General features: G+C 36.9%; 1 protein-coding gene across 3 annotated transcripts; it reads left to right on the top strand.

The window, feature by feature from the left end:
• The first annotated feature begins 91082 nt into the window (after positions 1 to 91082).
• On the top strand, positions 91083 to 278600 carry LOC145686318 (afadin-like). 3 transcript variants are annotated; one of them, XM_081759519.1, is made up of 8 exons: positions 91083 to 91347; positions 132367 to 132463; positions 139144 to 139264; positions 143747 to 143939; positions 160040 to 160149; positions 186347 to 186491; positions 245604 to 245887; positions 278447 to 278600. In XM_081759519.1, exons 3-8 carry the CDS (start codon positions 139154 to 139156, stop codon positions 278582 to 278584), a joined length of 981 nt encoding a protein of 326 aa, XP_081615645.1. In that variant the 5' UTR covers positions 91083 to 91347; positions 132367 to 132463; positions 139144 to 139153; the 3' UTR covers positions 278585 to 278600. The 3 variants fall into 3 exon arrangements, with proteins under 3 accessions (XP_081615645.1, XP_081615644.1, XP_081615646.1); XM_081759518.1 differs by lacking the exon at positions 132367 to 132463 and having other exon boundaries at positions 91084 to 91347; XM_081759520.1 differs by lacking the exons at positions 91083 to 91347; positions 132367 to 132463 and adding an exon at positions 91610 to 91630.
• Positions 278601 to 288358: the final 9758 nt, after the last annotated feature.

Raw genomic sequence — 288358 nt, 5'->3', positions numbered from 1 at the left:
AGTGCCTTTACATCGCCGTGACGGGTATGTGATTGCGCAGTACTCTAAGGAAGCGATGGTTGCATAAGAAATTTTGATTAATTTTGAAGAGTTTTTATTTTGACTAGGGAAATAACGTAGGTATAGGGAATAAGTGAATAGATTTAAAGCATCAGTGCACTGTCATCTCTGAAAAGATTTGTATTTTCAGTTTTTCAAATTATTGTCTTATATGTTAAGTTAAAAACTGCTAACAACTGCTTCTAGCGCTGTTCCTCTTCAGGAATTTACTACGACATGTTCGGGCTTGAATTATTTCATTCGCCTCACTGTCATTATTTGAGAATGGAAACTGATTAAGCTGAACGTGAATATGTTTCTCGTAAGGCAAGGGCCGTAATAAATGTAAATAAGGTTCTCATTATTATATAAAACACATGAGTATTTATTCCGTGTATAGAACAATATAATACAGTAACTAAGCAACACCATAATCACTAACGCCCGCAGGATTTTTTCCAACGGGAGGAGGGAAGTCCGATATAGAGTTTTTCTTTTTATTCCCTATATATATTAACAGTCATAACATTTATCATTGATAGCGTATATCGTCTTTCGCCACTGTAGCCTATTAGTCAGAACATTCATCTCCAGAAATGATGTCGAGAGAATAGAAAGAAATAGATATGAACAGTGGTGTAACTAATTTTACTGCGCCTTGGATCGATCGATCATCGATTTACTCATACTCTTCCAGGCCCCCTGCCCCAGGTATTTTAGCTGCTGCGTTATATATATGGTTCCATGTCAGAAGGGCCAGACAAAAGGGCAAAGACAGAAAGACCCAAGTCAAAAAGGGCCCTGCTTAAAACGGCCTCGAGTCAAAAGATCTCCGCAACGAAAGGGCCCGAGTCAAAAGGCCCTGCGTCAAACGGGCTCAGATCAAAAGGGCCCAAATCAAAACGCCCCTTATAAAAAGGATCCGGGTCGAAAAGTCTCCGCAACAAAAGGGCCCGAGTCAAAGGGCGCCGAATCAAAACGACCCTCATAAAAAGGGCCGTAGTCAAAAGGGACTCCGCTACAAAAGAGGCAGATTCAAACGACCCTGCGTCAAAAAGGACCGAGTCAAAAGTGGCCGAATCAAAACGCCCGTCATAAAAATAGCCATAGTCAAAAGGAACCCACGAGAAAAGGATCCGAGTCAAATGGCCCTGCGTCAAATGAGCCCGGGTCAAAAGGGACTCCGCTACAAAAGGTTCCGAGTGAAAACGGCCCGAATCAAAACGCCCTTCATAAAAAGGAGCAGAGTCAAAAGGGGCCTCGCTACAAAAGGGCCCGAGTCAAACGGCCGCACGTCAAAAGGTCGCAGGTTAAAAAGACCCTAGTCAAAAGGGGCCAAATCAAAACGCACCTTATAAAAAGAGCCCGGGTCAAAAGGGTTCCACGACAAAGTTACCTGAGTTAAAAGGCCCTCCGTCAAACGGACCCGGGTCAAATAAAGCGGGAGTCAAACGGCCTCGCGTCAAAAGGACCAAAGTCGAAAGGTCTCCTCAACAAAAAGGCCCGAGCCAGAAGGCCCGAATCAAAACGCCCCTCATCAAAAGGCCATAATCAAAAGAGTCCCACGACAAATGGACCCGAGTCAAAAGGCCCTGCATTAAACGAGCCTACGTCGAAATGGGCCCCGCTACAAAAGGGCCCGAGTGAAGTCGGCCTCACATCAAAAGGGATCGGTTCAAAAGGTCTCCACAACAAAAGGGCTCGAATCATAACGCACCTCATAAAAAGGTGCCGAGTCCAAAGGAGTCCCCCCTATAAAAGTGCCCGAGTCAAACGGCCGTGCGTCAAAAGGTCGCGGGTTTAAAGGGCTGGAGCCAAAAGGGGCCGAATCAAACTCCCCTCATAAAAAGAACCCGTGTCAAAAGGGTTTCACGACAAAGGGACCCGAGTCAAAAGGACGTGCGTCAAACGGACCCGGGTCAAATAAAGCCGGAGTCAAACGGGCCCGCGTCAAAAGGGCCCGGGTCGAAATGTTTCCTCAACAAAAGGCCCGAGTCAGAAGGCCCGAATGAAAACGCCCCTCATCAAAAGGGCCCGGGTCGAAAGGTCTCCGCAACAAAAGGGCCCGAGAATCGTTTGTTAACACAACGCAAAAATTTGAGATTTAGATAGGGATAATAAACATAACAATTATAATGATGTCTGCAGAATTTTTGTGTTGACTGGTACGGAAAGACAACTAACGTCAGTAACAGAGGCGACTCTTGAGGGAAGTGACATTTTTAAAAATTAACATTTTACGAACGCAATCCACAAGAAGTTAACTGCGCAAATGTATGGTGGAATTTTATTTACGGTGAAAAACATTAAGCGTGTTTGCACACGATACCGACAAAATCGGAGGAAGCCCCGATAATATCGATGACGGTGTCGGCGTACTTTGCACACGTCGCCGACAATATCGGTGGAAGCCCCGACAATATCGTTGCCGGTGATGAGCGAAGTAAGGGACAAACAAAAAATCTTCTCCATATATGAAAACAAATAAAAAAAATAATAATTGGGAAAATTATTTTTTAAAACAAGGACTACAAAAACTGTTCTGAAGAGGTGTGGAGGACGGTACAAAACTTAGGAAAAATAGTCCTATGCCTAAACATGTTTAGATGTAACAGTGCCGTTTTAAATAGATGCTGTAAACATATTATTTTCGTTTCGATGAGAATTGATACTGCTGTACATTGCAAACTATATTAGTTTTAATTTTTGTTGGAACACTGTTACATATTGTATGTATATTATTTTGTTTTCCATGCAATTAACATTAATGTCATAGTAGATTAAATGATAAGATTCAAATTAGTAATTCTGTTTTACATTGCTCCATATATACACTGGCGCAAATCCCGGGGGGATGAAGGGGACATGTCCCCTCCAATCTTGGAACTGGGGAGATTGCCTCCCCCTCCAATAATCCGATTTGAAATGTGTTTTTTGGGAGAGAAATTTGATTGTGTCCGATCGCCAGAAAGGAAAATGAGATTAAATTAATGTCCACTCAGAATAAGCCTCAAATCTGCCCGCCTCCCAATGTTGAAGACAACTCTGCTCCCCTGATCCTCCACCGCATTGTTTCTCGACTACAGAAATAGTTTGAACCTTGCTATATATATAATATGGGAACGATCCTACCCCCCCCCCCCCAATGTTGAAGACAGATTTGCGCTGTTGCATACATACCTGTTTTCTCGTTTCTTTTTGTTCATAAACTCAAAATCCTGGGCAAGTCTTGCATAAACTTTTCGCCATGCTTTTTGCTTTTCAATTCTGTCCTTGAAAGAGTCTGTTATATTATCCCATATGCAAGGTCTACATTCCACAAGTTCAAGAAGGGTTAAAATATCAAATGGAAAAATTCCTGCCATCTCTAAAAATCTAAGCAAAACTAGAAAGATACGAATGCAATAATACACAACCTTTTCATCCAGTCACTGTAGCTAAACTGCAGAATTCTATCAGGGGGTCGATCCCGGTACAAAGGGGAGAGGGAAAACTTGGATACATAGGTTTGGTCTTTGTTTTCAATTGCCATTCCACAAATTATTTTCAAAAAGGGGGATTTGGGATAGTTTTGGAAATGAGGGGAAAAATCTACAACAAGTGAAGCATGAAGTCACATCCCTATTGTTGAGATCACAACCAAGAAAATGCCAAATGAGTAACTTGTCCTTGGAGCTTTGAAAAGAGTGTTTGATTGTGCTGGTTTCGTTTCAAAATAATAATAATAATTCTACTTTGACTTGTCAACAAATATTCTATTCAATCATTGCTTATTGAGTGGAACCGGGAAAAGTGATCTGCACACAATTCTGATGAAAATAAAAGAAAGTAATAATAATCAGGATTTTTTCCATATGCTTATGTTCACGGTGTATCAAACTTTGAAAATTACGCTTAAGTTAATTTCCAGAATGTATTAAAATTTAAAAGCATTAATATATTAAAAAAATATACCATCAAAGAGTGTGTGTGTGAGAGAGAGAGAAAGAACAAAAATAAAAAAAGGAGTGGAAAATAATCAAGAAATTGGTTATCTAAATTTCCTATATTCTATTTGGTAATAGCTATTTAGAGGGAAACCAGTACTCTTTAGGCTTCCCACATTTTATATTTATTTAATAAAGGGAATTAGCTACTCCAAAACAGAGACTGTAAAAAAAATAGTAAGCTGTTCCGAAGTTGTTCATAGGACAAGATAATAATAATAATAATATACAATTGTAATAGAAAAAATGGAAACAACAAAATTCCAAAGACAAGAAACGAAACAAAAATACACAGCGCCTTGTCACTCACTCTCTTCATCTAACCCGCTGGCCGGCCGACATTATCGGTGGCGTGTGCATCCAATCATAAGAAAACATTGCCCGCGACAAAATCGGTCTCGGCGATACCACCGACAGTATCGGGGGCTTGGCCGACAGCATCTGCGTGTCGGAGGATCGGCCGATAATATCGGTGGCGTCTGCAAGCTACGATTTGAATACATTGAAGTCGATTTCACCGCCGACATTATCGGTGGTTCCACCGATATTATCGTTGCCGTGTGCAAACGCACTAACGGTCTCAAAACAAAAGATCAAAGAAAACAGATCAACCACTTTTCTTCATTGTTATGCATATTGTGATTATTATTATTATTATTATTAAATTACTTTTATTATTATTATTACCAATATTTTATTGATAATAATAATATGCAAGGTCAGTGGTAGCCCATGCCTTCAAACCAGTATACGCCACTGTTTGAAACTATGAACTCTACATTAACATCGGTCGTCTTTCGATCATTTTATGTTCGAAGGTGTGCAAGGGTGTCTTACCCCTTCCTTCAAAGCATGAAAAGCATACAATATTTTCCCGAACACAGCCAGGGGCAGAAAGGGAGTGACACATAACACACACAGCTCGCTGTGTAGCTGCAAGAGACCTATGGGTAATTATAGTTGCCCTCTTGTTACAAGGTGTTCAGTCAAGTAGTAGGTATCAAGGTCAGTTCCTGCAGTTGAACACGAAGTTGACTGTTAGGAAACAGAAGCATAAAACTAGTCTCTTTTGTTTACCTTTTACGAAAATTTTTCACCTTCATGCGTACAGGTCACATCTGGCGTAGATTTAAAAGGCATGTTATGTCAAGTATATATTCCCCAAAAGATATGAGTACTCAAAAGGCAAAAATCTGTTGCTAATTTTGATTTCCTTTTTCTATTAGCCAGTGGAAGCGTTGTTTCAACATCCTTCTTGTAGCTTGCTTAGCATTCACTTCGTCTTTTTAGTTCAGCTTTCGGCTATGAATACTAGGGATGGCCGTATTTTTTCGAAAAATACTTTTTTAGAAAAAATTAATTTTTCGAGAAACGAAAAACGAATTTTTAAAAAACAACGAAAAACGTTTTTTTTCGAAAAACGGAAAACGAAAACTACCGAGAAACGGAAAACGGATAATTTTTGTAAAACAAACTGAATTTATTACATTTGATAGTACTTCCAAACTATAGTATACTATGCATACGTATAGGAAGTCTTATAGAACGGCTATGTTCATCTGTCTGCCTATCCATCCGTTCGTCTGTCAGCTGGTATCAGAGCAAGAGCGGTAAGAAATAGCGAGAAGCATAGGTTCGCAACACGGATAGATTCATCTAATGCATTTGACTTTTATTTAATCCAGAAGTGGTAGAGATCTATCGCTTTCTGCTGCATTGTTGATCAACACAGAACACAAACGGTAACATACAGAAAGACGCGGTTTTCCAGAACCAATTCAGTGTCCCAAGAATATATTCAATGTTCGCCCTTATTACACTTGCAGGTTAAGCTATGCATAAGTGTCGGAAGTCTTTAGAATGGCTTTGTCCGTCTGTCTGTCGAGAGGAGTCAGAGCAAAACAGTAACAAATATTGAGAAGTCGTTTCTTGCCCCTAAAATCAGAAGTCGATTTAGAGCCCCTAAAATAGGTTCGAACTCATAAATTAACCCTCCATTTAAAACCGTAAGTGGTTCAAATACCATTTTTGGTTTCAATTTGTATCGCTATAGAACGAAAAGAGTAATAGATAGCGAGAAGCGATTTATTGCAAACAATTTAGCGTCTTAAGACAACATACAACTATCCACAACATTCAATCAAAACCAGAAATTGTTTATATTTACTATTATTTCCGGTTTCAATACTGAATTACGAGATATCGAGGTGTAGATTTTTGCAATCGATTCAACTACCTAGAAATAGCTCTATCTTTTCCATTAATCCTCTATTCTGATTGGAAGTTGTTTAAAATAATCATTTCCGGTTTAACATTGATCGATATAGAACAAAAATAGTAATAGATAGCCACAAGTGTGTGTGTGTGTGTGTGTGTTTTTAAACGAATCGATACAGCGTCTCAAGAGTATATATATATCATCTCAACGCACAATACTATCGAAATTGAAAGTGGCTGAGTTTACTAGTATATTCAATAGGGATTCAATACGGATTTTTATAAAGCAAATGCTTGAAGAAATAGTGATGCGGTTTTTCGCGATCGACTAAGCGTTCTAAGAATAGGCTCTACCTTCTCCCTTGATCTCTATTCACACCAGAAGTGGTTCAAATTAACGATTACAAGTTTCAACATTAATCGCCACAGAACAAAATTGGTAATAGATAGCGACAAGTGGTTCACCTACAATCGATTTGGGTTCTCAAGAGGAAATACAATTACAATCCGCAACACTCCACAAGGGCAGAAATGGTTGAAGTTTATTACTATTTTTTATTTTATAGGTAATACTAATTTCCATTGAGCAAAATCGGTCAGAGATATCGAGATGCATTTTTTTAAAAATTAATCCAGCATCTCAAGAATAGATTCCACCTTCTTCGTTAACACTTTATTTGAACCGAAAGTGTTCAAATTAACCATTTCCGGTGTTAACACTTGTCGCGATAAAACAAAAATTGTAATAGATAGCGACAAGCAATTTTCTGGAATCAATTCAGGGTTTTAAGAGAACATATCGTCATAACCTGCTTCACTCTGTTGTAAACGGAAATGCTTGACATTTACTACTACTTTTGGTTCGAATACTTATGTTCATAGAACAACAACTTTAAAAGATATCGAGAAGTTTTCTAAAATCGATTTAACATCCTAAAAGTACATTTCGTCTCCTCCCTTATTCCTCTATTCAAGGCGGAAGTGGTTCAAATTAGCCATTACTGCTTTCAATCTTTGTCGCCATAGAACAAAAACGATAAGTGGTAGCGAATAATGGTTTTTTTTATACGGATTCAGCAACCGAGGAACAGATTCTATCTTTGATCTTATTAATCTATTCCAACCAAGAGTTCTAGTTGTGCTACTTGTTGTACTGAATTTTGAATATTCAATTCGCATGGAGTGCAAGTCTGCCGTAGTTTTACACTGTGAAACGAAACTCATTTGTTTCTCTACAAAAACAGGAAGAAGGAAAAATGTATCAAAATCAGGGGAATCAAGGGGTCTATCGCCCCCCAGAAGAGAACACTCTTATTTTATATATAAATAAAATCCATCCCAGAGTTGGAGCTCGTAAAAATAGCTCTAAGTAGCAGTATTATAACCCCCGCCAGAAGTCCGTCCTGGATCCGCCCCTGATCACAACTCCCGGTTTCAGTATTGATCACCATACAGCAAGCATGGTAATAGCGAGAAGCATGAATTCAGTACCTTCGCAATCCACTATCTCCAAGTTTTATCCTGTGGTAGAAATTTACTACCACTTCTAATTTCAATAGTGATCACCATAGAGCAAAACTAATAAGAGATAATGAGATATGTTTATATATATGAATCCAGAATTCGAAGATTGTCATATCGATCGCTATCCTTCTATGTGAACCGCAAATAGTGAGAAACTACCATTTCCGATTTCATAGTAAAGAAAAGACGATAGCGGGAAGCAGTTTTTGATATGGATTCTGTGCCACAATGGTAGTTTCCATCCCTAAATTTAATGCAACCGAAATTGATAAATACTTACAATATCTCTGGTTACCATCTTTTTTTCTCATAGAACGAGAGAAGTACTAGGAAGCGACAAACGTTTCTTTTCAATATATAATTTCATAATTCCAAGAAAAGATTTCAAGCCCTGCAACTGGTCTAGTGGCTAGCGCGTATTCCTTTGATGCACAGGGTCCCGAGTGGGAAAACATTGAACGTGTTATGGTGGTTCGGATTCCACTTTAAAATGTAGGCCCACGTCTTGTATAGTCTTGCTCGATACTGAAAAGGGACGCTGAACTTCAACAAACAACCAAATAAAATATTTTCATCTTAGTAGTATTCTTCTACTGAAGTTAGTAGCAGTAAAAACTAATACGAAAACGAAGACCCACCTATTTAAAATTTGAATTCTCGTTTGATGAGATTATTATAGTCAGATACTTAATTCTTTGTCCTGCCGTATATAAAACATCTTTAGAACAAATAAACCATTCAATAGTATTTTGTTAGTATTAAATTGCCTATTTTTGAAAGAATCAAATTGTTTTTGATACTGACTTAATTAGTTATAGAAAATAAGAGAAATGAATGGGGGATCTTAGTGAGAAGTCTTTAGTATCAGTACATATAATCACTTCATGTTTCAAATTTTGTTAAAATCAATTGTTAAAAGTCAATTTATTACAGAGAGTTGCCTGACACTATCACGATCAGTTTATACAGGATCCTTCTATTTGGTAATTTGTTAGTCTTTTTTTTTTTTTACATTATAAAATATACTGTCGGGCTAATTGCTGTATCGCCGGACAAATTTTAGGAAATTTACCGGGTCAATTGGAGAATTTATTTAAGTTTATGAGGAAGAGTGGTTGAAAGTCAGGTAAGGGGAATAGCAAAAGCTCAGATAGTGACTGTATTTGCTGGTTGTTTTTTATGTTTTAAGCGGCACTATATGTGAAGGCGGATGGATTCTTTCGCGGAGAGGTACATTTGTTTTACTATACGAATCCATAGATTGTAAAATGTATAGATAAATTTGAGCAAATCTTTAATTTGCCCATTTCATGTCGAGAACAGAAACCAACAAATCTCTGTGGGGCTTCTAACCCGTTCCTACTACTATCACTACCCCTACTCCCACTACTACTACTACTACTACTGCTACTCCTACTCCTACTTATACTATGAATCCGTGTAGTAAAACTACGCATCTAATAACATAATCTAACGTAACTTAATGTAATCCAACCAAATATAACCGAATGCAGTATATTTTGCTCCAATTTTTCGATTTTCAAATTGGTCCGGCGATTCAGCAGTAATGCCATATTGTCGATAACACATTAATAATCACTATTAGTAAATAATTATTTTTTAATATTCTGTAAAATATAAATTTTACAGTTTACCTTTGTGAATTATTATTTCTAATTTATATCCCTCAAGAACCGAGAACCAAGGGTCTGTGGATCACAATATTTCATGCTGAGCTCGCACGCGTACCAGACTCGTTAAAGTCTATGACCATATTAACTTTGGCCAATATCGGATGAGATTAACGCGTTTTAATGAAATTTATTGATTTAACTAAGTTCAAGTCCAATTTTTCTGGACAGTATTTTAAGAAAAAAAAATACAGCTACAGGCTAGTCAGAGCATCAATGCTAGTGCTCTCAATCGGGTCGGGTTGACCCGACCCGACCCGAGTCGCGTCGGGTCAGCTCGGGTCGGGTTAGTGGTCGGGTCGGGTCAGGTCAACTCGGGTCGGGTTATCGGGTCGGGTCAGTCGGGTCAGCTCGGGTCGGGTTGTCGGGTCGGGTCAATCGGGTCAGCTCGGGTCGGGTTATTCGGGTCGGGTTGTCGGGTCGGGTCAATCGGGTCAACTCGGGTCGGGTTGTTGGGTCGGGTCAATCGGGTCAGCTCGGGTCGGGTTGTCGGGTCGGGTTATTCGGGTCGGGTAGTCGGGTCGGGTCAATCGGGTCAGCTCGGGTCGGGTTGTCGGGTGGGGTCAGTCGGGTTATCGGGTCGGGTTGTCAGGTCGGGTCAGTCGGGTCAGTTCACTTTGGTCAACTGAGTTTAGGTTAAGTTAAAACTCGGCTGGAGTCGAAAGCTGCTGTTTTTCACTAGCTGCCTAATTAAAAATAACAATTTTCAATTGCTTTTATAGAAACCATAAATCTATTTTGAACACTTGCAGCTAGTGTTTTTATGATAAATGCTTATTTTTCTACTTGTGTGTACTTTAATTTTTAAATGTGGAAGATTGATTTTACCAATCGACTGTCATATTAATATCTACGCCAATATGGAGTCTGGATTTAGAACAAAACTAGAAGTTGTTTAAGCAAAGCCAAAAGAGAGATTGGATATGGACGACCAAGCCCAAGCAGGGACGCGGTGGCTCAGTGGTAGACAATTCATCTCTGGTGCATGGTGTCCAGTAGCGTAGCTAGAGTTTTTTTCAGGGGGGGCAATGAAGGGCCCAAGAGTATTTTGAGGGGGACATCTCCAATTTATATATATATCGGGTGTTGCAAAATAAGTGTCACAACTCTTGGGAGGTGACTCCTGCCAATGAGACAAGAAAAAAAGTTCTCTTCAACTTTCTGCTATCGGACATAGTTTCAGATCTACAAGGTGCCGAAAGCGTGGGAAAATGACCTTCGGACGCCAATAGTTCGGAAACTATCCAACATAAAGAGGGCGGGTAAAAATTCACTGAAGAAGTCGTACCTGCTCTATTGAATTTTGCATGTTTCACAATCCTACCGTGCACGCGCAAGGGATTCCCCAAAGGAACGTAGGGAGTCCCGGATAATCTGCCAAATGAAACTTGGTCTAAATGGATATGAATTGATAGGCTTTCTATCAGGTAACAATAATTGTTTGTCTTAAGTCGATATCTGGAACAAATACAAAATGGCGGACACCTTTATGCCCGTTGTGTGTGGTAGCATAATCGCCACGTACCGATGCTGGCCAACAGTGACGTTCTGAGTATTAATTGTAGCGAATTTGTACTCAAATGCTCTAGAAAGACATCTGGAGTGTCGGTAGAGCATAACAGATGAAGCAGGGTGATTCACATGTGTGGAAACACTTAACGAAAAATGCCCAGAAATGCACTCATACTCAGTAAACGTGAGTTCAAAGCGTCGGAAATATAAGGGTTAGCGTTAAGAACATGAAAGCCATTGCCAATTCACCAATAATATTCTTTCAAACCGATGCAGTATGATGTGCACGGTTGCATACCACTAAGGATGCAACAACTGAGTCCAAGTTCAAATTGTGCAATGGACTCACAAAGAAACTGGGTAAACTAAATAAATGTCACTAGTGGGATCGCATGATCGATATTGAAATAGGCCAATGTGTGTGCTGATATCAACATGTAGCTCGTTAAGGAATCAGCTTTCGTTTTCTTCTCGTCTTCATACAACTTAATTGTTAGAGCAACCCACATCATGCTTTTTTTAATTATGCTTTATTGTTAATTTCAATGATTATTTTACATTAATCGTGTATAATGTATATTTATTATACATCAAATATTCTAAATATCTTGATCTATTTATTGATATTTTTTTGCAACTAGTTTCTCTCATATTTAATGAACTTTCTACTTAATTCATTGTAAAGAGATGTGCTTTGCTCGAATAAATTTTTTCTATCATTTGTGTGCGCCTTACAGGTACATATATACAGAAAGGGAAAGTAAAAGATGCCACCATAAAGTACAGAAAATGCTTAAGTTCAAAAAATAAACATAACAATACAGTGATGACGCCAGAGGGGGCAAGGGGGCGAGCGCCGCCCTAGTAGCTACTTCTGCCCTCCTGACTGTCACCTAGACTGCTCCCCCAGACTCGTACAATCATTAAACATGCACGCATATTTCTGTTTTCTAATTTAGCCCCTTTTGAGGTAAATTTTAGTTATACTTCTTTCTTATGATTTTTAATAATTGTGCCTAGCGAACAATAGTAGATTTGGTCGACTTGTTTTCTTCTCATTGGATCAACTTCGATTGGAAACAAAAGAAAGGTAAAACCAGTTACGTAACTTGTTTGTATTTGTCCACGTTTGAAGTTTTCAGTTTCATATTTTGTTTTATTTAAAACTTCTTTTTTCTGAAACATTATTCTCGGCTTCCAATATTCAGAGGATGTGCTTATAACAGCTTAGTTTGCAACTACCAGGGCTTAATTTTTTGAAGGAGATAAAAAGAGTTGTGTTTTCCCTTCCTGCAAATGATAATAATAAAATTATGGAATGAAATTGATTCCCAATAAAATGTATTGTCAGAGTGCTGATCTTTAGTTAGTAATTGGTTTATACTAGTGCTCCTTTACTTATTTTGTTTCAAAGTACTGACGTGACGTCTACCATATTGACTAGGAACTGCTGAAAAATTCGTAGCCCAACCCAGAAGGAGTGCACGTGGATTGGTGAAGTTTTACTTCTTCTTCTCTTGCCCCGAGAGTCAATATACTACCTTGTACAGTGCTCCAGCTTTTGTAGAAAAGTTTAAAAAATCTAGATTTCCTCGCACCACTGTTCGTAGCACTACCGCTATCAGATCTAAAATGGCGTCTTTCAAGTGTTATTTAAGTTTGGGAAATAAGTGCACGTAATAGTTAGGCGGAGCTAAATCTGCGGAATAAGAATGATGATCTAGACATTGAAATCCTAGATTATGCAATGTCAGTTATGTTCGCAGGGGCTTGATGGACAGGTGTATTCTCCTGAAGGAACAGAATTCCTTTCTTTTCATTTTCCGCAGCGTTCAACTTTGAATTTTTCTTTCAGTTTTGTAAGTAATGTAGAGATTCTGGATTAAATATCTCACCATTGAGGAGGTAGTCTACCACTCCATACTTATACCAGAAGAATGTTCCAAACAGTTTCTCAACCTACTTCTGTATCTTGAACTTCTTGGGTCGATGGAAAAATGAGTTCTACTACTCCATTGACTGTTGGGGGGCGCGGTGGCTCAGTGGTAGAGCGTTCACCTCTGGTGCTTGGGGTCCCGGGTTCGATCCCAGCCCCCGCCAAGTGAACTTTGTGGTGGACAAACACCGTGCTCGTGGGTTTTCTCGGGGTTCTCCCACTTTCTACATTCCACCATTTCACTCATCTCTCATAATCACCGTCTCCTTTAGCCTAACCGGCATAACCGTGGGACGTAAAACTTAAAGACTTTTTTCCATTGACTGTTGTTCCGATTCAGGATCATAGTGGTACAACCATATTTCATCTATGGTTACTATTCGTCAGCGAAATTGATCAGCATTACAATCAAATTGGAAGAAGACTTCTCTTAATGCCGTTACCCTTTTATTCTCCTGACATATATTTAGGGAACCCATTATGCCGAGAACTTGCGCATACCCAAACCATTCTGAATTATGCTACCGACGAGTTCCAAAGAAATGCCCAGAATCCCTGACACAAATTTTGCTGAGAAGGTAAAAACAGAAAGCGGGGTGCAGACCTCAGACTATAATAAATATAAATAGCTTAAATTATTTTTGTCACACAAAAACTGGGGTGGCCTAGGCCCTCCGGCCCCGGGCTATATCCACCACTGGCTGAAATGCTGCAATTTTCAAGAATAATGTCACAAATTGCATCCATGATTCCAGGAAGAGTCATTGCTTTTAATCATCCTGGATGTAAAGCATAATTTGTTGAGAAATTGCTACGTTTATACTAAGCCACTTACTTCTTCACCACTATATATAACGGAGGAGAGTCCCGTGGTGTTTCACTGATTTCCTAATTAATTTACTTTGGTGACTTTCCTTGGTGGAACAAAAATGTTATAACAGTAAGGATCTGGATGTTCGTGAAATTATCTGTTTGGGCACACATAATCACTTCAGAGACAATAAGAATTTCATTATTAATATGAAAATTTATATTTGTACATACAGAGATATGTTTTTCTAAACTACGGTTTCATTTTTTTACCTAGTACCTACACTCCTTCTGGATTGGACTACGACATTTTCAGCAGCTCCTCGTAAATTCTCTCTCTGGCTCTCTCTCTCTCTCTCTACATATATATATATATACATAGAGAGAGAGGGAGGGAGAGAAAGAGAGATACGTAGCATATGGACGAATGTGTTACTTGTAGCATACGCGAAAGTAATTCAATTTATGTTTAGGCTTCAAAAGTTTCATTGAAAAATATTTCATGTGCAGACGTTACTTATTTGTTAGTTACAAATTTTATTTGAAATAAGTTTAATTTATAATCATATAGATCTAACATAAAAACAGCAACGAAATACACAATGTAATGTAAAATAATAAAGGCAGATCCTGTATTATACGAAGAATTCAAAATAAAAAGAGAGATAGATACAAAGCCAGAACTACAAGCGGGATGATTTTAAAAAATAGCAGACATGAGTAAACCAGAGAAAAGAGCCCAGAGGAAAAATACGTGAAAAAGTTAGAAGGCATAAAAAAGAAGAAACGAAGAAAAGAAGGAAGCAGTAAATAAAATGCTGGAAGAGGCAACTCCTCCTGACAGTGATAATGGTGGTAACAATCGAAATGTAGTAAGGAATGATATTGTTGGGCCTAATTTTGACCGGGTAGAAACCAGCCGAAAGAAAAGTGGTAAGAAAATTGCAAAACGAAATAAAACTAACAAGGAGAAAGCAGACTTTGGTAAATGAGCTTCGGGGTCATTTTTCGCGAACTGCTAGTGCATATTTAAAGTGTTAATATTACAAAGTGGGAGAGCGCAACAGCCAAAAATAACGGAGAAAAAGCGTCTTGAAGTTTCCGACTGGCCGTATATATCGTACGACGCATGAAGTTATCAAGTGACGGCGTGTCAGATTGAGGAATATCTATGACTCACGTGCAAAGGGCGCCGGGTTTGGTTTCCGCCCGAGTCAACTTTATTTTTTTGCTTCAACCAATAAAGTAGCCATTTGTAGCTACAAGTAAACTATTAATTCTCCATATGTTTATAATGAATAAAACAATAGATATGTTGAAATCAGTTGTAAAATTCTTCAAGGTTCCATGTTAACTATCAACAAAATGTAATCTATTCCGTAAATATATTGGTATCACGAATTATATTATGGTTGCCGCAGTCATTGTGTAAAAAATGTTCTTCACGCTTCGAGTTTACATCTGTTGACAGTGTGCGAATTATAACTGAAATAAGGGGGGCAATCTCCTTTGGTTATAGCTACTAAAGGGGATGGAAGTGCCGTCAAGTGACATGGGGAAGAAACACATTGCTATTAAATATGCGCAGACTAAGCTGCTTTCAATGTAATCCTGACACTAAATGCAGTCATTTTCATGAGGGACAATACAACTCTGTGCCTACTGCACAGAGAAAAATCCGTTCTCCGGACAGCGGTAACAAATATACGGTATCCCCTTGCTTACTATAGAAATCAGTACGGAGCATACGTTATCCGCATGCTACATAGGCATTGCCCTTAGATGTTACATCATGCCGTTGCAGGATGTCTGACATCTAACAGTTTTCCGTATATCACATGCATATACTTCTGTTACCTTCGTCAGCTATATGTTATATACGTCCATTTGTATGTGAGATCCTTACCGCCGACATTGTTTCATACGGAAAGTACGTATAGATGGAACACTTAGGCGAGCTATACACCACGAGATCAATCCTAGGAAATATCTTAGGATTTATTTTCGGAAAAATGTTATGACATATCTTGTAGGAAATCCTACCCTTTTTGTGCCATACACGTGAAGAGTTTTCCTGTCTGACCGAATGACGTTTATCAACATTGTGAAATAGTTCTATTTAATAAAAGTACAAAATTGAAGAATTACTATGCTAACCATACTGCACATCCCACTGATATTAATAACAGGCGTTATATTGTTAAATTGGATACCTCTAAAAAGGAGCATAAATGTCAGAAGGGTGCTGGAATACTTTTGGTGTACCACTTGTTACAAGATTTACAAATAAAATTTAATACTTTGCATGGAAAGATATATTTACAAGGATCAAATTTCTGTAAACAACAGAATTAAATACAAAGTAATACAGCTGTATTTTATGTTTACAATTGTAGGGTTATTAGTGTAAAATTATTATAAATGTTTTAACGACGGATAAAATAGGTGAGAGACAATGTTTAGCAGAAAGGGTCCAGCTAACTTTTCTAAGAAATGTTGCAATTTCGGTAGTTTCTATTTACATTAGTTTAGTTTAGGCTGATTCAGGTTAGTTACCGTTATGTTACGTTAGATTATATTAGTATATGGATCCACCTAATTTTCAAAAAGTGACAGAATTTCGCATACTTCAATTCAGGGGCGGATGCAGGGGGGGCGATCGGGGCGTTTGCCCCCCCAGAAGAGGAAACTTTCTTAGTTTATATATATAAATAAAACCCATCCCAAAGTTTGGAGCCCTTAAAAGTAGCAGTATGACAACCCACCGCCCCCCTCAGAAGTCGGTCCTGAATCCGCCCCTGCTTTTATTAATATTAGGTTAGTTTAAGTTAGTTACCTTCATTAGGTTAGATTTGGTTAGGTCTAAGTACTTGCATCTTTCATTTCTCCTGTAAATTTTGTATGTTTTGCCTACTTTTGGACCCCTTCTGCGAAACATTTACCTAAGTGAATGCATATGAAAGATGGCCTGTGATACTATTTTCCACCGCCGGTTTATTTCTGTATAGTTTACAGAAGCTATAGTTTATGTTTACAAGTGGAGCGCTACCACCACGATACCATGACAATTGCTATTCATACTCGTATCATTGCCGAAACCCACTCGTTTTGACTACATTAACTGACGCGCCAGCTTCCTTCGCTCGCACCCCCTGACTGACGCTCGGGCACCGGTTTCGCCCTGCCCTGACTGTTAGATAGCATTCGTAGTTTCCAGCGGCCACCTAGCACAACTTGGTTTGCGTTTTTTGCACTATAGTTTTAATGCTATATATCCGGACCCCGTATTTGTACGCAAATCGTAAAAGAATTGTAGTTTATCATCAATGGCTTGTGATGGTTCTGTTGAGAGATTTTATTTATGCTATGTGAATAATTTTCATGTCGGTTAACGTAAATCATTTGGGAAAGAGTGATAAATTATATTTTTTCAACAATTATTTCGAGTGGTACACCTAAAGTTAACCTGTACGATCAGACGATACCTCATCAGTTGCGTTTTCACTTGTTTTGTTTTCACATTCTCTCACCTGATGTCGCTTAAATCGAAATCTTACGAATTTTCTTTCCGAAATAGAGCGTGCTCTAAACAAGAGAAATCTCATAGGATCGTTCAGAACACAGGAAATGACATGAGATCTGATGCCATACACGTTGAGATTTTGACTCTAGGACAAATCGTAAGAGATTTCCTAGGATCTATCCTATAGTGTATAGCGCGCCTTACACTCCAAGTATTATAAAACATGCGTTTTCAGTTATACGTCTGCTGTACGTTAAGTCCAAAAACTACAGGGATTACGCATGTAACCTCTTTAAGTAGTCCACCTATAATTTTTTTCTCAGTGTGTTTCAACCACAAAGTGTATTCTTTTATGTAACAGCATTTATGAACTGCTACAACTTGTTTTCAGATCTTCATACTCGTACTCTAGCCTAACGATGTTCAGAAGTTTCATTATAGTTACGTGTTAAAAGTTCCGTATTTTTACTTAACTACTGCACCCAGTACCAAATAAATCTCAACAAACGTTGTGTTATCAAATGTGTAATTCGCCAGTGACAACGAAAACGATGCCAAATTTTTTGGGATATCGACAGAACTTACACAGCAAACTCTTTTGTTATGTTGAAATTATGTACTCCAGAAACACCATCAGACATTACGTGGCCTTAAAATGTGTACTAACATCTCCGATTAAAGTCGAGTTTTTTACAGAATAGACGCAGAACTCATAATTCTGTTTCCCTCAAAAGCAAATAGAGCCACTGTGGATACTCAAGACATTGTTGCGGGATTGGAACAGCTTTTCTTGCAAAATAGAACATTCCGGTTTACGTTTACTGCAATTTTAGCTGTGTGTACAAATCTATATTAAGCATTCAATTCAAAATATTACATTGTCTTACATTTTACTAGTGAATAAAACTTAAATATATCTTCACTGAGTATGTTTTGTAACCTCCGTGGATATTAATGTAACCACCGTGTTTGTCAAAATAATAAATTAACATTTTTTTAAAAATATATATTTTCTTGACCTCATCCACTGTGATGATTGTATTTGTTTAGCCCTTAAGTGTGTAAAAAATAAATTATACATTATTTCTCCGATTTTTAATTTTAAGATTTTTCCAATGACAAAATTCCCCTTAATTTGAGAATCACCCATTTACAATCCTACAACTGTCGTCAAGATCATTTGAGTTTAATCAAATGCGACTTATTGAAATTTCTTGATATCACTAACTTAAAACACAAATTTGATTAGCAATAACTCTGGAACCAAAGTCCCAAACACCATAATATTTAACGTGTGTACTAAATACTTTGCAGTCCATAACCATACTAATTTTGGTTGTGATTGGATGAGTTTCATCAATAGTAGGCACTACACACTATCCTTTCATTAGATCCAAATCCAAGGAGCACGGTAGCTCAGTGTTAGAACGCTTTCCTCTTGTGCATTTGATCCCAGGCCAAGTAAGTTTGTGGCAGACAACATCGTGTCCGTGTATTTTCTCGGGATACTCCCATTTCCCCCCACATTATCATTCCACGAATTCCGAAAACTTTTCGAGAAACTAAAAATCATCGAAAAACGGAAAACGAATTTTTTTTCGAAAAAACGAAAAACGATTCTTTTCGAAAAACGAAAAATGTTTCGAAAAAACGAAAAACAATTTTTCTCGAAAAATGAAAGACGGAAAAATTTCCGAAAAACGAACGAAAAAACGAGAAATGAAATTTCCGAAAATCAAAAAACAGATTTTTTGAAAAAGGCCATCCCTAATGAATACCACCGCGACAAGTCGTGGTTCTTATGATAGTGGCGTATTTTCGTCCGGAGAAATTATGGAAATAATAAATAATGTAGACTCTGATGCTTTTGAAACGGACGATTAATGTAGTTTGTACGAAGATTCTAGCATCAATATGTGTGACACACATACCTCTTTTCATATAACATCACTACTAAACGGGACGTTGAACTCTAAATCAAAACTCAACACATACCTCTTTCTATTTAAAAATATTGTGTGGTATACAATATTCGGAATTCAAGATGGCTGCCATGGTGTGCACTAACTCATTTAACGCAGTTTATACACCAATGCCAAATTGTAACATTTGCTTTTCCTCCGTCTATGTGTCTCTTTGTTACAGCCCTGTCATAATACTTTCCCTATTTGATACATATGTAAAACATAGCACACCCTGTCTCAAACAGATGAAATGTCAAAAATGAATTCACATTCTCATTTGTGGGAATATTCAAGTCTAAGTTGAAGTGTAAAATCATAACCTTTTACATTTAAAACAATATTGTGTGATATGCAATATGGCGGAATTCAAGATGCCTTCCATGGTGACCACACTCCAAATCAATGCAATTGACATTTCGTTATTATTGTTTTGTCCCAATACTTTTTAGTAACCCTTATACAGATCCACATATATCTTCTCACAGCAAAATTAAACTAATGTCTTCCACAGAATATTTTTCATACTAATATGTATTTTTATACTTTGATCCAGGAGTAGAAATGGAATTTTAGAAGTAAGGAGAAAGTCAGCAATAGATAAAGTTTGATTGGGCTATGTCACGAGAATACAAACTCAGAAAGACGGTAGTTAGGGGCGGACTGGCCAGGGCCCTTAGGTCGCATTCGCGGCCTAGGCCCTCTAAGAAAACAATGATGAAAGAATAAAGAAAGAAAAGCTAAAACAAAAGAGAGCTAAATAATTCGGTAGCTCAGTGTTATTATGCTACCAACACATACTCCTCTTCCATCTTTCCATCAATCAGTAAGTTATCTTTTTCAATAGGGTCCTTTTGTTACTAGATTTGTGGCTAGGTCCATATTTCACTATGGTTTTTTATTATCGGAAACTATGATTTAGTTTGTACCTGGGGCCTTGGGCCCTTCTTTCAATATATTGGACAGTTGGGGCCTTCTTTCATTACATTGAAAAGTTGGGGCACTGGGCCCTTTATTCATTATATTGGGCAGTTGGGGCCCTTATTTCATTTCATTGAGTAGTTGTGGTCCTAGGCATGTTTCTCATCATGTTGATCTGTTGGAACCTGGGACCTCTTTTTCATAATGTTGGGTAGTTGCGGCCCTTTCAAGGTTGAAGACTGGTGCCTGGTTTGTAGCTGGGTTCATATTTAACCACAGGCTGATTGATTCTTTATGGATGTTAATACATCTTGTAGGTCTATATTTGATAAGTCAAAAATGAAAAAACAGCGTATTTTTAAAAATTTATTTTCTATCAAGAAGTTTACAAAAGAACAGGAGAAAACAGTGGAAGACTCCAAGAAAGCGGGCATTTTCAACATAATGGTTGATTCTATCCAAGATGTTTCAGGGCTTAATCAGCTGGCTATAGTAATTCTCTACTTTATAAACGGTCAAGTATTTGAGCGACTGTTAGCAGTTGTCGTAAACAGCTTGGGCGTCTCTGGCGGGGGCGAGGGGGACGCGTCCCCCCAATATTTTGAAGTACAAAATATTCAATATTTTGTTCTAATTTAATTTATTTACTAACGACAGAATAACATATAAATAATAATAATTATATTTATTTGTCATATAATATTCAGGCTGTGTAACAGAGTTCTTGATATGCCTCACGGGGTCCGTGAAGGTAAGCAGAAATGTAACAAATGGAATTAAAGATAATAGACAGGTTGGGCTAGATAGTACCATTTAAATAACTTTCTTCGATGTCCTCCCCAAATTGTATATGCCAGAGACGCCAGTGGTAAACAGTGACACTACAAGACAAGTAACTTATAATGAAATCAAAAGAGTACTTTGTGACAAAAATGTTTTGATGTCTGATATTGTAAGTTGCTCTTTTGATGGAGCTGCTAACTTCAGTGGCTGCTGTTAGGGAGTTAAAGCATTACTGGAGAAGGATAATTCTGAAATCATTTACACCAAATGCATGGCTTATGCTCTTAATTTGGTAATGACAAATTCGACTGAGTAGATCCCTGAAGCTCCAAATTTATTTGAAACCAGTGCCGTGTTCTGTCTGAATACTACAAAAGAAAGGATGTTTGTAAGAAAATGATTGATGCAAGCCACGAGAGACATGACAGACTACGAAAAATTCAACAAGTTGGTACGACACGATGATGGAGCAGAAACAAAGCACTGAATGCAGTAGTGGACACTAACGAGTTTCGCTACGAAACATGAAGCCAAGACGAGGACGTCTGTCTATCATCAAGATTTCTTTCGTTTTTATTGTTCCTCAATGACGATGTACAGGACAGGGGTTTTAATGCGAAATCAAAATTTTAAGCTAAACTTTGCTGAATAAATGGACAGAATTTAACACTGTAATGAGGACTTCTATGTTTCAGGACTTATTTACGGAAACGGAGCCTGTTTCAAAATACCTGAAGTCTCACGGATTGGACTATCTTACAACCTGGAGACTTCTAGACAATATGCAGCAGCAGCTTCAGAAGAAAATAGAGGCAAAAGATGTCTGTTTAATGCTTTACGAAAATACAACAATATTTTGTGTGAAAATAAATCAACAGCTTGCGCAATCTGGTGTAGAGGTAGCAATGGAAAAAGACTTTCTGCACAGAATAATCTTAAAGAAGAAGAAAATGCTAGGGGAGCAGATGAACTGGAAAAGAACTTAAATATAAGTGAAAATGATTTATTCAGAATAAAAAACTTCAACGAAAATTCTGAATGCAGCTGTTACATGTGTCAGTGATAGATTTCAGCAGCCAAAAGAACTCCAAATACTGGAACCCAAGCACTTTTCAGAAATCAAGAAGAATAATGTATCTGCAAGAGCTTTCAGAGTTTTTGCGAAAAAAAAAAAACTAAATATAAAACAGGAGAAAATATACAAAGAGCTCCAGCAGTTCTCTATCATGTATTTCACTGTCACAAAACCTTCTGGTTTTTGATTATCCTGAAGAGAATGATGCCCCTGAATCCGTAGAAGATGATGATGGTTATGCATCTGAGCATGCTATGGGAGATGGAACATCTTTGGACGAGATTCACGGTAAGAGTGATAATGATGCTGCAAACACCTTGTATAAAAATTGTTTGTCATGTGCAGGGAAAATTTTGTACCAATTTCTGTCAGTGTAGTTGCTTTAATAATTTATACATTGTATACAAACATGCGTTGTCTCTACCATGCACACAAGTGACATGTGGAAGGTGCTTCTCAAAGTTAAAGTTAGAGTAAACAAATCTCAGAGCTAGTTTGTGTGAAGATATTTTGGACACACTTTTGCTAATGAATATGGAAAGAGACATGTTAAATTTAGTGTCTGTGAACGAAGTTGTTCAAGAACTCCGCAATTCATAAGCTGGACTAAAAAGAATCTTAACTTTTTAAAATTATTAGTTGTTTAGTGGTTTAGCAGTGTTTATCATTTTCAGTAAAACTATCGTGTTCATTCCACAGTCAAAAGTTATTAGTTGTTTAGTGTTACAATTTTTAGTAAGCTGTCCTGTTCATTCCATAGTAAAACTTATTCGCTATTATTTTTTTAGTGTTTCAGCTACTATACAGAGTGTCTCAAAAGTCCCATGACATACGGTAACTCTCTTATTATCAGAGTTATAACAAAATATAGGCGGGAAAACGGTCTCCAAATATTATGTTTTCAATCTAAAGTGCAAGAATTTTTCAAATCGGACAAGCCGTTTGGGCTGTACACTCTATATGCGCCCAATGTTACATGAAAATGCAACGTTACCATTTACCCGGACCTACAACATAAATGAATGAAGTTACTGTCTATTAAAAATATTATATTTGTAGGCGGTTTCTCCTCTTACATTTTGTTGTAACTCTGATAATAACAGAGTTTTCCATGTCAGGGGACTTTTTAGACACCCCGTGTGGTAATAGAATAATAATTATAAAATATTCTCTTGATAGTTTATGTTTCTGGAAATCCTGTGCTTGCTGTGACATCAAATTTCCAATGACCAATGATAAATTATAGCTTGCAACAACTATCAAGTAACAACGAATTTACAACTGCATAACGCGATGGTTCATCGCAGATGTTCATTTTACGCAGTGGCGCAACCAGGATTTTATTTCGGGAGGGGCTAAGAATATCCAGTACAGTAGTCTGCAAACGACGTGCTGCACCATTTGATGTGGACAAAATTGAAATTTTGAATTCTCCTCATTACAAGCAATTTAGTTATTCTTATTATTAACACGCTAAAAAACCTTAAAATGAAAATTCCAATTCACAAACTTCCTATTATTAACGGTTACAAGTTTTAAAATTTGCGCTATAATAATTATTTTGAACATCTTTATTTTTGCATAAAATGACGCACTCTTTACTAACATTTATTACTCTAAGAAATTAATGTAGGGGTTTTCACTGGGTATTTCTCCTTTCGTAGAGTGCTTTGACTTAATTCAATATTCATTTATGCATTGATCTATTTTGAAATTTCACCAAAATTTGTCTGCAGCGCTGCTGTATAAGATAGACCAGATTTCTTTCGGAGAGGGCATGGGCCCCCGAGTTCATAACTGGGTGCGCCACTGATTGTACGTTATTTTAGAAATTGGTGTTATAGTCCGAGGGCCCTCCATGGTAACCGCGGCCTAGGCCCTAATACACCCAGTCCGCCTATGACGGGAGTGCAAGCAAACTTTCATGGAGAACGACTTAAGCGATAGCAAGTGTTCCAAAACAATCAACAAGCAAACAAAACTAATATTACCATTCAAATTTCCTATTTGTTACTAATAACTACAGATATATTTTCTTCATTTGCACAAACACTTCAACTTACTAAGGGTACAAAATCCTCTTGTGTATGCCTGATATCCACTCTTGCTTTGATCTCAAGCTTTTTACCCGTGGAACCGTATTTACCGGGCCCTTTTGACGCGGGGTCTTTCTGACTTGTGCCTTTTTGACGCGGGCCCAGTTGACGCCTGGCCGTTTTGACCCGTGCCCTATTGTAGTGGTGCCCCTTTTGATCAGGACCCGTTTGACGCAGTTTCTTGTTGACTCTGGCCCTTTTGTCACAGAATCCTTTAGACCCGTGCCTTTTCGACGCGGGCTGTTTTGACTCAGGCATTTTGTAGAGGGTCCACTTTTGATTTCTGCCCTTTTGTTGCCGAGACCTTTTGACCCGGGCCCATTTGACGTGGGAAAGTTTTGACTCGGGCTCTTTTGTAGCGGGATTCTTTTGGTCCTGGCCATTTTCATGAGGGGATTTCGTTTCGGCCCATTTTGACTGGGGCCCTTTTGTTGCGGAGATCTTTTGACGCGGGGCCATTTCACTCAGGTCCTTTCGTAGCGGGACCCATTTTGACCCATGCCTGTTTGACGCGGGTCTCTTGGGACTCGGGTCCTTGTGATGAAAGGCGTTTTGACTCGTGCCCATTTTTGCGGAGATCTTCCGAACCGGGCCCTTTTAACGACGGGCCGTTTAACTCGGGCCATTTTGCAGCATTGCCCCTTTTTGATCCGGGGCCTTTTGACTCGGGTTATTTTGTCGTGGGTCCCTTTTGACCCGGGCTCTTTTTATGAGCGTCGTTTCATTCGGCCCTTTTGGATCGGGCCCTTTTGTTGCGGAGGCCTTTTAGCCCGGGCCGTTTGACTCGAGCTGTTTTGTAGCTGGGCTCTTTTTCAGCCGGGCCCGTTTGAGGCAAGTACCTTTTTACTCGGGCCCTTATGCCATGGGCCCCTTTTGACCTGGCCCTTTTGAAGAGGGTCGTTTTGATTCGGGCCCTTTTGACTCCTTCTCTTTTGTTGCGGAAACCTTTTGACTCGAGCAGTTTTTGTTGCGGGGCCATTGTGGTCTGGCTCTTTTGTAGCGTGGTCCCTTTTGACTCGGGCTCTATTGACTTGGGCCCTTTTGTTGCGGAGACGTTTCGACCTGGGTCCGTTCCACATGGGCCATTTTGACTCTGCCCCTTTGTAGCGGGGCCCCTTTCAACCCGGGTCCGTTTGAAGCAGGACCGTTTTGACTCGGGTCCTTTTGTCGCGGGCCATTTTGACTCTGGCGTTTCGGTCTTTGCCCTTTTGTCGGGCTCTTCTGACATGGAACCACATATAAAACGCAGCTGCTGAAATACCTGGGGCAGGGGGCCTGGAAGAGTATGAGTAAATCGAAGATAGATCGTTCCAGGATGCAGTAAAATTAACCACATCACTGTCATATCAATTTATTTTTTCTTTCGACATCATATCTGGAGATGAATGTTCTGACTAATAGGCTACAGCGGCGAAAGACGATATACGCTATCAATGATAAATATTATGACTGTTATTATATATATATGGAATAAAACGAAAAACTCTTTATCGGTCTCCCCCCCGTTGAAAAAAATCCTGCGGGCGTTAGTGATTATGATGTTGCCTAGTTATTATATTATATTATTCTATACACGGAATAAATACTTATTTGTTTTATATAATAATAAGAACCTTATCTACATTTATTACGGCCCTTGCTTTAAGACAACGAAACATATTCATGTTCAGCTTAATCAGTTTCCATTCTCAAATAATTACAGTGAGGCGAATGAAATAATTCAAGCCCGAACATGTCGTAGTAAATTCCTGAAGAGTAACAGCGCTAGTAGCAGTTGTTAGCAGTTTTTAACTTAACATATAAGACAATAATTTGAAAAACTGAAAATACAAATCTTTTCAGAGATGACAGTGCACTGATGCTTTAAATCTATTAACTTACTCCATATACCTACGTTATTTCCCTAGTCAAAATAAAAACTCTTCAAAATTAATCAAAATTTCTTATGCTACCATCCCTTCCTTAGAGTACTGCGCTGTCACATACCCGTCACGGCGATGTAAAGGCACTTTTGGCGACGAGGATACCACTATGATCCTGAATCGGAACAACAGTCAATGGAGTAGTAGAACTCATTTCTCCATCGACCCAAGAAGTTCAAGACACAGAAGTAGGTTGAGAAACTGTTTGGAACATTCTTCTGGTATAAGTATGGAGTGGTGGAGACTACCTCCTCAATGGTGAGATATTTAATCCAGAATCTCTACATTACTTACAAAACTGAAAGAAAAATTCAAAGTTGAACGCTGCGGAAAATGAAAAGAAAGGAATTCTGTTCCTTCAGGAGAATACACCTGTCCATCAAGCCCCTGCGAACATAACTGACATTGCATAATCTAGGATTTCAATGTCTAGATCATCATTCTTATTCCGCAGATTTAGCTCCGTCTAACTATTACGTGTACTTATTTCCCAAACTTAAATAACACTTGAAAGACGCCATTTTAGATCTGATAGCGGTAGTGCTACGAACAGTGGTGCGAGGAAATCTAGATTTTTTAAACTTTTCTACAAAAGATGGAGGACTGTACAAGGTAGTATATTGACTCTCGGGGGAAGAGAAGAAGAAGTAAAACTTCACCAATCCACGTGCACTCCTTCTGGGTTGGGCTACGAATTTTTCAGCAGTTCCTAGTCAATATGGTAGACGTCACGTCAGTACTTTGAAACAAAATAAGTAAAGGAGCACTAGTATAAACCAATTACTAACTAAAGATCAGCACTCTGACAATACATTTTATTGGGAATCAATTTCATTCCATAATTTTATTATTATCATTTGCAGGAAGGGAAAACACAACTCTTTTTATCTCCTTCAAAAAATTAAGCCCTGGTAGTTGCAAACTAAGCTGTTATAAGTACATCCTCTGAATATTGGAAGCCGAGAATAATGTTTCAGAAAAAAGAAGTTTTAAATAAAACAAAATATGAAACTGAAAACTTCAAACGTGGACAAATACAAACAAGTTACGTAACTGGTTTTACCTTTCTTTTGTTTCCAATCGAAGTTGATCCAATGAGAAGAAAACAAGTCGACCAAATCTACTATTGTTCGCTAGGCACAATTATTAAAAATCATAAGAAAGAAGTATAACTAAAATTTACCTCAAAAGGGGCTAAATTAGAAAACAGAAATATGCGTGCATGTTTAATGATTGTACGAGTCTGGGGGGGCAGTCTAGGTGGCAGTCAGGAGGGCAGAAGTAGCTACTAAGGGGGCGCTTGCGCCTCTTGCCCCCCTCTGGCGTCATCACTGTATTGTTATGTTTACTTTTTGAACTTAAGCATTTTCTGTACTTTATGGTGGAATCTTTTACTTTCCCTTTCTGTATATATGTACCTGTAAGGCGCACACAAATGATAGAAAAAATTTATTCGAGCAAAGCACATCTCTTTACAATGAATTAAGTAGAAAGTTCATTAAATATGAGAGAAACTAGTTGCAAAAAAATATCAATAAATAGATCAAGATATTTAGAATATTTGATGTATAATAAATATACATTATACACGATTAATGTAAAATAATCATTGAAATTAACAATAAAGCATAATTTAAGAAAAGCATAATTAAACAAGAAATAAAGCATAATGTGGGTTGCTCTAACAATTAAGTTGTATGAAGACGAGAAGAAAACGAAAGCTGATTCCTTAACGAATTTCGTTGATCTTCTTTGTGTCTACAAAAACGCATTCCTAGAAACCTACAAGCTAGGTATCATCTCTGTGATTATATCAGTTTCTAGTGCTACATGTAAAAGGTCATTCTCTTCTTTGAAAAGATTAAAGACTTGTATACGCAAGTCAATGACTCGTGATAGGTTGAAAAACTTAGTGTTACTTTATATTGAGAAGAAAATTGCTAAATCGTTATATCTTTAACAAGTTGTGGATATGTTTGCTGCTGCCCACACGAATAGAAAGATCCTCTTCAAGTAGAGGCATGAACCTATAAGTTATTTTCTTTACCTGTAAAAGTGTATTTGCTTCCACTGAAGTTAACCAGCTACACATATTTTAAACGCCATGATTAAATAACTATTTACTTATATTAGAAATCAATTACATTAATGAATCCTAGTTGTTTGAGGTACTAAATTCTTATATTTTCACTGTTTTCCAAAGAGTAAAATCATGAACAATAAAGATGGAAACATTCACCTTGAATACACACACACACACACACACACACACACACACAAATATATATATATATATATTGGAGATGTCCCCCTCAAAATCCTCTTGGGCCCTTCATTGCCCCCCCCTGAAAAAACTCTAGCTACGCTACTGGACACCCTGCACCAGAGATGAATTCTCTACCACTGAGCCACCGCGGCCCTGCTTGGGCTTGGTCGTCCATATCCAATCTCTCTTTTGGCGTTGCTTAAACAACTTCTAGTTTCGTTCTAAATCCAGACTCCATATTGGCGTAGATATTAATATGACAGTCGATTGGTAATATCAATCTTCCACATTTAAAAATTAAAGTACACACAAGTAGAAAAATAAGCATTTATCATAAAAACACTAGCTGCAAGTGTTCAAAATAGATTTATGGTTTCTATAAAATCAATTGAAAATTGTTATTTTTAATTAGGCAGCTAGTGAAAAACAGCAGCTTTCGACTCCAGCCGAGTTTTAACTTAACCTAAACTCAGTTGACCAAAGTGAACTGACCCGACTGACCCGACCCGACAACCCGACCCGATAACCCGACCCGAGTGACCCGATTGACCCGACCCGACAACCCGACCGAATAACCCGACCCGACAACCCGACCCGAGCTGACCCGATTGACCCGACCGGAAAACCCGACCCGAGTTGACCCGACCCGACAACCCGACCCGACAACCCGACCCGATTGACCCGACCCGATTAGCCTGACCCGACAACCCGACCCGAGCTGACCCGACTCGTTTGAGAGCACTAATAGTAGTTGCTGTAGAAAAGTTGGTTTCTTGGGCGTAAGCGAAGAGTAAAGGGAAATTATACGAACAATGACAGAGCATTTTGGTGGTCCCTGGGAATTGTCTCGGACGCCTTGAGCTTCGTTCCGTAGTGGTTTGCGTCAACGCGACGAAAATTTTGTATTTTATTATTTTGCGATAATTGGCAAAGCTGTTATAAATAGTTGTTTCATTATTGGTGTTTCGTTGCTAATGCACTTACAGACTGAGGCACCTTCGTTGGCTAATCGCCTATTTCAGCCTTTTTTATTCCTCGGATGGCATCAATTCACTCTCGTGAGTAGGGTTACGACCTATCCAAAACAAAATGTAGGTTTGCTTCATGGAGCAAAAGGAGGTAGAAATGTAGATCGTTTTTCCGCAATTCTAATAAGATAAGTCTTGCTACTGAAGAAAAAATCGTATTTATGTACTTGATAAACGGAATGTATGTTGTAAGATTTTTTCTTATTTTGAAGGTTATAATAATAAGAAAATAAATTTCAATAATAATAATAATAATAATAATAATAATAATAATAATAATAATAATAATAACGTACAGGCGCTATAAAGGTTAGTGGTAGCGCAAGCCATCAAACAAGTATACGCTACTGGTTCCTACTTTCTTCCATCCTAGCTGCATGACCGGTCCACCTAAGCCTCCTAGACTTGATGACCCTAACAGTGTTTGGTAAACCGTATAAATTATGTAGTTCCTTGTTATGAGGTTTCCGCCATTGCCCATTCCCGTTTCTCTTGGGTTCGAATACTTGTCTCAGGATCTTGTTCTCAAATACTTTCAGTCTATGTTCTTCCCTCAGAGTAAGCGACCATGTTTCACAGACATACAGAACAACAGACATGATTATCGCTTTATATATTTTAAGCATCAAATTCCTCGACGGAATTCGCGACGACAAGAGATTTTGATAACTGAATAATAACACGAATTCCTTGCTTTCAGTCTACATTTAATTTCTTAGTGAATATGATTTTCGTATGTTAATATTGATTCTAGATATTTGAAAGTATCCACTTTATCAAAAGCATTATTTAATATGTTTACGCATAATTTACAGTATTACGGTCCGAACGCACTTCCATGTATATAAGCACCCCGGACAAAAAATCAGTCCCCCCCTTTTTACTTACGTTAATACCGTATAGCGCCGACTCTGGCCTCGGAAACCACCTGGATGGGGACGGGAAGGGAGTCCACAAGGGTCTGCAAGTCCGTCACTTCCAGTTGAACCCACTCATGGAGGATAAGATCACGTAATTCCACCAAAAGACGTGGATGCTGATGACGTTTCCCCCTCTGTTCCAACTGGTTCCACAGATGCTCAATTGGGTTGAGGTCCGGCGATTTTGTGGGCCATTCGAGGTGTGGTAGGGTACCTGAGCGATCCTCAAACCAGTCATATATGGATCCAGCTCTGTGAACCCTGCTGTTGTCCTCTTGAAAAATGGGTGTGTCTATAGCAAAATCATCGCGAAGAAAGTGACTAAAGGGCAACACCTGCTCGTTCAGGATGTTCAAATAAACGTGCTTGTTCATGTTCGTGGACACCTCAATGAGTGGGCCCACCCCATAGTACGAAAAACACCCCCAGAACATGACAGACCCACCCCCGGTCTGCACCTGACCTTCCATGCACGGCGGGTAAAATGCTTCATGTGGCCGTCGGTGGACACGACTCCGGGCGTCATTCGAATACAGGCAAAATCGTGATTCGTCAGACCATATGACACGGCGCCAGTCTGCTACTGTCCATGTTTGATGATTATTGGCCCACTGCAGACGAGCAACTTTATGTGCAAATGTGAGAGTGGCCTTTTGCGAGGTACCCGACTCCCTATGTTCATTGTATGCAGTTCCAGTCGCAATATTCTCTCGCTGACAGGTTGGACTGTGCCTGCATTCACGGAGTGCAGTAATTCCACGCGGGTTTGGAAGCGACTTCGATTCACAACCCTGGAAACCCATCTTCGGCCCCGATATGTGAGGACCTTTTCCCGACCACAGTTCTGGCGTCGTGTTTCATGGCCACGTGTGTTACACCACTGTAGACACGTTAAACAGTCCGCCGCGACACACCAACAAACCCGGCAACTTCCATCACTGTGTGGCCATGGGCATGGCCAAACACGATTGCCCCTTTTTGCCACTCCGTCACGTCCGCGCTCTTCCCCATCTTGCCGCACACACACCGCTTCGATCGGTTCTATGTCTCTCCACAGTAATGCCTTCTGATCGCCTCGAGGCAGTGTATGTACCTTTGGTCATGGGATTCGACCAATACGCCATCTGTACCTGTATGCCGACACATCCTTGCTCTCGCCCGGGGGTGACTAATTTTTTTGTCTGGAGTGCTTAGTTTTCTCTTCAGTTACATTTAAACCCATGTCACTGCAAGCCTTTACTAAGACCTCTGCATTTCTTTCTATTGTTCTCCTATCATCCTCTTTTAAATTTACATCATCCGCAAACGCCATAGCCTGGTGAACACCGTTCAACTCTAGGCCCTGGTTACTATCTTTGATTTTCCTTATAGCTTATTCCAAGAAAAAAGTTGAATAATAATGGCGACAACGCATCTCCTTTTTTAAAGCCATTCTCGACATGAAAACTCGTGAACAAAAATTTTCCTACCCGCACTTTCCTTTGGGATTCATTTAAACATTCCATCTAATAATTAATCTAATTAGCTTTTTCGGCATTCCAAATTCTGTAAGAGCGTTGTACAATGTTTCTCTCCTAACCGAGTCGTTAGCTTTCAAAAATCAATAAATAGTTGATATACCGGGGTATTGTATTCCCACTCATCCTATAAACTCCTTCTTTGAAAGGATTTTATAGGATGACAGAAGAGGAATGCCTCGATAATTATTACAGCCAGTTTTGTCGCCTTTCTTGTGCATTGGGACAATGATTGATTGTTTCCACTCTTGTGGCAATTCTTCATTGTTCCAGATAAGGAGAATGAGTTTGTGTATTTTGTTCCACAATTTTTCGCCTCCAGCTAAAATTTCGTCTACAGCTGGAGATTTGTGTTTCTTTAATTTCTTTATAGGAATTTTTACTTATATTCGGTTGTGTTCTGGAATATACGGTTCTGCAGTGTGTATCTTTCTTTCTACACGGACATTAGTTTTTGGCAGCGTGTTAAGCAAATTGTCAAAGAAATTTTTCCATCTGTTTAAGATGCTATCTGCATCAGTGAGAACTGTTCCGTCAGCTTTCTTTAATACATAAGCACGAGATTGATAGCCTTTTATAAATTCGTTGATCCCCTTATAACGAATGTTTTTATTTTTACTACTATCTTCAAGTTCCTTGATTTTAGCTCTCAGAAAATCGAGTTTCTTTGTTCTAAAAGTTTTAGATGTTTCCCGCCTGACGTCTACGAAATTTTGTGTCGTTATTTCATTCGGATTTTGTAGCCAACGTAATTTTGCCTTTTTTCTTCTCTGTTAGTTTAACGCATTCCTGGTCGAACCATGGTTTATTCCTACGTATTTCCGCGTGTCCCAATTTTTCTTTTGCTGAAATTTTAGTGCTATCTCTAATTTCTATCCAAGTATCTTCAACACTAGTGGACTACGAGTCTTCCAAAGCATAGAATCTATTCGAAACTTCAATCTGGTATTCCTCTCTTACCTGGCTCTCTTCTCATTTCTGTAAATTAAATCTCTCCGTTTCCAGACATTGAATATTTCCTTTATTCAACGATAGTCTCTCCTTTATTACCCCAGGTGAAATTTTATTTGAATGGTAACGCATATGGCTGAGTATGATTTGATGCGAAAACAGAAGAAACGTTATACGAAAGAAGTTGTCGAATAATGCAATTGCTGGAACTTACAAACGTGTGAATTTGCTAATCTCTGTCGCCACACAAAAAATTATGCAATGCGTGCTGGTTATTCGGAAAGCATTTCGGGGATATACCTACACACTGTTTCATCCCTCAAGCTCACAATATGACATGAGTGCTAATAGTTAATCAAAATGTAACTGTGGCCATCCGCATTAACTCAGTGCACCAATTCTCTATCCCTGAAGTCTGCCTTCCAAACAGCATTGAGTAGGTCAAGCGTACGCCCGAACCAGTGTCCGGTCGGACATTGAAATTTTGAAGTTAGCCCACAAGACCGCTTCAGGGAGGCCACTGGGATCACAGGGATTACATCATTCGATATGCCCTATGATATTTACGTATTTCAATTTTGTTCCATTCATTTACCTTCCATGGTTTTCATAGTATGGGTTTCTGAACTATATCATGGCAGCCATTTTGAAACTGGTGCTCCATATGAAACATCTTTTGGTACATCGTTACTTAGTTTTCCAAGACCTTTCGAACGAGGTATTACTCAACCCATGTTCCCATTTGACATTTCAAAGTTACCCCTCGTTACCCCCATTTACGGGGGTTGGGGAAGGATACTTTTGGTGAAATTGGTTTTCCCCGTTAGCAATCTATAACGCGTACTTCAAACATTTCTTGTATGTTTTATCATTTTTCAGATATTTCCGTGGATTGATTAAAATGGCCCACCCTGTATATATATACAGGGTAGGTCAAAATAAGTGTTACAAGCCAATTTATCGCGAACTATACATCATATAAGAAAATATTAAGAGACAATGTACAATACAGAGGGGCCTAAGAAATGATTCAAACATTAGGTTTCCCCCGCCCCCCATTTTGGGGGGAGAGGGGTGAACGTGAAATTTTCAAATGGGAACATAGGTCGAGTGATACCTCGTTCGAAAGAGCTTGAAAAATTGAACAATTTTTTTAGGAAACAATTTTTGATATGGGGCACCGTTTTCAAGATGGGCCCCAAAAATGGTCCTGTAGCAGATAAAATTTCCATATAAATAAGTGTTACAAGCCAATATCTAGCGAACCATACATCATATAAGAAAAATATTAAGAGACAATGTACAATACAGAGGGGCCTCAGAAATGAGTCAAACATTAGGTTTTTCCCCGCCCCCATGTTGGGGGGAAGGGGCTGAACGTGAAATTTTCAAATGGAAACATAGGTCGAGTGATACCATGTTCGAAAGAGCTTGAAAAATTGAACAATTTTTGTAGGGAACAATGTTTTGATATGGGGCACCGTTTTCAAGATAGACCCCAAAATTGGTCCTGTAGCAGATAAAATTTCCAGTACTTATAAATTGGAAACGGCTAAGTAGAAAAACATGAAACAAAAAATGAAAAAGGTAAACGCCATAGGCAACGTGGAATGATGTTGTTGTAGTACCCCAGGGCCCCATCATGGGGCCCCGGGACCAATTTTAAAATTTCAAATCTGAATATAGATCGAGTGATACCTTGTTTGATAGATTATGGAAAACCAAACAGCTTATTAAAAAAAATATTTTGATTTCGGGCAAGCCTGTTTCAAAATGGTCGCCGGAAATGGTTCCACATTCAGATAGAAAGTGCAGTGTTCAAACTGTGTGTTACAGGCCAATATCCCGCGAGTGTTAAGAGTCAATGTACAATACAAACAGGCCTAAAAATATGTCGAACACGAGGTTCCATCATCATACTGTAAGTGAATAACAAGTAAAATGTTCGGGGGCAAAATCGACCTATAAGGGTTAACGTAATAATAATAATAAGAAGAAGAAGAAGGAGGAGGAGGATGATACTACTACGAAAAATAATAATAAAACTAGTAATAATAATATTAATATGAATGAAAATAAGACAATGAATAATACTAATACGTATGCAGAAAGAGACGTCGTTTCTCAATCACTACAATCCTATGAGAAAGGGATAGGAAGGTACCTATTAGGCCCTACTTGTAGGCAACATCTCAACATGTGCCCAGTTAGAGTAAGGAAAGCCCGTCAACGTCATTGCCTGGAGAATGGAACCGATGGCCTTCGGAACATAGTAGGAACGTTGTATATTGCATTAACAATCTGTACCATCTTATAAAAAAAAAAAGGATCAAAGGCGAATTATTTGTGCCGTTTTATACAAAGAAAAGAAAGTTGCAAAGAAATATCTTTAGATTATTTTTGATTTTCAACTATTAATGTAATCGCTATGGAAACGTAATAAATGTAAGTGTAAGTGTGCAGACATCTTGTTAAATATGTCAATGCGGAGTATAAATGCTTCTCAAGATTAAGTATTAAAACCAATTTAAGAAAATTGTAAATTGTGTTTGTCACGTAGTTTAAGAACCGGGATACAATCTAGATACTACGTAGAAATAAATGTGGTAAAATTAGTAGTGTCTCAACTCCAGAAAATAGACATTTTAACGTATTATAAATTGGTGCCGGAAACCCGAAAATAGACATTAGAAACGTAGCAATAGCTAGTACTCTACCTCCTTAATAATGGCTGGTATACACAAGTGTCAATAGAGCCAATCACACAGGGGACGGGGAATGTGATTTTCATTGTTCTACTGAGAACATTTGACTGTACCTGTGTGTTGTTTGTTCATGCAGTGTGAATAGTATGGTATTATTTTTTCTTGTTGAGTAGTAGTGTTCAACGTAAAATCATCATTGATGTTACATTGCCTAGCTGTTAGTGAGAGTGTTAGTGACTTAAAGGGAAGTGGCAGTGTGGATATTGTAGGCAGGGGCTGTAGTTGTGTGTTGAGCGGTTCAAAAGCGTAGAAAGAACGGGATATCAACTTTAGTGATAAGTTTTCCGTACAAGGAAATGAACACTATCCCATTAATATTATTAGTTTGGGTAGCGTTTGAATAGTGCAATGGCGGTGTTTGTTCATTGTGTAGATATGTTGCTGGTGTTGGGCGAATGTAGAAGAAATTATCGTAACGCGGCACTAATGTATGCAATGCGCTATCCCCAACGCCAACAAACATCTCACATGGCATTTCTGCGATTGGAGAGACGTTTGCGGCAACATGGTAGTCTTGTTCGGGGACGAGGTAGGGGTCGTTACCGCTCTGCAACCAATGAAGAACGTGCAACAGGAATATTGGCAGCAGCGCATGTAGACCCACATGCAGGGCCGGCGCCACGGGGGGTCGAGCCGTGCCACCGCCCAGGGCGGCAAGTCTAATGGGCGGCAAAATTTGAAGAAAGAATATTATCAAAATATAATGCTTCGTATTAAGTCCACATAGTGTTCACCCGAGAATGTAATTAAACTTACTTCACTCACATTTAGAAAAATACTCATTTAGGAAACTCAGAGCACTTCTCATCACTTTCAATTATCAAACTACTAGCCACATGTATCTCGTTCAATATTTCTCTTGCAGTGACGTAGATAAGATTATCAGCTAGATTGCATAAGTTCTTAACGTTCCTCCAAATGATAATGAGTCAAAAAAAAAAAGATTTAAATGAAGAACTCAGTCAGTCAGGAAATATAATTCAGCTACTGCTCTCTGTTAGTGATACACCTTCGTTTTCACATTTTCTATAGATACAATGAACGACGATCTCACCACAAAAGCGAGCACAAATATCACACATAGTGATGTCGTTATAGACCAAGATCTTTCACAGTTGATGATAACAATTGGCGTCACATTTCTGAAGCTTTTGCTAGTCATGATAGGTCTCCTATTCACCTTGAGTCGCAAAGAAGGTAGATGGAGCTTTCGATACGACTGAAGAGTGGTCTTACAATCGACGCAGAACACGAGAAAATGTTAAATGCCGAAGCACAACATTGGAAGAACGTAATAGAACGACTAGTTGCAATAATAGTTTTTAGGTGAATAATGTCTACCGTTACGTAGAACATCTGATAAACTTTACACGAGTAATAATGGTAATTTTCTGAAACTGGTAGAACTTTTTGCAAAGTTTGACAGCGTCATGGCCGAACACATGAAAAGAACCATGGGAGGACAATTAAATACCACCATTAGTTTGGAAAAGATGTCCAAAATGAAATTATTCAAATTCTTAGTGAATAAATTAAAAGTAAAATACTGTCTTTGTTGAGAGTTGCAAAATAGTGTAGTATACGTCAGGAAGGAACACGTTAGCAGTCTCACTTTAAAGCCATTAGGCACCACAAGGAAGGAGAACCGAATTGATGATCTGACTCCACTTACATATAAAATAGGCGAGGTTTATGATGTCTTACTTCAAATAAGAAACAATAATAGAACAGATAGAATCAGTGTTTCTTCCAGACATGATTTTGGGGGGCACTGCCTCTCGGAGCTCTGAGAGTGCCGCCCGGAAGAGACCAAAATAACACGCCTATAATATAATAATAAATAGAATAGTACCAGCAGTGCCCCGCCGGAACACTAAGTGTGACCCCCCGGAACATTTTTTACTGAAAGAACGACTGGATAGAATGCTTTTTGTATAGCAAACCAGCTGCATGACAACTTTCTTTTGCTCACTCGTTATCTGGTATGACTTTTTACTCCATACAAACATAGTAAGCAAAAGTCTCCATAGCATTGATTCTCATGTCTTGGATGCAGTCTGGTTTCTTTAAAATATATCTGAGTACTTTGAGAGCAGCAGAAATGATACAAAGTTTCAATCTTACTTAGTTGATGCGATGAGTTGCCATCAGTATTAGATATGGAAGATCCACGGATAAGTAATACAGTGCAAGCTCGAAGTCGTAAGAAGAGACAGTTTCAGTACGAGGCAGATGATGAAGCTATTGAAAATCCACAAACAAGATACAAGATCGATTTTTATTACAAAATTCTAGACCTGATTATGTTAGCTTTAAGAGAAAGGTTTGAGCAACTTAAACATTACAGCGAGTATTTCGATTTTCTTTACGATATAAGTAATCTTAAAGATATGCCACCTGAACTTTTGTCTGAAAAGTGTAGTAAACTTGCCAGCGTTTTAACACGAAGAATCGAAAGATACTAACCCCATGTTATCCGCTATAATTAAGCCTAAAGAATAAGCTTTTAAATTAATTGAGAAGCATGACTTTGTTCCCAATGTTAGTGCTGCACTTAGGATTTTGTTAACCTTACAGGTAACAGTGACAAGTGGAGAAGGAAGTTATATAAAACTATCTATAGTCTTCCAGGTCTGAAACACGCTTGAATGGTCTAACTAGGATATCAATAGAGCGTGAATTGGCTGCAACATTGAACTACGCGAATGTGATCAAGGAATTTGCTCACATCAAAGCAAGAAAACTTTCTTTCAATTAAAATATGTTAAATTTGTGTATCTCTATTGTGTTTTAGTACATAAGGCTTAGGCTAATCACTTAATTTTGCCGTAATATTTGATTCACTATATTATCTTTATGCTCCATACTGTATTGGAAACACTTTTTGATATAAAATAGGCATAAAAATTAAAATTCTTTGTCGTGACTAAAGCATATTTTAAAAATTTTATTTTCTGTATGCGCTGCTGTATATCACATATATACCAAGACTGCATATATACAGCGAAATCGAGCATACTGAATATTGTGTCACGTATACAGTGTTTAAATATTATGTAGAAAAAAGCATTCGAGAGAGGTGGTTCAATTTTTGTTTACTTTTCCATTTCATACATGTTTTTAAATAGGGCATCTTACTTTTTCATGACACTTGAACGTCTTGTGTCAAAATAAGGTTTGCGGATTAAAGAGGCGGCATGAGAAAGTACCGCCCAGAGCGGCAAAACTGCTAGCGCCGGCCCTGCCCACATGATACCACGAGACACCTTGCTCAGGCCAGTGGAGTTAGCCAAAGATCTGTAGTGCGTATTTTGTACGAGTACATGTTTCATCCGTATCATATCATCTTACATCAGGAACTATCTGGCAATGATTTTCATGCCAGATTGCAATTTTGTCTATGGTTGGAAGGTATGGAAAACAGACAGCGCAACTTCATATCCACCATCTTGTTTAGCGATGAAGCTACATTTACAAACCCAGGACACGTAAACCGACATAATATGCATTATTGGGCTAGGGAAAATCCACTATGGCAGAGACAAGTTGCTCATCAGCATCGGTGGTCTCTTAACGTATGGTTATCCTTGGTAACCATATCATTGGGCCATATTTTTTTGATGGACGTCTTACTGGTGATACCTATGCCGCATTTATCAGTGATGTACTATACCCGGAGTTGTTAGAGAATATTCCTTTCGCTGAACGTATAAGAATGTGGTACCAACATGATGGTGCTCCAGCACAAAACGCACGCCAGGTCAGAGCCTTATTAGACCACCGTATGGCGAATAAATGGATTGGGCGTCGAGGTCCTATTCACTGGCCTCCACGATCTCCTGACCTAACCCCACTTAATTTTTTCCTCTGGGGTTATGTTAAGGATCGGATAATGTCCAACGTACCAACAACTACTGATGATATGAAGGCGCATATCCAAGATGTGTGTGCATCTATCACTCCAGAGATGCTACATGATGTACGAACATCCCTATGCCGCCGCTTACGGAGGTGTGTGGAGCAGGATGGAGGACATATCGAGCATCATTTGTAACATGGTAAGTGTTGAAATTATTTGCTTTACAGTGATTGAAATTACAATTTTTAACATCGCACATACCAGTAGAATTACTAAACGTTATTCTACTACTTTACAGGATATTAGGTTGTGGTAATGCTGTTGTGACAGGCTTGCCTGAAATCAAAATAACTCTTGTAGTAAGCTGTTTGGTATTTCACGATCTATCAAAGAGCTATCACTCGCCCTATGTTGCGATTTGAAAATTCCATGTACACCCCTCCATACAAAAGCGGGGCGAGGGAACTTTAACACAAATTTCAGGCTTTCTGTATTGTACATTGACTCTTCACACTTTTCTTATTTGATGCGTAGTTCGCTTGATATTTGCGTGTAATACTCAATTTGAACACTGCATTTTCTATCTGAATGTGAAACCATTTTTGGCGGAAATTTTGAAACAGGCTTGCCCAAAATGAAAGCAAATTTTGTACGAAGCTGTTTGGCTTTCCACGATCTATCAAACAAGGTATCACTCAACCTACAGGTATATTCCCATTTGAAATTTTGAAATTGGTCCCGGGGCTCCATGATTAGGGCCCTGGGGACACATCGACAACATCATTCCACATTGCCTATGATGCTTTCGTTTTTAATTTTTTGTTTAATCGTTTCCTACTCATACGTTTCCGATTTATAAGTACTGGAAATTTTATCTGATACAGGACCAATTTTGGGGTCTATCTTGAAAACGGTGCCCCATATCAAAAATTGTTTCCTACAAAAATTGTTCAATTTTTCAAGCTCTTTCGAACGAGGTATCACTCGACCTATGTTTCCATTTGAAAATTTCACGTTCACCCCCCTCCCCCAAAAACGGGGGCGGGGGAAAACCTAATGTTTGACTCATTTCTGAGGCCCCTTCGTATTGTACATTGTCTCTTAATATTTTTCTTATATGATGTATAGTTCGCGATATATTGGCTTGTAACACTTATTTATAAGTACTGGAAATTTTTATCGGATACAGGACCATTTTTGAGGCCCATCTTGAAAACGGCGCCCCATATCAAAAATTGTTTCCTACAAAAATTGTTCAATTTTTCAAGCTCTTTCGAACGAGGTATCACTCGACCTATGTTTCCATTTGAAAATTTCACGTCTACCCCCTACCCCCTAAAATGGGGGCGGGGAAAAACCTAATGTTTGACTCATTTATGAGGCCCCTTTGCACTGTACATTGTCTCTTAATATTTTTCTTATATGATGTATAGTTCGCGAGATATTGCCTTGTAACACTTATTTTGACTAGCCTATATATATATATATATATATATATATATATATATATATATATATATATATATATATATATATATATATATATATATATATAAAAGGTGTTGCAAAGTAAGTGTTAAAACTCTCAACCACCGTGTAGTTGACATCAAAAGCAGAAAAAGGTTATCTTCAACTACGTTCGAATCCCACTAGTTTCGGAGATTCAACGCGTCGCAATCATGTGAAAAAACTATACAACGTAGAGAGTGCAGCTTAAAAATTGACAAGGAAGTTATACCTGCTCTATTTAGAAATGTAGGTTTCAAATCCCGTGTAACATGGGTTCCTGTCACCACGGCATGGCCCGTCCTCAGGCTGCGAATCTAGGAGAAGGCCTCGATATAGAGGTTAGCTGCGAATATACTGAATAAGCAGTCGCGGACAGACAAGGAGTGGTCCTTCAGCTTGGGGGTTTGGGTAAGGGTAATAACCTTATCCTGTAAAAAAAAAAAAAAAAAAAAAAAAAAAAAAAAAAAAAGACTTGTTCAGAAACATTCACAGAAGCCTCGGACAAGGAATCATAACTTGGAACGACCTCAGTAAAAGAAAATGACATGAAATTTGGGACATGGAATATTAGAAGTTTTTACAGGACAGGCGCGTTAAAATCCGTAACGAGTGAGTTACAGAAATACAGGATGGATCTAGTACGACTTCAGGAAGTTAGGTGGAAAGGAAGTGGAACTGTGAATTATGGAAATTTTACGTTCTTTTACGGATAAGGAAATAGAAATCACCAATTAAGAACAGGGGTTTTCGTTCACAAACGAATAATATCAGCAATTAATCAGGTTGAATTTGTTATTGACAGACTTTCTTTTATTACTCTTAAGGGTCGGTGAAGTGATATTATTGTTTTAAATGTATACACGACTCCAAACGTGCGTTACCACCTGCAAGTCTTCTTTTGCTGCAATAGTAGGCAACCCAAAGAGCTCTTTCGTTGGGTTGGTTGAGAATTCGAAAGGCGTTGGATCGAACCTCAATTTTGTTACAAATATATCAGTGTGGCGAACTACAAATAAGAGAATAAAATAAATTGTTAAGAATGACGGTTTTATTGTTGTAAGGGAAATGAATAACACAAAAAGATACAAAATGGTCTTGCTTAACCACTAAGAAAAAGATATCAAAGGAAAGCAGTTTCTTTTCCTTTTCAAAAAAAAACTCGTAAAAAAGAAAATAGGTTACATAATGTAAAGGTTTAATATAAACGCCTAACAGCACAACAACAAACATCCACAGGAAACGGAAAGAGAGACAAACACAGACGAATGGACACCATTAGCGTAGTAGACTTGCGGGCTTCCCATGCAAGACAAAGAGACGAGACCCTACTTATAAACACAAATGTTTTAATAATAATAATAATAATAATAATAATAATAATAATAATAATAATAATAATAATTATTATTATTATTATTATTATTATTATTATTATTATTATTATTATTATTATTATTATTATTATTATTGAAAACTCGTTTCCTTTCCAAATCTCTGATTCTGCCTGAGAGCAAGTCTGCACATAGCGGTCATTTATGTAGTCTTTGACAATGAGCAGTCTCAAACGCCAAATGTGATGGAAATCTCCGAGGGAGAAGAAGAAAAAAACTTATGATAAATTCTAGGTAAAAGTTCGAAGTACTTGTTTTTGACAGATGCTTTTTTCTTTCTTTTTTCGGAAAGAGAGAAGTTTTGGCATCTTAGAAATTACAGTATATAATATTGCAAATTTCCAAGTGGATTTATTTACATTGCTATTTGACGTAATAATGAAATTGTCATTGGAAGATATTATTGTAAAAATTAAGTTTTGTTTCGTCAGCCATTGCAAGTCTTAGGGGACCCCTATGCCTCGCCCCCCAAAATCGATATCGAAAATTTAGGATATGGATATATCGATGTTGACATATTTCCGATACCCAATGTTGATATGTGTCAATAAAGATACACTGGAATCAATAATCAAAATCTATAAGTTTCCTATCTCGGGATAATTCGGGCCACGGGGGTTTCGAGATAATCGGTACCAGAAATTGTAAAGTTTGTCGACTTTCAGATTTCGACAGCTACAAGCGATTTCACTATTCACGTTGTTATTTTTCGTTACAAAAACACTTCTGATTGACTATATTCATGGTGAATTACTGAACTTATACACTCCGCATAAATAAAGCGACAGCTAACACCTTGCAGCTAGGCCATTTAATATATACCTTCTTATCACACAATCGTGTCTGATAGAGGCCCCCTCTCCCTCCTCCCTTCATCTCTCCCATATTAAAATCAGCAACAACATCAGCACAATTCTAATTTCAAAATATACGTGTATTAGTGTCAATAAAGTAAAGGAATAACATTGAGATGAAACCAATAGATATTGTTAGAGGTACGGAAGTAAGACAGAGAGAGAAAAGAAGATAGAAGATGAAAAGAAAAGGAAGCACAGATAAAAATATTAGATTTAAACGTAGAAAATTAAAAGAACCTAACATTATAAAGTTACGTTTCCAGAAATCCAACAGTAATATAGAAATAACGTTTTTTAATTTTTTGTCAGAATTATTCGAATAAATATGTAGAGGATGGTTGAAAAATTCATTAAGTCACTTTCAAAATGAATACCAAACTTGATCAAATTAAGTACTCAATTTCCAGTGAAACTGAAAAGTTCCGAGACACATCTAGGATCATGCCGAAAGTTTAATACACATTCTGTCTTTCCGCGTGGTTCGGTTGCAAATTCGATAGTGTTCATTAAACGTAATGATCAGAAATACATTGTACGTCATACCTTCGATTCCAGACTACTAATGTAAACGGAACAAAAAGTAAAAGAAAACAGACAGAAAGGAAAATTATATGAGTCCTATTTTACTGGTAAATTTCTATCAGAAAGAACCTACATTAAAATTCCGAATTTTATCATAATGAAAAGTTACAACTGTTTAAACGGAAAATTCGATGTTTGCTTATACACGTAGCAAATCTGGCATATTTCGCATTTCATACGTGGATAAAACAAGCTGAAGAATTATAGGATGGAAACAATTTTGTGTCAAATTAATATAAATAAAATCTCTCTTGAAATAACCCAAAAGGGGGGCATTTTCTAGTCATTCTTGGACATTTGACTGTTCCGAACATCAACTCTTGATTTCTCCCATTGCGGATATGACGTATTTGCAATGATTGAATGAACACGCTAGAGCTGAAACGGGTCATCACAGTGACTCGGTAACCCACAGAAGAAAAGAGACTTTACGTATTTCCTTGACACAAAGTGTGTTTTGTGTGTTTGACAAAGAGAGAAGAGAAAGATGCAAGACATGATATGGAAACTTCAAGAAAGATGGATAGGGAGAGAAAAAGAGAGACAAATATATATATGAAAACTACTTATCATTACTCTGTATGATGAAGACTGCACACCCTGTTTATTCGGATTCTCGCCTTATAAATTCTCCACCCAACGTTGGTAGCGAGTGTTTTATGAAAAAAAGATAGTACCTAATGGGGATTCGAACTGAGATTTTCCGTTTGCAAGTCTAGGACGGTACGAACACATCAATGGTTACTCTATTCGAAGCATATTTAACAAAAGGTATAGTGTTCTTTTCTAAGAGCTATAACATCAAAAGCATATACTACAGACCAATTAAGTGTTTCGAATTGTCCTAGTAGCCCAAATAGTTATTATTTGCCTTTTCCCAACCAACATTTGTAAATCGTCTCTATAATGATACAGGTGTTTGCACCCACATTCTTACAGATTGCTGGTTTACCATGAGAAGTCACTTTTCGATTCCTCACGATCACTTTGTGAAAAAAACTTTGTCTTGACCAGGATTCGAACTTACGTTTTGAACGTATACCACTCGTCAGTCTTTGACGTTACCCCTACCCTACCGTGCCACCTGAAACTATAACTCAAATCTTACAAAGTTCAGTTCTGCTCTTTGGAACGAACCGGCTTCTTACTGTAAGATTATTTACACCAAAGTGCACGCCGAATTTAATTTGTTCAACAACCTAGACGAATTAGTGCCCAGTAAAAACGAAATAACATACAATCCAGGAAAAATTACAGAAATAATAAACATATGCAATATATACACAACTTCAAAAGTACACTAATAATAATAATAATAATAATAATAATAATAATAATAATAATAATAATAATAAATGTTCAACTTCACTGTGTAGTTGTCATTTCAACGAATAATAATATCAATATGCGAAGTCAATCTAAGGAATGTTTTTGAAGATTAGGCAGTTGTTCCATTTACTCTTTCGTTTCCAAAAAATCCACGCGCGTGGTGTTTATCCACCATAAAGTCCGTCATGAAATTAAATAGCATCGATTTCATGTATACATAAAAGTCGTGACCAGTATTAGATATGTTATTGTCGAATAACTCAAGCTTGTGTGCAGCGTTACAAAAATATTTACTTATGTCTTGTGCGCGTGGACATAGGTTCTTGTTCGTTGGGGACTATAGAACACAGTGGTTCTTACCATACTTTAGCCAAAAGTGTAAGTCCCGTCGTTAGGAGCTCAGCTATTCGTTTTAGTCTTTCGTAGTAATTATTATCAATAATTTTTAGTACCGGTAATTGCTTTTGTCTCCACGTATTGTTATTCTTTTCTTTATTTTAAAAAAATATCTAAATAAATGCGACCATGATTAGTGTTATTTTGAATGTAATCGCCATTTACAATTGATAAAGAACGAAAACTTAACATTCCGACGTTGCTGCAATAAAGTTAAAAATAGGGGTGGAAATTTTTTGGGATCGAACCCATACTCATGGACATCTAAAGCATTACAAGCATCTGCTGAAATCCGCTTGGCCATGATGATTACGCTTAGTCACACGCGCAATGATTACGCACTGTATTCAAGTTCTGTATTGCCCCTATTGGTAGTATGAGTTCGAACCCTAAAACTTCCACTTTTGTTTTTTTTTTTTAATTTTTACAGCCACGTTGGAACGTTAAACGTTTGTTCTATATCAATTGTAAATGACGTTTACATTCCAAATAACAGTAATCATAATCGCCTTCATTTGCATATAATTTTAAAATAAAGAAAAGAATTCAAACAATACGTAAGGACAAAAATTACCGGTAATAAACATTATTGGTCATCCGTATCTTCTGTTGGGGCATGTATACAGGACTCCAAAAGTACATTACCACCTGCAATTAGTCTTTTGCTTTAATTGTAGGCAACCCAAGCAGCTCGGTCGTTGGATTGGTTGCGAATTCGAAAGGCGTTGGACCAAACCTCAATTTTGTTAGAAATATATCACTGGAAAACTACAAATAAGGCAATCAAATAAACTGTTAAGAATGATATTTTTATTATTGTGAGGAAATGGATTGCAAAAGTTACAAAATGATCTTACTTAAGCAGTTGAAACAAGATGAATGGTAAAGAAAAGATATCGAAGAAAAGCAGTTTCCTTTTTTAAAAAAAACTCGTAAAAAACAAACATCCATAGGAAACGGAAAGAGAGACAAACACAGAAGAAGGGACACCATTAGCGTAGTAGACTTGCGAACGTCCCATGCAAGATAATGAGATGGGACCCTACTGGTAAACCCAATTGTTTTAATAATAATAATAATAATAATAATAATAATAATAATAATAATAATAATTATTATTATTATTATTATTATTATTATTAATATTATTATTATTATTATTATTATTATTATTATTATTATTATTATTATTATTATTGAAAACTCGTTTCCTTTCCAAATCTGATTTTGCCTAAGAGCATGTCAGCTTCACTGTGTAGTTGTCATTTCAAGAGTAATAATATCAATATGCGGAGTCAATCTAACGAACATTCTTTGAAGATTAGGCAGTTGTTCCATTTACTTTTCCGTTTCGAGAAAATCCACGCACGTGGTGTTTATCCACCATAAAACCCTCCATGACATTAGATGCGATCGATCTTATGTACACACAAAAGTTGGGATCAGTACTAGGGATGGCCGGATCCGGATCTGGCCGGATCCGAAGATCCGGATCTGATTGGGTCCGGATCCTTTGGATCCGGATCTCGGATCTGGACCCGGATCTCGGATTTCGGATCTGGATCCGGATCTCGGATTTCGGATCTGGATCCGGATCTCGGATTTCGGATCTGGATCCGGATCTTGGATTTCGGATCTGGATCCGGATCTCGAATCTCGGATCTGGATTCGGATCTTGATTCTTATCCAAACCCACATCCCATCCAAATTATGATAAACATGAATATCTAAAATTCGCCGAAAGTAATTTCACGAAGTCCTGACAGTGAAGAAGAGAACAGAAAATTAAGACGAATATTGACAAGTCTATTTGTTTCCTTCATTCTACTCTAAAGATCAAATGTTTGGCTTACTTAAGAAAAAAATGATCCGGATGAGAGCTCAAATGTCGAATCTAGTTCCACTCGGTTGCAGGACCGAGATGAATATTTAAAATTCCTCAATGCACCTATTTCATTGACAGTTAAGAAAACATAAACAGTTAAGACAAGTATTGACTACTATTTACGTAAATTTATCTTGCTCAGTCTGCTCAAAATATCAAATGTATACCCTACAATTAGATTTAATAATTATTTAGTAAATCACAATATGAGCACCGAGAATAAACTATGAATTTTGGTGCCTCTTATCTAGATTTGAAATTTCGGATTCATACATAGAATCAGGCTGAAATATAAATATTTGAGATCTGGAAACCGAAACGTGTGCTAGTACCAAGATCGTAGCCGTTTGTACAGTGGCGTATTTACGATTTTGTTTCGGGGGAGGCTTTGCTAACTTTCGGGGGGAGGCTTTGCCTGAAAATGTGAAAATTCTGCAAGATATTTCATATATTTTACTACAGTAAGATTTCGGAGGGGGGGGCTTAAGCCCGGAAGCCTCTCCCCTAAATACGCCATTGCGTTTGTACCTAGGTAATGCGAGCGGAAGGCACTTGCACTAATTCCGCATGTAGTTTGAGGAACACGAGAAATTAAAAACAGATAAATATTCTTTTTCAGGAGTAAGTCGCGCTTTAACATGACTTTTCATGAGTGTTGTGTTCAAATATGAAAACTGTAATGACAACTTGTTTGAAATAAAAACTTTTTCATTTTTAACAATAAAATTAGGTACTTTCACATTGGAGAAAAATTAGCAAGGCACATACCACTGATTAGGGTGCTGATTCTTATGGAAGCTTTCACTTGAACCGGAAGATTTCCGCATGTTAGTATCGGATTGCCACAATTCACCTTGCTGAAAGACGTGGTTTATCAGGAGGTCGGACAAGATTCTTTTGAACGTAGCCTGTAGACTGCTTCTAGTCTCAATTATTCCCATATAACAAGACTAGCCATATACATAGTTGGTTCGAAATAAGTTAAAATATCACTAATTGACCTTAAAGGGATAATCGTGATTTAAATATTCGTAAATCAGAAGAGATGTGAAAGTTAAGCGGTAAAATAAATCCGATAATTCCGGAATAAAGAGATTTATATGCAACCTAATGATCGCAATAAAACTCTTTATGTAACATTTTCAAAGCTAAAATTAACAGTTATCTTCTTGAAGAGGGTTTACGGCAACATAGAATATTACAAATCCAATTATTATAAGTAGTACCTCTGACAGCCCTGCATTTCACATCACCATCGCCCTTCATCCTGACAAGTGGGCAATTCACTTACCCACAATGACTTTTCAGGCGTTCCAGTGACATCAATATCTCAGTTTGGGTTTGGGATCATGCTTCGGTGAACCTTGACTATCACCATCAGCAGCTATTAGAGAATCAGAACTTATTTCTGTATTAGATAATGTGGGTAACTATAGCTTTTCGTCTATAGAAGTCGGAGAGTGTATGGTATTATCGCAGGAAATATTTGATACATAAAACTTAGATTGTCAGTATTTAGGAGCAACTTTTAAAATAATCAGTTACTGTAAATGTGCTACAGATTAGCCGAGAAAACCCGACAGCCATAGTCGAGTGGTCTGCGGCATTAGGCTGTGGATCCTTTTACTGTAAATGTCTTGCATTCAAATCCCGCTTCAAATGAACATAAGCCCGATGGTAGGAACCAAAGGACTGTCGTGCCAAGAATTTAATTTGTTTTAATTATCATAAATGCCTTCTTTATTATTAAATTTTATCCAATATTTTCTTTTCAACCAGTTTGCGAAACTCAGAGCTAGCTACTTGTTTTCTTTTTAATTCATATTCATAGTTAGCACAGCTAATCACTAAGGGAAAACAATCATTTCAATAAAATTCGCCTCGCGTCTTTCGTAGCTCTAAGTTATTTTCAGCTTTTTTTTTTTTTTAAAAAAAAAAGCTGAATGGCGTTTTATCACTTTCCCCTCGCTTTCCCTATTTTTTTTCTAGTTTTACCTATGTTTCTTTGCACGGATATTGTGCATATATTCACGTGCTTAATGTGTTCGTTTACAAAAGCGGGCCATTTCCCTGCCACTATAGAAAGTAGAGTGCCCTGTATCAGAGAAATATTAATTGACGTATGTAAGTGAATATATCTGTGATGAAGTCATAATTTCTCAGTTTTTGCATCGCACATAGTTTCCTCATCCTCATTAATCTCTTCACCCCCGCTTCCTGAATTCCAGTTCTGGTATTCTTTCTTGAGCAAGGCCTATGTAATGGGAGACTGGTGTCTCATGTAGGCTTATTAACTATATCATCAGCAATAAAGAAAGTAGGGTTTAATTTGCACTAATTTTAGAACATTACGTTAATTAAATAATAATAATAATACGGAGTGAGCTCAGGCTACTTGTTAGGATTCTTGCTTCGCAATTGGATTATACCGAGTTCGAATTCGGAGACCAGCTCTCCTGACTGAGGATTTTCCAGGGTTGTTCCTCAGTTATACTGGGCAAATGCTAGGTTAGTACCTTGATCTAAGGCTCTGGAGACCTTCCTTCCATTCCTTTCCTAATGTTTTCATCTGTTGATTATTACAGTGTAAAGTGGCCTCTGAGGATGTATCTGGTAGCTTATAGTAAATAAACAATAACGACTTAATATATCTTCACGAAACGTGTGGGTTAATTTAACTATAGCCTTACAGTCACAATAGATAGCTAAAGTTTTAATATTAATTTCCTGACTTTTAAATACTATTTTCATATTGTTTCAGCTTTCAATTTTCTCATGTATGTTCCACCGAGAATTGAACCTGAGATCACATGAACAAATGCGAATATGTTAAATATTTTTGAACACTAATATACAAAACACAAAACGCTTCAATGATACGATGCATGGATATGTTTTGGTTACGTCCTGCAATGTATGATTAAAGAAACCTGGAGGGTGAAGAAGAAATAACAGAAATCTCTTTTATATTTACTCCTTCAACAAACTCCTGACCTCAGAAGGGCAAGCCATAAGTTAGGTAATAAAGTCATACAACGAACACTTTTATTAATACTACACAACCATATCGCTCTCCTGAAATTCTCGTGTGTATGTTTAAAGATCTACTGTTGTTCCACGATAACCAGTCTATATTTTTTGTTGTACCTTCGAAGTGAAAGATTTGTTGATGGTTGGACTCTAGTGAGTCAGAAACTACTATTAATAAAGAGTTTGTTTTGTCCAGTATTCCTGCAATTAGAAGGGTCTTATTTAAAAGATATTTCATTTGTATATGAGAAAATAAGAAAGTTTATATAAGAAAGTAAATATTGCAAGGTTAAAATAACATAAAGAACAAAGGTAGCACAAACGTGTTATGGAAACATTTAAAAGCACAGCATCCTACTATATTAGTGAATCCGAAAAAAGTTTTGACGAATTTTAGATATTCAATTTTATCATCACAATTTCAGATGTAGGTTTGGATACGAATCAATATCTGAGATTCGGATCCAGATCCGAGATCCGAATTTCGGATCTAGATCCGAGATCCGAGTTTCGGATCCAGATCCGAGATCCGGACCCAGATCCGAGATCCGAGTTCCGGATCCAGATCCGAGATCCGAATTTCGGATCCAGATCCGAGATCCGGACCCAGATCCGAGATCCGAATTTCGGATCCGGATCCGAGATCCGGATCTGAGATTCGGATCCGAGATCCGGATCTGAGATTCGGATCCGAGATCCGGATCTGAGTTTCGGATCCGAGATCCGGATCTAGGTCCGGATCCGGCAAGATCCGGATCCGGATCTCACTGGATCCGGGATATCCGGATCCGAAAATTTTTGGCCATCCCTAATCAGTACTACACATGTTATTGTCGAAAAAATCAAGCTTGTGTGTTGCGTTAGAAAAATAATTACTTACGTGTTGTGTGCGTAAATATGGTTTCAAGTCCATTGGGAACTATAGAACACAATGTTTCTTAACATACTTTAACCAATATTGTAAGTTCCTTCGTTAAAAGCTTAGCTGTTCGTGTTAGTCTTTCGTAGTGATTATTATCAATAATGTTTAGTACCGGTAATTTTTGTCCTTACGTATTGTTTGAATTCTTTTCTTTATTTTAAAATTATATGCAAATGAAGGCGATTATGAATACTGTTATTTGGAATGTAAACGTCATTTACAATTGATATAGAACAAACGTTTAACGTTCCAACGTGGCTGTAAAAATTAAAAAAAAAAACAAAAGTAGAAGTTTTAGGGTTCGAACTCATACTACCAATAGGGGCAATACAGAACTTGAATACAGTGCGCAATCAATGCGCGTGTGACTAAGCGTAATCATCATGGCCAAGCGGATTTCAGCAGATGCTTGTAATGCTTTAGATGTCCATGAGTATGGGTTCGATCCCCAAAACTTTCCACCCCTATTTTTAACTTTATTGCAGCAACGTCGGAATGTTAAGTTTTCGTTCTTTATCAATTGTAAATGGCGATTACATTCAAAATAACACTAATCATGGTCGCATTTATTTAGATATTTTTTAAAATAAAGAAAAGAATAACAATACGTGAAGACAAAAGCAATTACCGGTACTAAAAATTATTGTTAATAATTACTACGAAAGACTAAAACGAATAGCTGAGCTCCTAACGACGGGACTTACACTTTTGGCTAAAGTATGGTAAGAACCACTGTGTTCTATAGTCCCCAACGAACAAGAACCTATGTCCACGCGCACAAGACGTAAGTAAATATTTTTGTAACGCTGCACACAAGCTTGAGTTATTCGACAATAACATATCTAATACTGGTCACGACTTTTATGTATACATGAAATCGATGCTATTTAATTTCATGACGGACTTTATGGTGGATAAACACCACGCGCGTGGATTTTTTGGAAACGAAAGAGTAAATGGAACAACTGCCTAATCTTCAAAAACATTCCTTAGATTGACTTCGCATATTGATATTATTATTCGTTGAAATGACAATTACACAGTGAAGTTGAACATTTCTTCTTCTTCTTCTTATTATTATTATTATTATTAGTGTACTTTTGAAGTTGTGTAATTATTGCATATGTTTATTATTTCTGTAATTTTTCCTGGATTGTATGTTATTTCGTTTTTACTGGGCACTAATTTGTCTAGGTTGTTGAATAAATTAAATTCGGCGTGCACTTTGGTGTAAATAATCTTACAGTAAGAAGCCGGTTCGTTCCAAAGAGCAGAACTGAACTTTGTAAGATTTGAGTTATAGTTTCAGGTGGCACGGTAGGGTAGGGGTTACGTCAAAGACTGACGAGTGGTATACGTTCAAAACGTAAGTTCGAATCGTGGTCAAGAGCAATCTGTAAGAATGTGGGTGCAAACACCTGTATTATTATAGAGACGATTTACAAATGTTGGTTGGGAAAAGGCAAATAATAACTATCTGGGCTACTAGGACAATTCGAAACACTTAATTGGTCTGTAGTATGTGCTTTTGATGTTATAGCTCTTAGAAAAGAACACTATATCTTTTGTTAAATATGCTTCGAATAGAGTAACCATTGATGTGTTCGTACCGTCCTAGACTTGCAAACGGAAAATCTCAGTTCGAATCCCCATTAGGTACTATCTCTTTTTCATAAAACACTCGCTACCAACGTTGGGTGGAGAATTTATAAAGCGAGAATCCGAATAAACAGGGTGTGCAGTCTTCATCATACAGAGTAATGATAAGTAGTTTTCATATATATATTTGTCTCTCTTTTTCTCTCCCTATCCATCTTTCTTGAAGTTTCCATATCATGTCTTGCATCTTTCTCTTCTCTCTCTGTCACACACACAAACACACACTTTGTGTCAAGGAAATACGTAAAGTCTCTTTTCTTCTGTGGGTTACCGAGTCACTGTGATGACCCGTTTCAGCTCTAGCGTGTTCATTCAATCATTGCAAATACGTCATATCCGCAATGGGAGAAATCAAGAGTTGATGTTCGGAACAGTCAAATGTCCAAGAATGACTAGAAAATGCCCCCCTTTTGGGTTATTTCAAGAGAGATTTTATTTATATTAATTTGACACAAAATTGTTTCCATCCTATAATTCTTCAGCTTGTTTTATCCACGTATGAAATGCGAAATATGCCAGATTTGCTACGTGTATAAGCAAACATCGAATTTTCCGTTTAAACATTTGTAACTTTTCATTATGATAAAATTCGGAATTTTAATGTAGGTTCTTTCTGATAGAAATTTACCAGTAAAGTAGGACTCATATAATTTTCCTTTCTGTCTGTTTTCTTTTACTTTTTGTTCCGTTTACATTAGTAGTCTGGAATCGAAGGTATGACGTACAATGTATTTCTGATCATTACGTTTAATGAACACTATCGAATTTGCAACCGAACCACGCGGAAAGACAGAATGTGTATTAAACTTTCGGCATGATCCTAGATGTGTCTCGGAACTTTTCAGTTTCACTGGAAATTGAGTACTTAATTTGATCAAGTTTGGTATTCATTTTGAAAGTGACTTAATGAATTTTTCAACCATCCTCTACATATTTATTCGAATAATTCTGACAAAAAATTAAAAAACGTTATTTCTATATTACTGTTGGATTTCTGGAAACGCAACTTTATAATGTTAGGTTCTTTTAATTTTCTACGTTTAAATCTAATATTTTTATCTGTGCTTCCTTTTCTTTTCATCTTCTATCTTCTTTTCTCTCTCTGTCTTACTTCCGTACCTCTAACAATATCTATTGGTTTCATCTCAATGTTATTCCTTTACTTTATTGACACTATTACACGTATATTTTGAAATTAGAATTGTGCTGATGTTGTTGCTGATTTTAATATGGGAGAGATGAAAGGAGGAGGGAGAGGGGGCCTCTATCAGACACGATTGTATGATAAGAAGGTATATATCAAATGGCCTAGCTGCAAGGTGTTAGCTGTCGCTTTATTTATGCGGAGTGTATAAGTTCAGTAATTCACCATGAATATAGTCAATCAGAAGTGTTTCTGTAACGAAAAATAACAACATGAATAGTGAAATTGCTTGTAACTGTCGAAATCTGAAAGTCGACAAACTTTACAATTTCTGGTACCGATTACCTCGAAACCCCCGTGGCCCGAATTATCCCGAGATAGGAAACTTATATATTGAAAATGACAATCTCAGCAAAATGCAGAAATCTTTTAGTGTGAGAGAAAAAAGGAATTAAATCTCTCATTTCTAGTTCTATTAAACTTGTAGTTCTGAGTGTCTATGTCAAAATTACTGATAGAAATAAGGACAATGAATTATGATTATCTTGTAGAACATTCCACTTTATTATCACACGAAGTTCATCTTCCGATTTGCTTAGTTGTGAAAAATTATAGAGTACATTACTATACTATGCAAAGCACGTGTAGTTTCACTGATTTCTAATTACAATTAGAAACTGAATTAAAAGATAAATAGTAATAATTTTCTATTAAGGGGGAAATATACCTTCATTTGTTTTAACATTTTTTTGGCTAAAATGTTTCTTCAGGTTCGCCTCTTCCCCTCAACCTTGGACAGAGAATGCAAAAACATATTTAGATTTTGATTATTGATTCCAGTATATCGATATTGACACATATCAACATTCGGTATCGCAAATATGTCAACATCGATATATCCATATCCTAAATTTTCGATATCGATATTGGGGGGCGAGGCATAGGGGTCCCTAAGACTTGCAATGGCTGACGAAACAAAACTTAATTTTTACAATAATATCTTCCAATGACAATTTCTTTATTATGTCAAATAGCAATGTAAATAAATCCACTTGGAAATTTGCAATATTATATACTGTAATTTCTAAGATGCCAAAACTTCTCTCTCCCCGAAAAAAGAAAGAAAAAAGCACCTGTCAAAAACAAGTACTTCGAACTTTTACCTACAATTTATCATAAGTTTTTTTCTTCTTCTCTCTCGGAGATTTCCATCACATTTGGCCTTTGAGATTGCTCATTGACAAAGACTTCACAAATGACCGCTATGTGCAGACTTGCTCTCAGGCAGAATCAGAGATTTGGAAAGGAAACGAGTTTTCAATAATAATAATAATAATAATAATAATAATAATAATAATAATAATAATAATAATAATAATAATAATAATTATTATTATTATTATTATTATTATTATTTTTGTTATTAAAACATTTGGGTTTATAAGTAGGAAAATGAAATGAAATATTTGAGTTTTACGTCCCACGCTTATGCCGGTTAGGCTAAAGGAGACGGTGATGATGAATAATGAATGAAATGGTGGAATGAAGAAAGTGGGAGGAAACGGGAGAACCCCGAGAAAACCCACGCACACGGTGTTTGTGCACCATAAAGTTCACTTGGCGGGAGCTGGGATCGAACCCGGGACCCCAAGCACCAGAGGGTTTATAAGTAGGGTCCCGTCTCTTTGTCTTGCATGGGAGGCCCGCAAGTCTACTGCGCTAATGGTGTCCATTCGTCTGTGTTTGTCTCTCTTTCCGTTTCCTGTGGATGTTTGTTGTTGTGCTGTTAGGCGTTTATATTAAACCTTTACATTATGTAACCTATTTTCTTTTTTACGAGTTTTTTTTGAAAGAGAAAAGAAACTGCTTTCCTTTGATATCTTTTTCTTAGTGGTTAAGTAAGACCATTTTGTAACTTTTTGTGTTAATCATTTCCCTTACAAATTTTTACAGCCACGTTGGAACGTTAAACGTTTGTTCTATATCAATTGTAAATGACGTTTACATTCCAAATAACAGTAATCATAATCGCCTTCATTTGCGTATAATTTTAAAATAAAGAAAAGAATTCAAACAATACGTAAGGACAAAAATTACCGGTAATAAACATTATTGGTCATCCGTATCTTCTGTTGGGGCATGTATACAGGACTCCAAAAGTACATTACCACCTGCAATTAGTCTTTTCCTTTAATAGTAGGCAACCCAAGCAGCTCGGTCGTTGGATTGGTTGCGAATTCGAAAGGCGTTGGACCAAACCTCAATTTTGTTAGAAATATATCACTGGAAAACTACAAATAAGGCAATCAAATAAACTGTTAAGAATGATATTTTTATTATTGTGAGGAAATGGATGAAACGGGGGTGATGAATAATGATGATGAATGATGATGATATCTTTTTCTTAGTGGTTAAGTAAGACCATTTTGCAACTTTTTGTGTTATTTATTTCCCTTACAACAATAAAACCGTCATTCTTAACAATTTATTTCATTCTTTTATTTGTAGTTCGCCACACTGATATATTTGTAACAAAATTGAGGTTCGATCCAACGCCTTTCGAATTCTCAACCAACCCAACGAAAGAGCTCTTTGGGTTGCCTACTATTGCAGCAAAAGAAGACTTGCAGGTGGTAACGCACGTTTGGAGTCGTGTATACATTTAAAACAATAATATCACTTCACCGACCCTTAAGAGTAATAAAAGAAAGTCTGTCAATAACAAATTCAACCTGATTAATTGCTGATATTATTCGTTTGTGAACGAAAACCCCTGTTCTTAATTGGTGATTTCTATTTCCTTATCCGTAAAAGAACGTAAAATTTCCATAATTCACAGTTCCACTTCCTTCCCACCTAACTTCCTGAACTCGTACTAGGTCCATCCTGTATTTCTGTAACTCACTCGTTACGGATTTTAACGCGCCTGTCCTGTAAAAACTTCTAATATTCCATGTCCCAAATTTCATGTCCATTTTCTTTTACTGACGTCGTGCCAAGTTATGAATCCTTGTCCGAGGCTTCTGTGAATGTTTCTGAACAAGAGTCTTTTTTTTTTTTTTTACAGGATAAGGTTGTTACCCTTACCCAAACCCCCAAGCTGAAGGACCACTCCTTATCTGTCCGCAACTGCTTATTCAGTATATTCGCAGCTAACCTCTATATCAAGAGGCCTTCTCCTAGATTCGCAACCTGAGGACGGGCCATGCCGTGGTGACAGGAACCCATGTTACACGGGATTTGAAACCTACATTTCTAAATAGAACAGGTATAACTTCCTTGTCAATTTTTAAGCTGCACTCTCTACGTTGTATAGTTTTTTTTGAAACACAGGCCTCTGGAATTCACTTTCACATGATTGGGACGCGTTGAATCTCCGAAACTAGTGGGATTCGAACGTAGTTGAAGATAACTTTTTTCTACTTTTGATGTCAACTACACGGTGGTTGAGAGTTTTAACACTGATTTTGCAACACCTTATCTATCTATCTATCTATCTATCTATCTATCTATCTATCTATCTATATATATATATATATATATATATATATATATATATATATATATATATATATATATGGATAGATATTAGGGTGGGTTGAAAAAACTTTTTTTGGAATTTCGATTGGCCGAGTTGCGGAAAAGTTGCATCGTGTTAGTGGTAGTCAACACACAAAATTTGGACCTTTTTGGTCAACCCCTCACTTTGCCTCACGGGACTTGAATATTTTTGTAGCTGCAGCTATGCAACCCGCACGACACTACGAAGAAAATTATGCTGCACAGCTATTTTTGTTGTAATTTTCGATTGGCCAGGTTGCGGAAAAGTTGCCTCGTGTTAGTAGTAGTTTTCACAGAAAATTTGGATTTTTTTGGCCATACCCTTCCTTTGCCTCATGGGACTTGAATATTTTATAGCTGCAGCTATGCAACCCCCACGACACTACGAAGAAAATTGTGATGCACAGCTATAACCGTTGGTTCTTTTTCACAATGAAGCATTCTGAGGCTGAATATAAAACGTAAAATGAAAGTGAGATGCGATATTGTTCCTATGTGTTTAAAAATTATTGTCAAGTAGACGAAAAATTGTATTTTTATGTTTTAATTTATGTTCTTCATATATAGCGGGAAAAATATGATTTCAACCTTACATTGCAGATTTTTTCACGTATATCGTGAACAATTTCTTTTAGACCTGTTTATATTATTTAAAAAAATTAAACAAGTAATCTATCAAATAATTTTGAAACCGGCTGTGCTATAATAGAAAATATATTACCTACAACGGTGCACACGATTATAATAATAATAATACGAAAAGCACTGTTTTATAATAAGTCGGAAATACTGTAATTTTATACACAGTCCAGCAGCCTGTGTGTTTCTGCGCTGGCCTGACCTGACAAAATAGTGTTAAAAGATTTGAGTAATGTTCAGCAATACCTTTTGGACATTTGTCGAGCCGTTTCCGAATGTTTGTATCCGCCAAACCTTTTGAAGGAAAAGCCTGGACCAATTGTCATGTTCCGATGGTTGATGACAGGTTATTGCATTCTCCGATTATATATTTGCACCGAAGATCAAGAAGAAGCATTTCTTTGGCTTGCACAGTATATCAGCAAAGTATTTACACAAGTTTGGTTTGAAATAAAGCCAAATTCTTCTCTCTCTCACCAACGGGACCCGACGTTTGCGGCTACTCTCTCGATCTGCATCATTTCTTCCAGAGGAATTAAGAAGAATCCTATATATTGTGATTAACTGCAGCGCTTACTTTGCCCATCTGGAAAACTTGTTGTTGGCAATGATTACAACCAGAACACCCAAGTTTTAGGATGGAGAAATTTTAAAAAAGTATCGACCAAGACAGATATCAAATTTTTCGTGAATTTGTTCCGAAAGTAAACTTAGACGCAAGTAAATATCATGAGATGATCGATTGTTTCTCAACGGACATCACCAAACCACCATTAACAAGATAATTTTCTTCCAGCCAGATAAAAGAAAATATTAGAACGGTGGCTACAGCTTCTGAGGAAATTAGATGTCTTCCGTGCCATACGCAAGCGGCAGAGAGGATGATAAAACTAATTACAAAAGCGTCAGCATTAGTGTGTGGAGCGGATCGAAAAGAACACATTCTTATGGCAAAATTAGAGTCTCGAAGAAAAAAATGCAAAAATTGAACTCCAAGCAGGACTATCAAATGTAAACGAGTCCAAAACGGGTGCGGTGGGCGGGTGGAACTCCATTTGCAGCCACCTCCTCGTGGTGGGTTCTGGGAAGTTTTGGAGTGTATGTGCAAAGAAAAGCTAAGAGATACAATGGAAAGTATATCAACAATTTTTCATGACATATACTCATAATGTGTTTTCAAAATATCAATACAATTTCTGCGCCTAATTGATTATAATTTTTTTAACCACATAGGCGAATATTGCATCTCACTTTTATCTTTCGTTTTATATTGAGCCTCAGAATGTTTCATTGTGAAAAAGAACCAAAGGTAATAGCTGTAAACCACAATTTTCTTCGTAGTGTCGTGCGGGTTGCATAGTTGCGGCTATAAAATATTCAAGTCCCATGAGGCAAAGGGAGGGGTTGACCAAAAAAGATCCAAATTTTGTGTGTTGACTAGAACACACAATGCATCGATGCACAATGCATGCAAACACGATGCAACTTTTCTGCAACCCGGGCAATCGAAATTCCAAAAAAAAGTTTTTTTCGGCCCACCCTAATAGATAGATATATAAAGACGAAATTAAATAGACTTGGAACATTGAATAAATAAGAGAATTTAACTTAAAAGTCATATTTAAGTAAAAGGTACGTCCAAAATCTATACTACTTACCGAAAATTTTATTTCAGTAAAAATATTAATTAACCATGAATTGTTCTAATGAGCACAAAAGAGACCAAAATAACACACCACCACTTGCGATGCAAACCATACAAAACACTCCACTATTATATTGACATATTAAAGTCGAGTAAACAATTCGCAGAGAGCCGTTGTTTGTCACTGGTGTGTGGTACTAGTGAGCATGCACTTCGCTCACTTAAAGTGCCTTTTTAAATGTTCCCATTCCTCTAAGTATATTAATATACAGGGGTGGACTGGCCATAATCAAGTACCGGTCCGATGGCCGCTGCGCCCTCCTCGGGAGGGGCTAAGACCCGTCTTAGCCTCGGAAAGGCGCACAGTTTCCTCTCTGAACACATTTTTTTTTAAAAAAGCAAAGGTACATAATTATTTTATAAATTCGCTACCTTTGGCCAGCTAGGGCTCCACCCCAGATCCCGGTATTTGCTCGGCCTGCGGCCTCGCTCTTTCTGTTTTCGGCGTGGGAATGCTATTAATGATATTAGATTTACCCCTAAATATATGGATTTGACCCTAATATTAGTCATTTTCGACGATTTTTACATATCACCCTTACCAACCCTATGCTCCACCCCAAATCCCAGTATTTGCTCGGCTTGCGGCCTCGCTCTTTCTGTTTTTGCTTTGGGAATGTCATTACAAAGATCGTAGGGACCCTGAAATTTATAGATTTGACTCTCATATATCGGTCATTTGGATGATTTTTATATATCAACCCTCCCCCCCACAATGCTCCGCCCCCAGTCCCGTCTTTACTCAGCCTACGGCCTTGCCCTTTCTGTTTTAGGCTTTGGTGGTACCATTAAAGAAGCAGTTTGACTTAGAAATGCATTTTTTACAATTTATTTCAATTTGTAGAGTTGAAAATTCTAAAAGGAATGGTGTTTGTTTGATCGCGATACGTTCAGTCGTTAGCGAGTAACAGAGGAAGAAAGATTTAGTGATGACGTCATAGGTGGGCAAGGAGCAAGAGCAGGCTTACATACTACACAGTGCGAAGCATTTCGTTTGTGATAGGTGAGGTGACACGTTCTAAGTGCGGTTTCCTTTTCCAGAACTGATTGCAAAGACTTACAAATATCATCTGCATGTAGAAAATGATATCTGGTGGTAGGCTGTACAAACATTTTTATAATGTTATAAAACATATCCTATAAAGCATAAGTTCAGCGTTTCAAACAAAATCGAAACCAATATGTAAAAAGATGGCGGACGAGACTGCTGCAACACCTAAGTACCTTTTCTTTAATCATTCTTCGGATTCCCAAACATAAGAATGTTCATTTTCACGTTTTGTTGCAATTTTTAACGCTGACCCTATAATTTTGTGCTTCAAGGCATGTACAGGAGAGTAACATATCAGGCAAAAATGAAATAGCATCTGTAAAGTTTGCCAGAATACGAAAAACACTTCACCGGTTAAATTTCTTTTATTCGCATAGCTGTCCGCGGAACAACCCTCATCACCCGTTTCATCATCATTGTCACATGATACAGAGAAATTAAAAAATGAATCAACGTCTTGAGGAACAGTCATCGTCACTGATTCCTTCTACAAGCCGGTCTATTTCACTCCCTAATTCACATTGTATAGCTTATTTCTAAAGCAGTATCTTCAGAATCATGAGTGTCATCGTCTCTATTACCCTCTAATGGCTCGTCTTGACTACAACCGTCAATTGCGTCTTGTACGATATTTGTACGTTGGTAACTGAACATAGATCGGTGCTTGTTCAACGGCTCGGATTTAAAACCATTCAATAATATACTTGGAACAGCATTCTTTCTCAGTTTGCGCGTAAATAATTCTCCTGGCATTAGCCAGAAGTGGACCTAGACGGTAAAAACTCATGGGGGGGGGCAGAACCCAGACTATGATATGTATATCATGTTTACTAAAAACTTTCAAAATATCTAAATAATAGCTTAAATCGATTTTGTCACTCAAAAACTTGGGGGCTTAGGCCCCCGGCCCCAGCCTAGATCCGCCACTGGCATTAACTTTTCTTTCAGTAAACTTGACTTCTCGAAGGCAGGCTCTTCAAGATGTTTGGAATACGAGTGATTTTATTTGGTATATTTTTTCCCATTGATTTTCTTGAGCCATAATTTATATCGATCTGGTGATTTCTCACGACTTAGAAACGTAAGGAAAGATACTTTATGTCCTCAGCTTTAATTACACAAGAATTACAACCGAAAACACATCAGGTGTTAGGCATTTCTACTTCACTTCACAGACACGGCACGCGCTGTACTAACACGTATTTTCTACATCATACTAGTGTTTCTTCCAGAAAAAAAATCCGGGGGGGGGGACATTTAGTATTCGGAGAGGCACATTATTTTTACAGAGTACTATTATATTTATTATATTATAGACGTATTATTTTGGTCTCCTCCGGGGAAATCTCTCAGAGCTCCGGGAGACAGTGCCACCCTGAAAACATGTCTGGAAGAAACACTGTTTCGCACAACAAACGTAATTACTGGTCTCTCTCTCTCTCTACTTTTTTTATACTAATGCTATAGGAAAAACAACTAACAAAAACTTCCCTCAAGAATTCAACACAGAGAAGGACTGCTAACAAATCCAAAACACAATCTATTAAATCCAATGCACTATTAAAGGTTTATCAGCTGCGTACAAGGGAGTGGTTGCTGACTCACATTGAGTTTCTCGCGTATCCCACCCATGACGTCACCATTTACGATTCATCAAAAACAAATGCCTGTAGAAGCTGAACGAGACGGCCTATCAAGATATTAAAAAATACGGGTCTCTTATTTTTTTGTTTCTCTTTCTATTGCACCAAACTTGTTTTTAACTCAAACTGCTCCTTTAATGATCTCAGCGACTTCGAAATATATTGATTTCACTCTATCTCGGTAATTTTGGATCATTTTACATGTCTCTCCCTCCCACTCCCGCCGTTAGAGACGCTAGTGGCGTTACATAAAAACAAGGCTCCATTCAAGACTTACAGATGAACATCTGGAATCATTGTTCTTGATGAACTCAGAAAGAGACATTCTGACCAAAATAGACAACAATCTTATTATTGACAAAATGTATGAAAAAAGTAAGGAGATGCGAAGGTTCCTTCAAGCATAAAGCAGTGACTTTACTTTCATTTTCCAGTTTTGTTTTTGAATTTCTTTTTTCGCTAGGTAGGTATATAATTTTCAATTTACTTTTGATAATTTGTAGTAAATGTTTCATGTATACTTTTTATTAACGGTTTTAAAAATAGATGAAATATAAGTTAATGTTATGATGAACATAGTTTTAAAAGGACAGAAGTATGAAAAATAGCATAAGCCCCAAACTTAACTCAAATATTCAGTTATAATTAGGCTGTTAACAAATGTAGCCGAAGAATTTAAACAACTGGTGTGATTTCTGTAGCCTCAATTAAAGTGTGCAGATTTATATAGGCCTAATATACGAGGCGTGTTTTTTTAAGTAAGGCTGTTTGAACATAAGTACACAACGAAAAGTTATTTCAAAAAAGTAAATGTATTTTCAGAAAGTACATACTTTACTCTATTTTTCGACATAGTTGCCAAGTTTGTTCAAACACTTATCATACCTCTCAATCAATTTCAAAATACCCTCTTCATAAAAACTTGCCGCCTGCTTCAATAACCAAGAGTTCACTGCCGTTTTCACATCGTCATCATCATTGTAACGGTTGCCACTGAGGTGTTGTTTGAGGTGGAGGAACAGATGGTAATCGCTCGGCGCAAGATCAGGACTGTACGGTGGGTGGTCTGAAACTTCCCAGCCAAAACTGTCCAACAAATCTTGGGTCTGACCTGCAGTGTGAGGTCTTGCATTGTCATGGAGAAGAACAATGCCCTTTGTCAACATGCCGCGTCGTTTGTTTTGAATCGCTCTGCGTAGCTTTCACAAGGTTTGGCAGTATGCTTCTGCATTGATAGTGGTTCCTCGTTGCATTAAGTCGACCAACAAAACACCATGCCTATCCCAAAACACCGACGCCATGATTTTGCGCTGGGACAGAGTCTGTTTGGCCTTCACCTTTACAGGCGAGTGTGTGTGTCTACATTCCATGCTCTGTTGCTTCGATTCGGGCGTGATATGCGAAACCCATGTTTCGTCTCCAGTTACGATCTGACTCAAGAAGCTGTCACCTTCTTCGTGATAATGAGTTAAGAACTTCATGGCACACTCAAATCTTTGGTTTTTGTGGTCCTCTTTAGGAGTTTCGGGACCCAACGGGAGCATAGTTTCCTAAACTTTAGGTGTTCAGAAACAATTTTGTAAAGCACTGATCTCGACACGTCAGGAAATTCGTTTGAGAGTCCTGTTATCAGGGACGTAGCTAGGGAGGGGCACGGGGGGCACCGCCCTCCCCAAAAATCTTGGTTTGGCCCCCTCAAATATTTATTTAAAATTATGTTACAAATTGTTTTTATCCGACAATAAATGAAAAAAATTATCCATAGTAAACTGAAATTATTCATACTTCTAAGAAATGGTTATTTTTAAAACCCTGTAGTGTGCCACACGCGCCATCTCAATTGGCGCCAAAATTTTTGCCACACTACACAATTACTCAAACAATTAACGACAATTATTTTTCTAATTGCGTAGACAAGTTTATTTTTTCTTAAATCTTAAAACGAGGAAATGCGAGAGAACAGGGAAATGTTAGTCATTCTCTTCGCGCTCATTCGGTTCCTTCCAGCTGTCTTTATGTTTTTTTGGATGAAATATTCTGTCTGCTTCATTCCCTCCCAGCCAGCTGACTGTCTGCCTCAAGAAGCAGTTAAACCATAACCTTTCTCGTCTGGAGAAGATAATATTTCCTCCTAAAGGAAAGTAATAGATTTCTACTTTTGGTTATCACAACCTTAAATAAATAGGGACGACAGAATTAATCTGAATTTCATTTAGTTAACTTAAAGGTTAAAAAGGTTATTTTGCTAGCCAGTAATATATTCAATAACTCTGACACAGAGTCTCATTTTCTCGAAATACACCCACAAGTGTTCGATTATAAATTTTATTATTCACTCTGTTTTTGGACGTTTTAGTAATATAAATTGTCACAGTCCTAAGTTATTATTTTTACAGCACACTTGCAAAGTTTGAACTTTTAAACCCTTGAAATTTTATTGGAAATATAATGTGTCTGTAGAGTCATGGTGTAATGAAACCTGTCTTAGTAAATTGTACTATCTGTAACCAAACGTGACTCTTTGTACACATGAGGTCAAATGTCAACCTCCTCAGGTCATCAGGGTTTTTGTATCAAGAAATTTTCCCATGTAAAGGAAGCTTTTAGGATACGCCCTCCGACTGCTTGCGCAGCCGCAGATACTCAAATTCGTTTCATAAATAATTAGAAATCCAATCAGGTAAAACCCTGGCGTACCCCTGCATTCACACGTTCCTACCCTAGTGCCGTGTGAACATGATAAGGGCAAAACAAAAAGTGAGTACATCTCTCTTTTTGGGGACTCTAATCGGGGAATAACTACACAGTTTTTCGAAGAGGCGCGGGCGTATGCTCGTTGTCCCCTTCGGGGGAATTCCGATAACTTCAAGACATGGACTTATAGTCCACAGTCTAACTTAAAACTACGCCGGAACGTTGACACTCTTATTCCAGCCCGTTCTTCGGTCGGGAGAAACTTTGTTACATCCCTCACCGACTTGTGCTATTGTGTCGGCAGTGACTGTTAAATTCCATCATACGGCGTAAGGACGGTATTCCTTTCACCACGTTCAATTCATAAAGATTCATCATTGGAGACGAGCAGTGTGTGTTATCACTAATTCAATCTTAAGTGCTCAACTGGACAGTACCTCTGTTCTCACTGTGAGTATACAGTCAACCTACAAACTTAGTTACTACTACTCAGATTCTGCTTACCTAATCTGAGCACTGGCTCTACACGGATCTCCTCAAGATCTCTCATTAACCTTAACTCTTGTGTACCTAAATGCTTCCTAAAACAATATTAGTTAACCTGTGCTAACGCTGAGTTACGTATCTATAGAAGACCTCATGTAGGAAGTCACCTGTAATGTATCAAGTCCACGGACTTATTCGAGCCAGCTAATAAAATTCTTCCTAACTCGAACTTGCGTTGTTTACGTCATTCAAAAACATTCTCAATACTTCCTTTTGGTGAACGTTTCATAATTTTTCTCAATATCTACATTAACGCCTCGTATCGACGTGCCAATGTTGTAGTCTACTGGAGATAGCAGATGACCTTTGGAATGAAATCCTGTTGGACATCGTTCTAACCTGGGAACTGCATTTTCCATTTGACTCACCTCTATTCCATCATTCATCCAGGAGAAGACCAGCTTGTGCGAAGTCCCAATTTTCCGCAGACTTCTAATCCCGTACGAATCTCAGTGACGACGAATAGTGTTTTTAGTGCTTTTAAGTGATTGTGCTACCTGGTGCGTACGAAACGGCTACAGCAACTTCGAGGTAACCCCGGAGTCTTCCCATCTCGACTTGGAGTGCCTGAAGGTAGGACCACGGACCTCAAGTGGGTTACCACTGTTTATTTAATATTTTCATGTACTCCCATCCGAAAAAAAATTGCGCGTATACTGTAACTCACGATTTTCCGCATTTATTCCTTTTTCCTTACGTTTATGGGTAAAATTGAGTTATTAGTATGTGCAGATAATAGAGAGCAATCCATCTAAGGAGATATTTCCAAAAAATATAATAAAATAATAAAAATATAAACAAAAAACAAAATTATGCTCGGTTTTGTGTATACTGGCAACGATGATTTCTAGGGATTTTTTCAGTAGCACAGCACGATTACGGAGGGAATTCAGTAGGGGAGTCGAGGAGATGGATCAAGGAACTGGATACTGGACTAAAATGTTGCATTTATTGGTTAAAACCTAGTGTGTAGATTGCCTGCCATATATAAATTAGCTTCTGTAACTAAGAAGTCGTACGAAAATATAGAATTAAACAGAAAAACTCTTATGTTAAGGTTCGAAGCGATACGCACCATGGTTATGAAGATTATTTCTTAAGAAAAAAGAACAAACACAACGTAGCCTCTGTGGTTAGGTGGATAGAGTGGCGGACTCGTAGATATTTTATTATTTTGACACCACATCGAATCCCATCCTATCCCATCCCATTTTTTTTAACAAAACATTATTGGAAGTGTATAACTTTGATGTTAATAAGAACCGAAACAGTATAATAAGGAAATAACTTATTGATAGTATCCTTTAATCGACGTATTTATTCAGTATTAGAATACGTGTACTATTGGAAACAGTTATTGTTTTCAGTTTATGGTCTTGTATGTTATCTGCCCGTTCTTGAACAGCAGACAACTCACTTCGGATTTGTGTGTCAAGAACAGGAAAAATAACATACACGACCTTGACAGTCTTCCCAAGTTTACCCCTTGTTATATCGACATGAGGTTACATCGAATGATGCTTGTTGTCGTGAAAAAAGGGAAGAAAGGAAAAAGCTGATGTCAAATTATCGTTTGTCTGTGTGTGTGTGTGCTTGTGTTTTTTTTCTTTTTAGAGTATTGACTTTTTCCCTCTCTCTCTTTTTTTCATATCCACAATTGCAAGAAATTATGACCGACCTTTGTGGGTTTATTGGGAATAGGACGATTTATTTTGGATTGCTAACAGACGACATTTTTTTTAACCTTTTACTTTAAACTTTGGCTTTGTGGCTCTTAGCACCCACGAAAGGTCATTATAAACTATATAAGCAGTTCCCGTTTTCACCGGCCGCTGAAAAGATATTGGGGAAGAGAAAAGTGCTTGCCGTAAAGATAATGAAAAAAACAAAACAAATTAAAACAAATAATTTATAAATCTTTATAATACACTGTAAAGTTACGAGCGATTACGGCTAAGAATTTAACGTGAGATTAAAATTACGAGTATTATGTATTATGATTAAACAAATAATATACAATAAGTAAACTACAAGCAAATTATATATTTAACAACCTGAGTGCTTAAAAACAATTACTTTATTTTTAATTTTTATTTTTTAAAATTATTTACTTTGATTAGATGGCCTTTTTGATTTATAGGAATATTTTTTTTAAAAAATTTATTTATAATTTGCGCTAGCGGCAACGAATGAGAGTAGGGGATAATTTATATAACACTTGCGTTTTATTATGCACTACACAAGGAAGGTGGGGATTAAGTCAGCCACAGTTTTTTTCTTTTGGGCTTTTTTTTTTTACAGAAATTTGGTTTTCTGTAAGAGTCAAAAAACTAATTTGAGTGTTATGCTTATATTTACTAAATTCTAACGACGACAAAAACACCATTTCAAAATGCAATCATAAGTCTGTGTAAGGAATGTTTTCGTTGAACGAAGCTAAATTATACAGATCTATGTATGCGGAACACGAATATTTCTAAAAGATAGCATGAATATGAACGATAATCATACCATATTTCTACATTATATAGTAGCGTGAAAAACTGATATTAAAATGATATAACAAACAGGCATAAGCTTTTTATTCTAGCACGGCAACACATTAAACTTAACTCATTAAATTTTGGGAATTACAAATTATCACCTTACGTGTCGTTGTATTCCTATTCGTTTTCACGTTCGAGCGACGAAAGAAGAAATTGTAGTAATAGTGATAAAAATCGAATTCGAGATTTCAATGAATTCAAGTTTCACGCCCCCACATATCGAAAAAGTAATTTGATGTCTGTCCATCTGTTCGTCTGTCGGTTCGTCACGCTTTTTCATGTATTCAAATAGAGGCCATACTGTTCGACGTATCTGGACCGAATTCTAGACATGAAGTTTTTATAACACTTTAAAAAAACTAACTAACTATATGGCCTATGGAACCCGGAGGTTCAATGCCGCGTTCACAAAAGCTCTCAACTGACTTCTATTCTTAGCTAACTGCATCCAGTTTCTACTTTGTATTCCAATCTCTGCGAGATCCATCTTAATATTGTCTTCCCATCTGCGCCTAGGTCTTCCTAATGGTCGTTTTCCGATTGGTCTTCCAGTCAAGACTTTGAAAGCATTTCTAATTTCTTCCATTCTAGCTACATGACTCGCCCACCTAAGCCTCCTAGACTTGACGACCCTAACAATGTTGGGTAGATCTTATAAATTGTGTAGTTCCTCGTTATGAAGTTTCCGCCATTCCCCATTCCCGTTCCTCTTGGGTCCGAATATTTTTCTCAGGATCTTGTTCTCAAATACTTTCAGTTTATGTTCTTCCCTCAGAGTAAGTGACCATGTTTCGCAACCATACAGAATAACAGGCATAATAATCGTTTTGTATATTTTAAGCTTCAAATTCCTCGACAGAATTCGCGACGACAAGAGATTTTGAACCGAATAGTAACACGAATTCCCTGCTTTGAGTCGACATTTAATTTCTTCGTGAATATGATTTTCTTCTCTTAATATTGATCCTAGATATTTGAAAGTATCCACTTTATCAAAAGCATTATTTAATATTTTAACGCATCCATAATTTGCTGTATTCCGGTCCCGACGCACTTCCATGTATTTAGTTTTCTCTGCATTTACTTCTAAACCCATGTCCCTGCAAGAGTTTAATAAGATCTCTGCATTTCTTTCTATTGTTCTCCTATCATCCCTTATTAAATTTACATCATCAGCATATGCCATAACCTGGTCAATACCGTTCAACTGTAGGCCCTGGTTGCTATCTTTGATTTTCCTTATAGCGTATTCCAGAACGAATTTAAATAATAATGGCGACAACGCATCTCCTTGTTTCAGGCCATTTTCGACGTGAAAGCTCGTGGACAAAAATTTTCCTACCCGGACTTTACTTTGGGATTCATTTAAACATATCTTAATTAATCTAATTAGCTTTCTCGGTATTCGAAGTTCTGTAAGAACGTTGTATAATGTTTCTCTCCTAACCGAGTCGTACGCCTTTCTAAAATCAATAAATAATTGATGTACCGGGGTATTGTATTCCCACTTTTTTCCGAGTATTTGGCGAATGGTAAATATTTGGTCGATAGTTGATCGATTTCGTCTAAATCCGCACTGATAATCTCCAATAATTTCATCTGCGTATGGGGTCAGTCTTGCTAACAGAATATTTGAAAGGATTTTATAGGATGTTAATAGAAGAGAAATGCCTCGATAATTATTACAGTCAGTTTTGTCGCCTTTCTAGTAAATTGGAACAATGATTGATTCTTTCCACTCTTGTGGCAATTCTTCCTTGTTCCATATAAGGAGAATGAGTTTGTGTATCTTGTTCCACAATTTTTCGCCTCCAGCTAAAATTAACTCAGCCGGAATTTCATCTACACCCGGAGATTTGTGTTTATAACACTATCGTTTCGAATTCTATATCCTCCGACACCTAAAAATAAGGGTAGTTTACTGAAGGATGAAAATTTAAAATCATTAAATTGTCTCAAAAACGGCTGTAAAGATTTTGTTTGTATTTTTACAAATATAGTATGAAACATTGCTCTCAAAAAATACGTAAGGTGTAATTTACTGTATGGGATGCATTTTTTTGAACAATTTTCTCAATCACATTTTATAAATAAATGTATCATTAATAACCTGACAATATGACACAACTCGTTCGTCCTGTAAACATACAGAAGAGGTAGTTTAGCCTACTCTTCGACGATTTTCCCATTAACGCCTGACCCAAATTTGTTCATATTTCATAAATAAATGTTACATAAATAACCTAACGATATGGTATAATTCCATCATCCTAAAAAGCTAGAAGTGGTATATTACTTTTCGGAGCAAGTTTTACCCTACGATTTTGTCGATAATTACTCTGGCAATTTTGTTCGTATTTCATAAATGGCATAACTCGTTTGTCCTGAAAAGATATACAAGGGATATTTTATTCTTCGGGATGACTTTTTTAACGATTTTCTCAGAAAGTACTCAGACGCTTTTGCTCATAGTTCACATACAATTATCTCCTTAATAATTCTAATGTATGACATAAGTTATTTCTAACAGAAATATGACGAATGGGTACTTTACTTTTGGACTTAAGTTGCTTCTAACAAAGTTTTCTAAAACACATTATTTTATTCGCATTTCCCAAATAAATGTTTCAGTAATAGCTGCAGCCTAACACGAGTCAGTTTAAGAAATTCGAGCGAGAAAATTCAGTGCGTTTCATCCGTACTCATTCTTAAATATATTTTTAAATGTTACACCCAATCACAATTTTCCTAAGAAAATCGAAACTTCTTTTTAAATGTGCCTTGCTGTGGCCAAATGGTTCAAGTGCATTGGTTCTGGATTTGATTCCCGGTGAGAGCTAGTGTATTTTTATCCAACGTTAAGGAATAGGTGCAAAGAGAAAAGTGTTTAAACAAGTCTAACCAACCTAATGAATAATACAAAGAAATAATACAATATTACGAAACTCTAGAAGAAACGTTGTTAATATTAGATATTTGCGTGTAGAAGTCCAACCCATGACTGTCAACTCCAAAGGTAAGAAAGTGAAACACCCAATACCAGGTTAATCAGTGGTCTCTAGTTAAAGCTATCCTACTAGGAAGTGATTGAGATACCAAAAAATATTGTAATCGCTGGGAGACATGTTAGGAGAATACACTGGGTGAGAGAGTTTAATACTGGAACTCATGAATAGTCTCTGCACCTTCGTTGAGTATTGAAGTGCGTAGGTCTATATAGGTTTGCATTGAAATGAGCATTAATACACAACATCTGTTGAACATTACGGGGGGCTTGCGGACAGGTTTGCAGTACATTTTACGGGGTTCGATATTGTAACGATCCTAGCAAACTCCTCAGCCTTTCCTCACTGTACTCTATAAGTTAAATTCGTGCTTAATTAAAACTATGTGTTTAAATTTAACACTGTTAACCGTTAATACCTGTGCACAACGGGCAACAATCCGCCAGTAATTCTTTATTTTTGCCCTTTGTTTTAGCGCCATAAATGTCTTTGTTCATAAATTTCTTTGTCTATGGTTTTGCATATACGTAGCGTGGACATTAAATTTTGACTTCTACGCCATATGCATCTAATTACAAACACACCTATAGAACGAACACAACAAACTTGGAATATATAGTTTATGTATGGAAAATCATACACGAGGCGCTGCACGGGAGAGCAGTGTGCATACATATGGCAGTCAACTTCCTAAGAAATTTATAATAATAATAATAATAATAATAATAATAATAATAATAATAATAATAATAATAATAATAATAATAATAAAAACAGAAAACGAAACAGTTATTTACATAATGTATTTATTTAAGCATGGAAGTGCAATAGACTTAAGTTATTTCTCTCTCTCTCTCTCTTTCTCTTTGAAGGCAACAACCTTTAGGGTGCCAAGACGTAGAAAAGGACTTGTAGCACTCATGACTATAGAGTGGTGTGTGTTTGGCACATCGGGTTCCTTCGTTGTTAGCCCCAGCTTTCTAGACCGGATGCGGTTATTCCCGGTAGAAAATACAAGAAAATATACCTTTCTATTACTATTAAAGTAAATAATTACACTCATTCCCTCAACGTGATACTTGTTTGTTTAACTGTATACAGACAGCTGATCCATGGGAGAATCGTTGATAATAATAAATAAAATAAACTCGACAAATATTCTTGTAATTTGCTGGGCACGCCAGTGTGCCTGTTATCCGGTTGTGGCACACTGGAATATAGGGTATGGCTTTCTAATTTTTCCCCAACTATTTTAACTTCTTCAATTGAAATTAATCTATAATAATAAGAGTGAATTTAGTCTTCTTACCCTTCGATTTAGAAATAAGGTCCGCTAAATTGTATATTTAAAAAATAATAATACTCAGAATTTTATAGAGTAGTTTGTTTTATTCGAAATGATATACTTCCTGCAACTGTTTGGGTTGGAATTATTTGAGAAGGCTAAAGGACACGGTGATGATGATAAATGAATGAAATGGTGGAATGAAGAAAGTGGGAGAAAACGGGAGAACCCCGAGAAAACCCATGCACATGGTGTTTGTCCACCACAAAATTCACTTGGTGCGAGCTGGGGTCGAACCAAGGATCCCATGCACCAAAGGTGAACGCTTTATCACTGAGCCACCGCGGCCCCTCTGAAATTATTTATAAGATAGAGTGACTACTTTATGAAAACTTGATATCGAACACATTTGTTTAAAAATACCAGCTTTTTGTGAAATATTGCTTAATATTCAGGAAAACCTAAGTCAATAAAATACTACTACTACTACTACTACTACTACTACTACTACTACTACTACTACTACTACTACTACTAATAATAATAATAATAATAATAATAATAATAATAATAATAATAATAATAATCTTAAATTAAAAACTCTCTGGACCTAGTGCATTGGCACAATTCCACGAATTAAAAAGAGTTTGTTTATTTCTCATGTAAGTGTAGAAGGACTTAATCCCTGTTGCTTTCAATATACAAAGAAAGTGTCCAACTGTCAAATGATATGCTACATAAAATGCCCTATGCAACATAATGTAATATAGAGTCATCATTTCAGGTTGTCTAAAGAACACTTTCGTTTTAGCAAGAAAGGAAGAAAATAGAAAATACTCAGTTTTAACCTAGTAGAAAGTTTGCAGATTTAAGAGAAAATGTACAGAGTTGTTGGATGTTAAATGTAGTTCGGATTAATGGAGTAAGACACCGTAGTTCATTGTATGAATTATACTGGGAGCGACCAAGCCATTGCCTATGGAAATATCGAAAGAGACACGTTAATGGTGTTAGTTGCCAACTGTTGTAGAAATGAAAAATTTAAGGAAATCTCTAAAACTCTAAAATCACAAATCCAAATTGACTAACTGCTAAGTAAAACTGCTAAATCTGACTAAAGCAAAAAAAAAAAAAAAATGTCTTAATGACCTGTATTACAGTTTCAGACACATCATTCTCATATCAAAACTACGATAGAAGTAAATTATGAATACAGGTGAATTTGCAGTTCTGGAATACCAACAAATGATTTTGCTAGATGTAAATTTTGGGAAAACATTTTTATAAGGTTTTAGATTTATTTATTGGTTTGTTTGTTTATTAGCTTCTCCATGCCGTAAACGTCGCCAACACCTAGTGGCCCACTTGCTGGTAAATGGCGATCGTCAATATAGCGACGCGTCGAAGGATTGCCGCTAGTGTGCCACTAGTGGCAGGGATTCGTCGAGTCGAAGCAGATATCTAGAATCGGGGATATTGAAGTTACCACAACGTAACAGCAAGGACTTCATTTTGATCCCCGCTCCTTTGATTTGTCACGGAGAATCGCAAAGGGACCAACACGAACTATCGCCAGTCATGTGCATGCGGTTATTATTATATATTACTTTTCCCTGACGAATTGTTATTATAAGGACAATACTTGAGCTCCGGGGGTAAAGAGTAACTCCTGCCTTTACATCATGAAGTAAAAAATCTTGAGATGGGTGCGTATAATTGTATGAATTTAGTTGGCAACTGTCGCCGATCACTAGCAAGTGAATATGGGAGAACTATGAAAAAAGTAAATAGACGCTTGCCATTTTGTTACATGACGAGTGCATTTGATCTGATTCCAAACAGTTATCGTCAAATATACACGGTTAATGGAGCACTCTGATTAGAAATATTAAAAATACTTCAACGATTTATCACTCTACAAGCTGTGTCTTCATAATAGCCTCCGTGGCGAATTCGGAAGAACACGCAACTAATAACCCTAAGGTTGGTGGTTCACGCCCAGCTCAGGGCACTTTATTTTTACTTTTTTTAAAAATGTTTGTAGACTCACCTTAATGCAAAGGCGATTTAACGTATTTTAGGGGAACAATTTTGTGGTTCGTTGGCGTTCCGTCGCTTCTCTGCCAGTGGTGGTATAATTTTCAAAGCGGAAGTGGGACCAATTTTTGGCTGCGGGACCACCAATTTTTGGGGACATGTCGCTAGTTGCCTATCGGTAGTCCACCGACGCTTACGGCATGGGGTTGTCCCCTCACAAGTGAGGCAGATTGTAATCGACCAAGAGTGTTTGGGAAAAATGGGAAACATCTTCCGACTTCGACTTCTGAATAATCCGTTTAGGATCAAGTCGAATCAAGGCTAGGGGGGCGCGGTGGCTCAGTGGTAGAGCGTTCACCTCTGGTGCTTGGGGTCCCGGATTCGATCCCAGCCCCCGCCAAGTGAACTTTGTGGTGGACAAACACCGTGCTCGTGGGTTTTCTCGGGGTTCTCCCGTTTCCTCCCACTTTCTTCATTCCACCATTTCACTCATCTCTCATTATCACCGTCTCCTTTAGCCTAATCGGCGTAACCGTGGGACGTAAAACTCAAAGATTTCATTTCATTTCATTTTCGAATCAAGGCTGCGTCACGGGAAGGTAGAACAAGTGAGGCAATCTTTCCAAGCACTACGCTGAAGAGTCTCTGTCTCATTCAAGACTTAGACTCTTCAGGAAAAGTAACAAGTTTATTACCTGTAATTTATTCTTTGAGTCAAAGTATTTTGCAATAAACCATCGTTTTGTAAGATATTTTTACGATTGTATACTATTAATTTCGAAAATTGTACACATAATATAATTTCCCATCATGGATTTGAAAAAATCAAAGTTCGAACAAAGAAAGATCTTCGATCCACATGTCTCTTTCATTATTGACCCTTAATTTATTTTAGTCCTAGGCAAAGCGAATCGACGGGATGGCTCTAAGTGAAAACATTCATTTAGATGGTTAAGTAATCTGGAAATTCCTGCTGTTATTTCACGAAGCACAACAAATCTTGAGAAACAAAAACAATTTTGCTTACCAGGGGAAGGGAGTAAATCATTTGCTTACGTTTGCTTAACTAGAAAAAAGGCAAGGGCGCCGATCCTAGGGGGCCGGGCCCCCCAAAGCTCATGTAGGCCCCCTTTGTATTTATGAATATACAATATTTGGCATAATTTGAATGCAATTTGCCTTAAAATCCTAATATATATCGTCTGCATTTGAATGCCCTCCCAGAAAAAAAATTTACAGAGAAATCGGCGCCCTTGGAAGAAGGTCTAGTGAAAGGAATAAAAATGTGATAACGTAATGCTTGAACAACTCTATCTAATGGAGAAAAGTAAATTAGTATTCAACACTTCTTTCAATTTTAAGCATTTCAAAGATTCTCGTAATTTAGTAGCGTCCCGGATTTCCATTTTTGAAGTACGGGTACTCTATCTATACCTTAAGTTTCAGACCACGCACTTAAGCCGCTTTGCCACAAGAGGCACATAGGAGTTTTTCTTTCGATTTCCTTAGGAATATTGAGAATGGTATGACTTTTAAAACTATGTTTAAAAAAAGAATACATATCGACACAATAAGATGATAATCTAATACCTAGGAAATATATTGAATTGTTTTTAATTTGTTCTCACGCTACCAAAACAGTATTTATTTTTTTTTTATTCCAGCCTTTTAATATAAGCATTTCACATTATTGTCTGTTCTAGGACAAAACAATTCTAGTTCATGTATATGCTAGCTTTGGAAATACAGTAGAATTTCGCTTATCCGACATAAACAGGCAGGCAGAACGCTGGATAATATGGATGTGTTAAGAAAAGACCTGTTAAAAGTAAAACTTGTGATATAATTTTACATATTACACATCTAATAATAATGTTTTATAACAAATAACTGCACTGCACTGAATCAGGGACGTATCCAGCGTGAGGGCCTGAGGGCTGTCCCCCTCCGAAACTCAAGTACTTTTTAATAAACATGCTTTTACCCTTTTGAGATTCTTTTATATCAGTTTACTAATAGTCAGTGTCCAAACTTTGGGCAATGTGCTGTCTTGTTATAATTCTAAGAACATGCCATAATGCCATTATACCATTTGGAATTAAAGAACAGGAATTAAATAGGATTAACATTTTGTTTCCGTTCTGTTTTTAACTTTAATATATTAGAACGATACACTCAATGTCTTCTTGCTATTTTTGTTATGTGATATACGTAGCAGACAGTTTTCTTTAGTTACATTTCTCTCGAAAATTTGTTTCATTTTGTTTGTGCTATAATGCAGTTTCCAAAGTAAACCGGTTTATAAATGAAAAGTAGGAAAAAGTTTAAGAGAAATACAGAACTGTTGCATTATTATTATTATTATTATTATTATTATTATTATTATTATTATTATTATTATTATTATTATTATTATTATTATTATTGATATTGATATTTTTAAAACATTAGAATTACGTGCTTACGAGGATTCGTGTTGGGCCCCCTCCGAATAGAAAACCTGGATACGTGTCTGCACTGAATGATAGATGTATGAGTCAACGTGTAGACGGGCGCGCTAGGCGATATACTCCAAAGCATGAAAAATATATTAAGACCACAACTTGCAGTTCTTCTTGCCGATTGGTGCTTTCTGCAATGATATATCGGATCATACGGTATGTGTAACAAAGGATGGTCGGATAAGCGAGACCATGGTGTATTGGTGTTTCACGCACCTAAACCTGTAAAATGTTTGTATAAACGATTATCTTTCACTCCCTAGCTAAATTTGTGAGTATGATCACACACCTTGCCTCATAAAGTATAGTCTTATAAAGGATTTTTTTTTTTTTTTTAGCTAAAAGCTAAAGGGAAGTCAACTTCAGTAATTTACTTTAGTTTTTTTTTTTTTTTTTTTTTTTTTAATAATGGCAAACTAGTCCATTTCATCACGATAAATCACGTTTGATACTAACAAGGGACATCACCCAGTTGTCCGGCTCCGATTTCAATGAAATTTTTCTAGCTGATAGAGGACATATATGTATTATTTGTAATGACAGAAATTTTTGCCATGGTGCATGTTTTCTATTTTTTATAATTTTTAAGAGTTGTGATGTGGTTATTAGAGATTATTGCAGAAGTCCTTTACTAACCTTTGTAAACGAAGCGTTAATGAAAGAACAACCATGTACATTCATATAAGGCTTAGGGGGAAGTTTTATGGTAAATATGACCTTGACGGCAGCCATCTTGAAATCCGCCATTTTGAATTAAGGTCAAGTTTTTTAAACGGGAATAGGGTAATATGATACATAATTTCGGGCTAGAATTTAATCAGGAAGACAATGGTGAAATTAGTTTTGAGATACATCCATTAGGGGAAAAGTTACAGGCATTAATTGCTCACTTACTACGCGAAATCCCTTACGTCCGCTTCTAACCCGCGTATTAATGATAATAGGTGAACAAAAGCTTCGGTAATACATATTGTGCCTAGAGAGAAGTGATACGGTAAGGGTATCCTTTACGGCAGTCATCTTGACATCCGCCATTTTGAATTAAAGTGAAGTTTGAAAAATGAAAACCATAGCATGTAACACCTCAGTTTAATAGCAAATTTTCCCAAAAAGCCAATGTTATGCTTATTTTTGTTCTATAGCTAACCAGTATGTATTTAGGACTGCTTCTAATGTGCACCAACGTCCAATATATATTCGATCTTTCAAATTGGCAAAACTCCTAATTTTCACCCATTGTGATAATACAACGACATAGGGAATGGCATCTCTAGGTCTATATATTATCAAAATGTTTTCACCGCATGTTTTAAGATTCCAACTGGCACATTGCAATTGCTGTCATGCCTCATGTTTTCTAAATTTATTACATTCTTTTAAGAATTGCTATTTACCAGTTCATGAATCTTTCTGAATTTTGAAGACTTGTCATTTAATTATTTATTTCCTATGCTTGCCCTTCAAAAACTCGTTTACTGACATGAATCATCGCACAACGAAACAACTCCAACTTTGCATTCAGGTAATATCGAATACGTCGCTTGTATAGTAGATGAGACGAAAAATCGAATGAAAATTCACTTGAAAAAGGGAAACGAAATATGATTGTTCTGTAAATCAATAGTCTTTTGTTTTGTTTTATGTTTATTACTTTATTGTATATTTATTTATTTATTTATTTATTTATTTATTTATTTATTTTTTTTTTATAGCAATCTTTTAGCTAATCAGACAAAAAAGTCATTCCTTTTCTAGCGATTGTTGTCGATATTTCATGTTTGTAAGATTTATAATCAGTATTGATCGGGAACTCAATTAAGTCCCACCTCTTTATAAACAAGTTACCTGTTTCCATATTATGTTCATGGTACAATGTTTTGGGAACAGTCATATTATGCCTCTTCGATATTTTCTATCATTGCTGCTGTTCTTTTAAAGTTGCATTTATTAAAAATATTTTATTGTTTGTCGTTTGTGCAACATGTAGACTATTTACTGATAATTTTGTGTTCGTATAACACCAATTTGTTATAATTTTATTTGTATTTCTTTACGTCACATAGGTCCATACGTTCTTCACGTATTCTCATTTAAAATAAATAACTACATTGCAAGTCTTCAAAATTCAGAATGATTGCTGTATGCTTATCCCAACACTATTCACGAACTGACAAATCGCAACTCTTCATAAATGTAACAAATTTAGAAAACATGAGCCATGGCAACAATTGCAAAGTGCCAGTTGGAATCTTAAAACATGAGGTGAAAATTAGGAGTGTTGCCAATTTGAAAGATCGAATAATGCACGTTTGGTGCACATTAGGAGCAGTCCTAAATTCATACTGGTTAACTATAGAACAAAAATAAGCATAACATTGGCTTTTTGGGAAAATTTGCTATTAAATTGAGGTTTTACATGCCATGGTTTTCATTTTTCAAACTTCACTTTAATTCAAAATGGCGGATTTCAAGATGGCTGCCGTCAAGGATACCCTTACCGTATCACTTCTCTCTAGGCACAATATGTATTACCGAAGCTTTTATTCACTTATTATCATTAATACGCGGGTTATAAGCGGACGTAAGGGACTTTCGCGTAGCAAGTGAGCAATTAAATGCCTGTAACTTTTCCCCAAATGGGTGTATCTCAAAACTAATTTCACCATTGTCTTCCTGATTAAATTCTAGCCCGAAATTATGTATCATATTACCCTATTCCCGTTTAAAAAACTTGTCCTTAATTCAAAATGGCGGATTTCAAGATGGCTGCCATCAAGGTCATATTTACCATAAAACTTCCCCCTAAGTCTTATATGTATGTACATGATTGTTCTTTCATTAACGCTTCGTTTGCAAAGGTTAGTAAAGGACTTCTGCAATAATCTCTAATAACCACATCACAACTCTTAAAAATTATAAAAAATAGAAAACATGCACCATGGCAAAAATTTCTGTCATTACAAATAATACATATATGTCCTCTATCAGCTAGAAAAAATTCATTGAAATCGGAGCCGGACAATTGGGTGATGTCCCTTGTAAGATGTCTTTTTCTGTCCGTATATATCCTTTACATTTTGTTGGAGACAAAATTGTTATTTTCCCAAGAAAACAGGGTGAGAGAAGCTATACAACAACATGAACTGAAAACAATAGCTAACTAACTAACTAACTCTATGGCCTATGGAACCCGGAGGTTCAGTGCCGCGTTCACAAAAGCTCTCAACTGACTTCTATCCTTAGCTAATTGCATCCAGGTTCTACTTTGTATTCCTATCTCTGCGAGATCCATCTTAATATTATCCTCCCATCTGCGCCTAGGTCTTCCTAATGGTCGTTTTCCTATGGGTCTACCAGTCAAGACTTTGAAAGCGTTTCTACTTTCTTCCATTCTAGCTACATGACCTGCCCACCTAAGCCTCCTAGACTTGACGACCCTAACAATGTTGGTTAAACCGTATAAACTATGTAGTTCCTCGTTATGAAGTTTCCGCCATTCCCCATTCTCGTTCCCCTTGGGTCCGAATATTCTTCTCAGGATCTTGTTCTCAAATACTTTCAGTCTATGTTCTTCCCTCAGAGTAAGCGACCATGCTTCGCAACCATACAGAACAACAGGCATGATTATCGTTTTATATATTTTAAGCTTCAAATTCCTCGACAGAATTCGCGACGACAAGAGATTTTGAACCGAGTAGTAACACGAATTCCCTGCTTTTAGTCGACATTTAATTTCTTCGTGAATATGGTTTTCGTCTGTTAATATTGATCCTAAATATTTGAAAGTATCCACTTTATCAAAAGCATTATTTAATATTTTAACGCCTCCACAATTTACCGTATTACGGTCCCGACGCACTTCCATGTATTTAGTTTTCTCTGCATTTACTTCTAAACCCATGTCCCTGCAAGCGTTTAATAAGATCTCTGCATTTATTTCCACTGTTCTCCTATCCTCCCCTATTAAATTTACATCATCAGCATATGCCATAACCTGGTGAATGCCGTTCAACTCTAGGCCCTGGTTGCTATCTTTGATTTTCCTTATGGCGTATTCCAGCACAAAGTTAAATAATAATGGCGACAACGCATCTCCTTGTTTCAGGCCATTTTCGACGTGGAAGCTCGTGGACAAAAATTTTCCTACCCGGACTTTACTTTGGGATTCACTTAAACATATCTTAATTAATCTAATTAGCTTTCTCGGTATTCCAAGTTCTGTAAGAACGTTGTATAATGTTTCTCTCCTAACCGAGTCGTAAGCCTTTCTAAAAACAATAAATAGTTGATGTACCGGGGTATTGTATTCCCACTTCTTTTCGAGTATTTGGCGAATGGTAAATATTTGGTCGATAGTTGATCGATTTCGTCTAAATAATCTCTGCACTGATAATCTCCAATAATTTCATCTGCGTATGGGGTCAATCTTGCTAACAGAATATTTGAAAGGATTTTATAGGATGTTAATAGAAGAGAAATGCCTCGATAATTATTACAGTCAGTTTTGTCGCCTTTCTAGTAAATTGGAACAATGATTGACTCTTTCCACTCTTGTGGCAATTCTTCCTTGTTCCAGATAAGGAGAATGAGTTTGTGTATCTTGTTCCACAATTTTTCGCCTCCAGCTAAAATTAACTCAGCCCGAATTTCATCTACACCCGGAGATTTGTGTTTCTTTAATTTCTTTATAGCGGCTTCCACTTCTATTCGATTGGGTTCTGGAATATACGGTTCTGCGGTGTGTATCTCCTTTTCTCCACGCACATTAGTTTTTGGCTGCGTGTTCAGCAAATCGTCAAAGAAATCTTTCCATCTATTTAAGATGCTATCCGTATCAGTGAGAACTGTTCCGTCAGATTTCTTTAATATATAAGCACGAGGTTGATAGCCTTTCTTAAATTCGCTGATCCCCTTATACATGTCCCGAATATTTTTATTTTTACTATTATCTTCAAGTTCCTTAATTTTAGCTTTCAAAAAATCCCGTTTCTTTGTTCTAAAAGTTTTGGAAGTTTCCCGCCTGACATCTGCGAAATTTTGTGTAGTTATTTCATTCGGATTTTGTAGCCACTGTAATTTTGCCTGTTTTCTCTTCTCTGCTGGTTTAATGCATTCTTGGTCGAACCATGGTTTGTTCCTACGTATTTCCGCGTGTCCCAATTTTTCTATTGCTGAACTTTTAATGCTATCTCTAATTTCAATCCAAGTATCCTCAACACTAGTGCACTCCGAGTCTTGTAAGACCGAGAATCTATTCGAAACTTCAATCTGGTATTCCTCTCTTACCTGGCTCTCTTCTAATTTCTTTAAATTAAATCTCTCCGTTTTCGGACATTGAATATTACCTTTATTCAACGATAATCTCTCCCGTATTATCGCTACTACCAGGTAGTGATCAGTGCCACAATCAGCCCCTCTAAACGACCGGACGTCAATTATGCTAGATTGTCTTCTTCTATCTACTAAAACGTGATCAATTTGATTATGTGTTTTTCCGTCTGGTGATGTCCAAGTGTATTTATGAACGTCGCGATGTGGGAATATTGTACTCTTCACGATTAGGTTTTTGGATGTTGCAAAGTTCACGAGTCTAACACCGTTGTCATTACTTTCCTTATGCAAACTTTCGTTCCCTATAATCGGTTTGAAAATATCCTCTCGTCCTACCTTCGCATTAAAATCCCCTAATAGAATCTTCATATGGTATCGCGGGAGTTGGTCAAATATCCGTTCCACTTCTTCGTAAAAACTATCTTTTATATCATCACCCTTATCTTCAGTTGGAGCATGTACATTTAAAACAATAATATCACACCACCGTCCCTTAAGAGTAATAAAAGAAAGTGTCAGTAACAAATTCAACCCGTTATATTCGTTTGTGAACGAAAAACCCTGTTCCTAACTGGTGATTTTTATTTCCTTCCCCGTAAAAGAACGTAAAATTTCCGGAATTCTCAGATCCATTTCCTTCCCACCTAACTTCCTGAACTCCTACTAAGTCCATCCTGTATTTCTCTAACTCACTCGTTACAGATTTTAACGCGCCTGCCCTATAAATACTTCTAATATTCCATGTTCCAAATCTCATGTCCATTTTCTTTTGCTGATGTCGTGCCAAGTTATCAGTCCTTGTCCGAGGCTTTTGTGAATGTTTCTGAACAAGTACCTTTTTTTACAGGATGAGGGCCTTGCCCAAACCCCTAAGCTGGAGGACCACTCCCAGTCGTCTGTCCACGACTGCTTATTCAGTATATTCGCAGCTAACCTCTATATCTAGAGGCCTTCTCCTCGATCCGCAACCTGAGGACGCGCCATGCCGTGGTGACAGGAACCCACGTTACACGGGAAAACAATAGCTATTACCAATAATACTGTAATCCTGGGTATCAATAAGTTTTCCTTAGTATATTGCTTCGGTTCTTATTAACATAAAAACTATGTTTTGTAAAAAAAAAAAAAAAAAAAAAAAGAATGGGATAGGATGGGATTCGATGTGGTGTCAAAGTAATAAAATAACTACGAGTCCGCCACTCTATCCACCTAACCACAGAGGCTACGTTGTGTTTGTTCTTTTTTCCTAAGAAATAATCTTCATAACCATGGTGCGTATCGCTTCGAACCTTAACATAAGAGTTTTCTGTTTAGTTCTATATTTTCGTACGACATCTTAGTTACAGAAGCTAATTTATATTTGGCAGGCAATCTACACACTAGGTTTTAACCAATAAATGCAACATTTTAGTCCAGTATCCAGTTCCTTGATCCATCTCCTCAACTCCCCCGCTGAATTCCCTCCGCAATCGTGCTGTGCTACTGAAAAAATCCCTAGAAATCATCGTTGCCAGTATACACAAAACCGAGCATAATTTTGTTTTTTGTTTATATTTTTATTATTTTATTATATTTTTTGGAAATATCTCCTTAGATGGATTGCTCTCTATTATCTCCACATACTAATAACTCAATTTTACCCATAAACGTAAGGATAAAGGAATAAATACGGAAAATCGTGAGTTACAGTATACGCGCAATTTTTTTGCGCATGGGAGTACCTGTCATTTGCATTTTGTTTTCATCAAGTCGCTTAACTGTAAAGGGGATCACCTCCCAAGTAGTTTCAAAATTACTTTGAAACCTTTTGTTGTTTTAATATCGTTTGTATGAATTGCTAATTACTTTTGATTTCCAAGATCTCTTTCAATTCGAGCAGTAATCTCGTGTTTAATTATAACGATATAATATGCTTTGATACGCTAATTTGTTAAGTATTCTGAACTGGTTGATAGCAGTGGTATTCCAACTCGCTGACGCCTACTCGCTAATATCATAATACTAGTAATCATTCGTTCTCTTGCGTACTGACCACCCCTCGTCCGCATTCTGACGAAAACCGCCTTGCTTTTGTTATTTCTATTGCTACGGGACCCTAAAGCTGTCCTCTTGACGAGTGGTCATTCGATAGCCTAATTGCTTGAGATGGACATCTGCGCCTTTGCGCCCTGACTTGGTTGTTATTGAAATTGTATGTTATTTAACCATCTTCCATCCGAGCTGCATAGCTCCTCTTTGACACGGACTAATTTAAAGTCCCTATATAAACAGCCTTTTTCAAGGCTACCTCTTGCTATTATTATTATTATTGTGCTAATAACAACCTCCTTCACCAAGACATACTTTGGTGACAGATTGGTGGAATGTGCACGCGCGACATAATTGTTGTCGGTCTGTGACATGCGATACCCCGCGTCACACACATAATTTGATGACTGAATCGTTGGGATATGTACCCGCTGACGTAATTTGGTGGCTACATCGAGATTCGAACCCTGGCCCACATAAATAGTGGCCCTGATGTGAATTATCCTTGTTGTGATATAATTATCCTCTGGCGGTATATAAATACTTGTTGTTCTTGGCTATCATTCTTTGTCGGTGTTTTCACACCCTGTCAGTACGCTCATAAATTAGTTAAGCGCTCGTGTATATAAAACCAATATTTTGAATTCTACCAGAGCTTACTTGGGAGCGTGAACAAACTATTCGTTGTTCTGTAAATGCAAATGATAGAAGCGGTGTTTTTTACAATTTTCTAACACTGAAAATCCTACCAGTCGACCACGAAGGTCTAGTGCCCCTTGAGACCGTTCGTGGGCGCGACAACCCATTTATAGGCTATTTCTTAAACATTAAGTGAACGGTAATGTGAGTTTAAGATCAGTAACTTTGGGGCTGGGAGTCGTCATTTTTAACATTGCTAGGTTCTTCCAGCCCATAGTGATTCCAGCCTTATAGTCGCCTTGAGGTACCAAGGGCTAAAAATCTATACGAATGCACTTTTTATAACCGACTAACAAGTAAAGGGTCCAAATGGATGAGTTGAGATGCAGGATGAGACTTAGTGCACCTGATAGAGTATGTGAAAATATTTTTATGTGCAAAATTATAGTGGCTGAGCGCCATACGGAACGGAGGGGGAGGGGGTCAAATTTGGTGGGAGAAGGGTATGTTATGTTATAGAAATATATCAAATAAACTGTTGAATTGTAAAAATAGTGAAAGATAGACAATTCAAACAGTGGTACTTTCACGTATTGAAAAGAGAAAAATGGGCAAAGTAGATCAGAAACCTCCGCCGCTATTTTGCAATCTGTCATTTTGAAATATGTGATATTTTTTGAAATGGAAAGGTACTCATGTGATATATCAATTAGGGCCAACATGTTTTTAAACAGTCAATTATGAACTTTAGTTATCGTTATCTGTACTTATTTGGAAAATTTAGGACCATCTTTATAGTTATTTACGAAAATTTAGGAGAATGATGACAACATTGTGAACGCGTTCGTCAGAAAATTCTGCAAGGAAAATATATCTGTAATTGGTGGTATTCAAGCATGTCATCTTAAAACAAAACTGTTCTTGATGAAGGAGGCAATGGAAGAGTGTGCTACGCAATTCGAAATAGATTTTCCTGAATATGAATTCGTTATTGTAAAAATTACGTAGTATCTCTTATGGAGAAAGAAATTACAAATATCTCGGACTTGCGAGCTGTTCTGCCCAAGGCAATTTTCCCCCAAATTACGAATTTGCTGGAAATAGCCTTGACGCTACCTGTGTTATCAGCTTCTTGTGAGTGTTCTTTCAGCGTGCATAAAACTCTCAAATCCAGTGGCGTATTTACGATTTTGTTTCAGGGACTTTGCTAACTTTAGTCCTGGAAATATTAAAATTCTGCAAGATATGTCATTTACTTTAATATAGTAAATAAAATTTCGTGGGGAAGGCTTAAGCCCAGAGCCCCTAAATACGCCACTGATCAAATAATATATTCGTTATAAGTCTGGTCAGAACAGAACATCAGCATTAGCCGCACTTGAAATAGAACAAGAGATAGCCTCTAAGCTTGAAGATGATAAAATTATTGACATAGGCCTATTCAGAAAGTCGTCGCAGATGCGCTACAGTTTGTGTCCAGCAGGTGATTTGTAAATGCAATGCGGCACAACATTGTCAGGTGGATGCAAGAACAGCATAAAAAGTGGTGGTGTAACATTAGACCATTATTTTACCAATTACTATTGTATATGTACTTTGTTGATTAGATTTTTTATGCTTACGGACGTTCAACTATTGTAGGCCTCTTTAATATTCATATGTTTGAGACGCACGGAAGACGTTAACGATTTTGTGAACAATAAAAATGTACTAATATATAAAGGAAGTCAAGAGCTTTAATAAATGCTAAAGTTTGTTAATGGTTATTAAATTTACATAATAGTCAGTTGAAATATTGAAGTTTATTAGTCTAGTATAAGCTATAGTGTTTCTTTAACTATGTAGAATATTACATTTTAACGCAAAAATATGTCTGGAGAGCCTGTGTGTTCAGTTTAGGGAACCTCATGAAAATCATGTCACTTTTTTAGGGTAGTTACTGTATTACCTGTTACCTATTACTTGTTACTATATTATTTGTAACTATTTTTATCAAACTACAAAGTATATAAAGCTACAAGGCAAAAATGTACAGTATATATAAATGTATCAAAAAGTAATTATATGAAGTATTGCGTTTTTTAATGTTCTAGTTGGATGTCCTTGCATAAGTAAACAACACTACTAATACATAGTTTTTAAATTATTGTTTCATTATCGCATTTCGTGGGAGAGGTTCACTTTTCTTTTCTAACCCCCTAAAGAGTAGTTAAAGTTTAACTTCAAACAATTTACTGGTGAGTTCTCCATACGATGTTTCCGTGTTGATTATCCGCGGTTGCCGCGCCACCCGATTCAGCGAATTATCGTGAGTACACAATATAACACACACACACACACACACACACACATATATATATATATATATATATATATATATATATATATATATATATATATATATATATATGTATATATATATATATATATATATATATATATATATATATATATATATATATATATATATATATATATATATATATATATATATATGGTTTATTTCATTTGCAAATGTGGCCCCCCAAACTCAGAACTCTGGCTACGTCCCTGCCTGTTATTGTGCAGCGCCTGTTCTCACGAACCCTCGCTTCAACTGAAGCCACCAAATCGTCTGCAATCGAAGAAGGGCGACCTTAGTACTCATCATGGACGTTGTCACGGCCATTTTTAATTCTCGTACCCACTTACGCACTTTGCTTGCACTCATAACAGTATCACCGTAAATTTCGCAAATCTGTCGATGAATTTCTGCAGCAGACAGGTTACTTGGTGACAAAAACCATATCACTGAGCAAACCTCACACGCGGCGGGCGACTTGATAGTCTTAAACACTGTGAAAGCACAGAACACAACCGTACAGGTCAGCTACAGAGTTGAAACTGAGCACAGTTGTTCCCGAGGCATGTCGGTACACGACGCACACGCTAGTTGCGGTATGCGCCCGAACTACTAGTGTCTACAACAAAACGGACCTTACTTAAGAAACACGCCTCGTATTTAGTACTCAAAGTCTCTTTGTCTGTTCATGAAAATATTGAATTTGTATAATTCTATCGTGATTACTTGCAATAGCTAGTTAATCTTTTGTTGTTTTTCGTGTACTAATTTTCCGGGGGTAGCCCCCCGGCACTTTCTTTTATTAGGAGGGGGTATTCCATACAAGCGAAAGCCTCAGATGTGACCGCGCCCTTTTTACATAGCCAGTCCACCCCTGTTAATATATGCACCATTTTAAAGCTAAAGAAGCGCTCTACAACTTTTACTTGAAGCTTTTCCACGAATTATCGAATACACAAAAGTTAAAATATAAAAAACGAAAAAAAGTACACATAAAAATGTAAAATTTTACATATTTCTACGAATCTCTCTTAAAGTTTAGACCTAGCGAAAATTGTTAAGAATAACTTTTTTTTTTCTTTTTTTTTTAAGATCGTGGTTCAGGGAAGAAAACTGTAAAAAGAGTTTGAAGATCGGATTAATAATAACGGAGATATGAGCGATAATCGAAAACCTTGCAAATCGTATGTTAAAGGGGAATGGAGGGGAAAGCACAAGAGGAAGAGGTATGATACTTTTGGGAAAATGTATCTCTAGTTATGTCCTAACAACTGGCAAAAATTCAGCTTGTCTCGAATTTTTACCGATAATCATGGATTTCTTCCTTTCATTTCCTGGGCTATATGCAAAGAAAAAAAACACTTAGGAAATATATTTTCTTATCCCTTGCAGTCGTGACACAATGGATTTTCTGTTCATACTTATATAGTTATTACGTTTATATGTACGTTTAATAATCTGGCCAGGGCGATGATGGGTTAGTCACTTTTACTGTTTCATATACAGTGAAACCTGTCTTCAGCGGAATTGAGCGGGACTCGCAAAAATTTCCGTTAAAGACAAGTTTCCGCTTAATGGAGATAGACCTTTCAGTTAAAATATATATATATATGCTTATAACGGTCAATTACAGTACTTTTTCCTTCTACGGATTAATACCCCAAAAAAACTTAAAATAAACACAAAATATGCTGTGCACACTTTCCTTTATTTTTCCCAATAGTCAAGCAGGATTTTTTGCATACATTGCTACTACTTGGCTGCGGTATACTTCAGGACACAGAAAAGCTTTCTCTGAAATTTTGAAAGTCCTCTGAACTCTTTCCTCCTCGTTTTCACGACACGTGATGGAGATATATAACTTCTCCTTTACCTCAATTCCTTTTTTCCAGAACTTTGTTTGGTCAGTTTTCTTCTCATTTTTGTTGGCTGTCGCTAGTTGCTACACAAGCGGAACAGAAGTACGCCTACAAAGAAGACTGACAGCTGACATGCTATATTTTATTAAGTAAATTGTCAAGAGCAACACAAGTAGGTACTATAACTCTTTGTACTCTTAAACAACGAAGATGTAAGAAGAGATCTGATTCCTGTTTGTGAACATCTTAAAATTCTGTCTGGAAAATTGTGTGATCAGATTACCGGTATTTAATAACAAATTTGCAAAACAAATAAATAGAAAGGATAATAAATGACAGGCGCTATAATGTTAACATTTACTGCAATTTGAAAGCGAAAAAGTAAAAATTATCTAAGTAACAAAGTTTATTGCGTTCCGGGGTGACCGCAGCGAAGCGGGGTGAACGCTGCTAGTTAATCATAGTAATAAATGATGAGGCTTGTTTTGAAAAAGATATATTGTAACTGGGGGATTAATTAAAAACTTATATTTTTAATTCCACACATGCTATTAAATGTATTTTATTACTCTTAGAAAGACAGTAAATACTACAAACACATGCACAAAATTTAGAGTACCTTTGCAGCTTCCCGAAACATGTTAAAATGAAATGAAACTCTTAAAGTTTTACGTTCCAGAGTTATGCCGGCTAGGCCAAAGGGGAGTTAATGATTAGAAATGAATGAAATGGTGGAGTGAAGAAAGTGGGAAAAATCCGAGAAAACCATCGCACACGGTGTTTGTCCACCACAAAGTTTACTTGGCTTGAGCGGGGACCGAACCAAGGACCCCACGCACCAGAGTTGAACGCTCTACCACTGAGCCACCGTGGCCCTTCCGAAACATGTTCGTTGTCATTAGGTGCAGTTTTCACTTTCTTGGAACACATCAAAAAACAATACTTAGAATCACTCCACACTCCAGTTATACAAAATAATCCTAAAACCTAGAATTATGTTGAATTCACTAAATTTAATTGTATATACACTCGTACAGCTTTAAACGCATCACTTCACTCGTATATTACACTGCAAAACAATGGAAAAGGTACAAGTTGTTTCTTATTACTCTCTTTTTAATCAATATCCTTTACTATTATAAAGAAGAAAATACATTTTAGAAACTGTCAATTTTTGTGCAATTAAAGAATAACTTTATGAAATATTTTTTTTTTCTTTTGTGAAATGTTCTTTCAATTAGTTTCAAAGCGTCTGACTAATATATCGAGCCGACTAACATTGTAAGAAGAAATGAAAGTACGCTGGAATTGCGCTCCAAAAGATTAATTTTTGGACCATTTTCCGTGGCAATCACAACCCAATTCTTGTAGCTTTCTTAACTCCACGGGAAGAAAACCAATACGTAGGCCTACTCACGCAACAGCATAGAGTTATATTATATGGCATCATTTTTTCTATGAACCAGTAATACATACAATAACTTTACATTTCCAAATGAAATTAGATGTATACATTAATGGGTCACTTCAAAAAAGTGGGGAGGGCAACTGCCCCCCTTTGCTCCCCCTAATCCTGTCCATGGTAACTGTTGTTATTATGCCACCGTTACGACAGATGGAAATTCGGACTTCTTTCATCAGAAGATATTGTTGTACGCATGCGCACAAAGCACGAACAAAATCACGCACGAGACATTGACAGCAAGTGGGGTAGTTTGTTGTGTGTTTAAGTGTGTGTTATTAAGTTAAAAGCTTGCTAATTTTTTGTTATATTTTGTTTTACATATTCATATCTGTTGTTATAGGTGATAAGAAAATTTTGAATACTTATACTGCAGTTGTGAATATTGTGGAGTGGTTTGTTTGGAATAACTATACTTGAAACTGATCCATTCAAGGAATTTGATCTTTTCATCCATACTAGCGTAAGGTAAGTAACTAAATAAAATTAAGCCGTATGAGTTGAATCATGAAGAATGTGTATTTATTATTTGGCTGATACACAAGTAAACGATAATAATGCTTTTTATAGTGTGTAGTTATCTAAATATGAGTTTGTGGCCGTGCAAAAATTTCGGATCCTTTGGAATAACCGCTATAAACTTCCGTAGTATGTCCGGAGTGGATAATGAAGATGGCTGACGGTTGAACGATGGTTAGGCATGTGTGTGACACGAAGCAGTAGTGACGGCTAATTCATTCCAGAAATAACGGTTAAGTAATTTGAGATGTCTTTACGTTAATGTTTATGTGCAGTTTAAAGTTACTACTAGTTTTGTTCAAATTAAAATTTAATATTAAAAAAAAAAAAAATCCTTTTAGATCTGCTGAAGGCAGGGTGGCATTAACCCATTTGTGTACAGGTGAAGTTTAGGGTAGCTCTACAGATTTTGTAGAAATATTACTCGAAGAAATTATAAAATAATTAGTGGTAAACTCGAATCCTATTTGTACTTATGTCTACTCTTCGAATTCGTAATTATTATTCGTAATTAGTACGAATAGCGACTTCAGGGGATTATAATGCTTTGCGGCAGAGCGCTTAATTAGTGTGTGGGTAATAGTTAAGAACAGCTACTTCTCATCTCCCGTGCACGAGGATACATCTTACTGTTACACTACCTAAACACCCTAAGTACAAGGGCAAGAACTCAGTCTATTACCTACTTTTTAACATCCTAGATAGTCATTGAATAATTCCTGAAAGTATGGCGTTTCTCGTCCTTCCCTAAATGGGAAGTACTGCTCCTTAACTATAACCAGTGTGGGTGGTGTTGGTGGATATTCTCCGTGTGTTCCTGTTCCCTCCCACTCCGGCTAAACTGCCGCAGATGGCGGCCCAGGAGGAAAGCCGCATGAATCTGTTTTCAACTGAATTGCTGTTTAACCTGTTCTTTCTTTCATATATTGGATATAGTGTACATGAAGCTGCATCAGTTCCCGAAAGAATTTAGCTTCGGAGCTGCTGCTAAAAATTCCTGAATGATATCCTTCCGTGTGAGTGTTTCAGGGGCGTTTGAGGTTGCAGTCCCCTATTAAAGACGTCCCTAGGACATTAAAAGTTACAAAACGCGTACGAAAATGCCCCTTGTCTGTGTGCTGACCATTCAATGGAAAAATATATATATTAATGAAAAATGAAGGCATTAGTGCTGTATCATGGGATCAATTTGAAATCGAAAGGGGTTGCATTTAGTATCTCCCCGAACTCGTTTCATGGTTCCAGAACCGAGTACCTTGTTTTTGTCTAAATTGTGATAAAGGTAGAAGTACAAGGGCCCTAGGAGCTTCTAACTCCCTTCGCTAGCTGTCTCTTGCTCAGCTATATTTTGTAAAGTAACACACTGTAGATCTTATACGGTATGTGCAGGATTGGGGGAGATACTATATACCATCTATCAAAAGTACGAAAATGTACTGCATTCGGTTATATTTGGTTGAATTACATTAAGTTACATTAGATTACATTACATTAGGCGTGCAGTATTACTATACGGGTCCATAGTACAGGGTAATTCTTTTCAGACACGGATTTCATTTATGTCTAGAATTTTTAACAAGCCCGATTTTCATGCGGTTTGTGGCAAATGATCAAGGAAGGATGGGGGATTCATGGGACTATGTTTACTGGTTTAAATTCATCCGGGTTAATATCGATCACGCCTCAAGAAAAACAAATTTTCGCCATGTACCTTACAATTGGAACTACGTTTGGTGTGATTTTTCTTTCTTTTTTTTTTTTTTTCGTTAAATGGCAGCCTCACCAAGGTCGAAAAGAAGCAGGGGCACGGCAGTGCCAATAAGCGATTCATGAGAACCGGTTCCCGCAGTGACAGTTCTCAAGAACGAAAGATAAAAAACAACGTGCCCTGCGGGACTCTGACCCGCCTTCACTCGCTGACGCTCGCTCGGCAATATTATGTGTATCAGGAATGGCAACGACATTACTGAGAAAATATGTATATGAATAAGGAACAGCAAAGAATTAGTGACAACCTGTGAATAATATTAACAGTGACAGGATATCACTGCTTTGCCCAAAGTAAGGAGTTACCAAAGCAGGAAACTGGGCCGATGTGTTGGGAGTCTTTACTTTGACTCAAACAGTGACTGCAACAGATTCATCTGATCCGGTTACACTTACTGTCCGAGTCAAAGTAATGTACAATGTTAAGAATTATACTATAAGTACAAGGGCCAAAATGTTACTAAACATCATTCCTGAAGCCTTCCGAGAAATCAATTCAGGTGAAGCGGTGACTATCAATTTTTTGGATCCAAATGGGGGGCAGCCCCCGCCCCCCAAACTCCCCCTCAAGTGCCATAAAAACTTGCAAGACAACAGTAAATAATCAAACCACTACTATAAAGCTAACGTAAGAAAGAAAAAGAATTAAAAAAAAAAAAAACACCCATCACTAATTATAAATCAGTGCAGAATGACAAAGAAAAATGAATTACATCTCAGCAAGAGAATAGAACAATCAGCAACAAACCAAATACTCAAATGCGAAACAGATCAATAATAAAAATAATATCAATTAAAGAATGAAAACACTCACCGTTTCGCCATAGGAGAACACTCATGAATAATGAGCTCATAATTGCTGATTGCACACACGAAAAAATAAGATAGCAAGAACACATGCACAACACTCAACTTCACATTGCTGAAAAATGTTCCTTTCCGCACACACGTCGTTTTATTAAAGGGAGCACACTTGCTATTATTACAAACAAGAAAAACCAATAAACGCCCACTTTTACCATACGCCGGAAATATCTTCAGCCTTCGACCACATCCATGACAGGTTTTCTCTACCTCAATTGAATCTGCAAAGCGATATGAGTTAATATCTGAACCTAATACAAACTTATTTAAAGACGACACATTCAAATTCTGTGTATTAAATTCATGAAACGGTTTCTCAATCGCATTTGCTAACTCGATCGTCGTCATGAAACGAAAATATGAAAAACATGAACTAAACAACTGGCAGAATCTTAAAAATCTTAGTGGGTGGTAATCGGAACTGTCCAAACAATCCTATCCTCTTACTAGTGATATTGTAACTTAACTTATGTTCAACGACGTTGCCATAGCTTTGGTCCCCAATACACTGTATAATGGCTTACACATGTGGGTTTTTTCTTTCTATATAGAGAAGGGGGAAATAAACAAACACTGACCAACTTGCCTGCATATATAGATCATTCTTTCTCAATGGAAAAAGAAATATTCTGTTGAAAGCAGGTTGAAAGTGTCAAATAACAAAGCAACATCAAGCACTCGGAGTTTCCAGACTACTTTTTTCTTCGCCAAAACATTTGAGACATTTCATTCCTTGTTCATGTGACGGAGATCATCTTTTTCTCCCCCCTATTTTCGCCGAGAGCTGCCGTCCAGTTTGAATTTTGTTCCTCTCCAAAGGAAGAAGGAAGATTTTTCCACTCAAGGTGTCAAATAGGAGTTTCTACGCTATTTTTTTTTTTTTTTTTCGGCAAAACCTTTCTTAAGTGACAGAGAGGAATACGCACTCCTCTGGTCGAGAATTGTCAGCTAGCTAGAATTTGTTGGTAACCGGATTTCCGAGAAGATATCTGTTTCACTGCCCTATACTAGGCACAGAAGGCTAATAGGTCAATTTTCCATACCTCCCCCCAAGGCTTTTAAGATGTTTCAAAAAGTCTACCACCAATCTCTGAACTAAGGACGTCACACCAAAGGCACGAACATTTCCAACAAGTGACTCACGCAGAAAAAGTTCTAGGAAGTGACTGAACCTATAAGAACCGATTAAAGTCTCTGTTTGAGTCAAAGTAAAGACTTGCCGTGTATTCTTTGAAACAACACGAGTTTGTCATTAAAAGTTTTGGAGAACGGAATTCGTTGTTGCTATGCAAAGGACATTCAGAAACAAATTTGCTTCGCGTTCTGCCCCAGACAGGAACATAATGTGGTCGCTGGTGAATAAATTGGAAGAAACAGGTTCGCTTCTGAGTGAGACAGGGACGCGTCGGACCCCGCAGGCGGCTGTTGAGAAAGATGTCAGTTATCGACTCCTTAGGTCGCCCAAGAAATCTCTCCATCGTTTGTGGCAAGAAATCTTCTATAGCTATCCACATGTGATTTATTGTGCAATTTCGCTTTTAAAAAAATCCAAAACCTCATTCCAATTGTGAGGTACACTGGCGAAAATTTGCTGTTTTTCTTGAGGCGTAATCGATATTACCCCGGATGAATTTAAAGGAGTACACATGGTCCCATAGGTTTCCCATTCTTCCATGATCATTTGCGACAAACCGCATGAAAATAGGATTCAGTTAAAGACTGGACCCAAATGGAATCCGTTAGTTTTAAAAGAATCACCCTGTATTATTACTAGTAGTAGCAGCGGGTTAGAAGCCCCGCATGGGTTGGTTGAGTTCTGTTCTCGACATGAAATGGGCAAATTAAAGACTTGCCCAAATGTATATTTTACAATCTTTCGATCCGTATAGTAAAACAAGTGTACCTCTCCGCGAAATAGTCCATCCGCTTCCATATGCAGTGCCGCTTGCAGCATCATAAACAACCACTTTCTCAACTTTTACTATTTCCCTTACCAGACTTTCACTCATTTTTCCTCACAAACTTAAATAAATTCTCCAATTGACCCAGTAAATTTCCTAAACTTGATCCGGTAATATAATGCCTAACCCAAAATGAATTTCGTTAAACATCACATGTAGTCTTATCATCTTAGAAAATGTTTCTTACAGGAGGAGCTTCTTTCTTATTTAGAAATTGACTTCAGGAAGGCTGAAAATAAATACAGTGTGTGTAAGCGCTACAGTGCATTAAACACGAACCAACTTGTGCTAGGTAGTCACCAGCAAGTACAAGACATAGAATGCTGTCTAACCGAGTCAGGGCAGGAGTACGCCAGGGGGCCAAGCGGCTGCGAGGGAGTGCATTCGTTGAGAACAGGCTTGTCAGCGACGGTGGGTGTACGTAAGTGAATATGATGGATAGGCACTTCATACGCCATAGAACATGTACATCGTGTGTAGCTAAGCTTTGCGATACTTTCATTATCACTTCGCACACTGCCTTGACGTAGCACTTCCTTCCATCATATATTTGTTATTGAGTGTTATGTGGTACAGAGCACACTTTTCATTTCGTATTTATGTCCCCGTAAAATTTGATTTCACCCATAATTTTGCTCCATTTCACTACATTTATCTCAGATGCATCTTCCATCTTACTAGGTTTCCTCTACATCTAGGTATTTCCCTCCATTACAGCAGCATATACATCCTACGTTGGCTAATAACATGGTGAGTTTGAAACACTGTTATGTTGTGCTCTACTGCCTCTTCACCTTATATCGCATCAGTCAGCCTGCACTGATGGATTTCATTACTACTTTTGTTACCGGTCACCTCATAATGACACCTTGTCTGATTATCTTCATTTCTTTGTAAATTTTGCATTTCTGGGCCCTGGGCAGTTAGCCCTTCATTCCACCAATTCTTCCATCTTTCACTAGGTTTAATCATCCATTTTCCTTAGCTTAAAGGGTATAAACATGGGACGTTAAACTGAAACAATTACTTTCATTTCATTCTTACTAGGTATATATTGAGGGATAAAGTATGCTTTTCGGGGGGGGGGGGGGAGACTTTTTTTTTAATTGGTACTTTCTTTTTTTTTTTTGCCAGATATAACGTAAATATCAGATTTTGGTTACGTTAGGTTAGAGATTTCTTGGGAAGTTTAGCTGTATCCTTACTTTCACGGATTTTATATATCGGAAATGACTTCTGTTTTTTTGTACCTAGTTTTGGATCTCCAGTGTTCACCAATTATTACACACATTCCGTTTCTATTCACTTCACTTCACAGATTACTCACAAATTAACTCGCCGTCTTTGGCGTGGAAAACCTGGGTTCGATTCCTGGCGGGAGCTCATGTGGTTCGGATTCCATGTTAATCAGTAGGTCCCGTCTCATATAGCTTTGCTGCTGAAAGGAACGTTAAACTCAAAATCCACCCAACTCAACATAGCTCGTTTCTCCTGTAAACGTTTTTTAAACATAGTTTTGGCCTCCCAAGTCCCTGTGCTACAGAAAGAGACGTACAAAATTCGTAACTGTATATCATGAAGCTGGCCTTTTATTAGCGCGTTCCATTTTTATTAGGTATGTTTGCACGGGAGGTTCCGTTTCATGACTGAGCAGTTATGTTGGTAAATGGCAGGGAACACAGTCAAACAAGTGGCATGAAGAGTTAGTGCGATATTCGGTGTCTTCGGTGGTGACAACTAAGAATATCTAGATATTTTTACAAGTATAAGTAAAAAGCATAGTTTGTTAGTGGTGACGTTGGTGCGTAATGTTGATATTAGCCGGGATGGTTCGAGAACACGGGTCCCCCATATGGGTTAGTAGGTAGATTGGTTCCTTTCTGTACCAACGTTTAAGATTCAATTCACATAATATTGCCGAGCGGGCGTCAGCGAGTAAAGCCGGGTTAGAGCCCCGCAGGGCACGTTGTTTTCTGTTTGTTATAGCTAAATGGGAAGAGGACCTGTGTTCTGGAACCTTCTCTCGAAGACAATATCAGTTTTTATTTAGTTTGTGTTGGGAGCGGATCATTCTAAACTTGTTTATATTAAGACTTGTCTTAGCTTGCCATCAATGTTTATTCTTTCCAGGATTGGCAAAAACCATGTTTTTTATTGAAAAAGCAAAAGAAAACAGTTTTTTTTTTTTTGTTTAAATAATTTGCTCTATGTATTCGTATCATGTATGGAGAGAAATAAGTTTGTTTCGCCTTGGTGTTATTATGCAACAATCGGGTTATGCTGGAAGGGGTCACATAAGCTTAAAGTGGAATCCAAACTACTTCTCGACTTACATCCGAGAGAAATTGTCCTCTTTTTGAACTCGGAACCAGGACTAATTGGCCACAAATGCGATACGTCTGCCGACTTACGGACTTCTGATGAAAACACGTTGTACTGATCTTTACGTACTTGTTAATATAATTGTCAAGAGTCATTTCAGAAGGACAAAAAGATACAGTTGCACAAGTGACACCATTACACAGAATTACATATGCAAAATTTCAAAATACTGCAGAATACAGAAGAACTTATTTAGTCCAAGTTAGTTCACTACGGCTTTTATTAGTCGAAGTTAAAGAAATACAACGACTTAATTTGCATATCAATAAGAGAAGTGAATAAAGATACGAACTATTTTAGTCCACCTACTATTTTAGTGAACTATTTTAGTCCACCTACATACATACAAAAGATACTTCTGATTTGAATAAATGCCTCTCGTGAGGTTTGTATGACCCCCTCCAAGAAGAGTACCGCATTTTGATGTATTTTATCAATAGTAGACATTATTAAAACGAAATAATATTTAGAATTTCTCTTCGATTACAATTGGATAACAGTAATAACAAACTATTAAAAAATCACAAAACAAGCGTGATAACCCACAAATGTGTGTTCATCAAGATTTTACAAATACTTACACTTTTACGAATATTTTTCGTTTTTTTGGTTTAAACCAGTTAGTTTTTTTCATTTTTTTTTTAACCAGCTGCTTTGACCACCTTGGTTTGAACCAGCCAATCCTGCTTATTTCATTTGATCTTCCTATTTTGTGGGAGTGTTTTGTTGTTCAGTGAAGTACACGCTTAGCGTTAGTAACTTTTTACCATTTTGCCTGGGTTAACTCCCGCAGAGGCAGCCGCGAAATGTATGATACACAGAGAAATCAATAGAATCGGATGAATGTAATGAATAATGAAGGTAATCAGTATAAGGTGATATATAAAGGAGTGAAGTAATATGTGAAAGCAATGTGCAGAGTGATCATAGAAGTGTCGAAAAGCTGGGCCACACGCAAAAAAGTGTTTTTATTCTATGTAAAGTGTTTTTCGTGTGCAGGTCAAGTTTTAGCACATCACTCGAAATATTAGTTTGAAAACTACAATTCTTTCACATTTTTTTTCTTATTTTAGCTATGTGACCCTCTTAGCATAGATGAGGTTCAATGGGACCACTAAAAGTAACAGTTGAAATACACAAACCAACTTGAGCTGAGTGGCCAATAAAAAGCATGGATTTATCTAAGCGAGTCAAGTGAGGGCGCGTTCGATTCCAGCTCGCGCCAATTGAGCTTTGTAGTGGACAACCACCGTGTGCGTGGGTTTTCTCGAGGATCTCCCGTTTCCTCCCAATTTCTTCATTTCACCATATTATTCATTTCTCACCACCGCTATATCCTTTAGCCTAGCCGGCATATCCGTGGGACATAAAACTTACAGATTTCATTTTTTTTCAAATCAGGGCGAAGTTGGCAGGCGCGTCAACGGTGGTGAGCATACACAAAAACGACTATTCACGTGAAAGCACATACTGACCTTCCCTAGGTGATCACCACAACAGTTATATACTTTCTCACTCCCTCTCTTGATGGATGCTAGCTTATTTCTTGTCCTGAGATTCAGTCCTGTGCTAGAACGATGTTGGAAAAATTGGTCATGATGTGTTCTCGTTGGGTTACAGCCTCATGTTTGAACATATGTTGAGCTAAGCATGGGGGAAAATCCTTTTGTCAGCTGTATTTTGGCAGACTTTTCTTTACGGTTCTACAAATATGGTTTGACATCCCTTTGCTTTCAGTGTACTTGCCTTTACCAACATTTGGAAATGCCGCATTCTCTTTATTGTGGTTTGGTACTTTAACATAACATTTTATTAAAATTTTTGCTATTCAATTTCGCGCGAACAATGCACTCTTACGGTCGCAAACTTGTATCTCGTTTCGTTTCTGCTTTCCCACAATACTAAATGTTGTTGTTCGCTTCCTAAGCAGCCAAGAATCATTGCATTCCTTTCGCATTTGTTGTCCCACAGTGTTAGCACTGGGGACGAATTACGTTTCAATGCGATTTAGTGACGCCATGTAGTAATGGATGATTCGCTGTAGAAATAAGTAACGTGATCCTGATTACATAGAACTGAGTAAATAATACATATACTTCAGAAGAGACAGCGGCTAAATTATAACTAGAGACCGGGTGTTTAGGCACTAAAAACGTAGAAAATAGGCAGGCAAATAGGCACTAAAATTTAAAAAATAGGCAGTAAAATAGGCACTAAAATGTAACTCGAAATAATGAAGATAAATACTCAATATAATTAAAAAAAATAGATTCAAGTCATAGATAATGTTCAAAGAATATAGAAACATACATCTTTGTTAATATCTTCTTTTATTGTATATATAAAAACGAAGCTTGTTATGCATTCCATATATACTGGGAGAACCTGAAAGATGTCCACATACGTCAAGAGGTGATTCATGGCATCAAAAGAAGACAAAAAGTCCTTTTGCATGTTGTCGAATTCCACGTCGTGTAGGAGTGACAAGGGGGCGAACTTGGAATCCAAAATCAAATCCTGACAATTGGAACGAGACATAAAAGTGTGTACATACTTCGGGAGGTGATTGGTGACATTCAAGAGGACGTTTTGTCTTCTTTTCATGTCACAAATCGCCTCTCGAAGTATGCGCACATCTTTCGGTTTCGTTCCAATTGTCAGGATTCGATTTTCGATTCCAAGTTGGCACTCTGTCACTTGTACATGACACGGAATTAGACAAAATACACGAGGACTATTTGTCTTCTTTTGATATCACTAATCATTTCCCGAAGTATGTGCACATCTTTGAAGTTCACTCTTGTATATATATTGCAACGTACCACGTGCTTGTGTTTACAAACACCTAATATACATATATATTTGTGTATTATTTATGTTATATAAATTACATTTTTCCAATGAAGGCTTAATTTGAAGAAAATGCATAGATTAGGCAACATTAGGCACTAAAGCAATTATTTGGGCAGTAAAGGTCGAAATAGGCAAAATAGGCAAAATAAAATTGACTTAAATCGAAACTATAACCCCCCATATAAACTTTAAAATGTTATTTTTGATCATATCTTTAATATTAAAGAGTAGGCATTTTGCCTAACATCTGGTCTCTAATTATATCCATACCATTTCAGGGCATTGTGGAAAAAAAAATTTCAGGTTGTATTAGCTTTAGATTTCCTAAATGTTTCAAACCTATAAAGTATATCATACGTTTATATTCATAGCAAGAGTTTTAATTCGTATGCGCAACGGAAGATGTCAAAAGATTTCAAGTTCTTGTTTCAGCAGCCAACCAAGAGTGAAATTTTACGCTATTACTGAACTGAAACTTTACACTGTTTTAAAAAAAATACATATGAATATTTAGAATTGTACAAGCTTAAATCTATGGGCAGTATTCGAAATTATAAAGTCAGATTATCGCGACTATTTATTCATGCCAATCGTTAAATAATTACACCATAACAAATATCAGAAAAATAAAATATTGTTGAATGTTTGCCTACATCGTAGTATGTCAAATACATTTTATATAATTCTGTTGTTACATTAGTCTAATATAAAACATTGTCTAGATTTTCAAATGTTCAATATCTTCATTAATACATATTTAAAATCATGATCACTCAAAGAATCAGTGGTCCATCCTCTCTACTTATTTATTTACAAAAGTATTATTATTTGGACGTTCGTTACTTATAACCCCTGTCATTCATCGAATAAAGCAACAAACATAAGCCCGCCTTGCTGCTACTATATTTTCATTTCCATTTTAAAGGTAAGTAAGTAGCGCATTTTACTTCGCTTTAGCTTATGAATCAGTTACATAATACCTCTACTACGATAAGCACTACTGTTAATGAGATATGAAATATTTACAGATGATCAATGAAAAAAAATTCTACATCTACCTCTATACGACAGGGTCCACATAAAAGAAAATAGAACGTCATTATTAAAACTGTTATCATTTTAAGACTGTTATTATTTTAAGTTCACAATTCGGTTTTGAGAGATGTATACACATAACAAATTATATTTTATCCAAGAGTGGCAAGTTAAGTGACATTTAATTAATGTATATTTACTTACGATAAGGCAAATATGCATTCAATACTTAGTCACGTATAGATAATATTATAACGAACTAAAGGCACGTTGAGAGTAAAATTTTTCTAACCTACAACAAAATAAAACATATTATGGGACATGGGTCAGAGGCATGTTTAAAGTAAACTTCTACCTAACCTATGACAAAATAGACATGCATGATTCAGAGGCACGTTTGAAGTGAAATTTTTACCTCACCTACAACAAAATAGACATACATGATTCAAAGGCACGCTTGAAGTAAAATTTTACCTAACCTACAATCACACACAAAGTATATTACGGGACAAGATTCAAATTCGAAAACACGTTCAAAAGTGAAATTTTACCTAACCTACACCTACAACATAGACATACATGATTCCGAGGCACGTTTAAAGTGAAGTTCTACCTAACCTATAATAACAGACAAAGTATATTATGGGAAAAGATTCAAATTCAAAAGCACGTTCAAAAGTGAAATTTTACCTAACCTACACCTACAACATAGACATACATGATTCCGAGGCACGTTTAAAGTAAAATTTTACCCGGTCCGGCTGATCGACGACATAATAGAGACACACACTTTCTCAAGGCGATTTTAAATGGACGTGTTAAAGGCAAGAAATTTAATAATTCAATCACATTTCAAATTTATCACATATACTTATGACCTATATTTGTGAGTGGACAAAATACGGTAAGTTAAGAGGACCCGTAACGCACTCTTACTTAGTTGCACATATTGGCCATGAAGACTTCCATTCCGTAGATTACCATACTGTCTAGAATTGAAAAAGGAAAATTGATATTACCAGTTCACTAGAAGTTTCCACAGACTGGCCCCCTCGATCCTGGATTATGCAGGCTCAATCTTGGGATATGCAGGATAGGCTGTTTCGTCCAACCTGCTTACTGAGAACCGAACACCGTTTCCTCGGGCCACCAGCTCAACGCTCTACGATGTGTAGAATGCCGGTCCCGTATTCCGAAGCAATGGATTTCGGCGACTACACCTCCCGCCTCATTACTTTATAATGACAGTAATGGCGGAGGTGATGTTCGGTGGCCTTTTTCCAAAAAAGGTTATTGATCAATTTCGAGTCTAGACTCCTATCATTTTGTCCAAAACAATTATTTAGGTTAGATCTAAAGAATAATTTCAACAAGGTTATACTGCCGAATATGTGATTTTCGTCACGAAATTTCTAAAGGTTTTGGAGCTGACACGGCCACCGTCTATCCACTATAGTAGATAAGGATTCACTGCGCCTTCCCTCTCTCGGAACCAGGCCTCGATAAACCCGGTTTTCAATACCACATATTCAACCATAATTAATACAATTTTATAACAATTATCTATATATATAAAAGAGAACGTACAAAATCCTTTGTCCGCTCATCACGCTAATACGGCTGAACCAATTTCTTTCATTTTTGGGGGGTTGTTAGGATTTGGACCCTAGATGGTTTTTATCATATCACTTTAATTTTCAATTACCAGTGTCTTGAGATAATTGACCATTCAGGTGTCCATACGTACAAATCCTTTGTTATTAGTTCATCATAGGTAAAAATAAACGTATTTATATGCAACCCGCATGACCGTGTGACTCGGCGGGTTAACATAAATGACAGGCGCTATAATGTTAACATTTACTGCAATTTGAAAGCGAAAAAGTAAAAATTATCTAAGTAACAAAGTTTATTGCGTTCCGGGGTGACCGCAGCGAAGCGGGGCGGGTTAACATAAATGACAGGCGATATAATGTTAACATTTACTGCAATCTACTATGGTTTTTATCATATCACTTGAAAGCGAAAAAGTAAAAATTATCTAAGTAACAAAGTTTATTGCGTTCCGGGGTGACCGCAGCGAAGCGGGGTGAACGCTGCTAGTATTGCAATAAAGAGATCTAGTCATATAAATAGTAATTACGTATATTAAATTTAAATTTTAAATTATTGAGAATAATATCTGATATAAAAGTTAGAACGCATTTACTCTTTTCTGGTTCTTGTTGACCCGTCGTCCATGCGACAAGAAGGTTAAATTTAGTGACTATTCGCCATCTTTAAAATTTAGCATTACGTCTACATCAAATAATGATTCGAATGCCCTCTTGCGGTATCAGCAAAACTACCGCAATATTACTAACAACTGAGTAAAACATGCGACGGAAGACATTTCAATCGTTGGATGAGCGTGCGTTTCTCAATAAGGATCATATAACAATTTAGCTGGTTAGGTTTAATTAGATATTAAGATCGTTTTTAAGAATAACGTATATAATAGGAGTAAAAGCTCTTGATGTAACTGAAACAAATCCATAGTAACTAGGTTTAAAGAAACGTTCAAATTTCGGATTAAGATTTTTGGTGTGTTTCGTGTCTTATATAAATCAGCCAGAATAGATTTATTGCATCTGTGCCATTATTAGTAACAACAGAGAACAACTTAGCATTATTGAAGAATATAACACACAACATAACACGAATAGCAAAACAATATGATTTGTACAGTAGTACCATACGGGGGCCAACTTAACATAAATGTAAACGACCGGGAAAAACGGGTTTTTTTCCCGGCGGCTTTCAAAAAAAATTTTTTATAACTACTTAAAGAATTTTAACAATTTTTTTTCTTTTTTTTGTTATCGTGACTATTTGAAGTCTTTCAATAATTCTTCCCTCTTTTCTTGGGAGCAATTGAATAATTTCACATTTGCTAAATTTTGAGTCGGTACTTCTCTCCCCTCCAAATCTTTAAAGGAAACGAAGTTGTGATGCACTTTTGTCACAACAAAAGGCCCTGTGAATACAGGCATGTTTTTATGTGTGATCTTTTTAAATGCGTCAGATTGAAAGTGAGTTTTTACCATAACCAAGTCCATTTCCTTAATCTCAACCACATTATTTTGCGACTTTCTTTTCCGTTTAGATAATAGACGGGGTTCCACTTGAATATGCCGTTTTGAATTTTCTATTGTTTTCAATTCGGAAGACCATGGAATTTTCTCTCAAAATCTATCTGCAGTCGAAAAAGAAATGAACACCTCAGCAGGCGTACGTTCAATGGTACTATTGTAGGAATAGTTTAGTAGATCTTGTGCCACTTTTAGCACGGTTTTCCACTTAGTGTGATTATGGCTGCATAATAATCTAATAATGCGGTTGAGCTCCCGATGCGAACGTTCAACTATGCCATTCCCTTGCGGGTTGTATGGAGATACCAAAATATGCTGTATCTGATGATCATTGCAGTACGTCTTCCACGTGTTCGAAAGGAACTGTGGGCCCTGGTCGGATATAATAAAGTTCGGATAAGGGAAAAGGTTGAAATATTCCTTTTCTAGCGTCCGAACAATCTCAGCAGTTGTGGCAGTCCTTAACGGTAAGTAGCACAAAAATCTCGAATAGACGTCAACAATTGAAAGAGTGTAGTAGAATCCATAGCTACATGGCAATTTCCCCACGAGATCGATGCATAAGTTGGAATGTGGCTTATCTGCCTCAATATGTAGATCCTCATGAGCAATGATCCTATTAGAGAACTTCGTTCGCGCACACAATTCGCAATTATTGATGTAATTTTGGAACGTACGTTTTTGTCCTTTCCAGAAAAATAATTCTTGAACTAATTTCAAACACTTGCTTACACCAAAATGCCCCGTTTCATGAACTTTCCTAATCGTTCTTTCAATTAATAACTCCGGGATTCCTAGCAACCAACGTTTCGTTTTTAAATTTTGAATATAGACCAAACTATTTACTAGCCGAATTCGGGATTCCATATTTTCTGACATCTTCGCTTTTAACTCATTACAATACTTATCACCCGTTTGCATTTGCACCAATTCATTTACATTGAACCACGTATTCTCATCATAACTAATAAAATTCACATGATACTCTTCGGGTTCGGCAGGGAGTTCCGGAGTATTGCGACTCAATATGTCAGCTATTTTATTGTCCACTCCCTTAATGTGCTCGAACCGAAGATCGAACCTTTGTAACTTTAACAAATTTTTGTGGTTCGGGGATCTAAGTTTTGTAAGGTAAAAGCGTACGTCACCGCGCTGTTATCACAATGGACCGTAACTTTTCTACCCAAAATATCATACGAAAAATGTTTGCATAGAAACAATACTGCTAGCAACTCTAATTGAAAAATCGAGTAAGAAACTTCATACAGTTTTAATTTTCTGCTCGCATATCCGATAACCAGAAGTTCTCCAGTATCATCATACTGAGCCAGATAGCCAGCTAGATTTTCTAACGACGCGTCCGAGAATAAGTGAAACGGTTGGTCGAAATTGGGTTGACTGAGCGCTGGAGGCTCACTCAACAATTCTCTCAATTGTTGGAATCTATTCAACAACTCCTCAGTTAGACAATATTTCTCTTCTTTCTTTAAGAGATCGAAAAATGGCGCTGTTAAAGCGGCAAACTGAAGAATGAATTTCCTTCTCCAAGAGAGAATGCCTAAGAAGGACCAAAGTTTCTTCTTAGTCTTAGGTATTGGAAAATACTTGATCACTTCATTTTGCTTGGGATTCGGTTTTATTTCCTTCCCATTCACAATGTGTCCTAAAAATAAAATTTCGGACTTGACGAATTGACACTTCTTGAAATTTAGTGCAAAATTTCCAAAGGTTAGAATTTCAAAGAGTTGTTGCAAATGAATAAAATGTTCGTCAAAAGTAGAACTAAAACACATCAAATCGTCAAGATACACTACAACGAACTTCCTAGTATCTAATCCAAAATATGAGTTCATCACATTTTGGAAGATACTAGGACTAGATTTTAGACCCATCGGAAGGACACATAATACATATTGCCGACCTAAATAGATAAAACTTGTGTATGAAGAGGAATCAGGATATAAGTTAATACAATAATAGCCCATCGTAGCATCCATGGAGCTGAAGATTTTAGCTCCAGAGATGCGAGTAAGAATTTCATTTATAGGCTCGACCTGTATTTTGGGACTTACATTTTCAGGTTCAGTAATCTGAGGTCGATTACAGGTCTCACACCCCCGGAAGCCTTTCTCGCGCAATGAATTGGATTGCGGTAACTGCTGGGATGTTCTTTAGCTATCCCCAACCTTATCCACTTATTCAACTCTTCCTCAAACTCTTTTTGCATAGCTTGAGGGATTGGATAGATCTTTCCGACCACAGGTTCTTGGTCTGTCAATTCTATTTTATAAGGCTCGCATCGGATGGGTTTAGGATATTCGCAAAATAAGTGTTTGAATTTAAGGAGCAAATTTTCTAATTTTAGTTTTGTATCATCATCTAAATCATCGCGACCTTTGATGTATTCTTTAATTTCTAATTCCGAAATCTCACCATAATCCCTACGTTGTTCGTTAGAAGAAGAAAGAATTTGGTTAAGTTCACATGATTCCGAATTAGTATCTAAATGAACAAGGAGTACCTTTGGATAAGAAATATCCAAAGTCACTTCTACATCGTTATTATTTTTCAAAATTAATTTTCTGTTATGGCTATCCAACGTGACTCGGAACTTAGCAAAGAATGGTGAACCCAATAACAGTCCAGCCTTCATGTCTTTCACGACAAAGACTGGGACATTGAAAAGATTATCTTGTATATTTAAGGTTAATTCAAGTAATCCCTTCACAGGAAAATTATCTTTGCCTGCAAAAGCAGTTAAATGTACACTGGGTACTGGTTTGAGTTTTGCCGAACGAAAAGAATTTTGAAGGTTCTGTCAAATATTATAATTTAGGAGATTCAACTCAGCCCCAGCATCCAGGATACATTTAATTTGCATTTCCCCCACCTTACAATCTATAGAAGGGGAAGGAAATATCTCGAAATGTTGTTTAGACACATTCCCTTCGTCTTTTAAAACAAAATAGGTCAATAATTTCAAAGTAGACTCATTTCCAATCGACACGTTTTCGTTTTCAAAATAATAAGGTTTACTAACATTTTGATTCGGGGAGAGAAATTGGTTGGAGCAGCCGTCGTCTCCCCTCAGTGACGACTGCTCAACATGTTTTCCGAAACGACTACCGGTTGGCCAATAAATTGGGAACCGATATTGCTATTTGTCGGTTCCACAGTCACCGAAGGATACGGTGGGCGTAAAGCGGGAGTGACAGTAGTCACGACAGGTACACTTTGGGGAAAAGAAGAAGTTACCATAGTAACAGATGGACCTGGCATCAAAACCGGTTTCATGTTACTAAAATTATACATTCCAGGTACCGTATAAAGCACTGGTACTGGTACACCCCCATACATAGGAACTGGCTGCATACCATTTACGGGTCTAAAATTACTATTTCTATTCTTTTCCCATCCTTGTTTCTGATTTCGATTTCTTTTCCAATTATTGCGGTATGATCTCCCATTGAAATTTGGAGGCTTATTATTTCCAAATTCAGAATTAGAATTAATTTCTCTTCCCCCACTTTCACTGTGGATTGGCTCGGTTTGTACCGCGTTGTCGGTTCGATTAGAGTTATTCGGTAAAAAGAATGTTTTCCTAACTTGGGGTTTCCTAGGTTGAAATTTTTAACTGCCCTGATTTCCTAAAGAGGGAATTGGGCTACACTCTAATTCAGCTATTCGTAACATCAAATCCTGCACTGTGCTAACATCCTAGTTTCAAAATTTTAGCTTCTTCTTCAGGAAGGCAGTCCAGGATCAGATCCTTCAACTTTTGATCCGAAGGTGAAGTTACGATTGAATTATATTTCTCCACAATGTGACGCACAAATCCTAACAGGGAAGAATGTCTTGACTTATCATATCGTAACGAGTAGAGGTGGCGCTTTTGTGCCCTCTCTAATCGTTCCGATATGTATTGCAGCTTAAAAAGCCGCACGAAGTCAGGGAAAGACTATCTGGGAAGCAACACTACGGTACCAAATTTTAGCAGATTTTTCTAAAACTCGTCCCACTATATATATACGATCTCTATCAGTGAGAACATACATGTTCATCGCTTGTAGAAGATCATCTAAAAAGATTTGAGCTACCCCTTGCGTTAATTGACCGTCAAATTTAGGGAAATGATGAATTTCTTTGAGATACGTGCCAGCCCCCCTTTTGTATGAAGGACTAGTTTCCCAAGGTTTGATCTTTTGATTTAGCTCTAAACTAATTGGATTGTCTTGATCATTAATGACAAGATCTCTATGTCCATACTGACTTTCGCCAATCTCCTTACGAACCGATTCCTTTGTCTTTTTCTTCTTTTTCAGACGATTAGATTTACGAGTTTCTTTGCAACATTTTTCAGAATCCGCCGAGGAAGATGAAGAGTAATTCGTGTTATTCTCGGTATCATTCATTAAAATGTCATCAAATTTAAAAACCGGAGTTCTGGTAAGTGTATTGCCATCCCGAACTGATCTACGACCTTCGGAAGGAATTTCAACTAAATTTGGGTTACCACGGTTCTCAATCAGATTTTTCAAAGTTTCGGCATTTCGTTCACATTGATCACGATTGTGACGATACGCATCGATTACGTCTTTTTCCATTAATTGTATCATATTGACTGTCTCTTCATTAGCTTCCCGAAGTTGTCGATGTTCCTCAACTTGCCTCTCTTTTACATTTTGTAAGTCACTATTTAGTCTTACATTTACTTTACTAATGTCACATTTCAAAGTTTCAATATCTTTAGTCAGAGTTTCAACCTTACAATCTACAATTTCCGCAGTTTCCTTACAAATTTTACTTGTATTTTCTAAGTCTGACTTAACTTTTGTAATTTCAACATTTAAATTATCTACTTCTTTACTACACAACTCCCTGACATTTTCTACAGTTTGACCTAAATTTTGGTTACTTTCTTCCAATTCAGTTCTTAACTGTGACACCTCACGTTTCAATTCACATTTGACAGTGGATAAATCCTCCTGTACCGTGGAAAGAGATTCTTTAATTGCAACAATGTCACTACCTAATTTGTTTATGTCAGTTTTTAAGTCCTTTTTACCGGCATCCATTTTACCATTCATGACAGACATTTCCGTTCTCAAGTCTTTAATGATCCCAATCAAAGTCTTAAGTAATGGTCCCCCACCAATTTCAATTTCGGGTACACTTTTCCTTTTCGGATTTCTCATCACGGGTTGTTCAGTTTCTGTAGTTAACGCATTATCAAACTTACAGTCGAAACAAACCCATTTACTATCTGTGGTACGTAAAATTTCCTGTTCTTCCTCAGGAATATTGAGGCACCGAATATGGAACCATTGGTTACAAGTTTCACAGCATATGGATACACTATCACTGGAATTGTACTTGTTATCACAACATTTAAAATGTTCGGTAGAACCATCTACACTAAGACTTTCGTCACTCATTTTTCATTAATTGGGTCACGCGTCTAATAACTCATCATCGTTATATCCACTCATTACTTTACATTTCATCTCAGTTTGGCACACAAAACAATAATTATAAAATATATCCTAAGGCTGAATAGTCGCTCCTTATAACATCTCCAGCCTTACATATTATAGCGAAGTTAATACTTATCCTTGGCTAAGGGTCGCCACTTATAACAACACCATCTCAGGGTATTGAAAAAAAAATATCAGGTTATATTAGCTTTAAATTTCTTAACGACGGAATATATAATACGTTTATATAAACGAGTTTATCAGAAGATTTCAAATTCTTGTTTAGTGGCCAACCAAGAATGAAAGAAAATTCAACATTGTTAGACTGAAGTTGTACATTTAAAAAAAAACATGAAGAATCGGAATTGTATAAACTTAAATTTATAAACATTATTTGAAATCATAGAATCAAATTTTATGATTATTTTATTCGTGCCAATCAACAAACAATTACATCATAATAGATATTAAAAGAAGAATTGTTTCATTAAACATTTGCCTCCATCGTGGTATGTCAAAGACACTTTATCGACATTTTATGGAATTCTGTGATTACAGCGGTCTAATATAACACATTGTTTAGATTCTCTAACATATTTTCGTTAATACACATAGAATATTCATTACCACTCAAAGAATTGGCTATCCATCCTCTATACTTATGTATTTACAAAAGAAATTTATTTGGGCGTTCATTGCTTATAATATCCCTGTCATTCGTCAAATGAAATGCAAACATAAGCCGTATCATCGCTACTACATTTTCATTTTAATTTAAAAGTAAGTTAGTAGCATCATATATTACTTCATGTTAGCCTATGCATCATTCACATAATACATCTAATATGAAAAGCACTACTGTTAATGGAAAATGATATTTACAAATGTTTAGCGGGAAAAAACATCTACACGACAGGGTCCAAATACTAGAACGCCTTTTCAGAACTATTATCACTTTAACTTATTATTATTTTAGTTCACAACTAGTTAAACTTGAAGAGTGATGGATACGCATAATAAATCCTATTCTATTTAAGAATAGCAAGTTGAGTGACATTTCAACTATATCGGTTTCCGACGAGGCAAATCTATGTTCAGTATGTAGACACGAACATCTAATTTCACACCGTAATAATGGCACGTTTAAAGTAAACATCTACCTAAACTATAAAGACAAAACATAGCACGAAGTGGTATTTTTAGAAATAATAATATTGAAATCCGGAGGTATGTCCAAAGTAAAGTTTTTCAGAATTGGCACAGACCGATTATTCGCACCTATATCATGATGCAATATCAATAGGGGAGGACACATTAGTTTAAAATTTCCATAACCTACAAAACTAAATATATGGTACAAAGCAATGTAAAAAAAAAAAAAAAAACATTGAGATTTAGCGACACATTTAACAAGAAGAATGAGAATTTCCCTAACCTACAGAAATGTATTACAAGGCAACATGAAAAAGATACACGAAAGAAAAATTTCAAGTTACTAACCTATATTACGAGACAATATGAAAGGGCACACGACAAAATATTGAAAGGCACGTTCAAAGTACAATTTTACCGAATCTGCACGGATCGAGCATACAGAGATATATCACGAAATAATATCAAGGGGCACATTAAGATTTAGCAGCGTGTACGAAATGGAACTTTTCCCTAACCTACATAAGCTAGCTACCTATACAAATATGATGTTAAAAGGGCACATTGATATATAGAGGCACTCTCAAAGAAATTTCAACATAACATTTACAAACAACATATATTGCGGAGCAATATTAAAATCAGACGAAATGTACCATGAAGCACTTAAGAATTCTAACCTGAACCATCAAATTATCTTCTAAAATAATGTACTGAAGGCACATTAGAGGTCCGCTCAGAATAACATTTACCGTATCATTTATAGACGAAATATTCAGAGGTGCGTTCAAAGTAAAGTTTTCCCTTACAAAAGCAAAATATATCACAAGACAATACGAAAAGGCACATATTAGATTTAGAAGCACGGACAAAATTAAATTTTCTAACCTAACCAATATAAAAGAAAACATGGTATATTATGGGACACACATTCAAAATTAAATCTCACCTAACCTACAACAAATATTTCACAAGACACCGTTATGGGACATAATTTAGAAACGTGTTTAAAGTAATCCTACCTAAACTAAACATTCAAAATCTCAAGAGTACATTAATATTTAAAGATACGTTCAAAGTAAAGGTTCACCATAATATCTACATACAAAATTTCAAGTTCACGTATCAAACACACAAAATTTAATAATTCAATCACATATGCTTATGGCATACCGTATGAGTGGATAAACGTGATGAGTATGGAGACGCGTAACGCCCTTCGATTTAGCTACCCATATTGATTCTTAAGAATTCCATTTGGTAAACTGTTATACTGTTTATAGTCAGAAAGAGAAAAAAACAAAGGATAAATATTACCCGTTCAACAGTTTCCACAGAAGATTATGTAAGTCCAACCTTCAAATCCACAGGGTAGGTTCCATCTACCTGCTTCCTTAAATATCGAGAATTGATGTCCCCGGAATACCAGCTCGACTTCCTATTGTAGGATGTCGGTCTTGTAAACGGACGCAACCAACTTCGACTGTTATATCTCCCGCTCCATCACTCTATCTGACTAGTAATGGCGGAGATAGTACTCGGTGGCCTTCAGCCGAGAAATTTTAATTATTAATTTTTCAGCCTGACTCCTCGATTCTTTTTTTCCAAATAGTAACTTAAGGTTGTCCGAATTAACACTTTAGACAATGTTTACTTCCAGATTAATAGTTTTGGTTATGACATTTCCAAATTTAGAGGAGCTGACGTAGGCCACCGTCTTTATACACTATATCATGATGATGAACTGCGTCATTTTGCTCGCGTCACCAGACCTTAATAAACGCGTTTTGTAAATAGTATGACTTCGACTATAAGTAACACAGTTTTATCGCAAATACATAGCAATACAAGAATCTAACCTTAGAAATCATGACTATATATATATATATATTTCCAATTTTTAACTTACCGAGAACCACATTTACTAATTTTAGGAACGTACACTTGATTTCGTCTTGTTGTTGTTTATTCGTCGTCATCGTAACGAAAAGATGTAACTGAGTTTCTATCCGCCATATTTACTTTTTAGCATTACGTTTTCATCAAATAGTGATTCGAATGCCCTCTTGCGGGAATAACCAGAAGGATCGCCATGACAGTAGCAGTAATAAAACGTAAACAAAACCTCGAAGCATCATCACACGCAATATATTAGGTAAAATTTTAAGCTAAAATTTAGTATTATTCAGTATTATTTATACTAGTTATTTTAAGAATACTGTACAGACTGTAAAGAAGCCATTGGTGTGACTTGAAATAAGTCGGTAATAACTGGGTTTAAAAAAAAAATGTTCGAATTTTCAGATTAAATTTCTGGGTGCATGTTTACGTGCGTATCTCATATAAACTTGAGTACATTTATTCCTTCTTTTGTGCCATTTATTTTACTAACAACGAATCTAAGTTATCATTACAACAAATCTATACCTAACACTAGGGTACAGTATCACAATACGGGAACCAACTTCAACAAAATATAAACAACCGGTAAACATTGCAATACGGGAACCAACTTATGTAAACAACCGGTAAACGGGCTGTTACAAGAACCAAGGAGCCTGACTAAAAATTCATTATTAACATTTTTCGGCCGAAGGCCACCGAGTATCACCTCCGCCATTACTAGGAATATAAAGTGATGGGGCGGGAGGTGTAGTCGTCGAAGTTAATTTCGTCGGATTACGGGACCAGCGTCCTATAACCATAGGACGTTGAGCTGGTAGCCTGAGGACATCGATTTCGGCGTTTAAATAAACAGGTTGGACGAAACCTAGTCTACCCTGTGGATCAGAAGATTGAGCCTGCATGATCTAGGGTTGAAGGGGCTATTCCGTGGAAATCTCTGCTGAACTGGTAATATCAACTCTTTCTTTTCCCAATTATAAACAGTATAATAATTTACCAAATGGAAGTCTTCATGATTAATATGTGCAGCTAAGTAAGAAGGCGGCTCGCATCCCCATAGCTCATCATATTTATCCACTCATAAAAATATGTCATAAGTATATGTGATTAAATTATTAAATTTGATGTGTTTAATACATGCACCCGAAAATTGTCTTGAGAAAGTGTGTTTCTATTGCGTCACCAATTGGCTTAACCGGGTAAAAGTTTACTTTGAGCGTACCTCTAAATATCAATGTACCCTTTCGTATTGCCTCGTGATATATTTTGTTTGTGTAGGTTAGGGAAAATTGTACTTTGAACGTGCCTCTTAATATTTTTGTCGATGTGAGTAACTAGTATTTTCAACGTGCCTCTGAACCTGAATGTACACCTTGTCTCAAAAAGGTTGAGCGCATTCTTTATTGGTGTTTTGAGGCAAAAATTTTCAAAGTCCAGCTTCGGGTATCTTCGGAAAAAAGTAAACCAGGTTCGAACCTCCAAGCCAGCCTTTGCAATCGGGAAAAAGTTTGCAGATGTGTTTTTCTTCTTTTAAATATAATAAGACTTGTTACCAAGTGTAGAAAAAAAAGCAACATTGATTGAAATACTTAATCATACAATATTTCGAAACCTTGTATTAATGTCAGCACTGCTTGTTTGTCATTTAGCTCTCCATACGTAATTGAACATTTAGATACGTTAAAGAATCTTTCCATATGTAAAAGAATGCTTAAAGTTAAGACATAGAACATAATTGTCGCCTGAGTACTAAAATAAAAGTCAAAGTAGAACAAAAACAGCGTTTGTAGTGGATATGAATGGCATAATTATCTTAAGAACCGTTATAAATGTTTTGCTAGAAGCATATTTACGAAAGTCCTTGTGTTGGCTCACTGGTAAGCCGTCGGATTTTAAATCATAAGGTTGCGAGTTCGATTCCTATCTCGGCCAATGCTTCTTTTTTTAAATTATATTTTCCGCAATGAATGAAAAATTATATAAAATAATTACATTAAAATACATCAGTTGTATATATATAACATAATCATTGCAGAACATAGTAATTATTATGTTTAAAATTTAATATCTGAGATAGGTAGGTGTTCACAGTAGGTCGGTATTATATATGAGAATGTTAAATACAAGTTAGGAAAATCGTTCAATAGCAATAAATAAATTATGTAGTGTACTTATTTGCAGCTATTTGTCATATAGTGGATACTTCTCAATATTCATATTATGTTCAATGAATATCATTTATGCTCAATGAATATCATTTATGTTCTTGAAAAAATTATTCGATGCATAAAGAGAGGGTATAAACAGGGAATCCAAAGTCGCAACGCTCGAAAGAAATTCATGAACCCCAAAGGTCACGTGAGCAGACTGGAATTGTCCTTATGAAGCATGCCACAGCAGAAAGTCTTTACATAGATTTTCAATTCAATTCCCATTGGCGTAACTAGGATATTTTCCTGGGGGGGGGGGCATGGTCCATTTGTTCTGAAAAATTAGAAGAATCTTTTAGAAGACCTTGTTATGATGTTATATATGGTCTTTCTTACCCCGCACTCATTATCAACACCAAGTTATTTAGTTCTAACACAACACTGCCGTGTAACATTTCAGTGAAAATTTATTTTTCAGAAATTTGCTAAAAAATATTCCCTATATTCTGATGCTACTATGTAACTACCTAAAATCTAATTATGGAAACTCATAATGTTCTATTACTGTTTTACTCGAGCAATTCTGAGCGAAAATACATTATTCGTAAACGTTAACTGTCATGCTCTCAGTTTACTGTTACACAGGGGTAAAAGTGGGTCTGAAAAGATAGGGGGACGAATGACGTCACGCCGTCTCCCGTGCCTATTTTTGCCCATTGCATTTTTTAGGAATTGGAGGGGCACCGTATATAGTTTTGGAAGTGGGAGAAGGGTGTCCTCCCGCGTTCCCCTTTACTTTTACCCTTGCTCTTACATCTTATAGAAACACAAATAAATATACAAGCAGTGACATAATTTAAAGTTATAACTTTTTAAAAATCAGTCATGGGCTAATGTTTATTCATTTATGTATTTAAAGTAAAGTGTAAATTTTTTTCATTGTCGTTTACTAATGTTGCAGTTTAATTACATAAATCTTTGCGAACAAAGAAATACAATCAACTTTTATACACAAAACATTTTTAACTAAAAAACAGAAACAATGGTATACAAAACAGTGGTAGAAATATAGTTGGCAAACTTCCCGAACGACTTAAATGTTTTTTTTTTTGTTTTTTTTTAATACAATTAGAGTGAAGCAGATCAACAATACGAGAGGAGAAGACATGTAGACGGACTTGAGGGACCCGTTTTCCTATAAAAGATGTTTCCCATTATCTTTTCAATTAAATATTAAATTACACACCTTAAAATTTTCGGGAGGACGTATGATAAGTGGCCCTGATGGACAAGCAGATGTGATTGTAAAAATTAAAACAACAAACATTTAATGAAACAAAGATTCAACCAGCAGAATTGATTGATAATAATATTGATCACAATATTTTGAGAGAGAGAGAAAATATATCAACACTTGTAATATTCCTGAATTACATTATGAGCTTTTAAGCATATTGTTGCAGTTACATCGTTAGCGTCAACCGTTGGGAAATATCATTACAGCCAGGGGACACCCACGAAGAGGTCCACAGGACCCGAACCCTCAATATATATATATATATATATATATATATATATATAATGATTGTGTTTTGTCTGTACCAGGGAGCACTCATGGAAAGTCCACCCAATTTGGACCGCATGAAATCTTAGTGACTTGACATACATATGTGCACTTCCTTAATAAAACTATACTTGACCTAACAGTGAAATTATTATTGGTTTATTTCCGAAGAACAAAGAAAAATTTAAATATTTATATTGGGTAATCAGTAAGCGCAAGAATTTCTCTAGATTAGGGAAATTTCCCTCAAACTACGAACACTGCTTGTTATTGCTGCGATACCCATGTAACTTTTACAGCATGAAACTAAAATATCAGGTTATCAGGAACATATTTTTTTTTTCTTTAGCATAGCACAAATACACTCCCTTTTCGAAAGCAAAATCTAAAAATTGTTCGTGTGGTGCACAACTTACGCTACTTGGAAATTATTTATGGTTCACTCGGACGCAGAATAACGCCGTGTCTGTGTCTTGCAATATTGTACCCCTCCCAACTTTCGACACTCTGAACAAAAATTTCTGGGTGCGCACCTGATTACAGTTTATACCTTAAGAATGTAACTACAAACTTCAGTTCATAAATAATACTAATACTAATACTAAGAAGGAGGAGGAAAAGCAACAAATGATATTGAATAGTGACTTTTGAATGGGTATTATATGCGTAATTGCTTCAGTTTAGCAGTTCAAGAATTCGGCTTCTTTTTTCTTTCCCTTCTGTTTTTTTAGTGTACCTTAATAATTTGCTCTGAGAATCGTAACTGTTCAAACATTACTATAGTATGCTATAAATAAAATAATAACAATAAGACTGATTTATCACACATATATAAACAAGAAAAAATACTACGTCAATGAGTGAATTACTTGAAAGAAAACACAAATAATTTAGATTAATGAAGCTATCAAATAAAAAAATCGCATACAGCGCAAGTCGAGAGGTCGCTATACTGCCCACTATCACATTGGTCCAGGTATTTTATTACATTCAGGCACAAGACCATAGATCCATATTTAAAAAAAAAAAAAAAAAAAAAAAGTCGATAGGCGGACGAATATAGACACTATTAAACATGTCGAATGCAAGCATCATTAAAGTTGTTATGCGTAAATTGAGGTAAATCAATAACATTATTTTCATCCAGTATAAAAATTCTGGGGAGGGCAAGCTTTGCTTCTAGGGGGAGCCGGCACCCCCTCTGCCGTGTCGTGACAAAACGCTGTAACTTTGGCGGAGCAGTTTTGCGAAAAAGAGCCGTAAAGTTTTCATCCGAAAATGTGATTTTGTATCGTGTAGAACCAGTGTATCTTGACTTTGGAAACACGTGGTTACATGTAATGTTACGTAAATGCATGTTGTGTGATTAAATTTGGTGAAAATTGATTGGTTGACCATTATTGCCTAGTTACACTGGTTCTACATGATACAGATCACATTTTCGGATGAAAACTTTACGGCTCTTTTTCGCAAAACTGCTCCGCCAAAGTTACAGCGTTTTGTCACGACACGGCAGCCCTGGACCCTCTCTAGTTCCGCCTATGTCAATTCCTGATATATGCTCTTGCAATGTGGAAGTGGTGATGCCTTGAGTCGCTCTCTCTCGCTCGCTCACTCACTCTCTACTTATACAGAATATAAAAGTGGCTGTATGCGTGTGTTTCAACATAATTCTAATATATCTAGAGCAATTTTAACTATATTTCTTACAGTCTGGAAAAGAGTACTGTCGGGCTACATATCAAAAATGCTAGAAACGGGTCGAAATTAGTATCGAATCCATAGTTTCGTGGTCGCTTAGATGAATAGTTCTACTTTCAACTCAAGTCCAATTAAGCTCCCATTAGCACCCAGGGTGGTTGCGTAGCGACATAAAAATATCGACATCAACCGATATTAGAATCGAATCATAAGTTTTCAGCGCCGCTAACAGTGCCGCATTTCCCATTAGTTCACATTAGTCCACATTTCACATTAGTCCCATTGCCTAGAGGGCAACATATTTGTAGCGTGCGAAGTTTAAAACTTGAATAATGTCTTAATTTTTTCCTTATGAAAAAGTTAAAAATCAAGAGCAAATATACTATTTCATGAACAATCCTCTTTTACTATTGTAATATGTTTAATAATAGCGTTAGAAATCCAAAAAATAATTCAGAACATGTTTCACATTTGTTATTTTTTGTTACGTAGTTGTAGCTGTAGCATCTAGTGAGTGGTATTTAACTGTAATAAATTCACTAATTAAGCATACTCGAATTAAGTTTTATTTTTAAGTTACGGATGAAGGGGCGGAGAAATATGTAGTTATTGGGAACGACGAGAGCAAAAGTGTGTATGTTTACCGAGCTTATGTGCAGAGATCGGAAGATGCAGAAGATGAGGGGCAAGATTAATGAACTTGAACAGAGGTTGAAAAAGAAAAGAAAGAAATCAAATGATGGAATGATGGACTGTAGCCGTGAATTAGAGATAATCTTTTGTTGTAGTTATGTAGACCTTGAATTCTTTTGCTGTTGTATTTCGGTAATCCCCGGGAGAATATTGGGATGAGACTGTGCTTTTGACAATTTGTTTTTGGCAATACCGGGAGAGTGTTAGGTTATATTAGTTAGCCGGACATGGTGTTGATTATGAATAATCGAACAAAGTGTTGGAAAATAGAAACAACAAATGAAGGATGTTACTATGTAGAAATAAATAACGTGTAATCGTGTTGATGTAGAAATGGAGCCATAAGTGGCTGAAGTCTTTTGTATGTTAAGGAAAGTTAGATCCAGTGTGGCAATTGATATTTTAGGGTTTATGTGCCAAGCGTGGCTGTTGATAATAAGGTTGAAGATCCGAGAGTGGACACTGTTATGTTAGGTTGATGAGCCAAGAGTGGCTTTTCATGTTTTAGTGGCTTATGGCAATGCCAAGTGGGATTATAGTTTTTGGGATTCAGATAGGCTCCTGTTTAATTGAGTGTATTGGTTTAAGTCAATTAAAGGTTGACAGTGAAAAGAAAGTGGTATAATTCATTTGTAAACTCTAGTAGATTTGAGAAGTTAATTAAAGTAATACTTTGCTTCACTGAAGGTAGCAAAAATAAACAATTATAATACATATCCTTAGGGGGGAGTAGAAGTCCGAATTTTTTCGAAAAATTGAGTATCTCACAAGCCGTTGAACTAATAGCTGAAATTCAGCATATAACTCTTTATTAAAAATAAACAGAATATGTCCTGACATTTTTTTTATGAGCGGGGGCTGCATTTTCTATATATTGGAAATTGGTACTGGATTGATTTGTAAAAATAATCGAAAACGATTGATATTAGTTAAGAAACAAATTGAGTAATGAAAACTACAGTTCTTCGAATTTTATACCCACTGTTTTCTATTTATAATTGCAGAAGCTAGTGTTTAATATATGGAGCGTTCAGAACATCAGGAAATCAAGCCATAAAGTTGAGAGAAAATGGCCATAAAATTTGTATTCTAAACTTAATTACATAGGCATTTTCAATTAGTACGGCATGCTTAATTATATAGAAAATTAGTTTTTCTTTCTATTTTACGTTCGTCTACTTTTCGTTGATTTGAGACTTTTAAATTTCATCCTATTTTTTACTGAAATGTGTATGTAAGGCAACTTAATTCGGAAGATGAGAAACACTTTACCCTTGTATATATTAAAGGTCAGGTCCACCAGTATTGTAACAGGGAGGTGCTTGAGCCATTGACGGTAGAAATTCAAACTCCGATAAGTGATAATTTCACAGTCTTGTTTTATTACAAGTGTAACCTCTTTAGTCAATGGAGAGGAGGACGTGGATCATGGGTCAGAGTTGACGACGGTGGGTTTTGGTGGGTCGGAGTTGGTCGCAATGGTTCAGAGTGGTTCATAGTTGGTGGTGGGTCAGAGTGGATCACGATGGATGATGGGTTAGAGTGGGCCAATGGGTCATTTGTGTGTTGGGTGATAGTGGGTCATGGTGGGTCGTGGATTAAATTTTCATTGACCCACACCATCTCTGGTTAAAATTGTACTAAAGAGAAGAGGCACCGAAGATACATGTCGGATATTATGCTCAAATTTTGCACATAGATAGTACCCCACCAGAAAGCAATAAATCTGAAATGGTTCACGGTACCACCTCCTAGAACTCGAGATGTAGGGGTTTGTCTGATTGGCTAAATTAAGACCTCAATGATTTATCCTTCAACAAGCAAGCTTTTTATGATCATTTCCGTGGGAAAGTCAGAAAAACACGTGCCTAGCAATCGTAATATGGATAGTTCGCGTCCACCACGGGGTATTTGTTTAGTAATTTTTTGACTCACCTAAATATAAACAAATCACACATATAGGCAATTTAACATATTTTGGGAGAGTAATTTCGTGGTTCGTTGGCGCTTCATCGCGTTTCTACCAATGGTAGTAAAATTTTCAAAATGGAACTGGGGCCACCGCGGATCGTCGCTGCGGGACCACCAATTTTTGGCGAGAGGTCAATAGTTGACCATCTGTAGTCCACCGATGCTTGCAGCTTAGAGTAATGAACGATGTCTTTGCCTTGTAGACTTCATGACTACCGACTTATTATTATTATTATTTGTAGTAATAGTAGTATAATTGATATTAGAATAATTATATTGTCTATGTATTGTCTCAGTAGGACTACGCACAGGATTTGGCTAGTTTTGGTTCGACTCGACTCTAATCCGAGTCGAGTTGGAGGAAATTTTTCGCGCCAAGTCCTAGAGTAGACCTTAAATATGTCTGTTTCTAGTCGAATCGAGTTTCAAAGAAAAGTCGCTCGTGCCCATCCCTACTAATGAGAGCTTAATCGGAGTTAAGCGAAATCGAAAGTCACACTATTTCTCTAAGCGACGCCGAAAACTATGAATTCGACACTAATATCGATCATTTTCTAGCAATCTTTTATATGTATCCCCCTCCCATTCGCCATAGGTAACCCAACAGCACTCTTTTTCAGACTATAAGAAATGTGGTTAAAATTACTCTAGGCCAGTAATTCTCAATCTAATTCCTATCACGATCCCCTTTTATCACATCCTCTTGCCAGCGACCCTTTTATAATTTGTTTTATAATAAGCTTGTGTGGGATTTTTAACATACCTATTTCTATAATAGTAGAATCCATTTCTTGCTTATAGTGAACAGTACCGTGGCATGGAAAATTAGCGCCCGGGACGAGAATATACGACGTTTTCGTACATATGAGTGAGGTCGACAGACTAACTGCGAATCGCCACCATGGTTGGCACGAAGCTCAATAAAATTTTCAAAAGTAAACCCTGCCTTTCCTTGATTTTGAGCACATTTTATTACGTTTTTCCTTCTATTTTATACATGTGCACATGCACCTTCCTAACATGAGTAACACACTTCCTCCGAAATTTGTGCCCCCTTTTTTCGGCGCCCGGCACTGACAGTGGATTCAGTAACTGTGGTATCTATATTCCCAACGACGAAGGTGCTGGTTCAAGATGGATGTTAAACTCCTTCATTGAAGACGTCATTAACGTATCTGATCCCACAACTTCTTGACCAAATAATAGAATGATCATGCGACAAGTCTTTGCAACTGGTTTTCTGTAACGAAGACTTGGACAAGTTCTGCCTGATGAGGAGAGAAGAATATCGTGATCTGGTATCTGCTGCTGGTATCTGCATACAGCTCTGCGAAGGCTTCATCATGCTGGGTTACGTGGCCGTGTTGCTGCCGTGATGGAAAACTCTCAGACGACCACAAAATTTACCGTCTCGCGTTTGCACAGGCGAATGTGGGTCGCAATTGGGAAAACGTAGTTTTCTCAGATGAATCCATATTCACAACATCAAATGAGGGACGCCGTTTTGTGTATCGTCCGAGAGGCACCCGATATGACCCTGGATATGTGGCTGCTTGCAATCGCAGTGGCCATGTATCTATTTCATGTTGGGAATGGATTTCCAGTCGCGGAGCAGGACAGCTTCACAGAATTGAAGGACATCTGGACAGTACTCAGTACTTAGACATTATGAGTAATATCATGGTGCCATCTGTACGAGTATTACAGCCTGATGGTGTAATTCAGTTCCAGCACGACCAGTCGCCAATACATACTTCCCGTGTGGTTCAGGAATGGTTCGCAGGGCAGCCTGAGATTGATTTAATTGACTGGTCGCCTCGTGGAGCAGACCTCAATCCCATAGAAAATATGTGGGCAGAAGTGAAGCGCACTCTAAGGGACAGTTGGCCTGAAGCAGATCCACCAAGAACTCAGGATGACCTGTGGCATCTTGTTTCCGGAGCATGGCTGGAGGTAGGGGAAGGAGATAGATTTGTCACCCATTTAATAGATTCCATGCCCAGAAGAATGAGGCGTGTAATAAATTCAGAAGGGTCTTGAACACAATATTAATGTCCCCGCCTTAACTCCCGAAAACAGCTCTTTTCAAAAACGCTTCTGAAAATATTTCTAGAAGTAAACCACTCCTTGTATCCGAATTCAGTGCAATTCTACTAACAAAAAAAAAATAAATAAATAAAAAATAAATAAATCGCTGCAGGCTTTGAACTCAAGACCTCTTCATTGCCAAGCCCGTACTCTACCAGTGAGCTAACATGAACACGCAACCCAAAGACGCCTTTCAATTTCTGGTATTCGATGACAATGATGCTCATATGCTTTGCAAATGTTGTATTCAACTTGGGATATTCCGCAACACACACACATATAAACAAAGCGAGAGAGAGAGAGAGAGAGAGAGAGAGAGAGAGAGATGAATATACAAAAGCATATTCAACGTATTCGAATGAGACTCTAAGTAACGACATTCCGTTCTAAAGAGAATTTGTGTTTCTTCCCGTGACGTTAAGGGGATCGGGAAAAATTAGTGTGTCTTGAAGCAAGATCCGACTTTGGATACTCTGTTTATACACTTTCTATATCCGTAGGAATATACTGTATTTCACGAATGTAAATGACATGCTGTAATGAGAATATTGGGAAGCTAGATCTGTGTGACAAATAGCTGCAAATAAATACACTACATAATTTATTTATTGCTATTGAACGATTTTCCTAACTTGTATTTAACATTCTCATATATAATACCGACCTACTGTGAACACCTACCTATCTCAGATATTATATTTTAAACATAATAATTACTATGTTCTGCAATGATTATGTTATATATATACAAGTGGTGTGTTTTAATGTAATTATTTTATATAATTTTTCATGCATTGCGGAAAATACAATTTCATAAAAAAAATCACTAACCCAGACGGGGATTGAACTCGTAACCTTCAGATTTGAAACCCGACAGCTTACCAGTGAGCTAACACAATGACTTTCGGAAGCATGCTTTTAGTGAAATATATATAACGGTTCTAAAGATAATTATGCCATTCATATCCACTACAAACGCTGTTTTTGTTCTACTTTGACTTTTATTTTAGTACTCAGGCGATAATTATGTTCTATGTCTTAACTTTGAGCATTCTTTTACATATGGAAAGATTCGTTTACGTATCTAATTGTTCAATTACGTATGGAGAGCTAAATGACAAACAAGCAGTGCTGACATTAATACAAGGTTTCGAAATATTGTATGATTAAGTATTTCAATCAATGTTGCTTTTTTTTCTACACTTGGTAACAAGTCTTATTATATTTTAAAGAAGAAAAACATATCTGCAAACCTTTTTCCCCGATTGCAAAGGCTGGCTTGGAGGTTCGAACCTGGTTTACTTTTTTCCGAAGATACCCGAAGCTGGACTTTGAAAATTTTTGCCTCAAAACACCAATAAAGAATGCGCTCAACCTTTTTGAGACAAGGTGTACCCTTTCGTATTGCCTCGTAATATATTTTGTTTCTGTAGGTTAGGGATAATTTTCATTTTTAAATGTGTGTCTAAATCTTAATGTGCCTTTTCATACTGCCTTGTGATATATATTTTGTCTTCGTAGGTTAGGGAAATTTTAATTTATTGTGCCTTTTGATATTGATATTGCCTCGTGATATATATATATGTAGAGACCGGATCTTTAGGCACTAAAAACCTAGAAAATAGGCAGGCAAATAGGCACTAAAAATTTAAAAAATAGGCAGTAAAATAGGCACTAAAATGTAGCTCGAAATAATGAAGATAAATACTCAATACCATTAAAAAATAGATTCAAGTCATAAATAATGCTCAAAGAATATAGAAACATACTTCTTTGTCAATATCTTCTTTTATTGCATATATAAAAACGAAGCTTGCTATGCATTCCATATATACTGGGTGAGCCTGGAAGATGTGCACATACTCCTGGAGGTGATTTGTAATATCAAAATAATACAAAATCCTCTTGCATGTTGTGGAATTCCGCGTCGTATACGAGTGACAGGGGGGCCAACTTGAAATCGAAAATCGAATCCTGACAATTGGAGCGAGACATAAAAGTGTGTACATACTTTGGGAGGTGATTCGTGACATTCAAGAGGACTTTTTGTCTTCGTTTCATGTCACGAATCACCTCCTAACGTATGTGCATATCTATCTGTTCCGTTAAAATTGTCAGGATTCGATTTTCGATTCCAAGCTGCTACCCCTGTCAATCGAACAGGACGCGGAATTCCACATGCAACAGGATTTTTTGTCTTCTTTTCATGTCACGAATCACCTCCCAACGTATGTGAACATCTATCTGTTCCAGTCCAATTGTCAATATTCGATTTTCGATTCCAAGTTGGCACCATTATCACTCGCACACGACACGGAATTCGACAAACTACAAGATAACTTTTTGTCTTCTTTTGATATCATTCATCAGCTCGGAAGTATGTGCACATCTTTGAAGTTCACCCTTTGTATACATTGTATACATTTACAAACACCTAATATACGTATATATGTATGTATTATTTATGTTATATAAATTATATATTTTTCCAATGAAGGCTTATTTTGAAGAAAATGCATAGAATAGGCAACATTAGGCACTAAAGCAATTATTTAGGCAGTATAGGTCGAAATAGGCAAAATAGGCAAAATAAAATTGGCTTAAATTGAAACTATAACCCCGTATATAAACTTTAAAACGTTATTTTTGATCATATCTTTAATATTAAAGAATAGGCATTTTGCCTAACATCCGGTCTCTATATATATGTATACAGTGGCGGATCCAGGATATGATCAAGGGAGGGGCTAAACCATAGTTTGCCGTTTTATCCAGTGTAAAACAGGATTGAAGCCCATTTTATCCAGTGTAAACCTGAGCGTCAAGGGGGGGGGCTATAGCCCCTATAGCCCTCCCCCCTTGGATCCGCCACTGTATATATATATATATATATATATATATATATATATATATATATATATTCGGTCTATTGGATTATTAAGGGTGATCGGTGAAAGATTTATAGAAAAAGGGAAAGAGGTGTATGTTGTATTTATTGATCTAGAAAAGGCTTTCGACCGCGTGAATTGGGAATTGTTGTTGGGAGTTCTAACAAAGATAGGGTTGGAATGGAAAGATAGAAGACTCATAAGAAACTTATACATGAACCAACAAGTAAGTGTTAGAATAGGGGAAGAACTGACGGAAGAGAGTGCAATTGGAAGGGGAGTTCGACAAGGATGCTGCCTCTCGCCAACACTATTTAATGTCTATCTAGAAGAGATAGTGAAAAAGAGCCTACATGATGATGATGGCATTTCGGTAGGAGGTAGAATGATTAGATGCATAAGATTTGCAGACGATATGGCCCTTGTTGCAGAATCTGAAAAGAAAATCAATAAAATGTTAGAAAAAATGAGAAGGGGCTTTGAAGAATATGGGATGAAAATAAATGTTAGAAAGACAAAAGCCATGGTGATTGGAACAAAGGGGTCTGTGTCAAATATAAAAGTAGGAGGGGAGAAAATAGAACAAGTGAATAGTTTTCGATACCTGGGTAGTGTTCTTAGTAATGACATGAAATGCGAACGTGAAATAAAAGCAAGGATAGGAATGGCGAAAGAAGCCTTTAAAAGAAAGAAAAGTCTGTTTTGTGGGACCTTGAACAAAGAGTTGAGAAAAAGACTCATAAAATGCTTCGTGTGGAGTGTTGTGCTGTATGGGGCGGAAACGTGGACATTGCGTAAGGGTTACGAAAATCGACTGGAAGCCTTCGAAATGTGGGTGTGGAGAAGAATGGAAAGAGTTAGTTGGGTCGAGCGGAAAACGAATGAGAGTGTGTTAGAAATAGTGGGTGAGAAAAGAACACTTTTAGATATTATTAGGAAGAGGAAGAGAAACTGGTTGGGACATTGCCTAAGAAGAGATTGCATCATGAGGGACGTCCTAGAGGGTATGGTGGCGGGAAAGAGAGGGAGGGGGCGAAGGAGACTACAATTAATGGACGATATTAAAACAGAAAGATCATACGCGAAGACGAAAAGGTTAGCGGAGGACCGTGGAGCATGGAAGCTTCACAGCTGCGGCAAGTGACCTGCCACTAAAGGCAGAATACCTATGATGATGATGATATTCGGTCTGTGCAGATTCGGTAAAACTTTATTTTGGACGTACCTCTGAATTTTAATATTTTTGTTTAAATATTACTTCGTGCTATATTTTGTCTTTGTAGTTTGGGTAAAGGTTTAATTTAAACGTGCCATTAGTACGGTATGAAATTAGCTGTTCGTGACCACGTAGTAAGTGCATATTTGCCTCGTCGGAAATGGATATAGTTGAAATGTCACTCAACTTGCCGTTCTTGTATGAAATGTAATTTGTCATGTGTCACCATCACTCTCTAAAGAAACGAACTGGAATTTTAAAATGATAACAGTCTTAAGAATGATAATAGTTTTGATAATGACGTTTTATTTTCTTTCATATGGACCCTGTCGTAGAAAGGTAGACGTAGAGTTTTTTTTTTTCATGATCCAATTGTAAATATTTCACCTCACATTAACAGTAGTTTTCTTTCATAGTAGATGTATTATGTGCTGATGCATAAGCATAAAATAAAGTAATATATGCTACTTACTTACCTTTAAGTTGGAATGAAAATGTAGTAGCAATAATACAGGCTTATGTCGTTGCTTTATTGGATGAATGGCAGGGGTTATAAGTAAGGAACGTCCAAATAATAATCATAATAATAATATTTTGGGTAATGAATAAGTAGAGAGGATGGACCACTAGTTCTTGAGTGATCGTGAATTAAATATGTATTAATGAAGATATTGAAATTTGAGAATCTAGACAATGTTTTATGCTAGATTAATGTAATAACAGAATTTCATAAAATGTCTTTGACATACTGCGATGTAGGCAAATATTTAATGACGATATTATTATTTTTTCTTTCTCTGATACTTGCTGTGATGTAATTGTTTAATGATTGGCACGAATAAAATAGTCACGAAAATTTGACTTTGTAATTTCAAATACTGTTTATAAACTTAAGCTTATACAATTCTAACCGTTTTTTTAAGCAATGTACAATTTAAGTTTAACAACGCTGAGTTTTCTTTCACTCTAAACAAGAACTTGAAATCTTCCGTTGCGCGTATGAATCAATTCTGTTGGGTTAGATTAGCCCTAGTAGATAATAACTTAATTTTTTTTTTTTTTTTTTGGAATATAAACGTATCATATATTTCATAGTTAGAAAATCGAAAGCTAATACAACCTGATTTTTTAAATTTTTTTTACAATACCCTGAATTGGTATTGTTATGGTGTTGTGCTACACCATGTTATTTGATGTACTTTTGATGTTCCCACAAAACGTTTCGTGATGAGAGGAAGCTGCTGTTCGACAGATGAAATTTTTTCCTTTGAAACAGTGTAGGTATATCTTAACATCTCTGCAATGTTTTCTCATTTGTTCAGTTAATGTCTACATCATATCCTTGAGCAATAAGGCATTGTGCGGTTCTTTCAAGAATGGCCCCACCCCATCGGGAGCACCTTTCCCATGTCCAGTTTCTGAATAGTCCCGTGTAATATTCTTGCATTTTATAATTGATGTTGACGGGTAAGTAGCAAATTTTTCAGCAACTTATGCGGATTTTTTCCTTTCGTAATGTTCTCTTGATGATGGTCGCCACCTTTTTCTCTTTATTCCTTTCTCTTTCGGATAATGACAATATGCATTTTATTTTTCCTTCTTCCTTCCTCTTTCTCCACCTTTCTCGTTCTCCTTGAACTCTTCGTACTTAATAGGACCATTCCTGATTACCAACCGATGTTTCTTTTTGGCTTCTCTCTTTCTTTCTAGCTTTTCCTTTTCACTTAATCGTTTTCTCGGCATTTTAAACTATGAAAAAAAAAAAAAATAATAATAACTTGTAACAAATGTTACTTCTTACAGACCACTACACAAGAAACATTTAGAAACATAAGTGGCCAAGTTCACAGGTTTTACTGTGTATATATAGTGGGTACACAAGGCATTTCCGCACTGAGTGACTATCACCACGATGATTAGCGATCCACAGTTAGTCAGGGTATCAATTTTCATAAATATCTAGCTGTCACGATTCGCGTACGTCCCTTGGCAGCCGTTCTAAAGTCAATCTGCATCCATTAATCAACTCCTTGTGTGGTGATCTCGTACAGAAAAGAAATGTTTATGTATCCGTATTGTAATTTTTGATGTCCTAGGGACATGCATTTATAGGGGGCTCCGTCCCCAAACACTCTCTAAAAAGTATATTTACATAACATTGTAGTAGGGTGTTGTTTATAGGGGTGGTTGGAAACAGAGAATAAAGAATTCATTGTTTCCTTGCCAGTTGGAGGGTACTAATTTTGCGCAGTAATGCAATACAGATGAATACGTGTCCAATGGGGAGAAAAAAATGTTTATTATTAACAGGGTGGATTGATTTAAATTAAATTTCAAAATAAATTATTTTAATGTGAAAATAAGTAAAATTTCGTTTCTGTTATTTCGATTATGGGAGATAATAATCATATTACAATGACACTCAAATGTATGCACATCACATATGAAAACGAGTGTCACACAGAGGATGATCAGGGAAATCCCGATTTGAACGGGTAATGGGGCTATCCTGCTTTCTTCTTTTCGTAACATGGGTTTTTTAAGTCGTTAAGTATTCCAACAGAGAAGTCACCATGGACATTTAAGACGAAAATTCTTTTCTGTGCGCGTCTGTTTGTTCCCAGATAATAGGGGCGTATTTAGAGGGGTCCGGTTCCCTCTTCGAAGCTTTTTCTTTTTATCAGATTTTATAACTTTAGGCGAAATTTATGTATTTTATTTGTATTTCGTAATATAATATGCCCCTGCCAAATGTCAGTAACTTTTGTGAAGAAAAGTTTCATGTTATGTTGATAAACGTTGCTGTACTTTTTCCTTTATTGCTTAGGAAACATTGTTTGGGATTGAAATGGGTTAATGATTGGGGATTGATTCAAAATTCAACCCCAATACTTTAACTTAAATTGCACAATTAACATTTGATACTATTTCCTAATTTTTTTTTTTTTTTTTTTTGTTCAGTTCGCGACTTGTATTATACGAGGAGAAAGATTTGATTTAAATAAATAAAAAAATCAACAAAAATGATTAAAAAAAACTTTTCCACCCTGGTGATTATCAGTTTAAGAATGAACACGGAAGTGAAAAAAGAGTATATTACAGGTACGATATGTTAAAATAACAAATACAGTTATACAACGTTGTAAAAGGGTATATGTGCGTCTAATCCGGAGCTTCCATCTTCGGAAGATTAGTCCTTTGCCTTTTGTTAACGCGTTCATGTTAGAGGAAATTTAATACCTAGGTGTAAAGGGAAGGTTCTTTATCGAAATTCAATACCCAATTCAGAGGGTAATGCTGAGCGAGCGGTAGCGATTGAAGGCGGGTTAGTAGCGATGTTGATAACTTCCTCTTTCAAAATTCAGTGGAGATGTGAGCCAGCGTTCTAGAACCCTACCGCTAGGACATTTATTCCTTTAAACCCTGGCACTTTTTCAACATGACAGTGATATTTTATGAATGGATGGGTTAGGGTAGTGTAGATTACATTATGTTAGGTTTGGTTTCGTTCAGTTATCTTACTATATTGGTTTGACGGGCCAGGGCTTATCGTAACTTAACCCGAGTTATTTTGTTGTGTTTATTCATTAATATGTATTGTGTCCGTTACTCCACACAATGTTTTGATTTCAAGTTAACACGTACTTCAAGATTATTGCTTTTGTCTTGGTTGTGAGTTAGTTGGTGGTTTTAGCAAATTTCTTTGTTTCGTGGTGTTAATTATTGTAAATATTTGGTGTTGCAATGTACGATTTCCAGATGTGTTATATATGTTGTGGTTGTTAAGGGTACTTGATCACGGGTACGATTAGCACGCAGTTTTTCTTTTTTTTTTGTGTGTGTGTGTGTGTTTATCCGGGATGGAAGTTAAAATAGTGTGAGTCATTATTTGATGTATTTGTTGTTTTATTCGTAATATACGTGAGTTGCAGTTGGTTGATTGTGTATTGAAATAACGGTATTTTAATTATATTTTTGGAAGGAGATCGATGAAAACGAAATTTAGAAAGGATTACGTCATGCTTGTGTTACAGTGTTTTGCATTGCATACTTGTAAATAGTTTATTTCTTTATTATTCCTTTCCACATTTACAATTTCTACTTGTTTTTCAGGAATATAATTAAAATATTGTTTTATTATTAAGTAATCGCTTTAAATTTTCTTTATTTTAGCGGGATACCAACTAACGAAATTTATCCAATTAAAATATGTAAGAACGGAAGAGTATTACCTAAGTATGTAACTTTATGCATTCGACATACCTATCAGGTAAGTAATAACGAAGAATTTGAGGAGACACAAATTTGTACAAGTTGTAACTATGCTGGCCACATTGTAAAACACACATTATAGGTTAAATCAGTTTTTTTCATACCGCGGATCGGAACCGTTTCTCGAAATTATTTTTAATGAATCTTAGTAAAGTGCGGTACTTTATATTTTACCGGTTCCCCGTCAACATGTTTCCGTAGTTTTGCGGGTCCACGAATATCGAAAGCTTGCAAACCACTGGTGTAAGTAATATTCTAATACATACCAGAGTTTAGTTTTCCTAGATTACGCCTACTAATTGGGTACAGATTTGCAGGATCTAGATCGTTATAGTTGGTATCCCGATGTGGATTTTTATGAAAATAGTTCGGTGACGTTGTGTGTTGTCATTTTTAAATTGTTAAATATTTACGGAAAACTTTACAATATACGTTCCATCAGTATACGCTTCGATAAGTAGCACCGGTTTACAAGATACAGTAGAATAGGGTCGCGGACATAATCACCAGCAGCAATTAGAGTAGGATAGGGTAAAGTTAAGTTACGTAAAGATAAGTAGCGCAGGATAGGGTGGAGTTAGCTTATACTTACGGAGCTTTGGGTCCCTTTTGTTAAGATTAATCGGGTGTAATTTCTTGTCTGTGCGTAAGGATACCAACTGGAGCAGCCATTGTAAAGTGAACCCAAAATATACTCACGTGTGCCTGTTAATTTAGTGTGTTTTGTCTTGACGGCAGTGTGTTGATTGTGTTAGTACTTTTCTGTGATGATTCGTGGTTAAAAAGGACCTGATTGGTTGGTGATATAATGTTATTATCCGATGTGTGTATGTTGTCTGCTGTTCTTGTATGAGTGACTTGATCATGGAGTACGATTAGCACAAAATTTTCTATTTGCTGTTTGTTGGAGGTGGATATTATAATTTACTTGATTATTGAAGTAGTGAAATTTTTGTATTTTTAAAAAGAGGTCTCTTAAAATAAAGTACGTAAGGTTACTTCATTGCCGTGTTCCCCTTTCACTTGGCTCTCTTCTAATTGCTTTCAATCAGATATCTCTGTTTTCATACATGCAATATTTCTTTTATTCGACGTGTATTTAATAAACGTAATCTATCTCTTACAATCGCTGCTATTAGGTAGTGATCAGTGATACAGTCAGCTCGTCTAAACGACAGAACACTAGTCATACTAGACTGTCTTCTATCTACTAAAATGTGATCAATTAGATTATGTATTTTTTTCGTCTGGTGAGGTCCAAGTATATTTATGAACGTGGCGATGTGGGAATTTCGTACTCCTCACGATAAGGTTTGTGAATGTTGCAAAGTTCACTAGTCTTGATTTTTTTCTGTAGTAATTTTTTGAAGCTGATAAGTCATTTTCAATGCTGGTTCCAAATTTTACTGAAAAATTTATCCCGGATTTTCTTTCATATCTTTTCTGAAATTCCTGGCCATGGAAGTAATGAAACCTGTTTATTTGTCAAGCAAATGCAGGAACGAGAAACCCTTCGTAGTATTATTACAGAGTGGAATGCAAATTTACTGGGATTATCCGAACCAAACGAAGTAAATGTATTGGTTGTTTTCTGTTGGTCTTGTAAGTTGCTGTTCGTTGCTTGACTACTTACTAATACAAACCTCCGTGTATCAATAACAACTATTAGTTTATTAGAAAGATACATTTTTCTTCTGGTAAAACTACTACGTTTTGAACTACTGTAAGACTTCTAGGAAATCAGAGGACAGGAACCAAGTTTTGAGGCCCGAGTTGAATATTCCCATTGTTTTAAGGTAGAAATATTTGACAGTAGCTAGAGTATTGAATGAAATCGTAGGTGATCTGATGTGATATTCAGATGCTGATTTTTTTCCATTTGTGTAATATGTAGGGATCAAACAGAATGAGGGTACAAACAGAATGAGGTCAGGTAGTGCTCCCGTTCTTGTTATCGTCCGTTGTTTGATGAATAATCAGTCAGTCATCAACATTTGAAGAAATGCAAAATTCCTTCGGTTACATTACCAAACAGGAAATTATACATAAATTACTTTAAATATAACATTTAGGCAAATGCATGTGAAAAAGAGAACATGCATGATAAATTTGATGTGAAAGTGACTACATAATTACATCATCAAGATGAAGAAATTAACTGATAAAGATGATAAAAGCGTTATAAAAACTTCCTTTTCTCGTCGTATTGTCAGTGAACGAACACAACACACACCGGGTACTCTTAGTCAGAAGTGGAAAAGGGCTTTTTGGAAATAAGTCGAAATGTTTGAAAATATTTAAGGGTCAGTCCATGTCAATTCATCCAGGTCATGAAACCCATAGTCTCAGAATGGCATGAGGATTTTTTTGTTTACTCTACTTGCCATCCTTATTGATCACACCAAATTTTAATTTGATATCTTATATACTCTTTTAGTTATTTTTTTTTTAGTTTGGTAAAATATACGTTTTTGTTGTTGTCGAGGGTTAAAGAGATTACGACATTGATATACTAAAAAGATCATAACTTTGTTAATTCTCATCATATCACAAAGATTTTTTCACTAAAATGATCACAATAAGATACAGAATAAAATAAAAATACATTCAGTTGCTTGTACTTGAATTGTTGTAGTAAATATTAGCTCAAACCTGGATATTACGATTTTTTTAAAGAAAAAACATAAAATTTTAAAATACAGTAAAAACTTAAAGGCACTACATAAACCAAAGTATTTTATATGTATTTATAAGCCTAAAGGCATGAGCTAATGTGTTCTGAAAGAAAAACTGTGGGTTTTTAACTGCAAATATTTTTAAACCATTTATCTTTAGAGTACGGTCAGGTATTTCAAGAAAATCGTAGACCTTCACGTTGGCAGCCCTGGCGTTGTCCCTAATTGTCACAGGGACATGAACCATATCTCGTTACAAAGCTTATGGAACACAGATTCCAACAAGGTAACCCTCGTTTCCAACCCACAGAAGAAGAAGAAAAATGGCTTTTTTTAAAAAAAATATTTTGTCAGACTGTGGCAACACTGTTCATTGTCATACGCATGAAAAAAATTCTCGCATACACATCAGACATTGGGTGGAATCATAAAAAGTAAAGGGCCTAGGTGCAATAGCTTGCGAGATAAAAATTCGAAACCTCGTATATACTATGGTCAACCTGTATATATTTTACGAAGGAACTGTGGTCTACCCTCAGGTTGGCAACCCTGGCGACTTCCTTAATTGTCACAGAGACGCAAATGATACCTCGTTGCAAAGCTTACGGAACACTGGCTCCAATGAGAACTTTTGTGCCCCCCCTGGTTCCCAACCCACAAAAGAAGAAGAAAATAGCTATTCACTATGAGTTTAATGAATTATACATATTCATCACATACAACAGATTGAATATAATCAGTGAACGAAAAAAGAATTTACCAAATCATGAGTGGTTAAAGTCCTGAAGTGGTTCATTTACTATTTACAGTACACCATAGAGGTCCTGAAGTGGAATTACAGAAAATGTTTAAATAAAACACTAGCAACATTTTATTTCTGGGCTTGCATTTGTTTCAACATCTTGTTGCTCTGAAGATTGATTGAACCTATTTCCTTTTCGGAAAAATAATACATTCTTCCGGATGCTTTTGTGACTGGGAGGGGGGGTTACACATGAAATTATGTTACTCATAGGAATCCAGCAAACATCTTCGTTTGGGAGCCAGTGAAAAGATGGAGCAGGCCCATGGGGATGCATAAATTTAATTTTAACGTCTCCTTCATCTTCATGTTTTGACAAAACTAATCCAAAATACCACGGGTCATCATAAAGGCATGCAATGTAATTGTGCACACCCACAACAGGCATTTTCACCGAATAATTTTCTCCAGAAAAGTTGAATATTGTGCAAAAGTTGTCATCTAAACTTACTCGTTTTGTTCCAGTGGAGTCTTCAGATTTGGGCTCAAAGTGATGAAGACTACGTGTTCCAGGTACTGTCCTGGCTTGAGTGAAACGCCCTTCTAAGTTTTTTCGTGCCTCTATCAAGGTTTCTTTTCTAATCATTGTGAACTTTATATTTTCTATATTTTCCTTGAAAAAAAAAAATCGGAATTATCAATAGCATTACCAGGACTACGTTGGAGACTTGCTTTTGTCACGATGCGCTTGACAGTGACACCTATACCGTCACAAGGAGACTTCCCATGCCTGGTGGCAAAAAAACACCATGCAGCTTTTAATCCAAAGTCTTTTTCATGAACTCATGTGGTTCGGATTCCACGTTAATCAGTAGGTCCACGTCTCATATAGCCTCGCTGCTGAAAGGGACGCTAAACTGAAATCAACTCAACTCAACTCTTTTTCATGAACCTGAGGGCTGTAGGATTCGCACTCCTCAAGATACCGAACGAAATTGCTACCTAAACTGATATAAGATTCCAAATGAAATATATTTTTAATTTATTAAAAACTAAGACAGTTATCGCTTATGAGTAAAAATAATAAAATTATATTTTGGTTATTTGATTTTAAAGTTTACTGTAAAAGCTTATGCGCAGTTGCATTAGTTCTAGAACATTGATAAATTTACTGCAGCTTAAATAATTTAACATCTTCAGCTTGATTAAAATGTCATAATTTCATTACGCCTTACATGTAAATCATTCAATGAGTTTTTCAGAAAGTAAAATGTGCACTAGTTTAACCCTTAGAAGATGCTTGGCTCATCCCTTCTCTTAGCGCCAGTACTTCAAACCTCTGTTGCTCGGCCCCTAATGAACCTAGACTGTGCCTCCTCATGCCGAATCCGTAGGAGAAAGTGATTTTTCTTTTATGACAAAGAACAGTGTTGCCAAAGTCCCACAAAAGTCAAAGATGATTTTCATCTTCTTTTGTGGGTTGGGAACCGGGGGGGCACAAAAGTTACCTCATTGGAACCAGTGTTCCGTAAGCTTTGCAACGAGGTATCATTCGCGTCTCTTTGACAATTAGGGAAGTCGCCAGGGTTGCCAACCTGAGGGTAGACCACAGTTCCTTCGTAAAATATATACAGTTTGACCATAGTATATACGAGGTTTCGAATTTTTATCTCGCAAGCTATTGCACCTATGCCCTTTATTTTTTATATGATTCCACCCAATGTCTGGTGTGTATGCGAGAATTTTTTTTTCCTGTGTATGACAATGAACAGTGTTGCTAGAGTCCGACAAAATATTTATTTGAAAAAATAATTTTTTCTTCTTCTTCTGTGGGTTGGAAACAAGGGCGCACAGAAGTTACCTTGTTGGAATCTGCGATCCATAAGCTTTGTAACGAGATATGGTTCATGTCCCTGTGACAATTAGGGACAACGCCAGGGCTGCCAACGTGAAGGTCTACGATTTTCTTGAAATACCTGGCCGTACTCTAAAGATAAATGGTTTTAAAATATTTGCAGTTAAAAACCCACAGTTTTTCTTTCAGAACACATTAGCTCATGCCTTTAGGCTTATAAATACATATAAAATACTTTGGTTTATGTAGTGCCTTTAAGTTTTTACTGTATTTTAAAATTTTATGTTTTTTCTTTAAAAAAATCGTAATATCCAGGTTCGAGCTAATATTTACTACAACAATTCAAGTACAAGTAACTGAATGTATTTTTACCTTATTCTCTATCTTATTGTGATCAATTTAGTGAAAAAATCATTGTGATATGATGAGAATTAACAAAGTTGTGATCTTTTTAGTATATCAATGTCGTAATCTCTTTAACCCTCGGCAACAACATAAACGTATATTTTACCAAACTAAATAAAAAAAATAACTAAAAAAGTATATAAGATATCAAATTAAAATTTGGTGTGATCAATAAGGATGGCAAGTAGAGTAAACAGAAAAATCTTCATGCCATTCTGAGACTATGGTTTTCATTTGATATTTTAGCTGGATGATTTGAAATGGACTGACCCTTAATAAAAAGCAAGAAATATAACGGATAGAAAGGTAATTCCACTGTTCAATTTTAATATGTACCCCAGAAAGTCTTATTAGTAATTTCTACAGTGTAGTTAGTCTCCCGCACTTGATCAAGTGCAGTAGCTATAGGTTTAAGCAGACCTAATATCTTTTTGTTTTAGTATCAGATTGGAGACGAGTTTTGTATAGTTGAATTAATTATTAGTTGTTTTCTACGCATTATTTCACAACTGCTGGCATACGTTTTCAGATAATCTAAAAACTATTTCACCATACCTCTGTTTGAAAAGTAAGAGAAAAGTTTGCTTCTTGTATGTTCCCCTCTCACAAATCATTGTATTTCAGATAGTTTACAATACTGATTGTGTTCCTATGTACTGAAATATTGTGCAATGCTGTTAATATGTTTCTTTATGTTAGGAGACAGTGCACGAATACGCGTAAATTAGCAAATGAGTTCGACACGTAACAACCACCATATGTAACAAAATCTATCTCACCTACCCTGTTCTATTTGTTGTCGCATCTTAAGAACATTGAGTCAGCACATAAAAGATATCCAAAAAGAATGAAATATGTCTACATGAATTTTTATTATTTTTTTCCAAAAAGAAAGAAGTTTAAACCAAGCTGATCTTAATTTTTTTTTTCAACCCTGCATATGTTCGATAATGGTAAACTTGAAATATTTCTGTCACACTATTTACTAATTTTATTTCCAGTTCTGTCACTATGAATGCTGATGATCTGAAAAAAATGCAGGAACGAGAAGCCCTTCGTAGTATTATTACACAGTGGAACGCCAATCGATTGGATCTTTTCGAATTATCCGAACCAAACGAGGTGAGTGTTCGTTTGCTTACTATTATATTTCTTCTTTCGCTCTTTGTGTCGTAACTTATGGTTTTTTGCTTGACTACTTAATAATAGAAAACTCCATATATCAGTAACAACTTTGTCAGTGTATTAGAAAAAGAGAGTTTTTTTTTTTTTTTTTATTTCAGTGAAACCGCCATCTAAATTTCTACAAGACACGCTTCGAGGAAATTTGACGACAGAAACCAAATTTTGAGCACCGACTGGAATATTCCGTAGGTTTAAGGTGGAAAGATTTGAGAAGCTGAAATGTTGAGTGATGGGTCTAGGAAGATTCGGTGTAAGAAAACACTAAGAAAATGTGGTATACAGAAAATTTGATGTACGGAAAACTCGGTGTGGGGAAAGTTAGGTGTGGGGTAAATTCGGTGTAATACAAATTGCATATTACCGCTTACGATAACTTATAAAACTTTGTATTGTGGAAACAAAAACACCATAAAATGCACCAAATATAATGTTTTTACTTATTTCGAGGAAAGAAAATTTATTTTTTGCATTGGGTCTGGTTTCTCTTATTATGTATTATGTGGGAGATTACTATAATTTGTTTTCATTACACAATGAATCTGACACTTTGTCAGAAATAAATTATCACAACTATAAGTTCAGAGAATAGTTATAAAAACAGAATTTATAGAAACAACTAAAAACACCTTCCATATAGCACACCATAGAACATATATACACACAGGGCAAGAGGAATAGCATGATCTATGGCCGTGAGGCCGGGCAATACGGTTAAAAGACACTGGTGTTACCAGTAGTGTTGCATTGATTTTAAAAGATCTGATTACTTACATTCATCTGTCCTAGTATTTAACATTTATTTGTTTTAACTAAATGTTCAAAAGTACTAGGTGAATTTATGGTTACCTTCTACTTTTTTAATTCATGAGCGTATATTAATTTAAATAAAGTAAAAATTCCATTACATGACACTATTTGTATTTTGAGCTGCGCTGGCTTGGTGGTAGAGATCTCACTGCAGGTGCTTCAGTCCCAGGTCGCGCCAAGTGGTGATGTGTAAATACCGTGTGCATAGATTCTTGAGGTTATCCCATTGAGTCCCATTTTCTTCACTTATTTATTTCATTCATTATCATCCCGTCTTCCTTAGCCAAATGACAAATTGTAGACTCAAATATTGAACAATATTCCCAATTTCGAAAGTGGTTCCAAGCGACTGCAATCTGGAAGTGGCGTATTTTTAGTTCTTACTATTATGAAAGTGACCTTCATGTAACCATTCAATTTGGAAGTTCGCTAACGCCTGCTCCCTTTGCAGAACATCCAGCAGTCTCCATATTAATGGATAGCTGCCACCAATGTGAGCGTCTAAATCAAACCCCGACGTCAAGCATCAACAACATTGTTTCTGAAAGATCTCTGATCGCAGAATCATTACATGTCGATTGGTAGCGATGGTCGCTTCGCTAAATCACACGGACGGACATCGAAAAACTAATGTCTCGTCATGTAAGGGTCATGAAATGTTAAATTCCGTCGAAATCTCGAATTCAAATCATTTCACGACCACTATAGTAACCAGTAGTAGTACGTCCTACACAAAGTTTGAACTTAAAACTAATACGCTCCTTTATCCTCAAAGTTGAGTTTCTAACGGATCCTACGGTCTGCTACAACAAATCTTTCATTACACCGAGTTTTTCTTGCACCCATATTTCCTACACTGAAATTTCCTGCTCCCGTTGAATGAAAGCTTAGCCTATCAATGCTTTTTTCATAGAGTTAGTAATTAATAAGTTTGCCCAAAGTTGCAACATTTGGAAATAGCCTTCACGAAGGTAAAAGCGATAAATGTAGGGTGTCCTGGAAAAAAGGCAATTTTTTGGGAAGTAATACTATGCGTCATTACAAACAAACAAGTCTATTTGCTTCGTTTTAGAGATAGCGATATATTGAAATGAAAATCAAATTATTACATATATATGTATTAAATCCCGTATCTCCGGTAATTGGTGATACTCGCATCATTTAAAAGCAGATAGGTGGGGAAAGAAATACTTCTTAAAAATATAACATCGATTATATTCAAGTACCTCTTCATTTCGAAAGAAAGTTCGGAATTTCGAAATTTCATATTTTTACCGTCGACTTCCATATTGAATCTTGATATCAGTCCTCATATATGTGTCGCAGTAAATCTGCTACTCTCGTCATTACAGCACGAAGAATGGAAGTATTGAGAAATGCAAATTGCAAAAAATGCTCACTGAATGTAGGTTTGCCATATATTGCGCAACTGGATAAATAACATCCCATACGAAAAAAAATAGGCACCTGTACAGTTAATGTCAACAAACAGTTAATGCCTGAAAATGGAACACGACTTTTCACCTGTACAGTGCCTGGACTTATCCAGTTAATGTGACTGTATAGACGCAGAGAACATGCATTTACAGGCGTCAAGCACATACAAGAAACCTGTACATGCAATGTACAGTATATGTTCAGAGAAAGAAACAGTTTATTTACAGGTGAGGAACATGCTGTTTTCAGGATCACAAACACAAACACAAATTCGTATACATGCACATGTCCAGAGAAAGAAACAGTACATGTACATTGCATGTATAAGGCGAAATACATGTGCTTTTCAGGTTTGCAGCACCCATTTAGAACACCCAACACCCATTTAGAGCACCCAACACAATAACTATGAAGTGTTTGATTTCCGGTGGGGTCACTCGGTCGAAAAAGTGAAACACGCTTTTTCAGGCCAGCCACCCTGAATGAGGTTTTCCTCATTCACACCAGGCAAATGCCGGGGTGGTACCTAACTAATAGGTCCCAGGCCGCCTCCTTCCTTAAATATTGTATGTATAATAAAATATTATTACTTGTAATGTTGGCTTATACTGTAGGTTTTATTTTGTGAACGGCCGCCACTTATGAAACACCAGAGTAAATAAAAATAAAAAGGGTTATGCTTAGGTAAGTAAATAATTATGTTCAAATCAGTAAGTGCTTATTACAGTTTTAATTTATGACTTGAAATCGATTTGGGATATTACGGGGTCCGCGACATGTTGGCGAAGGGGTCCTCAAAAGAATTTATTGGGAACCACTGTACTAATGTAAAACATGAAACTGTATATCGGAGAGTTTTACCCTCACGCCAAGCAAAATTTGAAATGACTACTGCGGGCAAGGAGAATCTTTATGTAAGAAAATAAACGGTAGTTAAATTTTATTAATATTAACGAAAAAGGGCTTTCTGCGCACAGGGAGATGTAATAAATATAAAACCAGAAATTTGAATATTGTAGAAATAGTCCTCCTTTTCTCTTTAAATTGCAGTTTCTTGTAAATGCTGTATCGTGTACTTTTAATGAATACATTGTGTACCACAGGTTAGTTCTTGCCTGATTGTCCACCATTTGTATCGATGTTTACCACGCTCATAGTTCCCATCCAATCCGTTGCTTGTGCTTTTGCGGACGATTTCTGGTCGTATATTTCGTTTCAGATGTACGAATTATCCTCTTTTTGGGTTATCCTTGCACTGCCTCTGCTTCCAACCCATTTCGACATAATGAAGTACCAGGTACGACTAATGCGTATTTATTTTTACCAGACTTTAACCTACAGTTCGTTGTTGAGTTACGGCCATTTTTGTCCCGCTTCAATAAATTTTTAGTGGTCTCTTTCTCTGAAACGACGCACTTTTGGTCTCAAATTGCTCCTTTGTCATCTCTATCATTACTGTGAGTTTGTCCCTAGGTCATGGAAACATCCTCTATAGATATCACAGGTGTCAGTGATTTGGTTTTCGATGTTGTGGGCGTCGAAGTTTTGGGTGTTGATATAAAGTAATCTCAGTGAAATGTACAGTTTTTGTTGAACAACGTCGATGTATTGAGACTATCAGAGTTCCTACTGGTCAGGGAAGTCAGGGAAAATGGTACAGGTCAGGAAAACTCAGGGGAAAAGACTGGCAATCAGGGAAAGTCAGGAATTTTATAAAAAAATTTTTTTCTAACACTAATTGTACACCAGTTTCAGCTTAGCCAACCATTAATGGTCACAGTACGGAACGTTGCTCAGATTTTTATGGGTGGTAAATGGAATGTATGTATGAGCAGTTATTATTTGTCTCTATAGAATAAATGTTCTCATATAAATATTCACCGTTATTTATTCCTTATTTATATGTCAACGTCATTCGACATCTGTCATGAAAGCCAGAGAATTTCCTGCCAAAGGTCATTGAAATAGATTTCTCCACATCAGTAGAATTCTGGACTTACACTCTGTCAAATACACTCTGTCTCTCTCTATTTTGAGACGAGACAGTCTTGAGTGTCGTCAGGTGCTCAATACTACCTCCCAGCAAAAGGTATGATGTTATCTGTGCAGAAATTTTAATTTTGGATGTTATTTCTGTATTGCTGCCTAAGTAAATTATTGTGTTTGTATTTTCAGGATTTGGAATTTCATGGTGTTATGAGGTTTTATTTTCAAGATTCTGGTCAAAAAGTAGCAACGAAATGCATACGCGTAGCATCTACTGCAAGTTCACAAGCTGTGATCGAAACACTCATAGAGAAATTCAGACCCGACATGCGGATGTTATCCATTCCAGAATATGCCTTATATGAAATACATGAAAATGGAGGTAAATAATTTTAAGTATATCTGTTAAGTAGAATATATATATTTTTTTAAATTACGTATTACATACAAAAGATTAATTGCATTGTTATTTTAGTTATGTCACTTTTTTTTTTTTTTTGTTAGAAATGGGGCAAATGTGGTACTAACTTGTAAAGATATTGACCTAGATATTCGTCAAAACTGAAAATGGGTATATATATATATATATATATATATATATATATATATATATAATATAATATAAAATATAATATAAAAGACGGAAGAGAGTGCAATTGGAAGGGGAGTTCGACAAGGATGCTGCCTCTCTCCAACACTATTTAACGTCTATCTAGAAGAGATAATGAAAAAGAGTTTACATGATGATGATGGTATTTCGGTAGGAGGTAGAATGATTAGATGCATAAGATTTGCAGATGATATGGCGCTTGTTGCAGAATCTGAAAAGAAAATCAATAAAATGTTAGAAAAAATGAGAAAGGGCTTTGAAGAATATGGGATGAAAATAAATGTTAGAAAGACAAAAGCCATGGTGATTGGAACGAAGGGGTCTGTGTCAAATATAAAAGTAGGAGGGGAGAAAATAGAACAAGTGAATAGTTTTCGATATCTGGGTAGTATTCTTAGTAATAACATGAAGTGCGAACGTGAAATAAAAGCAAGGATAGGAATGGCGAAAGAAGCCTTTAGGAGGAAGAAAAGTCTGTTTTATGGGACCTTGAATAAAGAGTTGAGAAAAAGACTCATAAAATGCTTCGTGTGGAGTGTTGTACTGTATGGGGCGAAAACGTGGACATTACGTAAAGGTGATGAAAATCGACTGAAAGCCTTCGAAATGTGGGTGTGGAGAAGAATGGAAAGAATTAGTTGGGTCGAGCGCAAAACGAAAGAGAGAGTGTTAGAAATGGTGGGTGAGAAAAGAATACTTTTAGATATTATTAGGAAGAGGAACTGGTTGGGACATTGCCTAAGAAGAATTGTATCATGAGGGACGTCCTAGAGGGTATGGTGTCGGGAAACAGAGGGAGGGGGCGTAGGAGACTACAATTAATGGATTATATAAAAACAGAAAGATCATACGCGAAGACGAAGAAGTTAGCGGAGGACCGTGGAGCATGGAAGCTTCTCAGCTGCGGCAAGTGACCTGCCAATAAAGGCAGAATACCTATGATAATGATGATAATATAAAACGTACGTAGAATGAATACATTATCCACAAAGTTGAATTATTTTATTTATAGTATATATTGTTACCAAACTAATGGAAACGCCCACATGTTACAACAGGTAATTTTTGTAGTACGGATTCGTGCGTACGTGGGTCAGACATAAGTGATACAGAATGTAAGGGTACTAGTTTTATAAGAGGCAGTCGTGCATTCAGAAATTTTTGTTGGGGGATACAAGCTTGGGGGGGGGGGAGAATTTCAATATTACAAGTCACTACGTCTTATGTAGTATTGAACCAGTATTATTTCGTACCCGACAAGTAATTGTAAATTCTTCCACATTTATTTTCAGAAAAAAAAGTACAGGTAAAGTGTAAAATCAAATGTTCATGCTAAATCAATCATTTTCTGTTAAAATGATTTAATTAAGAAAGTGTACAAATGCATGTTGAGTTAGGAAGTTTTTTTTTCTTTGGAGGGGGGGTGTGTGTCCGGATCCAGTGAACCTCGCTCGGTGGGTACGTCCCTGGAAAGAAGACAGATCATGGACGCTGGGTTACATGGAGGGAGTAAATGTATCCAAGACTGCCAGTGCGATAGGTATATCGAGAGCAGCAATATCTGGAAAGTGACGACGTACAGATCTTGTGGCAAGAAATCATCTGTGAAGGAAAATAGTGGCGCCTAAATAATATAAATCCAAAATAAAATTATGTAGGCCCATGTATAAAATTGTATTATTGTGGTGGTTAGTTTTTAAAAACCTGCGCCTAGGCCACAAGAAAATTTTCGAGCACTTTTCTGTTTAGATTCTCTTTCGCCATCCTAACCATTTGTCTGCGTCTATTCGCTACAGCTTTCTTGATCCCCAAACCATCTCGGTGACCAGGAAGGCATTTCCGTTGTACAAATACAGTAAAAAAGTAAAACGCATAAAAGACTATATAATACAATTCTTACAGCATTAAGCTAAAAATACCAATTAATAGAACAGGTGTCGTATTACTTGCCGAGAACGGTAACAAGTGAAAGTGGAGACAACTATAAAGTCCAGATGCACGTGTCGTAACATTCCATCCTCCTCGTATCAGAGGTCGAGAGAGTATCCTACCACTATGGAGTTGTATGCTATAGAGGTACGGTGCCTTCTATCTCAATTCAGGCAGAGCATGTACCATCACCATCTCAGATATTGTTGAAACTTTTTTTTATAGCAACTAGACATGTTTTTAAGAGACCCATATTTTTTGTTTCGTCGAAAAAAAAATTCCCGCCAAGTAATGGGTCATCAAAGACGGGGAGTACAATTTATGAATTGTAAAAGACATGGAAAATGGTCAACTTCGGAGCCCCACCATTCAGCTATGGAGACAGATAGAGTTATAATTCTTGTTGTGGTATGCACATAGGGATATAAATAAACTATATTTTATTATAGTTCGGTTTGCGCATGCGTATCTTTTTGTACATAAATTAACAAATGAACGTCAATTTATCTGAAAAGTCGAAGTTTGCGATTTTTTTCCAGGCACTTCCAGTTCGAATTGTAAAATTCTGTTTTCGCGGTTGGTAAGACCTAGCTACCCGCTTTCCGAAATAATTTTTGTATCGCTTCTGTGTGCAACCGTTTTGTCGCAAAAAAATTCGAGAAGTTGTAAAATTTTCAAAAATCGCCATTTTTGGGCGCCATTTTCTCGAAAACACCATCTTTTAAAATTCTGAAATTTTGTCAGATGGTTTAGCTTTACATGAGTAAACAACACATCAAATACCATTCTCGACTAATGCTTCATGAATTAACTACAGCTTTTTAAAGTTAGCGAAGTTTCGTTAACTTTGATGTCACAGTTAGTAACACTGGAAACAATAAAAATGCAATAATTTGATGATGTTTGTGGTTCTTTTCCTGACTGGTATTTTATTATTTTCATCAAAAAAGCTCTCTGGAATAGTAAAATGAGTCTTCCCCTTACTTGTCCGTTTTCTTAAACCGAAGTAATCTGAAATAGAAATTACGATTACGAAACACACAAATTTTAAGTTTACTTAAAATGGCCATCCAATAAATTCTGATGATCTATAAAAAGCCTGAAGTGTTACCTCAGTGATGACTTGGAATGATCCAGACAGTCTCAATTAAGTGCGATGTCATTACAGTGATCGAAAAAGGACAAAAAGTTAAAAAAAAAAAAAAAAAAAAAAAAAAAAAAAAAAAAAAAAAAAAAAAAAAATCGAAACATTTTCTTACGCGTTCCATCAAAGAAATTTACGGACTTTTCTTTTAAACAGAACAATGTCAGCATAAGAATGGGTCACTCGGAATTTTATAGTATTCGACTAAAGTGGATCAGTCCGCAACCTGCGAAGGAAGTGTGTGTGTGTGTGTGTGTGTGTGTGTGTGTGTGTGTATTGTGCAAATTTTAAGTTATCTGCTACTGCGTTACAACAAATCAAAGGTGCAACCTGTGTTGAAGCTGTCATGAGTGACCTATTTCCTTTAGTGTATGATCCGCTGAAAATGACAGCTGTCTTCTTCAATAATGTGGTGAATGTCCTGGAATGAAAGGAATAAGTGTGGAGTCTTTCATCCTGCTGAAAATGAAAGTGTTACGTACACCATATGGGAAACAACGATCTCGTTATTAAAAACTGATCTCGTTAATTAAAAAAAAAAAAAAAAACTGCCACTTTCCGTTTTCGTATCGTACATTGCTGGTTTAACTGTAAGAATTATAATTCATGACTACATCAAGAAAATCCAAAGAGAATTAATTGCTACCGAAAAGCATCGTATAAAATTTCAAGATACATTCTATTTTACTTCATGTGGACTTCGTTGAAAACTGGACTGTTATTCTGCAAAGTGAAATTCAGAGTTATCACCGGAATATGGAACAACTGACAGTTTTGTTGTAATAAGCGACGACAAAACACACGATTCGGCTCATGTACTCATAGGCATAGACAAGATTCTAAAAATACTCGAAGAAAAGCGAAAATATAGGTTATAGAAAAAGGTTCGAATACGTGGAAACACAGTAAGTATCTACAATTTCCCAAACCGTGTCAGTGATTTATGATGGTGCTGCATCCCACTTTAAAAATCGCTTTCAGATGTTCGAGATGCAGACAGGTCCGATAAAGCAGTGGTTTTGCAGTGAAACCGGCCATGCTAGGTCTCTGGGACAGTATTGGGGGGAGGGGGGTTGTAAAGAATGTGGCAACGCGCCATAACCTTAGGCAAAAACAGATACACAGTATTAAAACCTCAGAAGAATTCGTGAGTATAGTGCAAGTACAAACTCCGGGTATTACTCTCGTTTTGTTGCCTGGAACTGAATTCGACAACTTCCGGAAGAAAGAAAGAAAGAAAGAAAGAGAGAGAAAAAAAAGCAAGAATGGGAAAGTATGCGACCGGTAACTGGTATTCAACGAAGTCACCTTTGGCTGTCGGAAAATGGCGAAGTTTTTATGGCAGTAACGGGTCACCATAAACTAACGTCATGCTTCCCCCGAAATCGAGCTTCTGCAATTCAAAGTATAGATTTAAGAAGTCTGCAAAAAGGAACTTTTGTTACATACATATGCGCAAAGGCGCCGATTTCTCTGTAGATGGGGGGGATTCAGATGCATAAGGTATATATATATATAAGACAAATTGCATTCAAATTATGCCAAATATTGTATATTCATAAATACAATATGGGGCCCACATCAGCTTTGGGTGGTCCGGTCACCCCAGGATCGGCGCCCTTGCATATACTTATGATAACCTGTGGTGCGTAGCAGAATTATGAATAGATCATGAATTACGTACAGTTTGTAGCGGCAGTCTTGTTACCAAGTAATCCACTACCTATGAAAGGGTATTTTAGGCTTCCCCTTAATGCGGAATAAATTGGGCAAGTAATCTTTTTCTTGGAAATTATAAATATACTTCAACTCGGAACAATTTATTGTATAATTTCTTCAACATAAAAGTAAATTCAACAATAAGAATATAACTGTGCTAACACAAAACAACATTTCTCAATAGTACCCTTTCCCTTTTTGAATGGTAGTCCGGAATTTTCATACATTCGCATTCCACTAATTTTATATTCCAAATTAAATTTACTGGTTGTACTTTTGAAAGGTTTCATATATCAAATATTTACACAAATTGAATTTAACCCCCAAATATAACAATTTAAATTAAACTAGTGACCAAAGACATACCACTCACCAAAAAGTTGTAACAGTTGGGCCGAAATGGAAAGAAAAAAATAGATTAAAATTTTGTACTTACAATTTCCTGACGAGCTGCATATCAATGGCACTTACATAAATTTGACAATATTATTCCGGCTACTTTCTGTGTAGGAGCACTTATATCCAAACACTATACCGAAATCACATTTAACAATTTATCAATTTAACGGACACAATTTCTAAGCTCCTACCCCTTCTTACCTCATGTTCCAATCTAAAGGAAACGCAATAGGTACGGGTAGATTACAAAAGATAGATGGCGTTTTAATCACTTCGAACAAACGAATATCAAACCCTGACATTGACCTACAGAGCCAATGTTTCCATATACAAGTTTATTTAACTAATCAGCTGATCGAGAGTTTTCAAGTTCTTTTTCTGAACTTACGATAGAAATGTCTCATATTAAATTTCCCCTCTCTCCGGGTGATTTAATTAAACAAACAGTTATTTAACATTTCGAAGTAGGTTCATCTTCCATGCCCGGCATGCAGTAAAGAATAATGGAACGAACTCACCGATGGAAATTCTTCACAAACAAATCGTTAGTTGTTTCGGAGCTCCTTTTAGTTCATTGTCCAATCGACGAAGCACGCACCATAACTGCAGAAAGATAACTGGATTGATGACGGTATTGTTCTTGCTTATCCACCTGATGGTCCTGATTTATTTCCATTCTTCTATGGGAAGGTTCTCTCGGACAAACACAACAAACACAGCCATGGCCAAAAACACCCAATTCCGAACCTGCAGAATTGTACAAACAGAGCACAGTACACAAATATATATAACACATAACATATTAACAGTGAAGTGGATTACAGATGTTACAGAATCTATACATATTATTTTAATTTCCATTATTATTTTCATTATTATTTTCTTTTGCTGGATAAAATTTCTTTATGAAACTGACATGACGTTTAATCTTTACTTTCTTATCAGCTACAAGTTGTAACCATACTGTGTTCTTTGTTGGATAGCTCAAAATTTCGAACGGACCCTGATATTGGCTATCTAATTTAGGTTGATAACGTTTCTCCAAAGAAGATTTAGTTACTTTCTTAACCAATACTTTTTCTCCAATAGGTAAATCTATATCTCTATGTTTTCTAGAATACAATTTCTCTTTCCTTTCCCAGGCCAACTCAATATTATCTACAATAGTTTTACTCATTTCAGCTTTATCTTGAGTACTTTCAAGAATTCCTAGATCTAAAATCCAGTTTACATCTAAAGGATTAAACATCTTTCTTCCTAAGTATAACTCACTTGGAGTTTTACGAGTTACAGAATTTTCACTACTATTTAATGTGTACTGGACTTGATAAATATACTTAGACCACTTAGTTTGATTTTTATAAATATAGGTTTTCAAAATCAATTTTATATTTTTATTTTGTCTTTCTGTTAAATTGCTTGACATGGAATAAGGAGTAGTACAAATGTTTTTAATGCCTAAACTAAATAAATAATGTTTGAAATAATCACTTTGCAGATATCCAGCATTGTCATGAATCACCTTATTTGGAAACCCGTAAGAATAAAATATTTTATCTAATTTCAAACATATAGACTTTGAACTCAAATTCCTAAGAGGTTCGATAATGACAAATCTAGAAAAACCATCGGTTAAGACTAATACATATTTAAACCCATTACTGATAGGCCAAGGCCCCATTACATCTAAAAATAGAGAATTATTAGGATATTTCTCTTTCTGAGTATAGTAGGTACCATAAGGAAGTCTATTCCTATCCCTACATAGCTGACAAGTCGTACATCTCTGAACAAAATCTCTAATTTCTTGGAATAAATTAGGAAAAGTATAACGTATAGCCACTTTTGCTATCGTTCTTTGGACCCCACTATGACCCCCACCTACAGGGTCTTGATGATGAAATTTAATCACACTATACTTAAGAGACTCTGGTACAACAGCTCTTAAACCTCCATATTGTTTACCTTTAGTTTTCTTCAGAAGGATACCATTTTTAAGAACATAAGGTTCCTTTACCTGTCCCCTTTCTAATTCTTGTATTATAGTATTTAAACTAGGGTCCTCTCGTTGATGATCTCCTAATGGCTTATGAAAAAAAGGATTATTCCAGAAATTAACAAAATTCAAGTGTACCTCTTTATCATCCACCTTATCAATTTCCACTATATCTGATGAAGGAGGTGTATAATCGATATAATTATGCATCCTAGTTAGAAAATCTGCCATATTGCGCTCACTCCGCAAGTGAATAATATCAAATTGATATCGACTCACCTTTTCAATAAGAGAGCCGTATTTTCTTTGACGTTTATGATTTTTAAGTATCCACGTCAAGGCTGAATTATCACAATAAATTGTGAATTTCTTATGAAGATACATGTCAAATTTATCAAGCGCATGAACTAAACTAGAAAGTTCAAGATCAAAAATGCTTTTCGACCAATCTGATGGAGGAACACGTTTACTCAAAAAGTAAACAGGTCTAAGTTTTCCATCGCCATCGTACTGGCTTAATATAGCACCATAATTTTTGGTGGAAGCATCGACATGTAAAACGAAGGGCGCATTCATATCTGGCACTTTAAGAACAATATGATTAATAATAGCTTCCTTAATTTTCTCCATTAATTCATCTTCCTCCTTCCCCCAGATAAATGGAACCGTGGGTGATCTCATAGCATATAATGGACTCAAAAGTTCTGAATAATCTTTTACATATCTAAGATAATAATTAAGAAATCCCAACATTCTGTTTAAGGCACGTTTATTTTTCGGCCTGGGTATTTCTTTAATCGCTCTTACTCTCTCATCATCTATTCTCATTTGACCACTAGAGAACTCATATCCTAATATTTTCACTTTTGATTTCATAAACTGAGCTTTGTGTGGACTAATAGTAATCCCCCAATCTTTCAACCTTTTTAACACTTTCTCTAAAATTTCTTTATGTTTTTCAACACTATCCGAGTGAATTATTAAGTCATCACAGTAAATATCTAAATAATCCCCTTCTATATCGCGAAAGATCTTATGCATTAAACTGGACAAAACGAATGGTGAAACTGCCATCCCCATCGGTAGGCGACAATACTGTAATAATCTATTTGGTGTAGCAAATGCTGTTATATTCCTAGGTTTAATCTCCAATTGATGAAATGCTGATCGGACATCAATTAATGTGTACAGATGGTGTTTACCTATATTAGAAATGATAGATTCTAAGTTCGGACTCTGAAATCCAGTCAATAACAATTTAGAATTTATTTGACCATAATTGATCACTAATCTCTTGGATTGATCTCTATTTGTAACGAGGAAACAAGGCGAAATATATGGGCTACTATTTATTTCTTCAATAACACCCTGTTCTATTAATTTGTCTAAAAACAAATCGAGTTCTTTCATTTTATATTTAGGAATCATATATGGTTGAGTAATGCTTGATGAAGGATCTGTTAATTGAATTTCATATAAATAATCACGAACATACCCTAACTTATCGGTTATTACTTCTTTGTAATCATTAAGTAATTGTTTAATATACGGTATCAACTTTTCATCATAAATATTTTCAAAATTTACACTACCTTTTAATGCTTCTTCTCCATCCCCCTCTTTATCTGCCTCCTTATACAATGGATTAAAGATTCTCGTGCCAGGTGGAACATCTTCATAAACAGCAGCATCAGTATTCTCAAGTGCAACTGTCTCCTTGGTCCTCGCCTTAGTACGGTTCACCGCCCTACTCCTGGACTCGCCTACGCCACTGGTTGTCTGCTTGGTCTTATTGCCATAACGTCGAGGCCTCCTTGGAAACTGCCTAGCCTTGCTGGTTTGGGTTGGTGATGTCAGGTTACAGGAAAAAGAACTGCCACCATATTGTAAAGCTGCACCTTCAGACCTAGTCCCCTCGAATCGATCACAAACTCTGGCGCCAATGTGTCTGGGATCTCTCCGAGTAGGCCTGAAATGATATTGGAAAGCGCACAGATCACTGTTCATACCAACTGGGTTATTCTCAAAAGGTTGTAACTTTACTTGCATTTTCAATTTCTCAAAAAGAATTTCTCGAGCGTTTATATTTATATGGGCGTAATTATCCCGTAAAAAGTCTAAACCTAATAATAATTTTAATTTTGGATGGTTAACAACTCCAAAACACGCCGTAAAACGGACACCGTGTATAAAGAAAATAAGTTGCACCAATTCACGCACTAACAACTCATTCCCTTGCATGATGGTCACAGAATAATTTACTTGTTTTATTTTAGGCTTGCATTTTGTACGGATTTCTTCTAAAACACTGTTTTCAATTAAGCATAGAGTCGAGCCAGTATCTATTATACAGGGATATAAAGTATGGCATATACTGATAGGTAATTGTAATAAGCTTCCATGATCTTCCCTTGCACTATGAGAATACGCACTATGAAGTCCAGTTTCATTTTCATTTAAATTTTGATAACTCAGTCTATTCTGTCTATTAAAAGGTGTTGGCATATAATTTGTCCTGGCACTTCTAAGAAGAGTTTTTACCCGTGGTAAACAAACCTTTTCACTTTTAACTACATTTTTATAATCTTGTTTATATTTGTCATTAATTTCATAACTTTCCGCAAAATCTACATATTCATTTACCGTTTTTGGAACACTAAGTATCAACAACAGGTTACGAATTTCGGGAGTAACTAAATTACTTATTAATTTACAAATTTCATCTTCAGGCATGTTGATTTCCAAAACATTTAATGTACTTAGTTTCTCTTGTAAAAAGTTAATTAAATTTTCATTTTCTTGCATTACTCTATATAATGATACCTTCATAAATTCTGTATTAATCAAGGGTGTGACAAATTTTAATAATAAGGAATGACAGATATGACCCCAATCTGTAGTTATTGTTAACAAGCGCTGCAACTCTTCATAAGCTTGCTTCCTACACCTCTGTAAACTCGATACTAATATCGCCTCTACGGGAGCAATTTCCTTTACTATTAACATATCAAGTTTCAAAAGAAAATGACATACTAACATACCATCTGTTCCATCTATTACCGGTATATCATATATTTGCTTTTCTAAAGAATTAAAAATACTTTGCGAAAATTGTTTTTGAAAGTTACAGGTTATGGGAGCTCGCAACACTGCTTGTCTATGTTCATGAACAGGTGCATGTGGGAACGACAAGAAATTCCCCCCTCTCTGATTTTCCTGCCCTTCACACCTACGACCTTCTATCTCATCGTCAAATGAAATAAGGGGAGGGTCATCTACTGCGACTCTATTATTACGTAACATACTACCCCTAGCTTCGTATGCCGCTTGCCAATGACTCATTTTTTCTTTTCTTTTCTAATTGTACCAATAACCGAAAGATGTATATACTTAATGAAATTAATTTCTTTCCTTTTTATCCAGCTTACAAATAGTAATACAAATTTTATTTTCGTTTTTCTTGTTTTTAATCACAACCAGATTCGAAATCCACTTCTTATTGCCCTCACGCATTAAGGTTTAAGTTCCGAGATTGGAACATGAGGTAATTTATATTTATATGTAGCGGCAGTTTTGTTACCAAGTAATCCACTACCTATGAAAGGGTATTTTAGGCTTCCCCTTAATGCGGAATAAATTGGGCAAGTAATCTTTTTCTTGGAAATTATAAATATACTTCAACTCGGAACAATTTATTGTATAATTTCTTCAACATAAAAGTAAATTCAACAATAAGAATATAACTGTGCTAACACAAAACAACATTTCTCAATAGTACCCTTTCCCTTTTTGAATGGTAGTCCGGAATTTTCATACATTCGCATTCCACTAATTTTATATTCCAAATTAAATTTACTGGTTGTACTTTTGAAAGGTTTCATATATCAAATATTTACACAAATTGAATTTAACCCCCAAATATAACAATTTAAATTAAACTAGTGACCAAAGACATACCACTCACCAAAAAGTTGTAACAGTTGGGCCGAAATGGAAAGAAAAAAATAGATTAAAATTTTGTACTTACAATTTCCTGACGAGCTGCATATCAATGGCACTTACATAAATTTGACAATATTATTCCGGCTACTTTCTGTGTAGGAGCACTTATATCCAAACACTATACCGAAATCACATTTAACAATTTATCAATTTAACGGACACAATTTCTAAGCTCCTACCCCTTCTTACCTCATGTTCCAATCTAAAGGAAACGCAATAGGTACGGGTAGATTACAAAAGATAGATGGCGTTTTAATCACTTCGAACAAACGAATATCAAACCCTGACATTGACCTACAGAGCCAATGTTTCCATATACAAGTTTATTTAACTAATCAGCTGATCGAGAGTTTTCAAGTTCTTTTTCTGAACTTACGATAGAAATGTCTCAAGTTGAAGTGCTGTTTATGCTTCCACATGGACTTTCAGCAGGGTACAGGTTTGCAGAAGAGCATACGAGAAGTGAAAATAAGTGTTTTGTGATTATCGACAATGTGCTACGCAGGGGCGGATCCAAGACGGACTTCTGGGAAGGGGGGGTGTAATACTGCTACTTAGAGCTACTTTTAAGAGTTCCAAACTCTGAAATGAGTTTTATTTATATATAAAATACGAAAGTTTATTCTGGGAGGGCGATCGACTCCTTGCATCCACCTCTGGACGAGTTGTGAGTGTACTACTGCTATTAGCGAAGAAGACATCAAGCAAGCAAATGATTGGTCCATGTGGAAAAAAAAATCAGTGAAATTTTGCTTCCGAAGACCATTTTAAGTAAGTGAACTTAAAATTGTTTTTTTTTCGTAATCGTAATTTCCATCTCAGATTACTTCGTTTTTAAAAATACGGAGAAGGGGAGGCTCATTTTACTATTTCAGAGCGCTTTTTTGATGAAAATAATACAAAACCAGTCAGGAAAACCTTTTATTCTTCATTTATTAATGTGAACCACAGACATCATCAAATCATTGCATTTTTATTGTTTCCAGTGTTGCTAACTGTGACATCAAAGTTAACGAAACTTCGCTAACTTCAAAAGGCTGTAGTTAATTCATGAAGCATTGGTCGAGAACGGTATTTGGTGTGTTTATTATTCATGTAAAGCTAAACCATCTGACAAAATTTCAGAATTTTAAAAGATGTTGTTTTCGAGAAAATGGCGCCCAAAAATGGCGATTTTTGAGAGTTTTACAATTTCCCGAATTTTTTTGCGACAAAACGGTTGCAAGGGGGTAACTAGGTCTTACCAACCGTGAAAATATAATTTTAAAATTCGAACCGGAAGTGCTCGAAAAAAATTCGCTAAGTTCGACTTTTCAGATAAATTGACGTTCATTTGTTAATTTATGTACAAAAAGGTACGCATGCGCAAACCGAACTACAATAAAATATAGTTTATTTATATTCCTATGTACATACCACAACAAGAATTATAACTCTATCTGTCTCCATAGCTGAATGGTGGGGCTCCGAAGTTGACCATTTTCCATGTTTTTTACAATTCATAAATTGTACTCCCCGTCTGTGATGGCCCATTACTTGGCGGGAAAATTTTTTTCGACGAAACAAAAAAAATATGGGTCTCTTAAAAACATGTCTAGTTGCTATAAAAAAAGTTGCAACAATATCTGAGATGGTGATGGTACAATTTTATTTATTTATTATTATTATTATTATTATTATTATCTTTATTTTATTTATTTATTTATTTATTTATTTTTTTTTTTTTTTTTGCCTGAGTTGGAATGGAAGGCACCATAGAAAGAAGCAACTTAAGATTGTGTAATCTTACCACAGGGTGCATTACGTCTAAATACTTACTGGGAGCGCACTATATACAAATCACTTTATTAAATTATTTATTTTTTTCTATAGAAACGTAAAACACTTTCATATAATTCTTAATATCGTTTTCAAGTTTAGTCTTCTCTTAGTTGTAGCAATGGTGTGGTGGTGACCAATTGCTAATATGCACAGTAAATAGTAGAAAAATTACAAGGCTTTAATAATATGATACGATTTTTTTTAAGGTATTAAGAACTTTCCGGTGTATAAAGTGATTATTTGTAGCTTTAGTATAATAGCATGGAGATTCACGACAAATCTTCAAAATAAAGAAAAATTATAATATTGGGGCATAGATATTCTCAATCTGCACGGGTTGTAATGCGTGAATTAGTGAGCAGAAATCTATTGACCAGGAAACGTGATCGAAGTTTATTTCTATAGTGAGTGGGGAAAAAGTAACAAGGGTACTAGGAAAGTTTTGCAATACAGTTTTATTTAATTTTTTTTGAAAATAATTTCCACCTTATCCAATACACCTCTCCATTCTCCGAAACCAATCATTAAGCCGATTTATCGACTTTGCTAGGAATTAAAGCATACTCTTTGTCCCAAGCCATCAGAAGATCTCATCACTGGAAAATCGCATCCCTTTCAGTTCCTTCAGTAATACAGATAAGTTACGCACATACAGCAGTCGTAGCTCGTCCAGTGTCGAAAGAGAAATAGAGGTATCGAAGCAGCTTGTTCCCATGTGTTCGTTGTATGACTTTAAAGTGTACCTGCTAGCTACCGTATCAATCTACCGCATATGCCAGGCATTGGTTCCAGAAATTCCGTTCGGGAAGTGTGAACCTTTCGGATGAACCTCGCAGTGGACGACCACATGTATTCGAGGACGAGACCCTGAAAGCAGCCATCAAGGAGATAGCGGTCTATTGTGTGATGAACTTGCAGAAAGGTTTCATGTTTCCGCTGAAACAGACTGCACCTGCATGGGATAATGAAGTCATAAAAGGTAAGCAAGTGGTACCCCATATTGTTGGCAGACAACAAGGAATAATGAGTGACAGCTTGTTTGTCCTTGCTTACTCTGCACAAGAGCATACCCATCTGTGAGCATAGGCCTCACATGACCCTGTTCGTCACACCTTTGCACCTACGAAAGGTTATGCTCTCTGTATGGTGGAATAGTCAGCAAGTGGTGCATTACGAGCTCCTTCCACCTGGTTAGACCATTATTGCTGACCTCCGCTCTCGGTAGTAACGAAGGTGCACCGTGCATTGCGGAATAAGGACCCGGCATTGGTGTATCTTAAGGGTGTGCTGTTCCTGCACGACAATGCCAACATGTGGGAAAGAGGACCGGGAGGCCCTTCAGAAACTTTTCTGGAAGACACTGTACCGTGCACCATATTCACCGATCTTGAGCCAACAGACTACCACCTGTTTCATTTCCTGAATAACCACCTCCGTAGGAGATCCTTCGCAAATGATGGAGATCTGCGGAACACACGTACGGACTTCTTTGCATCCATGACCGCCGAGTTTTGTCACCAGAATATTATGTAATTGCAGGGACGTTGGCAAAGGGTGTTGGATACTGGTGGAGATTACTTTGAAACCTGAAGGTACGTACCGTCCACTGTATTGGTGTTTGTTTATTACCTCTCTAGAACTGTAAAACTTTTTTTTGGTTACCTTGTATATAATTTGTACTTCAGAGTTTCTTTGCTTATGAAAACACTAAATATAGAAGAGTCAGAGGAGTGCAGTCTTCTGGGCATGGTTAGTGAGACCATTGTTTACAATGAAACACGAAATAAACCAATGATCAAAATTTGTCACCTGTCCAGACACTGTTAACAAATGACAGATTACCGGCATGGTTATGCTGAACCGTTAGTAAACGTTTCGTCACTAGTTTCATGGATATTTGGTGGAGATGCAGTTAGGGAGGAGTAAAAGTTGCTTTTCAGGATTGATAGTGGAAACTATTGAAAATATGTCGAGTATAAATATTTTTCTTTAATGCCATTTCACTTTGTATTTGTTATGTAACAGATTCCTTAGTTTAAAATTATAGAATTTTATACTGGTTGTTTCGCTTGTCTTCGGCCGGCCCTGCATTAAAGGCTGATGTACGTAATTAAGAACTCTGTTTGCATTTAACTTTTGTTGCTACCAACTACCTGTCGATTATCCATAAATATTCATGCTCAAAACTAAATATGGTTGTTGCCCTTGTCTTTATAAACAGCAAAACACATTCATGTTCAATATTAACACTATACATATTTTCAAATAATTAAGTTGAAACATTACAGTTTAAGCTGCAGTTAAATCGTCTCAAGTATTACTGTAAAAATACACAAAAATTAATGCTAGAATATTAATATGGTTACAGGCCTTGTCGTATTTTAAAATAATTAAATTGAAACAATCGAGTTTTTAAATTGTAATTAAACCGTTACAGTAGTTTTAAGGTCTGCAAAATTCGCTACGCTAATGACCAGGGACGTACGCAGGAATTTATTTCGGGAGTGGCCTAAAGCGTTTTGGGGGGTCCAAATACAATTTGAGGCTAAATTATATGATAATTTCTAAAATTGCCCCTAAAAGTGGACTACATTTACAAAATCGTCTGGATTTCGAAAGGGGGGGGGGGACCGGACCCACAGGACCCACGCCCTGCGTACGCCTCTGCTAGTGACATGTATTGGCGTTGGGCAGGGAGGTAGCGCAGCTAAGAATTAACGTGACGGACTGATATTTTTAATAAATAGGAGTTTCTTATACAATAAACTTCATTAAAAAGTAATGATATGAAGGAATAGCTTTTTCTGTTTTATTGTAGTCTTAATCATAGAGACTGTTATTTTATTTTATTTTGTTTTTCAGATGAACGTCAGCTTTCACCCGAAGAGAAACCTTTGCTTGTGCAACTTAATTGGCATAAAGATGACAGAGAGGGGCGGTTCCTTCTACGTAGGATAGATGACAAGACTAACGTAAGTTTTATTTTTAAAATATTAAGTGATTGACATATACACAAAAGTAATATGACTAGATTATGATTCTTAAATTACACAGCCAGATACCATATCAAAACTACAAATTAAAAGAAAAATTTCAAGCATAAATGATTTTAAGGGCAAATTGACTGCAGTTGTCACAAGGTTGTTAATAGCCACATACCAAAGATCTACTAGTAAAGCAATCTTAAGTAATAAAGACTAATATCCAAAAAGTGATATAACCAAATAACCCTTTATAGGGAAGAAATAGGAAAGTAATTTTTAACACAATTGACTGTGTATCAACAACATTCAAAAAGAAAATTAAATTTTTCAAAGACTTTTCTCGCTATATGTTAGTTTCTCCTCGATTGGAGATGACTCTAGATACCCATTATGGTAGTAATTTCTTCCTATTGTAATAGAGGAGTAAAGTTGGTGATGGAGCGTACTCTTGCGACGTTGAATCCATATTAGGAAACTGTTTCTCGCTATATATTTTCGTTTTTCACTATGGTGATCAGTGTTGAAACCGGAAGTGGTAATAGATTTTTGTCACTTCCTGTTTTAGTAGAGGAATAGGGTGGAGGTGCAATATAGTCCTAGAAGACTAATCGTCCTCTATCTCAATCAGTTCTGTTGTTGCTCTATGGCAGTCAGCGTTAAAACCGGAGTTGTTCACTTCTCCCTTTCATAAAATCACTTCTCCCTATATTACAGTTTTTACTGTAATACTTCTCTACAGATGGAGGACTTTTCTTACTTATACATAGCAGATGTAAGAAGTCCAATAAAGCACTACTTAACAAGATAATTAAAATATAGACTAATAATAAATAACTAGATTTAAAATACAAACAAGCCGAGGTGAACCGAACTCAGAACTTTGCATCGAAAGCTGTAAAACACGGCCTCTGTTTCCGAATTGAGCCTGTGCCTAACGAAACTTGAACAACAAATATTGTGATCTTCATCCTTCAAAGGATGGACTACTTTTCTCCGAATTTCATTCAGATCCGGCAAGTAGTTACTGGTAAATAAAATAGTACATACAAGTCGAACAGAGGTTTCCCGCCGAGCTCGGCGGTCAAATATAGTCAACTTTATTCCCTTGATTATTGATGTCATGCATTGCAATAAAATATATTTTGCTCTGAGATTTCAGCATTTTACTTTTGAGCGATTTCACTCCTAATCAGTAAGTCATTCTTAAACCTCCAGAGAAACATATACGATGTTTAGCGAAAATAGGTTTTATTGCTATTATTAATAGTAGCATTTAGCGAAAGATACCGTACTCCCTTGCGCCTGACTTAAGTAAACTATAAACAGTAGCATCATTGGAAAGCCTTAAAGCACACTTCAGATTCAATGGAATTTCTGTAGTAAAGAAAATTTACCAATAAGTATGCTTTCTTCCCTTGCCATGTTCTACAAAAATCGGATAAATTTTCAATATATCTTGTGAACTTTTAACAATTTATCTGGTGTAGTAAAAAGTAATCCATTATTTTGGCATGACTTACTATAGATAGAATTGATCCGATTTTAGGTCACATATGCGATGTTTTAGTGCGATAACGTGTTGCCATTTGGAAGGTAATATCGTGATGCCTCTCTCATAGAAGCCCTTGTCCCTAGTGGCAAAAGAAATGAGACAGTCGATTTTCACAAGCTTCTCTTGAAGCGACTTTTTCGCCAGCAAACGTGTTCGCCATGGACAGGAACAGATAGTAATCACTCGGTGCCAAGTCCGGACTATAAGGTGGATGCATAAGAACTAACCAAGCTCCCGGAGCTCCTGGCGAGTCACTATCGATGTGTGTGGCCTGGCGTTCTCTTGGTGGAACACAATGCCTCTCCTATTGGGAAAAGCTGCCCGCTTCTGGGCGATTGCTGCCTTCAGACGGTTCATTTGTTGACAGTACAGTTCCGAGTTAAGGGTTTGGCCGTAGGGGAGCAGCTCATAGTAAATAATTCCCTGCCAATCCCACCAAACACACAGCAAAACCTTCCTGGCCGTCAATCCTGGCTTGGGCACCGTTTGCGCCGGCTTACCGCGCTTTGACCACGACAGTTTTCGCGTGACGTTGTCGTAAGTAATCCACTTTTCATCGCCAGTCACCAACCGCTTCAGAAATGGGTCGATTTTGTTGCGATTCAGCAGCGATTCGCAGATGGAAATTCGGTCCATGAGGTTTTTTTTTTGCGTTAACTCGTGTGGCACCTATACATCAAGCCTCTTTTTGTATCTAGTCTTATGCAAATGGTTCTACACGGTTTTATGTGCAATGTTTAGCTCTTGGGCAATCGACAGAGTGCTTACATGAGGGTCGGACGCGACAATGTCCATGATTTTATCGACATTTTCGACGCTTGGCCTTCAAGTGCGTGGTGCATCTTTGTCGTCAAAATTACCGGAACGGAATCGACGAAACCAAAATTGTGCGTGATTGGCTGTTACAGTATCAGGACCATAAACACTATTCACATTTGCAGCCGCCTGGCTTGCGTTTTCGCCTTTATCGAAGAAAAACTGTAAAATATAGCGTATTTTCTCTTTGTTAGTGCCCATTTTGACCCGCGCTCACACAACACTGAGTCAACTCATCACAACTATCTGAACAGTGTTTGTAGTACGCGATCTCATCGTTTGAACGCCATCTCGTTGAACCCGATCGGACTTATACAACGCGAGATACAGATCACTGAAGCGATCTATGGCAAAATAATGGCTCACTTTTTACTACTCCAGATATATTCTAGTTCTGCTTATGCAGGTATAGGTAGAACCAGTGATGTAATGCTATTTTTTTAGGTGGGTATACGCTCCATCCCTTGTCCCATATATATATATGTTGGATATTTTATAATTCTTATTACAGGGGTTGAAAGTAGATACGAAAATAAGAAAAAAAAAAAAAAAAAAGGTTTATTACACCGAAGTCCAATGTGGCGTCTTTTCCGAGTTACGAGGACGGGAAACCGTAATTACACCATACTGTTTCTTCTAATACTATCAGTTTTTGCGCTGTTAATGATCAGAATTCAAGTTTCTGTACTTCCCGCACTCGTACAGCTTTCAACTTCGGTGTAATAAACTTTTTCGCTTGTTTTTGTGTCTACTGCTGGTTTCTATCTTTGAAGCATTCTTTTTACCAAGTCATTTTAAATAAACTTTTTCTTTTGTAGAAAGTAATTGAGAACATATTTCTGAAATGAAGGAATCAAGCATTACACTTTATGCTTTATTTTGAAATGTTATGCTTTATTATGCTCTTAAAGAGCATACACATAAGTGACTGTCAAATCTAGAAATAAGGTACCAACCATGAGTGAAATATTCTGTTATGTTTTTTTAAGCTTTATGGTTGCTTTACCAATCAGTGTTTCTTCATTTAATACTAACGAAAAATCGGTCCTTATAGTTGTCAGATGGTTGTATGTTAGAAGTTATGGAATAGTCTTGCTTATAGGCAAGTCACACTGGCTATCTGCGTGTATCAGTTGTATAAAAATAGGATATGTGTATGAGATAACAAAAAGAAAAGTCTTGATGGAAATCTACATTTTGGAGAAGTTACCGAACCACTTAACCTATCAACCAGAAGCTAAGAAAAAGATTATCTTCAGTATTAGAGATTAATTTAAGACCTTATTTGGCTCTCTGCTGAAGTAGATGAGGTTTTAGAAGTGGTTGTACGTCTGGTTCGAGGCCAATTTATGGCTGAATTAAGCCCTGGTGCCAAGTTACGGTATTCCCATCTAAAACATTAGTTCAATAATTTATTTCGATTCGAGATTTCCCGTCAGCAGCGATTCAGAAAGAAAAAAAAATCACAAACGACCATCTTAGCAAGCGAAGTACCTCAAGTGGTAGAGTTTTGGCTACGCATTCGGAAGGTCGTGTGTTGGATTCCCACTGCCGACCATCCTGACTAGGGTTTACCTCAGTTCTACAAGGCAAATTCCGGGATAGTACCTACTAAACAGACTGGCCGATACCTTCCCAAATTGTGGGGCCGCGGTGGCTCAGTGGTAGAGCGTTCACTTCTGGTATGTGGGGTCCTTGTTCGATCCCAGCTCGCACCAAGTGGAGAAACCGTGTGCGTGGGTTTTCTCGGGGGTTTCCCGTTACTTTCTTCATGCCACTGTTTTCATTCATTTCTCATCACCATCGTATCCTTTACCGTAGCCGGCAGAATCGTTAGACGTAAGATTTCATTTTTCTTACCATTTCCATTGCTATGTTGTTAGATATCGAGTATAAAATGGCATCTGAGCGGTATGTAGTGATCGTTAAATAAATTAAATAAAACAAATACGCACCCTGGAAAAAAGGAAAAGTAGCTAAAGATAAAAAATGCTTTCCTCCTAAATGTCTTTCGTAAAACAAAAGTTGTAAACTAAAAAATGGGAGCTTTCCCACTTTGTAAATTAAAATTTGAATTTTTGAGTTTGCTTCCTCGCTTTTAATAAAACAAATAAGAAAACCCGCAAGTCTAACTCCTCTAGGTAGATTACAATTTCCGTGATCAGACATTTTCTCAGATATTGAAAGGTGTTTGATGACTGCTTATTAAATTATTAATCTCAGTACACTGTCAGACAAAAGGATTTGGAAAGGACGATGAATGGACTTACAAGCTGATGTACTATTCCAGCATTCACTTAATCTGTCAAAGAAAACTTGGAAAGACCAGTGAGGATGGCTGGCTATCGATCATTTAAAAATAGAATTACTCGAACAGCTGTTTCCAGCGAAATTTAAACCTGGGGCCGTTCACGCAGGGGTCAGTCCATGCTAAGTGATCGAGAAAAACGGAAAATTACCGCTCGGCCATCACCAAAAAATCTAATTTTTTCATGAATGTTTATCCTATATAAGAGTACTTCAAAACAACAATTAATTATTTTATTGAACATCGCATGGCGAGGCAGTGGCTGCCGCCATTTTGCGTTTTCTCGATTTTAAGCGTTTACGTTGTTTTGATTATCTCAGCATGTATTTGTCTTATCAAATTGAAAATTGCTGGACATCTCCAACTTGTGCACACCTAAAATTTTGATCTCTTAACATTTTTGCCTAAGACCACTTGAAGGGTGTGAAATCAGGGCAAACTTTTTTAACATTGAAAACATGTTTGGGAAGAGGAAGCAACTGACGTAGAGGTCTGAATTTGTGTGTGCATGTAGTCTGGGGTCATAAGTTTATACTCAAAAAATTGCAGACATGTAGCTGCTCCCAAAGGCCTGAAAAATAAAATAAAATAAAGTTGTGAAGTTCGGGAATTATACCCATTTGGCACATTTCACTGTCCAGTATCTCCAATGGGATTGGATTAAAAAATCTGAAATTTTGGGAATAGTTACTCCTTTAGTATACCATAACACACAACAAAGCGCGTTTTGTGTTTGAGCAGAAGGGGGTCAAAATATTAAGGAATGATGTCATACTCTAGGACGTGTTTTGTTCACAAATTCAACTGGAGATTCGTTGTTGTGACGCAAAATTAAGTAGGATGAATGGTTAGTCCAGTCTAGGTTTGCAAGCTCGTTTCTTTCCTCTAGTTGTGACTTTGTCTTATCACACTCACAGCAGTACTAGTGAAGAATGCCACTAGCAGCAGAAGGCGACAGAAGTCAAAATGTACACTTGACAAAAAGACCGTAAGTACTCATTGCTATTGCTGCTTGCTATATCAATGATATTTAATCATGCTTATTTTTGTTTTAACGGTCAGGATATGCAGGAGATTGTTCTCCTTTCGTTTGATCTACAGTGTTTACAGCGAATGAGTGTTAATTTCCTCTTAAGGCCGTGTCTAACGTTTTCAGCTGAGATCATCAACCCATATATAATAACATGGCGAACTTCTTTCCAAAGCATCATGAAAACTATTTGTCTTTTGCAGTTCAAAATTTCTCCAGAGGTTAACCTACCGCAATACTACATGTTCACTTTTTTTATTTTTAAACTAGCTCATATACTTTTTACAAGTAAATGAGACAACGCTGGAAACAACATAAATATATACACAAATGCAGGTATTGAAGAATCAGCATGGTTTCATTTCCTGCTCGTGGAGGTGAAGAAATAAACACGCTCTCCTGATCCACTCACACCATTGTTCCTCACTGATCTTCAAAAAGTTGGTAGGGGAGGGAAACTAGTTACGAAATGAAATAAGATCATTCATCTAATAATGTGGAAAATGCATATCTTCGAAGTTATGTTAGTTGACAACCTGATCATATGGTCGGAACTAAAAGAGTTGCGAGAGGCAAGACTGGCTGCTGTCAGAAATGAGACAACCTTATCTACCTTCACATCATTTACTTGTATGTTATAATAAGCCTTGTCAAGCAGGATGCACTTCCTCTATTTTCACGTTTCAACCATTTTCCATTGTAAATATTGATTCTTGCGCGGTGAAAAAGGGAGACACGTCAGAGGAAACGCAAAACTAAAAGCGTTATCATCAATATTTTGCTTTCTAAAATACGGAAGTAACTTTAAAAAATAAAACTTTAAAATAAGTATCTGGGAAGATGAAAGAACAAACCATGGCATTTCATGCGTGTGCGTAACAGTAATATACAACAGAAAGAAAAAAAATACTGTATTACAATATTGTGAGGGGCTAGATCATTTGAAGCCGATATTGATATTCCAAGAATAAGCAAGTAAAATTGTTAAGTGATTGTTGTGATCAGTGCACGGGCCTAAGGATATTCTTTGCAAGGTTTTTCGTTCGAAAGAGAGGAAATACTTTTGATGGACATGTTCGAGTTATATGTGTGTGCGCACGACGTCTCCTAGACAAAAATGGTGAAATCCGTTCAAAAATAGGCTTAGTGGTTATCTTATAAAGAAATGAAAGAACTATGGAACGTTATAATTCCGACATAGTATTCTAACAATGAAATAAACAGGAACGGAAATTCGTTAAAAACAGCAGGGAACTGCTGGTCCAGCCATCGGCGCACTTCAATGCTGTAGTGGGGTGATGCTCCATCCTGCTGAAAAATGCAGGGAAGTCCCCACTCTCACTCAAGATTGACATGAAGATGTCATTTTTCAACATGTCAAGATACTCTTTGGCGTTAAGGTTTCCTTCAATGAAAAAAGGGCCAACAATCCTGTTACTCCATATCTCTCACCACACCATGAGTTTCGCTGCACCTTGCTGTTTGCTCTCAGATATCCAATGTGGGTTGGTATCACTCCGGTACCTCACATTTTGCCTGTTCACCTCACCACTAACATAAAAATTTGCCTCATCTGAAAAAAGGATGGTACTAACTAAATCATAATCACTATGGTACATGTTTAGTGCCCATTCACAAAACTGCCCTGCGATCAGGATCGTCTTCTGACAGTTTCTGCAACATTTGTAGCATGAATGGGTGCCCACTTGTTAGTATGCGAGATACGCATGACACTGCTTCGGCTGATACCAATTTCTGCAGAGAAACGTCGGGTTCCCTTTTTCGAACTCGACCATCGTTTCATTGAACGCACGTGCTAAATGACGCGTGGTACCACTACCAGCCAACAGAATGATGTCAATATGTTCTTCCTTCGTAAGTGGCATTCTTTCGCTTCTTTCACTTTGGTTCAACTACCTGGAAAATAAAAAATAAACATTATTCATCTTGTATGGAGGGGGGCCGCGGTGGCTCAGTGGTAGAGCGTTCACCTCTGGTGCATGGGGTCCCGGGTTCAAACCCTGCTCCCGCCAAGTGAACTTTGTGGTGGACAAACACCGTGTGCGTGGGTTTTCTCGGGGTTCTCCCGTTTCCTCCCACTTTCTTCATTCCACCATTTCATTCATTTCTCATAATCACCGTCTCCTTTAGCCTAACCGGCATAACCGTGGGACGTAAAACTCAAAGATTTCATTTCATTTTTTTCATCTTGTATGGAGACTTACTACCTGGAAAATACGTAAATATAAGCATCAGTCATCTCGTATGGAAACTTACTACCTGGAATATGAAAAATAAACATTAGTCATCTTGTATGGAAACTTTGACTCACCCTGTAATATACAGATGGTGATCAGAAAAATGGAAACACCTGTAGTTGGCAACACGTCAGATGTATGGGTTGGCAGTGGTGTTGTGGCGCCCGCAGCGCCGGACCGCTGGTGGTGGTGTGTTAGGTCGGTCTCCATACTACGTCAGGCGCAGTGGAACAGCAGTCTCAGTGGCTGCAGCAGACGAAGGTAGTGTAAAATGGGAGACCTCTCGGATTTTCAAAGAGGGCAAATTGTTGGTGCGCGGTTATGTAGAGTGAGTGTGACGGCAGTAGCTACTGTGTTAGGTGTTTCGCGTGGGACAGTGTCGAAGGCGATGACGGCTTACACAACACACGGGAAAACGACATCGGGGAAGCGGAATAGCGGGCGGAAGAAAATCATGAGTGACAGATCACGCCGGGTATTAAAGCGCATTGTCACGCAGAACCGTCGTGCCACTGCGGAGCAAATGACGGAGGAACTCAATCAGCACCTCCCCCACCCTGTTTCGACAATCACAGTCCGCCGCGAATTACATGACATGAACTTACGGGGTCGTGTTGCACAGGCCAAACCGCTCATCAGGGACCATAACGCTTTCGCACGTCGCAAATAGTGCCGCGACCATGCAACTTGGACCGTTGAGGACTGGAAACGTGTGATATGGTCGGATAAGTCATCCTTCACTCTATTCCCAACCACAGGGCGTGTTTGTGTGTGGAGAACGCCCAAAGAAGCTTATAATCTGCAGTGTCTCCGCCCAATTGTGAAACATGGCGGCGGCTCGGTGATGCTGTGGGCCGCCATATCATGGTTTTCATTGGGTCCTGTGGTCACACTTAGCGGACGAATCACTGCAACGATTATGTCGCAATTTTAGGAGACCACTTGCATCCTATGGTCCGGATGTTGTTCCCGGACAATGACGCCATTTTCCAGGATGATAATGCACCCATCCACACAGCTGGCGTTGTTTCAGCGTGGTTTGAGGAACATCGGGATGAAGCTCAACACCTCCCCTGGCCCGCCCAATCCCCAGATCTCAACATAATTGAACATCTGTGGTCCGTCTTGGAAACACGTCTCCAGCGACGATTTCCACCTCCATCCTCTCTCACAGAACTGGCCGATGCCCTGCACGAGGAATGGTGTAAAATTCCACTTGCTACCATTCACGACCTCTATGCCTCCATCCCACGTCGCATCAAGGCTGTTCTGAAGGGGAAAGGTGGCCCGACACCATATTAATCTGGTAAGTTGCAATTTCGTTCAGGTGTTTCAATTTTTCTGATCACCATCTGTATATATATACACTCAAAGTACAAATTATAAATGAAATACTGATAATGTTTAGAACGAAACAAAATAATCAACATCATAACAAAAAATAACACAAATAAAGAAATTATATTCAGTATTAATTTAGAGATTAAATGTCATTCAATTTTGGATACAACTTCAGAAGGAACCATTGTCTTAACTAACTGCATCCATTTACTTTTAGTATATTTGGAGGGACGCCATAATTTTAGTTCATCAATATTACGTGAACCCAAAAGTTTACAAGTTTTTACATCCATTAGTTCGAAATCTTTAGGATTAATTTGTTTAATACATAAATATGGTTTTATATGCAGTACTATCTGTATAGAATTCAAACAAAGTATGAATAACAAATGAAATCATTACAGTATTTACAATGAACTAACAAAAATTAATTGAATATGGTTTTCTCGGACGCCACATCATTAGCTTAAGTTATATTCCCAAAAGGTTCGATTAAGTTGCATTGTACACCACAATCTTGTATACAATTCTGTCTATTATGTACTTCAACAGTATTCCGATTTCTATATTGTGAATTCCTGCCACCTATGAATCTATTAGGAATTCCATTTCATGGAAAATTAGATCCATTATTTGTTCGATTCCTAAATGTATTACGATTATTATTTCTATTGTTATTCGTATAATTAGACTCGGTTGTGTTATCGGTAAAATTTAGTTCATTTCTTTTGCCATTGAAAGGTAATATATTATTACTTCGCATATTTGACACACCTTCTTCTTTAACATTTCTATTACGAACAGATGCATAACTAACTTGGTTGCTATTAGGATTAACTTGACTTCGATTACTATTTGGTATCATAAATTGACTTTCAAAATTTTGTACAATCATAAGATGATTAAAAATAACACACTGAGCTGAAATCAACATTTGTTGTAATTTAAAAGGTAATAAAATAGGTAATGGAAGTTATTATTCTTGATTCTGGTTGAAAAGGATTGATTTCAATTCGTTGTATGCCGATATCACTAAGTCAGTGATGCTACGGTCCAATTTAGGATGATAGTGCCTATTCCGTATTAATGCATCCCTATTGGCGAGCATGAAATCATTCTCAAAATTAGACAATAAGGCATTCTTAAAATCTAAATAGTTACGCAAATTGGCTTTGATAGCTTTAAACCATGTGAAACAGGGAGGTAGTAAAACGTGCGGTAAAATTTTTAAAAATTTGGATTCATCTACTCCCATTAGATCACATTCATCTTCGAACTTTTCTATAAAAGTACTTGCAAGTGTATCTGATTTTCCGCTAAATTTGTAAAAGATCTAATTTCGCAAACACGAAAATATTACCTTTGCTAGTATTCTTCCTATGTCGGGAATTTACATGATTGCTTCTCCTACGGTGAGAAGAACGATTTGCTCTTCGATGTCTCTCCAAACTAACTTCATTGTCACTTTTTATCGAGTATTCTGATGAATCACTCTCTTCCGCAATCGCTCTGAGTTGATACTGTATCGGTTCTATGTTGGTCGTAAGAACACGGTTACAAGCTTTTCTTTAATGGAATTCACTTCCTCTTGTAACTCTCTGATTTGACTAGTATGTTCAGTGATAAGTGTCCACTACTTCTACAGAATTTTGAACCTCGATGAACCTATGTAAAATTTGCTCCATCTTACTTTCACTCTGTTCAGATTTCGAATGTATCTGTTGATTCATTTGATCTATTCGTTGCGACATCTGTTTCATTTGCTCAATTCGTTGTGACATCTGCTGATCAAGTTGTCTTATAAGGTCAGCTGTGTTCGGGGATGCGTTCATTTCTATACTACCACTTTTTTCATGTATACTTTCACTTCCGGTAACACTCATTTTAATGTTTCTGAAAATTTTTCTCTTACTCCTTAACAACGTATACTCCGTGTTGCTTGATTTGCTAAAAAAGGCTATGTAATCTTAAAATCAATCTAAATGTCCTGGTCAGTAGACTAGTCTCTAATAAGTAACGTTATTTCGTTCTTGAAGTGTGCCTACTATACTTCAACACAACTAGTCAAAAGCCTTGTAAGGAACAACCACATGAAATGTATTCACTGTACTTATTTTGTATTTTCAGCCCACCGTCCGAATAATTATAATCTAGTCTACTACTTTTTGCTAAAATCCACTTAAACACTCCATCTTGATATTACCTTTTTTTATTATAGTACGTAAAGAATTAAACATTTACACCTTTTAAATATTGTACATGTTGATTCTACAAAATGAATCTTCTGTTATATATTATGTTTTTCGTTTCTATGACAACCAATGACACATATGAGATTATCATGTCGACAAGATATCAATAATAATATCAGAAAAGAAATTAAATTTCTTTTCATATTTTCTTCTTCTTCTAACAAGCTTGTGAATATTTCAATAGCACCTATTGCCCGTAAATACAAGAAATGATATTTAAAATTACATGTAGAATTCGCAATATCGTTATAACTCCAACTAACCAGAACCGCGTATTTAGCTCCTATGAGTAGGGTCGAGCGTGATTTAAAAATCTGCTTGTGAACACTGATGAATTTGTGTACGTTTTACTTTCAAGGGCCCCATTTCCCCTTTTCATTTGTTTTTGTTTACTTACCTGAGATGAGTATCTCTAAGTGAAACAATAAAACTTTAGGTATTTTTGGATATTGATATTTGTAATTGTAATAAGAGCAATAGGACTTACATACACTACTATTTGGCTTTCAAGACACACAGCCTGAGAGTTTTTAGAGTAGCTAACTACTGGAAAAATACATTTCTGAATCATTGTAATATATAAATTATATTTTAAAAAAATTGAATGTACCTATGTGTGGGTAATCATCACAGCCAAATGGCAGTCAAATGAAATGAAGTTCGGTATATAGTTAGGCCTTAATCCAAATTGAGATTTCACCATATTGCTTTCATTATAGGTGCCTTCCATTTCAATTCGGGCAGAGTATGTACCATCACCATCTCAGATTTTGTTGCAAAAAAATTCGAGAAATTGCAAAATTCTCAAAAATCGTCATTTTTGGGCGCCATTTTCTCGAAAACACCATCTTTTAAAATTCTGAAATGTTGTCAGGTGGTTCAACCTTACATGAATAATAAACGCACCAAATACCATTTTCGACCAATGCTTCATGAATTAACTACAACCTTTTGAAGTTAGCGAAGTTTCGTTAACTTTGATGTCACAGTTAGCAACACTGGAAACAATAAAAGTGCAATGATTTGATGATGATTGTGGTTTGCATTCATTAAATGAAGAATAAAAGGTTATCTTGACTGGTTTTTGTTATTTTGATTAAAAAGGCTCTCTGAAATAGTATAATGATCCTCCCCCTACTCCGCTGTTTTCTTAAACCGAAGTAATCTGAGATGGAAATTACGATTACGAAACACACAAATTTTTTAGTTTACTTGAAATGGCCATCCAATAAATTCTGATATGTAAAAAGCGTGAACTATTACGTCAGTGATGATTTGGAATGCTCCAGACAGTCTTAATGAAGTGCAATCTCATTACAGTGATCATAAAAGGACAAAAAGTTAATAGAAACGTTTTCTTACGCGTTCCATACGGACTTTTTAAACTGAACAATCCCAGCATAAAAATGGGTAACACGGAATTTTATAGTATTCGACTAAAGTTGGCAACCTGCGAGGGAAGTGTGTGTGTGTGTGTGTGTGTATTGTGCAAATTTTAAGTTAGCTGCTACTGGGTTGCAACAAATCAAAGGTGCAACCTGTATTGAAGCTGTCATGAGTGACCTATTTCCTTTAGTAGTATGATTCGTAGAAAATGGCAGTTCTTCAGAACAGTTTTCTTCTTCAGGAATGTGGTGCAGGCCCGCAACCAGAGCCCGCTGGCCCCCCTAAACTTTTCGTGTCCCCTCCAGAACTTAACACAAAATGCTATTAATAATACAAAAAACACAAGTTAGCTATTTGTAAGAGAATTTTTAATGATTTGCCCCCCTAACATATTCATGCCCCTCCCCCAAACCTCTGTGGCTGCGGCGTCGGGATGTGGCGCTCCCATCGCCCAGTTCTTCGGAACTGCAATCAGCCACTGGTCCTCCAGGTTGGGGGTTGTGCCGGGCCGATCACCCGGCATTTAAAACCTGCGATCGAGCGTCGGAAACATATAAGCCTCGGATATGGACTGCTCTCTTTAGAAGACAACCTTGCTATGGACTGGGTTTGCTTTTGGATTTGCTTGGATGACGCTGGACCCTAGGCCGTGGGACGGAGGAGTGAAGCGCATGCGCACCCAGCAGGACCGGAAGGAGTGATGCCCTGAAAGGGAATGCTGGGAGTCTGCGGTGCGAGAATCTCCAATGAACCATTGGTTCCTTCCCTTACACGGTGGGACGTGGGTCCTCTCAAAAGTACCCATCAGTCGGCGGTGCAAGTGGCTCTGCCTCCTTGTCATTTTGACTTGGTGTCACAGCTTAGCTTGCTGACAAGGGTCATGCAGGTAGGACCTGCTAGCTTCGTTGGCCGCTTCCAAGCACGACGGGGAAGCTGAGAGGATTTTGGGCTTTCTTTAACTATGGCTTTGCATCAACCACCCACCCAGGATAGAGAGAGGGAGGAAAAGCTTGGTCTTGTACCAAGATATTTAATCATCAAAGACAAATCAAATGACACAGTTGGAGCCTTAAGTAAATTGTACATCGTCAGCTACATCATATTGCCACAGGAACGTTTCCTCCTGGACATATTCGCAAATTACGCAATGGGACGTTACTTGTCCAAACGACCTGCGATAAACAGTCAAAATTACTTTTAGCTAGTACAGAGTTAGGACCTGTTCCTATTCTGGTTGAGCCTCATCGACAATTAAATACTAGCAAAGGAGTTATCACCTGCTTCGATTTGAGAGAGTTACCAGAGGCGGAAAAATGTGCCGAACTTACGGATAGCCATGTGACAGACGTCCATCGAATTACTACGAAGAAAAATGGTACATAACAGCCCACGGATTCCTATAACATTACTCTCGCCCTACCTGACCTTCCGACGCATTTGAACGTTGCTTACCACCGTTTGAAGGTCCACCCGTACATACCACTACCCTTACGGTGCTTTAACTGCCTACATTTTGGCCACTCAGACCCTTCTTGTCATGCCTCTGCCATCTGTGGCAATTGTAGTTCCGCAGCTCATGGTCAGGCCCCTTGTGCGGCCCCATCGAAGTGCGCTAATTGTAAAGGTGGCCACCCAGCTTGGTCACGTGAGTGTCCTACTTTTATGGCTAAGAAGATGATCCGTGAACCAATTTGTGCTTCTCAGCGTCCTACCGCTTCGGCTGCTAGCTCAACCTCGTCTACCCCTAATCAATCCATAGCCCAGTTTTTGAAGCAGTCAAACAGCCAGCCTCCTACCAAACCCCTTACTAAGAAGGAACGGAAAAGAACAGCTCCAGGCTCAAGCTTCCAAGGATACATCTACCTCCTCCACAGCTTCTTCTACCAAGCTACAGAAGAAAACTTCACGCACCCAGTCTTCTAGCCCACCTGGGGTGAAGAGACAGAAGCATACTTCACGCAGTCCACCTAGTGATGACGAGTCTCTTATGGATGATATGGTGGAGGAGGAGCTCTCTAATTTTACCCTTGTGGAAGGCCGTGAAAAAGGCAAGCGCAGTACCTCGCTTCTTGTTCTCGACGCTTGTTGAACATTTCTCTTCTTCAATGGAATTTAAATGGCTATTCCACTCACTACGAGGAATTAAAGCAGTTATTGACACTGTTTCATACTACCATATTATGTCTTCAGGAAACGCATTTTACCTCTACTAGCAACTCAGTTCTCTCTGGTTACACTGTATATCGTCATGATCAGCTTACCGCAGGTTGTGCAGCAGGTGGAGTAGCAATCGGAGTCTCTGATGCCTACCACTCTGCTCTCATACATGTGTACAGTGCTTTCCAACTTATAGCTGTTCGTGTCTTCTTACGACAATCTGTTACTTTTTGTGTCTACCTTACGCGTCATGATGTCTTTACTGCTGTCGATCTTGAACAGATTGCCCGACAGCTTCCATCCCCATTTCTGTTTGTGGGTGACTTTAACTCCTACCATGCACTGTGGGGCTGTCCTCGTAATGAGCCGCGAGGTCAAGAGATTGCCACTTTCCTTGACAACACTAACTCATTGCTCCTCAATGATGGCAGTCCCACACATTTTACAACTGCTACTGGTATCTACTTGCATTTGGACCTCTCCATTTGCAGTACTCAACTTGGTGCCCACCTTACTTGACGCGTGCATGACGATCTCTGTGGTAGTGACCACTTTCCTATTATTGTCAATGGCTTTCTGCTCATCCCTTCTGCTCTGTTCACTGCCTATAATCTACGTCAAGCAGACTAGGATCATTTTTCCGCAACTTTTCATTTCACTTTAGAACCTCGTTTGACTGTTGATGGTCATTGTGAGGCCTGGCAGCTGCATACGACTCTATTCCTATCTATGCTGGTTCCCGGTGTAAACGCACCGTTCCCTGGTGGTCTGAGGAGATTTGTGACGCTATTCTGGTCCGACGTCGGGCACTCCGTACTTTTCATCGTGCTCCTACAGCTGTTAATTTGGCTCAATTTCGTCTTCTTCGTGCTCACGCCCGCTATCTGATGAAGCAAGCTAAGCGTCATAGCTGGCGCACTTATGTTTCTTCTCTTACTGCTGGCAGCTCCATGACAGCGGTCTGGTCGCAGATTCGTCGTCTCCAGGGCCATGTTTCCTCCGTTGCGGTTCAATCCGTTATCAATGGTGTAATGGTCACTGATCAGGACAGAATTGCTGCTGAATTAGGTCGTCATTTTGTGGATGTATCCAGTTCTACTCACTACTCAGCTGAATTCCTCACTTATAAACAACGCACCGAACGTACGCCACTTCAGTTCCGCTCTGTAACCGCTGAAGCTTATAACCTGCCTTTTACTGCTGCTGAACTTGCTGTTGTTTTGGCTTCTACGAAGGATACGGTCTCTGGTCCTGACGGCATCTGTTATGCTATGCTCAGGCTATGTTATGCTATGCTCCCTGATGATGGCAAACATCATCTTCTTGACCTGTACAATCGCATCTGGCTTGAAGACTTCTTCCCTGCTGCCTGGCGTGAAGCATACATTATTCCTATCTTGAAGCCTACTAAACCTGTCACGTCCAGTGGAAGCTACCGCCCGATCGCATTGACTAGCTGTCTGTGTAAACTTTTGGAGAAGATGATCAATACCCGCCTAGTCTGGTTTCTTGAACACCATGGCCTCATTTCCAGTCTTCAATGTGGCTTTCGGCACTTCCGTTCCACTACTGATCATTTGGCGCATCTTGAAAGTGCTATTCAGGATACCTTTCGTCATCAAGAACATCTGATAGCCATCTTCTTTGACCTTGGAAAGGCCTACGACACTGCTTGGTGATATGGCATTTTGCGGCACCTCCATCTCTGGGGCTACACTTGGCTCTTTTCATCAAGAACTTTCTCCAACAACGTTCTTTTAGAGTCAAGCTTGGAGCTACTCTTTCTGCTCAGTTTCCACAAGAGAATGGCGTTCCACAGGGTAGTGTGTTGAGTATCACATTGTTTGCTGTAGCAGTGAACAGTGTGATGTCGCAGCTCTCCCCTTCTGTTCATGGGCTGCTTTATGTGGATGACTTTACTATCTACTGTCGCTCACGTGATCTCCGTACAGTTACTCACCAGTTGCAGTTAGCGCTCTACCGCCTTCACCGATGGTCTACCACTACTGGTTTTAGTTTTTCTCTCACCAAAACACACTGCGTACATTTTTGTCGCCTTCGTCACGGTGCCTATGGTCCTGAGCTGTTCCTTGGCTGTTCTCGATTGTCCTATGTGGATCATGTTCGTTTTCTGGGCTTGGAGTTTGACCGAAGACTTACCTGGGCTGTTCGCGTTCGAAACCTGAAGTACCGCTGTCTTCGCTCCACGAACTTACTACCTTTGGTGTCCCATCTTTCGTGGGGTGCTGACCGTGTAGTGATGTTGCGTCTATATCGTAGCCTCATCCGCTTCCAATTGAATTATGGCTGTGTTGCATATGCTTCTGCTCGACCTTCCATCCTACGTCATCTGGATACTGTCCATCATCTTGGCCTTCGTTTGGCGCTTGGAGCTTTCCGAACCAGCCCTATTCCTAGTCTCTATGTCGAGGCTCATGAACCACCTCTTTCCCACCGTCGGGACTGCCTGCTCCTTCGCTATTACATTCATATCCGTGCCGTACCTGACCATCCTTCGGCCTTTGCCCTTGAGGGTGGTGCTTGCTATGACAGATGTCAAGCACGATCTACTGCTACTCGGCCTTTTGGCATTCGTGCTATAGACCTTGGGGCTTCTCTTGGACTCGATGTCCCTGCCATTGGGCCTCCTGCCCATTCCTCCATGGACAGTTCTTCCATCCGTTGTCAGCTTTCATCTAACGCAATTTAAGAAGTCTGTCACCAGCTGTCAACATTTTTTTTTTTCAGGAGTTCTTCTCTTTTCTGGATGCGTACCGTACCTACGCTGTCTTCTACACGGATGGTTCGAAGCATGAAGATTCTGTTTGCTGTGCCTTCGTCACGGTTGATCATACCGCTGGGTTGAAGCTCCATCCTACTTCCACTGTGTTCACTGCTGAATTGGTTGCTATTCTGGAGACTCTGCATTATATTCATCGACGCCATCTCCGACATGTTCTCCTGTGCTCTGACTCCAGCAGCGCTTTACGTAGCCTTACTGATGAGTCAACTCTGCACCCTATAGTTCAGCAAATTCTACTCTTCTGCCATTCCTTACGGCTTGCAGGTTGCGATGTCCAATTTTGTTGGGTGCCTGGCCATGTTGGCATTCCAGGGAACGAGCGTGCTGACCGTGTTGCCAAAGAAGCTGCCCTTACAGGACCTGAGTATCCGTCACCGCTCCCCAGCTCTTGATATTCGTCCTGTAATCAACCGTCTTCTCCTTCAGCGCTGGCAGACAAACTGGGATGAGTACCTTCAGAATAAATTGCATGCTGTCAAGCCGCGACTTGGTGTTTGGGCCACGAGTTCTCGTCCTTCAAGACTGGAAGAACGACGATTGGCACGCCTACGAATTGGGCACAGCCATCTGACCCATGGCTACCTGTTACGTCGGCAGAACCCGCCTTCCTGCACCCATTGTGGTGCATTCCTGACCATCCGCCACCTTCTTGTGGAATGTGTTCCTCTTGCTTCTGAGCAAGCCCGCCTTGGCTTACCAGCTGATATGTCTAGCTTGCTTGGAGACGATGTCCAGATGATTCAGCAAGTTTTCACCTACTTGCAGCTTTTGCACGTCTTGACTGATTTGTGAGTGCCTTTCTCACATTTCTTTTAATTAATTTATTTCTGCTTTATCTACTGTTTCTGTGTGTTTTCATGGTGGTTTTATGCTTGTCATAGCATTTCTTTGCTTTTATCTTCTTTACTGCACTGTCATATTCATTACTAATTATGGGCTTGCCCCGCGTGTGTGCACCTATTGCCGAGCTGCCCCGGCAGAGAAGATTAACATGCCGTTGTGTACTAACCCGTCCTTGTATTTGTATATCGAGTTTGCAATTTCTTCAATGCTATGACATTTTATTTCACAAATGACCGAACACCTTTTACGTACTCCAGACTTTGCTTTTAATTTATTATATATGCGATACTATCCATTTTTGTTCTTGGGTACTTCATTTTTCCTGTTAGAGACGGGTGCAAAAGACCTCGATGTCGACGCGCCCATATAAACCCTTTCAATCAACTAACCTCTGTGGCTGGTTGCGGACCTGATGTGCTGAATGTCCCGGAGTGGAAGGAATAAGTGTGGAGTCTTTAATTATTGATCCTGGTAAAAATAAAAGTGTTACGTATGCCATATGGGAAAACAATTATCTCGTTAAAAAACTGTGCCACTTTGGTTTCGTATCGTACATTGCTGGTTTAATTGAAAGAAATGTAATTCACGACTACATCAAGAAAATCCAAAGAGAATTAATTCCTACCAAAAGCATCGTATAAAATTTCAAGATACAAATTCTATTTTACTTCATGTGGACTTCGTTGAAAACTGGACTGTTATTCTGCAAAGTGAAATTCAGAGTTATCACCGGAATATGGAACAACTGACAGTTTTGTTGTAATAAGCGACGACAAAACACACGATTCGGCTCATGTACTCATAGGCATAGACAAGATTCTAAAAATACTCGAAGAAAAGCGAAAATATATGTTATAGAAAAAGGTTCGAATACGTGAAAATTAGTGTCTACAATTTCCCAAGCTGTGTCAAGTGATTTCTTCTGCTGTTGCATCCCACTTTAAAAATCGCTTTCAGATGATTGAGATGTCCTGCAAGGGTCTTTGCGACGGTATTTGGAGGGGGGGAGGGTTTGTAAAGAATAAGGCAACACGGCATAACCTTAGGCGAAAATAGATACACAGTATTAAAACCGCAGAAGAATTCGTGAGTATAGTGCAAGTACAAACTCCGGTCATTACTCTCTTTTTGTTGCCTGGCACTGAATTCGTCAAATTCCGGAAGAAGAAAAAAGAAGCAACAATGGGAAAAGTGTGCGATCGGTAACTGGTATTCAACGAAGTCACCTTTGGCTGTCGGAAAATGGCGAAGTTTTTATGGCAGTAACGGGTCACCATGAACTAACTTCATGATTCCCCCAAAATCGAGTTTCTGCAATTCAAAGTGTAGATTTAAGAAGTTTGAAAAAAGGAACTTTTGTTACATACATATACGTATGATAACCAGTGATGCGTAGGAGAAATATTATGAATAAATCATGAATTACGTGAATTTGAAGTGCTGTTTAGCCTTCCACATGGACCTTCAGCAGGGTACAGGTTTCCACAAGAGCATAAGAGAAGGAAAATAAGTGTTTTGTGACTATCGACAATGTGCTACGCAGGAACGGATCCAGGACGGACTTCTGGGGGTGGGGTTGTAACACTGGCACTTAGAGCTACTTTTAAGAGCTCCAAACTCTGGGATGGGTTTTATTTATATATAAAATAAGAAAGTTTCTTCTTCTGGGAAGGGGGTAACGTTGCCCTGGATACAACCCTGGACGAGTTGTGAGTGCACCAACACCTATTGGGCATCTGCACGGTTACATGCTATTAGCGAAGAAGACACCAAGCAAGCAAATGATTGGTCCATGTGAAAAAAAAAAAAAAAAAAAAAAAAAAAAAAAAAAAAAAAAAAAAGTGAAATTTTGTTTCCGAAGACCATTTTAAGTACGTGAAATTCGAATTTGTGAGTTTCGTAATCGTAATATCCATCTCAGATTACTTCTTTTTAAGAAAACAGCGGAGTAGGGGGAGGATCATTTTACTATTTCAGAGAGCCTTTTTGATCAAAATAATAAAAGCCAGTCAAGATAACCTTTTATTCTTCATTTAATGAATGCAAACCACAAACATCATCAAACCATTGCACTTTTATTGTTTCCAGTGTTGCTAACTTTGACATCAAAGTTAACGAAACTTCGCTAACTTCAAAAGGTTGTAGTTAATTCATGAAGCATTGGTCGAGAATGGTATTTGGTGTGTTCATTATTCATGTAAGGTTGAACCACCTGACAACATTTCAGAATTTTAAAAGATGGTGTTTTCGAGAAAACGGCGCCCAAAAATGACGATTTTTGAAAATTTTGCAACTTCTCGAATTTTTTCTGTGACAAAACGGTTGCACACACAAGCGATACAATTTTTTTTCTTCGGAAAGCGGGTAACTAGGTCTTACCAACCGTGGAAACAGAATTTTAAAATTCGAACCGGGAGTGCTCGAAAAAAAATTGCAAAATTGGACTTTTCAGATAAACTGACGTTCATTAATTTATGTAAAAAAAAAAAAAAAAAAAAAAGTACGCATGCGCAAACCAAACTATAATAGAATATAGTCTATTTATATCCCTATGTACATACCACAACAAGAATAGTAAATCTACCTGTCTCCATAGCTGAATGGTGGGGCTCCGAAGTGATCATTTACCATGTATTCTACAATTCATAAAATGTACTCCCCGTCTTTGATGGCCCATTACTTGCCGGGAAAAAATTTTTCGACAAAACAAAAAAATATGGCTCTCTTAAAAACGTCTAGTTGCTATAAAGAAGTTCCAAGATTTTTTTTTTTTTTTTTTTTTTAGCCTGAGTTGAAATGGAAGGCACCTATAATTATTTCCCAAGGAATAGTGGGGATCCGAATTTTTGCGAAATAAATTGAATATCTGATAAGCCGTTCTACTTACGGAGCTGAAATTCAGTATATTAACTCCTTATTGAAAATGAACAAAACGTCTTTTAGCATTTTTGAAGCTTCTCCTTTATGCGGAGGGGCGGCTCTTTCTATATATGGTAGATTGATAGTGGGTTAGTTTGTAAAAATAATCGAAAACGATCTATATTACTCGTAGTTGAGAAACAAGCAATACAGTGCTTCGTATCATATATCCATATATGCTTACCATACGCTTTCTACTATAATATTTGCTGAATCTTGTTTATTATATGGAGAGCTTAGAGTACAGGGATATCAACCCATATAAGTTGTGAGAAAAATAGACGAAATTCGTAGTGTAAGCTTCTGTACGTTGGTCTACTTACCTTGATTTGCTTCTTTAAAAATTTCATCCGTTTTTCCACTGAAAAAATCGATAATTCAACAAGAAATAATTAGACTATGGTAACTAATATTTATCGAATTTTACCCATGGCAAACACTTTACTATTTTATATCGTAAAGGTCAGATCCATCGTTATTGTAACAGCGATACGTGAGCGAATGACCGTAGAAATTCGAACTCCGATTAGTTAGAATTTCACAACCTAGTTTTATTATAACTGTAAACTCTTTTAGTCGGTAGAGAAGAGCCCGTGGATCACGTGTTAGAGTTGATGACGATGTGTTTTGGTGGGTGGCGGGTCAGTGGATCGTGGGTCAATATTTCTTTGACTCACGACTCGGTTAACTGGTTTGGGTTCGGTTTAAGCTGGAAACAGCATGTGTCCGTTTATTTCAGAAAACTAACCGTAATTTGGTTGTTTTGTTTGAAAACAGGTACTATATTGACACTTTTCACAATATTCGTATATATTTTGAAAAGTTCCAAACGATATGTAATAGTTTCGTTTTAGCTTAAGGTATTATGAGTCTGCTGTTTCACTTTTGAATGGAACTACGATTCCCCATGTTCTTTCTTCTATACATTTTTTGTGAAAACACGTTAATGAGCAATAGAAAATATAACTGTTTTTCGGTTCGGATTGGTTTGGTTTAACAGCTTGGAATGTAATCTTTACATTTAAGTCCCACGATTACGCCTGTTAGGTTGAGGAAGACTATGATTAAACCAAGTGAATTATGATGTACGAATTTATGGAATGAGGAAGTGGGAATGTCCCGAGAAAACGCACGAGCACGATGTTCCGTCTCAAGCTTACTTGCCTTGGGAATGAACCAGGTACCCACCCATCAGATAGTTTAGTAGGCGGGGTCTCAGTTTCGATTCCCCGTGGGAGAGCTTGTAAAATATTAAATGTTGTCGATGTATCTGTGTTCGTGTCCCTGTCGGTCAAGATTACTGGAAATAACTGTATAACGGGAATAACCGAATATAATATTGATAAGTTACGGAGATACTTTCGGTGAATCAGAAAAAAGTGTGATCTGAGGCTCCAGGTTAAGGATTCGAATTACTCTTAAGACAACTTTCTCCTCTTGTTCTTGCGTGTTTGTAAGTCTTCTTAATTCAAATCTGAATTCTCTGGACTAGAGTATTTTATCATGACCGTGTGTCCTCAATGTGTCCAATTTGCTACATAGACGAGGGTTTCTTGACTCTTCCTTAACACAGCAGTCTTAGTGTAGTGTAAGCATTCGTTTCTTAACTTAGGGGTCCGTGGATCGATTCCCTGTGAGGAAATTGAGAGAAAAAATATTATTTACAATGTTGATATTTCTGACGTATAACATGAAAAATAGTCAGTTTCTCTCGTTTTTACAAGTTAAAGTTGAAACGACTTCCTTCACAGGGAAAATACTTACAACATGACGTCACAGTCTACAAATTTCGATTCGTACTCTCTGAAAACTTAGCGTGTTTAGCAAACAATTCATGAATACATAAAGTATGAGTCATAAATGTGTCTGAAACGTTATTATTTCATTGTGGAATTGTTTCTAAGTTCTTCTACTCTTAGTATAAATAATAATGATATTTCGTTTCCCATTTCCAACACGTTTCATATATATGTTCAACCAAAATTTGTAAATAGGAACTATTTTTTGTTATATTTGTATGCATATTTTGTTAAAATATCAATATAACCCATACATAATCCAAAGTCTTTTACCCAAAGAAAGAGCGTTACTATGTATCGTGATTAAGACAAATTCTACTTAGTTTCTGTTAAGGGATCGGAAGGTTCGATTGTCGTATTGTCCATGAGCTGTCACCTTTTTCCATTTCTTTTCCTTCCAAAGTACCTCTTATAAGGCAATTCATCCGTATAGAGGGTCCAAAAAAATTCTTTTCATTTTTCTTAACTTCAGTATGCTTATTTGCATTTTAATAGGACGTTAGATTGAGGTCTCAAATATTCAGTAATAATACTAATACTAATAATAATAATATAAAAGGTAAATTCCGTATGAGGACAGATTGTATTAAAATCTGTAAAATCGCCCGTAGCGTTAGGGAAAAGTTACAAACTTGTCAGGATTAAAGAAAAGTGTCAGGATCATCAGGACATATCCTCTGCATACGTCCCTACAACTAGCTAAATGATAAATAACAATATCACGGAACAGTAAGGCATATAATAAACTAATTTTTAGGATATTGAGAGGTGATTATAAAAGGTTTCCTACAAAAATACCTACGCAGACCTTAATTCAATGAGCTCTGGAATTCAAAATAACAAAATAGCCTATAAGATTCAGTCTACAGAACAATGGCTACTTAAAGAATGGACATACACTATTTCGAGAATCGAGACAGGACGAGAAATGTTTACGGTACTTTTCCTTTCGTCTCGATTCTCATCTACAAAGCGAGACGATAATGTGAGTTAGCCTTGTCCCGTCTCGAATGTAAAATGTTAATTTTCATGATATTTTGTTTGTTTTAGAAACGAGATAAGAAATTCTTTTCTCGTGGGGATCATTAAACAAAACCGAAATATTCTTTCCAAATGTCACGTTTCTGCTTGTAATGATATGACCTGAACGATAATTAGCTCCTAGCTTTTAATCTTCTACGAGATAATAATTATTATTATTTTATTATTATTACTATTACTCATGAAGGTTTGATAGTTCAAGTATTGAAACATCCGAGTATTCAAATATCTGAATATAATAAAACGTGTGGTATCGCCGATCAATCACCATCAAAAATCCTAAAGAAAAAAAAAATGCCCGACGTGCATTCGAACCAAGAACCTCCAGATTACTGGTCAAGCGCCTTGACCACTGAACCGTAATCACTACGCAGTATTCGGTTCGTCTTTAGTCTGGTTACGTTAGGTTTCTTTGCCTCCGCTTGCAAAGTTGTATGTTGTATTTCTTCGATTCAAAACGTATTTCGTATTTCTTTTACGATGATGTAAGTGAATAACCTTCGGCAAAGTTTATATTAATAACTTGAGTTGTTCTTAAACCTTTGGTTGACAAGTTTGTTTCTTTTCAACACGAAACTACAGATATGACAGATTTAATTATCATACTCTGCATTTGTTTCAAAGCAGTCGTCATCACCTGGTTAAAGACTTATGTCCGCCAAATACATGCGACATGTAAACATGTTTGTATTTAAACAGTTAAACATACCTAGGTACACTGTTCAACGCATGTTCCAGCGCTTGTACAATGCTTTTTATTTTTCTTTAACGTGTTGAAGGCAAAAGCAGTGCTCATACATGCACTGCACGTTGATGTTATCGAGTTCACTGTACAGTGCATGTCCATTTACCTCAAAATAGATCTCAATACGTGCAGTTGTCAAGAAATGCCTGTTTTCTTTCTCAACAACAGGTACCTCAAGGAATAGGTACGCACCATGCATAAAACAGGACCTGGAAAAATGTAACACATGTACTAGATATGCGTTTCCAGTGGCTATGCAGGATTCCTTAGTGGATTTTTCATTTTCATATTGGGATGTCAAGTTGCTGTAAACGGTACTATGATCTTGACGCCTAGTGAAAGTCATCTCTTTTGAGTGCCTTGTCTTTAATCATTCGTCGGCTTATCCGCCGTGCTTACAAGAGATACGCATTTCCGTTCTCAGCTGCGCTCGGTGCTTCACAATAATGTACCATACAACAATAAATAATTAACTAATCGCTTCGACTCTGTTTTTGTCTTGATATTGTTTCGAGACTATAGATACACATGCACCGTAAATAAGTGTGTGATTTGTGTGATAGTGTAGTGTGCTTTATTCAGTATACAGTGTTCGTTCAACTGAGTGTTGCAGGAGGAGCTGAATTTGGAAGTTAATTTTTGAATTTGATATATATATATACACCATTATAGGAATGCTATCAACTTAGGGGCTGTGAAGTGATGATTTTTGCTTTAACGGACTTTTTCGTTAATTTACCAGGGTCTGATCTCGTGGTGATCGGTTGCACGGAGTCTAGAGAGAGAGAGAGAGGGAGAATATAAGTGGTAAAATCTAATATACAAACTGTTTATTTGTTTTTCGTTTTCATAGGCTAATAAATAATCGTCCATTCTCTTTTTAAGCAAACGTGTCAGTTATTTGATATAACGAGTTATACATTAATGTATTTCAGGTGCCTGCTGTGAGTTTCCAGGAAGGAGGTAGTTTTAAAAGAAAGCTTTCGAAGCGAGAAAAGAAGCAATTGAAAAAACAGGAAAAAGTTCATAAGCTCAAGAATAACGAAAACGATTCGGGTGTAGCAGAAAAATTATATACAGGTTGGTTTTTCATTAAAATTTTATTGTAAATTTAGTAATATAATATTAGTTTAATACAAATTTAATATAATATGTAGATAATGTAATAATCACTATTTAACTGCGCTTTAACTAGAATGTCGAAGACGAGGAAATAATAACGAATAACGTACGAATTCTAACATGGACAGAAATTGAAGTAAAAATACATGGTAGTTGTGAATAAAACAGCAGAAATACTAGACAAGCCTGTTGCCACGTTGTTCAAGATTAAAAAAAGAAAACTAGTCTAAAACTAGTATGTAAGTTCAAGAGATACTTCTTGTCAGTAAATTCCGAATGAGACAACCAATATTAATTTAGTTCCGTTTTATATAAAGCCACCTTGACGAAAACTTCATGTGGAAGGTACTGATAGGAAGGGATATTGCGTTCGACAGTGAAATCTTGAGTTATTTCTGTAGTAAATCACTATTTGTAGGTACAAGAATTTGAAATTGATTGGGAATAGAATAGCAACACGAAGAGTGGCATCACTTGTTCAAGTTGTAAAATTGGCGGAAATCTGAGTCAGTAATATACTTCTCGTCAGAAAAGCGTAGACTGCCTTTCAGAGCGTAAAGCTTTTCGTAATGGTGTATAGCGGGAATGTTAATCACATATTCCAAATTCCGGTTTGTTTCACGACACGTAGTTGATGATAAAGCATTACGAATTTCTGTTCCTCATAAAAGCAAGAAAATTATTGAAATTGTCTTCTCTGTAGAGACCTGCACGGGCCGAATTTTTCGGCCCGAGCCCAATCCAGCCCGAACGTACCTAGGCCCGGCCCAGCCCGGCCCGATAAGTTTTTTAAAATTCTTGGCCCAAGCCCGGCCCGGGCCCGATAAATTTTACAAGTTTTTGGCCCGACCCTTCCCGATAATTTTTTAAAAAAATTAGCTCGAGCCCCAATCTTTCTCAAAATTTAGTACTAAATTTGACCTAACCTCAGAAACATTTTCTAAACTCTGGTTCACAACCTGACGCTTGCCTCCCGAATGGTACCATTGCCTCCTAGAACTTTGCCTGTCATCGAGACAACAAAAACTCCATTCCCTGTAACAAAAATCTAACTTAATTGATTTTTAGCATAAAGTGAAGATGGCAATATTGTTTAGCGACAGGTAAAACTTTCCCACCCCGTGTCATATTTTGAGTTCAGTGAAGGTCAAGGTCAGAGCTCAATTTACGGCGCAGTGCCTGCAATCCTCTATAGTGAAAGTGGAGCCGCTGAGCAACACAAACTGTAAATAGCTATTGCATTCTTTGTAACATTTTTCACGGACACACTTCTTCAACGTTTGGCTTTATTCCAATTATCGTTTAACGAAAGTCAATAATTATTAAAGAATTGCAATTGATCGGCCCCAGCCTAGCCCGACCTGAAGAGAAATCAGTGTCGGCCAGCCCAAGCCCGGCCCGGCCCAAAGAAATAACACAGTCGGCCCGCCCAAGCCCGGCCCGTGCAGGTCTCTACTTCCCTGTAAGCATTTCAATAACCACCATTGTAGCTTCTTATCCTTTCACAAGTAAAGTAAGATTAAGTTTAAAAATAGTATGGCAACAAACCTGGAAAACAGGGAGATATCAGGGAACTTTAGAAATTAATGAATTCTGCTAGGAGTCAGTTATTTTAGCTTTGCTAGTAATGAGATTTTGAAACTACTTAAAATGAAAATTTTAAGACTATTTCAGATGTAGTTGAATGCTTGTTGTTTGTGTAGCAATATCTCCCTTATACTTATTTGTAGTATCCAGTAATGATGTAGGTGCAGATCATTATACACCTGTGGGCATTAAAGTTAGCTTTTCGCTTCTACAGTAAAATATCATATAGGTGAATCATCTACAAAATGGTGGATCAGCGGTGCTGTGATAAATTCATTTTCAACACACGCATAATTCTAACAGTTTCTCTTTTACGTTCCTAGTATTTCGATTTTGTTGTAGTTTCCTGTCCTGCATTAAGTGAAAGTAGCTTATTACAAAAATTAAAAAAAAAAAATTCAACGGTTACTCGTATTTCAGCTTCTGTTTTCATTGTAATATGTTTTAATTTGCTAACATGTTTACTCGAGACGTTTTTACGCGTTTATGAGAACTGCTGATAAAGTTGCACATCAGCGTATGCATTGAGTTAATACTCCGTGGATAGGCGGACTGATTTCTTCGGACCCTTGATCCGTAAATATGTGATAGATTTACGTATGTGCATAGTAATGTATGTTTTCTACTTTGTGCTTATAATGCTACGTTGTAGGTGCGTACTTAATCATTCTTCGTCAAGAATTATATATTTGTATTGATGTATTAATGATATACCTTTCATAAATACTAAAATTTATATATATTTGAACCTCATTTTAAAATTACACTGCTCAGCATTTTGAAAAAAAAGTTTCAGTTGTTTACAAACTAATAGGTGATCCTAAATGATTTTTGGGCACTGATTACAGAAATGACATTCATTTATGCCTATCATGTCAGGTTTTCTTACAATTTGCAATCTTCATTTGGAACACTCATCATTTCAATATACGAATAGTATATAATTTCGGGAGGCACGAATAATACTACAGAACAATTCAATAAAACAGTTTAAACAAATAAACTAGAACGCTTTTGTTTACACTAAACAATGCTACACACACACAATACTATCATAAACCTTATTTCCTACAGTATAATGTTGAATACACTTACTTGCGCTGGTTCTCAAGTTCATTGAGAAGCCACTTATTTCTTTTTAAATGCACACCTTTTTGTTTTCCTACAACTTCTGTCGTAACTGTCATGATCCCTTCTCATCATCCAACAATAGTCTGCCAACATTGTGATATTCCATCTGCTTTGATATCTGCTCTCCATTTCAGAAAAAAACTTTGTGAAATCTTTCCCCTTGCTCTTCGCTGACCTCACCAAGATTGGCAGGAAAAAAGTCGAGATGAGAATGTAGAAAATGTATCTTGAGGTTCATGTTACAACCAAGTGCGCGAAAATGGGTCAACATATCTTCTACAATTGTTACATAGACAGGGTGTTTCTTGTTTCCGAGAAAGTTACCTACAACATTTTTTAAACTTAACCAGGCATTCTTTTCCAATTTGGTCATTGAATTTTCAAACGTGTCATCTACTAACAGCTTTCTAATTTGTGGCCCTGTAAAAATACCTTCCGAAAGTTTTACTGTACTCAGTGAAAGAAAAGTTTTAGCTATATATTGAAAACACTGCCCATTCTGCCCACAGCTTTCACAAATTGCTTCATAAGCCCCAGTTTCAGATGAAGTGGTGGAAGTAGCACTTTATTGCATCCAATTAGTGGAGTGTGTATTACACTCTTTTTACCTGCAGACAAATCACAGCGCTGGAGGCCACTCTCTCAAAGTTCAGTGCAATAAGTTGTCTGTTCCTACTATCCCATTCACATAAAAAGCATGGGTATTTTGTATATCCTAGCTGCATTCCTATTAGAGGACCTATGATTTTCAAGTCCTTGCAAACAGACCAACCTTGTTCTTCGTATTTTAACTTAGAAAGTATTAATTTCAAGGTATTGTACGTTTCTTTCCATGTAACGGAGTATGCTACAGGAATTGATCCAAGTTTGTTTCTATTATGCAGAAGAACTCCTTTTAGGCTGGATTTCGAAACATCTATAAAAGTCTCCAATCGGATGCGTTATAAGAAGCACCCAATGCATCCACAATAGCTGAATGTTGTTGCAGAACACTAATCCGTCTTCTTCAGGGAAATAAGGAAGAAATTCTCTCTCTCGGTGTCTATACCATGAGTAATGTGTCCCACTGGCCAAAAGGTTTTTCGAACGAAGTTTAGACCCAAGAACTTCTGCACTCTCATTGTGTAGATTTAAATCTCGAACAAGATCATTAAGTTCTGATCGTGTAAACGGCTGCGGAATAGTGGTAGGATAGTTGCTATCATCCTCGCGTGGAACATCTGCTTCACTACTGTTCGATGCTGATAAAACATCCATAGAGGCTGGTGGATTGGGAATCGGTAGATTTTCACCATGAGGAACGGGCCGAATTGCTGGAGCTATGTTATCCGGATACAGAATACCCTTCTTGTTCTTTGCATTGTATCCTTTAACATTTATTGCAGAGAAATAACAGTCATCATTATGGTTTCGAGGCTCCCTCCACACCATAGGTATTCCGAACTGCATTTCTTTCTCTTTACCGTTTGCCCAGGATCTCAGTGTCTCTACACATATTCTGCACACACTGTGAGGTGCTCACGATTTATCTTGATCGCCTAATTCGATACCAAAACAAGCCAGGTACACTTCCTTTATAAAACTTGTAATAGGGAGTCTCTGCTTGAGCATAGTGTAACTGCCACACACATAACAGAAAATATCAGGTTCATTCAAACATTTACGCGATGTCTTTTTCTAACAATTGAGTCACTGCACTAATCAGGAAGACACAACACTATCAAAATAAGTACCAGCACATTAAAATATTTTTAAATAGCTAACTTGAGTCACCGCAAGTTATCCAAGAAGACACAGCATTGTTAAAATAATTACATTAAAACATATTTATGAACTAGTTTAAGTCATTACACATTAACTAGAACAACACAACACTGGCAAAATAAGCACAATAGGAACTTCTTTTCAAATTAACTAGCTTCAGTCAATGCCCATCAACCAGAAACACCAAACACTTCTCAAATATGTACTTTTTATTTTTTCAGCCCATCAAAGAACAACACAGCACCCACATAAATACCCAAAGTCAAAGTAGTTTAAAAACAGCATGTCAACACAATACAAAATAAGTGTTTATATTATTTTTATTCACATTCAGTTGCAAAATGAAATATTTGTAACGTAAAAGTACATGTTTACATGGCGCCATCTATTGACAACTTCTGAAACAACACTTTCTTCTCTTAAATTAAGGAAAGTAATATACTGTAGTTTTCTGCAAAAACTGTACATGATAGAAACAAACAGTCTTCATTTTCGTAATGAGCATGTCAAAATTAAGAAACAGCTATTACCTTCGAGACAACCAAACCCATGCTGACCAGTGTTATTGTTCCATTAAAAATAATACATCAATTTGCGAACAATATTTATACTACATGAGTGCAAATGAAGTTCCATTCGTTCTCGCTTCAATCATTCTTTGAGCCAAATTTTTGTGTGCTTTTTCAGTCCTAATACATAATAGTCAATATTCTTGTAGACAAGACGTGTAAAAATATTTTGTAACTGGGATGCTGCTTTTGAAAGGGACCACAAAAAGTGTTCACGTGAGAGGTTCCAAGGTGTGCTACATCACCACTGCTAGCGCTCCCTCTCCAAAATTACGTAACGAAGACTGGATTTCTTTATCTAGCAATTCGCAGTAAAATTAAAGGAAACATAAAAGGGACGATTAGGATTCAAATTAGAATTCGCTATCGTAAAATAATATGTAAGATGGCCGCGTCGATATCAAATGCTTTAGTGAATCAAGAAAACAAGTCAGTATCTTCTGACTTGAGCACCATTCTTTTTGAACGGAACATAAAGGTTTCTGGTAATGTTGCGTGCCCAAATATAAATTGTACGATTTCAAAAGTACGAGTTCACTCACGTTTAGTTATTCGGTTGGTTCTTTCGTCTGTGGTTTAACTGATGTCAGCAAAGACAATACAAGGTCTGTCCTAAAAGTAATGTCAGTGAATTTATTGTGACGCGATGTACGTCGGAACGCGGTTTAACCGGTTGAAACTGGTAGTGGATGAACTCAGCTAAGCAGTGCTCCGTCGCTCAGTGTGCTCCGAGCATCCGGAGAGTGAAAACGGGTTGTTTTTTGATCTAGTGCAAGTGAAAATACAGCGCTCGTTAGAACAAAGATTTGCGATCAAGTTTTGCGTGAAACTTTGCAAGACCGTTACGGAAACTGTTACTGTGATCAAGACTACTTACAAAGAACTTGCCCTGTCAGATCGGCAGGTGTTTCGGTGACACAAGGCCTTTATGGAAGGCCGGGAAGAGGTCGACGACGAGGACTGCGCCGGACAGCCATCCACAATCACCACGACTGACAATGTGATGCGAGTGAGGGAACTGTTGAACTCAGACCGACGATTAAGTGTTCGTTTAATGGCTGACATGTTAAACATTCCGAAAACTCAAGTTCATAAAATCGTTATAACCATGCGGAAGGTGTGCGCAAAAATGGTTCCAAAAGTGCTCACTGACTACCAAAAGTCACGCCGCGTTGAAACGTGCCAAGAAAACCTCGACGTATGCAAACGTGATCGAAAATTTTTGGACAACGTCATTACAGGTGATGAGACTTGGGCATTTGAATATGACCAGAAGACCAAAAGTCACACACCCTCGTCCCCTCGCCTGAAGATAGGAGCAAATCAAACAAGATCATGCGCTGCACAAGATCAAAAAACAACCCCCACGGACAGGCCCATCCTCACTCCGGATGCTCGGAGCACACTGAGCGACGGAGCGCTGCTTAGCTGGGTTCTCCAATACCAGTTTCAACCAGTTAGACCGCGCCCCGACGTACAGTCGCGTCACAATAAATTCACTGACATTATGACATTACTTTCAGGACAGACGTTGTAGATCAAAAGGCTCTTTTAAAGGTGACCAAAATATTCATTGCAAAAGCGGGATTTATATGGATCGGGGGAAAGGGTGTCAACTTCTGATTCCCAGATTGCATTGAGCGCCAGCAGTGTTCAAATTCATGTTTGTATTCATTATTCACATTACTCATGTATATACACAAACAACGCATTAATACCAACCTTAAGAAGTTACAAGCAGTCAGAAGCATTTAAAAGTTCCAAGCACCGTGTAATATGAAATTGAATGGAACTTCTTTGTTTAATGGCCCACGGTTAGGCTAAAGGAAACGAATGATTAATGAAAGTGAATTATTGTAAAATTAACTTGCTTTTTTCCTCGAAAATTGAACCCTGGATCACGTGCACCAAAAGCACATACGCTAGTCACTAAACCAGCCAGAAGAGGTTTATGGCCTAAGAATTCCCAAGAAGTGTTGGTACGAAAAGTAACTCTATACGCAGTCCTTTTAACAAAAGAAAGAAGAACTTTCTGTGATCATTTCTATTTTAAATAACATATTTTAAATAATAGAAACAGTTCGCCCAATTTTCTTTCAAATCGGGATATTAGGCGTCCTGTTTGACAATCAGAATATGAGACAATGGCTAAAATGGGACATGTGGCCACCTTAGGCTGTATAGATTTGAGTACCACTCAAAAAGGCGAAATTGTAAATCGTGCTGCTAATGAAGAAAAGTTATTCCACATTGCTCGAGATCTCATTTGTGATCTTAGGACTGTAGGGAAGTGGCGGGATCATCATACGGAGCAAGGAGACGGAGAATGGACTAGGTCAGAATCGAGGAGTGGAAGACCGCGGGCTCCGTTTATGCATTTATGGAGGGTTTGAAGACCCAAACCATGATGAGCATAGTCTGAAAGAAAAATTGAAAAATTTTCAAACAAAATTTTTTAAAAATCTGACAGACTTTCAAATTTTCAATGAGTGCAAAATTTTCAAACTTAAAAAATTTGAACATGGAAGTCCAAACAAAAATTATAAACCAGTGAACGAAAAGAAAAGTTTTACCAAAACTTTTAAACAACAATGATTTGAGAGTGGTTAGCCAATCAGATTACGCCAAGACAAGTTTCTGCTAAAGTTCAAAATGTGAAATACAAATCAAAAACTTTTAATAATTAGCCAACATGTTTCAAGTCCTAATTTCTTTTTTCCACCGATAACTTTAGACTGAGAGTCGTAACTGCTTTCCGAAGGTTCAACAAATTTTTAAACTAAAATTTTATAAGTGTACCCAAAATATTTTAAACGAAAGTTGTCCAATGATTTGAAATCTGAAATAAATTTTCAAAGTGATCAGTTAGTCTGATTACATCAGACAACATTTCCATGACCTAGACTGAATTGTCATTGATGAATCGTGGCTGCAATCGTGGGGCTCAAAAATTTTCGAACTAAAAGTTTTAAACAAAAGATCTGAAGGTAAGTAGCTAATCGAATTGCATGAAGAATAACTTTGTACTGATGACCTTGACTCGTAAGTATAGTGCTAAGGTTCAAAAATTTTCAACCTAAAAATTTCTAACAAAACTTTTCGGAAACTTAAATAGTCTTTTAAAAGTGATCAGCCGATCACATTGCGCCGAAGCCAGATTTCCATTAAAGTTCAAAGCGTAAAATAGTTGCACCGGTACTATCAGGTTCCAAGTCCTAACATTTTCCAGAAATGACCTTAGACTGTTTTTCGTACCTGCTATTTTAAGTATCAACAAATTTTCAAACGAGAACTTCAAAACAGTGATAATAAAATTAAAACAAATGTTTCCAAGGCAGTAGAATTTTTTAAATTAAAAATTTGAAAGTGATCAACCAATCAGATTACACCAAGGATAGTTTCTCACAAATGACCTTAAATAATGTGCTGCTATTAAAGTTCAACGTGTGAAATTGTTATTGTTACATATTATATTAATCGGCTTTAATAATTGCAAATCACGTTTTAAGTCTAATTTTTTACATCAGTGACTTTAGGCTATGAGTCGTAATTACAATCCTAAGGTGCAGTGTGTGATGTTGTTGACATATATCCATAGGTAACAATAATTATCAATCAAATTTATCAACCAATCAGATTTCACCAAATATAACTTTCCACCAATGACCTGAGACTGTGTGCTGTACTCATCCATATGATCGTGTAAAGTCTCTCAGATATGGTCAAAATCCTCTAGTTGAAATAAAAGGGATCAACATGATCACCCAGATTTACGAAGGTATATCTCCCAAATCGTAGAGAACAATTAGTAATTTTTATTTTCTATAATTTCTAAATTTAAGGGTGGTCAAATGTATTTCTCTTGAAATTTAAGAAATGTGTTTCAAGATACTTATGTCCAATGGGACAGAATGAGACCCTGCTGTTGGGGGTGTTTTCACAGGGCTACTTAGGCATCATTGTAATCAAAGTTCGTTGCAGACAAAACTTTAGTCATTGGTGACGGGTTACGATGCATTCCCATGTTTCAAACAATGAAAATAGTTTATCGATAAATGACACCACTCTACAAGTGTGCTTCAATTTTAGTTAATTTGCAGTTTGAGCTTTAAATATTTGTAAGCTAAGCGAATTTTTCCTTTAGAGAATCCCTTTTGTCTCATTTGTACAAGGACGCAAGTTGTATATTTGCATAGAGCAATGCTTGGCTGCGTTTACATTAAATGCAATATCAGCCTTGCAATTAACCTTTATTGCGAGAAGGAAGGGGGGGGGGGGCATATTCCATTCTCCCATACTTTCATTCAGACATATCTCGGGAGTGCAAGGTGTTTTCAGCTTATTTGTTACCTGAGCTTTCCTGTCTAAATGCAAAGAATCACCTCTCAGCAGGGTTGAGAAAAAACAAAAAGATCGTTTTTTATGTTTAAAACATGATTTTTTTGTTTAAAACGTTTTTAACGTTTAAAACAAAGTACTTTGTTTTAAACAAACAAAAAAAACTATTAAAATGTTTATTTTGTTTAAAACAATAATCTAAATAGGCATATATATTCCATTTTTACACGCTCACAGGTATTTCTTGCCATCTATATTCAACCGTTAGATCAAATTTCGGGATTTTCTAGATTTCTGTTCACTGAATATGTAGTTTCTTTGTATTACGTTCTACTGGTCGTCTGCATTCTTAATCTTTAAGCGCCCATTGACGCAACTGCTGTATCAGGGCTTTAAACCTCAATGGCTCATTCCCTAATTAAGGCTGGAACATAGTTTCGGAACCAATTTATTCCTGAAGGATGCAGCTTTCCGCTGGTGTGCATTTTATCTATGTGGGGGTACGACGTGGCGATGGGAGGAGGGTAAATATCGTGTTCTTTTGTTTATTTTTAAACTTTTTCTTTTTTTTTTGGGAGCCATTTTCCCTCTTAGGGGGATAGATTCATAAAAATTGGTACGTGAAGCAATGAAAAGTAGGCCACTACATGGTAATATCGTGTATTTTGTACTTCTTGCTTATATGGGTGAGCAGGGAGGGGGCGAATTTTTGGAGTTTGAGTTTTTTGACGTAAATTACATTTATCTTTACAACACACATCGATAGCTCAGCCCCTAATTAAGCTAGAAAGATGATTTGGTACCAAAGTATTCTTGAGGAATGAAGCCTTCCGCTAGTATGCATTTTATTAGGGATGGGCACAAGTCGAGCTAAAACTCGATTCGACTCAAAACTCGAAGCAAATTCGAGTCGAGTTTCGAGCCAAGTCACTGTTTTGAAGTCGAGTTTCGAGTCGAGTCGAGTCGAGTTTGATAAACGGCTCGCTCGTTTAGCTCGTTTTGAAATCATGGCCGGATTAGACTGGAAAGCGAAAGTCATAAGAAATGTAAGCAGCAATATGGAACATTTTTAGTGTTGCTCAGAAGATGGGACACTGCTCGCATCACGTCTCGTCTCGATTAACAAGACGACTATGGATTTTTATAACGAGACAGCCTCAAATGTGAGCACCAATGTAAACACCGGTATATACTGTAATCCTTACCACCAAGGCTGAGACCTACACGATCTAACTTTTGAGCCGAAGCAGAAGCCCAACCCAGCTAGTGATGTTAACTGGCTCAGTTCGGTTCAACTGAGAAGTAGCTCGAGCCGGCACGGTTGGGTGGGCTGTTGGCTCGGTTCGATAGTGAATGAGCTGTGAGCCGAGCCGCTGAGAACCCGAGCCGAGCAGGTTTGAATATATTTGGCCAACGCAGTCTAACTTTTAATGATTTTTGTTTCGAGCCTGGATACTTGCTCATCCGGAACTGAAACCCAGAACCTCGTGAACGATGTCCTTGCCTCCTTGACTTTACCTTTTCCGAGGTCAGCAGTCAACTAGTTTTTAGTATTCAAATACAAACCGCATATCATTCATGTTTATACACGCTGGTGTTATAATAATAATAATAATAATAATAATAATAATAATAATAATAATAATAATAATAATAATAATAAAGTTGTAATAGTAAGTATCATTGATAATAATTATATTGTCTATGTAGGATACCTGAAGAAAGTACTTGAAACTACACACAGCTTTGGCTCGATTTGGCTCGACTCGAGTCGAGTTGGAGGAAATTTTTCGAGTCGAGCTCAATGATGTCGGTTTCGAGTCAAGTCGAGTTTCAATGAAAACTCGCTCGTGCCCATTCCTGCATTTTATGTATGTAGGGGGTATTTATGTACGGCCGAGAGAGGGAGGATGAAGTTCGTTTTTTAAATTTTGCATCAATTTTTTCATCAGATTTTGGAGGCCATCCCTTCCCCTTTGTGGTACATCCACTAAAGTTAGTATGTGAAGCTATGAAGTAGTCCCCTACATAATAGTAACCTATATATGTACTTATGTTTATAGAGGAAGAGGGGGCCAAATTTGGCTAATTTACATTTAGTGTCAGAACGGTTCCATATAAGGCAAGATACATTTTACTGAAGTGGTCTAGAAGCGTAATTCTTGTTCGTATACATGATGTGTGCAGCAAAAATGATTGGTATATGGACGTGGTACTGTCTTGGGGGAGAGGAGAGAATGTCTAATTCAATGAATGTTTTTCTGTGCATTTTTTTAATACTACGTACATAAAACGAATTCATTACGCAATGGCTAACATTTCTTATATTATTGTCACAAGTACGTGGCCTACACATTAGCATCATTTTGTCAGCGCAGGTGACTGCAAGAGTTGCCAGGGCCGCGCAAAGTCAATATTTTCATATTTTTAATGATTTTTATGTCTGTTCGTTTCTACAAATACGGCGGGAATTTCACGAATATTGCCTCGTTGGAATCTGTGGTCTATAAGCTTTCCAACTGTGTAGAAATCATGACTCTGTGATAATTAGGAGGATCACCAGAGCCCCGAACGTGAGAGTCTACCATTTTGTTAAAATCCCTGGCGGGTCTAAAGGTTAAGTGTTTTGTTATGCCGTAGACACTAATCATTGTTAGCTATCCATGTTGCAGATAGAGATGTATCTTGAAAACTGTTTAGTTAAAAAATGTCATTTGCTCCTTGTAAGCTAGTCACAGCTCTTTTCTGTGAGTTGTATTTGTCAGAGTATTTCTTCTAGTCTATGATGTGAGAACTGTTCATTATTATGGAAATGATAGTGACCAAAAAATACTCAAGTTTCGAATTTGTGAATTTGGATCTTAGAATAGTGTGTTTAACCTAAGTTATTCTTGGAAATTAAGAAATGTTCAAATACTTCACTTGAATTTCTTTTAGTTTAGTTATACGCACATTGATGTACAGAATTTCGTTCAGTAATTGCTGTTATAGTAAGAATATAAATCTGCTTGTAATTTACTGCATGCACAAATCCTGCATAGGATGGGTTGTTTGTTAGAAAATTAAATTATCATCTTCAATCTGATATTTTAGTTGTTTTAAACATGTCCAACCAATAAAAAAAAAACTTTTAAAACAATTTGTTTAAAACTAATTGAATAAAACAACAGCCCTCGTTTAAAACATGTTATAAACACTTGTTTTAAACATATCAACCCTGCCTCACAGGCGTTGAAAACTCATAAAACCTCACTCTCTCTCTCTCTCTCTCTTTCTTTCTCTCTCTCTCTCTCTCTCTATATATATATATATATATATATATTCTGGTGTAGTAAAAAGTAATCAATTATTTTGGCACGACATTGAAGGCTTGACTTACCATAGAATGATCCGATTTAGGTTACATATGCGATGTTTTGTTCGATAGCGTGTTGCCATTTGGAAGGTAATATCATGATGCCTCTCTTGAAGCGACTTTTTCACCAGCAAACATGTTCGCCATGGACAGGAACAGATGGTAATCACTCGGTGCCAGGTCCGGACTATAAGGTGGATGCATAAGAATTTCCCAACCAAGCTTCCGGAGTCACTATCGATGTGTGTGGCCCGGCGTTCTCCTGGTGGAACACAATGCCTCTCCTATTTGCCAAAGCTGGCTGCTTCTGGGCGATTGCTGCCTTCAGACGGTCCAATTGTTGACAGTACAGTTCCGAGTTAAGGGTTTGGCCGTAGGGGAGCAGCTCATAGTAGATAATTCCCTGCCAATCCTACCACACACACAGCAAAACCTTCCTGGTCGTCAATCCTGGCTTGGGCACCGTTTGCGCCGGCTCACCGCGCTTTGACCACGAGAATTTTCGCGTGACGTTATTGTAAGTAATCCATTTTTCATCGCCAGTCACCAACCGCATCAGAAATGGGTAAATTTTGTTGCGATTCAGCAGCGATTCGCAGATGAAAATTCGGTCCATGAGTTTTTTTTTTTTTTTTTCGTTAACTCGTGTGGCACCCATACATGAAGCTTCTTTTTGTATCCAGTCTTATGCAAATGGTTCCACACTTTTTTATGTGCAATGTTTAGCTCTTGGGCAATCGACAGAGAGCTTACATGAGGGTCGGACGCGACAATGTCCATGATTTTATCGACATTTTCGACGCTTGGCCTTCAAGTGCGTGGTGCATCTTTGTCGTCAAAATTACCGGAACGGAATCGACGAAACCAAAATTGTGCGTGATTGGCTGTTACAGTATCAGGACCATAAACACTATTCACATTTGCAGCCGCCTGGCTTGCGTTTTCGCCTTTATCGAAGAAAAACTGTAAAATATAGCGTATTTTCTCTTTGGTAGTGTCCATTTTGACTCGCGCTCACACAACACTGAGTCAACTCATCACAACTAACTGAACAGTGTTTGTAGTACGCAAGCTCATCGTTTGAACGCAATCTCGTTGAACCCGATCGGACTTATACAACGCGAGATACATATCACTGAAGCCATCTATTGGCAAAATAATGGATTACTTTTTACTACACCAGGCATTATATATATATAAAATATGTGTGCCTGACACTTCAGTATGTTTGAGGCGTCGTTGCTGGAAACTGTAAACTTCACATATGTAAAGAAATCGTTTTGTGTATTATAACGTGAAGACGAAACATATAATGATATCTCTAATATTCAAAGCCCCATGGAAAGAGACTTTACTTTCTTCCCCTTTTAAATAAGAAAATTATAAAAGGAGAGGAAAGGAAAATTCCGTTTCCCTACAGCTAAGTATATTGGTAACATCGTGGGATGAGTTACAATATTCTGAATAGGGCTTTGAAGACAAACATGAAATCATATTCTTAAATGTAACATAATAAAATATGTGGAAAACAACTAACAAATAACTAACGAAAAGAATCGTAGATAATAAAGCAATAAGTGTGAAATTTAACGAATTTTCCAAATTTACAAATATAATAGATTCATTAACCATTGACAAAACGGGAGTGTAAAATTGCCGAGCTCCGCAGTTCGAGAACCAATAGCTTTAATTTTTGTAATGAAATCTTAAATGGCATTAAAGTGAAAACTACATTTTTTTAAAAAAATAAATATTTAACAGGTATTCGGTTGGGTTTTAAAATTTCAAGTCCCCGTTAAATCCTTGTAATGAATATTTAATATTGGAAAAATAAAAGTATTCTAGTCGAGTGTTCAGTAATTCAATAAATGAATTAATCTTCAGTACTGCTTTTCTTTCTTTTCAAAAGATAATAACAATAGGTAGCTATGTCAACTCTTAGGAAGTCTTAAGTTCGCGAACCACAGAACACAATAATGCATTTAATAAATATAACAGGTTGTCTACTAGTCTGGAAAACATGAAAAACCTGGAAATGTCAAGGAATTTTATAATTTCTGGAAAAATCGTAGAATTTTCTGTATATTCTGGATTTTTTTTTTTTTTTTTTTTTGGTAAAGTTAAGTTTATTTTATTGCTTTTACATTTTGTCTGTACGATGACGTTTGAAAACAACTTTTTGCTACAGCAGAATTCATTATACAATGAAGTTGGCAATTCTTGCTTCTGGGGCCGTGGTTTCTTATCTGTATGTTAAAAAATGATCCTCATGTCCAGAGGTGTAGTTAGGCTATTGCAACCGATGACCCCCAATAAAGTCCTAAATAACACTTGTTCTGATCTTGTTGATTTTAATGTAGCGACAAATTAGAGCCTAACTATGTATACTTCTCCAAAATATTATTACGTGCCTGAATTTTTCTAAGTCCCTTAAAATTGTAAGTTTGGCTAACATCGCAGTCGACGTAATGGTAGGGGAAGTGAAAAGAAAAAATAACGAGACTTCCCAACACAGCTCACAGTTTGCTGTTTGAAATACTCACTTGTCTTTCTATAACTTAATGTAATGATACATTTAGAACATCATAGTACTTGATAAATACAGAAAACTTGGTTGTAAGTAAAGCACACACGCTTTTTGACCACAATATTCGTTAAAAAAGGAACGGGAGTTGCTAAGAAATTAGTTCTCTATTCATGAAATAGGAATGGAACTTCATAGTTGTTTCGATTGCCATGCGAGCTAAGTTCTTGCTTTCTGTGCGGATTTAGTACTTTTGAACCTGGTTCTAGTCCCACTCGATGCTCTTACTTTTTTTATTTTGTAATATTTCATTTATTTCTGCCGTACACTTTTATAGTATATGTATTACACGGAGGTAATGGACAACTTCCTAATTTATCCAAAAATAACAAGATGTACAGGTGTAAAACCTTTTCTATATATCCCATTGTGATTCCTTATTAGTGCAAATTACTTCTTGCATCGATCCGTAAGATTTTCGTAAACCTCAAAATAAATCCGGAGTTCTAGTGTCCAGAAGATCACTATCAGCCCTAATACTTCCTTCACCACTACCAGAACGCAGTTCATGTTATTATTATTATTATTATTATTATTATTATTATTATTATTATTATTATTATTATTATTATTAGGCCTATTATTATTATAAGTAGGAAATACAAAAAAGGTTTTAGGGTACTAAATTTGGTGAGACATTTTATTTCCTCCCAGTTTGTTGTTACACCCAGGGTCGTAACTTGGGGGCATCGGACAACTGCCCCTTCCAGAGAAGCTCCCGCCGTTGGATGGAAGCATATGTTAAGACATTTTTTTTTTTTTACTCCATATACGATACGAAGATGAAATTATAAATGAAGCATCAAACAGATTAATTACATTATATAAACAAAACAGCACACAAAAGGTAAATAAAACAAAAATGAGTCTGGGGCCCATTTCAGTAAAAAATGTCTACTATTAGGTGCCCTAGAAATAATATGTATTAGTATGGCTTTGAGATTTGTGAATATTGTCCCCTTAATTAATTTGCCATGTATGAAACGGGCTCAGGGGCGCAACTAACGGAACCCCGCAGACTTTGCTGTGCGGGAGAACCCACCGGCTCTGGGGGTCCATAAAGAGTAAAAGAAAGATGGAAAGAGGGGACCCAAGAATTAGAGAAACAACTTTGCTATGGACCCTAATACGCGTCTTAATGCGTGGACTTGTAACCGTCCTGAGTTCGAGGTCTCTGTTCGGGCGGCCATTTATTTGTAACCACTCCCTGTAATCTGGTAACTGTTCGGGCTTCCATTTATTTGTAACCAATTCGAGTTCAGTGTTCGTGGTTCTACTAATAAGTATTCTCCTGAGGCCTGAACTTACCTGGATAAGACGATGAAGGACCTCTCCAAGAAGAGGTTACAAATTGTTTCCAAATCGCTCGTCGGTCTCAATGATGAGATGAGCATTAGGCGCCGAGAGGTTCGGATGTCTCGTCCCGAAAACCTCACGGACGATCAGACGGTCATCCAGACCATAACGCACACAAACATCATTCACACAAACAACGAAAACACCCTGGATTAAATAACACTATACTTATTTATTAGAATACTAATATATATAAAAAAAAATAACGAAGGGGAATAAACACAACACTTAACACAGAATATGTGTGATGATTTTCATCACTGAAATCACTCTTTGCATTTCTAATGCATTGTAGCCCATATATATATATATATATATATATATATATATATATATATATATATATATATATATAAAATTATAATTAAGATTTCACTGCAAATGCTTCTCTCACACCATTGACGCACTTGGAGGATTAGCACTGGGGAAAAGTTGCCGGGATAATGCCACGTAGAAATCCAGTTGCTGCGCCAAACAATCCTATAGCGTAAAGATGAGTCTTCAGCAAATTAAAAAAGGAAGTAGAATGCTGATGTTGGAGGGCGCGTGTATAACTTTTTAAACGCACAAGGTTTGTGAGCCTGGGACTTCACTAGTTGGGGCTAGCCGTAAGAAAACGTCCTTCACCGGCTAATAGCTTGTGCTCCTTAACACAAAATCATACTTAATTCCCAATGCAACGTGCGTGCTGGCTGCACACAATACCGGAGTCAAACTTCCTGAGCACCAAAGCTCAAGGTACGGGTTGCAATGGTCGACTGAAGAGTGTTGGCAGTTCATTCCAAAAACCACTCAGTTAACTTATTTGTATGCACATACAAACAGAATATAGAAAATAATTTATGTTAATTTTAGTCCACTGGCTACGATGCACGAAACACTGCAATAACTCTGGCGTGAGAAAGTAGATAAAGAACTGCAAAACCAATGTGACTGGCGTCACTTTGGTCACTTGAACATCTGGTTAGCCAGTATTTTTCTAAACTACTGCAATATTTCCAAAGCGATTAGAGAAAGCACTTAATTTAGTTCCAAATAACTGCAGTATATATACTGTGCATAATAATAAGTTAGGGAGAAACACTGAGAAGTTTCGTCGCTGACAAATATTCTCACCAAAAAGCAATGTTTTAAATATATATATGAGAAAACAATGAGAGACTTCTTTGTCCAGTTGGGTGGGAAGGAAGCAATTCCCACCGAAGAAAGAACTTATTTGCGTCGCAAAATAAAGTATAAATCGAAAATAATAATCACTATTTTTACGAAGTATACAAAGCGTCCACAAAAAATACTTCTATAACCTGGTAGCGGTTATAGACTGTATGTTGTTATATTGGTGTATCAGAACCATTTTAGATAGGTTTTCACGACGATCTCACATTTTTTTTACTTAAACATCTTAATAGCTCTCAATAGTATCACCGTTTGCTAGAGTGTTTCTCACAAGAATGCCGTTAGTTTCATGAAACATTGATCATCGTCTTACCCCGAACAATATCTCATGAGTATTTTGCGAGTGGAGATTAGGTGTGTTCGCTACTGCTTTCAAGTCGGTGTTTTTCAGATTCCAAGTAGTAGTGTTGTCAACGGCTAGAGCAGCTGGGCTCCCGGCTCAGTCACCACCGAGCCGAACTGAAAAGTGAGCCGAGCCAACAGCTCATCCAACCGTGCCGGCTCGAACCATGGTTCATTCCAACTGAGCCGGCTCGAGGCAATGGCTTACCTGAGCTGAGCCGAAGCGAGCTGATGGCTCACCCCAACCCAGCAGGCTCGAGCCGATGGATCACCTGAGCCTAGCTGAGCTGAGCTGAGCCGAGCCGGTAGCTAATCTCAACCGACCCGGTTTTAGCCAATGGCTCATTCCAATCATCCCGACTCGAGCTGTTGGCTCAGTTGAACCGAGCCGGAGTTCAAGCTACGCCGGTGACTCAGGGCTCGAGCCGAGCCGGTTGACACCAATATTTCCAACTCGATAAAGTTTTTGCGTAGCTATCGTAAAGAATTAATCGATTAAAGCAATGTTTAGTATTTTCCATCGTTTCAGGTGAGTAGGGCCATGGTTTCCATGCCCCGTCTTTGGTTATGACCCGAGTACTCTAAATCATATCGTTAACTTAACCAGTTTTCTGATCATACAGAAAACCAATTGAGAAAAATGATAAATATCCTTCTATCGCTTGTTGAAATCGAGAAAAGCAAGATCGCCTAGAGTAGACCCGAGAGGCACACGTAGAAGGCAAGTATATAGTATATTCACCATTTGCTAATATTATTTTAGTATAAGCAGTGATCGGAAAGCTACTTTTCAAAAGTAGCTGCTCTACAGCTACATGATAAAAATTGTAGCTCGCTACAACTATTAGCTAGTTTTTCAGAAACGTATTCGCTACTTAAGCTCTTGTCACAAATACAGTTCACTTGGCATCATGAATTATAATGTCATGGCATCTACATGCGTAATTGAACTTAAAAGTTTGGTTAAAATATTACATAAAAGCTTTGTCTGTCAATTTGCATTTCAGAGTAAAGTATGCATTTTGTCGGTTCTTTTTAAAGTATATATGTTTACAAAATTTTCTTGTAATATTGTTGCAAAATAATTGGGGACAGAAATCAGAAAACAACCATATTTTCTCCCTAACATCATATAAAAATTTGCTAAAAATTGTGAGCAAATGGAGTTACAAAATATTTTTGCGTCCTGGAAAAGGTTTATTTGTAGCTTTAATGCAAAATTAGCTACACACTATAATCATATATAGCTCAGCTACTGCTACAAGCTACAGGTTTAGACTTGTAGCTCCGCTACATCTAGAGCTACAAAATTTGTAGATAGTTTCGCTACAAATAGCGCGCTACTTCCGAACTGACTATGAGTTCTATTAGTAACAACTATCACCTCCTATAACTTGTCATGTTCTGTATATAAGGAAAAGTTGATGACATAGTAACGCGATACATTTTAAAAGTAACAACCAACAGATTGAACTCTAGACAAGATATTTCACGTTTCTGTCAAATTATATTTCTGTATCATCATTTTGCTTTTAATGTGCCTGTATTAGGCCTATTCAAAATTACCCTATATATATTCAAAAGTTTGGACTACCTTTAGAAAATTCATTTCCGATAATACATGAATCTTCACGCTTACGCTGTGAAGCATGAGAGAACATCAGCGTGTCGTTGTTGCCCAAATTGATACTCATTAAACACTTTTACTGATATCTCCAACAGAACAGCAGAGTGCATAAACAGTAAAGAAAATGTGAGCCAATTGTCACTTGAATATCTTTTCTTCAATGAAAATCGTGCGGTGCTGTATGGATGCGAAACATGGTGTTGCAAACAAAACCTGTGAAGTTTTATTTTCAATAATAAAAAAACATAGTTGTTTTTAGCGTTTGTTTTTCAAATGTCCAATAAAAGCCATAGCCCTACTCACCTGAATTGATGAAAGCTACTGAACACTGCGTAAAACCATTAATTCTTCAAGATAGCTATACAAGAAATTTACCGAGTAGGAAATTTACACATGACTTTACAAGAACATTGTTTCGTATCAATCCTCTTCACAGCTGAACCAAGGATTTCTTTAAGGAGAGATCAGATACAGGAAGACTCACTAAGCCGGACATACAGTCACTTCTATAAAAGCGACAACCGATCTAACCTCTAGCGACAAACTCGGTCCATTTGAATGCATTGAATGAAACGTGCCGACTCTAATTGTGCAATTGGTTTAAATTGGTCGGCTCGCGGCTTGTTCACCACAGAGCCGAGCTCAGAAAGACTGCTCATATATCACGTCTACCGAGATGCGGCGGACCTCAACCGAGCTGAATCGAGATGATGGTTCATCTGAGCTAAGTCGAACAGAGAGGATAGCTCATCGCAACCTAACCGGATCTGTGGTGCGCATTATTAAGCTTTTATTGGGTATCTCTACTAGAAGGATATCACCCCAAAAATTCAACTAGATATGCGTCAGTTGTTGAGGAACCGTGGAACTAACGTAGCAACTTCTAATGCTAGTGTGAGAATTTGCATTGCAGATTTCTAAAAAGTCAAAGGTATTTTTTAGTTAACTTCGCTGCAGTGCACCTTCAATAATACTGACCCAGAAAATCTTGAAGTTACCCATAACAGTATTGCAAAATCAAAACTTCTGGTGTGCTATAGAAATTATAGGCATTTTGTATCAGAAGTTACAACATCCTCTGATGAAGTCTTGAAGATACAAATGTGGCAGAGCATGAGGAAAATATTGACGAGGCAGGTTCCCAAATCTGAATGCTGAACACAGTTGGCAGCGAGTTCAGTGTTTTATCTAGGTGTACATTTCCTCTCGAAGTAGAAACATCGTCGTGTGCAGGATCTAAGATATACTAAATAGTGTCCCACTATGGCCTCAACTCACTTTGATTTCTCTTCAGACAAGCTTTTCTATAGGAAAATGTGAAAGATATCTTACTTTTGAGCACATCATTTATCATTAAAAAGAGGATACATTCAGTTTTTTTATTTATTTATTTATTTATTTATTTAAATATCACAATTCAATGTATGGCTTACATCCACTACTTTTGAGCCTGAGACAAAATCGATTTGAAAACAGTAGAGAACACACCTCATCTCCTCTCGTAAAATACTAAATGAGAATGTTCGGAGTAAGGTGATGGCCAAGGTATTATGTAACTGAGTGCATTCTTGTGAGATACAATTAATTCTAGCAAGCGGTGATACTATTGAGAGTATTAAGACTTTTAAGTGGAAAAAAAACCTGAGATCGTCGTGAAAACGTATCTAAAATGGTTCTGATACGCCAAGACAACAGTAAAGTCCATACTAGGAAGAAATAAAATGTCTCACCAAATTTAGTACCCTAAAACCTTTTTTTCTATTTACTACTACTACTACTACTACTACTACTACTACTTCTACTACTACTTCTACTTCTTCTTCTACTTCTTCTTCTACTACTTCTACTACTTCTTCTTCTACTTCTTCTTCTTCTACTACTACTTCTACTTCTTCTACTTCTACTTCTTCTTCTTCGCGCCCTTTCAGCAGTGAGGCTTATAAGAAGTAAACCTACAGCTTAATGTAGGTCCAGAACCACATGAGCACCCGCCGGCAATCGTACTCGGGTCTTCCATGCTAAAGAGGCGTATAATAATAATAGTATATTTGATTTTGAGTTGAGCGCCCGTTTCAGCAGCGAAGCTATATGAGAAGTGAACATACAGCTCAACGTAGTCCCCGAATCAGATGAACTCAAGCCGGGAATCGAACCCGGGTCTCCCACGCCAAAGACATGTATAATAATAATCATAATACGAATTGCGTTCTGGTAGTAATGGAGGTATTAGATCTAATACTGATTTCCTGAACACTAGATCTCCGGATTTATTTACAGGTTTTCGAAAATTTTATGGATCGATGCAAGAAGTTATTTGCACTAAGCGAGACTCACATTGGGATATATATATGAAAGGTTCTACGTCTGTACACATATTTTTGGATAAATTAGAAAGTTGTCCATCACCTCCGTGTAATACATATACTATAAAAATGTACGGCAAGAATGACTGAAAAATTGCAAAATAAAAAAAAAAAAAAAAAAAATAAATGCATCGAGTGGAATTCGAACCAGGTAAAAAGTATTGCATCAACACAAAAATAGACTACTTAACACGCATGGCTATCGGAACAACTAGAGAAAGCTCCTTCAGTTGCATTGATAGATAACGAGCTCCTTAACTACCCTTGTTTTGATGACGATCTTTGTTTTTCGTTCAAAAGTATGTTTTTTTTTATTTTTTAAAAAAGAAAAAAAAGTTCGTTGCATTAATGCTAAGGTAGTTTTGTACTAGAAATATCGTTATTAAAAGTAACAAAATAAGAACTGAGAATTTCAAATAGCAAACTGTGAGCTATGTTCATAAGTCTTGTTTCTTTTTTCAATTCTTCCCCTCCCCTCACTCAGAATGCGTTGTTGCCAAACTTAGAATTTTAAGGGCATGCAATTATATTTTGGAGAAGTGTACATAAACCTAATTTATAATATAATGCATACTTACATTAGTTAAATTTAAAACTCCTATTCCATTTCCTCCATTTTCGGTACAGTTTGGCGTTCTTCGTGTCTTTTAAGATGTTTATTATTATTTTGCAGGTAATTTCTGTGAATATTTTTGGTATGCTTGTAATATTTTAATAAGGTCATTTTTTCTAGCGAGTGCTCATATTTTTATAGAAAACGTAAATATGGTAGACAGAGCTCAGCGATTATTATCACAGTTTGAAGAGGTATGTCGATTCAGTTTTAGGTAGTAATCAAGAACCATCTTGTGACAGCTTTAAAATTGTTAAATCATGTCTTGAAGTATTTTTTGCCTGGAGCTAAGTTAGCTTTCTTTCAAACAGTTGCTGCAGACATTTAACCTTTTTTTTTTTTTTTGTGAAATTTCAGTCACTCACCAATGCTTTATGGGTAAGATACGTAAACTTCTGAATTCTCTTATGATTAAATTTGTTAAAAAATCCATTGTGATTGAGGCAGCAAGTTCTGAAGACCTGATGAAAATTTGCCTAGAATTTGGTATAAGGATCTGTGTTCGGCTAAGCATGCCAATTTCGGATTTACAACACATACAGCATTAAAATCAGAGAAGTTATCTCAATTGGATATTCTTCGTTTTCGGAGGGATTGTTTGCATGTTTTAACAGGTTTTTGTAAGAAGATTCTGTGTAAATTGCCATTGAAATACAGGCAGATGCTGCACGCCTCTCTCCCGATTCAGTTTTAAACAAAAAACTTGGGAGGAACAAATAACCATAGCATTGAAAGTGCTTGTAGAGAATCATTATTTGTTTGGCCCTGTTGCTGATGAAGTAAAACAACTCTACAGTGAAATTTGTACTTAAGATTTAGTTATCACAAGAATTAAGAATTTTGACGTGACGAAGGATCGTATAGATCACTTGTTCTTCAATCTTGACAACACTAACACCAGCAACAACTTTTCAGCGTTCGTTAAGAAAATTCTAATGTTATCACACCGAAACACTTCCGTTGAACATAGTTTCTCATTGAATAAGGAGTTTCTTGTGGATAATCTACACGAAGAATCTAGTGTCGCAGAGAGTAGTACATGACGCTGTCACGTTCCACGGAGGTGTTCAGGCAATGCCAATCGCAAAACAGTTCATGCAGCAAGAAATGCAAATGCCAAATGGGAAGTAGACAACAACTAAGGCAGAGAAAGATCGTTCAAATGAAAGAGAGCAACTGTAGAGTTGGAAGAACTGAATAAGAAAAAAGAAATCTTTGAGAAGGCAGGAAAAGAAATCAACAAAGTTGATGAACACAAGAAAAGTCTTGAGAAAATCCAGTAACGTGATCATAATTGAAAATCTCGTGTAGATTTTAGTGTTCTAGATCATAAGAATATTCTGTATTTAGTATTCTACGTAGAAATACTAAATACAGAATACTTTTATAATCTATAATATTAAAATCCACAATGTCAGTATTTGTTTCTCGCAACGGCATTCTTGTTAGTTTCCATATACCTGTATGTATTGTTGTGTATGTATTAGCCCTACTTCATGTCTTGGAAGTAAAAAAATCTAATAGAAGTAAATCACTTGAATAGTCCAGTTTATATAACTGAGTGTACCTCACAAGTACGTGGTATAAAATGCGCATTTTGTGTATTATACGCATTTTGTGTATTATTATGTATGTTTTCTCATCCACACTTTTTTGCAAATAAATAAATAAATAAATAAATATATATATATATATATATATATATATATATATATATATATATATATATATATATATATATATATATATATATATAAAGTATTTAAACAAGAAGCTGAGAGACGTGGCTATAAGGGGAGATGGAACGCCATCAAAAAATACATTGTATTTACCATTATAGTTCTAGCCAGGAATAAATACGCACTTACTTAAACGTTTATATTTTTACAGGAGCTGTCCAACTTACAGAACAGACATGATAAAACTACAAGTGTTTAGAGAATAAAGGTTTTTAACTTCCCTAAAATATAGTCTTGAAAATGCTCACTTTTGGTCTGGAAACCTGTAAAAGTCATGGAATTTTATTTGTCTGAAATAGTAGACACCCTGATATTAAGTATCGGTATGAATAAATAGGCCATTTACTACCTAAAACATGTCCCAACATGTTATTGAAGAAGTTGAAGAGCTGCATTCTTAATATGGATTCTTTTCATTTTTGCTTTTTTTTCTCTGTCTTCTAGGCACTCGAAGTGTAACGTTAAACATTATTTTAAAGAAGTCTCATATATTAAATTATTTATAAGCCAAACAAAATTTTAAGGTTTTCCTTCAAAATATGTTATAACAGTTTAATAATAAAACGCAATTTCAGTATTATTCACAAGTCCATTTGGACCTTATTCCCACTTACCGTTCTGCGAAGCAGTGCAATGTGTGATAAACCTACAACCTGCTGGTAATTAACATGTGACATCATCCCGATCATCACCGTACATGCAAAAGCTTCCACTAGTTACAGACCAGCGGCGACTCAGTGCTTCCATCTCTGAAGGGATTTCAACATTAACAGCGAAATTAAACTTCATATTACATTGTAAGTTACATTATTTATTATGAAAACTTGGTTCGGGGTCAGTTTTCGGTTTGAAGTGTCTTTCTGCTGGAATCTTCATGAACCTTTTCACCAAAACCAAATCATCCAAATTTAAATTAACAGGAATATATTTCTGTGAATAGACTTTGGCACTATGCTTTCAGGCACGTTCGATATTGTTATTTATATTCACTAGTTTTGTTCTTTATCTTGGTCATCTTCCAGATCTAAATCCGTCAACTATTTACATCCAAGAAATGGAATAATTTCCTACCCATATATAATTCACATGGTCTAGTCTCCATAGTTCCGTTAATTCTTACGTTAATAGTAAAAGCTATTTAAGAAAGTAAATGGACTCAATTTTGCTGTGACTTACTATCATAGATACGAATTGGATTTTTGACATATCTCACCATACTTTCGGCTCTGTTCCATTGTGGATTATAAGAAAAGAATTTTACACCTTGTACTCCATAGCTGTATAAGAATTTCATGAAATATTCGATCTGGAAGTAAGAAGCTCTTGTTCTGTAAGACCTTTCTAGGAAAACCTAAGAATTAATTCCTATAACATTACTAGAGACCGGATGTTTAGGCATTAAAAACCTGGAAAATAGGCATTAAAATTTTAAAAATAGGCAGTAAAATAGGCATTAAAACTTAACTCGAACTAATGAAGATAAATACTCAATACAATTTAATAATAGATTCAGGTCAGAGTATGTTCAAAGAACAGAAATGTACCTGTGTGTTAATATCTTCTTTTACTATATATAAAAATCTTTGAGTTTACGTCCCACGGTTGTGCCGACTGGGCTAAAAGAGACGCTGATTGATAAGAAATGAAGTGGTAGAATGAAGAAAGTGGGAGGAAACGGGAGAACCCCGAGAAAACTCACACATACGGTGTTTGTCCACCACGAAGTTCACGTGGCGTATATAAAAACGAAGCTTGACATGTATTCCATGATATATATATTCCCAATATAGTCTTATTTTGAAGAAAATGCATAGAATAGGCAACATTAGGCACTAAAGCAATTATTTACGCAGTAAGGGACGAAATATGCAAAAATAGGCAAAATAAAATTGGCTTAAATTGAAACCATAATCCCCATATAAACTTTAAAACATTGTATTTGATCGTATCTTTAATATTAAAGAAGAGGCACTTCGCTTAACATTCGGTCTCTACTTATTACATATAATTTTTGAAGTTTAACGTTTAAAGGTTGTGGAAAACAAAACAACTATAGGCATCATTAAATTAAAGTATACTCAAATCCTGAACTACTAGGAAGTTTACGAGCAATGCCAATGAACCAAGTATAATTCGCATGAATTATTTTCTTATTTAAATAATTTCCCATTGGTTTTTCGATTCAAACCCTTACACGTTTGTCATAAATAACCCTACTTTATATAGTCTTTGATATCTGAGAACATTGTCGGCCACGTGCACAGAGGTTGTTTCCAACCTGTGGTGAGGAAATTACACACCTTGTGCAGCACCACCAAGCGGGAGCAGAATGAAGTTGCCAGTCTTCTGGGTACCTTGGACCATTGACTACGCAACAGGCGTGGTAAGCGCATATGAGAACAAATACCGCCCAAAATAAGTGTTTATTGGGAAGACTACATAACTGCCCGTTCCGACGTGAATGACAGTTATAGTGCCATTATCAAACTGCAAGGAGCGTGGATTCACTGTGGTCCAAAAATGTTATATCACAGGCGTTGAAAGGGGCAGGTAAGGTAAGGCGTGGGATGATTCGGAAAGTCGGGGCTGTGGTCACAAGGTACAACCCACCCACACAGAGGAGTATCGTCAACCGGCTTCAGACATCACTGAGAACAGTGCACATCATCACTCACCGCGACGATGAGGTTGATAAAGCGACGGAAGAGACGTGTTCATAAGCTCTTGCCAAAACACATCCAGGAAAGTCGCAACAATTGTCGAAAGCTGTATAAGCAGTACCAGGCCGTGAAAAATGGAAGTTTGTTGTAACACTGGATGAGGCATATGTTTATCTGAATGACTGTCACAAGCTACGTGCATTTTTTTATCGATTGGTAGGTGTGAGGGACTATCAAAGATGATTCACTGAATGCAAGGAAAGTTTTGGCACAGGATTCGTGATCATTGCTGGGTACTCGTATCGGGTCAAGCTGACCATATCTTGTGTAGCCAAAAATATGAAGGTTAATTCGAAATATTATCAGGCTAACGTCCTGATACCCATTTATCATCATGACATTCCCCATCTCTACGGAAGGGACAGTAATCGTGTGTAGGTGCATCAAGATAAGGCGTCAAGTCACAAATCTCGCTCAACCCGCCTCTTCTTCCAACAAATGGCAGAAGAAACTTGAATTAGTGCCATTCCATTCACATACTCCAGTGAAGTTCTCTCCTGCGTCATCGATGGACTTTTGCGCCTTCGGCCTCCTGAACGAGCCTTGTTTCACAGGAAACCCCGCACCGTTGAAGGACTATGGAAAGCCTGTCAGGAAGAGTGGTTGCGGCTTGACACTACTCAGCGGCGGTTTCTCTTAATGTTTGCATGTTTGTACAAACCTGCTTCCAATATATTCAATTTTTATTTGTGCTAAATCACTTTTCGTTTTATTGTCAACATCTCTTTTTAAACAAGTGCGTTTGAAACGGGGCTTGCTAGTTGCTTTCTGCTTGAGAGTTGGCCAAACTCCCCAGCTTAACAGCTTCTGGGTCACTGCGGGGGTTGCGCAGTAAGAGGGGGGTTATCACGTCGTGCACTGCCTCATAAGGCTCCATATGCTTGCAGATCTTTTGCAAACAAATCTACCAAACAAAAACAGCTTTTCCAAAACGTAACGCTTTGAAACTGGAACTTCTTCACCGTCCGTCCCCCTGTAGTATTGGTTGACACGGTTCTCTCCTGAACGGAAATAGTCTGTTCCTTTGTGACAATGTTGCGTGCCGTAACCAAGTCGCTACACACACACACACACAGAGAGAGAGAGAGAGAGAGAGAGAGAGAACTTGCGCCTTGCCTAAATGCGAGATTGCCAAGTGGTCATAACTATTGGTTCTGTCAACCAAGTACAGGGTGTCTATCGGTTACGAATGTCACGAAATCAGAAAATGGTCATGAAAGTCACGAAAAAGTCACGAAATTTAGCTGTTGGGTCACGATTTTTTTTTTAAACTGTTCAAATGTAAGTACAGATTGGAAAATTTTGTTCTATAAAACGTCAAAGTTCACCACCAAAAACGTCTATGATCGGCTTTAGACGCTACCAAATCGCAAGCAAAGTACGTTTTAATCGCATGGATGAAAATTCGGCCTAATTCGCACCCAAATTCGCTCCTGAAAATAGGAAACTTTATGATTTGGTAAAGAAAAGGTCACGAAATTTCATTTTGGAATTTTAGTAGACACCCTGAAGTAAGATCAAGACTGCTAAGGAGATACTAAAGGCGACCCTGTGAAGAGTGAAGACAAATTGAGGGTGTCCATATTTAATACACTCGTATCTGAAGGAGTAGAAATTTGGCAGCATTGATACAGTGTTTTCCTTTTCATGTGTGTATGGGTAAATGAGAAAATTGGAGCGCAATTTTTAGAAAAAGAGCGGTAATAGGGGAAGGGATGAGATTTTAAAGCGTGTAGGGGACTTTGTAGCCTTGTATGTTTGTGTGTGTGCATGTGTGCCGGTCTTTGTTGTTCATTGGAATATTGTTGCCGTAATTGTATAATTACGTGTCTGTTCCTGATATACGTGAACTATTCTAGCAATGAATTCTGTAACGTCTCTGTTGAATTAGCCGTTTTCGAAAAGAACTTCAGAAGCAAACCTACTTGTGAAAGACATCGGAAGACCGATTCCGACTCCCAATATAACGCAGGTAATTAGAAGTCAGAACGAACATTTACAAGGAAGTTTAATCTCAACTTGTACGAACAGTATAAGTGGTTATGTGAATGTGAAATTAAAAATGCTTTGTTTTCTTTTCCCTGTTTGTTGTTCGGAGCGGGGAAAGATGCATGAAGTAAAAAAAAGGTGCGGATATCCAGCATCTGCACGACAAAATAAATAAATAAATTAAAAAAAAACATGAAAATTCGTCAGCTTCTATAAAACACGTTCAAATCTCATTGTGTTGGGAAGTGTGAATATTGCTGCTCAACTAGATGCTGGTTATAGGTGGTCCATTGAGAATCCCAATCAAAAAGTGACGCAAAACAGGTACGTGCTCAATATAATCATCAATTGCATTTGGTTTCGTGGCACCTTCGAATTGGCTTCAAGAGGACATGATGTAAAACAGACTCTTCTTCAAATCGAGGCGTATTTCGTAGATTAATTAATTTCGGTGCAGAACTTGACAGCGCTCTCAAGAGTCATTTAGAAAGCACAAGAATTTTCAACAGTACGTCAAAAATCATACAAAATGAGCTTCTTCATTGCATGCTTGAAGCATGCCATAAAGAAATCGCTATTATTTATACCAGTGGCAAAGCCAGGGGGCGATTGCCCCCCACAGAAGAGAAGACTTATTTTATATATAAATAAAACCCATCCCAGCGTTTGGAGCTTTTAAAAGTATATCTAAGTAGCAGTATTACAACCCACCGCCCTCCCTAAAAGTCGTCTTGGATCCGCTCCTGATTTATTGTTATTATTATTATTATTATTATTATTAAACTTATTATTTACAATAATAATAATAATAATGAAAAAGGAGAGGTCATCCATTGTGCACCACCTAAAATTCAAAGCACGAGCCGCCACTGACATTACTACACTACTTACCAGTTTCCTACAGTGGAAATTTCGCTTTAGGGCAATTGTCCAGATGCAAGGCCATCAAATAGAGCACTCTCAATGATGGTGACATTGTTTCTCTTAAAGGAGCAGTTCGAGTTAAAAACAAGTTTTGTGCAATAGAAAGAGTAACAAAAAATAAGAGAGCCGTATTTTTTTATATCTTGATAGGCCGTCTCGTTCAGCTTCTACAGGCATTTGTTTTTGATGAATCGTAATTGCTGACGTCATGGGTGGGATACGCGAGAAACTCAATGTGAGTCAGCAATCACTCCCTTGTACGCAGCTGATAAACCTTTAATAGTGTATTGGATTTAATAGATTGCTTTGGATTTCTAGCAGTCTGGCTCTGTGTTGAATTCTTGAGCGACGTTTTAGTTAGTTGTTTTTCCTACAGCATTAGTATAAAAAAGAGTAGAGAGAGAGCAGTAATTACGTTTGTTGTGCGAAACAGTGTTTCTTCCAGACATGTTTTTAGGGTGGCACTGTCTCCCGAAGCTCTGAGAGATTCCCCGGAGAAGACCAAAATAATACGTCTATAATGTAATAAATATAATAGTACTGTGTAAAAATAATGTGCCTCTCCGAATACGAAGTGTCCCCCCCGGAATTTTTTTTCTGAAAGGAACACTAGTGTGAAGTAGAAAACACGTGTTAGTACAGCGCGTGCTGTGTCTGTGAAATGAAGTAGAAATGCCTAACACCTACTGTTTTTTCGGTTGTAATTCTTGTGCAATTAAAGCTGAGGACATAAAGTACCTTCTTTTACGTTTCCAAGTCGTGAGAACTCGCCAGATCGATATAAATTATGGCTCAAGAAAATCAATGGGAAAAAATGTACCAAATAAAATCACTCGTGTTCCAAACATCTTGAAGAGCCTGCCTTCGAGAAGTCAAGTTTACTGAAAGAAAAGTTAATGCCAGTGGCGGATCTAGGCTGGGGCCGGGGGTCTAGGCCTCCCAGTTTTTGAGTGACAAAATTGATTTAAACTATTATTTAGATATTTTTGAAAGTTTTCAGTAAACATGATATACCTATCATAGTCTGGGTTCTGATTCCCCCCTCCTGACTTTTACCGTTTAGATTCACTTCTGGCTATGCCAGGAGAATTATTTACACGCAAACTGAGAAAGAATGCTGTTCCAAGTATATTATTGAAAGGTTTAAAATCCGAGCCATTGAACAAGCACCGATCTATGTCCAGTTACCAACGTACAAATATCGTACAAGACGCAATTGACGGTTGTAGTCAGTACGAGACATTAGAGGGTAATAGAGACGATGTCACTCATGATTCTGAAGATACTGCTTTAGAAATAAGCTATACAGTGTGACTTAGGGAGTGAAATATACCGGCTTGTAGACGGACTCAGTGACGATGACTGTTCCTCAAGACATTGATTCATCGTTTAATTTCTCTGTATCGTGTGACAATGATGATGAAATGGGTGATCAGAGTTGTTCCGCGGACAGCTATGCGAATAAAAGAAATTTAACCGGTGAAATGTTTTTCGTATTCTGCAAACTTTACAGATGTTATTTGATTTTTGCCTCATATGTTGCGCTCTTGTACATACCTTGAAGCACAAAAGTATAGGGTCAGCGTTAAAAATTGCAACAAAACGTGAAAACGAACATAGTTATATTTGGGAATCGGAAGAATGATTAAAGAAAAGGTACTTAAGTGTTGCAACAATCTCGTCCACCATCTGCTTACATGATATTGGTTTCGAATTTTTTGAAACGCTGAACGTATGCTTTATAGGATACGTTTTATAATATTATAAAAACGATTGTACAGCCCACCATCAGATATCATTCTCTACATGCAGATGATATTTGTAAGTCTTTGCAATCAGTTCTGGAAAAGGAAACCGCACTTAGAACGTGCCACCGCACCTCTCACAAACGAAATGCTTGGCACTGTGTAGTATGTAAGCCTGCTCTCGTTCCTTGACCACCAATGACGTCATCACAAAATCTTTCTTCCTCTGTTACTCGCTAACGAGTGAACGTATCGCGATCAAACAAACACCATTCCTTTTAGAATTTTCAACTCTACAAATGGAAATAAATTGTAAAAAATGCATTTCTAAGTCGAACTGCTCCTTTAAGGTAAATGCAGTTTGAAATCATCACCATAGATTGGAAACAATCTCTGAATTTGGAGCATGCCTTGTGGAGATAGTTTTCCGTACCCCGTATCCCCGCCATTAATTATAAGATTATGTGAATATTCAATAATAACTGCACAAGGGATGAAGGGATGATTACTCTTAGTCCATTATTACTTGGTTTGTTTTAACAATATCTTATTTCTTAATATATACTGAGTACATGTTATTTCTTTCCTAATTTGGAAACAATTTCCAGTAACCTGGAATCCTTCCGTTGGTGATCTGCAAGAAGCACATTAAAAACAGGATTTTAACAATAATTAATTGTCAAAATATTTATAGTTTGACCATTATCTTTTACAATCTCAGACGTTATATTATCAATTGTATGAAATTCTAAGTGGTTACCAACCCTCTACAAAGAGTCAGCAATATAATTGATGTTCGTTCTGACGTGGACTAGTCGAAGTTTAAACTGTGCAATCTTTTCCAAAACAGTTCCGTATCTTCGTTCTATCTTATGATTACTTAATAACCAAGTTAAACTCTTACTGTCTGTATATACTATAGAGGTTGTTTAGCCTACGTTTGGCCGATTTCGTTCCTTCCCCCTCTCGGTCAGAACGGACTCACCCGACCTGGCTCGTGGCGTCCTGCAGTGTTGTGCATTGGCTTCCTAAGAACGGAGTTATTTTTGGGCGCGGACGAAAATAACGCACAAAACAGGACCATAGTTTTGATTATTGTGTTAAATTTGTTTCCAAGTGTGTGGGTTTCCGCTCTGTGACCAAAATGCCGCCCAAACTAAGCTGGTCTTGTGAAGGCTGTGTTGCGGCTCTTTATGGCGCCCACTTTAGTGTGTCTGTCATTAGAAAATAGTGCAAGAAGAATGGTTGCAACATCAGTTTAAGTGGAATAAAAAATGTTATTAAAAAGTGCAAGGGCAACGAAGCTCCACCATTTGGATCACCAACGAAGTTGCCTAGGAAGCGGGAATGCACCAAGGCCACCTCCGAAGGAAACTTCGCAAAATGGCAATGCAAGAAAATCCGCCAACACAAAGGTGTATGGCTAATCGTCTTGACGTGTCTTTGGGGACTGTGAGCCGGACGTTACACCATCAACTCAAGCTGAAAAAAGTCATGAAAGCTCGCGGCCATCTTCTCACGGATGCCCACCAAAAGGAACGAAAGTGTAACGCTCGATGAAGCATGGATTTACCTTTCCGACTGCGGCAAACCTAGAGCCATCATTTACCGAGAGAAAGGCGCCAAGAACTTCAGAAGGTGGGTCCGTGTCTGTAAAGAATCCTTCCCAAAAGGGTTCATGGTCGTTGCTGGCTACTGTTACCGAGGTAAACTGAAGATTCGTAGGGTGGCGAAGAACTGCAAAATAAATTCGCAGTATTTTTAGGAGCAGATCATGCGGCCGATCTACGAGTATGAGATTCCAACAATGTACAGAAATGACGCCAATCTGGTGCGCATTCACATGGACAAGGCCTCATCACATACCTCACCATCGTCCCTCGCATTCTACAGGGAAATGGAGGAGGCAAATGGTATACAGGTGATACCTTTCAATGAGGTACCAGTTATATCTCCAGATGCAAGTCCTATGGACTATTGTGGATTTGGATTGCTGAAGCGGGCTTTGGGAGAACGGCGTGAGACAACTGTGGAAGGACTTTGGAAAGCTGTGCAAAGCGAATGGAACAAGATTCCCCTCCCAGTTCTTCAGAGAAGGCTATTACAGTGGAAATTACGCTGTCGGGCTATTGTTAGGAACCAAGGGAAGCACATCGAGCACTTACGGACTTGGAACCATGGATTCTTCTAAATTTTTGGGTAAGTCGACGTTGGCCAAATGTAGACCGAACAACCTCTGTACAAAGGGACTAGCTAAATAATAATCAAACTTTTCAAGAGATAAAGAAAGAGCTTTTAGTTGCAGTTCGGAAATATATTTGCTCCAATCAGACGGTGGAACAGCCCGACTAAACATGGACCATTGGTGTAAGACTCCCTTCTGAATCGTATTGACTGAGTACCCCAGAAAAAATAGCATACGGAACTATCACAGGATATTACGAAGTTTGAATTCATATCTGGGACTTGTAAAAATGACATGATCACAGAAAGCTACGTATAATTTTTGTAGAGATCCATCATGAATCTTATTCCACTTGAATGACTTTTTGGAAGATCTCAGTTCTTGCAAAGGAATGATTAATTCTGAGTATGCTTCAAATAGAAGGAAAAACCGAATAAATTCTATTTACACCTCTACTATTCTTTTGAATTTCTTGTATGGGTTTAATTCTCTCAGGATCAATCGACATATTACCGTTCTCAAAACGAAACCATATATACTATATACTAGTTTGAAACAAATATGATTTTTTCTTAAAGATAGTTAAACCCCAGTTTCTTAATCGGGTCAAAATCACCTCCAATAGAGCCTTATAACTGTTAATATCTTCGCTAAATAAAATTATATCATCAATATATATATATATATATATATACACACTTACCAATTAACTCTTCGAAGACCTTTGACATCAGGTTTCTCAAAACAAAAGGTGATATCACCAGTCCCATTGGTACGGATGTATATCGATAAATTTTATTCATAGTTACAAATGCAGTAATGTTACGACTCTTACGAGACAATGGAATTTGGAAGAAACAAAATTTACACTGCAATTTTGAACAGAAACTATTGGTACTAACTAGAAAAAGCGAAAAAGAACCATTTTAACTGACTCAGAAGTTCTATACCATTTTGTACTATTTACGAAGGGATAACTTTTGAATGAGTATTTTAATTAACTCAGAATTTTATAACATTTTATAATATTCAAATAAACGAAGAAATAAATTCGGATGGAGTATTTAGTTTTGTACCAAGCGAAGGCGAAGAAGGTCTATTTTAACTAACTGAGCATTTTATACCTTTTTGATTCAAATAATAAAGGGGATAAATTTGAGTAGTCTATTTTATTTTTGTACCAAACCGAAAAAAGCAAGGAAATACCATTTTAACTAGCTCAGCATGTTATAACTTTTTGTGTTACCCATTTGAGTAGTCTACCCAATTTCTTGACCATGTTGTACTTTTTAAACAACCAAAGTAATAAATTTGTGACCTATTCACTTGTAGCAAGTAGAAAAATGAAAGAACTAACATTTTGTACTAACTCAAACAAACGAAAGAATAAATTTGAGTGGCTTAAGCAAAGAAGGTTAATTTATACCTTTTTGTGCTATTAAATTTGAGTGACCTATTGAAGAATGAATAAATTTTGTTTGCAATTAATAAAGCGGAGAAGGTCTACTTTCTGTACCAACCAGAGAAAAACAAAGAAAGACTATATTCTGCTACTCAAACAAACGAAGGAATAAATTTTTGTGGCCTATTCACTTTTATAGCAAGCAGAAAAAGCCTCTTTTAGTTTTATACCAACCACGAAGGTCCATTATAACAAGCTCGGTATTTTTATCTTTGTTGTGCTACATTTTATATTTTTGTGTCATCCAGAGAACAATTTAAATTTACTCTCACGTCACTAAGTAAGGCTCATAAAATATTTGAACGTGAGATTTAACAAACCAGAGTTGCATCATAATTCAATTATAACTTAATTCAGTAGAACATACTTCATAGCAATTGAGGTTATTAAGAGACTAAGACGTACTAAAGAAAAAAGAAACAGCATGCTTGGTCATTTTGAATCACAGCAGAAGAATCAGCTCATGAAGGAGAAGAAAAGTTTTTTAAACATCCATGTTGACCACTGAAGGACCCAGCATCAGTCGTCCAACTGATCAAATCACCTACACCGCCCTGAGGACTAGAGGTACACCTTTCCTCCCCGAGGTCGCACTAGACTAGGGGTCCTTTCTACAACCAAGCCTTGCGAAGCTGCCCTGAGCTGAGGGGGCTATCCTTCCAGACTCACCGAACCGGCGGGTTCCTTGAAGACTGCCTTGACAGAAGGGCACCGTGCAAAACACCTATTTTCCTCTACTTGAACATCAACGAGAAAACAGTACTGTACTCTTTGTAATCAAAGACGTTTTGTACTTATCAAATTTTATAATAAATTTGTGAAGGGGATATAAAATCTCGGTCCATCATTGACTCTACCAAAATCATTTCAATATTTTCAAATGGGTTGTTTATTTCTTCCCGAAATACATTTTTAAAGGGTTTCTTTGGGATGATCTCTGTCGAGTATTAAAAAAAAAAAAACAGTTGTTTCATACTTGTAGAACTCCTTACCAGACTTGAAACTGCTATATATATTTCCTCCTTGAATTGTTAACGTCTCTCGACCTCAATCCATTGTTTCAGAGGGTTTATTAATTGTAGTGCTATACGTTCAAATTTAAATTTTAACTAACTCAGAATTTTTGTCCATTCAAGGAAAATTTTGTACCATTTAAATAAACGATGGAAGGCCATTTCAAAATTTGGCCACTTCGATCACCTGTAGTGACACATTTGAAATTTGAATTTTAACTAGCTTGATGGTACAAAACTCTACAAGAAACAGTGAAAATTCTAAGCTAGTTAGAATTAGAATTTAAAGATGTTACACTACTGGTAAACCAAGTGGCCAAAATTTTGAAATGACCCTACTTTGTTAATTTGAGCATTCAAATTTTTTCTTGGTGGTATAAAAATGTACAAAAATTGACAAAATCCTAAGCTAATTAAAATTCGAATTTGAAAATGTCACACTATAGGTGATCGAAATAGACAAATTTTAAAATGATCTTCCTCGTTTATTTGGATGGTGCAAAATGTTTTGTTTGTGGTACAAGAATTGAACAAAATTCTAAGCTTGTTAAAACGCGAATTTGAGCATGTCACACTAATCAATGTGGCCAAAATTTCAAATGGCCCTCCCTCGTTTATTTCAATTTTACATAATTTTTCTTGGTGGTACAAAAAGGTACTAAAACCCGAAAATTATGAGCTATTTAAAATTCAGATTTTGAACATGTCGCACTACAGGTGATTGAAGTGGCCAAATCTTGAAGTAGGCCTTCCTCGTTTATTTGAATGGTACACAAAATTTTCTTGGGTGGACAAAAATAGACGAAAATTGGACAAAATTGTGAGCTAGTTAAATTTCAAATTTGAAGATCTTTCACTGCAGGTGATCGAAGTGGCCAAATTTTCAAATGGTCCTCTCTCTTTTACTTGAATTTTACAATTTTTTTCTTAGGTGGACAAAAATGGACAAAATTCTGAGGTAGTTAAATTTCAGATTTGAAGATGTCACACTACAGGTCATCAAAGTGGCCCAAACTTCCGAGATGGGTGACGTGGAAATTTTATTGTTAGTGATTTGACATCGTTATATATATATATGTATATATATACACAAAAGGTGTCAATCATGCATCATTGCCGGGAGGATGAATCACTCACCCCTTTCTTATTCTCCTTTTACATGACCTTGGAAGATATTCCTAACCGACAACAATGAACCATTTCAAGGTCTTGAGTCTATTTACATTAGAAACTTGGAATTCCATTTATGACGAAAGTTATTGTACATTAAAAATTATCAATTTGGTCGTTTCTTTAAATATGCATTTATATGCAATAACGACATAAACATGCACTAACGTCCGAAATATGCAAATATATGCACTATAAAACTCTATTATTTTACCCCAAAACAGCTGAAACGGATTTCTGTTTAAAGAGCATATCTATATCACATCAGGAAAAAAACATGCAAATATGCAAAAATCCGAAGTCTAGTGATGACATTTGGAAAGTTTCAGTGTGGGACAGCCATGGGATGCTGAGTTATGAACTTTTAAGTGAAAGTCACTGATAGTAGTTTTGACCTTTTGCCGAAAATTTAGTCACATTGCTGATTATAAATTCTTGTAACTTTAGCCCTGATTATTGTAGAAACTTAATTCCGATGTCATTGTTAAGCTTGTACATAGACCTATCATTTTATATGTAACACTTGATCCTTTCTGTAAAACTGAAAATTTTGCCTTGAATGACACGAAAAATGACGGAGTAACTTTTACAGAATAATTGCTTGTTATTGGAGATGACATGTAGAGAGTTCCATAATGCGATATGCATGGAATGATAATGTGTGTATTCTTAAGTAAAGATCACTTATTGACCGAACGAAACGGAGGTTAGTCGATTTGTGTTGTCTATCCGTCTGTCTCGCGATAACTTTCGAACGCGTGAATCGATTCGAATGAAAGTGTCACAGATCGTTTATTCGATCAAAGGACAAGACAAGTTCGTTGGGGAAGTAAATCAGACGAAGAGCTAAGGGGAAATCTCCTCTTAAAAGTGCAAAATTGTGGAAAACTATTATTACAAGCGAATTTAATGGACTATTTTCTGTTATTAAAACTTTATAAGTGTTCGAACATACCTCGGGGATTCCGGGCTAATAATTGGGAAGGAGGGGGAATCGGACAAGAGCGTGGCCAGAAAATCAAAAGGGGATGATAACAAATCAGACTAACGAATTGCTATGAAAATTGCACAGCTTTATCGCAAGGTGTACTTTTCGAAGAACCTTAATATTAGTAGTAATTAGTCATTTGTTTATAATTACATTGTTCGTTATTCAGGGGACTAAGTGTACTTTAACGTAGAAATAGCCAGTGAAAAAATTCTGTACATACCTGAGGACGAAATACCTGCACAAAAATTGTTTCTCTAGAATAGTAGTTGATTTTTGAGAGTCTGCTTTGTTACGCACATATATGCGTCCAGTGGCTGTTAGCGGATAAACTGTAGCTAGTACACACGAAGTAGGAAGTGTTAAAATGTCTTCCTTGCGGGGATATGTGAAAGATGGATTAGGCCCTGCAGGATGTAAGAACGTCACAGTAACTTCCTGCTCAACTTCGTCTACAGACAGTACATATCCTAACCACCATTTACCGTCATAAGCACATGTAACAAAACCTTTTATTGCTTCTGTGGATAGATGTGCTCTTAATTTTTTCAGACAGTAAATTCGGTATTCACCACTGTTTAAGAATTTCTTCGCATGTAAAGTATTTACAGTAACTGGTAGGAAAGCATGTAGTTTCTGAGTTCCAGCTATTGCAGAGGCACTGTTGTATCTTGAGGTAAGCAGCGATTCTTCTGCAGCGTGTTCTTCTGAAGAGACGTAACAAAAAGTGACGCTCGGCATAGCTGTAGTAGCCCAGTTATAAAGTTGTTTTGGAGTCATTATTTGGTCATCACACGGATTCTGGAGACTAGCTTTGGCTGCAAGTCGTTTTAATGTTCCACGCAATCCATCACAGGCACTTTTACCATGTGCAGTGGCGAAAAAGTGCCACTCAGCTTTAATTCCGAAGTCGTCTTCGTGCGAACACAGGTTAATGAAATTTTTCTTATTTTTGTATTGTGCTGCAGCCCCGTCAAAGAAGTAGAAAATCTTTGACACTATTGAAAACTTAGATTTGAGGAAGTGCGTGAATTTTTTTTTGGAATAAGTGTACTGTTGTGTATGAGGGAGTCAGATATCACAACAAAACTTACGTGAGTTATAGGGTTTGATTTATAGTATGTGACGAATGGATGTATGGTTGCCTGGGAATTGTTCCAATGGTAGCCTTGCACAGAGTCTTGCACAACAAATAAATAATTTTCACTGAAGTCACAAGGAGCAATGAATTCACCCACATGAAGATTGTCTTTGAGGCCTGTGAAGAATTTTGTTTGTTGCTTTGCGATAAATGAGTGGCACAAAAGAATCTGTAATTTCTCACTGAATTTTGGGCAGAAATCTTCTGTTGATTCTTGGATTGTGCATATATTGGATCGGTCTGTAGCTACCCATTGACGGTATGTTATACTGTCTACATTATGTTCCTCTATATGGTTTTGAATACTTATTATTAACCTCTCTATACCAGGACAAGTTTCACAGTCATCAAAGTAGCATGATACATTAGGTGGATTACAGACAATCTGTGCAAGGCAGTCATGATATGATATAATGGGATGTGCTTCATCAGCTGTAAGTGTCGATAGTTTGGCTTGTGCTATCATCAGTTTCACACTCTGATGCGTGCTGCAAACACAGACCGAATGAGTTCCGGCAGACCGCTAAGATACACTGCTTGGGTCTCAGTTCTGCAAATTTTGAGAAACCAATGGAAATATCAGGATACTGATTCTTAAATGCCTGGAATAGTTCTTTCAAGTTGCAAAGAATGAGCCTTTTTTGTTTGTGTATTTTCTGGTCTCCAATCCTTACAGAAACGAAATCTTTTTACCAGGCATTATTCTGCTGACAGAATCTGCTTCATAGAATTCTCTGAGCACTTCCACAACCAATGTAGGTAATGCTTTCCCAGGTATGATGTTAGGTGTTGCCATTATACCCTTCTCTTGAACCAATTTTTTGGCACTACGTACCATGTAATTAGGTGCACCAAGTTCTCGCTGAATTTTATGAACTGACCAACTCCGCGGCAGTACTGTTAGTACTTGAATTTTCTCACTTCATTTCACACAACTTCCGAACTTGTCTTTAAGTTGTTGCAGGATTTCTTGAGTAGAATCCTCTTCGTCACTGCTGGAACTTTCACTACTTTCAACATGGAAATTTTTCCTCTTGAGGGCAGATCCAATTTTCTTCACTTTTTGTCCCGGATATTTCTTTTGAGAGATCTTATTTTTCAATATTGGAGACTCGTCAATAGAGAGTAAGCTTTCATTCGCAGCCTTGAAGTTTTCATCGTCGTGTAATTTTTTCTTGGGTGTACTAATCTCGGAATTATTGTCTGTACATTGATCTGTTTCAGTCACATGTTCGTAATCAGGAAACTTCGCGACATCTTTCCTGCAGTTGTCACATATTTTATGTCTTCTGCATTACTGGTACTTTCTTGATCATCCATTCTGTGACTGACCGTAGACCTCTGTTGCAGTTATGGCCGTTAATGGAAAAAGGATTACAACAGTATTTTTGGTACAACAGTTCAATACCTTTCACACTGGATATAGTTGCCATTTTACTTCATTGATGACCTGGGACAGGGTTCCCACGCTCCTGGAACATCCTGGAAAACCCTGGAAATTGAAATTACCCTGGAATGTCCTGGAATATCCTTGAATTTCTTTGCAGTCCTGGAAAAGTAGAAGTTTTTCAATTTCCTAACTAGTTGCAATTACATGCAATAGAATGCGAACGAAAGCAGTCCTGAGAAATAAAAATTGCGAGATCTATGACATTTCCCTCTCAGTGCCGCATTCTAAGGCGGCTGAGTAAACGGAAACGCACAGTATACACCATCTTCGGTGTAATACATTTCCGCTCTGTGGAGAGATGTGTTCAGTAGAGATTTCTGTGCTTAGTGTATTGATTTAAAAACATTACTGTTTTGCTTCTCGTATCATGTTTTTGACCTTTTTATGTAGTCGAAGTAACAACTAAGCAACGTCACATCTTAATCTGCAGTGTTATTGTATAAAAGCGAGAGTGCATTAAACTGAACATTGTGTATACTATGCGTTTATGGTTCCTCAACCGCTCGAGTAAACTGCTCAAAAGCGTTCTACCGCCTTCAGAGCAATATCCATTACGAAGGAAGGAAGGAAAGAGAAATGTCCAGTTAGTTCACTGGCGATCTTGGTTTGATAGATTGTGCTTTGTTCATGTGGTTTAATAATAGCGATACTTTTCTTGTTATTTTACTTAATGATTAGACAAAAAGAAAAAAAAATGCGTAAAGGTAAATCCACGTCTAGTGAAACTTGGCTGAAGAAAAAAGAATATAAAGAGTGGCTGACTGTGGGTGCGGACAAGCACAGTGCAAAATGTGTGCGTTGATCAAAAGTGTTCGATGTTTGCAACATGGGTGAGGCTGCCATTCGAAGTCATGCAGCGGGAAAAAAACATTTGGATTTGACAAACAGCTGAAACGGCACAGTGCAGAATTTTTTTCAGCTGAAAACTACTGTAGGTAATGAACGGAAAGAAGTTAGTAAAGCCGATTTGCCATCCACCAGTGCATCACCAACCATTCAGGTGACACGCAACGATTGTTTGCGAGCTGAAGTACTTTGGGCAATGAAAGTCGTGACATCGCATTACTCATACAATTCTTGTCAAAACATTTCGAGTCTTTTTACCTCTATGTTCCCCGACAGTGATGTGGCCAAACAGTTTTCATGTGGTGAAACTAAGTGTCCATATTTAAGTGTGTTTGGTTTGGTGCCATATTTCAAAAGTCTTCAAGATTACGTGTCTGCGCAGCCAAGTTACGTTTTGATTTTTGATGAAACTTTGAACTCAACGACAGCTATGAAACAGATGGATATCCACGTTCGCATTTGGGACATTAACAACAGGGTAAGTAGATGTTACTGAAAATTTTAGTGTTAGTTTTAAATACAAAAACCAATTTGTTATTAAATATTCGCATCATTCTAAGTGTAATGATGTGTAGACTATTTTTAAAAGTAACTATACTAGTTTTACTTAACCGAGAGTAAGCATACTTTTGGCTCACCTTTGCGAAATATTCGCCATTTTTGACACTTTAAAAGGTAATACTTAAGATTATCTCCTTAACTTATACAGCTTTGGTTATAGTGGAAATCACCGTTATTTGGTTACGATGCTAAAGAAGTAATACAGACACATTATGCCATATTATTAATTGCGACTTAGTTATTTGTAACCATAATTAAGCAAAGGAACTAATTGCAGAGGCAGTTTAGACTCATGACACTTATACTTAATGTCCCTTAGCTCTAACAGAAACATATGGAGGTATAACTAAGGTCCTACCGAAGTTGGGGAAGATTGGTTTTGATTGAGATTGGAGGGGATTAGTTGCACGGATATCAGAACTTTGTTTTAGTCAAAGTTCCTGATTACTAGTCTCATGCTAAGATTTTAAAATAAAAGAAGCGAAATGAAGTATTCAATATGACGAAAATCACATTTCTCTGTTTTAAGTAAGATTTATATTAAAACTTGATATTGTGAGTTATGTCAGTGATTACGAACTCGATGTTATTTTTTAAAACAAAATACAGAGGTTGTTTCCAATCTGTGTGACGATTTCAAACTACACTAACCTTAAGAGAAACCATGTCGCCACTATCGAGAGTGCTCTATTTGGTGGCCTTGCATCTTGGCAATTGCCCTACAGCAAAGTTTCCACTCTAAGAGGCTGGCTTGTAGTGTTTACGTCGGAGAGGGCAGTTATTTAGCCCTCCCAAAAAGCACTTATTTTCAGCGACATTCGTCCAGATATGCACTTACCACATCTGTCACACACAGTCAATGGTTCAAGGTGCCCACACGACTGGTAATTTCCTTCTCTTCCCGCTTGGTGGTGCTACAAGGGTGTTTCATTTCGTCACTATAGATCGGAAACAACCTCTGTATACGATAGAAATACACTATCTGACCAAAGCACTGCTTTTATTATTTTTACTTAATAAAAACAGTGCTTTGGTCAGATAGTGTAATTTCTGTACAACAAATGCACTTAAACTTTTTTCACTTACAGGTGGTAACCTGGTATTATGGTTCAGCATTCATGGAACATTCTACTGCTGAAGTGATGCTGGAAGATTTCCAGAACTGTGTTCAAAGACTGAACCTAAACAGAGCTCTTCGGGTATCCATGGATGGGCCGAATGTCAATTGGAAGTTTCATCGTTTGTTGCAGGAACAGTTGCTAGACTTCAGGAATGCATTTGTTAAATGTGGGAAGCTGTGGGCTCCACATTGTACATAATTCTGTAAAAGAAGGAATGAACAAAACAGGGTGGCATTTGTTGGAACTTTTCAGTAGTTTGCACAGTTTTTTTCAAGATTCTCCTGTTAGAAGGGAGGATTACATGAAAATGACTGGCTCACACGTGTTCCCACTGAAACACTTTGGGCACCGTTGGGTGGAAAATTTGCCCGTTGCCGAGAGAGTACTACAAATGCAGGAAGAGTTAAAACTATTTATTGATGAAAGCAGTAAAAGGCCAAATACTCAGTTTCTTTTAAAACCATCAAATCCCACTTTCAGGATCCACTGACAACAGCAAAGCTCCATTTTTCCATATCAGTTACAATGGACATCGGCAGTTCTTGACAGTGTACCAGGTGGACAAGCCAATGATTCCTTTCCTCTGTGATTATCTTTATAATTTAGTGCGAAATATAATAAGATGATTTATTTTCAATAATAAAGTTGAAACCATTGGTAATATTCCACAGTTACTGAAATTAGACATAAGAGATTCTGCAAATTACATTCATGCAAAAAAAGACATTGATGTTGGATTTGCAGCTCAGCATGAGCTTGATCAGTTACTGACTAGCAAGGCCATCAGTGAAAAACGTGTGCTAGAATTCAAGATTCAATGCAGGTCTTTTCTTGTCTGCATTGCAAAAAAGATATTGGAAAAGTCACCTATCAAATACCCACTAGCATGTGCCATACAATGTCTGAATCCCAAATTAATGAGTACAGATAAACCGAGATGTCAGAAAATGATGGCGAGCTTATCAAGGACATTGACAGACTTAAATGGAGTTGACGATGGAATGTCTTCTTGCGATGATATGCTGAAGGAGTACAGAGATTTTCTTGATGCTGTTGTCCTTCCAAACAACGGTGTATGTAAGGAATTCGATCATATTTCAGGCAAAGAAAGTGTTGATGCTTTCCTGTATAGAGAAGTTGGTTCGTCAGGAAAATACAATAAGTTGTGGTTGCAGGTAATGAAGCCAGTTCTTCTCTTATCACATGGGCAAGCCACAGTTGAAAGAGGATTTTCTGTTAATAAGGAAATTGAAATCGAAAATCTTCAGCAGAAGTCATTCCAAGCGCAAAGAATAATATGTGACCACGTCAGTTATGTTGGTGTGTGTAACAAAAGTAGATATTTCGAAGGAACTCTTAGCTTCTCCATCAAGTGCTCGTAGTAAGTACCAGTTATTCATTGAAGAATAGAAGAAGGAGAAGGCAAAGAAAGAGTCATCACAAAAAAGTAAAGAAGTTGCTGATGCTGTTCAAGAGCTGAAGAACATAAAGAAACGATTACAAGATGACATAGGTGAACTACAGAAATCTGCTGACAAATGCGCCGAAAAAGCGGAACAGTGCGACAGTATGACTTTCATTGCAAAATCAAACAGTATGAGATCTGCAAAACAAAAGGAAGAGGAAGTGAAAAGTGTGGTGAAGGAGCTAAGTGAAAAGGAGATGATGTTAAAACAGTTAATCTGCCATAGCGATGTGTTGATCTAAAGATTAACAGTAAAGTAATGCAATTCTGCTGAATTGCATATTATAACTTCAGAATAGGTATATTTTGTCAGAAATACCTTGGAATTTTTATGTAATATCCCTGGAAAATTTGCCTGAGTATCCTGGAAAACCCTTGGAAAATCCGGATTTTTTTTTTTTTTTTTGCCAGTTGCGTGGAAACCCTGTAAACTCTGAGGAAAAAAGAAAAACATAGTAACAGTATATTAGTATTAGTAGTAGTAGTATTTATACTGGAAGAACAAATGAAACATAAACTAACATTTTTTTCTTCTGTCGTCAGCAATAGCAAACACTACTCTGTAAAACAGGACGCAAAATTCCCGGTCGCCATTGGCGACTAGAAATTTAGAACTGGCGACTAGCGTTTAGTAGGAATGGTTTCTGCCTAAACTCACAGGACTGCGCAGTGTCTGTCTCTCGAAAATAATGTCACTGAGAGAAAGCACGGAATTTGAAATCTTCATAACGGACATGGAAAGCGAAGTCTTTACAACGTTGTAATTCGCCCCTCCTTTCCCACCCTCGATCGAAATGGTCTGCCTCATAATTTGTACGTGAGAGACACTGGCGGCCATCATTTGTGCGTCTGACTTTGAAATTTTGCGCCCTGGTGTAAAAGCAACTCAGTCATTTTTCTTGTCATTCAAGGTCAAATTTTTAGTTTTACAGAAAGGATCAAGTGTTACATACCAAATGATAATTCTATCCACAAGCTTAACAATGATATTGGAATTAAGTTTCTATAATAATCAGGGCAAAAGTTACAAACATTTATAATCAGCAATGTGACTAAATTTTTGGCAAAAGGTCAAAACTACTATCAGTGACTTCAATTTAAAAGTTCATAACTCAGCATCCCATGGCTGTCCCACTCTGAAACTTTCCAAATGCCATCACCAATAATAAGCCATTATTCTGTAAAAGTTTCACGAAAATCGATGACCACGTCTTTTTTTGCTATTCAAGGTCAAATTTTCAATTGTGGTATATCAAAGGAAAGGTCTGTCTATGAGCTTTAAAATGACACTCGAATGAAGTCTCTATCTTAATTAGGACCAAAGTTGCAAGCCCTTTTAATAATCAATCACTTTTTTTTTTTTTAATTACAAAAAGTCAAACTTTGAGATGCTGTAACTCCAGAACTGTAATAGCCAGGAAGGAAAAAAATTATTTCTGGTCGTTTCTCGTCAAGCCCTACTAACACACCAAATTTCATCAAAATCTGAAGTGGTGACCAAAATTTTTGCCCTGAAGTGTGTTTATCTGACATGGAATGTCCCATATGGCACTTATTGGACAACAATCCAAACAATAGACATTAGTCTTAAAGTGAATTTTAGTTTGGTACATCAGAGTCCACAACAAAAACCTGTGTCAGTGCTTTACTGGCTAACCAAGTGTCATGTGCTGATTGAAATGTTAGGAGTAAATTAGGTTGCATCTGTCGAGGCGTTTGTCATAGCAGCAAAAATACTGGTCCCGACCTAATAATGTTACAACAAATAGTGGGAAGATAATTATAATGCTGATTGTACCTGACTTATATATAAGGTTACAAGGCAAACATCTTGGAAAATACGTGCCACTTCCATCTGAGTCAGAAGGAACTTACGTGTTGTCCTTTTTCGATCTCTTATTTTACTGTCCTGAAAAGGACATACTGGTATCCGGAAGTAAAATATTTTACCAATTTCAGAGGCTTATCTATCCTAATACAAACGTGAATTGTTCTATTGCTCAGGGGAAATAAATAAAGGGACCGCTCGTTCGACTTTTGTTCCACTCAATTTTATTCCGTATTAGTAGAGGCACGAGTTTTTCACAATGCGCGATAAAACGAAATGCGTCAGAATTAAGTGATTTTCAGCTTCTTGACGTTTTATGATTATCTTTGTATTTTCATTGGTTCCCGTTGCGCAATTAAACGCGAAATTGGCCGTTTTGTGCGAAATTTCTAACAATACGCGAGATAACGCGAATTTTTTTAAAAAAAAATATGTATTCATTAATTTAAAAACGCTAGTTTTCCGCTGACGGAACGGTAGAACGTGGAATGAACGGTAAATTTGGGTGACTTGGATACGGCTATAGAGAACTTGTTGCGCGTTAGCTATCACCATTGCAGCTAGATGAGGAGTTCCGAAGTGATGATTGTTTGAAGTTTGTTGTAAATGCAGTTACATATGTGTGGAGGCCCGTATATATATATATATATTGTGCGCCCTGTGCTCTAAGTAATTTTCCGCCCCCTTCCGCAGAAACTTATGTCTCAAACAAGGAAACAAGCAGTGATTTTGCTGATTTTACGAACATACCACGTCTTGTTGAGTAGCAGTTAAGTAATAAAAGTTACAAAAGTTACAACGTAATTTTAAATGGCCTAATTCTCTCAGTGATGATTATGATGTGTTCTGCCCGAAGATAGGTGTTTGAACCGAAGGTCTCTGAGCAAGGTGAATCCATGGTAGTTAGCCATTGCCTTCCATGCGATGATGATGTACTAAGGATAGGACCTATAGCTTAACCTGGGATCCGAACCACTTGTGTCCTCACCAGGAATCGAACCTGGGATCCGTTGATTACAATGCAACGAGCTTAACCACTCATCGATTGTGAAAAAATAGGTATGAAGTGAAAGCGTGTATTGGTATACAAGCTTTTCCCTCATCTATTCCGTCTGTCAATACAAAACTTGGTATAGTTATTTCTTTCTTTTTTTTGAGAGATACATTTGGCTTGTGTGCTTTTACCCAGGCCCAAGCTTGTTTCATGCTGAAGAGAATGAACTACAAACCATGACTTTCCAATGACCAGTATTGATGCAATAACTACTTCACTGTGAGTTCACTTTCTTTATACTAACAGGGTTAATGAGCCCCAGGGACTTACTCCATTGTTCATAACATGTCTTTGTTATGTTTATCGAATGGACAAGGTTTGATTCGGATGTCCGGATGACACGTTCATGTCCGTTCCTTGTGAGATTCGGGATGCAAATTTCACATAAAAATAACATGGGATCATTTTAAAAATAATCGAAAACGACTAATGTTAAAGTTGAATTTGTAGTTTTTAGGGTCGCTGAGATGATTAAATCAAAATTGTCACTTCATCTTTAAGGTCATATTCCACTCCCCAGGGAGAAGGCGAAATTTTAAAAGTAGTCGAAAACGGCAGATAGTGTTGAGTTTATAGTTTTTGAGGTTACAGAGTTTAACAGTATCAGTTTTCATGATGTTCAAGTTCATCCTCACCCCTTGGGATGGGGGTGGTAGATGATGACTTTTTAAAAATAATCAGATAAGCTAGTTAATTAGTAACTACTGTAATTAGAACGAATTAAACACACTATCATATTTTCTCGGACTTGTGCGGGACTTTGTGGATCGCCAGTTTTAAATATTACTTTATAGTGAATCTTAAAAAAATTCCAAAATTTTGCCGCGACCTAAATTCTGCCGCCCTGTGCTCTAGCACAGAATAGCACTTACCTAAATACGGGCCTATATGTGTGGCCTCCAACAAGCAGTGTCAACTGAGAAGTTTTTTTTTCCTTTTTCCAAATATGAACTGGTGGTAAGTGACAAATGTAAAAGTTCGCGGCATAGAAATTGTTACAAAAATTCAAAGCCCAAATTTATAACGAACTCTTGCCCTGTTTTCTTATGCATCCAGAAATACATGTCTCAATCGATTAGTTGCTTTTAGTATTAAATACAACCCCTTCATCTCTCCCTGTCTAAAGCAGTGTGTGTGACGTAGTACACTCTTTCCATTCAGCTCAAAAAGAAACAGGAATCAAGTTTACAACATTATAGCTTCAAACAATCTTTTCCATTCGTTTATTCTGAAATATTTTTAAGAGTCTAAATTTAAAAAAAGTCGCACAATGTTTCCAGAGCTTCATAAAGACCTTTAATTTCATTCTTTCCCTTCTTTAAAGACTGCAAGCTAGTAAGATGCTCCCTAAGAAATCTATAGACATTGCTAATAATGGCATCGGCAGTAGGTTTTGTGCTTCCTAAAGTATGTAATGCACGCACAGAGCTCTAAAATATCTACCGACAGAAATGAGTATTATTCAATGATTCATTTGATTTCTTTTAAGTAATTGTAAGCAAATGTTTCAGGGGGAGGAGTCATTTGGGCAGGACAGGAGGGTGTAATTCCCCCTCCCTTGAGCTTCATAAATATATATTGTTTGATCAAATGTATAGTAATACACTACAAAAAAAAAAAAAAAATTAATAAATAAATAAAATACAATGTCGGCGGAGAATCTTCCCCTCCCCCCGAATAAAATCTAAAAGACACTGCTTTTAGCAGAAACCTATAGAGTTACGATAGCACATTGCTAGAGAGATTACATTTGGTTTCAAAAGTCGAAGGTTTGATCTCAAGCCATATGAGTTCCTGGGCGACATTGAGAGAGGGAGAGATTCAAGTATGGAGACAGAGAGGGATGATTTTTATACACAGATTTAGAATTGGGGGAAAATGATCGGACAGCTTTCGTATTATGACGAAAATTGTGATTTTGTGAAACAGAAGAAGGGAAGGTTTCGAACTGCGAGGATCACATTAGGCAGTTGTCAAATTAAGGTGGAGAACTCTTTGTAGAGCATCAGATGATTACGAAGGCAGAGAAAGATATTGAGGACAGGAATTGAGAATTTAAAAAATCTGAAACTTCCGAGACGGGTTTCGAACCACGAACCTTGTAGTTATCGAAACATGACTATCCATTCTGCTACGGAGAACTCTATGTACTCGATACATACATTTGCTTTAGCTACGTTGAAAGCTAACATAATGGGATATTCCAAACATTGACTCGGTGGATGCGCCGTTCAGATAGGACGTAAACCTCTTGTAACTTAGCTACAATGTATCGTGGCGGATATAAATCATTTGTCAGGTAATGGCGACTGCTTTGAAACAAATGCAGAGTATTACACTTAAATCAGTCATATCTATGGTTTCGTGTGGAGAAGAAACAAACTTGTGAACCAAAGGTTTAAGAACAACTCAAGTTATTAATATAAACTTTGCCGAAGATTATTCACGTATATCATCATAAAAGGAATACGAAAGACGTTCTGAAAAGAATAAATACAACTTTGCAAGCAGAGGCAACGAAACCTAAAGTAACGAGACTAAGGACGAAATATTTACCGCCTAGTGATAGTGGTTCAGTGGTCAAGGCGTTGGATCTGTAATCTGGAGGTTTGTTGTTCAAACCCACGTTGGGCATTTTTTTACTTTAGGATTTTTGATGGCGATTGATCGACGATGACACACGTTTTGTTATATTCAGATATTTCAATACTCGGATGTTTCAATACTTGAACTATCAAATCTTCATGAATAATAATAATAGTAATAATAATAAACTAATAATAATTATTAGTATTATCTCGTAGAAGATTAAATTTAGGAGCTAATTATCGCTCAGTTCATACCATTACAAGCAGAAACGTGACATTTGGCAAGAATGTTTTGGTTTTGTTTAATATTGCCCAAGAGAAAAGGAATTTTTCATCTCGTTTATTAAAAAAAAGAGAGAGAATTAACATTTTACATTCGTGACAAGGCTAACTCAAATTATCGTCTCGCTTTGGAGATGAGAATGGAGAGGAGAGGAAAAGTATCGTAAAAATTTCTCGTCTTGTCTCGTTTGTCGAAATAGTGTATGTCCATTCTTTAAGTAACAATTGCTCTGTAGACTGAATCTTATGGGCTTTTTGTTACTTTGTATTTCAGAGCTCATTGAATTATGGCATGTGTAGGTATTTTTGTAGCAAAGCTTTTATAATTACCTCTGCATATCCTAGAAATTAGTTTATTATATGCCTTACTGCTGAGTGATATTCAATTATTTTTTTACATTTATTTTCCTTAAAACATACAGTTGAATACTTTCTACATGAAACTTTAGTGGAAAGCTTTTGTTTAAAATGTGGGTAGTTGGAAAGGCGTGTCTTGAAGGTACGGAACCCTCCCTCTCGGAAATCCCTACGTATAGGTAAGTTTTTCCAAATTTTAAACATACTTTAATGGTTCACGCTCTTCCATCCAGCTCTTGCCTAGTGGGCATTGTGTTAACAAATACCCTGTGTGTAGGTTTTCTCCTGGTTCCGCTTCCTCCCACTTTCTTTATTCCAAAATTTCTTTCATTCTCATCATCGACGTCTTCTGTAGCTTAGCCGGAATAACCATTACTTAAAAACAGATTTTCTTATGGAGGGTGTCTATCGGTCACGAAAGTCACGAATGTCACGAAAAAGTCACGAAATCAGAAGACGGTCATGAAAGTCACGAAAAAGTCAAGAAATTTAGCTTTTGGGTCACGATTTTTTTTTAAAACTGTACAAATGTAAGTACAGATTGGAAAATTTTGTTCTATAAAACGTCAAAATTCACCACCAAAAATGTCTATGGTCGGGTTTAGACGCTACCAAATCGCAAGCAAAGTACGTTTCTATCGCATGGGTGGAAATTCGGCCTAATTCGCACTCAAATTCGCTCTTGAAAATGTTAGGAATTTTTTTATGATTTGGTAAAGAAAGGTCACGAAAAAGTCACGAAATTCCATTTTGAAATTTTAGTAGACACCCTGTTATGGGTCTTGTGAGTTCTGTATCCCTACTTTCTACATGAAATTTACCTATAAACTTTCCCTTATAACATTTAGCTAGTTGTAGGCACGTATACAGAGGGTATGTCCTGATTGTCCTGACACTTCTCTTCACTCCCGGCTATTTTGTAACTTCTGCCTAACGCTACGGGTGAATTAACAGATTTTAATACAGTGTGTCCTCATACAGAATTTGTCTTCCATATTATTATTATTATTATTATTATTATTATTATTATTATTATTATTATTATTGTGAGAAAAATAGACATAAAAGTTGTAATATAAGCTTCTGTACGTTGGTTTACTGACCTTGAATTAGGACTTAAATAATTTCATCTGTTTTCCCACTTAAAAGTATCGATAATTCAACAAGGAAATAATTAGACCATAAAAATTTAATTGAAATTCTTCGTAATTTTACCCATGACAAACACTTTACCATTTTATATCGTAAAGGTCAGATCCATCGTTATTGTAAGAGCGGTGCTTGAGCGATTGACGGTAGAAATTCAAACTCCGGTTAATTAGAATTTCACAACGTGATTGTATTGCAAGTGTAAACTCTTTAGTCGGTAAAGAGGCCGTGGATCATGTCAGAGTTAATGACGATGTGTTTTGGTGAGTCAGTACGTACTTTCTGTATGAAACAATATAGGCGGTCAGGATCTCGCATACAAATGGACGTATATAACATATAGCTGAGGAATGTAAAGTATATGCATGTGATATACGGAAAATTGTTAGATGTCATACATCCTGCAACGGCATGATGTAACATCTAAGGGCAATGCGAATATAGCATATGGATAGCGTATACCGCTGTCCATATACCGCTGTCTGGAGAACGGATTTTTCTCAGTATATGAAACTTAAAATTGTAGATTCATAGTAGACGTTCATAGTAATGTGAAATACTAATATACAATTTTCTGTAAGTTTTGCAATTTGATTGCTATAAAATTAATAATTTTGTTTCTATTTCTCGCGGCACAGTAGTGGCCCACTCACGGCACACCGGTTGGGAAACGCTGCTCTATAAGGATGAATTGCCTTATAAGAGTTACTTTGGAAAGAAAAGAGGGGGGAAAAGAAGGTGTCAGCTACTAGACAATACGAAAATCGAACCTTCGGATGCCTTAACAGAAACTAAGTAGGATTTGTCTTCATCACGATACATAGTAACACCCTTTCTTTTGTTAAAAGACATTGGATTATGTATGCGTTATATTGATATTTTAACAAAATATAGAAACAAATATAAACAAAGAATAGTTCCTATATATCAATTTTTGTTGACCGAATATATGGAACGTGTTGAAAATGGCGAAAGAAAATATTATTTCTAGTAAGAGTGGAAGAACTTAATAATAATTCCAGAATGACGTTTCAAACATTTATGACTCATACCAGGCCTGAAGGATGACCCGTTTTTATTCATGAATTGTTTGCGAAACACGCGAAGTTTTCAGACAGTAGAAATCGAGATTTTAGACTGTGACGCCATGTTGTTATTGTTTTTGTAATGGAAGTAGTTTCAATTTTAAATTGTAAGAACGAGGGAAATTGACTATTTTTCATGTTGTTATACATCATAAATATCTACATTCTAAATTATAAAATTTTTCCGAATATACTCGAAGAGACTCGAACTGCGACCCTTAACCCTTTTAATTCTTGCCTTTTTCGGCGTTTTTCTTGAGTCTCAGATAAGCAGCGACAGTGTCATCCCTATTTATCCTAGAATCATGGTTCATACCTCGTTTTTCTCAGAATGGAACAGTCTTTCAAACGGTACCACTTACATGTCCCTATAATATGCCAGAAGGGAATTATTTGAGGGAAAATCGAGATTTTTTACCAAAAAAAAAAAAACTTCAAAGTTTGGGACCTCCTGAGGCCCTACCGGGTCTGCGCACAAATCTCCAAAAATTTGGAAAAATACTACGTAGTGTACTAATTACTTGTGACAAATTCGAAATACCTGTCTTCAATAGTAAGGGCAGGAAAAGTTTTTACCCATTTTGAGAGAGCATCAAAAAACGCCCAAAATTTCCCTAACATGCATCCTACATTTTTTTTTTAATTCTGACACGCCCCTAATAATCGTAAAATTATGGTTCATACGTCGTTTTCTTCAGAATGGAGTAGCCTTTCAGATGGTATCACCCGCATGTCCCTCGGACATCCCTAAGGGAAAAATTGAGGAAAATAGGGATTTTTGCTGAAAAAATCCCTTTTTCCCCGGTTTGGAGGCCTCTGGCGCGACCCTGGGTAAAGATAGGGATCCAGAAATCACTTTCAAAATACTACGTAGTATACTAATTGCTTGTGCCAAGTACCAATCTCCTATCTTTAACACTAAGGACGGGAAAAATATTTTCCTCTTCTGCGAATATTCCCAGAGTGTCCCAGAATACCCTATATAAATTTCAAAAATTTCTTGACACGTCCCTAATTGTCGTAGGATCACTACCGTCAAATGGGGTGAATAGAAACACATTTTTGGCTATATGAGAATATAAGTCTGGTAATGTTAAAGATTTCGCGTATCAGATTATTCCAAAAGAAAGGTCTTAATATGCTAATGAATTTCAGTAAACGTCATATTAATTTATCAACTCCACTTTTCTTCACCTTGATTTTTCTTAATGTTTCTATTCACCCCTACCCATGGGGTGAATAGAAACAATTACTTTATTTTCATTTTTGTTTCTTTTATACTATTGGAAAGGTAAAAAAGAAACAGCGTATTTGTTGAAACGAACGATTTATTTGATACCTGCAAGATATTAGTTCAATAAGACCAGTATTACATAAGTTGCACAATGCACAATATAGGTATAAACGACCATATAGTTTTGATGATATTTGAATAAGATATAAACCACTGAAATCATCAGGGAAACTTATCATGAGTTGAGTTGATTTTGAAGTTTACGTCCCGTCCAGCAGCGAGGCTATATGAGACGTGGACCTACTGATTAACGTAGAATCAGAACTACATGAGCTCCCGCCGGGAATCGAACCCGGGTCTCCCACGCCAAAGGCGCGTACGCTAACCGCTTAGCCACGAAGGGGCCCGAAAGTTATCATATACTTAAAGCGTGCTGACGAACTCCTAATAAAACCTAACAGTTTCGTTCTGAAAATTTCATTGTTTATGTGCTCTCTTATAAAACACTCCCACATATGCATCATGTTCCCATTTTTGCACTTGGGTGCTGAATAGTCTCATCGAGTTTTAGCTTCTCATTTTACCACAGCAAAATCACCAGTTTTAGAAAACCATCATCTAGTTCGTGATCGTCTGGAATGTTGTCTTCTGGAGTGTTGTCTTTCTCCTCTTCCGACAATAAGAAGGTAGGTTGAGTTTCGTTGTGATTTGATGAAAATGTATCATTTTCAGAAAACAAACCAAAACTCTTACCAGAAACATCTATTCGTACTCTCTTCTTCCCTTATTTATTTTTTTCATTTTCTCTCATGCTCCTGAGAAGATCCATAAGGGAACGGTTTACAGTCTGAGATGAATTTTGCTGTTCTGTTTCTTCTCGTTCATTGTCTTTTTTTGGCAACATCCTCAGTATTTGGTCTCGACAAAGGGGAAAAATTCCACACTTTTCAAATCCAGCCCTGATATTTTCCTCCTTCAGTTTCACACTTTTTTTTTTTTTTTTTCAGAAGACTTGGAAATTTGTTCTTAGAGATGGTTGATACATTCCTATCAGGTCCTTTTTTCTGCTCCTCAAGAATTTTCCACTCCTTGAGGAATTTCAAGAATTTCCCAAGAAGTGTTTCTATTCACCCCACTAATTAAAAATCATAACAATAACCCAGTAAAGTTAAATTTTGATTAAAAATAATTTACAAAAGGAAAACTTTTACTATGAACGTCAGTAAATGAAACAACAAACTACAAAATAGGCATATGCTCAAATGCAACAAATATGAAAATGTCATACTTACCAAGAAAGTTTAAGGAGCGCTAAAATACCGTGTAAGATTTCAGTAACACATTAATGCTACTGCCGTCTACCTCAGTGTTCCCAACTCAGTAAAACATTTTGTCTCTGCCCTGGACACTTTAGCCGTATAAGACTATGTTTAGAAATTTCAGTTTTCTTGATTAATTTATCGTCCAGATAAATCCAAAACTAATCTGGGAGTTTTGTTTCTATTCACCCCTATGTTTCTATTAACCCCATTTGACGGTATTCATACACCATTCTCTTCAGAATAGAGCAAGCTTTCAGATTGTATTAACCTCATGTCCCTCGGATGTCCCGAAGGAGGGACAAATTGAGTAAGTAGGGATTTTTGCCGAAAAATCCCTCTTTTTCCGTTTTCGGGCCCTCTGGTGCGGCCCTGGGTAAACATAGAGATCTGAAAATCACTTTCAAAAATACTACTTAGTGTACTAATTACTTGTGCCAAACACCAATTTCCTATCTTCAATACTAAGGACGGGGCGGGAAAAATATTTTCCTCTTCTGCGAATATTTCTGAAATTTCCCAAGGATACTATACAAACTTCAAAAATTTCCTGACACGTCCCTAATTATCGTAGGATGATGATACATACGTCGTTCTCTTTAGAATAGAGTAGGCTTATAGATGGTATCACCCGCATGGCCCTAGAACGTTCCTAAGAAGGTTACAAGTGAGGAAAATAGGGATTTTTGCAGAAAAAATTCCTTTTCCCCGTTTTGAGGCCCTCTGGCGCGGCCCAGGGTTAACATAAAGATCTGGAAATCACTCTAAAAAATATTACTTATGGTACTAATTACTTGTGCCAAATACCAATCACCTATCTTCAATACTAAGGGCGGCAAAAATATTTTCCTCTTCTGCGAATATTTCCGAAATTTCCCAAGGATACTATACAAACTTCAAAAATTTCCTGACACGTCCCTAATTATCGTAGGATGATGATTCATACGTCGTTCTCTTCAGAATCGAGTAGGCTTTCAGAAAGTGTCACTCATATGTCCCTATCATGTAGCCGAGCGGAGCAAGAATCGCGAAAGTGGGATTTTTGGTCAAAAATATCCCTTTTTTACACTTTTGTCCCTTTGAACCCCCCTTCTGTGTTGACGAAGAGATCTGAAAAAAATCTCATAAAAACTAATTGGTCCACTGATTGTTTAGGGAAAATGTTAGGATTCTAGGATTAAAGAGAAGCTCACCAAAAAATGTTGAAGTTAGACCTCAGTAAAAAAAGGGAATTTGTAAATTGATGACGTCATACCTCCCTATGTTCTGACGCTCGGAAGCGTATAGACCCTTCCAAGGCTTTCTTGAATGTCTCCTCTCTTGGAAAATAGAAAAAAACCAGAACTAAATAGCATTCTTAGTTCTTTTAATCGAATCTTTAAGACACTACAATATCGGTCGAAAACGACCGAAAAAACTTAAAAGGGTTAACTCACGAAACGAATGTTCAAGCCACTACACTAAGACCCCTCTTTTAAGTAAACACTCGTCTATGTAGCAAATTGCAAACGTTTACGATTCCAATATTTTGTTAATGATGAAACACTGATTTCGGTCATGATAAAATACTATAATCCAGAGAATTAAATTTTAAATTAAAAAAAGAGACCGAAAGTATCTCCGTAACGTATTTCTATTATATTCGGTTATTCTCGTTTTACAGGTATTTCCAGTAACCTTGGAACGACAGGGACACGAACACAGATATAGCGAGGACATTTAATATTTCAAAGGCTCTCCCACCGGGAATCGAAACTGAGACTCCGCCTACTGAACTATCTAATTGGTGGGGTGCCTGGTTCGTTCCCAAGTAAGCTTGAGACAGACAACAACGTCTTCGTGGGTTTTCTCGGAACACTTCCACTTTCTCATTCCACCATTTCGTCTATCATAATTCACTTGCGTCAATCATTGTCTTCATCAACGTAACAGGGATAATCGTTGGACATTAAACGTGAACATTTCATTTTCAAGCTATTAACCCAAACCAATCCGAATCGAAAAACAATTGTATTTTCTATTGCTCATTAACGTTCTTTTCCACAAAAAATATGTAGAAACAAATGGGGAATCGTAATTCCATTCTAAAGTGAAACCGCAGACTCATAATACCTTAACCTAAAACGTAACCATTACATTTCGTTTGGAACTTTCCAGAATATCTGTATATATTTTGGAAAAGTGGCAATATAGTGTCTATTTTCAAACAAAACAGCCCAATTACGGTTCGTTATCTGAAATAAAGGACACATTCTGTTTCAAGTTTAAACCGAACCCAAACCAGTTAACCCAGAGATGGCGTGGGTCAATGAAACCTTGAACCACAACCAACTGACCCAGCACCCACCGTGACCCACGACCGACCACCCACAGTGACCCAGTCTGACCCACAACCCACCGTGACCCACTATGGCACCACCCACTATGACCCACTCCGACCCACCACCCATCATGAACCACATGAACTCGGCAGTTTACTGATCCTCACGGCGTTATTTGAGACGGTAGTTCGCAGTTGAGTTAGCTCCTCAACCACTTAACGAAAATACCGTAAAACTAATAATTGGTACCCCGAATAAAAATCAAACTATATCCCACCAATGCTGGGGAAGGGTTTGCTTGTATTCTATTTTTGTATGTATCTTTTCTCTTGCCTTGGTACTACTTCAATTTGTTCATTAGTACACTTTAACTGATCTGTTAGAAATTGGAGTAAAACTTTTAAGATTAAGGGGTGTCTAGTGTTATCTGCTTGAAACGGATAATATTGCTTAAGAATTTTGAATGCTGTAACGAAGTTTTAATAGTGTGATTTATTTATTTATTTTTTTTTTTTTTGTGTCATTTCAGAATTGCCAGAAACAAGCTTTACTCGTTCCATTTCAAATCCTGAGGCTGTAATGCGACGACGTAGGCAACAAAAACTAGAAAGAAAATTGCAGCAGTTTAGAAGTAAGGATGGGGGACCCGACACGGGAGGTACTTTAAAAATCTATGGTGAATCGCTGTGCAGAGATGTGCCATATAAGACATTACTACTTTCTGTAAGAGATACAGCTTCGTACGTCGTGAAGGAAATGCTGGCAAAATATGGTTTAGACAAAGAGGACCCTAATAATTTTTGTTTAGTACAGGTAAGTTGTAATAACACTAATCATACATTTTCTTGGATTTCAGATATTACGTCAGGTACGTAAAACCTAGGTACAGATCATTAAATTGTTGCTCTTGTCAGCTTGTTCAGTCCGTATAAAATTGGAAAGCATTAATCGTGTTCTTCATCAAGAAGCAACAGAACTTCTGTAAATTACATGGTTTTGTTCGTCATCTTTATAGAAACTTTTGGAAAGCTGAAAGAAAAAGTCTATTCTAAGTTTTAATCACATAACGTGTAAACCAAAGAAGAATACCGAACCCCTTCGTGGAATTTGAAAGTACAAATAGTACAATTGAAGTTGACTTAGTGCGGAGAAAGATATCTAAACAAGAAAGGAATTTTTACGTGTTAAAATAAATCGACTAATTAAATTTGTAAAGGAAAGATACGCTGGTTTGATTGTAAACATACTCTTTAGATAATCAGAACGGAGGTGTTATATCCAATACACCTCCGCTTCGCAATACACCGTTATATCCAATACACCTCCAATACACCTCCGCACTTCAAAATCTTACTGCTTCTTTCATTGTAGTTTTGGTTATCTTGATAATTGTTTTCAATGTCCACATGACATACACACGGAAATACGTAGGAACAAACCATGCTTCGACATTAAACTAGCAGAGAAGAGAAAACGGGCAAAAATACGTTGGCTACAAAGTCCAAATGAAATAAGTACACGAAATTTCTTAAACATTAGGCGGGACACTTCCAAAACTTTTAGAACAAAGAAACGCAGCTTTTTGAAAGCTAAAATGAAGGAACTTTAAAGATAATTGTAAAAGCATAAACATTCGGGACATGTATAAGGGGATCAATACATTTAAGAAAGGTTATCAAACTCGTGCTTATATATTAAAGAAAGACGATGGAACAATTCACGCTGATACAGATGGCATCTTAAATAGATGGAAAGATTTCTTTGACGATCTGCTTAACACGCAGCCAAAATCTAATGTTCGTGGAGAAAAAGAAATGCATACAGCAGAACCGGATATTCCAGAACCTAATCGATTAGAAATCGCTAAAAAGAAACGAAGCGGAACGGAAATAAAAATAGCTATTCTTTATAATTTCTTGGACGCTGAACAATAAAATAACAATGATAATATGCTCCTAACTCAGATTTAATGGTAATTGCATTATTTGCCTTTTGCATATAACGCTATTATAATGAAATTGTAAAGGTAAAAGTCACCAAACTTTGAAATGATTACGTAAAAAGAAATATCCGTCTCTTATAAGTTTTTGGGCGCTGAACACGAAAAACACAATAAACACGTGTTTCGAATTCAGATTTAATACTAATTACACAATTTACATTTTGCAAATAACGCTATGATAATGAAACTACAAAGGTAAAAGTAACAAACATTAACATAATTACGGAAATAAAAATAGGTGCCTCTTATAAATGTTTGGACTCTGAATATGAATACTGTATCAGAAATTTAACGTCCTCCTGACACATTATCGGTGTAATAGCACTCTTAAGATTTTACATATAGCGCTACAGGACAAGAACTATATTAGAAAAAGTTACCTAAAGTATCTGTTTTAAACACGCCGTCTGTTTGCTCGTTTCTTGTGAGGAACATCTGGAGTATCTTGGAATCATTCAGCAGAAATCTGCTAACATTGAGACTGACCACTTTCCATTGTAATGTTGTTCCATCGCAGAAATGTCCTGGTGAAATCGCTCTCCTTGCGCGTCACTGAAAGATCCATTATTCACTGGAAAGACATCAAGGTGGGAATGAGGGAAGTGCATTTTGAGTGACACATATTGCACCCAAGTTTTTCGTAGACAGATAGCAATTCTTCTACTAATTCTTTGTACCAGATTCTTGGGCAACCACCTAGCCGAAAATTACAAACATTGCGGAAACAATGCCACAAATGGAGCTCATCAGCACTGAGAATAGATTCGAACACCTCGTCTTGCAATAGCTTGCATATTTGCGGACCAATAAAGACTTCCTGCTTAATTTTTTTGTGTACTTAGACGCGGAAATTTTTGGCACAAGTATGTCAGTGCACGTTCATTCCTGTTCATGGCCTTCTCAAATGCCTTCATGAGTTCAAGTTTGATGTGCAATGGTGGTAGCACAATGCTTTGTGGGTTCACGAGACGTGCATTTAAAATGTTTTTTCGCCTGGCAACAAAGCTGTTCGTCGCGGTCATTCCTTTTGAGTGTAATGGACATTCTTTGCACGACTATCCCACTCACGTATGTAACAACTGTACTTTATATAGCCACCCTGTAAACCAAGCAGAATTTCGATCATCTTAAAATCACCACAAACTAACCACTTGCGTTCACGACATTGCGTTGCGGACACGTTTCAACATGGAGTAACTTTCTTTACCTAGGGGTGCATAAGCAACAGGGATTGATGCTGATGTATCCTTACTGTTGTACAGAAGCACAGCCTTAAAACTTTTCAGAAGCACAGTCTAGAAATAGTCTCCAATCTTCTTCTTTGTACGGAATCTTCAGTTTCTGCATCAAACCTGGAACATAATTGCAAAATACTGACTCATTGGTGCAGCAGCAATATTTTGCAAGATCTTTTTGACGATCGCGTAGAGTTGATACCGTAACTGTATCCTCCAAAAGGTTCCTCTGTTGTAACCTAGATGCTAAAAGCGGAGCTTTATTCTTTGTCAGTTCCAAATCTCTAATCAGGTCATGAAGCTCCGCTTGTGAAAGTCGGTGTGGTTTTCGGCTCAAATGAAGGATCAGTGTCACTGGTATGTAAAGCAGGTTCACCTTCACTTTCATTCTCTGTATCATTTTCCGTCGGAATCGTAGCCGGGGGATCGAGAACAAGCGATCCTTCTCCATGGGCCACCTGACGAATGACAATATCACTGGGTATTCGATCTTCCTCTTCTTCGTATTTATACCTTTCTTCAAGCAGGGTACCATGGAAAAGTAACAGTCTGTACTATGGTCTGTTGATTCACACCAAATGGCGGGCACAGCAAAGCGCATTTAAACGTTCTTCCCATGCATCCAGGCATTGAGAGTAGATGAACAACTCATACAACAAACGTGGAGAGCCCATGATTTATCCTGGTCTCCAACACGACACCCGAAGTATAGTAAATATGCTCTTCGCACTGCAGCAGTCAATGGCCGCTTTCTGGAACCACAAATCAAGTTCGCACATATGTAGCGTACTGTCCACCTAATTTTTACAAACGCGGAGCATTGCTGCACTTTCTCTGAATCACTGACACTTCGCAGTGAAAAAAATATGTACATTAGGAGCTAGTGGTCTACTATGCCACGCTTAGTTGCATGCATGGGGAGCATGCCCGCGACCGTTCGGTCTATTTGATGGACGGGTACCGCTACAACGTGTCGCACCCCGCCCGTAGTTCCTCAATATACGCTATTGATCCTCGTGCACGTAGTGCACCGTCAGAATTTGTCCCCTAATTCTGACTCGCCGAAGCGATGTAACCCCCATTCTCTGAGGGAGTGTGATACGCCCACTGCGCGGCCAGACCGAAGTCCTGAGTGCCTACCAGTTGACCTACTAGTGGAGGCGGTCCTGCTAGCGAGTCAGGCCCTACCATACTCTGCAGGCATGGTGCCCGAGCGTTATAAGGCGAGCTCACCTCCCGCACATGTTCACCGTTACCCAGGTCCCTGGGATTAGTTCCCATGTGCTACCGAATCCCACGGTATTACCACAACCCGGCAGAGTCCAACCCAATCCGGGAACCTCAGGCAATGCCCGAGGGGGCTCGTGTCCCGGCCCTGCCTACCTCTATCGTTCAACTGGCAACCGCCGTGTGTAGAGGTACCACACACACACGTCGAGATGCTGCGCATCTCATCCCGGATCCAATGGTACGTGTAAGTCACCATTTGAGTTTGGAATATATACAATAGCGATAATGTCCTCACTCACTACTTTCAAACTGTTGGTCCACCTGTAACACACAGTCTGCCAAACTACTGCTTGAAGCACGCCACGAATACGATTAGAGACGTTAACTGGAGCTAGTTGCAGCTTGCAATCATTCCCTCACGTGACTCATAAGACGCTCGCACTAGCTGTTGATAATGCAGCAAATATGCAGCAGAATATGCAGCAAATACTTGTCAAGAACGACACTTTGTACCGTGTAAAACAATAATTTCAAAACATGTATTATGTCCCAAAGCGTTATATGTAGAATATAAAACGCTAAATTACTCAAACCTGAGCCAGGAGATAATTTTAAGTGCGATTTTCGCGTTCTGTGCCCAAAAATCAATAAAGAACGGTAACTTTAGTTTCTGTAAAAAAATAAAAAGTGAAAAAAATGTTGAACAGTAATTGAAGTTACATCCCTTGCAATGTATCAACTTTTTTTTTTCTTCACAATAACTGATAAAGGTTGTATCTGTAAAATGATTGGAATAAAATTTGGTGAAGAAATTTAATTAACTCAACTAATGATCATCACTTTATGAAGCCTTAATTGCTAGTTGCGAATTATATGAAAGAATTTTAACTAGCTAACACTTTGTGTATCGTCAAGGCACCGATTAGCGTAGGTAAGTGGTAACCGTATTGGATTTTCAAGCAGGAGATCGTGGTTCGAATCATGAGAGGTTTGAACTTTTTAACATGCTGTAATTTCAAAGTAATAAGCAAGATGATCTTTTGTAGAGAAGAAAATAGATCTTGAAATGACGGGAAATTGGAGTAAGACTATAAATAGAATCAAAATTGAGGCTCCGCAACAAAAATAGCAGCTCTGGCGACAAACTTAAGACGTTTAACAAGTCGTCTCAACTACTGGCAAGAGCTGGATCAGTGACCTTCATTGCCTAGCAACATCGTGATAGAATACTGCTGTGATTGGCGAACAATTTTCCCTCTCGTTTTGTTTACATTTGTCAGAGGCCACCTTTCAGTAACTCGACGATAACTTCGGATGATCAATGTGATTTCTTTCTTCTTATATGCAGTATGTAGTTAAAAAGTACATAATACTCACAAGAAGTTGTATCTTATACAATGTTATAATGTAATTATATACGCGTACACACAATATGTGTCTATCTAATATGTGGCAATCATTGGACATCGCGCTCCAAACAGTAGAGAGAAATCTTAAAACTGAGAATTCTTTTCGTGTATCGACTGTGCAGCACAAGCCTGTTTTGGTGCCTCAGTGTCAGTCACCGGCTTGAAGTGATACGTTTATATTAGTTAGATCTATCCAAATGTTTGCGGTACCAGCAAAAGTACTGGACACGACCTAATGGAGTTGCAGGAATCAATGGTAGAATTAGTTCTGTGGCTAACTGTACATACACTCAGAGTTCTCATGAATAGACGAGTGGAACTTCCATTTGTGAACAGAGTAGCTGAAAACTAAGAAAATAAATGATAAAATATCAAACTACGCTAAATCTAACTGACAGACTGTGCAAGAGTTTTGGAGAAGAAACAACGAGATACGCTAAAATCATATCTATCTACTAGCGTTTCTTTATGAAAGGAGCAAAATTAATTAAAAGTGGAGGTGATTTCACATAATTTCCGTACCGCCTATTTGATGTATAAGCACAGCGAACTATTTAAACTTTAAAAATCTGTGCGTTTTATGAAGGTGTAACGGTGCTGATATGGGACATTCTTTACTCACAATATTCTTGCGCAAATATATTAAATTTCTTAGTTAAGAAGTTGCAGCAAAGTTTATTTTACTATATAGTAGAATCCGGTAACATTTTAAGCATTTTTTGAACAAACTTGTCGTATACTGTATGTTTATACTGAATTTGACGGTGAAGCATGCAATTACTTCTTCGATATAGTGGAACTATCCTCTCTTGCAGGTAGTTGAATAGCAGATCCTATCATTTTTTCCTTAGGCAGCAGTAACTTGCTGATGCCATTTTATGAAAGGTGTTGACTGCTTTCCTTTTTGATAGTGCTGCAAATCTTCAGATTGAATTTTGTAGTTTTGGTGTCAGATTTTGCATCAACTGTTCTTTAAATAAATAAATAAATAATAATAATAATAATAAAAAAAAAAAATAAAACATTGAATGACTGTTTTCTGTCTATGCTTGAAGACCACCCCTACCATTCAAAGGGTGGTTTCTACTCGCACCATTGCCAAAATAAAAAAAAATACGTGTCGATTATTTTTCGATGTTCTGCAAGTATGCAAAGTTTCATTCAAATCGGTGAGTGACACTTCCGTAAGTCTCATTGTAAGTCTTCTCTGCCCTATACTCATCTATAACGTAAGACTCATTAAAGAGGAGAGTCTTTGAGATTTAAAAAAAACCTTGGAAATTTATATTTTTGACTATTTTTTACTCATGAAAATGAACGAGATGGGTCACAAAATTTATAGGCGTACATAACATGATCCTACGAAATTTGCTAATATCTGAACTTTAAAGGTAGGCCTACACATCCCCTCAGGGGGGGCGTTAATGTACTCCTGTCATGAAAAACAAGGGACCTGTATACACATTTGTAACGTAATAAATCATCATCAAAGGGTATACATTAGGTTCAGAACCTCCAAATTTCAAATTTTTGGTAATTTTTATACCTACAAAAGGGAAAATAAGATGGACTTCGAAACTTCTAGATGTAAATGTCCCAGTTCTGTACACCACTCCTGAGTGGCCCAACGTACCCATTATCATGGGGATGATCCTATACACCCGTGGACCGTGGCCCCTGAGCAAGCCATCCAGGCACACAAGAGTGGCCAAGTCACGCGAATACTACTAAGTATATAATGCAAGTGAAACATTTAGGCATTGTTTCTCCTTCAAACTCATTTATTTATTTATTTATTTTTATTTAACTCTAGTAGTGATAAGAGTTGCTATATAGAATGAGACTTACAGTTCAAGGAGGGGCTTGAAGCAGTGTAGTGCGTTTGACGCTCTTCTGCTGGACACTGCTTCAATTTCCGACGAAAATTCATATGGTTCGAATCACACCATAAGCTGTAATCTATATCTCCTCTACCTTTGCTCTAAAAAGGACACCTAACTCCAATCCAATAACCGGGAAATACACTCAAAACCTCGTTCACCTCCACTTTCTTTTTTGTTTTTATATTTGAGCAAAAGCTGAAGCAGTAAATGTACCCATCTATTGTTTTTTCATGCTTTATTTTTAAACACTTTTCGTCATATTTTGTTTTAATTTATTTATTTTCTCACCTTTGACTTTTCATATGCAAAAATCTGGGATACGAAGACAGTTAATAAATTCACATGATTTTTAGAGGAACTCGAACCCAGAATAAACTCCACTTTGTAATCTGCAACTGAGCATTACAGACCATTCGGATACCGGCGATAAGCGAGGAGAGTTTTTCAGACTTACGGTAATCGTTGTTATTGAAAGGTAAATAATATTGCTGAATTTTGAACTTTATTGAATTCAAGTTTTTCGGCGATATTACGTATTCGATATTAGTTTCCTTTGCAAGTAATAATAAATATTGATAAAACAGATGACGGCTACTGAAACTTCTATCGCATTATCAGTAAATAAGTATAAAGAAAAACACTACGTTACTATTACTTGCCGAATTTTAGGTGAAAGTCTTTTTTTTTTTTTCTACAAGTATTTGAGATCAACGTTTCATTAGCAAACTAACTGACAAGTTTTATATTGCAAAAGTAACCTATAATAGATAAAAGTCAGTGATAATTTATTTTCTTACGAAATAAAATATTGAACAACTGTTCGAAATACCAGGTGTATCACCCTGCGGTTATGTCCTTTATACTAAAGGAAACGGATGATTAATGAAAGTAAACTGATTGTGAAATTATTTTTTTCCTGCTTTCCTACCGAGAATCGAACCTGGGGCCACGTGCGGATTAGAGACAAAACGAGAAGGATTTGTGCCTTAGTTTAACCCATTTGGGACCAAATTATTGTTTCCCTGATTTCTTTCACTTTGAAAAGTTAACTTGTTTACTCTTGCGTAAGTATCACGAAAATATAACATTTTAATTTTTCTTGCGCATCATAGTGACTTACACAATAAGTAGGACGCTGGCAGTGGCGTGCCGTCAAGGGGACTAGGCTAGTCCCCTGGCATTTTAAATAAAGTATTTTGTGATAAATATATACCAAAGAAAACGAAAACATTGTTTGTATTTCTCTATTTTCGTAAAATAACACTATTTCAATTGTTCTGACACAACTATAGTCAGCGCCCGTGTGCTGGGTGCGACAGCGAAGTAGAAGAGATCGGAAACGCTCGGCTTTTCTCGGGGAAGGGAACAGGGTCCAGCCAGCTAGTCCTCATATTATGTTGTCTAAGCTCTAAGCACGGGCGTTCTGTCGTAAGCGAATTTAATGCTCGTTTGCTTTTTACAGTTAATAGTTTTAACGCAATTAAATTTACAGTACTAATCTTGACACTTTAAGAGATCTAGTGAAGTGCGAACTTTTTAGATTATCAACATATTTTGCAAATGACTCGAAGAATAAAGTATGGAAGGGGACTCGTCTGAGAAACCGAGTCCCTTCCAGCAAAGCGATGGCGCAAGCAGTGATATTACTTCAATTGGTATAGGGGACAGTAGGGGTGGGGATCGGCCGTTTCAGTCTTGTATTCTGGACCATTGGATTCCTTAATTTTCAAGAAATGCAACAAATAATAACCAGTGGTAGAACAACTCCAAGCATTTCCATTTAGACAAAAAATGAAAGATTATATACATAATATCAAAACGGATTATTTTGCTTCTTCGAAATAGTTAACTGCATGTAAGACAAGAAACAAACTGTATTGCTGGCCTTGTATTCTGTTCCACATAGAAAAGGACGTGTGGAAGAATGATGGCTTTTGTGACATGAATAATTTTCACAAACGCAAGTTGCGCCAAGAAAAATGTTATTCACACCTGTCCACAATAACTAAATTGAAAACTTTCGGGAAACCAGAATCGATTTTCAATTGAGCAAGCAATGCAGAAGTTGATTCAAACCGAGAACTAATGAACCGATTGATTTATTCCTCTTGTTTTATGGCTAAACAAGAGCTATCATTTAGAGGTCATGACGAACAGGAAGATTCTGTCAATTAGGGAAATTATATTGAAGTAATTCAGTTACTTTCTAAGTACGACATTGAATGGACTTGCAGGGGCGCCTGAAGAAAATTTTCTAGGGAGGGGCCCATCTCCATGGTTGCTATGTTGCGTCTGGTATTTCTGGTATTTAATATACGTGGTTTGCTATATTACGTATACATTTTCGTGAGCCAGAGGAAGGTCCGGGCCCCACCCTGCCCTCTCGTTCGGGCGCCCATGTTGACTTGTCATCTTCACAGCATGGGAGTGTTTAAAGGAACATCTAACAGAATTCAGAATTATATTATTAAATGTGTTGGTGAGTAATTCTGGATAAAATTAAGTCAGAAATAAACAATACACTTCTTACAGCAATAATGTGGGACAAAACTACGGACATTGCAAAGATCTCTCAACAATCAATCGATACGTGAAAGACGGCAATTCATGAAAGATTTATTTGTTTTTCAGATGTTACTAGTGATTGCACTGCGACTGCTTTAAGTGAGCATGCTTTTCAAATTCTCTCTCATTTTAATTGTAAGCAAAAGCTTGTAGCACTAGGCTATGGATGGAGCTGCCACATTTTCTGGACATTTGAACGGTGTACAATCTTTTGTGAAAAGGTGTTTGAGTGCACTCACCATACACTGCTATCATCACAGATTCAATCTCGTTGTTCCACAGTCTGTTAATCACATCAAGGAATGTACAATATTTTTTACAATAAGTGGCATTCCAATTTTTTTTTTTTTTTTTTTTTTTTCATATTCATCGAAACGCTGTAACGCGCTTGCTGAATCAGAAGTAACTATGCGATTTCCAACGGTTGCCACTATAAGATGGAATTTCAATTCCAAAATTGTGAATGCAGTAAATGAAAATCAAATAGAACTCTTACGGTGTTCTGAGAACATTGTAGAAGATTCAGATAATTGCGACACCGAAGCTTTCATGACTACAAAAAAGAAAAAAAGAAAAAATGTGTGAGTTATCATTGAAAGATTTCGATTTTGCATTTCTACTAAAAGTTTTCAGTAATTTTTTTTCGCGCACGTATATACTATACTATTCAACATTCTTTAAAATAAAACCTTGGATGTGAAATATTGCATCGAAAAAGTACAAGAGATGGTATCTCAACTTAGAAATGCAAGAAACGATTTTGAAGACTTGTAGAAAAGTAGAATTGGATGACAACGGGAACCTTCTAATAAAAGACGCAAAGTAGATGACTCAACAGATTTAGAAATTAGATACGTGCGTCTCTTCAATGACATTATTGATACTGTGATTTCAAGATCTCAGTGAGTTACAATTTCTTGAGCTGTTAGATTTAAAGAATTTTCAGTGCTTGAAATCTCGATTTCCTGATTGCTTGTTTTTGACCCTTAAATCAATTTACGGGAGTTTTTTTTCTTTAATTTTAACAATTTGCTGAGTGAATTAATATAGGTTTACAGACTCTTAGATTTTTCAAATAAAACTGTGACTCAAATTATCCATTTCCTGAAAGAAAGAGGCTTGGTAGAAGAAGCGTTTACAGAAACATATAAATTGTGTTATTTGGTGTCAACAATACTACTCAAGATCTAGCACACATTCTCTTCGAACCTAGTCCCCTGTGAGAAAAGTCACGGCACGCCACTGGACGCTGGTCCTTTCTGTCCAACAATCCGGACATAAAAACCTTTGCAACGTCAACTGAACTTCCTGTCCATGCGCTTACAAGATGTGTACCACTGGTTTCCGTTGATGTCGAACGAAGTTCCTCCACATACAAGGATCTCCTGAGCTCCAAGCGACAGAAACTAACCTTTGAAAATACAGAAATGTTATGCTATAACCAGTTTCTGAAGATCCAGTAGTATGTGACGGTTTCTCAAGCCACAATATTGCCAAATTAATAAAGTTTTCTTTTTTTAAAATACCGAGTTGGTTTTAAGCACAATTTTATTACAAGAATGTTGAATGTTGTACAAGTTCGGGATTAAATAAAACAATTTTGCAATTTATGTCCAGTGTTTAAAGCCAAGACTTTAACAATATTTGCTGGTGTAATGAATAAAAAAAAAAAAATGAAATCTTTGAGTTTTACTTCCCACCGTTATGCCGGCTAGGCTAAAGGAAACGGTGATGATGAGTAATGAATGAAATGGTGGAATGAAGAAAGTGGGAGGAAACGGGAGAACCCCGAGAAAACCCACGCACACGGTATTTGTCCACCACAAAGTTCACTTGGCGGGTGTAATGAATAAAGAATGTTCATGTAACTGTATATTATAGCACTTAATAAAGATATCCTTTTAGCACCTTTTTTTCACGTTTTTGAATGATTTTTCAGCCCCTTTCATTCCCTTTTTCCTACCGCATTTTTGCACCTTAAAATCCGGTCTTTATAAATTACAAACTCCAATTTACCGACTTATTAGGTGATATCAATAAAACGGAGAAGTTACTCATTATTCCCAATTTTGTAGTAGTTATTCGCATTGGTATCAATAAAAAGAGAACTGAGCACTACTCGTCTCGGCTGACCTCGGAGAAGCCCCGCCCTTTTGAAGTAACCACACCTTTATTCTCGAGCCGAGTAACTAATCCGTGTTTGATATCAATAAAAATCAACGACTTCTCTGTGATGCTAGTAACTTCTCCAAATTTATGGAGCAAGCTAAATAGGTGACTCCGTGTTAAATATGGCAGAGTATATGATTATTTTACTACGTAGAAAAACTTATAAACTCTTATAAACTGCATAGAAATGTTGCAAATGGAGATTACAAAAAAAAACATTATAGGTTCATGAAAGAAAATGTAGAGTGGTTAGCACAACATTTTTTAGGAAAATCAACCTAAATTTGGGGTGGTGCACTACGTAATGAGGAAAAGATGCGGGTTTTCTTGGGTTACGTGAGTGATCCGGGATACTGGAGTGGTCAGGGGATTCTGGTGTGGCTCAAAGTACTGTATCTATGACTACTGTAAGTGTAATGGATGCGATTATTGTGATAACTGAAAATTAATTGTTTCCGGAAGTGTGTGTAATATGCAAACAGCAAAGGCAGAGTGGCAAGAACAATATACATTTCCGGGTGCTATCGAAGCACTTGACTATATACACATGGCGCTAAAGAAACCTAGTACTTTGGAGACGAATACGCAAATAGGAAGAGCTCCTTCGTGGCTAAGCGGTTAGCGTACATGCTTTTGGCATGAGACACCAGTGTTCGATTCCCGGCGGGAGCTCAAGTGGTTCGGATTCCACGTTGATCAGTGGGTCCCGCCTCATATAGCCTCGCTGCTGAAAAGGACGCTGAACTCAAAATCAACTCAACGTTGATAGACACGGTATGTACTCCCATGCGCAAAAAAAAAAAAAAAAAAAAAAAAAAAAAAAAAAAAAATGCGCGTATACTGTAACTCACGATTTTTCGCATTTATTCCTTTTTCCTTACGTTTATGGGTATTGAGTTATTAGTATGTGGAGATAATAGAGAGCAATCCATCTAAGGAGATATTTCCAAGAAATATAATAAAATAATAAAAATATAAACAAAAAACAAAATTATGCTCGGTTTTGTGTATACTGGCAACGATGATTTCTAGGGATTTTTTCAGTACCACAGCACGATTGCGGAGGGAATTCAGTAGGGGAGTCGAGAAGTTGGATCAAAGAGCTGGATAGTGGACTAAAATGTTGCATTTATTGGTTAAAACCTAGTGTGTAGATTGCCTGCCAAATATAAATTAGCTTCTGTAGCTAAGATGTCGTACGAAAATATAGAATTAAACAGAAAAACTCTTATGTTAAGGTTCGAAGCGATACGCACCATGATTATGAAGATTATTTCTTAAGAAATAAGAACAAACACAACGTAGCCTCTGTGGTTAGGTGGATAGAGTGGCGGACTCGTAAATATTTTATTATTTTGACACCACATCGAATCCCATCCTATCCCATCCCATTTTTTTTAACAAAACATTATCGGAAGTGTATAACTTTGATGTTAATAAGATACGAAACAGTATAATAAGAAAATAACTTATTGATAGTATCCTTTAATCGACGTATTTATTCAGTATTAGAATACGTGTACTATTGGAAACAGTTATTGTTTTCAGTTTATGGTCTTGTATGTTATCTGCCCGTTCTTGAACAGCAGACAACTCACTTCGGATTTGTGTGTCAAGAACAGGAAAAATAACATACGCGACCTTGACAGTCTTACCAAGTTTACCCCTTGTTATATCGACATGAGGTTACATCGAATGATGCTTGTTGTCGTGAAAAAAGGGAAGAGAGGAAAAAGCTGATGTCAAATTATCGCTTGTCTGTGTGTGTGTGTGCTTGTGTTTTTTTTTCTTTTTTTAGAGTATTGACTTTCTCCCTCTCTCTCTTTTTTTCATATCCACAATTGCAAGAAATTATGACCGACCTTTGTGGGTTTATTGGGAATAGGACGATTTATTTTGGATTGCTAACAGACGACATTTTTTTTAACCTTTTACTTTAAACTTTGGCTTTGTGGCTCTTAGCACCCACGAAAGGTCATTATAAACTATATAAGCAGTTCCCGTTTTCACCGGCCGCTGAAAAGATACTCGGGAAGAGAAAAGTGCTTGCCGTGAAGATAATGAAAAAAAAACAAAACAAATTAAAACAAATAATTTATAAATCTTTATAATACACTGTAAAGTTACGAGCGATTACGGCTAAGAATTTAACGTGAGATTAAAATTACGAGTATTATGTATTATGATTAAACAAATAATATACAATAAGTAAACTACAAGCAAATTATATATTTAACAACCTGAGTGCTTAAAAACAATTACTTTATTTTTAATTTTTATTTTTTAAAATTATTTACTTTGATTAGATGGCCTTTTTGATTTATAGGAATGATTTTTTTTTAAATTTTATTTATAATTTGCGCTAGCGGCAACGAATGAGAGTAGGGGATAATTTATATAACACTTGCGTTTTATTATGCACTGCACAAGGAGGGTGGGGATTAAGTCAGCCGCAGTTTTTTTCTTTTGGGCTCTTTTTACAGAAATTTGGTTTTCTGTAAAAGTCAAAAACTAATTTGAGTGTTATGCTTATATTTACTAAATTCTAACGACGACAAAAACACGATTTCAAAATGCAATCATAAGTCGATGTAAGGAATGTTTTCGTTGAACGAAGCTAAATTATACAGATCTATGTATGCGGAACACGAATATTTCCAAAAGATAGCATGAATATGAACGATAATCATACCATATTTCTACATTATATAGTAGCGTGAAAAACTGATATTAAAATGATATAACAAACAGGCATAAGCTTTTTTTCTAGCACGGCAACACATTAAACTTAACTCATTAAATTTTGGGAATTACAAATTATCACCTTACGTGTCGTTGTATTCCTATTCGTTTTCACGTTCGAGCGACGAAAGAAGAAATTGTAGTAATAGTGATAAAAATCGAATTCGAGATTTCAATGAATTCAAGTTTCACGCCCCCACGTATCGAAAAAGTAATTTTGATGTCTGCTGTCGGTTCGTCACGCTTTTGCATGTATTCAAATAGAGGCCATACTGTTCGACGTATCTGGACCGAATTCTAGACATGAAGTTTTTATAACACTTTAAAAAACTAACTCACTCTATGGCCTATGGAACCCGGAGGTTCAATGCCGCGTTCACAAAAGCTCTCCACTGACTTCTATTCTTAGCTAACTGCATCCAGTTTCTACTTTGTATTCCTATCTTTGCGAGATCCATCTTAATATTGTCCTCCCATCTGCGCCTAGGTCTTCCTAATGCTCGTTTTCCGATTGGTCTTCCAGTCAAGACTTTGAAAGCGTTTCTACTTTCTTCCATTCTAGCTACATGACCCGCCCACCTAAGCCTCCTAGACTTCACGACCCTAACAATGTTGGGTAGACCATATAAATTGTGTAGTTCCTCGTTATGAAGTTTCCGCTATTCCCCATTCCCATTCCTCTTGGGTCCGAATATTCGTCTCAGGATCTTGTTCTCAAATACTTTCAGTCTATGTTCTTCTCTCAGAGTAAGTGACCATGTTTCGCAGCCATACAGAACAACAGGCATAATTATCGTTTTGTATATTTTAAGCTTCAAATTCCTCGACATAATTCGCGACAACAAGAGATTTTGAACCGAATAGTAACACGAATTCCCTGCTTTGAGTCGACATTTAATTTCTTCGTGAATACGATTTTCCTCTTTTAATATTGATCCTAGATATTTGAAACTATCCACTTTACCAAAAGTATTATTTAATATTTTAACGCATCCATAATTTGCTGTATTTCGGTCCCGACGCATTTCCATGTATTTAGTTTTCTCTGCATTTACTTCTAAACCCATGTCCCTGCAAGAGTTTAATAAGATCTCTGCATTTCTTTCTATTGTTCTCCTATCATCCCCTATTAAATTTACATAATCAGCATATGCCATAACCTGGTGAATACCGTTCAACTCTAGGCCCTGGTTGCTATCTTTGATTTTCCTTATAGCGTATTCCAGAACGAAGTTAAATAATAATGGCGACAACGCATCTCCTTGTTTCAGGCCATTTTCGACGTGAAAGCTCGTGGACAAAAATTTTCCTACCCGGACTTTACTTTGGGATTCATTTAAACATATCTTAATTAATCTAATTAGCCTTCTCGGTATTCCAAGTTCTGTAAGAACGTTGTATAATGTTTCTCTCCTAACCGAGTCGTACGCCTTTCTAAAATCAATAAATAATTGATGTACCGGGGTATTGTATTTCCACTTTTTTCCGAGTATTTGGCGAATGGTAAATATTTGGTCGATAGTTGATCGATTTCGTCTAAATCCGCACTGATAATCTCCAATAATTTCATCTGCGTATGGGGTCAGTCTTGCTAACAGAATATTTGAAAGGATTTTATAGGATGTTGACAGAAGAGAAGTGCCTCGATAATTATTACAGTCAGTATTGTCGCCTTTCTTGTAAATTGGAACAATGATTGATTCTTTCCACTCTTGTGGCAATTCTTCCTTGTTCCATATAAGGAGAATGAGTTTGTGTATCTTGTTCCACAATTTTTCGCCTCCAGCTAAAATTAACTCCGCCGGAATTTCATCTACACCCGGAGATTTGTGTTTATAACACTTTATCGTTTCGAATTCTATATCCTCCGACACCTAAAAATAAGGGTAGTTTACTGAAGGATGAAAATTTAAAATCACTAAATTGTCTCAAAAACGGCTGTAAAGATTTTGCTTGTATTTTTACAAATATAGTATGAATCATTGCTCTGAAAAAATACGTAAGGTGTAATTTACTGTATGGGATGCATTTTTTTGAACAATTTTCTCAATCACATTTTATAAATAAATGTATCATTAATAACCTGACAATATGACACAACTCGTTCGTCCTGTAAACATTCAGAAGAGGTAGTTTAGCCTACTCTTCGACGATTTTCCCATTAACGCCTGACCCAATTTTGTTCATATTTCATAAATAAATGTTACATAAATAACCTAACGATATGGTATAATTCCATCATCCTAAAAAGCTAGAAGTGGTATATTACTTTTCGGAGCAAGTTTTACCCTACGATTTTGTCGAGAACGACTCAGGCAATTTTGTTCGTATTTCATAAATAGCATAACTCCTTTGTCCTGAAAAGATATACAAGGGATATTTTGTTCTTGGGGATGACTTTTTTTTAACGATTTTCTCAGAAAGTACTCAGACGCTTTTGCTCATAGTTCACATACAATTATCTCCTTAATAATTCTAATGTATGGCATAAGTTATTTCTAACAGAAATATGACGAATGGGTACTTTACTTTTGGACGTAAGTTGCTTCGAACAAAGTTTTCTAAAACACATTATTTTATTCGCATTTCCCAAATAAATGTTTCAGTAATAGCTGCAGCCTAACACGAGTCAGTTTAAGAAATTCGAGCGAGAAAATTCAGTGCGTTTCATCCGTACCCATTCTTAAATATATTTTTAAATGTTACACCCAATCACAATTTTCCTAAGAAAATCGAAACTTCTTTTTAAATGTGCCTTGTTGTGGCCAAATGGTTCAAGTGCATTGGTTCTGGATTTGATTCCCGGTGAGAGCTAGTGTATTTTTATCCAACGTTAAGGAATAGGTGCAAAGAGAAAAGTGTTCAAACAAGTCTAACCAAGTTAATGAATAATACAATATTACGAAATTATAGAAGAAACGTTGTTAATATTAGATATTTGCGTGTAAAATGTCCAACCCATGACTGTCAACTCCAAAGGTAAGAAAGTGAAACATCTAATACCAGGTTAATCAGTGGTCTCTAGTTAAAGCTATCCTACTAGGAAGTGATTGAGATACCAAAAAATATTGTAATCGCTGGGAGACATGTTAGGATAATACATTGGGTGAGAGTTTAATACTGGAACTCATGAATAGTCTCTGCACCTTCGTTGAGTATTGAAGTGCGTAGGTCTATATAGGTTTGCATTGAAATGAGCATTAATAGACAACATCTGTTGAACATTACGGGGGGCTTGCGGACATGTTTCCAGTGCATTTCACGGGGTTCGATATTGTAAGGATCCTAGCTAACTCCTGAGCCTTCCTCACTGTACGCTATAAGTTAATTTCGTGCTTAATTAAAACTATGTGTTTAAATTTAACACTGTTAACCGTTAATACCTGTGCACTACGGGCAACAATCCGCCAGTAATTCTTTATTTTTGCCCTTTGTTTTAGCGCCATAAATGTCTTTGTTCATAAATTTCTTTGTCTATGGTTTTGCATATATGTAGCGTGGACGTTAAATTTTGACTTCTACACCATATGCATCTAATTACAAACACACCTATAGAACGAACACAACAAACTTGGAATATATAGTTTATGTATGGAAAATCATACACGAAGCGCTGCACGGGAGAGCAGTGTGCATACATATGGCAGTCAACTTCCTAAGAAATTTATAATAATAATAATAATAATAATAATAATAATAATAATAATAATAATAATAATAAAAACAGAAAACGAAACAGTTATTTACATAATGTATTTATTTAAGCATGGAAGTGCAATAGACTTAAGTTATTTCTCTCTCTCTCTCTCTCTTTGAAGGCAACAACCTTTAGGGTGCCAAGACGTAGAAAAGGACTTGTGGCACTCATGACTATAGAGTGGTGTGTGTTTGGCACATCGGGTTCCTTCGTTGTTAGCCCCAGCTTTCTAGACCGGATGCAGTTATTCCCGGTAGAAAATACAAGAAAATATACCTTTCTATTACTATTAAAGTAAATAATTACACTCATTCCCTCAACGTGATACTTGTTTGTTTAACTGTATACAGACAGCTGATCCATGGGAGAATCGTTGATAATAATAAATAAAATAAACTCGACAAATATTCTTGTAATTTGCTGAACACGCCAGTGTGCCTATTATCTGGTTGTGGCACACTGGAATGTAGGGTATGGCTTTCTAATTTTTCCCCAACTATTTTAACTGCTTCAATTGAAATTAATCTATAATAATAAGAGTGAATTTAGTCTTCTTACCCTTCGATTTAGAAATAAGGTCCGCTAAATTGTATATTTAAAAAATAATAATACTCAGAATTTTATAGAGTAGTTTGTTTTATTCGAAATGACATACTTCCTGCAACTGTTTGGGTTGGAATTATTTGAGATCAAATCTTTAAGTTTTACGACCCACGGTTATACCGACTAGGCTAAATGACACTGTGATGATGAGAAATGAATGAAATGGTGGAATGAAGAAAGTGGGAGAAAACGGGAGAACCCCGAGAAAACCCATGCACATGGTGTTTGTCCACCACAAAATTCACTTGGTGCGAGCTGGGGTCGAACCAAGGACCCCATGCACCAAAGGTGAACGCTTTATCACTGAGCTACCGCGGCCCCTCTGAAATTATTTATAGGAGAGAGTGACTACTTTTTGAAAACTTGATATCGAACACATTTGTTTAAAAATACCAGCTTTTTGTGAAATATTGCTTAATATTCAGGAAAACTTAAGTCAATAAAATAATAATAATAATAATAATAATCTTAACTCATGTAAGTGTAGAAGGACTTAATCCCTGTTGCTTTCAATATACGAAGAAAGTGTCCAACTGTCAAATGATATGCTACATAAAATGCCCTATGCAACATAATGTAATATAGAGTCATCATTTCAGGTTGTCTAAAGAACACTTTCGTTTTAGCAAGAAAGGAAGAAAATAGAAAATACTCAGTTTTAACCTAGTAGAAAGTTTGCAGATTTAAGAGAAAATGTACAGAGTTGTTGGATGTTAAATGTAGTTCGGATTAATGGAGTAAGACACCGTAGTTCATTGTGTGAATTATACTGGGAGTGACCAAGCCATTGCCTATGGAAATATCGAAAGAGATACGTTAATGGTGTTAGTTGCCAACTGTTGTAGAAATGAAAAATTTAAGGAAATCTCTAAAACTCTGAAATCACAGATACAAATTGACTAACTGCTAAGTAAAACTGCTAAATCTGACTAAAGCAAAAAAAAAAAAAAAAAAAAAAAAAAAAGTTAATGACCTGTGTTAGTTTCAGACATCATTCTCATATCAAAACTACGATAGAAGTAAATTATGAATACAGGTGAATTTGCAGTTCTGGAATACCAACAAATGATTTTGCTAGATGTAAATTTTGGGAAAACTTTTTTATAAGGTTTTAGATTTATTTATTGGTTTGTTTGTTTATTAGCTTCTCCATGCCGTAAACGTCGCCAACACCTAGTGGCCCACTTGCTGGTAAATGGCGATCGTCAATATAGCGACGCGTCGAAGGATTGCCGCTAGTGTGCCACTAGTGGCAGGGATTCGTCGAGTCGAAGCAGATATCTAGAATCGGGGATATTGAAGTTACCACCACGTAACAGCGAGGACTTCATTTTGATCCCCGCTCCTTTGATTTGTCACGGAGAATCGCAAAGGGACCAACACGAACTATCGCCAGTCATGTGCATGCGGTTATTATTATATATTACTTTTCCCTGACGAATTGTTATTATAAGGACAATACTTGAGCTCCGGGGGTCAAGAGTAACTCCTGCCTTTACATCATGAAGTGAAAAATCTTGAGATGGGTGCGTATAATTTTATGAATTTAGTTGGCAACTGTCGCCGATCACTACCAAGTGAATATGGGAGAACTATGAAAAAAGTAAATAGACGCTTACCATTTTGTTATAAAATTACATGACGAGTGCATTTGATCTGATTCCAAACAGTTATCGTCAAATATGCACGGTTAATGGAGCACTCTGATTAGAAATATTAAAAATACTTCAACGATTTATCACTCTACAAGCTGTCTTCATAATCGCCTCCGTGGCGAATTCGGAAGAACACGCAACTAATAACCCTAAGGTTGGTGGTTCACGCCCAGCTCAGGGCACTTTATTTTTACTTTTTTTAAAAATGTTTGTAGACTCACCTTAATGCAAAGGCGATTTAACGTATTTTAGGGGAACAATTTTGTGGTTCGTTGGCGTTCCGTCGCTTCTCTGCCGGTGGTGGTATAATTTTCAAAGCGGAAGTGGGACCAATTTTTGGCTGCGGGACCACCAATTTTTGGGGACATGTCGCTAGTTGCCTATCGGTAGTCCACCGACGCTTACGGCATGGGGTTGTCCCCTCACAAGTGAGGCAGATTGTAATCGACCAAGAGTGTTTGGAAAAAATGGGAAACATCTTCCGACTTCGACTTCTGAATAATTCGTTTAGGATCAAGTCGAATCAAGGCTGCGTCACGGGAAGGTAGAACAAGTGAGGCAATCTTTCCAAGCACTACGCTGAAGAGCCTCTGTCTCATTCAAGACTTAGAGTCTTCAGGAAAAGTAACAAGTTTATTACTTGTAATTTATTCTTTGAGTTAAAGTATTTTGCAATAAACCATCGTTTTGTAAGATATTTTTACGATTGTATACTATTAATTTCAAAAATTGTACACATAATATAATTTCCCATCATGGATTTGAAAAAATCAAAATTCGAACAAAGAAAGATCTTCGATCCACATGTCTCTTTCATTATTGACCCTTAATTTATTTTAGCCCTAGGCAAAGCGAATCGACGGGATGGCTTTAAGTGAAAACATTCATTTAGATGGTTAAGTAATCTGGAAATTCCTGCTGTTATTTCACGAAACACAACAAATCTTGAGAAACAAAAACAATTTTGCTTACCAGGGGAAGGGAGTAAATCATCTGCTTACGTTTGCTTAACTAGGAAGAAGGCAAGGGCGCCGATCCTAGGGGGCCGGGCCCCCCAAAGCTCATGTAGGCCCCCTTTGTATTTATGAATATACAATATTTGGCATAATTTGAATGCAATTTGCCTTAAAATCCTAATATATATCGTCTGCATTTGAATGCCCTCCCCCAAAAAAATTACAGAGAAATCGGCGCGCTTGGAAGAAGGTCTAGTGAAAGGAATAAAAATATGATAACGTAATGCTTGAACAACTCTATCTAATGGAGAAAAGTAAATTAGTATTCAACACTTCTTTCAATTTTAAGCATTTCAAAGATTCTCGTAATTTAGTAGCGTCCCGGATTTGCATTTTTGAAGTACGGGTACTCTATCTATACCTTAACGTTTCAGACCACGCACTTAAGCCGCTTTGCCACAAGAGGCACATAGGAGTTTTTCTTTCGATTTCCTTAGGAATATTGAGAATGGTATGACTTTTAAAACTATGTTTAAAAAAAGAATACATATCGACACAATAAGATGATAATCTAATACCTAGGAAATATATTGAATTGTTTTTAATTTGTTTTCACGCTACCAAAACAGTATTTTTTTTTTTTTTTTTTATTTCAGCCTTTTAATATAAGCATTTCACACTATTGTCTGTTCTAGGACAATACAATTCTAGTTCATGTGTATGCTAGCTTTGGTAATACAGTAGAATTTCGCTTATCCGACATAAACAGGCAGGCAGAACGCTGGATAATATGGATTTGTTAAGAAAAGACCTATTAAAAGTAAAACTTATAATATAATTTTACATATTACACATCTAATAATAATGTTTTATAACAAATAACTGCACTGCACTGAATCAGGGACGTATCCAGCGTGAGGGCCTGAGGGCTGTCCCCCTCTGAAACTCAAGCACTTTTTAATAAACATGCTTTTACCCTTTTGAGATTCTTTTATATCAGTTTACTAATAGTCAGTGTCCAAACTTTGGGCAATGTGCTGTTGTCTTGTTATAATTCTAAGAACATACCATAATGCCATTATACCATTTGGAATTAAAAAACAGGAATTAAATAGGATTAACATTTTGTTTCCGTTCTGTTTTTAACTTTAATATATTAGAACGATACACTCAATGTCTTCTTGCTATTTTTGTTATGTGATATACGTAGCAGACAGTTTTCTTTAGTTACATTTCTCTCGAAAATATGTTTCATTTTGTTTGTGCTATAATGCAGTTTCCAAAGTAAACCGGTTTATAAATGAAAAGTAGGAAAAAGTTTAAGAGAAATACAGAACTGTTGCATTATTATTATTATTATTATTATTATTATTGATATTGATATTGATATTTTTAAAACATTAGAATTACGTGCTTACGAGGATTCTTGTTGGCCCCCCTCCGAATAGAAAACCTGGATACGTGTCTGCACTGAATGATAGATGTATGAGTCAACGTGTAGACGGGCGCGCTAGGCGATATACTCCAAAGCATGAAAAATAGATTAAGACCACAACTTGCAGTTCTTCTTGCCGATTGGTGCTTTCTGCAATGATATATCGGATCATACGGTATGTGTAACAAAGGATGGTCGGATAAGCGAGACCATGGTGTATTGGTGTTTCACGCACCTAAACCTGTAAAATGTTTGTATAAACGATTATCTTTCACTCCCTAGCTAAATTTGTGGGTATGATCACACACCTTGCCTCATAAAGTATAGTCTTATAAAGAAAAAAATATTTTTTTAGCTAAAAGCTAAAGGGAAGTCAAGTTCAGTAATTTACTTTAGTTTTTTAAATAATGGCAAACTAGTCCATTTCATCACGATAAATCACGTTTGATACTAAGATGTCTTTTTCTGTCCGTATATATCCTTTACATTTTGTTGGAGACAAAATTATTATTTTCCCAAGAAAACAGGGTGAGAGAAGCTATACAACAACATGAACTGAAAACAATAGCTATTACCAATAATACTGTAATCCTGGATATCAATAAGTTGTCCTTAGTATAATAGTATATTGCTTCGGTTCTTATTAACATGAAAATTATAATGTTTTGTAAAAAAAAAAAAAAAAAAAAAAGAAAGAAAGAGAATGGAATAGGATGGGATTCGATGTGGTGTCAAAGTAATAAAATAACTACGAGTCCGCCACTCTATCCACCTACCACAGAGGCTACGTTGTGTTTGTTCTTTTTTCTTAAGAAATAATCTTCATAACCATGGTGCGTGTCGCTTCGAACCTTAACATAAGAGTTTTTCTGTTTAATTCTTTATTTTCGTACGATATCTTAGTTACAGAAGCTAATTTATATTTGGCAGGCAATCTACACACTAGGTTTTAACCAATAAATGCAACATTTTAGTCCACTATCCAGCTCTTTGATCCAACTTCTCGACTCCCCTACTGAATTCCCTCTGCAATCGTGCTGTGCTACTGAAAAAATCCCTAGAAATCATCGTTGCCAGTATACACAAAACCGAGCATAATTTTGTTTTTTGCTTATATTTTTATTATTTTATTATATTTTTTGGAAATATCTCCTTAGATGGATTGCTCTCTATTATCTCCACATACTAATAACTCAATTTTACCCATAAACGTAAGGAAAAAGGAATAAATGCGGAAAATCGTGAGTTACAGTATACGCGCAATTTTTTTTTGCGCATGGGAGTACATAATAATGTATTTTTTTTTAATGCCAAGGCGAAAGGGGACAAGTATGGTGTGGAAAACGCAATCGGATGGACGTGCTTTATGATGTGACTGGCTGGACTTTGTTTTAAAAGGAAATAAAGGGGCGGGTGTGTCTAATTTCGTTGTTAAAGCCAAACAATCTACAGATTCCTGGAACAAAACGTGATATGCGCTTGTCGTGTTAATCTTGATGTTATTGGATTCGAACTTTCTTGTTTCCCGGTTTATTATTATTATTATTATTCTCACTCGAATATTAAAGATTCTCTTTTGGATTTGTCTGTCGTAGATGAATTTGATATTTCGTTGCATTTCACTGTACGTGCCTTCAAAGCTTCGGCTTTCCTTCGTTTACTTTCTGGTAACTGTGACTTCGAAAGTACCACTGGAAACTCTTTTATAATATCCACAAAAGCACTTTGATTATAACTGCGTCTAGGATACTGCGTCATTGGTTACCCACAACGAAATGACCGCCCAACAGATCGTAGAAATGAGTTACCACTTCTTTTATTGATACGACTCCGTGCTACGTGCAGAGGAAGTGCGAGTAAACGTTCATAAATCTGGAGCAGACTAGATCTGAGTAGTGGCTTGTTTTATTGATATGAAATTGAGGGAGGAGATTACTCCAGGTGTAGTTACTCCGATTCTCGAGCAGGACTTCTCAGGAATAGTTACTTATTTTTATTGATATCACCCATCGGCTGTTGTTGAACAGTTGAAACTTGAAGGCAAGGTATCGTTAGACAACTTAATGATGAATTCTGTTCATTAAAAGACTGTATTGATATCTTAATGGCGGAAAAGGACATGAGTGTGGGCAGTAAATGGCAAATGCTATTTCAGAAAAGCTCTGAGTTACCAAATTTAAGGTCGTCTAAGCATCCCACCATCATTTCATTTGTGAAAGGAGTTTTCTTCAACTGGAAGAAGGTCAGTTGCTTATCTTGTTGCTTCAGGAAGTTGCCATATAAATTTGAAATGGACTGACACAAGTAATAGGTGTTCTACTCAGTTGATGAGAGCTGAACTTACAATAGGAATCAACTATTCGACTTCAAGCTGCAGTGAGTTTTTCGACAGTCTAAAGAAAAATCCAAACTTGAAAAAGATTATAAGTGCTGTGATATCGTCTCGAGACGTATAGACAGATAGACATAGCTGTTCTATAAGACTTGCAATACTTATGCATAAAATAGTTTGGAAATCTGGGATACAAGAGGGAATTTAAATATTTTCTCTGATAACGAAGTAATATTATTACAATCTTTAAAAGAATAACTCTCAGAGCAAGATGGTTTAAATGCACATTTTAACAAGAAGTAATGTCACATGTATATTAAATGGAGGAGTTCGGTTTCTGTGGCATTATCGTCAAAACTGGAAGTGTTATTAAATTTATATCATTTCCACTTTTAGTAGATATATTAGAATGGAGATTGAATGTATTCCTAGGACGTAAATTTGTATTATTTCTAATTTTAGTAGACATATTAGAATGGAGATAGAATGTATTCTTGGGACGCGTAATTGATTGTAGAAAACCGCTTCTCTTTCTTACCGTTTTTACATTTAGCGATCACCGTGAAAACTGAAAGTGGTTGATTTCTTCCACTTCCTGTTTTAATAGCCAGATTACCCTGTAGAGTGGAGATTTCAATCTATAACAGTAAACTTCAAAATGGAAAACTGTTGAACCGATTTGACTAGGTAGTTAAGAGAGATTATACTACAACGCTAAACCATTTCCATAAAACCGCTTCTTGCTATCTTCTAGCGTTTCATCCTATATAAATCAATATTGATGCCGGAAGTAGTAGCGGATTTCTGCCACCTTCAGTTTTAACCCTTAAGAGATCCGGGGTTTTTTGGCTATTTTTTAGACTTTCAGTCAAGCAGCTACTGCATCGTCACAATTTATCCTAGGATCATGGTTCATATCTCATTCTCTTCAGAATGGAGCTGGCTTTCAAATAATACCACTTGCATGCTCATACCATATACCAGGAGCGGGAAAAATGATGTCAAAGTGAAAATTTCGGAGGGAAATTTTTTTCTCGCACTTTGGGCCCCCCTGGAGCGACCCTGTGTGAACGTAGCCACCTAAAAAAAATCTGATAAATAGTATTTGGTATACTGAATGTGTGTGCCAAATTTCAAGTTTCTATCTTGAATACCAAGGGCGGGAGAAATTTTTATCAGGAATTCCCACCATGCCCCAAATTACCGTAAAACACCATGATCTCAGGTAAAAAATTTCCTGAGACATCCCTAATTACACTAGGGTCACGTTTCGCCCATCATTCTCTTCAGAATAGAACTGCCTTTCAGGCGGTATGACTCACGTGTCTCCATCATGTATCTAAGGCGGGAAAATGAGGAAAAACGGTATTTTTTGGGTCTAAATATCCTTTTTTCAACTTTTAGCCCCCCTGGACCACTCTTGTTTTAACGCAGAGATCTGAAAAAAAAATCTGGTAAATACTACTCGGTGGGCTGAATGTTTATGCACAATTCCAATTTTCCAGGTGCAAAAGTAAGCCCGCCAAAAAAAATATACCGACAATGTCCCATATTCCCGTATTCAGAGGGAAATTTTTAAACATTCCCTGAGACATCCCTAATTACCCTAGGGTCATGTTTCGCCCATCATTCTCTTCAGAATAGAACTCTCTTTCAGGCGGTATCATCCACTTGTCCTCATTATGTATCTAAGGCGGGAAAGTCACGTGAAAGGGATTTTTGGTAAAAATTTCCCTTTTTGAACGTTTAGCCCCTCTGTACCCCCCTGTTTTAACGCAGAAATCTGAAAAAAAATCTGGTAAATACTACTCGGTGGACTGAATGTTTCTGCACAATTTCAATCTTCTAGGTGCAAAACTAAGCCAGCACAAAAATAGTACCGAAAATGTCCAAAATTCCTCTATACAGAAGTATATTTTGATAAAAATTCCCTGACACTTCCCTAGTTACCCTAGGGCCATGTGTCGCACATCATTCTCTTCAGAATAGAACTGCCTTTCAGGCGGTACCATTCACTTGTCTCCATTGTGTATCTAAGGCGGAAAAATGAGGAAAAACGGGATTTTTGGGTAAAAATATCCCTTTTTTCAACTTTTTGACCCTCTGGATCCCCCCTATTTTAACGCAAAAATCTGAAGAAAAAATCTGGTAAATACTACTCGGTGGACTGCTCGTTTGTGCAAAATTTCAATTTTCTACGTGCAAAAATAAGCCCGCCAAAATACTTTACATAACCCCCCCCCCAAAAAAAAAGTATTTCACGAAAATATAAATTTTAGACTTATGACGTCATCACCTCCTATGTCTCGACACAGAAAGGTGTGAAACCATCAGTAATGTCTTCTGCAATGCCTCTGGACTTGAAAAACAAAAAAAATCCGGACGAAAAAGCTCAAATAGGAAAGTTATAACGCAATGTACCATGAAACACCCCGTATGGTACAAATTGTACCTAGAGATCCCCAAAGGGTTAATAAAGCATTAAGGATGAAAATTCAATGTATTCTTTATCGCTTCTCCACCTATTATCATTTCTACTCGACAGCCATCAATGTTTAAACAACAAATGGTTCATATTCCCTACTTCTGGTTTTAAGGGAGACATTAGAGAGGAAACATATTTCTAGTACGCTTAATCGATTGCAGAAAATAGCTTCTCGCTATTTGTTACTGTTTTTACTCTGTAACGATTAAAGTTGAAACCAGAAGTGGTTGATTTCTACTACTAGTGCTTTTAGTACAGAGATTTGAGTGAAAATGGTATATATTCTTTGTATTCTCATTTGATTACAGATTACCCCTTGATATTTTTGACTGTTTTACTTCTATGGTGATCAATGTTAAAACCAGAAGTAGTTGATTTGTGCTGGTCCCAGTTTTAATATAGAGATTAGAATGAAGATGGAATCTATTCTTTTGACGCTTAATTGATCAAAAAGAACCACTTTTGTTATTACCGTTCTCATTCTAACGATTAACGCTCAAACCGGAAATTGTTCATTTCTGTCACTTACGGTTTCAATAGAGAGATTAGAATGAAGATAGAATATGTTCGTGGGGTACTTAATTGATTGTAGGAAGCCGCCTCTCGCTGTATGGTTTCTACTCTGGTTATCAACGTTAAATCCAGAGGTTCATTCCCGTTCTGTCTAAAGGCCCTCCAACACATTTTGTAGAAAACATTTTCAATGATCTTATCTTTAGGCAGAACGGGAATTCCCGTTCTGCCTAATCTTTGGAGACGTAATTTTATGCGGGGAGGAATCTTTTAGGGAAATGCACACCGAAATACTTAACTCCTAGCGTGTTTTAATATATAATGTCCCTAATAAAAGGGCGAGGATAAAATCTGTGACCAAAATCCAACGAAAATTCTGACAAGATACAAGTGATAGAATCATAGGAGTATATATTGGATGTACGCACCCGGTATGATTATTTTTCCCTTCAATTGTCATATATAATGTTATCTGTAATTTTTCAATGTACTGAAATGTTTTTTTTTTTCTTTCTTTTTGAAATACGGGAAACTCAATAAAACGTAAAAATGTTATAATAAAAGGGCAGACTGGCTTTAATTAGTTCCACATAACACCCATATGAAAATATTGGGTGCTCCTATTTGTTATACATTTAAAATATGTTCAGCATGTTATTGCAAGACCATTCATTTTAATTATGAAAAGTAACTCAGATGTTGTTTGATTTGGAGAAAAAAAAAAAAAAAAAAAAAAAAAACCTTATGAGGTAGCATATAGCAGTCATTTATTTTGAGCGTTTTATAAACATTTATTTATTTTAGTTCTGAAATATTGATCAACTATTTTTAGCAAATATCAAAATGTGAAATATGTATCTACTATAACACTCTTACGTGTTTTATTGGTTTTCAGTATTTAAAAAGAAATCTTATTTCAATAAAGTGATGAATTACAGATAATATTTTAGGTGCATGACAGTTGAAGAAAAAGTAATCATCCTTTGTTTAGCTGCGGCTATGATTCTGTCCCTTGAATTTTGTCCGTTTCGTCAGAATTTTCCTTGGGTTTTGTCCTGCATTGCTGGTAATCTGTGTAGGAATTCTAACAGATTCTGTAAGAAGAATAAATATATGTTCAAATTTCATCATAAATTTTAGTTGTTACTCCACTTGTTCTTCTCGGAAAACTGGCTAGTGTACAGTTCTGTTATTAGCAATGTTATTCGCATCTGCTTTAGTAAACATGAGTGTGATTTTTATATAATACCTGCAAGGAAATGGGAAATTGATTGACTCTGTTGTAAGAAAATAGTTTGACATTATAACTGAAACAAACACAAAACAAACTTACTTCGGTCTAATATCAAGTAATTTCACAACAAAAGTTCATTCGAATTTCCAGTAATTTATTACTAGCATGCTAGGGTTCGCAGTATTTAAAAGGTACTTCAGTAAACATCCTCAAGATATATTTGGTCATACATTAAGCAAACAATGCAAGAGGATGCATAAGGCAGCCCTTAAGAAATAGTCATAGTCTTCTACATCATAACGCCTTTTTTCGGCATCACCTTATCAGTTGATTTGTCTTCTGTAAATAGCAGCAATACAAAATCTGAATATCACATATTGAATATACTTCTATGTTTTTGTAGAGTTTCCAAATCAAAATGTCATAATCCGAGTGGAAAGGGATTTATAAAATGGTTCAGTTTGCCACCTTTGAAGGTGATTGGCTACTGGGTTCACCAACATTCAGAACATAAAGCTTCTATGTTAATGTTGGAAGTAGGAAAGAAACCGAAGAAACCAAAGCGAGTTGAACAGAAAATCAAATCATTGAGAAGAAGGGTGGAATCACGTATAATAAAGTTGATGGCTTAAGTAGATGTGGGTTCATACTGTTTACATTTAAAACAGTGATGGTATCTTGTTTTAAATTGTGTTGTCTATATTGACGATATGTGGTATTTAGTATTGCTAGTATTTACATTGACAATATAAGTATGTATTACATGTTGCATCTAGTGTAGAATCATGTATAGAAGACAAATCAATTGATCAGGTGATGTCAAAAATGGAGTTGTGATGTAGAAGACAAAGGCTGTTTATTCAAGGACCGCCTTATGCATCTTCTTGTATTTTTTGTTTAATATATACCCAAACATGTCTTCAGGATGTGTACTATGGCACATTTTAAGTACCGCTGGAGATAAACTACTGAAAATCCGAATAATTTTGTGTTGTGAAGTGACTTGATATTAGACCGAAGTAAGTTTATTTTATGTTTGTTTCAGTTACAATGTCAAACAGCTTTCTTCTAGCTGAGTCAATCAATTTTCCATTTCCCTGCAAGTACAGTAGGACGTCGAAAATCCGAATTAATTGGGACCACATATAGTTCGGATTTTTGAAAATGACCCAGAAAGTGCCATTTAGGCTTAAATATACTGCACGGTATGCTCTTTTATCGATACAGTGGTTATACAGTACATACAGTAATTACAATACCATACGTAAGGCTAATTACATTTAATATTTCTGAAGAACCTGCTCGTACACTAAATTACACTGTTCTTGTAACTCACACTTAAAACCTAAATGTATAGGCCTAAGGGAAAATACAAATAAAAATATGTATGACAAACAATTACATATGAATGCGCTTTTGTAAAAACACTGACTTCACACAACACTGACGGGCAACCCTATTGTTTGTTTATCGCTAGCGCTAAGACAAAATGTGAAAACTTCTAGGGACCGCGTTCGGTTTTTTGACGTTTCGGATTGTCGACGTCCTACTGTATTAAAAAATACATTAATCTTTACTAAAGTAAATGTGAATAACGCTGCTAATAACAGAGTTGTACCTAGTTATTTTTCGAGAAGAAGAAATAGAATAGCCTCTAAAATTTAAGATGAAACTTGAAGTTTTAATGAATCTGTTAGAATTACTAGAGATGAATTACTCTGTTACTCCCTTTAGAAAAATTTCCTAGAGATGAACCCCCCTGTACACAATTCCCCATCTCGAAAGATTAGGCAGAACGGGAAGACACCAATCCAGAAGTGGCTGATTTCTGCCTCTTCCGTTATGAATAGAGGGTCAAGAGGAAAGATACCTATTCCTAGAACACTAAATCGGTTTCAGAAATAATTTTTTCACTCACTCTCACTGTATTTGCTCTAGGTAAATCAGTTTGAAACTAGAAGTTTTAATGTCTTTCTACCACTTCCGGTTTTACTAGAGGGTTAAGGATGAATACTACTAGTGTACTATTAGAACACTTAATCGATTTCAGAAAACTACATGCTTCTATCTGCTACTACTTTTGCTCTATAGTGATCAATGTTAAAACAGAAAATTGCTCATTTTTATCACTTCCTGTCCGAATATCGACTCCAAAAACGAATTCGGTTCCTAACTTTTTACAGTTTCACTCACTTTGGTGATGACTGATTACGTTGTTCTTGACGTTTCTGTCTTCCGGACTGACTAAAATTAACTCTATGGCCTATGGAACCCGGAGGTTCAATGCCGCGTTCATAAAAGCTTTCCACTGACATTTATACTTAACCAATTGGATCCAGTTCCTACTTTGTATTCCTATTTCTGCGATATCCATCTTAATATTGTCCTCTCATCCGCGCCAAAGTCTTTCAGTTAAGACTTTGAAAGCGTTTCCACTTGGTAAATATATAAGGAAGTTTTGGTAAACCAAACTCCTTATAAACATATATATTACAATAAACATGTAATAAATTAAGTTCAAAGTACGCAGTAGCATTCGGTCTATTATTTAACGTAATTATAAAATCTCTGTGATATGGAAAATACATATCAGTAGGGCAATCTTTCACTAGGTGAAATCAATTTTCGCCGCTAACCGCAATTTGACAGCTAAGTTCAGCTTCTCGAACTTCAACGCTATAATACAGGAATTTCCTTACTCTGACTAAAACAATAAACGTACAAATTTGGCGACAACACATTATGACGTTCTGCGGAAGCATTATCTGATATTCTATTTTCTTAAATTTATATTAATATTTAAATAAAGGGAAACGGTCAAACAATATATCTGTTTCGCAATGAGATAGTTACTTTAAAATACTTTATTCATAGAAATAAGCGTTTCATAAAACTGAGCAGTTCTAGTAAAATCTAGCAGCAAGTGCCATCTTGTGTGCTCATTGTAAAACGAATCCAATATGTTTTTATTCGTTACCTTTTTCAATACCAGAATAGACAACGAAATGAATCAGTGTCTTGTGTTATAGCTGAAACATAACTCTATTTTATAATGCAATATTTATAATATGTAACGTTTCATTGCTCAGTAGTTACGGGAATGAGCTAAAATATGTGCTGACTTCGGGCTGGTGTTCCACCTTCAAATTCCTTGCAGAATTCTTATATTTATATGTACCGTTTACACAATTAAAGTAAAGCAGCTACAGAGTGATTGTTTATTTTAGGTCAACGTGCTTGGGTCAGATAGCGGAGAAAGCAAAGAATATCACGGAGGTGCTAATAGAGAGTACATATTGGATGAAGATGAGTGTCCTTTGGCAATCCTAATGAATCATCCATCTTCTAAAGGTAAGACGACATAATTTACGCATGAAGTAACATAATCACTATATTTCTTACCGATTCTAGCCTTAGTAGATCAAATATGTTATTTAAAATTCTTGAGTGACAAATTCACATTTGACAATATGTTGTTGGCAATTTTGTACCCATGAAAGCGGATAAACAGGACCAACCAAATTTAGAGAAGTATATATTCGAGTCATGATGCTACCATAGATTACGATAGTAGCAACAGTACTTTGTGCTGTTGGAGGGATGTTTTCGGAATCCATCCTGGACGTTCGTGGCGATCCAGAAATTATCCTGACCGTTTACGATTATCATAGCAAATCCATTTTCCATCAGAAACGACAGTACGATAGAGGAAATTGTCAGCGGTGGCAATCATGAGTCAAAGTTTATTTACCTCATCTTTTGCACAGATCCGCCAAACGATGGCCCGTTTGCAATTGCACGAAGTTCGTTCTTATTGTTCCTCAGGAGCTTATTAGAAAATGCTGTTCATCAGTCATCGTGGAGCTAGGTTTTAATTTTGTGTAACCGGCACAACATTTGAAAAGCCAATTGTGTATGATGTGTTAGCTCACTACTACTGAAGCAGATCCACCGTTGAGATTTCTCGCGGCTAGATATACAGGGCGTTGCGGTTTGAACTTAAGGGGAAAATCACTTAAGAGTGTGTGTTTTCTATGGCACAGGGGAAAATCATTTAAGATTGTGTGTTTTTTATAGCACACTTTTACATCACCCTAATCAATAATATAGTGTCTAATGTCTGTCAGGGCATCAGTCTGTTTTCTGAACATGTAGAGAATTTGTGATATAGTATGCGTCACGTCAGTCCACTCAATGGTTGCTTTAAAGAGAGTCCTTTTCTCACCAGACATAAATTAATTTTCAATCGGCATTTCACGGAGCTTTTACTATCATGTTACACGTTACAGATTAGTGGTTTGACCACGAGGAAATACACGCAAGGCAACATGAAAAAGATTTCGATGAGAGAAGCAGTGCAATTAGTGGTAGAGCAGGGATATTCTATTAGCAGTGTTGGTAAAGAAGAACATTGATTACAGATGTGTGAACTTCGAACAGATGTGTCAAAAAATAAGTATTGTAAAATTTCTTTCACGGACACATTCCATTGGTCAAATCACGACTAGAAAAGACAATAAAAATGACTTTCCGCTTTCGTTTCTAAGAAGTGAGAAGATACATGAAAGTTTTGTCCAACCAAATAATCCAGATCACCCCCACACAATATTTGCATAGCAAGAGAGCTTTCAAATCCTCTTGTGAAGAATAAAATACTGTCTGGTAATGTCAAATTGCCGGTAGAGTTTCAGGGAATTCATCTCCGCTAACCTTTTGAAGTTTCAAATGATGACGTCCTCATTAATCCCCTTACTAATTCATTCATTCATTCATTACAGAATTTTAAGCAGTGTTGCGAACTTTAATAATTTTTACCATATTTCCAGAACGGTTTGAAATATCAAAATTACTGTAAACGGAATTGTGATTTTCATATAAATTGGAAACCATCTATGCAATTCAATTATATACCTATCTAATCAGTTTTCCGAAATAAAGGTTTTTAAAAAGGTTACACCTATCACTGTGAATCAGTACAGTATCATTATGGAGTCAATCCATTCTAAGTGATCAAGCATGTGCCATTCGACCATCTCCAAAAAGTCCTTTTTTTTTTTTTTTTTCATCATGAATATTTATCCTATATTAGGGTACTCCAAAACCACAATTAATTATTTTTTACATCACACAACGACACAGCGGCTGCACCCATTTTGCGTTTTTTCGATATTAGGCGTTTACGTTTTGAATGTCTCAGCATGTATCTGTCCCAGCAAATTGAAAATTGCAGCACGTCTCCAACTCGTGCAGAGCTAAGACTTTGCTCTCTTTAACATTTTTGCCTAAAACCACTTGAAGGGATGAAATCAGGCCTACAGTAGCAACATTTTTTGACATTGAAAACATGTTTGGGAAGAGGAAACAACTGAAGTAGGAGGTCTGAATTTGTGTGTGAATGTAGTCCGGGCTCATAAGTTAACATACAAAAATTTACATACCTGTAGCTATTCCCAAATGTTTGAAAAAAATCGTAAATTTGAGGAATTACGCCAGTTTAGCATATTTCACTGTCCAATATCACCAATGGGCCTGGATATATATATATATATAAATTTGGTAATAGTTAGTTCTTTAGTATACCATAACACAAAACAAAGCGCGTTTTGTGTTTGAGTGGAAGGGGGTCAAAATATTAAGGAATGATGACATACTCTAGGATGTGTTTTGTTCACAAATTCAACTGGAAATTCGTTGTTGTGACGCAAAATAAAGTAGGATGAATGGTTAGTCCAGTCTAGGTTTGCAAGCTCGTTTCTTTCCTCTAGTTGTGACTCTCTGTCTTATCACACTCACAGCAGTACTAGTGAAGAATGCCACTATCAGCAGAAGGCGAGAAGTCAAAATGTACACTTGACAAAAAGTCCGTAAGTACTCATTGCTCTTGCTGCTTGCTATATCAATGATATTTCAATCATGTTTATTCTTGTTTCAACTGTCAACTCTTGCAGGAGACTGTTGTTCTTTCGTTTGATCTACATTCCCAAGCCAGTGTTTACAGCGAGTAAGTGTTCACTGACTTGGGAATGTAGATCAAACAAAAGGACAAGTCTCCTGCATGAGTTGACAGTTAAAACAAGAATAATATGATTAAATATCATTGATAATAGCCAGTTGCGGATCCAGGGGGAGCAATCAGGGCGATCGCCCCCCCCCCCCCGAGAAGGGGAAACTTTCGTATTTTATATATATAAATAAAACCCATCCCGGAGTTTAATGCTGTTAAAAGTAGTTCTAAGTAGCAGTATGACAACCCATCGCCCCCCTTCCCAAAGTCGGTCCTAGATCCGTTTGATAATAGGAAGCAACAAGAGCAAGGAATACTTAAAAACTTTTTTTGTCAAGTGTGCATTTTGATTTTCCTCGCCTTCTGCTGATAGCGGCATTCTTCACCAGTGCTGCTGTGAATGTGATAAAACAATGTTACAACTAGAGGAAGAAAACGAGTTGAGAGCCTTGACTGGACTAACCATTCATCCTACCTTATTTTGCTTCACAACAACAAATTTCCAGTTGAATTTATGAACAAAACACCTCCGAAAGTATGACGTCATTACATAATACTTTGACCTCTTTTGTTGAAAAACACAAAACGCGCTTTGTTGTTTATGGTATACTAAAGCACTAACTATTCCCAAAATTCCAGATTTTTTCATCCAGGCCCATTGGAGATATTGGACAGTGAAATATGCTAAATTGGCATAATTCTTCTACTTTACGATTTTTCTTCAGGCCTTTGGGAAAAGCTACAGGTGTGTAAAATTTTGTGTATTAACTTATGACCCCCTACTCTATATATATATATATATATATATATATATAAAATATTCAGACCTCTACATCAGTTTGTTTTCCCTTCCTAAACATGTTTTCAATGTCCAAAAATGTTGAGAGATCAAAGTTTTAGCTCTGCACAAGTTGGAGACGTCCAGCAATTTTCAATTTGCTAGGACAAATATATGCTGAGATATTCAAAACAACCCAAACGCCTAAAATTAAAAAATATATATAAATAAATAAAAACGCAAAGTGATGGTAGCCGCTGTGTCGCCATATGATGATGTAAAAGTAATTAATTGTGGTTTTGAAGTACCCATTCATGAAAAATAGATTTTTTTGAAAAGGTCGAGCGGCAATTTTTCTTTTTTCTCGATCATTTTGCATTGATTGACCCTATAACGCAAAATTAGAACCATGAAGTTATTGTGTTTAGCTGAATAACATATCATATAATGGATTTAAATCAAATATGATACAAGAAAGGATTTTGGTTTCTAACAATGCATTCTAAATTCCATTAATTTTAGTTAAACTTGAAATCTCATAAAAGCTGGGAACTTCCACAAACACACACAAAAATCAAGAAAAATAGCCTAAAGAAAACTATTCCCAGTACATTGTTATTATTTAACAAAACACGAAGTGGTTGGAGCAACTTCACATTTACCCCAAACATGCATATTCCCCGTATGTCCTTATTTATTGAGCACTAATTCTGGGAGCATGTGAGCTATAAAGCACCAATTAGGCACTAATTCGAGACGTGAAAATTTTAGATTTTTTCGAAGTGGTTGGGCCAACTTCACATTTACCTCAAACACATGTGCCCAGTAAGCTCCTTTTTTATTGACCACTAATTCTGCGACCATGTGGAATGAAGAAGCACTAATTACGCAATAATTCCCTGTACAGCTGGATTTTGATTGTGAAACCACTTTTGGAAAGCGTGAAGTTATCCCAACCGTCTTACAATCAATATGTATCTCTAACAATTTGAGCACTAATTCTATGGTCTTGAGCACTAATAAGCACTATATCTTGAATTGTATTTTTATAATGTAGTTGGGCCAACTTCACGTGACTGAAATACAAACAGTTTCTGAAAAGACTTGGTAAACAGCTTTGCGATGAATGTTTGAGAGGACATCTTCTAAACAAAATAGTGCGTCTGAACATAAAACATAAGCTTCATGAAATAAGGGGGATTTCAGAAATGAAGACTGGTCCACCATCCACCAATGACACAGTGCTCTTGAAAATGTTAGCATTGCGAATGAAAGAAAATCTTGAAATTGAAGATACGTTATCAGTGTAACTACGGTGCATGTAGAGGGTATAGAACCTCCGCGTGCAGTAGTGATTCCGGAAGATTTTTTTTAACGGACTTTCAGTAAACTGAGGGTGAAGGTATCAGTGCAAAGGGATCGGGTCAGTCGCTCAAGTATGTTTTGCCCAACCCTTAAAATGTTGGACATTTGCTCAAGTACCTTATCTTGCTATTGATCATGAACTGAAAATCCATGACAGGCGCGAAAATCTTGACTAATGGCCAAAACGGGGGGTTGAGATTTTCATATATGATAAAATATACGCAGGGTTGCCACAAGTTAAATAAAAAAATTACCGTGATTTTTTTATTAATAATATTGAATGTTTTTCATGAATCATTTATGTCAAAGATGATCTGAATGTTTCTCTAGTATGTGCATGCGCTTGCAATTTAGGACTCAATCCTGGCAGTTATCACATTCTCACTATCATATTTCCCATATTACGAAGGTAAAACACTGTATCTGAGCAATTCAAGGTACAAACTGGATTTCTTTCATTGCTTAAAAGACTTAAGAAATTGAGAATAATAAATTACAGACGATGTTGTATTTAAAACAAACTGTCCTTTTACAACGTATGTACGAATTCTTCAATAAATCACATTAATTTCTTACGTTATGTACAGTATAATTTAAATGAGCTGTATTGAAGGAAATTTTACGTATTAAATTTTCCATTGTTTGAAACAAAATGTTTTATGTGTAGAGTATAACAGAGATTAAGAATAGTGTTAGCCAAGAGACGAGATTTAAGGCTGTTTCGTCTTGAAAAGAAGACTTGAAAAGGAGACAAGAGTTCGGTGTCATCTCGAAAGTTCTCCCTCAACACTATGTTGGGTAACACTAATACTACAATCTATATAAAAGAGTGGAAGTGATTTGCTCATCATCGCCTATTTTAGGTAAAAATAAATGTGAAATTTGGACAGAATATTCCTTGGGTGTACTCCATTAGCTGACAAAGAAACGAAAGAAAGTGCTTATGTTATCGCGAGCACAATATTCAATGCTGCGCTGTCATGTTTGGATTTGTTTTAGAAATTATATAAGAGATTGTTTCTGTTACATAGAGAGGCAAATAACAAGAAATATAATAGACGTTTATTATAAAACGATTAATTGCAACATTTTGATTTTTGAAAAATATGGGAAGATGTGTTTGTATGAAAAGGTAAATAGTTAGAAGTATAACATATACGTACGTAATATTATTATATAGTAAATTTTATATTCACGATCTGTCTTTAATTGTTGGAAGAAGAGGAAAAGAAAAAAATTGGCTAAAAACTGTTTGACACAATGGAGTATCATCGCATCATATTTTGTGCACTCGAGGTCTGTTATTTCTGTCATGACCCTTGTTTGTGCGCTCTCGGCCTAGGCCTATTCCTTTTATCACGGAGGCAAGAAATAAGAAAGAATTTTTTGGAGAATGTATTCCAAGCGAAATAAAGTGTTTTTTTTTTTTTTTTTAATTTTTTTAAAAGGAATTTAGTATCTCACACATTCATGAAATTAGAAAGAGAAAACTCAGCATATAAACTCTTCTTTAAAATAAGGGAATACGTATTTCAGCGCTTTCAAAAATCTCTTTTCTAACGGAGACATTTCTATAATATTCAAACTTCTCTTCCTGTCTTCAGAAACGGTCGAGTGTCAAGATTCGCTTAAGTTGCAGGTGTGGAATTCGGTACATATATTCTTAATTAAAAATAAGGGAACACGTGTTTCAAGAGCAGAAAGGTCATATTTATTATATTGAAATTTCCTTTTATTTATACATAAAGTGCCGAGTGTGACAATTTAAATTTCAGGTTTTATATGTATTACACCTTATCTTCCTGTAAGGAGAACGGAAATTTCTGCTACTGTATGTATAATCAGAATACGATAAAATATGTATTTAATAACTAGCCTTCGGTTATCTGGGGACTCCGCCCAGAAACCTCCGTGTTTTCTCGGCCTACGGCCTCACATCTCATACATCTGCAAGCATATCGAATTTCAGTTCAAACGTCAAGTTTGATGTTTCTAACTTTCGGCATCCTCAGATATGAATGTATTATTATAATAAACTCAAAGACCGTAAAGAAGATTACGTAATATTTTATCATTTAATATAAAATATGGAAGTTGCATATTCCGGTTTGAGTAGATAGATTGGTGTTGAGATGGAATATATTCTTGGGACACTTAATTGATTAAAGAAAATAGCTTTTTGCTATCTGTTACCGTTTTTAATTTATAGTGATCAACATTATAACCGGAAGTGAGTAATTTCTACTTTCGGTTATACTAGAGTGTTAAGGATGAAGATGAAAGTTGTCTTTAAAAATGTTTAATCGATTACGAAAACAGGTTTTCGCTATCGTATTACCATTTGTGCCTACATAGTGATCAACGTTAGAACAAGAAGTGGCTTATTTGTGGAACTTGCTGTTTCACTAGAGTGTTAAGGATGAAGATGAAAGTTTTCCTTGTAACGTGTAATCGATTTCCGAAAACCGTTTATCTCTGTCTTTTACCGTTTTTTCTCTACAGTGATAAATATATTAACTGGAAATCGCTCATTTCTACTACTTCCGGTGGGCGAATCACCTCCATCGACGAACTCCCTCCAGATAATCACTCTTATCTATAGCAGAAAAAAAATTATCGCATCCGTTCAAAAGCTATCGTGTGGAGTAACGGACGGACGTACTAACATAATTTTATAAGTACTACTCTACGTGATCCTAATAATTGTAATAGTTCGACTAGGTGGATGCTTCGCCCTCAGACTCTTGCATTTGTTCAGCTACTGCCTCGCACCCTATAAACTTACAAGCATACCGAATTTCAGTTCAAATACTAACCGTCCTGAATGCCGAGATATACTGAACATTTCAAATACCAGGGAACTTCGCCCCCAAACCCGCGTTCGATCGGTCTACGGACTCACATCCCATGAACCTATAGAGTACCGAATCTCAGTTCAAATACTAAGTTTCATGCCTCATATCTTCAGGGATCCAAAAATATGAACATCTTATTGTAATTGTGATCCTCACCTTTTTTCTTTCTTTCTAAGCCAGATATAAAAAATACGTATAGGGTTACATCTTACAATAATTGCAGTCCCTAGCTTTTCTCACACCACTTTTCTTTGTGTTTTTACTAAAATAGTAAACGCTTAAACACATCTCAAATTAGTTTAAATGAGAAAGAGAAACACCAAATTTCAAGTCTCTAACCTGAAATTGAGAAGAGGAAAGAAGAGTGAGAAGACAAAATGTCAAATCCGATGAGAATATTAGAAAGACGTGCGCAGAATATGAAGTTGACAGAGATATTGGGAAATTCTGAAAAAGATGGCTTACCTTTAAAAACTAGAGTAAAACCAGTGAAATTTCTTGACTGCTTCACGTGTATGATTCATTAGAAGCTATAGTAAACTAGTGAAAATTTTTGAGGACTTCTTCACGTGTACATAGTTTATCAGAAACTAAAGTAAACCAGTGAAATTTTTAAGAACTGCTTCACATGTACATAATTTATTTTACAAAGGAAAGCTTGCAAATCTTGTAATCGTAGTTTTGACAAAAGCAATTTCCTGCAACTTTTAAGCAGCCTATTTTCTGTATCTCACATAGAAAATAGCTAGTTCCAAGCCTAGATAAAGTGTGAGGGAGAGTTGCAATAGCATTGATTTGTCTAATAAATTCTGCCAGAACGTGACGAGATGTTCTATATTATGAGGAACAATTTCCTTTGCTACCTGTGAAATTTAAAACTTTAAAGTGTTCAGTTCTAGTAATTTCATACCTTGGCTTCACTGAGATTCCCAATTTACCATGGATGCAACGCATTCGAAAAATTACAATTCTCGCCTTCCAAAAGTAATAGATGAGACGAGTTGTTTTTGATTAAACCATGATAACTTGCTATGTAGACTAACTTTTATTCAATTTGGGGTATTTTTCCATTCTTAACTGTATCATTATGATACAATTAAAGGTTGCGCCCTAAAACCTGCCTGTAGATTTCTAGGCAATACAGACAAAAAAAGAAAGAAAAAAAAATCCAATAACAATGTACATCTTTTCTAAATCAGATATCCCCAAATCTCGTTTTCAAACAACACTTGTGGTACATACAGTAGGTCACTTGTGATGAGGGCTGTTTTAATCCCGGCAAGTGCAAGTTATATTTTGTGGTAAACAAACCTCATGAGGATGGTGTCTCTTTGGAATATTGTTAACCCGTAAGTACAATGGATCGTCTCTCAGACCGCTGTGACTTTTTGTATCATTATATTTTCTACACCCCTACCACTACAAGTGGATCTTCTGGTCTACCTTCTTGTCTAGCAACTTACATATTGTGAAGTTTTTGCTATAGTTGATACCCTGTACGCGGCGCTGGAGGAGTCGCGCGGTCTTACAGACGTACTATAGTAGTTACGTGAATATATTATGGTTTAGCAGTCCTTCGTTATCTGCCAATTATTAGCAGGTTGTGTCTTACCGTGTGGCTCGTCTGGCACCACACATCAAATAATGAGCCAGAGACTGGAAAACCTGAAATAATCATAGCTTATAACATGACTAAAGGCGGAGTGGATACTCGAGACTAAAATGTACAAATTACACGTCAAGGCCCCGAAAAAGTATCCCAATTTTCTTTATGCTGCTTATGTTGGATGTTGCGTATGGTGTCAATGCGTATGTTTTGCATCAAGACTACGGTAAGTCCGCAGTGATGACAAGACTTGATTTCATGAAAATGTTGGCAAATTGACTTCTTAGGCATCACATGGAACGTAGTTTGTTCATCGGACATCTGCCACAAAGGCCTGATTTTTTTAATCAAGAGCATACTGCAAATTGAAAGTGAGCTTTCCTGCACGAGTGAGGAGTTCGAGAAGAGGAAATCGTGGCCTTCTGTCAACTGCGTCCTAAACGGAAAGCAAAATATTCGTGTCAGCGGTGGGGGATGCAGATGTGCTTTCAGTGCAACAAAAAATGTTCCAAGTGCCTACCCGAAGAAAGT

This window comes from Thermobia domestica, chromosome 5 (assembly GCF_964235325.1).
Source record: "Thermobia domestica chromosome 5, izTheDome1.hap1.1, whole genome shotgun sequence".
Lineage (NCBI taxonomy): Eukaryota > Metazoa > Arthropoda > Insecta > Zygentoma > Lepismatidae > Thermobia > Thermobia domestica.
Note: the sequence above shows the minus strand (reverse complement) of the source record. Positions and strands in the feature narration are given on the sequence as shown.

Bases quoted from the DNA above. Each gene is read 5' to 3' on its own strand.
- LOC145686318 (XM_081759519.1), top strand. From the start codon at position 139,154: ATGAATGCTGATGATCTGAAAAAAATGCAGGAACGAGAAGCCCTTCGT. The intron at 139,265-143,746 runs GTGAGTGTTCGT...TTGTATTTTCAG, and splicing joins AATTATCCGAACCAAACGAG to GATTTGGAATTTCATGGTGT. The intron at 160,150-186,346 runs GTAAGTTTTATT...AATGTATTTCAG, and splicing joins GGATAGATGACAAGACTAAC to GTGCCTGCTGTGAGTTTCCA.